The sequence below is a fragment of the Sebastes umbrosus genome, chromosome 6 (assembly GCF_015220745.1).
Source record: "Sebastes umbrosus isolate fSebUmb1 chromosome 6, fSebUmb1.pri, whole genome shotgun sequence".
Classification (NCBI taxonomy): Eukaryota; Metazoa; Chordata; class Actinopteri; order Perciformes; family Sebastidae; genus Sebastes; species Sebastes umbrosus.
The window spans coordinates 3,415,185-3,703,542 of NC_051274.1; the positions used below are offsets into that span (position 1 = coordinate 3,415,185).

A 288,358-nucleotide genomic window follows, 5' to 3' on the forward strand; every position below is an offset into this window, starting at 1 on the left:
AGTAATAAAACAGCTTCATCCAATCCCTTCGCAAAAAAAGGTTTATTCAAGCGTGCAATTAGTATACTTCTTTAAACTTAAAATAAGAGAGTATGCTTTCAGTTTACTTTTTATGTACTTATCAGAGATATACCCAACAAAATTATACTTAAGTATACTTGGCTTATACTGACAAGTATATAGAAAAGTGTAAATATACTTGGCTTATACTGACAAGTATACAGAAAAGTGTAAGTATACTTAGCTTATACTGACAAGTTTACAGAAAAGTCTAAGTATACTTGGCTTATATTGACAAGTATACAGAAAAGTCTAAGTATACTTGGCTTATACTGACAAGTATACAGAAAAGTCTAAGTATACTTGACTTATTGACAAGTATACAGAAAAGTCTAAGTATACTTGACTTATTGACAAGTATACAGAAAAGTCTAAGTATACTTGGCTTATACTGACAAGTATGTAGAAAAGTCTATGTATGCTTGGCTTATACTGACAAGTATAAAGAAAAGTCTAAGTATATTTGGCTTATTGACAAGTATACAGAAAAGTCTAAATATACTTGGCTTATACTGTTAAGTATGCATAAAAAGTCTAAGTATTCTTGGCTTATACTGACGAGAATACAGAAAAGTCTAAGTATACTTGGCTTATACTGACAAGTATACAGAAAAGTCTAAGTATACTTGGTTTATTGACAAATATACAGAAAAGTCTAAATATACTTGGCTTATACTGACAAGTATACATAAAAGTCTAAGTATACTAGGCTTATACTGACAAGTATACAGCAAAGTGTATGTATACTTGGCTTATACTGACAACAAGTATACAGAAAAGTCTAAGTATACTTGGCTTATACTGACAACAAGTATACAGAAAAGTCTAAGGATACTTGGCTCATACTGACAAGTATACAGAAAAATATAAGTATAAGTATACTTGGCTTATAGTGACAAGTATACAGAAAAGTCTAAGTATATTTAGCTTATGCTTACTTTTTTATAGAGTAGCCTAGAGTGTGTGAGAGTTTGTAAACGTATGTTTTGATATGAATTTACTTCAGGCATGCGAGAAAAACACATTTTCATCACAAAACATCAAGTCAAATAGCAAAAGGAGCAAGTCTCTTTATGTAATACATAAATCATTGGCTAAGTATCTTAAGTTGGAGAAAACTTACAAGTAGACCTGCAGTAAAAACTATTAAACTAGTAGTTTACTGAGAGTATACTTTAAAGTGTAATTTCATAAACTAAAACGTGGGCTACACGTATATAACTAGTAAACTTAGATGTAAACTAGTTGAGCACTCAAAGATTACTATTCTTACACTTAAAGTACACTGATCTAAAAGATAGAAACAGTGGACCAATTTAGTCCCAAGAAGTATTGAAGTAGTACACTTGCAAGTATGAAACTAGTACATCAATATTAGTAAACTTGGAAAATATATTTTACTTAAGTTTACTTCATATTAATAACTTGTAATGTACTACTTTATCGTAAGGGATATACAAGACTGCACAAAATAGTTATTTATTTAACTGATGCTTTTATCCACTTACAATAAGTGCAGATACAACCCCAAAAAGTGCATCAACTTCAAGTATACTGCCCCAAGTGCTACATTTAATTAATTCATACTTTTTATTCAAAAGCAAAAGAAGACCCATTAATCTGAAATCCTAGCTGCAAGATTTTTATTATAAGGTCATAAAAGTCTATGAATATGTTATTTTTACTAGAATAAAAGGATGGCATCAGTATAAAAACTTAAGAGTTTTATCATTTAATAAACACATTCGTTGTCAGTTTTACTGTGTATGTGTCAAGGTGATCCATTCACTAGGAACAGCAACTGCTTCTAACACTCTTACACTAAATTAAATAGAGTTCAAAGGCAGGTTATTTCAAGACTACTTCAAACCAGATGCTCATGCATGGTATTATCCATCACATTAAGTGTTGGTCTATGGAAGCTTGTAAAGAGCAAGTTTAGCTCAGCTGCAGTTTTTGTGCTCATCAGACTTCAATGCGGCTGCTGCTCTGGTTATTAACCGTGAGTAAATCAGAGTTTAATTCAGCATTTAACCCACTGAGAACAGCGATCCCGACAAATTTTACTGTCTTTCAGAGTAATTTTAATGTCTTTAACTGCTACAGCAGGTTCAGTTTTAGAGCCAGAGCTGGTGAAGCTACAGATATCATATGAAACTAGAAAACCTAAGGAATCCATCGGTACTAACCATGCCATACTAGCTTGTTGGGAAGGAGACTAAATAGCAGTCCAAATTTAGGCTACATTTTGGAGAGGAAAAAGTGGCATGGCCATTTTCAAAGGGGTCCCTTGACCTCTGACCTCAAGATATGTGAATGAAAATGGGTTTCTATGGGTACCCACGAGTCTCCCCTTTACAGACATGCCCACTTTATGATAATCACATGCAGTTTGGGGAAAAAACCATGCCATTTTTTTAATGTAGTATAAATGTGTTATTTTCTGTTTACAGAACAGAAGTGCTCGCCATCCAATTGCAAAATGTCAAAATCACAGCATGGCTTTTTCTATTGTGTTCCTCAAGGTCTCTGTGACTTAATGTGGTGTTTTGGAGGGAATATTGATCATTTTTATCAATTGTCAAGTGAAATTTAAAGTTAAATTTAGCCCCAAATCTGTGTGACAAATGGTATCAACTCAAAAATTGTTCAGTGATACTTTCATGATGCAGTGCAAAACTGACTAAAGAAAGTATTTTTCTTTTTATGTGATGTTCTATGTTTGTTTGTTTTTTTTGCCTGAAAGTAACCTAAGGAAAGGAATAAAAAAAGGACCCACTCGCAGAGAGTCCGGTGTAACCCAGGTCACAAAGAGTTAACACACAGAGGTGCCTTAGCCAATCAGAGCGCAGGTTTACCGCACCCCAGGCAGGCTAGACAGTATATGCTACTCAAACGCTAGAGGACACTGTGAGGAGAGGAGCTACTGCTGAACGCTCATAGATGTGTGTGTGAGAGAGGCCCTGCTCACTGAAAGCTGCTGAGCGACACAGAGAAACTCCCGAATTGGTCAGGTTTTTTGGAGAGATTCAAAGTTGATGGCGAGCTAACCCAGACGAGACCTCTAGATCCTGGATTGAAGATCCCAGAGCCAAGAATTGTCAACCTTGCCCCTCTTCTGCCACGGCGGTAGGGTAAACATCACAACCTTTACACTCAACTCCCAGCATCCCGTGCACAACCTCAAACCCCAGACTCTGACTTAACCCCTTTTTTGACTTGACTTGGAAAACATTTACCCTCTTCGTGCTCCCTGAAACACATTCCCTGTGCCGGTGAAAGGACTGAGAGTTAACCATCACACTGGTTAAAGTGAATGGACTGAATATTCATATTATTGATATGGTGTATTGTGATGCCTTGGTAACAATGTCTATTACTGGAATAGTTAATATTGAATAATTGTAAGGTTGAAACGAGTTGAGAAGTGATAATATTGAACCGGGTTATTGTTTTAATGTTGTTACTCATTGAATGTTGGATCCAAATATTGAGAATTGAGATTTTGAGTTATTGATATTAGGGTGCACCCAGTTCGAAAAAATAGTTGGTAACAACTCAGTGGTTGAAACCCTGAGTGTGACAAAAGAAATATTTCATTGCTGAGTTGAAACTGAAGCATCTTTGTGCAATTCATCTGTATACTGAACTCATGGGTATTCATTTTATTTTGTTTGTTATTTTCTAAAATACAAGGTACCAGTTATTAGCTTTTTGTCTACTGTGGTCATTTGATATTGCAAATAACTTTTCTGCCTCCTGTTCGAGTTTGGTATCTTCTGATTCTAGTCCAGTATAATTATAGTGATAGGAGCTGTGTGCTACAGTAAAAATGGCGAGCTAGCCAGGAGGCAGGTGATTAATTTGCAATATTAAAGGAACACTGTGGAAATAAAAATTAAATTAAAGAAAAAAAAAATGGATTAAATTAAAGAAAAAAAAAATGGATATAGTTCGGAAACACAATGTCAAAATTCCAAATGCTGTAATGGTCAGTGGAGGAACTGGAGATAGAAGAGATGAGGAAATTGTGGATTTCCTACAACGATATGGTTCCATTAATAGAATCGTAACAGTAGATGACCGTTCCTCAGAGTTTTACAAAAACGTAATCGTAGAGTTCAACTTAGGAACTGCAGTGGAGTCATTAGCACCACTACTGCCTTACACTCATGCAGCTGAAGATGGTGAGATTACCTACCATGTACAGTCTCTTGCTAGTGTGTACACCCAGGAAATTGGGAATACCACCACTAAGTCATATCTTGCTGAACTTGAAGGGCTTGCGAAGTTAAGTGGGATAGATTATGCTGAGGTCCTTAAAGGCATGATGTCCCATATAAGTGAGTCCATCGCCGGTCTTGCATCACCTACACAGGAGGAAAGCGAGTCAGCGGTTGGAATGCCTAAGCTAGGTGATTTAGAAACCTCAGTACAGTCTCCCACTGTTAACCGTCCTGTTAGAGCTGCTCTATCAGATGTTGACAAATCGCCACTTGTGACTCAAAGCAGTGGAATCCAAAACATTCCTGCAATTAGTCCACATAATCTTAGCCCACCAGAAGTTCAGAGAGTTGTGGTGGAGCATATTGTGAAAAGGGAAGACAGTGCACTACAGATGCAGTCCCTACCAAGACTCCGTGCATTCTCGGGAAAAGTCCCCAGACCTACCCATGAAGCGGACTATGATTCCTGGCGGTCTAATGTCGAACTTGTCATGACTGATCCTGGCATATCAGATCTTCATCGGTGTAGAAGAATACTGGAAAGCCTCTTACCTCCAGCTGCTGATGTGGTCAAACACTTGAGCTCTAGTAGCTTGCCTGCTGCTTATCTCCAGTTGCTAGATTCTGCTTATGGAACAGTTCAAGATGGCGATGAGCTGTATGCCAAATTCCTGGATACGTTTCAAGACGCTGGTGAGAAACCATCTGCATACCTGCAGCGCCTTCAAGTAGCATTAAACCTAGCTGTGAAAAGAGGCGGTGTTTCAAGTGAAGAAGTCGACAAACATCTTCTCACACAGTTTTGCAGGGGATGCTGGGATAATTCTCTTCTGACTGAACTCCAGTTGAAGCAAAAGAGAACAAACCCACCATCATTTGCCGAGCTACTATTACTGTTGCGCACAGAGGAAGATCGTCATGCAGCCAAAGCCATGCGCATGAGACAGTATCTAGGAGCTACAAAGCAGAAAGCAACATCTTATGTACAAACTGCATACGGTTGTGAGGAAGAAAAAGGCACATGTGCTGCACTAACTACACTTACCAAAGAGCTTAGTAGACAAGTGGCAGAGATCCAAAATCAGTTAGCAACATTGACAACAAAGCAACAGAAGAAGAGAGCCTCCAATTTCAATGGAGCTCATAACCACAACCCAAGTGAGAAACAGAAATCTGAAAAACTGTTGAAAGAACCTGTGCGGGAAATAATCAGAAATCAGAGCTCTAAGCCAAAACCATGGTACTGCTTCCTATGTGGCGAAGATGGGCACATCAAACCCAATTGCGACAGCGACCCGAACCCAGTTTTGGTTGCAGAGAAAAGAAAGCTGTTGAAAGAACGGCAAAGGAAATGGGAACTGGAAAACCCTACAGCAGCAACTCAACAGTTAAACTAGACACAGTCTCTGTTACGGGACAAACAGGGACTGTAGCTGGTCAATCTTGTCCCGCTAAAAATAAGCGTAAACAATGTGCTAAAGTTAAACAGTCCTACACGAAGAAACCAGTCTACAAACTGCCCAAAGGGTTGGTAGGATCTAAATGCACAGCTCTTGTCAAAATAGCTGGTGTAGACTGTAGTTGCCTTCTGGATACAGGGTCTCAAGTGACTACCGTTCCAGAATCATTCTACAAACAGAACTTTTCCGATCAAGACATCAAACCACTCAATGATCTTTTGGAGGTTGAAGGTGCAGCTGGTCAATCTGTCCCTTATCTAGGGTACATAGAGATGGCTGTCACATTCCCCAAAGACTTTCTTGAAGTTGACATCGAAATACCCACCCTTGCTCTTGTTGTTCCTGATGTACACCCTGATAGCCAGTCACCAGTGTTGATAGGAACAAACACACTTGATGTCCTGTACGAGAGGTACTCAGACATTAAGACCCCGAACCATCAACTGGGTCCTTACGGTTACAGGGCAGTACTGAACACACTTGAGCTAAGACAAAAACAGACCAGAGATGGCAATGTCGGTTTAGTCAAACTGGTAGGGAAGACCAGTGCTGTCATTCCCGCAGGCCACACTGTTGTTCTTGAGGGATCAGCCAACGTTCATAACCTCTCTGCAGACAAAGTGGTTATTTTGGAACATCCCACACAGTCATCATTGCCTGGTGGCCTTTGTGTAAAAAGTTGCCTGATCACACTTCCTGCTAAAGCACCGCATAAAGTGCCTGTTGTGATAAAAAATGAATCAGAACAGGATGTCACAATCCCACCCACCTGTGTCATCGCTGAACTAGGAGCTTTTCACAGCATCCTATCACAACACAGTGTGATCAATGCCGCTGATCCAGAGAAACCCTCAAAGTCAGACTTGAGCTTTAACTTTGGAAATTCTCCAATACCACCAGAGTGGAAAGAGCGTGTAACCAAAACACTGAATGAAATGCCTGAAGTTTTCGCTCACCATGATTTAGATTTTGGATGCACTGACAAGGTGAGCCATCATATCAAACTACATGATGAGACTCCCTTTAAACATCGGGCTAGGCCCATACATCCTCAAGACATCGAGGCCGTGCGAAAACATCTAAAGAATTTGCTGGATGCAGGCATGATAAGAGAGTCTGAATCGCCGTATTCATCCCCCATTGTGGTTGTAAGGAAACGCAACAATGATGTACGCCTGTGCATCGACTACCGGAAGCTCAATCTGCAAACAGTAAAAGATGCCTATGCTCTACCTAACCTGGAAGAGACTTTTTCGGCACTAACAGGGTCCAAGTGGTTCACTGTGCTCGACCTTAAGTCTGGTTATTATCAGATTGAGGTTGGCGAAGCTGACAAAGCCAAGACAGCATTTGTCACTCCATTAGGATTCTGGGAGTTCAACCGCATGCCGCAGGGCATAACGAATGCGCCTAGTACCTTCCAGAGACTCATGGAAAAATGTGTAGGAGATATGAACTTAAAGGAAGTTCTGGTCTTCTTGGATGACCTCATCATTTTTTCCAAGACTCTGGAAGAGCATGAGAGTAGGTTAATGCGAGTACTCACCCGTCTCAAGGAGTATGGACTTAAGTTGTCCCCTGAGAAGTGCAAGTTTTTTCAGACAAGTGTACGATATCTTGGACACGTAGTGTCAGAGAATGGCGTTGAGACAGATTCAGAAAAGGTCCAAGCATTGAAAACCTGGCCAATTCCCAAAAACTTGAAAGAGTTGCGATCATTTCTCGGCTTCTCAGGCTATTACCGCCGATTTATCAAAGACTATGCAGCCATAGTCAGGCCACTTAATGATCTGACCCGTGGATATCCACCACTCCACAAAAGTTCAAAGGTCAAGTTGAAATCAGATCAATATCATGACCCCAGACAACCCTTTGAGAGTCAATGGGCATGTGACTGCCAGAGAGCATTTGAAACAATCATAGAGAAACTTACCACCGCTCCTGTTCTCGGCTTTGCAGATCCCAAGCAGCCTTATATCCTGCACACGGACGCCAGTACTACTGGCCTCGGGGCTGCATTATACCAAGAACAGGAGGGCAAGCTTAGGGCCATAGCTTTTGCCAGCCGAGGGCTGTCAAGAAGCGAGTCTCGCTATCCAGCCCATAAGCTGGAGTTTCTTGCCCTCAAATGGTCTGTGACGGAGAAGTTTCACGACTATCTATATGGAAATCACTTTACTGTTGTCACAGACAGTAACCCTTTGACATATATACTCACCTCTGCGAAGCTAGATGCCACCGGTTATAGATGGCTTGCAGCGCTGTCTAACCACTCTTTTAAACTCCAGTATCGGGCAGGCAAGCAAAACCAGGATGCTGATGGCCTCTCCAGACGGCCACATGGAGAACTTCTTGACGATGCCCAGTCTAAGAAAGAGCAAGAGCGCATAGCTCGCTTCACTCAATGTCATTTATCTGATGCAGAGACTCAAGAAGTGGTGAACCAGGATGTAGTCAAAGCAATCTGTGAAAGTCATCTTGTTGGAGTTGCAGATAACCACTGTTCCAGCAACTTTGGTATCCCTCTAGTTGAGTCTCTAACGGTCTCTGCAGATGCCATTCCAGCAAGCTATGTTACAGAGGACCAGCATGGCTTACCAGTCATTCCCTCCCTGTCTCACTCTGAGCTTAAAGAGAAACAGAGAGCTGATTCGACTATCAGAGAGGTGATCGCACAGATGGAACTTGGGGAAAAAATACCTCCAACTGTGCGTAGAGAACTTCCCGAGCTCCCTCTCCTGCTAAGGGAATGGAATCGATTGGAGCTACATGATGAGGTGTTATACCGAAAGAGACAGGATGGAGACCAGGTTACATATCAACTAGTTCTACCTGAAGAACTCAGAGCATCACTGTTGCAAAGTTTGCACAATGATATGGGCCATATGGGCATTGACAGGACTCTAGATCTTGTCAGAACTAGATTTTACTGGCCACGACTGTCTGTAGATGTGGAGCACAAAGTAAAGACATGTGACCGCTGTATACGCAGAAAAAGTCTTCCTGAAAAAGCAGCGCCCCTGGTAACCATAAAGACTACAAGACCACTACAGTTAGTATGTATGGATTTCCTGTCGCTCGAGCCTGATAGTAGCAACACTAAGGATATCCTTGTACTGACTGACCATTTCACGAAGTTTGCAATTGCTGTTCCCACATCTAATCAGAAAGCAAGGACAGTTGCCAAGTGTTTGTGGGATAACTTTATTGTCTGTTATGGTATACCTGAACGGTTGCACAGCGACCAAGGGCCTGATTTTGAATCTAAACTGATCAAGGAGCTATGTGAAGTCGCAGGTATTCAGAAGATCAGAACTACCCCATACCACCCACGTGGTAACCCTGTTGAAAGATTCAACAGAACATTGTTAGGCATGTTAGGAACATTGGAGAACAAACAAAAGTCACATTGGAAGGAGTTTGTAAAACCCTTAGTGCATGCCTACAATTGTACACGTAATGACGTAACAGGGTTCACTCCGTATGAGTTAATGTTCGGGCGTAAACCCCGACTGCCGGTCGACCTAGCTTATGGGTTGCCCTTGAAAGAAGATCAGCAGAAATCTCATTCCCAGTATGTACTGAACCTCAGATCTCGCTTAGAAGAGAGCTACCAATTGGCTTCTCGAAATGCCCAGAAAGTAGCAGAGAGAAACAAGACTAGATTTGATGGAAAAGTGACTGCATCAGGCCTTGAAATAGGAGACAGGGTCTTAGTAAGAAACGTACGCTTACGTGGCAAGCACAAACTTGCCGATAAGTGGGAAGCAAATGTCCACATTGTAGTCAAACGTGCTGGAGACCTCCCAGTCTACACTGTAAGGCCAGAAAACAGAGAGGGTCCCACACGGACATTACATCGGGATCTCCTGCTTCAATGTAGTTTTCTCCCTGCGACAGCAGAGGAAGAGCCTCCTCAGCCCAAACCTGTCCGTAGGCCAAAAACACGTCAGACAGCACGTGTTAGTGAAACCGACGCTGATGATTCAAGTGATCCGGAGGATGAACTTTTAGTCCACTGGTCCCGTGAACCTCCTTGTCAGAGCACCACTATATTACCTGCTGTCCACGACCACCCAAACAGGAGGAGAGAGGGGACTACTAAGACAAATCCTGATCTCAACTCTGACTCCCTGCTGGAATCCACTTCCGTCCATCAGTCAGTTGAAGAACCTCATTCCCCTGAAATCCCAGATACTAAGGAACAGGACGTGATGGATCCTGCTGATGCGGAGGGCCCAGCTCAGATAATCTCAATTGAAGGCGAGACTCTGCCTGATCACTTACCTCAGGAAAATCCAAGTCTATCTAAACCACCTAGTGAGTCTGTTGATGTCCTAAACACGTCTTCTGATGAGCCATGTCACACATCTGACGTATCTGGAGGTGAGGAGAGCTATCAATGACAAAACATTGTTTCTGAAGAGATGGAAATCAGAGAACACCAAAATGTTAATGTAGACACAACCAATGAACTACGAGACAGTCAACATGATACTGCTGAAATGCAGGAAGCTGAAAGCTTGCTCAGACGATCACAAAGACACAGAGAGAGACCTAAGAGATTTCATTATCCTCAGATAGGGAACCCTTTAATCTCTTTTGTACAAGCTCTTTTCCAAGGTCTAATTGATAGTGATGTTTTGGACGAGATTAATGGTCCTGATTCAGTTCCTGGTCAAACACCCCCTGTAGTGACTACACAGCCTACATGCAACGGGACGTGCATGGGTTCAAGAGGGGAGGGTGTAACCCAGGTCACAAAGAGTTAACACACAGAGGTGCCTTAGCCAATCAGAGCGCAGGTTTACCGCACCCCAGGCAGGCTAGACAGTATACGCTACTCAAACGCTAGAGGACACTGTGAGGAGAGGAGCTACTGCTGAACGCTCATAGATGTGTGTGTGAGAGAGGCCCTGCTCACTGAAAGCTGCTGAGCGACACAGAGAAACTCCCGAATTGGTCAGGTTTTTTGGAGAGATTCAAAGTTGATGGCGAGCTAACCCAGACGAGACCTCTAGATCCTGGATTGAAGATCCCAGAGCCAAGAATTGTCAACCTTGCCCCTCTTCTGCCACGGCGGTAGGGTAAACATCACAACCTTTACACTCAACTCCCAGCATCCCGTGCACAACCTCAAACCCCAGACTCTGACTTAACCCCTTTTTTGACTTGACTTGGAAAACATTTACCCTCTTCGTGCTCCCTGAAACACATTCCCTGTGCCGGTGAAAGGACTGAGTGTTAACCATCACACTGGTTAAAGTGAATGGACTGAATATTCATATTATTGATATGGTGTATTGTGATGCCTTGGTAACAATGTCTATTACTGGAATAGTTAATATTGAATAATTGTAAGGTTGAAACGAGTTGAGAAGTGATAATATTGAACCGGGTTATTGTTTTAATATTGTTACTCATTGAATGTTGGATCCAAATATTGAGAATTGAGATTTTGAGTTATTGATATTAGGGTGCACCCAGTTCGAAAAAATAGTTGGTAACAACTCAGTGGTTGAAACCCTGAGTGTGACAAAAGAAATATTTCATTGCTGAGTTGAAACTGAAGCATCTTTGTGCAATTCATCTGTATACTGAACTCATGGGTATTCATTTTATTTTGTTTGTTATTTTCTAAAATACAAGGTACCAGTTATTAGCTTTTTGTCTACTGTGGTCATTTGATATTGCAAATAACTTTTCTGCCTCCTGTTCGAGTTTGGTATCTTCTGATTCTAGTCCAGTATAATTATAGTGATAGGAGCTGTGTGCTACACCTGCTTGTCAGTCTGCTGGGAGTGCGGTAGATGCAGATGAGTCCATTTAAACATCCATTAAAAACTCTAGTGTCAGTTCTTTACATTGTCCGTAGATGGACAGGTAGACTGAAAGATGGCTGAGACCCAGCTGTTACAAACAGAAAAACATACTCTTATAACTGGCACAACAACTGAGCAAATCAGTGATGTCAATAAAACCTTTTTGTCAAACGACTCTTCATTATAGGTTACATTTTTCTATCCTGAAATTAAATTACTCACCCTTTTGCATGGAGCTTCCAGTATATACTTCAGCTATACTTCCAGACTGGGAACACTGGTATACCTGGGTCATTAAATGAGTGGAATGTTTGCTTACCAGAGGAAACATCTGTCATACCATTATCTCGACCTAATGATGACAAGAATGTAAAAGAAGATGGTAATTATGGTTCAATCTGATGATGATAATGCATTTGACATTTAGGGTACAATTTCCTGCAAGTGAAAAACAACAGGGTGTGTTGCACTGTGTTAAATGTCACCGTTCAGACATGGAGCTACATGCAATCAGATACATTCATCTCAGTAATAAAAGCTGGTTGTTTACTTGGACAATGTCTCCCCCCTGAGGCTAAATATTATTTACTGTGAAGAGAAAGAAAACACCAACACGTGTACATTCTTATACATTCATGGCCCGCTGAGTGAGTGCAGATAGTTTATCTGTAAGGAATTAAATATGGAAAAACAGTAGCCTAGTTATTAATCACATACAGTGTGAAATCATGTGAGGGTGGCCTGAATATAGTTGAATTAAGAAGGAAAGAGTCTTGAAGGAGGAGCAAATAGTGTATTGATTCTCAGTGTTCAAAAAAGCTTTTGACATTTGAATAAAATTGTTAACAATGCCTGTTTTCTTAAGTAGTTAACAAGCCATCTTTCAATTAGACAAAGAAGCACGTAAAAATTAAGAAATAAGCCTACAACGTCCCAACCAAATTTATGAAACTTTAAGCTACTGTATATTTAAGGTATTTAGTTGAGGTATTAAGTTGATATCTCATCGATATCAGCAGATATTTTGACATATCATAGCTTGGAAGGTATATAACAACACATAACATAATGTCTCTTTAGCATTGAAGTGTCTCAGAAAGCCACATCATTGTCTTTGTGGAACACCCGAATGGAGTCAATAGTATCCATCTGCGGCTTGCAAGATGCACCTTGAGAGCAGCTATCTTTGATGTTATTTTTGCATTAATAATATGGAGGGCGGAACCTGCCAAAATCTAAAATAAATGAATAAATAAATAAATGACAAAATGCAAAAATAATATCACAAATAAATGCAGCCATTAATTAAATTGATAAAATGTGACAAAAATTTATATTTATATTTTAATTTTCTCCTTTATTTATTTATTTATCTATCTTTATATGAATTCTCTTATTTATTCACTCTTCTGTTCAATTTCCCCTTTTAATTATTTATGTACATATTTGTATTATTATTATTTTTTTTTAGATTTATTTTTATTTATGTTTGCACTTCTTTTTTATTTATTTTATATTTATTTTTAAATGCATGTATTTATTTATTTCTGCATTGCATTTCAGCCCTTATTAATTTTCCCAAACTTATTTATTTCTCTATTCTTTTCTTTATACATTTCTTTTTTAATTTCTTTATGCATTCTGCCTCATTATGCAAGTGAGGGGTCTGTCTTTCAGTGGTATTATTATCGTATTATTCATAATGTAAAACGTACAATATTTCTCTTTTGAAGTTTGTCCGTCTCTGGAATGCAGAGGAATAAAGTATAAAGTATTACAAACACAACTGTTCAGGTAAAGAGTCATCTGTACTACTGTAGCGGCAGAGTACAGAGTAAAGTACAGAGTAAAGTACAGAGTAAAGGCAGACTACTGTACTCAAGGACATCTGAGCTACTGTATGCGCTGAGAGCTCTGCGCAGGCTCCTCAACGCAACACGACTCTCGTGAAGCGTGCTGACCGTACCCTACAGGAGACGGTCACAATCAACTCAACTCAACCGACTCAACACACCGAAACCACCGCTGGCTAACGTTTCCCGGTGCTAGCCAGATAGACGTGCAATGAGAGATATTCTGCAAGAGCCGAATAACAACTAAGTGGCCGTCATAATAGCAGAAACACGTAAGTGAGCGACTTCACTGTCGTGCTAACGCGCTGCTACAGTAGATAGCATAACGTTAGCACTAGCCAACATTAGCTAAACACAACCAGCATGATCCACTCATCTGGCTATCTGGATCAACCTGGACCTCACCTGCATCACTGGGACGTGTCAGTTTTACACTAGTGGTGTATAGGATATCATTTTGTTTAGTTTAATGTAATATCTCTTTTTAGTGTATTTAAAAAGGTTGAAAATTAGTTTCAAAAGCTAAGCACGTTAGCTAGCTGTGACGTCAGCTAACAACAACATTGATCTGTGTAAACAACCCAGGACAAATCTACTCTCTTTCCATGATTGGTCTTTCTGATTGTTATTCTTTTTCTTTGTTTGCATTTCTTTTGATCACCCCAAACTTTCAAGTGAAGGCATGTGTCCATGTTATTGGTCTTTTATTGCAGATTAGGCCATCCAAATGGTGATCATGTCAGGCACAGCCACTGTGCTGCAACAGTTTGTCAGCGGGCTGAAGAGTCGAAATGAAGACACCAGAGCGAAATCTGCCAAAGATCTGCAGCACTATGTGACAACAGAGCTCAGAGAGGTAACAGCCATGAGGATATCATTACAATCAACTGTATACTGAATGAGTGTTGTTGCCCACAAGAGCTTCCCAGAGTCATCAGCTGTTCACAGCTAGATTTGCTTCACTCACCAGCCCAACAAAAATCTATTGAGTGGCTGATATATATTTTGGAATCCACAGGTCACAAGTGGAGAAAAAAGTTCATTTCAAACCCTGAGTAGAAGTTTCTGTGACACACTTGGACTCTGGCCATGTTTATCTTATCCTCTGATACAACGATGGGGATGCTGAAATAGAAACACTGATCAAATCACATTCAGAGTGTTTTTTTGTGATGGATTTTCTAGCTTGGACAATTTTAAAATACGTGGATTAGTTTACAGATGATATAAGAATGAGTGTCAGCTGTTTACACTGTTTCAGGAGTGGATATGAAGACTTTTTAGACACTTTTTTTTACTTTGTCTTACAAGTTGCAGTCGCCAATCTTGCTTTTTCTATTTACATTGTTTGTGATGCTGGTTTTGTACCGTCCACAGTTAAGCCAAGATGAAGCCACTACATTCTACGATGAGTTAAACCACCACATATTTGAGCTGGTATCCAGCTCTGATGTGAATGAGAAGAAAGGAGGGATTCTCGCCATTGGTAAGCCGTAAACATTGACATGCCAAATTTACTTTCAACCTTTCATTTATCTAAGGTCTGGTGGAATTTGCTTGAGATAAGTTACTGCCCTGCATGTATGTCACATGAAAATATGTATAATAGTATACACAGTAGGGATGCTCCGATCCGACATTTTCAGTACCGATAGCGATACCTGGGCTTTGGATATCAGCCGGTACCGAGTACCGATCCAATACTAGTGTTTAATTAATAAGCTGTATGCCTCACTGTGAGGAAGTGACTGGGATCATTAATTTATGTGTAAGGAAACATCAGGCTTGACTTAAACATTGCTTTATTCCTAACTTTGTAAAACAAAATGTAACAAATAAATACATAGATACATTTAGTGAATTGTTATTTATTATTAAAATAATCGTATACCAGCGACATTCTTCGTAAAACAAGAATTACAATTCAAGTGTAACCTTTTTAATGCAGCAACAAATTGGTCAAAACTTAAACGGGAATTAAAATTGCAGTATACAATGTATATAGTATATAAAGATAGAATTGAATTTAATAGATCAGCCCCATTGTCACTGATACCCGATCCAGCTATTTGAGTCAGTATCGGCCCGATATCCGATCCAGTATTGGTATCAGTGCATCCCTAATACACAGTATATATGTGAAATGTAAATATATTACCGTGGCTCAATCATTTGTTCCAGTGAGTCTGATTGGAGTCGAGGGAGGCAATGCCACCAGGATCAGCCGCTTTGCCAATTACCTGCGCAACCTGCTCCCCTCCAGCGACCCTGTGGTGATGGAGATGGCCTCCAAAGCCATGGGCCACCTGTCTATGGCAGGGGACACCTTTACTGCAGAGTATGTGGAGTTTGAGGTGAAGAGGGCCCTGGAGTGGCTGGGAGCAGACAGAAACGAAGGCAGACGCCATGCTGCAGTAAGTGACTAGCGGACGGCAGGGACTGTATTGTTTGTTGTTGAAATACCACCACTTCTTGGTGGTGTTTATGTGTGGTGGAGATGAGGGCGTAGGACAGTTTGATTCGAGATTGTCACATTGCACATTTTCATTTTTTCTTTGTAAAGCAGCATTAGGCACATTCACGGCTGGTCTTACTTTCCCTGGATGTAGAACTCACTCGTTGCATTTCAGGAGACAGTGTTGAATTTTGCTAGTAAAGGAGAAAATGACCTCCTTATTTTATCTTCCAAAAATATTTTTTAAGTACATGATTTTTTATATGTGTATATATATGCTTTTTGTCTACATCAAAACACAGACTAACAGTTTCAAACTTAGCCTAAAATGAACTGCTGTCTCAGCTAACAAACTCACTGAATAAGAAGATGTGGATGTGCTTGAGCTTGTCCGTTGTTGAACAGTAGATGTGAGTGATTAGTAAAAGCAGGGTTGGAAATTAGCACCAGCCACCAGCCAAATGATGGTAAATTAAGCAAGTGGCTGCTAGATTTGCTTCACTCACCAACCCAACAAAAATCTATTGAGTGGCTGATATATTTTGGAATCCACCGGTCACAGGTGGACAAAAAAAAGTTAATTTCAAACCCTGAGTAAAAGTTTCTGTGACACACTTGGACTCTGGCCTTGTTTATCTTATCTGCAATTATTCTCTGATGCAACGATGGGGATGCTGAAATAGAAACACTGATCAAATCACATTTAGAGTTCTTCTTTGTGATGGATTTTCTAGCTTAGACAATTGTCAAATATGTGGATTAGTTTTCAGATGATGTAAGAATGAGTGTCAGGCTCTGACCCCCTCTAAAGGAAATTGATTGCTGATGTATTTTGTGGACAGCTATTCATGCTGACTCTGTGCAGACATCAATAGGAAGGATGGAAACGTTTGAGGCATGAATGCTGCTGTTAACCTTTTATTAAGCTTTCAAGTTTTGATTTGTCTGTTCGTGTTTGATTGTTCAATTTCTTGCCAGAAAACAGACCAAACTGATGGTTTCTCTGTTAGTTGAGTTTAGATGCTGTACTGTTTTGCAGTGAGATTGTGTGGTTTAGGTTGATAAAAGTTACCAGTGCAGCTCTAATTAGAAGACACTCTTGCTACGTCATGTATACCAACAACTCAGTGTGATTGTTTAAAACATAAATGTGATAAAGGTGGAGCCCATGTAAAAAGCATACATACATGATATGTTAATATATGTTATGTTGTGCATTCATGCTTATAAATTTGTAGTTGTAAGCACAGAAAGATGTCTGGAGTAATTTTATTTAAAGGACCAGTGTGTAACAATTAAGGGGATCTATTGGCAGAAATGGAATACAATATTAATAAGTATGTTTTCTTTAGTGTATAATCGCCTGATGATAAGAATCGCGTTTTCGTTACCTTAGAATGAGCCGTTTATATCTACATAGGGAGCGGGTCGTCTTCACGGAGTCCGTCACTTTGCACTGCCATGTTTCAACAGTAGCCCAGTACAGACAAACCAAACTCTGTTAACTTTTCCTGCTTGGGCCAGAGTCGATAAAGGTTACTTACTTCCTTTGCCGCCGCTCTCTCTCTTGTTTCAGCACTCACTTTCCACGTACACACACACTCAACGCGCTTTACTCTTACAACAGCTGGCTCTAGAGAGGGCCATTTGCGTTTTCGTGTCCACCACCGTAGCAATCCTACACGCTTGGCACATGAGAGAAGTTGTCATCTGCAACCTTGCCGCTACATACTGCCAGATCCTACACACTGTTCCTTTAAGTGGCACAATTGTATCCAAACACATTGATCTCTCACAGTCTTTTCACTGCATTTTCTTTGACTTGATTGTTTGATAGTGAATAGAAACAGAATTTTAGCAACTTATATAACATTATTTTGGTTAACAAATTGAAGATGATGTTTGATTTGAACGGAGAGAAGGGATAATGGTTGCCAGGCTTGCTTTGAAGAAGTTGGTAGTTGTTGAAGTTGACGGTCACACAAAAGACAATTACTTGAGAAGTGCAACAGTGCACACAATTTATTTCCAGTTGCACATTTTTTAAATTCTAAGGGTTGAACAGTAGAGCGTTGGAATCATATACTAACTGCTGTGTGATGTCTCAAAAGCACGATATTGACATGGAAAGAAATAAACCCAAGAAAGGCAATTAACGACCAGCCATAAAATGGTTTTCTGTCTTTTCCAGGTGTTGGTACTGAGGGAGCTGGCTGTGAGCGCGCCCACCTTCTTCTTTCAGCAAGTGCAGCCTTTCTTCGACAACGTCTTTTACGCAGTATGGGACCCCAAGCAGGCCATCCGAGAAGGGGCTGTATCTGCACTGCGAGCCTGTCTCATCCTGACCACACAGAGGGAGACCAAGGAAATGCAGAAACCACAGTGGTACAAAGTAAGACATTCCACTGTATCGTGGCAAATCACATTTTTTGTTCGTTTTTGTTTTGTGTACATGTACTTGCCAGGATAAAAGTTATGTTCTTGTAAAAGGCAACACAAGTGTTTGTCTTTTCTGTAACAGCAAACCTTCGAGGAGGCAGAGAAAGGCTTCGATGAGACTCTGGCCAAAGAGAAAGGGATGAATCGTGACGACAGAGTCCACGGCGCTCTTCTGATCCTGAATGAGCTGGTTCGCATCAGCAGCATGGAGGGAGAGGTGAGGGCTAAGTTCACCGCGGAAACATTCTCGCATCCACAAGCAAAGCATTCCTCTCACGGTCTTGTCTTCTATGACAGCGCATGCGTGAGGAGATGGAGGAGATCACCCAGCAGCAGCTGGTCCATGATAAGTACTGCAAGGAGATGATGGGATTTGGAGCCAAGCCCCGACACATCACCCCCTTCACCAGCTTCCAGTCGGTGCAGCCGCAGCAGTCAAACGCCCTCCTGGGTCTGCTGGGCTACAGCACGCCGCAGGGCTTCCTCAGCTTCGGAGCCACGCCGGCACCCGCCAAGAGCTCGCTGGTCGAGAGTCGATACTGCCGTGAGCTGATGGAGGAGCGATTCGACCAGGTAGATTTTACAGCACAGGTCTGGCTTTTCCCAGAATGCAAGTTATTTTGGTAATTGCTTGATCTGACAGTTGTTTTGTTCGTAATTTTTTTTTTTTGGGAGCTCTGGGGAGCTCTGGGAGAGAAGTATACCATGCTATTGCATTTTTTTAATTTCACCAAATGATAGAAGTAGGTGATCTTTTGTGTCTTTATTAGGGATGTCGTCATAAATGTGCCAAAAGGAGGCCCATTATACTTTTACTAACCTCCAACACAAAATGAGAAGATTATTAAACGGTTATTGGCTCTGATGGCACAATGTTTAAGTATGTGTTCACTTTTATATTATTTATCAAAAGCATAATTGTGACGCTTTTTTAATGCACATCAAACCTTGCAGCTCTAAACTTTTCCCTGCATCTTGGCTTAGTGTTTCACGGCTTGCACATCGATTGTATGTATGTGCCATCTCACTGAAAACAAAAATGCTTAAAGCGTACCCCAGGGTTGGTGAAATCTGTTTCCCATTCTGCACAAGCCTTTCTCCACCTTGTGTTATTAGCTTGTATTTTACCAAGTTGCAGTCAAAATTGAGTTTCAAATTATGCTAGCTTTCCAACATCGTCGACCCTATCTTTAAGTTTCCTGTTATTTTGTCCACTCCTAATATCAGTTTGGGGATGATGTGATTGTTTATCGATGTTATCTTACTGACTGTTAGAGTGATTGTTCCGACAGTGGCTGAGCTGGCTGTAAAAACTTCCCTTTAGTCTTGGAACCAGCACTCTGTTTTTGTGCTATAAATACTATTTAATTGTACAATGAAATTAGTTTTTTCAGCTCTATATTTGTCTAGGAGTTTCATCTCCCCAGTAAGTTCATGTAGATAAACAAGTACAAACTAGTTCATAGGACTAGTAAGCTGTAAGTTATGTTACAATCAAAAGTCACATTTTGAATAGAAATATCATTTTTGACAGTCAAGAAGTTGAAACTTAAGATTTCATGTTAGAAATAATGCTACTTAGCTCCCACAACATTGCAGCAGGCTCATGAAGAGATTTAACAAGTATGTGTATGAGGTCAACAACACAGTGCTGCTTTGAGCTCCAGATAAATCCTAGTTGACACAACTCGCGTTTACCATGTGCTTTGTTCAGGTGTGTCGGTGGGTGCTGAAATACAGGACCAGTAAAAACCCTCTAATCCAGATGACCATCCTTAACCTGCTTCCACGCCTGGCTGCCTTCCAGCCACATACCTTCACAGGTGGGTCAAGTTAATGTTTGATCCAGTTGAATCCATCTTTAATACAGTAACATGCAGCCATGCATTCTTTCCACTGGGCTTTTTGATGTTTATGGACATAAAAATTACCAATACCTTTTTGTCTTCCCTGTCCTGATATCAACGGGCTTGGCTATAATAAATGGCTTGTATTTTCTCACAGTCACAGTTGTTCTGCAGCCTATACAAAGCCCTACATCTGTGTTAAACCCTTTTTTCACTGTGGTTGTTCCATCCACTGTGCAGACCAGTACCTGTCAGACACTATGGGCTACCTGCTGGCCTGTCTGAAGAAGGAGAAGGAGAGGACGGCAGCTTTCCAGGCTCTAGGGCTGCTGGTAGTGGCCGTCAGAGCAGAAATCCAACCGTACCTCACGAAGGTCCTTGAGATCATCAAGGCTGCCCTGCCACCCAAGGACTTTGCACACAAGTCAGTGATTAAATACATGCTGTTGCCTTTATAGTCTCTGTCTTCCGCAAATTATATTTCTTCATATTCAGATATCAATATGTTTGATTTGTCTTTTTTATTTTGTGCATTTTAATTGTCTTTCTACACATTTTTAATCACTTTTGTTTCTCACTATGCTCTAACATCATTTTTGCTTCACATGTTTTAAAGGGATAGTTTGAGTATTTTGAAGTGGGGTTGTATGAGGTGCTTATCCATAGTCAGTGTATTACCTACAGTAGATGGCGGTCGACATGCCCCCAGCTTGGAGAAGCAGACAGGAGTTACCGCACGGAACCAAAGCAATGTACTGCCTAGACGGGGCCGGCAGCAAAACGTACTTCATCCACCGAAAAGAAAGGCCCATCTAAAAAAAATCAATATCAGTTTAAGCGTACACTATATTTAGAATATTTTCACCGCTTTACCTTGCCGTGAGACAGCCTTTTCCGACATGGAACTGAAGCCGTTGTATCCATCTATGCTCTCGCCAAAGCCACCAGACTCCATTAAAAAATACCAGCAATTTTACCTCGCAGAACACGGGAGTTGCTGGTCTACTGCTGCCTCGGTTGTTAGTTTGTTTGTGCTATTGTGTTACTTTAGTTAATCCGTTTTTCTGCCGGCCCCGTCAACAGCAGTACATTGCTTTGCTCCCTTGCCGGTAACTCCTGTCTGTTTCTCCAAACTGGGGACGTGCCGACCGTCATCCTCTGTAGATAATACTCTGACTATTGATAAGTACCTCATACAACCACACTTCAAAACACTCAAACTATTCCTTTAAGAATCATTCTAGTGTTGCAGTTTTTGGTTGTACTATATTGGACGAGACTTTCCTCAATCTCCCAAATACTAGTTTAATTTCCTCTGTGGTAAACCTGTTTAATAATAATTTTGGGATACTTTCTATGAAAGGAAAGGAGACTTCCCATTAATGCATGTTTTCTCACTTTGTTCCATGTGTGCAGGAGGCAGAAGACCATGCAGGTGGACGCCACAGTGTTCACCTGTATCAGCATGCTGTCCAGAGCCATGGGTCCCAGCATCCAGCCAGACATCAAGGAGCTGCTGGAGCCTATGCTGGCTGTGGGTCTCAGGTAGGACAGAACGGTTTCACCACTGTGCTTAATAATTAAACCAACAAGGTCTGATAGGATTTTTATGCTGGTTTTATACAAGTAGCAGGCTTTAAATCCAGAGTTTTGACTTGTATGGCTTGTTCTGTTATGTTCAAAGTTTGATGTGTCGATAAACACACCACAACACACTTCTTTGTCCTCATCTAAAGTTGACAGCGATGATGATATTGGGTTGTTTGTCCATTTTGTCCTGTTCATCCAGTCCTGCGCTGACAGCAGTGCTGTACGACCTGAGCCGTCAGATCCCCCAGTTGAAGAAGGACATCCAGGACGGCCTGCTGAAGATGCTTTCCCTGGTGTTGATGCACAAGCCCCTGCGTCACCCCGGCATGCCCAAAGGCCTGGCTCATCAGCTGGCCTCACCGAGCCTCACAAACATCCCCGAGGCCAGTGACGTAGGCAGCATCACACTGGCCCTTCGCACACTGGGAAGCTTTGAGTTTGAAGGCAAGAACCTTGCAAAAGACACAGCTTTAAAACCGGACCATCAAATAGGATCTTTGTGTTTATTTTAAGGCTGTCAATCAGTTATTGTCCTTTGGTAATCGTGATTAATTGCAAGTTAATCACACCTTTTTTTATCTGTTCAGAATGTACCTTAAAGGGAGATTTGTCAATTATTTAATACTCTTATCAACATGGGAGTGGGCAAATATGCTGCTTTATACAAATATATGGAAAATATTTATTATTGGAAATCAATTAATAACACAAAACAATGACAAATACTGTCCAGAAACCCTCACAGGTACTGCATTTAACATAAAAGATATGCTCAGATCATAACATGGCAAACTGCAGCCCAACAGGCAACAACAGCTGTCAGTGTGTCAGTGTTCTTACTTGACTATAAGTTGCCCCCAAACTGCATGTGATTATCATAAAGTGGGCATGTCTGTAAAGGGGAGACTCGTGGGTACCCATAGAACCCATTTACATTCACATATCTTGAGGTCAGAGGTCAAGGGACCCCTTTCAAAATGGCCATGCCAGTTTTTCCTCGCCAAAATTTAAAGTAAGTGTGGAGCGTTATTTAATCTCCTTCGCGACAAGCTAGTATGACATGGTTGGTACCGATGGATTCCTTAGATTTTCTAGTTTCATTCGATGCCAGTATCCTCACTAGCTTTAAAACTAAGCCAGCTACGACCTAAAAATTGCAAGTCGCATTTACGCATTAAGGAAATTAGTGTCATTAAAACAAATTTGTTATTATCATGTTAACTTTGACAGCTCTAGTTTATTTCTTAAGCAACACCGGAAGGGAAAATCCACAGATTGAAAAACATGTGCAGACCTTCAGTTCTGTTCTAATGCACCAAAACCCCATTGATCATAAATTTGTTTCTGTCAGCAGAGAAAAAATATGATTTTAAATGTGGACATTATAACCGCTCAAAAAATCATCATAAAGCTTAAAAAGAAATAAGTGATGGAGTTGATTCCTAGGCTCCTATGCACTGCACATTCAGTGAATTTGGAAAAAATGTTGTGATTTAAAATTGCAGGCATAAACCATCAGGTATAAGATTGTAGCCACAAGGAGGTGGGGAGGGTGGGGGGGGGGGGGGCATTGAGTCTGTAAGAAATGATTAACTGAACTGCAGGAAAGAACTGCAGTGGTTGTGTTGATGGGTATTACTATCTGTTTTCTGGACTGGACCCATGGAGCTTGAGTCACTGAATCATCCAGCAGCCCGGGGTGAAACAATCACTTCTTAAAGTCTTATGTTGTCCTCCTGTAGTGGACGGTGGGGTGGGTTTGTCTTTTACTGCAACAACAAGATGTGGTCACACTGCTGAGTTTAGTTTTGAAATCCCAAACCAATTGAAATTGAAACTTTATACTTACATTAAACAGTGCAAAAAATACATGCTTTATGATGATCTGTATTACTGCCCTAACTTGTCCTAAACTACAGCTATCCAAAACGTAGTTCTAACGCCAAATCTCCCAGTTCATGGGTTATTCTAACTCTTCTTTCTGTTCTTTCACCAGGACACTCCCTCACCCAGTTTGTGCGCCACTGTGCTGATCACTTCCTGAACAGTGAACACAAGGAAATCCGGATGGAGGCAGCTCGGACCTGCTCGCGCCTCCTTACCCCCTCCATTCACCTGATCAGCGGCCACGTTGTTAGCCAGACGGCTGTACAGGTTGTTGCAGATGTGCTCAGCAAGCTGTTAGTTGTTGGCATCACCGACCCAGGTAACACATGAAAGAATAACACAAGGGGAGGAAAGGGGTGGTAGATTTAGAAATGGGTGAGAGTGATGAGAACTTGAATTTGTAAAAATCAGCATTGATTATAAGAAATGTTGCTTTTGTGGCACCTGTTAACAGCTGTAATGAGCCATGACAATAAAGGTAATAGGAGTGATAAGAGAGCCAAAATGTCTGACTTTTTCTTGTCCCTGTTCTTCTGCAGATCCAGACATTCGGTACTGTGTGCTGGCATCTCTAGATGAGCGTTTCGACGCTCACCTCGCCCAGGCTGAGAACTTGCAGGCGCTGTTTGTTGCACTGAACGACGAGGTGTTTGAGATCAGAGAGCTGGCCATCTGCACAATCGGACGCCTCAGCAGCATGAACCCGGCCTTCGTCATGCCCTTCCTACGCAAGATGCTCATCCAGGTAGGAGAGGCACAACAGATGGCACACTATGACTAGTTTAATGGTTTATTATATTGAACGTTTAATATTCATTTATTTTTGCCCCTTAAGCTGAGTTCACACTGTGCGACTTTCAAAGTCGTCAGATCGCTGTGCTGTTTGCACTACACAACTTGCTGTCTTGTAATCGGGAAGTTGTCATGGTTTTCACACTACATGACTGATCGGCGACAGGGGGTCACACACTACAAGATCTTTCACCGGGAGGAACCCCAATGATGTCACCAAACTGCGTTTTGTCACGAAAACACATGCGAAAAGTGACGGGCGTAGTCATGCTTATTGATGTTGTTGTTGGCACACATGTTCACATAATGGCCTGTTTCCACATATCTTTACTATTTCCCCTATGTAGATCAGTCACTGTGCTATCTGTTATGTTTATTCTTGCAACAACAACTTTGGCCCGTGTTGCAAATGCAACACATACAGTAAGTTCCTATTGTTACAGGTGACGCCTCCACCAGGTTTCGGTTTCCCTTCAACCCGTGTCTCGCGCTCTCATTGGCTGTACCTCTCCGAAAGGTCCAGATATTTAGCATGCTAGATATCTGGTATGTGTCTGCAAGGCACTGACAAGCCTCTCACGCTCGAGTCTTTGAGCAGTTCACAAATGGCGCTCGAGCACCGACGTGCGAACGCCGAGCCAACACGGATTTGCTCCTGATCTGGGGCTTTTGTCTGGGATCTCCAAAAAACTGTCTGCGAGTGGAAAATTACGGCTTAAGTTGTGTAGTGGGAACCAGGCATTCACTAGGCTGGAGTTTGTTGTGATTTGTGATTTGTCAGTGGACAAGATCAACACCAGATGTTTAACAGCTGTAATACAAGTGACACATTTTCATTATTAAAGTTCAGGTCGGGGTTACAGTCCGTCCAGTCAGGTTTTATCCGGCCATGGCAATGTACCAACATGGGCATGGAGGAAAAAGCCTTCTTTCCTAAAAACGTATACCATTTGAATAATTTGAAATATGCTATACTCACTTAAGAAATCTCCACAGGCTTTTAATCACATTTAAAATAGAGCATGAAAACATTCTGTCCAAGACATTCATGAAATTCAGTTTTTTTTATTTTTATTCATAAATCAACATGGTTACCAGTGTGGTTATTCCTGTTAATGAACAGGGTGTTAAATACAAGAAAAGGGTGTTGAATAAAAATACAATATTTAGATTTTTATCATCATGCACATCTACAGTATACAGTATGTACATAAATGCATGTTTGTTCTGCTTTAAAAGATCACTTGTTGTTTCAATTGGACACCTTTAGGTGGCAGCAAAGGCCTTGGTATTATGCACAGCTTAAACATCCAAAGTATTCCTCTATAAGACCTAGAGAAGGTTTCTTTTTTAAGACCCCCACTCCCATAACACCATTATGAACATTATGCATCAACCTTTTAGATTTATTCCAGATAGAGAAGAGTTCGGTGCGTTATACTTACCCGTCTTTTAACTTTTTGTTTCAGATCTTAACAGAGTTGGAGCACAGTGGTGTCGGCAGGAACAAAGAGCAGAGCGCCCGTATGCTTGGTCATCTAGTCTCCAACGCCCCCCGCCTCATACGGCCGTATATGGAGCCCATCCTCAAGGTACAGGTCTGCTAGTCCTCCACTGTGAAGGTGTATGAGTGTATGAATGTACACCGGGCTGTTACCTGAGTGGAGCATGTGTACTCAGTAGACTTTCTCTGTATAAGTAAAAAGACATCTCACACACATGTCTGTTTACAGGTCTTGGGGAGTTCTACTACATATATGTAACAAAAAAAAAAAAAGTTGGATAAAACTTTTGTTCATTCAGAGTGAGCTGTGTGAAGTCTGATAAATTGCCTAAAGTGATGTCACCTTGTGTGTGGAGTTATAAAGAAGTCATCTTACCAGATCTCTGTAGTCTGCACCTCACGTCTGCTTGAGGCTACATTAGCCGCTGCTAGCATAATACACCCAAAATCTCCAACCAAACTGTCGGTGGCTGAGTTGCATTGTTCAATGGGTTAAGTGACCCATTTATCTTTTACTTTTGCAGGCTCTCATCCTCAAGCTGAAAGACCCAGACCCTAACCCTGGAGTGGTCATTAGTGTGCTTGCGACCATCGGCGAGTTGGCCCAGGTAAGGCTGAGGGTTTCAACTCAACATCAACATTTGAGCAGAATTTGTTGTTCGCATTATTGCATTTGTTGAGTCTCTGACTTAAAACAGTTTTAATACAAGCAATCTGAGCTCGTCCTTCTCTGAGGTGTTAAGTCAAGGTAGAGCCCCACCAATGGATCTGCACATTGCTCCACCCCGTCCAGGTGGTTCGATGGCCCCCACAGAGGAGTCAGGAAAGCACAGTTAAAGGCAGGCAGACTCGGCAGTTCAGACAGAGTGAAGGAGAGGCTCAGGTAGACCAAGTGTTTACGGTTGACTCAGTGCAGGAAGAGGCAGCAGCCCAGCTGCTCAGGAACCAGCGCAGGAAGATGCAAGAAAATGTAGGGAATACAGACGAGAGCCATTAAATGTCATGTCAACTTGCATGCTTTGTAAAAGCTTAAAGCCTACTATGTGTAGAATTCGAAAAATTTCAGATTTTGGTAACTAGTAGTCAATGGTAGTATAAAAAAAAAGACCAATCAGACCCAAATTAGTGCTGTCTATGTGAAAGCAACACATAGACAAAAAACCCTGAAAACTTTCCATCAGAATAATTCAACAAATGCTTTTTATAATATCATCGTTCTACACATAAGGACTATTTTTGACCAAATACCTCGATATCAATATTGGGACAATATTGTAGGGTTGACCATTGGTGCTTTTACAGAATATTTAGACAATGAGATTTTGAAAGTGACATCATTGTACTGTGATGCAGCCTTTAAAACCAGGAAAAGACAACACTTATGCCATATTACGATATTACGATATCCAAAATCTAAGATGACATCTAGTCTCTTATCATGATAACAAAATAATATTGATATTTTGCCCAGCCCTAGGTCAGATTGAAAAACACCTCTATCACTAGTCATTTTAATGTATAAAGTAATTATTCAATCCCGTTTAGATTTTAGAAGATCTTAGTGACAGAAAATTGGATAGTGTGTGAGATATCCTTGGTTTTGATTGGTTCTCCTGTGCCTGCCCTGCCAGGTGAGTGGCCTGGAGATGAGGAAGTGGATGGACGAGCTTTTTCCAATCATCATGGACATGCTGCAGGACTCCTCCTCGCTGGCCAAACGACAGGTACGCCAAGAATATTAGTGTCTGCTTCATCTGGTTCTAATCTTCTTTTTTTTCCTCAATTCTCCTTTTCCAAGTTCTGAAAAATATTTATTTCTTGGGTACAGTAAATACACGTCTACATACTTCAGTAAACAGAACTGGATGTCATTTAAAGTCACCCAGAAAGCATTTTGAGAGCATTTGGGATCATTCAAAAGTGTTAACCAATGTCTTATCAATCGGGGACTGAAATGTTTGAATTGATGACCGGAGCAGGCAAACAGGATTAATGGATGTCATTTTTATTTACACTTTTTTAATACAGAATAAGACAATAAGAAACCAAAATAAAGTAACTGCTGCATTGTTTGCTAAATAGGTAAATTTTTATTACAACGATGGTTAAGTAACAATGCAAGAAAAGTGCATCCCAAACAGTGGCGTTGTTCAAAGAGAATCTGCCTCTGACTTTCCACCAGGTGGCGCTGTGGACTCTGGGCCAGCAGGTGGCTAGTACAGGTTATGTGGTGGAGCCCTACCGCAAGTACCCCTCCCTCCTGGAGGTGCTGCTCAACTTCCTCAAGACGGAGCAAAACCAGGGCATCAGGAGAGAGGTATGCACCCTTCTTCCCCCCCACGGTTTTCTTAGTAGCAACCCAACTCCGTCGTTCAGTGACTCAATATGAGGCCCTACCTGTCAGCATACACTAAACAAATGAAGGTCTGTTTAATTGTATTGACTTTGACTGGTGGATTATAATCACAGGAATACATACTGTATGAGGCTATGCACATTTTCCATAGTTGTATGGAACTTTTTCCTAAGTCTTGAGCTGTGATGTAAGTGATAATTGTCAAAGTTTCTTCCCTCGCCTATTACATTACGTGCGTCTCGGGGTGCATTGTCACTGTGTACGGTGTGTGGCACGTGGACATTGACTCTGGCAACTCTTTCCCTTGGATCCACCAATAAATCTGAAAAACTGTTGGGCTAATTATCCAATGGTTGTTGCTAGTCTAGGTTGTGCTCAGTGCCATAGCCTCTGCACTTCTTGAAGGAACAAACTACAAACCTTTAACAGCACGCATTTATGTAATGTTGTCATTTTTTATTGAAGGAAAACTCCACCGAAAAATCTGTCATTTGAGTATCAAATACTCCCAGCCTGTAGGCCTAAATAGATGGCTCTGCGTACTGCTTTACAGAGGATTCACAGCACTAACTAGAGATTCCAGTGGGGACTCAGAGTCACTGAAAGAATCACAACATCCACAGAAGCTTCTCAAACCACTCATGCAATACTCCACATCTCAAAATGAAACTAAGAGTGTCTGTCTCCACAGTAAATCATCTGTTTTTATTTTCTTGCATGTCTATTCATTCTGTTTAAATCCAGTATTTCTGCACAGTTGCAGATACAGATCAGGCTACACTCATATTATTAGTGTTATACTATTTGGAGAATTAGATTCCTGCGTAGGACTGTTTCAGACTTGTGTGATCCGAACATTTCCAAAAACTCCACAGAGTCTGGTAAAGTCCAAAAATCAACATTTTTTGAAAAAAGATAGATGTAATAATTTACAAAATTCACAACATGTTCTTATGACTCCACGCCGGCGACAGCCGTGGCCGTAGGCATTATGTTTTCGAGTTGTTCGTCCGTCCGTGCCATTCTCGTGAACGCCATATCTCCGGAACGCCTGGAGTGGATTTGTTTAAATTTGGCACAAACATCCACTTGGACTCGAGGATGAACTGATTAGATTTTTGTGGTCAAAAAGGTCAAAGGTGATGGTCACTGTCACCTCACGTCCGTCCCATTCTCATGAACGAACGTGATATCTCAGGAATGCCTGCAGGGAATTTCTCCAAATTTTTCATAAAACATTCACTTGAACTCAAGGATGAAATGATTAGAATTTGGAGTTCAAAGGTCACTGTGACCTCACAAAACACGTACTCAAGAATAACTCAATAACTCGAGAATTCTCATGCTAATTATGACAATTTTCACACAAAGTCTAATAGTATAAAATTATGACAAACTGCAACTTGACTGGAGGCATACAACCGCGAGGCGGTAATTCTAGTTATCTAATGAAATATTGTGCTTCATTCCATATTTGTTGGCATTAAGCCTTTCAAAAACATTTTCACTGAGGTAAAAAAAACAGTTTTACTCTCCCTTTGTGTGCTTGCTGCTTGCTCCCTATGTGTGCGGCAAGCACACAAAGGGAGGCACCCACCCGTATTAACGTGGCGGTCTGACAGCATCATAAATTACATTCACTGTATATAACCACAATAACAAAAAATCAACTTTTTTTTTTCTAATTTCTTTGATGATGTGATGATGTGCTGAAAATATGACGACAGACATTCAAAGCTTCATTCTCAATAGAATCTTTAAATGTAAAAAAATGACATTGGTACAGCCCTAAAATACGCTACTTCAACAGAGCTGCAGATCTATAAGGAGGCAATAGCACTTTTTATTTTCTTTGTATGCTTAGACCATGATCTTGGATATATTTCTAAACATCGGAAGTCAAATCAAAGTCATGTCTGAAAGTCTTGATGAGGACATGTGTTCCAGTGGAAGGAAAACATCATTCAGTGGAAGATTGCTAATTGTGTGCTGTGTGTCCAACAGGCTATCCGTGTACTGGGTCTCCTCGGAGCTCTGGACCCCTACAAGCACAAGGTGAACATTGGCATGATTGACCAATCGCGAGACGCCTCCGCCGTCAGTCTCTCCGAGTCCAAGTCCAGTCAGGACTCAGGTAAGGTCCACTATTACTAATCACAGTTTTGGGAACAACTTTGGTTGGAGTCAGAATACAGATTAGTTTAACTTTTTATTTGTGTTTCTCAAAGTTACAGCAGTATTAAATTCTCAACTCTTGCAATTCTGCAACAGCTGGGAAATCTCTAAATCAACACAAACCTTTTTATAATCGGACTGTGTGGGTCTATGTATTGGGGACCTTGGGGTTGTTGCTGTGATTACAGTGTGTCTGTGTGAGCCTGATGGATGGTATTGTAAAGAGTCTGTATATAGAGTACTTGGTATCATTGTGACCTTGGACTTCTTACATTCATCATAACGGAATTTGTGATGATTGATTCTTCCGTCGGCCAGATTGTAAAGGGCAAGTAAACCACAAGGCGGAGGTCATTATACTGTAGTGCTTGTGTTTAGTAATTTTTAAAAGGAAACATGTTTCCACTAAGGCGTGAAGGATATACTGCACTAGTCCTTCTGACACTCTTTCAACTCTAAACCTCTCCCAAACCACCCGTTGAGGTGGTCAGATGTGTTTGGACACATCAAGAACATAATAGTTATATATATATATATATATATATATATATATATATATATATATATAAGTTGTATATATATATTTATATATATATATATATATATATATATATATATATTTATATATATATATATATATATATATATATATATATATATATATATATATATATATATATATATATATATATATATATATATATTTATATATATTTAACTAAACCTAATGTGCACTTTATAAATGATTATTTTCTCACACACTATGAACATCTTTTAATGTTGATATGATCATTCGTATAGCTGGATGTATGTTTGACTCTGAAAGCATTATTTCCTGTCTATGGGCAGAAGTTCTTGTGATATTCTTCTGGCAGCTTGGATGACATCTTCAGTGTTGACTTTATCTCCAAATTCTATATTATATATATATATATATATATATATATATATAGGGGCGTCTCTACATAAACAATCAGATCTAACCATGAAGTTCACAAATCTGGCAGCAGGCAGCCAAGACAGTAACACACTTCTTAAAGATGGGCTGTGAGGCGACTTATTGGAACAAACTACTCCAGTTTTAAAGGTCAGGTCGTTAGCATTGTAGAAGATGCACGCAAATGACATTTTAGAAAAGGCGTCTGAGATGTAAAACAAGGCATTTGCAGTTGTCATAATTTGATTCGTCACATGCAGCGTTTGGATTTCTAAAATACCAGCCAAGATTGAATTGCCTCCTTTTTTTTTTTGCCATTCCCATGAATCATTTAGTGATGCAAAACAGCTGATGTGAAAAGGAAAGAGGGTCACAGACTATACATTTGATAAAGCGGCTGTTTATAATGATATGAGATGTTTTATGCTTCACAGAATTGAACAATATTCAATAATGAATCAGAATCAGAATCAGAATGGTATTTATTGCCAGGTGTAAGAGGTATACACTAGGAATTTTCTTTGGCTTTGTGGGAAATCTAATTGAGATATTAAACCATTTGTGCAGGTGTAATCTTTGCACACATTTGCTTGTTTAAACTTGAATGCACACACAGATTCTCCTCCGCTATAGTTACAAGTCAGTGCTGGCAGAAAGAGCTGTGAGCAAAACATCCCTTTGCAATATTGCAGCACAGTTTTTTTGTGGTCAGAATATGATCTCTCTGGTTACTTGAATTGCTGAATCCCAAAACCAATGTCACACTTATGATTATCTACAGCTCATTAGAAGTAGAGCACAGTGAAGTGATATGTCTACCCACTCAAGACAAAACACAATTTTCAGAGGTCTTGCCCCCCCCCCTTTCAGGATCTAATTTCTGGCTTCTGTCTGATCTACACCCAACTAAACCTCCTCTAAAATCTGGGTCTGCCAGTTCAGAGGGAAATGTAACCACGACAACTGGAGTGGGATTTTTTAGAGTGGAGATATTATTTAAAGTGACCCACTTTAGACGGACATCTCTCCAAGTGTCTGTTGAATAGACTAATAATTGTAAAGGATTTATGTCACTTTTGTGTGAGAATTGATACGGATGCAGTGCATACATACTAAAATCATTCATCTTCGTCATCACTCATCAATGGAGAATTTGTTGCTGTCTAATTCTATTATGTCAATATGTTGGTTGTCATAAACCATGAGAACAAAGCATGAGCTATGTGTGACAGAAGGGAACACCATTTTATTACCTTATCAGTATCTCTATGGAAAGATAAATTTGTGTCAAAATACTGCAATTACTTCTGGTATACCAGGTTACACATCTGGATCATATTCTCTCCCAACCCCAGGTTGTTTTAGCTCTTAAGCCAAAGTTGTACTTTTCGCGAGGGTCTGCTAGGGTCCACATGACGTCAACAGTGGGTGTGTACGTAGGCTCTGTGTCGATGTCCTCATACCGCCAATTTGTTGTGACCAGTCAGACAAGTGCGTACAAATCCGCTACAAGTGGTTGCGTAGCGGTCTGCTGCACGTGTGGAACGCCTCCACCAAGCGGACAGTATAAACAGAACTACTACGCGTCCATGGTGTCCACAGCTGTCCGTGTACTTGTCCATTTGGAAGTGTAACCGAGGCTTTAGGGTAAGCAAGGGTATCCATAAGAAGTGGTAACAGTCTTAAGCCAGGATAGCCCAATAGGCCGCATTGTTCTTAACTTTACACAATATGAAAGAAATAACATACGGATGATTTTAGCCTTTTTAGAGCCCTACCAGCAGAGGGGTAAAACCTGTGGAGTTTATCCTGAGAATGGCACTTATGCAAAGATTATGTTGTCACCAAAAACATTACGATTCATCCACTCTTGACTGCGATTAACCACAGAAACTCTCGTTGGTAATTCAGGAGGTTTTGACTTCCCTACTTATAGATGGAAAATTTGACCTGATGATTGTGCAAAATGAAAGGTCTCGCTGTCACTAAAAGACCGTCATCCTCTGGAGATCTTGAAAAATTCAGAACAATGACAATACAAAACGGTCAATTCAGGTCTCCACTCGTCTGATCCAGTCATGTGTCTCACAATGTGATCTTGGACAATATGGTAATAGTTTTACCAGTTTGTTCTCCGACGAAATGGACTGTGACCAGAATTGGAGGCTGTATATCTGCTGGCAGATTTGTCAGGGTCAGTGTCTAGAGCACCAGCAAGATTTGACAGCATGTATTTTGTTACGTGGGAGGCCCATTGCCTCACCTGACTTCAAACCAGACCCATCACGTCACTGCTGAAAGTCAGGGCCATAAAAGTGAATGAAATGGTGCGTATAGTAAGTTGCTGTATTTACATCTGTTATTATGGCTAAGAAACAGTTCAGTTTTTATATCTACACAGCTGAAGCCTGAATTACTACAGTACTGTTGCCTCACTTAGCTGCCCTGATGCCTGTTTGTGGGCTGTAAAGATACAGATGTGTTGCCATCTATCGCTGTCATTAATCTAGACTCGGTGAAGGCCAGAATAATAAAAGATCTAAAGTTACCCTCTTTAGCCTGCACGCTCTGTGCCAATGTGTTTTGTCTACAGTCCAGAGCCTTCAGGGAGACAACTGGAGCAGCTGAAACTGTACTCCTGCAGAAGGCCAGTGAAACGCTAAATACCAGACGTCTGTATTCTCAGATGCCTTGTAAAACTTAATAGCTTTGCAAAGATAAATGCTCAGACTGACCCCATTTGCATTGCCTGTAACAAAACACATTAATAAAACCACTTATTTAAAAAAAAATAAATATGCATTCTAAATGTTAAAAAGACCACCACTGTTGCTCGGTTTCTTTTAAGAAATACATCAAATTGTGCTCTCTAATTCTGGGCACGACCGCCGAAGCCCTCTCATGTGGCTCTTTAGATTCTACTGTACTTAAAGGTGATTCTGAAGTGGCTCATTACAGATGGCAGCAATCGCATGAATGCTAAATGTTAGGGTGAGAATTACTGGGTGTTCAGACCAAAAGCGGTACCGTTTGAAAGCAAAGCAAGTGGCAGCCCAAGCAAATTGGTCCAGGAAGGCTGGTTTGAGTTGTATATAATATCGAGTAGGGTTTGAAGTTTTATCAACATCAAAATGCTCCACAGCTGTTTAAAATGCTACGGGACAGGATTTTGACATCTGTCATCTTATCTTCTGTTTTTGATGATTGCTAGGCGAACAGATGTATGTTCCCACAATCAGAGATGTGAGCTTGCAGTAACGTTGCATTGTGTTGTTGTGCCAAAAGTTGATACGGCTTTGACGTTTTGGCTGGATTACCTGCGTTTTTTTAATGGAACCCTCTTGCATCACATTTCCCACTGTGCATATGCAAAGTTATCATTTAAACCTGCAGTAGCCAGTTTGTGGCATCATAGGGCAAAAAATCCATAATAACCTTTCCACATATTGTAATTCAAGTGTTCTGAGAGAAAACTAGACTTCTGCAACTCCTCATGGCTCTGTTTTCAGGCTTTTAAAAATCTAGCTTGTAACAGGACACTTTGTCAAATCACAGGTCATTTCAGAGAGAGAGAGCGTTCCTATTGGCTGTTTATTCAGCGGTGGCAGCTGTCAATCACTCGCAAACTCCGATCAAACGGTCAAACTAGGCAGCGCTGATCAAATATGAATCAATATTCTGTTACTCTAATGCCTATTCCCACATAAAATGTTTTCAGAAAGATCTTGTAGTGTACTGTTTAACTGTAAAATGAGAAAGTTTGCGCGGGCTGGTGGGCGGTGCTTGGTATTTCCTCAGCTGATCTCAACATGGACGGCTGGGTCACAAACGTCGTCATTTTACAGCCAAACAGTACACTACAAGATGTTTCTGAAAACATTTTGTGCAAGAAATAGGCATTACAGTAACAGAACATTGATTCATATTTGATCAGCGCTGCCTAGTTTGACCGTTTGATCGGAGTTTGCGAGTGATTGACAGCTGCTCAGAGACGGCAAGGCTCCAGCTCGGCTCTGATTACCTGTCTCATGCTACTCTCAGGATATAGTGACCGTTTTATAAAAATAACTTTTTTAAATGATATTTGCTCCAATCTGCCTACTGCTGCTTTAATGTAAATGTTATGTGGCATAGAGGGAACATGTTTGATCATGTAGTTGTCTTTACCTTATGTGTCATGTTCATGCATATCCTGTGCTTAGTGTAATTCAGTTTGTGCTCAGGCATGTATCTGACTGAAACTTACTGTATATCACCGTGAGAACTTATATCATTTTGCATTACCTCATAACGCCAAAACCAGAATGAAAATAGCCCAAAAAGAAACAGTACTATGTATATGTTGGCAAACAGAGTACTCTTGTGGTTTAGACAAGACTAAACACACACACACGGCATAATCATCAACTCCTGCAATCTAGCTTCGTCGTATCAAAAAAGAAATAGAATTTGATTTAGAGAATAAAAATCCTTATTTGATTTGTTGTCCACTGCTATAATACAGGTCGGTGCCAGAACTGACAAGCGGCCAGCAGCAACAAGCCAACAATATCAGCTCTCTTCTCCCATCAGCCTATTATTGTTGTCAAACTTAACAGCCAGCACCAGAAGCACTTTCAGCTGTATTTAGTGTGGAGAAGGAGGTGTTGATGTGGATGGTAAGGGGGGGGGTGTATTGGATGCCATAAATCACCGTTGATATACTCAGACTTGCACACTGGAGAATTATTGCCTAACTAATAGTCTCTGAGTGTCATGACGACATAGCCTTCTGTCCTACTTAGTCACAAGGACTGGGCGCATGAAGTTATAGTTGGAATTGGATTTATAGCTGTAAACTAAGCTCCAATACTCGTGACGGTATGATCACATTTGGAAAAGCCAGAAGTAGTTTATAGGGACAGTTTTTATTCTTAAGAATCAAGCTTGAAGTATTATTTTACTGTCTGACTAAAGAAGAATTGCAATGCTTCTGACTGACACCAGTTTTGGCTTCACGTTAAAGACAAAATCTGTAATCCAAAATAAGAGTTTTTCCCCACCACCAAAAATCAAACCACTAGTTATTATTAATATAGGGCTGCATTAAAGTTCAAAGTTTGTTTAAGGATGGTTTACATCTGTAATATTTGTAAAAAAACAGTGGGCAACTCCAGGGTCTGAAAACGTGAAGGCAATTCTGAAGTGTCTTAAACTTGCATTTTCTCTAATAGCCAGCAGGGGGCGACTCCTCTGGTTGCAAAAAGAAGTCTGATTGTATAGAAGTCTATGAGAAAACGAGCCTACTTCTCACTTGATTTATTACCTCAGTAAACATTGTAAACATGAGTTTATGATCTCAATCACTAGTTTCAAGTCTTCTGCAAGATTTCACAGACCAGAGGAAAACAAGCAGTCAGAGCTGACCTGAGATCTGCTGTCCATCTGCTGTCTATGAGAGCCGGCTGTCAATCACTTGCGAACTCCGACCAAACGGTCAAACTAGGCAGCGCTGATCAAATATGAATAAATATTCTGTTACGTTAATGCCTATTTCTCTCCTCAGATGTTTTCAGATATATCTTGTAGTGCACGGTTTAGCTGTAAAATGAGAAAGTTTGTGACCCAACAGCCATGTTGAGATTTCCTGAAGGAACACCAAGCACTGGTCACATGACTGAAGCACAGCCAATAGGAACGCTCTCTCTCTGAAATGACCTGTGATTGGTCAAAGTCTACCATCACAGGCTAGATTTTCTAAAGCCTGAAAACAGAGCCATGAGGAGGAGCAGAAGTCTAGTTATCTCTCAGAACACTTGAATTACAATATGCTGAAAGGTTATTATGGAATTTTTGCCCAATGATGCCAAAAATATACTGACTACTGACACTTTAACGATGATTTTCTCAGGGTAAAGTGATTCCAGAAAACATATAGCCACGGCTTGTGGTTCATTGCGCAACATACAACCATTTCTTCTTCAGGAGTGTAAGATGTTAAATCCCTTTAAGTCCAAAGTTATGTTTAATGGGGGACCGGTCCCAAACAACAAACTTACCCAAGTGTGCATTTTCTGTTATTATTGCTGGTATAGTAACTGTTGAGTTATTTTAAGACACTGGAAGGAAACAAAGGACCCAGAAATTATCATTAATATTTTATATTATTACTGGATTTCTGTCCTGGAGTCTGCCTCCATATTATAAAAAAGTGCCATGTGATCCGGCACCTTGGAAACAATAATATATGTATGCCATGTACCAAAACCAATTAAAACTAAGAGGTTGCAAAAATGAGTGTATCCCTTTTATTTTCTCTTCCTTCCAGCCGATTACAGCACCAGTGAGATGCTAGTGAACATGGGCAACCTGCCCTTGGATGAGTTTTACCCCGCCGTGGCAATCGTCACGCTGATGCGCATCCTGAGAGACCCTTCGCTCTCCAACCACCACACTATGGTGGTCCAAGCAGTCACCTTCATCTTCAAGTCTCTGGGCCTCAAGTGCGTCCAGTTCCTGCCGCAGGTCATGCCCACTTTCCTCAACGTCATCCGGGTCTGTGATGCCAGTATCCGAGAGGTAGGGAGCGCTACAGAATAAGAGGAAAAGATGCTGATTTGTTATCTGTTTACCTCTGGTTAATAATATCAGTTATTCTCATCATCACTGTTTCTCCTTTCTGTGCTCTTTTTGTTCTCCAGTTCCTCTTCCAGCAGATGGGAATGGTGGTGTGCTTTGTGAAGATCCACATCCGCCCTTACATGGACGACATCTTCACCCTCATCAGAGTGAGTAACCGTGTCAACACCCCCACACCCCCTCTAATCCCTAACACTGATCATTCAGCCGCCCTTTATTTTCCTGTGAGTCAGGCAAACAGCTGCAAACTCTTAATTGCACTCAGTTGTGCTCTCCACTTCCCTCATTAGGAGCAATGTGCTCAGGGCCCCTGGATGAAGTCTGGCCCCATGTCCCACTGCAGTACACATCATGGGCGGTGTGGTACTTACTAACAAGATAAAAGAGGCTGCGGGACTGGAAGAGTAGAAAACTATTATTTTTATTTGGCTAATATTCTTATTACTCTCTACATTATTTACACTTTCTAAGAGCAGATCAATTCACATTATCCAATTCTGAGAAAACATGATGTGGAACAACTGCTAAAGCCATAGCCCTTGCACTTGCACAAACACACTTGTCTACCACATAATCATACAGCAAGGCACAAAATATCATATGACACCCCTTAGTGTCGGAATCTTGGTAACACTGTTACCGGCACTTTTGCGACTCCTTCTGAAGAAAAGTAATTGAGAGAGAGCTGGACCACTGCGCCTCAAGTCCCTCTGAGTTAATAAATGGTGGAGTGAAACAAAGAATCTATTCATTTATGCTCCAGCTCAGCTCCCGCATCCAGATGAGGGGGCTGGAATAGCCATTCAGGATGTACACTCACTCGCTCTCTAGTCAGCTGCCACAGGCAGGGAGAGCAGGAAGTCGGGGGCTGCCCGAGACCTCAGGCCACTGACAAAACACCTCCGCCAGATCTCACAGCTGAAGCCCATTGACTGATTGACGTATTGCGTGACTTCAAGTCTTCCACCTCAACTCCAATCGCTATTATCTCTAATGTACACAGTGGCCGTGCCTGGATTTTCCAAAACGGTGTCATGAGCCACACAGACGTGATGTCAGTCCCGGTTGACAGGAAATTGTCTCCCTTCCTCGCCATCTAGTATCGCGACACAAGCTTTGTCCGTCCAGAGTGAAATCAGTCCAAGCGTCTCAGCTCGTTGATGGAAACACATTTTGACCCAATTCTTCAGACCCACACAAACACTAAATGAGAGCAAGGTGGATGAGGTAGTGCTTCGTACTAAGTACTTTGGATGTACCTTCTGAATATTAAAAATTTATATTCAGACATTGGACTTGCATGAATTGAGGTCACTCTTATTTAGGACAAACGTCTAACTTACTACAACAGTCACATCTGTCTGTTAGCTTGGGTATTATTAGTTTAGACCACATTTGAGGAAAGTCTGACCTCCTAATATTATTTCATTGTTGTTCAGTAAGGTGATAACCTAATTAGAGTTGTTCCGATACCAATACCAGCGTCGGAAATGCGTCCGATCCGGCCCAAAATTCAGACAGGCTGAGCACCGATCCGATTCCATAATTTATTAACCCAGAAAAAAATCGAATTGTTTAACCAGATTCTTCTTTGCCCCTCCAAAACATTAGCCGTCACTGTGCTGTCGCCCTGGATGTATCATGGCTGCCAATGGCAACTACTGTTTTAGAGCAGAGAAGAAGAACTGATCGCAGGTAGTTTGTCACGTGACGATAGCAAATAACAACAGTGCAGTGCTAATGGAGAGTGTAACGGTAGTCAGAGGGAGGAAAATGTTAGTCAGTATGTAAGGCTTCCGTTTCAAAGGCGGGCACTAGTGTTGCCAATTTCAACACCAGCAATCTTATAAAACATTTGAAGATGCATCACGCGAAAGATCACTACAACTTCGCCAAGGCAAAGGGGGAACAAAGTACAAACTGCAGCAACCAAACATTGGAAACCGAATTACAACAACGAGATAAACTCTGCAAAGATAGCCTAAAACGATGAAGATATTATATTTATCACGCGGGTATCGGATCGGTACTCGGTATCGGCCGATACCACAAGTAAATTAATCGGAATCGGGAAGGAAAAAATGGTATCAGAACATCTCTGAAAGTAATCAGGTAAGTGGGAGAGTGAATGTAGTGGACATTTACGTGGTAATATTGCCATCCCCTTTTAGAGCTACATAGCAGCAAAATGGGTTTTGCTTGTGTGCTAAACAAAGCAAGCACAGTATTCCTTAGTTTATCGTTTTTTGAAGAAATACTCCATATGATGGTATTCCAATTCATGCCAACATCTTCCGTTCTGTCTCGTAGGAGTACTGGACGCCAAACAACCCCATGCAGAACACCATCATCCTTCTGATCGAGCAGATCGTGGTGGCGCTGGGCGGAGAGTTCAAGCTCTACCTGCCTCAGCTTATCCCACACATGCTGCGTGTCTTCATGCATGACAACAGCACCGGACGCAGCGTCACCATCAAGGTCAGTGCAATGTGGTGCAGTTCAGTTGGCAAAAATCACCAATCCTGCTGTGCGATTATAGGCCTGCACTTGGTTAAAGTAGTGGTATCTCATTATTTTCCATGAATTTAAATGTGTTAATTTGTGATGGAAGCGTACACCGAAGGGCTTCCCAACCACCAGCATTCAAAGAAAAGCTGCTGTCTGCACAAAATAATACCAGATAACTACGAGTTCTAAGCTATTATTATTTCCAAGGTTTTTATTTTTTATTTTACCATCATAAAAATAAATTACAGGTTGAGATCAGATTCAAGGAGTTGTGTTGAAATTCAGCTATTGCAGCAGGAAAAACTTCCAGAATTAATCAGGGAAGAAGAAACATAAACATAAATATTGAATTGAAAAATAAAAACAGTATAGATTTAACAAATAGAGAGGTAACCGAAATGAATCCAATAAGACTAGAATTGAAATTGTGGTCACAGAGCTGGAACAGCTTTAAATAAGGTGCTTTCAGAGCCCGTCAGCAGAGGCTTAACAAATAAAGAATATTGCTTGGAAACAGGTTAATGCTACCACGGATGCTTACGCTGCAGAGTGCAGAGCAATAACTGAAGAATAAAAAAGAAAATTGAGTCATTTGAAAATACTTGCAATAAAAGCTGAGCAAACTGCCTTCTGTGGCCCGATTCATAGGCAGTATCATCATTGCAACATTTTACAATTTGTACAGTCACTGTTAATTTCTTAGTGTACATACATAATTTAACTGGTGGCCTTAGTTCAAACCTTATTTCTAAGTTTCCAGTTGACATGGATGGCAATTATTCAGTCCTGCCAAGATGCATTTGATAATAATGCTCTGACAAAACCTGCCGTAGCCTAAGCGTCTGTATTGCAAATAATCCCCGAGACTGGCAGCATATTTTCATGCTTACTTCTCTACTGTTAGCAAATCTGATGGATTGTATCAGTTCTTCTTCTAATTATTTTAATATGCAGAATTGAGTACAGAATTGATGAAATTCAACACTGTTGAGAGTGTTTCACCAAAATGTTCCACGTGTACATCAGTACATCAGATGACTGCTGACTTTTGAGTCCTGGGGACGAAGTTTGAGAAGTATTGATGTTAGGGCTGTCAAAGTTGACGCAAATTAGTTTTCACGCCACTAATTTCTTTAATGCATTAACTTAGCTTACTTTTTAGGTTGTAGCGGGCTCAGTTTTAAAGCTAGAAGAGAAGATACTGACATCATATGAAACTACGAAACCCAAGGATTCCATTGGTAACCATGTCCATGTCAACCAACCATGTCATACGAGCATGTCGCAAAGGAGGCTAAATAACGCTCCAAACTTATGCTAAATTTTGGTGAGGAATAACTGGCATTGCCATTTTCAGAGGGGTCCCTTGACCTCCTGACCTCAAGATATGTGAATGAAAATGGGTTCTATGGGTACCCACGAGTCCCACGATGCCCACTTTATGATAATCACATGCAGCTTGGGGCAAGTCATAGTCAAGTCAGCACACTGACACACTGACAGCTGTTGTTGCCTGCTGGGCTGCAGTTTGCCATGTTATGATCTGAGCATATTGTTTTATGCTAAATGCAGTACCTGTGAGGGTTTCTGGACAATATCTGTCATTGTTTTGTGCTGTTAATTGATTTACAATAATTAATATATACATACATTTGCGTAAAAAAAGGTTGATGGAATATGATCTGAATCCTTTGTAGCAAGTAGCTTAATTGCATTTAATAATCTAAATAATCAATCATCCTGTCATTCTATCGGTTCGATTAGTGACTAGAGATTAGAAGGTACCCAGTGGAGTGTTTTTGAACCGCCAGCAGCAATGTTTTTATGAGTGGGACCCCATACGAGCACAAGCAGGCAAGTTACATGACACACATTCCTGATGACGGTGCACCAGTAAAGGAAAGGAAGAAGAAGAATGCTAGCTAACAAACATGGCTGTAAACAACACAGGGTCTCAAATATTTAGAAAATATTCATTTTAATTGTTTTGTGAAGAAGGAAAATGAATGCAGCATGTTAGGCCTCAAAGATACACACAATGTGTTTTGGTGAGTAACACTAAATTTAAACAATCTTTTTTGGTTGTATACAAGAAAAACTCCACAGGGCACCTTTAAATACCAATGTAACAAACAAATATTCAAACATTTCAAGCCAGCCCAATGGCGCAGGCAGACAGAAATTTGCTTCCCATTAATTCTCTGTGGGACGGGGGCGCTTTGTACACAGTAGAATATAATTGAACGGAGTCGTGTGAGGCTCAAGTGAAACAGCACGGTGAAATAATACAAGCAGCGAAGAAGGAGTGCTGTTTTGCAGCATTGAGTGCAAGACAGCGACAGAGTTTCATGACAGTCTGTAAGAATCTGGCTTAGGAACTGTAGGGTGACTGGTTCGAGTCCAGCAGGGACCAGTGGGTTCGGAGTGTGGACTGGTGGCTGGAGAGGTGCCAGTTCACCTCCTGGGCGCTGTTGAGCTCCAGCAGTTTATCTTTACAATCCAACCCACACTTCTTCTTGGCCCCCCCCCTTGCTTTTGGCCACACCATGTGAATAAATTTCACCAGGCGTACTTCGGTCTGACTGTGTCGTAACAATTCTCCGAGCAGGACGAACCCTGTGCGAGAGAAAGATGTATAGGACAGGTTACTGACACGTTTAGATGTGCTTGTAATTCACTTCACACAAAATATAAGGTAGCTGTAAACAGAGAGTTCAAGTTTAATTCCCATAATTGATAATGTCAGTGAAACAATAATATGCACGTCTAAGTATAGCATGACCTCAGATGATGTGTTATGTTACGCTAGACATTTGACAGCTGATTAATGGAGAAAAAGTGACATGTTGTGTGTCATAAATCTGGTGGAGAAAAACGCACTAACTAGATTGAAAAGATCATATGTCAGATTTGAGTTGTTATTTGAGTAGATGGCTTAATTTTGCTAGTACTGCCAAGAGGAGTGTGTGTTTTAAAAGTACTCCCATCACTCCACACTCTCTCAGAAGACACAGGAGCTCAGCCCACAGTTGACTTATCGGGGTGCTGTTTTCTGTTCGCGGTTTCCGTCGATATCCATCAAGACCATTCCGGTCACTTGTAATACAGCAAGTTCAAAAGACGGCATAGACCTGTAGCTGACACACTCTCCCGTTTCAGCAGCTGCTGCCAGAGGTTGTGTGGGTTTTCCCTCAAACCCTAAATCATGGTTTTTGGGCACAGACCACAAAGACAGAATCATAAGAAGCACGGTCATCTAGTGTTCTCTGCTCTGGTGCTGTTTTGTCTCAGAGTGTGCAGTATTAGATAACCCAGCAGGCCACAGTCTGGATAGTCTATAACTCAGGCCCTGGGTCTGGAGCTTAATCTGTAGCACAGGATGGGGATCACGAAATGGGGGTGCTGGGAATCGGGTTACGCTCTAGTCCAAAGGAAAAGAAAAGAAAAACATACTTCCATCATTTCTAGGAGCTGTTCTGTCCAGCCCCCCCACCCCCCCAGCCCCCAAACCCCCAGCACACACACGCATACATGTACACCTCCACCTCGGCTTCCTGCTGTCTCGCCGTGCGCAATTTAAACGCGGGGGCGGAGGTGCGGGGAAAGAGCGGAAGTGGTCATGGTGCGTGTTGGGGGGGCTGGGGTTGGGTTTGTTTGCTGCAACATACGTCATCCTTTAGGACCACCATCTATCACTGCATGCTTCTCACACATGCTCCACACAGCATGATGTCACCATTAGATGAAACTGCAGGAGCCTTTTTTTTTAAAAAAACAACCACACAGCTGATGTTAAATTTTGTTTTTTATGATGTGTTGTTGACAGCTAGCTGGCTGGACGGAGGCGGCACTCATAACCCCCCCAGTGAGGCCTGAGACCTTAGCGGTCCCAGACATGAGTTCTTACTGTTCATTACACGCCACACTGAGCAAGTCGGGTCTAATAAATTCTTGGTTGTATCAGACTGTGCGGTATCAATACATGTTGGATTCTGTGATGAATACCTGGTGAATCATAAAGGGGCCAATGTGTAGCATTTCGAGGGATCTATTAGCAGACATGGAATGTAATAATCATAACTAATGTTTTCGTTAATGAAATTTTCGTTATCTTAGAATGAGCCCTTCATATCTACATACAGTAGGGAGCGGGTCCTCTTCACGGAGTCTGCCGTGTTTCTACAGTAGCCCAGAACGGACAAACCAAACACTGACTCCAGAAAAAGCCTTTCACGTTTTTTATGTCACCTGAAGGCCACCGTAGTCGTCCAACGCGCTTGTGAAACTGCGGTAACGCGAGCCTCAGAGTGCAAAACCGTGGTACCGCCAGCCACGGTCTGACTGCTGCGGCTCATAAAGTGGTGTTATTATGGTAAGAATGGCCTCTGAGTGAAGCGAACGTCCTACCCACGGTTTTGCACTTGGCGGCTCATATTACCACAGTCTTGGAAAGGGAGGTATGAGCGGAGGCGTAGTCAGCTGCTAGATGCAGCCAAATCCTACACACAGTCCCTTCATTGCTATTTTGTAAGTACATAAATAAAAGAATGTGAGGAGAGGTTCGTCATCAGTTCGCATTATCAGTCTCTGCTGATATCAAGTTTTAAAAGTGAACCGCAACAAATCGCAAGCTTTGGGCATAGTGCGTATAATGTCAGTCTTGGCCAGTGTATTATTACTCTATTGCACTGTGTTAAACATTATGGTCTGTGTTCTGTGAAGTGGCACACAAATAAGATATGCGATCATTCATTCTGCACTCATAGCAATGCAGCATTTCCCTGGAATCCTAGCATGTGTGCCAGCGCCTTCCATCTAGCTTTTCTTTAGGGATTCCTGAAAAAGGCCATTTAGCAATAACAAGCTCATTAAAATGAACTGCTCATGTTAAGTGTTGTGGACTGAGCACTGTATTAGAAATGTATTATATCAGGATAAATCCCTTGAGATGTGTCATCTCTTTTACAAGGTAGTTCCAAACAAACAACTCATAAAACAAATGGAAAGCAGAACAAGAGACCCCGTTATATAACACAATAATGACAAAACAAACAAACAAATAAACTACATAACTAAGGGAGGAGAAAAAAAAGGAAAGGAAGGAGTACATCCTTAGACTAGACACAATCAACCGGACCATGGCCAGACTCTTAACAGAGAGAGGAACAGTGATGGCATTACTGAAAACATTGGCATCTGTTTTAAGATGAGAAACATTTTTAAATAAACGAAATTCTGACAGAGAACGGATATTTCCAATCAGAAGTAGCCCGAAACATAAAAGCTGCTTTTTTTTACCATCTTCTTTAGATACAAAGGGGGACTATAAAGAGGATCTGATCAGAGCATCTTGGTGAATAATTTAATGTATAAGGAAAAAAAATAGTTTTAGACAATAAGGATAGTTAAAGTTAATGCGTTTAAAAGTAAATTGGTACCAGAGAAATTGATGCTAGGGATCTACCTGATTGTGTCTAACATCAATGCAATGGTATGTGTAAAAAAAGAGCACCCTAGTATAATTCTGCAGTCTGTTCTTTATAACATTGAGGGGGCCGAGATCAGTTTCAGTTTTAGTGTGTGCTCTCTTTTGCAGATGCTCAACGCCATCCAGCTGTTCGGTGCCAACCTAGACGACTACCTGCACTTGCTGCTGCCTCCCATTGTCAAGCTGTTTGATGCCAATGATGTACCGCTGCAGGCCCGCAAGTCAGTACTCCACACAGCTGTCCCTGTGCTCATGTAGTCGTGGTTTTGAATTTAGTGAGAGGTTAAAATTCATTCTCACTGGATTTCACACAACGGTGGATTTTATTGATGTGATATTTTTGTATCATCTCCTAAATCTGATTTTGATTGTGTATAAACACTTGCGCCACAGAAATAGGAAAAAGAGTATCGATACTAGTGCTATGATACCAGAAGGAACAGGGTTTCACTGGTAGTATTCTTTAACCCTCTGATTATGATATAGGTGTATATTATAGCCATTGCCATGCTCACTTATGTCTCAAAAGTTGTTGTAACAGTTTTTGGGTTGATACCATTTGTTACATTGATTTGGTGCTAAATTTTACTATTTTTTACCACTCGAGAATTGATAAAAAATGATCAATAGTCCCTCCAAAATACCACATTAAGACACCAAGATGTTGAGGAACACCATAGAAAAAGCCATGCTGTGATTTGGTATCAAAAACTTTTGACATTTGGAGATGATTGGAAGATTTGGAGAAGAACTGCATTTTTCGGCAATTACATGGCGAGCACTTCTGTTCTGGAAACTACTCAGAAACCCCCTTATTGTCAGTCTACCTAGAAAAGCCATCCATCCTCTGAATGCCCTAGGTCTGTAGTTTGTGGTTGTAAAGTTTCATGAGGCTGTGATTATCATTATCATAATTGTCATTTTATACAGTGAGGTCAAGTTTTAAAAAGTCTCAGCTTTATGGTGATACACACTTTATGCAATTCCTAGACTGTTTAGTGACCCCAGTATGCAGAAATATTCAAATACACCATTTTAGAATAGGTGAAAATAACACATTTATACTGCATTAAAAAAAACAGCATGGTTTGTGCCCCAAACTGCATGTGATTATCATAAAGTGGGCATGTAAAGGGGAGACTCGTGGGTACCCATAGAACCCATTTACATTCACATATTTTGAGGTCAGAGGTCAAGAAACCCCTTTGAAAATGGCCCTGCTAGTTTTTCCTCGCCAAAATTTAGCCTAAATTTGGAGCGGTATTTAGCCTCCTTGCCAACAAGCAGTTGAAATAGAGTAAAGTCAGTCTCAAGGGTTAAAGCATAACATTTTTAGGTGCACTTTTAAGTCCTTTGGAGCAGGTTCTGTCTCTCTGTCCTACTCTGTTCTTGTGTTGATCTGTTTTTCCTCCGTGTGGCTCAGGGTTGCCTTGGAGACACTGGACCGGCTGACAGAGTCCCTGGACTTCACCGACTACGCTTCACGCATTATCCACCCGATTGTTCGGACACTTGACAGCACGCCTGAGCTGCGCCCCACCTCTATGGACACCCTGTCCTCGCTGGTGTTCCAGTTGGGGAAAAAGGTAGCTATAGTTGTCCCCGGGGCTCACTTTAGATGTAGCTATTATTCAAAACAGTGCTTTCAGCCTCCCTACTGCTGGCTTCACATGAACAGCATTTCGGTAACCCTTAACCCCCTCCCCCCCTAGTCTTTATTACCGGTGCTTCCTGCCAGACTGCTGATGTCATTGACCGTTTGGCGGCGGGGGGTGGTGTTTATGAGAGTGGATGAGGTCAAAGTCACCCCTCCCTCTCCCCCCTAAGCACATCCCCTCCCTTTTCCCTAAACCCTCCTATCATTTTCAGGCCTAACCTCAGAAGCACCAGCCCACGTGCAGCCTCGTCTGGCAGCAAACGTGCAGGGGAAGCTTTTGATCTGAGACTCATGGTGGTTAGAGACAAGTGCAGGATACTCACTTATTTGGCTCCTGGCGCGGTTAGCCAGAGGTAGCCAGACTAAACCACATCAAGCACTCATGCACCCTTTTATCTACCCTCCTTCCCTTTCCTCTTAATTTCAGTACCAGATCTTCATCCCCATGGTGAATAAAGTGATGCTGAAGCACAGGATCAACCACCAGCGCTATGACATACTCATATGTCGCATCGTTAAGGTGAGTCCCCCCAATATATATATCCAGGTTTTCTCAAAAACATACTCAAGCAATTGATACTGCGCACATTTCCAACATGTCTCCTGAATTCATTGTTGTTTGCCTCCTGCCCAGTCAGGCCCAAACATTATAACCCTTCATGACACATGGTCAAGCAATACATTACATAATCACAAATAAACAAAGTTATTTTTTTTAGGTACAGTGCATCATAAGCAAGTCATTTTCATGCTGTGTTTATCAACAGTTGTCCCCCAGGAAGGAAATGCCCTTCTACATTCATAAAACATGTTTTGAGGCCGGACTCAACAGTCTGTGGGTGGGCTGTGTGTTTGTGTTTGTGTGTGGCCATTATAGGGCTACACTCTGGCTGAGGAGGAAGAGGACCCTCTAATCTTCCAACATCGCCAGCATCGTGGTAACCAAGGCGACACTCTGGTCAGTGGGCCGGTGGAGGCGGGGCCTATGAAGAAGCTTCACGTCAGCACGACCGCACTTCAGAAGGTCAGAAGGGATCATTGACATTTTTACTTTCTGATTTATACTTCCATAGTGGAAGGAAACACAGTGTTGGTTTCACTGGCATAGTTGTTGACTGCGTTGTGGTTGTGTACAGTAAACAGCCCTGTGTACAAGCCCTTGGTTTATTTGTAGCGATGACATACGGACCAACAGACCGCTGATGAATTAAAGAGGAACACAATGAATGCAGATGCTTCCATTCAGGGCACAAGGGGGTCACTGAATGGTTCAATGAATATGAAGATGAAGTGAATCATATGCTATGGCCTTCACAGTCACCAGATCTCTACCCAGTTGAATCAGGTTTTACGCTAGATATTTTTTTTTGACGGCCAATAGAGTGCTACAGTAATGAGTCGTGAAACCCGAAAATGAGTTAGCATTTTAGCACTTCCGGTTCCCTCGTCTGGAAGTCACTGTTTTTTTTAATGAGTTTTTTTAGTTAGATGCCTGAAATAAAGTCTGTGGTTAACACAAGCTGAAGAGATTTTAAAGTTTTGTTCTACGACATAAAATACATCAATAAATACCACACTTGTGAATTTTGAAGCCTGTATTTGTCTTAAAAGAGTGGCTAAATGAAACTACTAAACGTCATCACGTCGTCCTCCTTTACAGCATCGTTGTGTATACTCGCTCTCATGCGACCGCGGTGTAGTTCGTTTATAGCCTAACGTTAGCTTTTTACTTCTGGCGATTGCATTCACATTTCATAATTCATAAAAGTGGTGTTCAGTTATGAAGATTATCTTGCTGAACAAAACGTGTAAATATCATAAACGTATTTGCCACGGAGCTTATTTTCTGCAATAATCCAAAAGCCAAGGGAAAAATCACATCGTCTTTTTGTCGAGGGAACCCAGGGCGATGCTAACTTCCTGGTTGGCCTTCAAAATGACGTCATCCCTGGAGCACTCTATGTAAGTGATAATGTACAGCAAGCCGGTCATTGAAAAGAAAAAGAAACCCTGACATGGGTCTCTCAACTGAAGGGGTTTCTTTCACAACAATGTCCTGCTAGCTGTACATTATCCCTTATTACACGGCTACTTAAGAAATCAATAATCCGACAGAGTCCGACATCAGAACTGCGCCCATAGCAACGGTCGGCTATACATAGCAACGGTCTGCTATACATAGCAACGGTCGGCTAAACATAGCAACGGTCTGCTATAAAATAATTACAGACAGCAGAACGTCATGATTGACCAATCAGAATCGAGTATTCAACACAGCCGTGTAATAAATGGCCATTAATATTCCAGAATTCCGGCCATATAGAACAACTACTGGGCATATGTTTCAAATTGCCATTTAATAACCTACATTTGACACAACTTGAAAAGAAGTTAAATGAAATAGAGTTGTGTGGCTTGTAGGGCTGTAGCCTACTGATAGATTAAGCTTCATTCATAACGTTGACATTTAAATTATTATTAATACCTTACCGAAAGATTTCGTCCAGTCCACCTTCTCTCCCCCTCTCTGTGTCTCTCTCAAGCACGCTCACACTCACACGTTCGCTGTGAGTGTTTGTCTCAAATCCAAGAGCGAATATTTATTGCAGAAACATAGATGTAGTCATTATTTATATCATCATTATAGTGGCTTGGTCTGGGCCACTTTGTTTGTTTCGCATTTACACAGTCAGCTGGCTGTGTAAGAAGATCAGCTTTACTCACACACAGAACAAACAGCCAGCGGACCGTGAAGAGAAATTCAATGAATTTGAAAAAAAGTTTATTGGATTAGAAGCACAGCCGAGTGGAGGCATTTCAACTTTTGTACAATATAAGTTTATATTTAAGGCTATTTTAGGCTATTTAATATGCTATTAATTTATTTATTTGGCATATTTCCCAACGGACATTTTGATCATTAAATCTGCCAGACAACGACGCGTGATACTGGAAAAAAGACGCTTAACATAAACCCTGAGTTGAATACCTATGAGGGATTGACGTTAAGACTGACGCGTTACACAGCGCTCTCCACCACCGTCATCAAAACACCAAATGAGGCAATCTTTTGGAAGAACGCTGAAAAACAACAAGAGAAAGTGTCCTCATTTGCCCTCATATTTTGTGGAGACACCAATGCAACAATTCAGTGCAGTCAGGATACCTGTGTCACGCTGTGTCAACTGTGGTGTGGTTGGTTTTCAGTGCAATGGAAACAGCAGAGTAAAAGGTGTTGTTTAAATGGATTTTGTGTTGTAGGTTTGAAGTTTTCCCAAACTGCAGTAAATTATATGCAATAGGAGAGACGGTTGGAAAACATTCTGGCTGCTATCATTCAGGGTGTAGGCTAGACTTCTTATTGACGGCCAATATGGTCGTTAATATTCCAGAATTCCAGCCAAATAGGACAACTACCGGACATATCTTTTAAATAGCCATAAAAAAGCCCACATTTGACATAACTTGAAAATAAGTTCAATGAAGAAGCGCTCTAAAAAATATAATAATAGGCTGGTCGGTCCGATTTCAGCGTTTGTCAAATTCTAAATAGAGTTGTGTGGCTCGTAGGGCTGTAGCCTACCGAATAGATTGAAGCTTCATTTATAACGTTGACATTCAAATTATTATTAATACCTTACTGAAACATTCTGTCCAGTCTACCGTCTCTCCCCCTCTCTGTCTCTCTCTCTCAAGCATGCACACACTCACACGGTCGCTGTGAGTGTTTGTCATAATAGTGGTGGACCGTGACGAGATATTTGCTGAATTTGACAAAATGTGTGTTGGATTAGAAGCACAGTGGATGTTTTGAATTTTAATCCTATTTGCACCAATTTGCCTACTTTAGCTTAAAACTTTTGTACAATATAAGTTTATTTTTAAGTCGAATACCCATGGGGGATTGACGTGCAGACTGACGCGTTACACGTCGCCCTCCACCGCTCTCCACCGCCGACATCAAAACACCAAATGAGGCAATCTTTTGGAAGAATGCTGTTCCATTTGATGACTAGTAGCAACCAGATTTATGTGTGCATCTCAGCCAGATCGTCCCACACACATCAGCTGTGACACTCAAGTCTGGAGAAACTGTGTTGCTCCCACGTAGTTCCCAGTGACATCTGAGATGACGGATTTCTGTCTCTTCGCAGGCTTGGGGTGCTGCCAGGAAGGTGTCCAAAGACGACTGGCTGGAATGGCTGAGGCGCTTGAGCGTCGTCCTGCTCAAGGAGTCGTCCTCTCCAGCGCTGCGGTCATGCTGGTCACTGGCCCAAACCTACATCCCTCTCGCCAGGTCGGCTTTACCTCTCTAGCTCACTTCCTCCCCCCTCTATCCCTTTTTTTCCATTGGTAGCAACCATATCATACTAGCTTGTCACAAAGGAGGCTAAATAATGCTTCAAACTGACCTCAAGATATGTGAATGTAAATGGGTTCTATGGGTACCCACGAGTCTCCCCTTTACAGACATGCCAACTTTATGATAATCACAAGCAGTTTGAGGCAAGTCATAGTCAAGTCAGCACACTGACACACTGACTGTTGTTGTTGCCTGTTGGGCTGCAGTTTAACCATGTTATGATTTGAGCACATTTTTTATGCTAAATGCAGTAAATGTTGTTAACTGATTTCCAGTAATAAATATATACATATATTTGCATAAAGCAGCATATTTGCCCACTCCCATGTTGATAAGAGTATTAGATACTTGACAAATCTCCCGTTAAGGTACATTTTGAACAGATAAAAACTGTGCAATAAATTTGCGATTAATCGCGATTCAATATTTGAATCGATTGACAGCCCTAATAAAACATTCACATAATTGACATGTTATCGCGGAGACTTAGAAGAATTTGAAGCTCTGCCTTTGTGCTTCACATCTCTATTGTTAGTGTTAGCGGACAGCCACCATTGAGCAAAGCAGTGAAACATCAGCTGTTGTTGAGGATCTGCTCAATGCACAGCTGCTCAGTTACCAGCAGCACAAGACTGGCTGCATTAGCTACCAGTTTTCAGATATGACTGCATGCAACTGTAAATGTGAAGCAGACTGTTATTGACAGATACTATAAATACTCTGTGATCAAAGCTATAAAACAACATGGCACCTGGTTTACAGTGATCCATTTTACAAGCTATAGAATAATCTTGCTACTTATTGATGTGCTGGTCTCCCAAAGCCTGCTTCTACTAAATAGCAACATTTTAATCTTGTGTCACACACTGTATATCTTTGTTTTTATCTTTTTTTTTGTTTTTATCTTTGTCTTTTGTAAATGCTGTTTCTGTGGTGCACAGGGACCTGTTCAATGCCGCCTTCCTGTCTTGTTGGTCTGAGCTGAGTGAGGACCAGCAGGATGAGCTCATCCGCAGCATCGAGCTAGCTCTCACCTCCCAGGACATCGCAGAGGTCACACAGACTCTGCTCAACCTGGCAGAATTCATGGAGCACAGTGACAAGGTTAGCGTTGCACCTCAGCGGCTACATTAAACCACAGAATCACGGCGATACAATTTAGACTGAAGCACATGTCAATTTTGTCGAATTTTGTCGAATTTTCCAAATTCAAGTTTTGATATTTTTAACATTTTAACCCTCTGAGATCCACAATAGACCCGTTTTTGTCTTTTTTAGGGGGGTGCAGGGGGTGTTTAGGGGCAGATAGCAGGTCAGCAGTAGATGTCACATAGAAGTGGTGTACATCATCTGAAAGCTGAGGACCTGGAGATTAATTTGAGATGCAGCTCAACACTGTCAATTTCTTCTAGTCATTAATCAGAAATAAACATGAATTAAGTAATTAATTGATTAATTAAAATAAATTGTGAGCATGTAAAAGGGCTTAGAACATTATGATGGTCATTCCCATGCTCACTTATGTCTCATAAGTTGTTGTAGCAGTTTATATGTTGATTTATTTGTCACACAGATTTAGTGCTAAATCTAACCATTGTTTACCACTCAAGAATTGATGAAAATGATCAATAATCCCTCCAAAATGCCACATTAAGACACCCAGACCTTGAGGAACATCATAGAAAAAGCCATGCTGTGACTTGGTAACCAAATCTTTTGACATTTGGAGATTTCTGTAAGAATTGTATTTTTCGGCGATTGGATGGTGAGCACTTCTGTTTTGGAAACTGCTCAGAAACCCCCTTATTATCAATCTACCCTATCCTCTGAATGCTCTAAGTCTCTAGTTTGTGGCTGTAAAGTTTCATGAGGCTATGATTATCCTAGAGGTCACCACAGGTCATTTCATACTGTGAGGTCAACTTTCAAATATTGTTTTTTATTTAGTTTTTTTTTTAGCCTCCTTCCCAATAAGCTAGCATGACATGGGCATTAACGTTTCATATGATATCTGTATCTTCACTCTGACTCTAAAAGTGAACCTTGCTACAGCCTCTGAAAGACAGTAAAGTCGGTAAGGATCGCCCGCAATCCCTCGGGTCTCGGGGGGTTAAAGGGATGATACATAAAGCTTTTCCTGCATCATAGAATTTAATATCCAACCGCCCATCATAAATCTACAGGGGTTAGATGTTATTCATTACTACCAATGACTCAGCTATAACTTGTCCATTTTTGAGCTTTTTATATACACTGTCCAGCCCCTTTATGGAACAAAAAGTGCATGCCAAGTGGCTGTGCCATGACATTACATGCACTACATGATGCTGAAATACCATTTGAAAATAGGCTGTACTTACATTAGCCTCCAGCTGGCAATGCAGCAGCTTAACCTTGATCTGTTTTGATGTCGTCTTTGTGGAAACAACGATGATGGTTCACTTGGCTCTGTTCATTTTAAGGTTTTTCTTTGTCATCAACGTAACTTCACACAAAGTTTGTTGCGTGAAAGCATCCAGTGTTTTCAATGAACGCATCTGCCGGAAAATTCAAACGGTGAACCAGATGCAGAACAGAGTGTATGACCGCAAATAACATAGGCGCTCAGTAAATGTGTCAATGCAAAAAAAACAAGAGAAACCAGCCAGGTGTCCTTATTTGCCCTTGTATTTTGTGGAGAAACAAATACTACAATTCGCATACCTGCGTCATGCTGTGTCTGTGGTGTGGGTACGGCCCAAGTGGTTTTGAGTGCAATGGAAACAGCAGAGTAAAAGGTGTTGTTTAGATGGATGTTTGGAAGTTTGCCTGCAAACTGCAGTAGCTTGTACTTCTCAATGGTTAAAGCGGCAGTAGGCAGAATGTTTTTCAGCATAATGTAATTCAAGTGTTCTGAGAGAAAACGACTTCTGCTCCTCCTCATTGCTCTGTTTTCAGGCTTTAAAAAGCTCCCATGATGGGAGACTTTGGCCAATCACAGGTCATTTCAGAGAGAGAGCGTTCCTATTGGCTGTTCATTCAACGGAGGCAGCTGTCAATCACTCGTGAACTCCGATCAAACGGTCAAACTAGTAATAATGAATCAATATTATGTTACTGTAATGCCTATTTCTGACATAAAATGTCTTCAGAAACATCTTGTAGTGTACTGTTTAGCTGTAAAGTGAGAGAGTTTGCTCCGGCAGGTGGGCGGTGCTTCGTATTTCCTCAACTGATCTCAACATGGCTGCCGAAACACAAACTTTCTCATTTTACAGCTAAACCGTGCACTACAAGATGTTTCTGAAAACATTTTGTGCGAGAAATAGGCATTACAGTAACAGAACATTGATTCATATTTGATCAGAGTTTGTGAGTGATTGACAGCTGCTCAGAGATGGCAAGGCTCCAGCTCGGCTCTGATTGGTTGTTTCCCTCTGGTCTACGAAATCTTGCAGATGCCGTTAGGAGAACCGGAGGACACAGAGGAATATCATTTATTTTCAGATTACCTGTCTCATGCACTACTGTCAGGATATAATAACCATTAAAAATAACTTTTTTTAAATCAGATTTGCTCCAATCTGCCTACTGCTGCTTTAAGATTAAAAAATTAGAAAACATTCTGGCTGCTATCATTGAGATAAAAATAAGAACAGGAACGTAGAAGGTAATACTTAAAACCACAGCAGTGGTTGGAGAAAGCCTTTCAAGATGGCACTTTCTCTCTAGTCCACTGTTTGACCGCACATCTTGAGCTAATTAGTGATGATACTGTTACTATGAGGGCAGAGAGCGTCATGGCTGGGTCATAATATAGGGTTTCAGCAGGGTGACCCCCTGCTGTGAGGCTGCAGTAGAAACACATATAAAGTGTCCTATTCCAACCATTGGAAAGTAGGGCACAAGATGTTTTCTCGGGGCTACCAGACACCCTTCTGCACGTTAACTCAATTGCTACATAAAACTACCTTATTCCAGTCATTCACAGTAATTGCATTATAGTGTGTACGTTAAATAGTGTGACTTTAGCAGAATAATACGATCTATTGATCGTGCAGATAGAGGGCCGTAGAGGTCACAGACAACTCTTCATTCAAGTTTCATTTTATTTAAGGTAATTTTTATACAATGTGTTTCCTTTCCCAGGGCCCTCTGCCCCTCAGAGATGATAACGGCATCGTGCTGCTTGGTGAGAGAGCTGCAAAGTGTCGTGCCTACGCCAAGGCTCTGCACTACAAAGAGCTGGAGTTTCAGAAAGGGCCTTCTCCTCTCATCCTGGAGGCTCTTATCAGGTAGGTGCTCTGAAAAGCTCAGAAACAAATCTTTTTTTTTAAATGAGAAAAAAAAACACGGCCTTTATAAACTGTGAGAAGTTGAACTTTCTTCATCACAGGATTCAACTAAAAAAAACAAGCACACCTTTTTTCTTTACATGAACAGGTCAAATTAAAAATGACATTAACGGTCCGCCTAACTTATTGTTTGGTTGCGTCATTTCTAGGGCTGTCGATCGATTCAAATATTTAATCATGATTAATCATATGATTGTCCATAGTTAATCGTGATCAATCGCAAATTAGTCTCACTTTTTTATCTGTTCAAAATGTACCTTAAAGGGAGATTTGTCAAGTATTTAATACTCTTATCAACATGGGAGTGGGCAAATATGCTGCTTTATGCAGATGTATGTGTATATTTATTATTAGAAATATCAATTAACAACACAAAACAATGACAAATATTGTGCAGAAACCCTCACAGGTACTGCATTTAGCATAAACAAATATGCTCAAATCATAACATGGCAAACTGCAGCCCAACAGACAACAACAGCTGTCAGTGTGTCAGTGTGCTGACTTGACTATGACTTGCCCCAAACTGCGTATGATTATCATAAAGTGGGCATGTCTGTAAAGAGGAGACGTGTGGGTACCCATGATGCCAGTATCTTCACTCTAGCTTTAAAACTGAGCTCGCTACAACCTAAAAATCGCAAGTTGCATTAATGCGTTGAAGAAATTAGTTGCATTAAAATGAATTTGGGTTATTATCGTGTTAAATTCGACAACCCTAGTAGTTTCTCCTTTGGTCTAAGTAACAGTTTAACAGTTTTTTTAATTATATATATATATATAATTATATTTATAGTAAAGTCAAAATCTTGGTAACTTTGAGATCCTAACATAATTCAGTGTCAGTGGAAGGTCTCTTCCTGTTGGTGAAGATTCATCCTCGTCACAAAGATTAGACTCGACAGGTTCCTCTGTGATAAACGGTTATCGCATTAGAAGTTATTGTTTGAAGACAAACATTAAACCGTTCTCTCAAGGTCAATTTTCATTCTAATAAATACACACACACAAAAACTGATATTACACATATCCTCCCATAAGCCTTTGATACCATCTGTCATCTTTTCCATCCCCTATTCTCATCCTTCTTTATTTCTATGCCTTTGGCATGGCGTGGCGAAATCTGTTTTCCAGGCATCTAATTGGACGCTTGCCTCCTTTTCATCTACGAGTGTCTGGACTCGTGTTTCTCAGGAGCCTGTTTTCAATTTCTCAGGAGCCTTGATGATGATGAATGATGGGAGCCGGCACTCTGGTGTTTTCAATATCCCCATCTGGTTCTCACCTCTCCAGGATTTCCCATAAAAGATCTAGAGAGGCTAGTGTGCAAAAAGCACTATGTAAACCCGGCTCTTCTGAGTCGCCGCTGTATTTAAAAAAATTCATATCTGATGCACACTTTTTGATGACGAGGAGGCTTCGTCACCGCTATTTCAGTCCCTGATGAGTCACGGTGTTTGTAGATGAGTGTTCTGTTATTTTCAGGGATTGTTTTTGTTCTCTCATATGGAATCCCAGTTAAAATTCAGGGAATTCAATCTGAATAGGTGACATAACTCACACACATTTTATGAGCCGTAACTGTTATAAATAACGTGTGAGGGGTTTTAAGAAAAATCAAAATAATTAGTTTGTGGTTTGAATGTATTCGCAGGCCACATAGCTTTGGATCGAGCCAGGAAAGTGGTCACATTTTCCCCATTTATCTCAACAACAGAGGGACATTGTTAATTGAGCATTTGGCCTACGGTGTTATTGGTACATTATGCAGTGTCTTTAAATTGACCTGGATAAGTCAATTGTTGCATTTTTATTAAATTTTTGTTGAATTTGACAAGCTGTGGTAGAATGTGATGATGGGACGAAAGCTATCGCGCGATAGATATTCTAAATATCTACGTCTGTAAAAGTAAAATGCTCCTTTTAATTACAGAGTAATGAATTTGGTGGTTCCATCACCACGGTAGCGACTGGGGCCGGGCATTGTTGCATCTGGACCATGTGCTTATGATAAACGTGTAGCCATAACGTTACCGGGCACTATGGAAATGCTTGGAAATGGAATTTTAAATAAAGTTTAGTACGTTCAGATGTATAGAGGGCTGCAAACTGTTAAGCAAAAGCTCATCTTATGTTAGCCATCCAGAGTGGCTTTTGGGCATTATTTTATTTTACTTCTCAACTGCTCGAATGGACTCAATGTACGAGTAGAAGGAGGGTGTGGAGGACACAATAGCAGGAACACTTGTACAATGTAATGCAACCCAGTAGCCTTACAATGTACTACCTTTGTTAACCTTAGCATGTGATTATCATAAAGTGGGCATGTCTGTAAAGGGGAGACTCGTGGGTACCCATAGAACACATTTTCATTCACATATCTTGAGGTCAGAGGTCAAGGGACCCCTTTGAAAATGGCCTTGCCAGTTTTTCCTTGCCAACATGTAGCGTAAGTTTGGAACGTCCATCCTGACAAGCTAGTATGACATGGTTGGTCTCAATGTAGTCTTCCTTAGGTCTTCTAGTTTCTTATGGTACCAATATCTTCACTCTAGTTTTAACGCTGAGCCCGCTACAACCTAAAAATCGCAAGTTGCATTAATGCGTTAAAGAAATTAGTGGCTTTAAAAATGAATTTGTGTTAACCCGTTATTGCGTTGACTTTAACAGTCCTAGTTTATATACATTTTAACAGCAGGAAAACAATATAATGCAATTAAGTTCAACAACATCACAAAATGTAGCCTCCAGGATGACGCTTAAAGGCAGGGTTGGTAAAGATTTTAGAAACATTTTTTTTGTTATATTATTTGAAATTCTCGTTACACCCCGACGGCAATCATTAAATCACATGCTGTGACAAAGAAAGAAAGAAAAAAACACAATATCTGTGGCTGTCACTGGGCTGTAATAATCCGTCCAATCATTTCATCAGGCCCGAATATAACGAGTGGACGGGCTACCGGCCTGTCTGTCTGCGCGCACTCTGCCCGTGCACTCATTACGTCGCCGGAGTCTTCCACAAGCTGCTAGCTTGACAGCTGTGAGTGCTAACATGTTAGTCGATCACGTTCATTATGATATGTTTATGTTCATAATGCTGATAGTGGCTTTGACGGGAGGCCTGAAGCGACGGACTGTCAGTGTTGCACACTTGGTGACTTTCTCTCTAGATTTAGGGACTTATCGAGCTAGTACTGCCGGAGCTACTTTCATTTGAAAAGAGTTGGCAACACTGGGCTCGTTTTTTCCTTTTTAAAAATCCAGTGTACTCTTGCTAGTTTCTCAAGATCGCCCACCCTGCCTTTAAGTTGAATCGACAACTCTGACACTGTCGTCCCCCCCCCCCAGACAATTTAAAGCATATTAACTTCCTAAAGGTTGTATTTGTTGCAGAGCTGTTGCAGTGGATAGCGTTACAATTGACTAAACACAGAGTCAGGATGCTTAAGAGTCTCGTTTTATATCAAATCTGCATTCCAGGTGAAAATTAGGTGAATGTAAGATACTGTAATCACAAGGACCGATTTATAAATACATAATAAATACATTGTGTACACAAATGTGTTTGCTCAGGCTCAACTAAGCCCTTTCAAATATTATAATAACCTTAATACAGTATAATCCATTTCCACACCATAGTTTCTATGATTGTTTGGGTTTAATTCCTGCTGAAAGGACCTCAGAGGTCACATTCACCTTTACACAATATCTTCCTCAAAAAATAACTGCAGCCCTATTCACTAAAGTTGAACTCCCCAGAAAAGTAACTATAAATTCCAATTGCATTAGTTGGGCTTCCTAAGTGGAGCACTCTAGTCATTGGCATCGTGTTGTACCGTCAATAGTAACTGACCTCTTATAGTTGCACTTGCACCATCCACCAGTGTTCAAGGTCTGCTTTTGTTGTTGGGGTCACAAGTTTGAATACTTTTAAACCTCGGAATAGAAAGACCGGGTCATTTGTCACCATCCAGACGTCCCCTTTGGGTGTCCTTCATTCCACTGTGGTCATTTCTTGTAAAGGGTAGGGATACATGTCCAGCTTTAATTAGATGTTTACCCTGACTGAATGTGTGTCACCTTGTAAAAGGAAGAGGTTTTCACTGAGCCAGTTTATAGGCAGTGCTCCCTGTCTGCAGGTATTTGAATGCTCTAAGGAATTCTTAGCAAAATGGTGTTATTGTTTTCAAGGTAGTAAACCCAGAACGGCAGAATAGAGTGTGTGTGGTCCTCATTCCTGCGTTTGGCGTACGTGCCTTGGGACCTTTGGTCAGGAGGTCAGTAGATGACCCACGAGGCAGAGGTCGGTGGCTCAAGGCAAATACATTGCTATTATTGGACACGAACAGACACAATACCCTCCTTTGTGCTTGTCACATTTCAACTGTGAGAGAATAGTGTTGAATTACCCGTTAGAGATGGTTACGCACCTTGTTTCTTTTAAAAAATATGTTTATTTTCTATCACATAAAACAACATAATTACAGAGCTGTACACATTTTACAAATGACACATTTCCATCATTGATGGTTTTAGGGTTTTACAATAAAATGCAGCGTAATTCATAGGAAATACCTTTGGTGGTTGATCCCATTCCAGCAACTCACAAAGATCCTTTTTTGTAATCAGTTCCTACCAGTCCTTAATGGTTTCTACCTGAACCAGACCACACTGTCTGGACTGATTCGTGCTACTACCCATAAATGGCTTGTGTTAACTAAAAAATACATCCTAGTGCTTTCAAGACAAATGAGAGAAGGAATCAAAATCCAGTCACCCAACACGGGCCAGTGGTAAAAGAGCATCTATCGAAGCTTTTTGAAAAATAGAATATTTTACTGATAAATACACAAAATGAACTACAATTTACAATCAAACACGGCAAAAGACACATTACACATTCATGTGACTGAAACTTAACCAGACCATCTCAAACTACATTTACATTCCTTTCGCAGTCGAAGGAAAGCCACAAAACGGTAGAACAGGTATTAGTGAGATCTCTCAGTATTCATGCGTATGATGTTGGTCCAGGACACACAGCTGAAGCACTTATGGTTGAAAATCCACCGGCCGGACCTTCATCTCCACTTTCTTGAGGGAGTAGTTGGACCCGTGCCAGCCGTACCAATTGATCCCATCTGGGTTCTTTGTTATGTGCTGACCGTAGCGGTAAAAAACGCCATTCAAGTTTGAGTCAGTGCAGCAGTTGTACCAGTAGCCACCTGGAAGGAGATGAAGGAACATAATTAGACTTAATTGGAGGGAAACGTTTACCTGTGACTACTGTAAATGACTACACGGGTTGTTTTCTGCTCCCATAATTTACCTTTGCGCAGGGAGGCACAGTGATCCACACATTTGTCATTGTCCTTGTTCATGGTGCTGAAGTTGGTGTTGTTGTGGTAGCGCAGGGAGTCTCCAGCGTTCCCACTGTAGTTGGCGAGGAAGAGCTTGTAGCTGTTGAGCTCATTAGCCACGGTGAAAAAGCCGTATTCAGCGTAGCGCTTCTCTCCTTCCCAGTCCTGCATCGGAAAACACATATAACGTGATTTAGAGAGGGACATTTATAGAACCTGGTAATACTGGGCCTCATGGTCTCTAATAGTTAGTTTGATTTATTACTAATTTTCTTACGCTCAGTACCCGTAGGAACAAGTTGGTTTTGTGTTCATGCCCGCTTACTTTTAGCTATGAAAGGCTTTGTGCGGTTAAACGTATTCTTGCCCTTTAGTGCCTCAGCCCAAGCTTTTCACAAGTGCCATGCTTTCCAACACGTACCTCCATCTCAATCCTGAGCACACTGGGCTGCCTTGTTAGACGGAAGATGTGGTCATTGCCCAGCCAGAAGTCTCCGCGGATGGATCCAAATCCACTTTTGTACTGCTTCCAGTCACGGTTGAATGATGTCAGGCCGACTTTGCGCCTTTGGATCAGAGTCCAACCACCTCCATTTGTCTCCATATCGCAGAAGACCTGAGAGTATTTACCAAAAGTTAATAGACTGCAGATGCCTCACTGAGCTCCACCAAACAAAGAAAGTACACGCTACACACAACACTGAAGTATAACTCACACTCAGCTCAGGTGTTCCCAGAAACTCATCTTTAGGCAGTTTGTACTCGCCAGAGATCTTGTAGTTCTTGCCATACAGGGATGCGCAGTCATATGTGGCATCTGGAAAAAAAAAAAAAGTATCTCTTCAGTTATGATAAAACCATATGCAGTCTCTAAAAATGTGAATGTCATAAATCATAACAGCTTTATGGATATCTGAGTGATTGGGCAGATGAAAAAGTGACCTTTTTACCCCCACCAAAAGCGAAATAGATCAAAATAGAGGGGAATGTGCACAGCATGGCTCCGCTTTTTCACATAGTTGTCCTCTTTTACTCCTGTCGCAGTATGGTGATGCCATTAATAGGGCTATGAGATCACTACGGAGCAGTGAACCCAAAACTTTAAAAAGTCTGTGTGAAAGAAAAAGAGATGGAAACCTTCCACTTCTTCTAATCTTTGCATCCCTTCCTGTTCTGCCCTCCTGTCTCTAATTTACTCCAGTTTTTAAAAAAGGCCTCTCTGTGTTCCCTTTGCCAGTGACATGAATGTGGCCCCGCTAGACCACGCAGTTAAGGTATTGAAATAATAAACTACGTCATGCCTGGTTAACCTCTCCGCAGCAGCCAGTGCTGATTAGTGGCGTGTTAAAGTGGAGTTGAATGTCGGAGATGATTTGGCTTTGATGGAGCTCTTTATTGACAGCCCCGCAGATGGGACTCTAGCTCCAAATGAATGCTTTTGACTGCCGTTGGGAGGCTCAGATAAGTGTGTGCACTGTAATCTAGCTCCCAACCAATTCACAGAAGTTTCCTGAGACCCGCCACGAAGCAATGGACAAGGCTGATTATAGTTTTTCACAGCTAAAATAAATATATAGTGGCTTGTATGCGAAAGAGTTGGCCTATTTGAGGACTGTTTTGAAAAATTCCAGTGAAATGGTGGCTTATGAGCTTTACTCATAAGTTATTTACTCAAGTTTCAGTCATATCTGGAATCTTTGCCACTGATGGGTTAGTTTTACCACGTGTGAACAATTTACAAACTCTCTCCAGGACTATCTTGTTTATGTAAATTGCTTTCATGTGATTAAAATTTAGCAAAAAATAATTGTAAAGCTAAAACTTATTCCTGCAATTTTTTGCGATGTTATGACACCAACCAGCAGCACACAAAACTCTGGTTAGTGTGTCGTTTAATTTCCACTCTACGCTACAAAGTGTTGATGCTCACCTGATGAGGTCTGAGTAGCAGACTGCAGGGTTTGCAGCTGCATGATCTCCACGCGGTTGTTGATCTCCGAGTACTTGCTCTCCGCCTCCGTGACCCTGGATTCCTGCTGCCGGTTCTGCTTGTCCAGCTCCATTATTTGCCTCACGACGCTCATCAAGTCCGTCTCCTGCTTGCGACTCATCTCCTCGAGGATACTCGTCAGGTTGGCCACCTGGACCTTGAGAGAGCGCACGTCGTCGCAGCACTGAGCCTTGGGCGGCTTCGGAGGTGCCAGTCTCTTCCTGGGATTCTGGGCCCACGTCTCCGCCAGCAGGAGCAGCGTGACCCCCAAAGCCACTACGCTCCAATTCACTTTTGCCATTTTCTATGAAAAAAAAAGTTCAAGATTTTCACAAAGTCTTTTTCAAAAAGTAGACGCTCCCTGTTGAAGGTCTTTGCTGCAAACGAACAAAAAGCTTTGGCTGACCAGTTGAGTTGGAGCTCCTCTTTGACCAGCTGCTCACCCAGGCTCTGTCTTATTTCCTCAGTGAAGCCCTCCTCTGCCTGAACATCTTAAATATTTTGCGTGTGGGTCCTCCCCCTCTCTCTCCTCCCGGTGTGCACCAGTCACCGTGCTGACCCTCTCCAACCTTCAGGGTGGAGGACCTTTCCCATCCCTCCTCCCCCTGCTCCCCCTCTACCTCTCCCCCCTCTTCTTACTTTCACTCATTCCACAGAGGTTTTGCCCACGTTTCTCCTCTCTTTGTCAGGTGTTTCTGGGCAGTCATGTGTTCTCGCCTCTGCCTGGAAGGGCAACATATGGAGTTGAGGAAACATAACAGAGGCTACTGTCTGAAGTCACGGCACTTCCAGTTACAAGCCACTTTGCACAGTGTGGAAATGCACACTCTTCAAACTGTATTTCTTTTAAAGTTATTTAGCTTCACAGAACATCGTTAGTTGCGACATTTGTTTTAGGCTTTAGAGCCGAGAGTGTAATTTCCTTCTCTGTCTTCACACTTAAATTACCCCTTTAATGACGGATTTTACGATAGCCTCGAGGTTAACCATTTCTTCAGTTAATTCGGTCTTCACATGCCAAGAGTCACTAAGTACTCTTAATTGTAGGTTAAGTGTTCTATTGATGCTACCCTTTTTGGCAGATGTTGAAACAGGCATGTTTTCCACAGAGCCTTTCAGCATCAGATTTCAAAAAGGGTGTTGATACAAGCAAGAAAGGCTCAGTGAAACTGTCAGGATAAAATTAGGCCAAAACACAGTTTCCATTAGGCGGAAAGAATTTGTTCAAGAGAGGACAGGCAAAGTCTGAATATGTGTCTACATGTGTAAAGGCTTAACATTTTGCCATCACACATGAACTGCATTTTTTCTAAAATGGTATACTGTTTCCCAGTGGAGAACCACAGAACAACAGAATGAAGTGATATTCACGTTGCTTTGATGCAGAACAGAAGGCTGCTTGTATTTTCTCCTCTATATTTGAATAATCGACCGTTTGAAAATGATTTAATAGGAAATACAGTAAGTATTGGAAAAGCACAGGAAACACTATATTGGACAAACATCTGAAGCTGAAAAGATTAACAGAAAATTAATCTTTTTTTAAATTTTTTTTTTAACCTTTAGTTTATTCAGGGAAGTTTGACTGAGAAATTGTCCGTACACTGACAAAAAAAAAAGAGGCAAAATGACTCATTGTGTTCCATCTAGTGATTACTGCTGCTCTTAGTTTTTTGATGTGTATATATACATGAGTGCATATAGAGTTCAAGACTTGCAGTGCATATTGGGAGTCTTTGTTAGTTTATTTAAGTCTGTAGAATTACAACGGTCTTGAAGTTGCGCTGACGAGTGTCCTTTAACCGTAACATTCACTTTTTGTCACATTTTTTTCTAGGGTTGTTAATAGATTAACATATTTAATCGCGATTAATCACATGATTGTCCATCGTTAATCGTCATTAATTGCAATTTTTATCCGTTCAAAATGTACCTTTAAGGGAGATTTGTCAAGTATTTAATACTCTTATCAACATGGGAGTGGGTAAATATGCTGCTTTATGCAAATGTATGTATATATTTATTACTGGAAATCAATTAACAACACAAAACAATGACAAATATTGTCCAGAAACCCTCACAGGTACTGCATTTAGCATTACAAATATGCTCAAATCATAACATGGCAAACTGCAGCCCAACAGACAACAACAGCTGTCAGTGTGTCAGTGTGCTGACTTGACTATGACTTGCCCCCAAACTGCATGTGATTATCATAAAGTGGGCATGTCTGTAAAGGGGAGACTCGTGGGTACCCATAGAACCCATTTACATTCACATATCTGGAGGTCAGAGGTCAAGGGACCCCTTTGAAAATGGCTATGACAATTTTTCCTCACCAAAGTTTGGCCTAAGTTTGGAGCGTTATTTAACCTCCTTCGCAACAAGCTAGTATGACATGGTTGATACCAATGGATTCTTTAGGTTGTCTAGTTTCATATGATACCAATACCTTCCCTCTGAGCCCGCTACAACCTCCGAAAGATCGACTGCGTTAACGCATTAAAGAAAGCGTTGAAATTAATTTGCGTTAACGCGTCATTATCATAATAACTTTGACAGCCCTAATTTTTTTATATTGTTATTGTTCATCTTTTTGCACATTGAATAAATTGATTCCTTTTCAGCTGACCCGCGCTGACCCACTGAAATTGAATGCAGGTTTGACCTGGGTCACTGTGCCTGTCTGAATTGGGTATAAAGGAGCTCTGTACAGCGGTTAGTAGAAGGTTAAATGGACCAATTCACTTAGTGTTTTAGAAGGAAACACTCATAGGCAAATAAAATGGTCATTGCGGTTGGAGCCAAATTTTAACACCTATAATTATGGAAGATACGAAGTAGCCTTGGTTTGAACCACCATTTCAAATCTCCTGCTGAATGTGGTGCGTTTGTGTGGCTTAATGACAAAATTCCTGCTTTTGGGTCATCTACTCCTGTTAAAATTTTGAACATACCAATCACTGGCTGGGGCATGAATATAATACCTTTGCAATGTCAGACATCAGAGAGGCCTTTTTTGAATCTCCGGTCTGTGGAATTTCTATCTCATCCCAGCTTCCCTGAGGAGCTGCCAACCACTGCCAGCTTAGAGGAGACGTCTTTGGAGATTCGGCCAAAGCGGTGGTTGGGGGCTATTGGGGGGGCGTATGCCTAAGGCATAGAGACAACAGATCATGCATGACTTTTATGATACTAAGCTATGTGTGATCATTTGCCGCGCAAAATAGATGAACTGCCATGATGAAGTGCCAGAGTATGCTGTAAATACAGGGAGTTGTGCGTAAGACTAACTGAGACATGGCTGAACCAGGACATTCCTGTCAGTTTTTACTTGAACTTTATGGCTTTTCCCTTCTTCACATGGACACGAACGGAGTGCCTGGAAAAGGCAGCGATTGAGGTGTTTGCACATTTATAGGTGTGAAAAAATGTTGAAGAAATATGTGTGAAACCACAACATTGAACTACTCTGTTCAAGCTTTTAAAGACCAATTTATTTGCCTCAAATCATCTACCCCTCAGGGTTTTTGACCACTTCTAGCGCTATGGAGCAATGTTTTTATCAGTATGTCTGTATCTTGTGTGTGAGCACATGGATGATGCGATACATATTCCTGCAACTAAACATCTATAAGTGAGAATATTTCAGGTTCAGCTGCACACATTTTGGCCATTTCTCTTTAACTTTTTTTGTGTGTGAAATTCCCATAACTTTACGGAAGTGCAGTACTAAATCACTAACCTATCCCGCCAGATGGTTGGTTACACAGAACCATCTGAGAAGCCGTCATTGGAAACTATTTGGAAAAGGGCGGACACCTTTTAAAAAAAAAAAAAATACTTGGCTGCTGATTGGACGAACCATCTGTCAATCAAACTCTTGCAGAAGGCAGTCGGGAGAAGAGCGAAAACATAGGCTTCAGTTTTTTGCTCTTCTTTTAATGAAGAAATACTCTCCAGTTCTGATATAACTGGTGCTATTGCAGCGTCTACGCTAACCTCTTCAGGAGCCGTAATTGTTGTTTAGAATGAACAGTTGCCTCTCTCTGTGTTGTCTCATATACCTAAGCCTCGCCCATAGCTGCCAGCTGCTCCTAACAGGACGCTGATTGGTTCGTGTTTGGCTTGCCGGACACAAACACATTACTTGAAGCCTGCCAAGATGGATTTTCGTGTGATGCAGTTTGCGATCCCATAAATTCCCGCGTGATCTCGTGACATCGTGAGAATCCATCTGCTGTGCAAGGTAACTAAATCACTGGAGTACCCCTTTAAACACTATAAGCAATTCGAGACGCATGATAACTCCTACACATTTGTCCATATTTATGCCTTGGCTTGCATTTTAATTTCTTGTCTATGGATTAGGGCTGTCAATCTATTAGAATATTTCATTGTGATAATCGCATGATTTTTTATCTGATCAAAATGTACCTTAAAGGGAGATTTGTCAAGTATTTAATACTCTGTATATCAATTAACAACACAAAACAATGACAAATATTGTCCAGAAACCCTCACAGGTACTGCATTTAGCATAAAACAATATGCTGCAATCATAACATGGTAAGCCCAAGTTAACGTGTTATTATCGCGCTACTATAAATACACACTACCATGTACTGTACAGGACAGCGTGGGTGTATTGACTAACTAATCCTTAGTCATCTTATTCAGTTATATGAATTTATGTAACCCTTGGCAGCACAAAGCTTGGAGCTGAGAGGCAGATAGTGTTGATGGAATATCACAACTGTGGAGCAAAAATAAAACTTGACACTTAAATCTCCCATCTCACTACGTAATATCACATCACCAGCAGATGCCTTTTTTTTTTTTTTTTTTTTTTAAACCTCAGGCTTTTTGTGTCCCTCCTGCCAAATGTTTGGCAGGCGTCCCTCACTTTTCTTCACTTGGTCAGGCAAACAAATAAGGAAATAGTTTTGTTCGCTCTGCTCAGCATCATCTTTAAGTCATGGAAACTGCGGTTCGGAGCACAAATTCCAAATTATTACATACTTATGAGATGGTCTGTTGTTGCTTTGATGTTTCACAGTGTTGAAACTAAACATTTGGATGTGTACAGCTCTTTTTTTCCCAGGTTTTTTTGCTCCTTGAATGTTGCTGGCTACTTTTTACAACCGGTCACCGCTTTGCAATTTCCCCATTTACTCTTTTTTTTTAATGTTGACATGTGCTTTTAGTTTCCTGGATTTGTTTGATTTGTTAGAGGCATATGGGACTAATAAGTCGTCTTTCTACTAACATAATAGCCTTCATGTTCAGTCTGCGGCAATGTTTTTAATTGTCAAACAAATTCTGAACTCTGGTGAGATCATAAACATGATGCTCCTCTCCATGTCCCCCGTTTGTCAAAAACTACCGACGACAACTCTCCATAATGTTATGGTCAGCCCCAATATTTATGATTGCAGCAAGTTCAGTCACCACATAATGTTCTCCTGCTTTCCATTGTATTTTAACTAGGGCTGTCAGTCGATTCAAATTTAATCGCGATGAAGCACACATTTTTAATCAGTTCAAAATGTACCTTAAAGGGAGATTTGTCAAGTATTTAATACTCTTATCAACATGGGAGTGGACAAATATGCTGTTTTATGAAAATATATGTATTATTGTAAATCAATTATCAACAGAAAACAATGTCAAATATTGTCCAGAAACCCTCACAGGTACTGCATTTAGCATAAAACATATGCTCAAATCATAACATGGCAAACTGCAGCCCAACAGGCAACAACAGCTGTCAGTGTGTCAGTGTGCTGACTTGACTATGACTTGCCCCAAACTGCATGTGATTATCATAAAGTGGGCATGTCTGTAAAGGGGAGACTCGTGGGTACCCATAGAACCCATTTTCATTCACATATCTGGAGGTCAGAGGTCAAGCGACCCCTTTGAAAATGGCCATGCCAGTTTTTCCTCGCAAAAAATTTAGCGCAAGTTTGGAGCATTATCTAGGTTACCCTCGCTACAACCTAAAAATCACCAGTTGCGTTAATGTGTTAAAGAAATTAGTGGCGTTAAAACGAATTTGCGTTAACGCGCTATTACCACGTTAACTTTGACAGCCCTAATTTTAAAATCTTCCGATGATATGTACCGGAGAGAAACTATTTAAAAGTAATTCAGTTATAAGTATCTTTTTCTCTATGATGTGTTAAATATGATTGATTTACATTAGAAACTAGTTCAAACTAGTTTCTTACATTTACAACAATCTGAATGTTTGCTCTATTTTTCATCATCATTTCATCACCTTATCTCCTGTCTAAATAATATTTCTTCAGTTGGCATATGTTTCTAACTAATATTGTTACATTAATAATGTAATTTTTGATGGGTAGTGCCTGTTGACCTTCACTTATTGATGTGCGTCAGTCTCTTTGGGAAAAAGGTGGATAATTAGCCTTCCTGGATTTTCTCATTGCTTTAACTGCTCTGTGAGTCACATCTCACTCTCCAGCAATGCATCCCAGTGGCATCGCTTTCCTCTGCTCCTGGACTCTGTCAGTCAGACGCTGTTTTATATGTTTAGCATCACGCTGTTTTTTTTCCCTTCAAAACAGTTTCTTTAAACAGCGCTCACCCTCTAACTATGTCTCACCAGACTCAGTGTGAAGAATGCACGGCTCCTCTTAACATTAGAGGTATTCACTGAACATTAACCAAAGCCCCCTCTTTATACGACTTCCTCGGGAAGCCCACACGTTTCATTGAACAGATTCTTTCCTTTGCCCTATAAGACAAGTCGGACACCCCGCTGTGCTAATTACAGCAGTCATCTATCTTTGATAAGTGCGAGCTGACAAAACAAAGTGTTTTTCATCAGAATGTTCCCACAGACGGCTTTTGTGTCCCCAAACACACTGGAAAAACGTTTTGTAATCAAACGGTGACCACCGGGGCAGAGCTGTCAGCGGAGCACTCATGGGTTCAATTACAGGAAAGGCAGGAGGTGAAGGCAGGAGCCAGTAGATTCCAGGGCTTCTATCTCAAAACTTTGAATTACATAATCTTTATTAACCATAACCTTTTCCACCTGTCAGCTCTGTCCACGCACAAGATCCTCACAATTGTACAAATTGTATCGCTTTGCTTTATTGGAGGTATTATATTTTGTGGTGGTTACACTCAGTATTTTGTGAATCATTAATGTATCCTGTGTTTAGATGAACAAATCATATCAAAGGATGGAAATGGATTCACTAAAGCTGGGCAATATGACGATATATATCGTTAAAACGATATAAAAATGTCCATCATATACTGTATAGTTAGGGCTGTCAATCAATTAACATATTTAATCACTATTAATCCCATGATTGTCAATGATTAATTGCGATTAAGCGCAAATCATTCGCACATTGTAATCTTACTAATTTGGGCTGTCAGTCGGTTAAAATGTTTAATCGCGATTAATCGCATGATCAACCATAGTTAATCGCGAATAATCACATTTTTTATCTGTTCAAAATGTACCTTAAAAGGAGATTTGTCAAGTGTTTAATACTCTTATCAACATGGGAGTGGGCAAATATGCTTGCTTTATGCAAATGTATGTATATATTTATGATTAGAAATCAATTAACAACACAAAACAATGACAGATATTGTCCAAAACCCCTCACAGGTACTGCATTTAGCATACAAAATATGATCAAATCATAACATGGTAAACAGCTGTCAGTGTGTCAGTGTGCTGACTTGACTATGACTTTCCCCCAAACTGCATGTGATTATCATAAAGTGGGCATGTCTGTAAAGGGGACACTCGTGGGTACCCATAGAACCTATTTTCATTCACATACCTTGAGGTCAGAGGTCAAGGGACCCCTTTGGAAATGGCCATGCCAGTTTTTCCTCACCAAAATTTTAGCGTGAGTTTGGAACATTATTTAGCCTCTTTCACAACAAGCTATTATGACATGTTGGTACCAATGGATTCCCTTAGGTATTATAGTTTCATGTGATACCAGTATCTTCACTCTGGCTTTAAAACTGAACCCGCTACAACCTAAAAATCACTAGTTGCGTTAATGTGTTAAAGAAATTAGTGCCGTTAAAATGAATTTGCGTTAACGTGTTATTATCGCGTTAACTTTGACAGCCCTAGTTTTTCTTAATACCAACCAGTCTGACATGAATTGTCAAACACTGGCTGAACACATGTTCACTGTCAGGCATCATACAGAGTTTGTGTGTGAAAGTTGTACACAAAGAGGAGCAGGGAGGTCTATGCATGTCAAGGAAAACGTAAACATACAGGACATGTTTGAAGCCTTCCTCCGTTTTATGAAACAGAGCAGCGAGAGTACAATCTGAACAGCTATAGACTCTTTATGGGTTGGTTATTATACTAATCATCTCGCGGCAAGAGACCATTGTAAGATGTTCTAACTTCTGTCTTTATTATTCTTGCCATAAGGGCATGCCAGTTTTTCCTTGCCAAATTTGTATGTAAGTTTGGAGCGTTATTTATCCTCCTTCACGACAAGCTGGTATGACATGGTTGGTACCAATGGATTCCTTATTTCTAGTTTCATATAATACCGGTATCTTCACTCTAGCTAGTTAAAAAACTGAGCCCACTACAACCTAAAAATTGCCACTTAAATTAATGCGTTAAAGAAATTAGTGACGTTGAATCAAATGTGCGTTATTGCGTTAACTTTGACAGCCCTAATTTAATTTTTCTGTATTGTTTCTATCAAGATAGAGCCTAGGCCTATATTTCTTTTTCTCTATAATTTCACTTAAAACGTTCATGTTGATTTTGCACTCAGGTTCTTAAAATGAGAAAATACTCCGTACTTCTTCATTTGTTAGGTATTTAATTCACACAAGAGTCTACAAAATAGGCCTTACCATGTAGTCATTTATTTATTTATTTAATTTCCAGAAAACGAGCTATATCGTGATATATATCGTTATCGAGATATGGAATGACCTATATTGAGATTGAAGATTTTGGCCATATCGCCCAGCCCCACTGTGATTCATTTTCTGATTATTTCATTTGAAGTACCATATTGTTTTTTAATATGAGAAAGCAACCAGGTTTGCTGGTTTTATTTTACATTATAGAACAGATACTTTTGGTATAGGTAATTATTTACTCTAGCTTAATTCTTAGCATTGTTTTAACTGAAATAGAAATGACATGCCTGACATCTCCTAAAGCTGTACCAAGGGATGGATATTACCTTCATTTTTGACAACTAAGGCAAGTAGCTGAGTTACCATGGATTTGAATCTCAGAATAATACAATGGATAATGATCTGCACTCGGTTAAACCTGGTCACGTATAGGGCTGAAATAAATGGTTCCATATTTTCCATAATGAAGGAGACTGTATGCACCGGCGTTTCCAGCTCTTAGGCAGACTTCATGCCCTGGCAGACAACCGAGAGGTCTGGTGGCTTAAGCTGGTGATGGCTACCAGGTGGCGTCTGTTGTGGCACAACGTATGCAGGTCAGGCAGTGGCCATCTGCTCGCCACCGTTACAAACCAGTACAGCGGGGACAAACAGTACTGGAGGGGATGGATTAGCCACTATTCCTTTAGAACAGCTTTGTGTAAGCACAGTTGGCCACGTGGCACTTCTTCAGAGAGATGTTTCGTGACACTGGGATGTACAAATTGTTATGTCACGGGACAGAAAACAAAAACCACTTGTGCCATCATAAGGGATTCCCTTGGTTTTTTTTTGCTAAAGATTAAAGGAGAACTCAACCTGGACCCCATTTCCCCATGTTTTTGTGTCTAAGTGACTAATGGGGACAACAATTGATGAAATTGGTCCAGTATTTAGGGAGAACGCTGTAACCGGCAGTTGCGAAAATGAGCTGTGAGATCAATGAGCAGCGTCAATGTAACGTTACGTTCACTAAAACTGCATCTTTTTGCCACTGACAGGCTCAGATTGTTATACGTGTTTAACAGCATTATGGAAAGGACTCTACAGAGAAAATAAAATGTTTTCTTTACTTTTTGCTTGATCTGGTCTGTTTGTATTGTGTCCAAGTCCCGCTCAAGGAGAAGTCTCGTTGTGAAATCTGAATATCTGAATGGACCTTTTTCAAACTTGACAACATAAACATTCTAAATGGGCCCCTTTGTATTTTCTGTTGCAATGTTTGTTACATTTTGTTACGTTTCCAACGTGGATGTATTCCACTATTCCACCACTGTCTTCTGACAACACGTCGGCAAAATCGCGATTTCAGAACAAGACTTCTCCTTGAGCAGGACTCTTTGCATAATGTCAGGCACTTATAATGATAATCAGAGCCTGTCATGACAAAAAAAAGCTCTTTTAGTGGACATAAATGACAGTGCCAGCTTGCCCCAATAGCACCATATAGAGTGGTGCAGAGACATATTTTTATAGGCCAAACAAGAAGTTAGAATCACAGTGGTTCCCTCGACAAAAGCCATGGGGATTTTTTCCATTGGATTTTGGATTATTGAAGGAAATAAGCTCTGTGGCAAACAAAAGTTTATGATACTTACACATTTTGTTCACGTTAAACACGTTAAAATCTATTTAGCTGTTGTTAACCACAGACCTTATTTCAGGCATCTAACTAAAAATCCATTAAAAAAAACCCATTGACTTCCAGACGAGGGAACCGGAAGTGCTAAAAGGCTAACTCATTTCACGGTTTTAGGACTCATTCCTGAAGCACCGTATTGCAGTCCATGAGCAGTTGATTTCTACAGTGCTCTCCTTCAATACAGGACCAATTTCAGAAATTGTTGTCGCTATTAGTCAGTTTGCCACAAAAACATGGGAAAAAGAGGCCCAGGTTTAAAAATACTGAAGTTAACCGTTAAGTGTTTTAGCTTTGTGGGTATGAGACTGATCTCAGGCATTTAATGAGGTCTAATTAAAGTAAGCGAATATGCAAAAACTGTGACTTTTAATAAATTTGAACACAGTGGAACTAGTATAAGTATAAATATTAAATATAAATGCCATCTGATATTTTGCTGTTTTATGACTCTGATGTAATCCATTTGTTTAAATGAGACATCTGCACCTGCTGCATGTTTCCATTGTTTAGGAGAAAAATCTAATTATAGGATGAGTCAATGACAACAGTACAAAGCAAAATAAATATATCAAAGAACTGGCATCTTTCATTGGAAATTTTTAATGGAAAATTTCATTGAAAACATAGTCAATACGTCGCACGCGGAAACTCAAGTCTTTCCAAAACACATAGCATACGGATCTCTTTGTCCACATAGCAACGGCAGCATTCCAATGAGGTAGTTGTCGGGATATTTTTTTTTGGGGGGGGGGCCACTGGAGACGCTTTGTTGTGATGGTCTTTTGACCTGAAGGTGAGGAGCCCAGGAGACACATTCTGCAGTGGTGTCCCAGTGTGGTGATAGTGTGGTGTAAACATGGGTGGAATGGTTTCTCCAGCTAATGTCTCAATGGCCCCCTAACACGCTTAGCTTCCTTGAGGAAAAACACAAAACAGAAAAATGTTGGGAAATCATGCAATACATGGTCGACCTGTTTTCTCTATGTAAACCATTTCAACAGGGACATTTCTTTAATTTTCCATTATTTGCAATACCCTTGTTAAAAATCTGTTCATAACGTGTTATTTGCCCTTTTGCTCTGTACATTGCCACGTTCCAAAGATCTAAGCTTTATGATGAGCTTCACTGAGAGCTGATTTTGGTCATTTCGAAGAAATTGTTTCAAGTCAAGGGATACTAAGTGTTTCCCCATGCTGCGGCATCTGCTCGGTGATGAAACAACCACCTTTTTGTCTTGACGTTCTTTGGAGAAATGAGAGACAAAGGGCTAGTCAGTGTCAGAGATGAGTTCAACCCCTCCTTTAGCCACACATCCCAGGGCAATCTGGAAGGAAGCGGGTGAGGTAACCACTTCCTATCCTAACTCATGCAGTGATGCACTGCTCTTTCTTAGAACACACAGAGGCCAATCTGTGTTCAATAATGACAACATGTCGCTCATTATTTCCATAGAAGCTATGCACATGCCAGATCTTGGAAGATTCATGTTGTGTTCATGTATTACAAGTTTAAGATTTAGGTTTTCATTTTAGATGGTGTTGAATGACACAGTTCAGATATGATGTTGTCTGTTGGAGCGTTGGTTATGTCACAACACTTCTGAAAGCACCGTATCTTTGGTCTTCAAACAGTTTAAGATAATTCTGTTGTTTGGCTTTTAAAGTTTTAGACTCTCAGAAGCAAAAGGTAAGATGTAGGATGTCAGTATCAAGCAGCAGTATTGTTTAGATAACTAGTTTGTTCATATTTGGTAGGGTTGTGCAATTAATCGAAAATAAATTAAATTTACGATTTTGGCTTCCAACGATTATGAAAACAAGATAATCAACATAAAGATTATTGTGCCGCATTCCGTTTCGCAATGGCGCTCTCGTTTTGTCGTGTGTTATAAATCTAGCGCACCCCTTTCCTTTACGGCGCTGTGCATTCGCCCCGTTCGGCGGTTCAGGGATGGCCACTCGGTGTGGGAGGATCCCCTTATGGGAACTCTCCCCGGCGCTGGCTGGCCCCCGTCGGGCGTATTTCCTCCGTGGTGGTGCGCCGCGACTGGCTCTATGTCGGCTTGGAAAGGCCCGTGGTGAAGGTGTCGCTTTACAGCACCCCTCACCCGGACCTCGCTGCTTAGTGCTCGCTGCGCCATCACTACCTGCGGGGAGGAATGGAGCTCCCTGCTCCCGGCGCAACTGTCAATGGGGATGTCTGCTATGCTTTTGTTTGCCGTAATCATCACCATTTATATTTATACAACCAATGTGTTCATGATTAAATTGTAGGGCTGGGCAATATATAGATATTATATCGATATTGTGAAATGACACTAGATATCGTCTTAGATTTTGGATATTGTAATATGGCATAATATGGTTGTCTTTTCCTAGTTTCAAAGGCTGCATTACAGTAAAGTGATTTGATTTTCGGAACTTACCAGACTGTTCTAGCTGTTCTATTTACAAATTTAGTCGTTATATCCACATTACTGATGATTATTTATCAAAATATCATTGTGTAAATACTTTGGAAAAGCACCAATGGTCAACCCTACAATATCTTTGCAATATTGATATGTTTGGTCAAAAATATTGTGATATTTGATTTCCTCCATATCGCCCAGCCCTATTAAATTGTTTGGTAGGGCACAAAGTTCTTCATGAATCTAGCTTCTTAATTTTGCTCTCAAAGATTTTTGTAGTAATTGAGCAGCTTTAACATTTGGATACTTCAACATGTGTTACTTTGTCTATTATTATTTTCTCTCTTTCTACTTTATTTTCATTGCCTTCACTGTCTTTTCAAATATTTAAATTCATTGCCGTTGGTAAAAACTGTTGATTTATCTCTGGGTTATAGAAATAAATCTGCCTGGCCGTGGCCTGCCGTCATTCATCATCTGGTTCACGGGTCAACAGTCAGTAGTACGGTATCATTTTCTTTCAAAGCTCCGTCATGCTGCTAAAAAAATATCCAGCTGAAAAAATAGGAATCTTTTGGGCCCATTAATGTCAATCATTTTCTAATTGCCCATGACTGATGTCTGAGTGGGATTGTCGGTGCAACTTGTTCTAGACAGAGAAGGAAAACAAAGCTAGTTCATGCTACATTGGTCACTGTGATACAATGAACAAAGGAGAAGAGTTTTAGAAAAAAAGGCCATCTTAATATTATTTTATTTTTGGGAAGTCCTTCAATCTAGCAAAAATGCAATAGTTGCAACACTTAATTAAGCGGTGTTCAAGGTATGTTTTTGTAGAGGTTTGCATTCTTGAACGGCAGGAGGGAGAACAGGCCGTGAGAAGGGTGGTGAGGGTCCTTAATGATGGAGGAAGCCCTGCGAATGCAGCGCTGCTGGTAGATCTCCATCAGGAAAGGGAGAGAGGGGCACCAATGATTCTGCTGGCTTGTCTTCACAATCCCGTTTAGCTGCCGTTGTTCGTATGCCCTGCAGCTCCCAAACCAGGAAGTGAAGCTGTATGTCAGGATGCTTTCAATGGTGCCCCTGTAGAAGGTGGTGAGGTGAGGAGTGGGGAGACCAGTTGGGACTTGACTTGGGACTTGAGTCACAGACTTGAGACTTACTTGTGACTTGCAAAACAATGATTTGGTCCCACCTCTGGTAGCCTATACCCAGTGAAATGTCACCATGTCAGGGAATTTAAACTACTGCTTGCATTCTGAGGATATATATAGACACATGTACATATTACATGGGATTTATTGTTTCTTTTAGCGTGGTATCGAATTTGGTATCGAGAATTGTGGAAATTCACTGGTATTGGTATGGACTCCTAGATTTCTGGTACTGTGACATCCCTACGAGGCCGCAAAGGCGGACGAGTGGGCTTGAACATGTTTAGTAGTCTCATTTAGCTACTTGTTAGCAACCGCCATTTTTAGACACATAAAGGCTTCATAATTCACGAGTGGGATATTTATTGATGTATTTTATGTCGTGGAACAAAACGTTAAAATCTCTTCAGCTTGTGTTAACCACAGACCTTTTTTCAGGCATCTAACTAAAAACTAATCTTAAAAACCCATTGACTTCCTGACGAGTGAACCGGAAGTGCTAAAACTCATTTCCAGGTTTTGGGACTCATTCCTGTAGCACTCTATTGTTTTGTAAAACAGGTTCTCCATCTAGGTCCTCCATAGCGACTCCCACTGCTTGACATGTGTTCCCGTAAACATGAGGTCATCTCGGATGGGGTGTTTATTTCCTTTTAATTTCTCAAAATGGCCTTCTCATGCACTTGGGGCCTTGGGGTGTTTTGTTAAGCAGCATAGTGAGTGTTGTCAGCAAAGTTGTAGCGTCACGCGTTTCTCATCTGTAGTCTGCTCGGACAAGGCCTGTGCAATGGAAAGAACTCCCCCCAAGGTGCTAGACAGTTGGGTTCATTCTGCCTGGGAATATTGCTGATTGCATTTTGGCTGCCCCACCAATGAACGGTTCTTTAGGCACAAAGGCCAAAGAAGTGTCAGACAGCTAGTGTCACTTTTCCATTTCTGCTGCAGTGGAGCAAGCGTACGGCTCAGCGGTGTGAAAGATCTGCCACTTGGACCGGCCAATCAGTTGCTGTTTGTCACACATCAGTTGTCACATGTAAGGACTCGGCCTACTAGACGTCGTCTAAATTTACGCCTCCAGCAACTTTCAACCAAATCAAACCATGAACCAAAGATTTTATAATGTATACTGGCAGCTGTTTCTCTCTTGTAAATGATTAAACTAACTTCTTGCTCAACTCCACTAGTGGATCAGCTCCAGCTCCAAGCTTCCTTCATGGCCATTTCAACAACAGTGTCCTTACATACATTTCTTCCTAAGTCACATGTTGTCTATGTTTGGGATTTCACATTGTGATTTTTTTTCATATTTAAAGGGATATTTTGGGTGTTTTGAAGTGGGGTTGTATGAGGTACTTATCCATAGTCCGTGTGTTACCTACAGTAGATAGCAGTCGGCGCGGCCCCAGCTTGAAGAAGCAGACAGGAGTACCGACAGGGGAGCAAAGCAATGTACTTTTGTGGACGTTTGTGTCTGTTTCTCTAAACTGGGGGCGTGCCAACTGCCATCTACTGTAGGTAATACACTGAATATAGATAAGTAGCTCATACTACCCCACTTCAAAACACCCGGACTATCCCTAAAACCTTTACATATGGTTACATTTTTGTATGTATTTGAATTGAACGTTTTTTATAAAAAAAAAATTCCATGCTTGAACAATCACTAAGTTTGGTAATTTGCAGCTTCCACCTCATGAGAGTCCTGCGGGACAGGTGTCTGTATACAGTACACCTGTCTTCAGTGGTGAATCGGTGTACTTACATTGTATGCCTGTTGATAACCTTTGCCAATATTATACAATATAAGACGTTTTTAAGAAACATCTGAACTTAAACATTTGTTTACAGCATTAAAAGTAAAAAAAAAAAGCCCAAAGTGAATCAATTCAATAGACCTTGATTCAGCTTTTCCTTGAACAGTGTTTAGATAGCCATTCCCAAGTTATTATGTTGAACATTAAGGAATGGAGTCAGCACTTGGCAAGCACAGGGCCCAACAATCAGTAAGGATCAAGTGGATATCTTCCTAATTAGATTAGATTAGGTCCAGTAGTGAGGCCCGGTTTTTCCTCTCTGTGATATTCATGTACATCTTACCCTCTCGGGAGGGAAATATCTGCAATTTCCTCAGGGATCATGCTCTCTCTCCTCTCTATGCAAAAGCCAAGCAACTTTAGAATAGTTCAGATGGGGATCCCAGATTACTTTATTGGAGTGGAGGGGATTTTCTTTCTAGAGTTTAACATTTGAAAAGAAAATAATATAAATGTTCTACTCCCTCTCGGTGCTTTCTGACCCAAGGCAATCATGGCTAAATGTATTATATGAATCAGAATCTAATGTACACGTGCTGGTTTAGAGTTTGCATATGTGATAAATCATTTGTGTTACACTCTTGAGACACATTAGTAGAATGTAAGTGATTCGTTTCTCTCTGTGTTCGACATTTAACACCGTGCCTCTACCTCCACGTAGGTCCCACCTGAAAGATTCGGTCAACATTTCTGATTAAAATATGCCAAAAAACATATGCCATCGCTGTACATGTTTTATAGTTAACAGCCAAATACAAGGTATGAGTCTGTTTAAGGTGATTGTTTTTCTTTCTCCTCTGGTCAGATGTTTGAATAGCAATGCTTTAGTGCTCTGTTTTTCTAATAGAAGGGGCAATAAAAATGTGCTGAAAGACAAACTGTTCTTTCTGTATTCGGCCAAATGTGGGTATAGGGTCGGCATTTGTCCGGTATATATGCTATTTAATTCAGCCTATTTAGTTTTGTTTACATTATAAAGTCTGACCTTTCTTGTGCATTTAAAAAGTGGTATCAAGTAGGGCTGTGTATTGGCAAGAATCTGGCCATACGATACGTATCGTGATAAAGGGGATACCATTCAATATATTGCAGTTATATTGTGATACTGTAAGTAAGGCGATGTATTGCTTTTTTTTTTATATCTAATTTTAGGAAAACTGTCATAGTATAAAGAACACACCACCACATGCATAAAATCTGAGTAAAAAAAGTAGACTTTTGTTCTGCAATCAGAACAGTGGGATCTGTATTTGCATTTATCATAGTCCCTGTAACATCCAACATCATAGCACTACCTTGAGAGGGCTCATACACTGAGGTGGCACATATCTTTGCAAATTAAATAAAGTATTGACTGAGTTCATCTTTGCATGTAAACTATTAATTAAAAAATGTATAGTCTTTTTGAGAATCGATACAGAATCACAAAAAATAATAACGCGATATTTCATATTTTCGATATTTTCTTACATCTTCTCTCCTGAACTTTTGTGGAAAAGAGCCGTATGCTAACCTCACTCAGGGTTTAAGAGTTAAACCTCAAAGAAATCTGATTCAGGATGCACAGCACGTTGTCTAAATTTCATGGCCTGATCTAATAAACCATGACGGTTTTACAGTTGAGAGAACTCAAGCTCGAGCTGTTTTCAGTGACTTGTCCATGTGTCCCACGAGCAAATCTGAGAAAAAGTTCCAGTTAGGAAGTGAGACTTGTGGCCCTGCACGAGAGAGAGGCTCGACGGGGGTTTCAAGAAGTTTTCTGCTTGCTAATAGTTTGACTTTTTTTAACTTGAGGAGAGCGTTACGTGAGCCTCGTCATCTGGATGCGTTTAAACTGTGTGTGCTCGGAGCTGGCAGCCAGATGGCTTCAGCTGAGGGACAATGAAATCTCCAGGGTCCGCAGGAGAGAAAGCCCTTATTCTGATTCGTCTCCTCAGATGAAATCACATCTGGGCAGCTTTAGCATACCTCAGCAGCTTGTGCGCGCTGGGACATGGAGGCCTCGCAGCTCTTTGTCCATTTGGTGCTGAGTTGATTATTTGACAACAGGTACTAATTTGTTGGTCCAATTTAAATTTCAAAGTATACACAACATACCGGCGTGATATCGTCAGAATACTGGATGGTAGTCGTGTTTATTGAAGACTGTTGGATAGTTATTTAATTGGTTGCTGAAAGAGTGCATGGCCCTCCATCAACCCCCTCGAGAGTCAAAGACAAACGCTTATTTACTAAAATGAGCTCACTTTGTTATGCAATCACATTCTGTCTAGTTTGATTTCCATCAGGTCCTTAAGTCCTGAACCCTCCGTCATCTGTTTACACCGGCGTCTTTTGAAAAATTACTTGAAATACTACAGTGTGTAAAAAGACATTATTGATTGTCACGCAAGACCAAAAGATATGAGGGATATTTTGCGTCACTGTTTGGTTTAGTTTGTCATCAGTTCTGAAGATCTTGTTGTAACTGTAAAACAGTTTACTTTTAAGAGCACTTTAGCAGAGCTTTTTTTTGGGGAGGGAGGCCAATAACTTTAAATTAATAACATAATATTTCATGTCAGGCTGCTCTGTGGTGCCGTGATTAGCACTTATAGCTAAAGGATAAGCGCTTATAGTTAGTGGATGGATGCATATCCCATGCGGTATGCTCATAAAATAATGTCTCATTGTTTCTAACAAAATGCTTACAAGACATCAGGCTAACTGAAACATGATACAGGGTGCGAATGCCATTGCGTTATTGTGCATGCATAACTGTCGGAAAGCATCAATAAGAGGAATCGACACGGAGGCATACCATGCCAAAGAATCGGATAAGTAGGAATCAGTTCTCTATTCCCATCAGTAGCGTTTTCCCTGCCTGCCAATGTGGCGGATGGCCTGACGATTTTATCCGCCACTGCCAACAATTTACCCGCATTTGGCGGGTGGGGCGTGCTAATTTCAGACTCTGCATATAACGTTTGTTGTGCTTAAATGCAATGTGCAAATTCTTAGTGCTAGATACAATAGATTATTTACCTTGAAAATTGATTTTAGATCAATATATGTCCCTCCGTGAAGGACAACTCACCAAGTACCTATCCATGTAGTTAGATCGTAGGAATATAAATCCATGTAGTAGATGAATCGTTACACCCCTAATCTTATCGCAATACTCAGCATATTGCAAAATGTTTCAAATCACAAAAGGTTGTGATTTAAAGGCAGAGTTGATGATGTTCTCCAGTCTCCACTATCTGTTATATTGGTTGAAATGGTCTTTACACCCCGACAGCGATCCATTACTGATGAGCTCTGAAAAAGGAGCGGAAAAGAGCCGTCATCTGTAGCTGCTGTAATCCTGTAAAAAGGTCTACCAGTCACTGCCTCGCGGTCCGCTTGGAAAGAACCAATCAGATGCCTCCCTGCCTCCCTGCCTCCCTGCCTCCCTGCCTCCCTGCCTCCCTGCTCGTACTCTACCCTTGGCGTGCAACAGCCTGAACTCAAAGCGCGACGTCGCCGCCGCACGTTTACTTGAGAATGGAAGAGAGAACTCAGCCCTGCAGTAGCACTGCCGCGGTTACTTGTCATGAGGTTGAGTTGAGGTCCTCTCTCCGCTCTGTGTCTGTGTAGTAGTTACGATGCGGCGGTGCTCGTGCATGTGTGTGGGGGGATGCGTTTCCTTGGAAGGAGCCCCGAGGAGAAGGGGTGGGTTTAGACGGAGCTCCTGAGGCGATGTTACTTTCAAATTATGCTAGCTTTCCAACATCGTCGACCCTATCTTTAAGTATCATGATAATATTGTATCGTGGGGCCTCTGGTGATTCCCACCCCTACTTTTAGTATTAAAAAGTGATTTGTTCATGAAATATTGTTGTTTGAACACTTCCACAGTTCCACACAGATTTTAAATTGTAAATGTTAAAACAGCACCGGTACTGCATTGGTATCATCACTGGTATCAGCACTCTGTTAGTACTCAGTATCAGGAAAGAATCAGTTGGATTGATGCATTCTTAGTTGCATGAAGTCTTTCTATATGGGTCACATATTGGCACATGAATAGCAACTCAGAGCACTGAGTCCCTGAAGTCAGCAAGTGCTTTTTGAAAGTTGTTTCCAGCAGTCACATTGTCTTCTGTTTCCAACTATGTACAAGATAGCTCCCGTTGTGATTTTTTGTTATTTTACCTGTCATCACGCAGGCCTGCACCAGCAGCTCCCCAAGCTTTGGCATGACCCCTCGCTGTGCCATTTCATCACATTTTCTGGCCTTTACCCTATGTCAAAGCAACTCTCTGACATATATGCTCAAGTATCCTTCATTAACTTTCGCCTGCTGTCCTCAGGAACTCCATTGCATACCAGCCCTCTTCAAACGCTACATTTTACAGATGTATTGGCTGCACACGGGTTTCGCAGTTGAGGAAATATAGACTTGCGGTTCGTGTGAGTGTTTCCAGATGTGGTAGTGGCGGTGCGGGTGAATGGATGGTGTACAAACGGGAATTGTGGTGTCTTGACAGATAACGCATCATTTGTCAAACAAGCGTGACAAATGTCAATAGGTGAATTTACCTTTCACAATAAAGACCTTGCTGAAAGAGGAAACATTTATTTTACATTGCTAGAATGCATTGAAGCCGGTTTCCGAGTTGACTTAGTTGACAATGGTGAGACTGCGTCATTGTTGGGTAAATGACTTTTCTTGAAGACAGATGGTTCAGGGACATAATTCTCACTCACCCCCGGAGAAACCTGGGGTTAAATGTTAGGTAGTGTTTCCACTGGGCTTTGTTCTGCTTTCTAGTATTCTCAGTTAGGGGTGTTTGTGGGTGGGAAGCCGGTGAAGGATCACAACCTTGTCTCTGCACTCTCACTCTTACTTTTTGGTTTGCGCCTTCAAGGTAGGATATGACAAGAAAAGCCTGAACCTCCTGGTGGTGCAGGGCTCAACATTAACCACGGCCCGATGACCCAGAGCCACAAAAAGTTACTCTGTGGCCACCAAATATCTGCTGTAGATGGCTCCCTGTGGCCACCAAGTTTTATCAGGTCTCTCTTTATAATGAGGCTGCGTGTCTCAATGAGATTACAGTGTCTGTGTACTAAGTGAATGCGATGCGAGCATGTGTCATCGACAAAGTTTGATTGCATTGTTTTCTATGGGAGTATCCTAACTGGCTGTGAGCGACTCAGCACTGCACAGCACAACTGAACTTTTGACAGACGCTTTGAAAGCGGCGCAATGAATGAGGAAAGGCTGATTTTTTTTAAGTTGAAGTGAAGATATTAACGCTATCTAGTCCCTATAGTTGTTAGCTGTTAGCAGCCAGTGGGCAGCGCAAATCAGCTTGGCTAAATAATGGAGCTAACAGCTAACGTTAATGGAGGTTCCAATGAGTTACATTACGATGCGTTTAAGCTCTGTTCTGTAAAAATCAGTATTGGGCGAAGGTAAATTATAACGTTATCATGATGTGTTTAACTGTAATCTTGTAAAATGTAGTTTTTGGTGAGAAACTTGGAATAAATCCAGTTGTTTGAAGTAGATGATTTCACAGCAATATCAAATAGATAATAGAGAGTGAATTATGACCTGTTTAACTTCCTAACACTAACTCTAAGCAGCTCATAATACAGAATTAAAACTACTACAGATTTTTTTTTTTAAATCAAAGCAAATAATGTATCAATCATTTATCTTTTGTAGTGTGTGCAGTTAGAGACTGTCAGAGAACAAACTTGAGTTTTCAATTTAAATAATTACATATTTTCATTCTGTTAATGACACAATTAAGGAAGGCTGTGTTAAATTGCCTTTTCTGTATTTTTCTTACAATATAAACATACGTTTACATTCGGGCCACCAAAAATGTACTTTGGCCACCAAATTTAGGGGCTTGGTGACCCGTGCTTAAAAATCTTAGCGTTTATCCGCTAATATGTGCTGGCTGGTGTCTACTCCCTCCTCAGGTTAACTGTGGATTTAGCAGCAACACACTTCAGTGCAAGCCAATTACATTACAAATTGCGGAGGAAAGGGGGATTTCTTGGAATCAATGTTAGCTTTAGCTATGTCAACACATGTCAAAAGTTTCTACCAGAAAAGGTCAGTTAGACATTTGACATACTTTCAACATGTACTTGATTACCCACCTGTGTAATCACTCACGACAATGTGCAAATCTACCATTTCTAACTACTTCATTTGAGAACTATACATGGATTTTCAGCTTGTACAGTAAGTTGGCTACTGTAGTATGGTGAGACAGCTGTACCTAGACAAATGGCTTTTTTTGTAATAACAATAGCACCTGCATCTATACATTGTCCACATATTGAACCAGAGATTTCCCCAGGTGTTGTATTCCTAGTTTTGTGTTAGAATTGATCTTAAAGCTCGTCTTTGCTTGTGTCATTTCTTGCAGCATCAACAATAAACTGCAGCAGCCAGAAGCCGCATCTGGGGTGCTGGAGTACGCCATGAAGCATTTTGGTGAACTGGTGAGTGCTTTTTTTTCCCTTGGATAATTTTTTTGGCTCCAACCAAAAAATAAAACCTTATCTTGCATTCAGACTGACACCGGGACAAAAAACTTTGCCCTTCCTTTCGTACCACTACATCGGCACAGCGGCTGCAAAGGGCACCTGCAAAAAAAAACATTTTGTCACTCGTGCCTGTAACAACCTTCACATTTCTTGATGCATTTTCAGATTGAATACCTTCTCAGCGGGCTGTATTATATGAGGTATCTTGTCCACATCCACGTCTTCCTGGGATATCCTTTCCCCAATACACACATGGGGATCAGGGCCATTTGAGACACATGCCCCCAGAACACCCTGTTCTTAATGTGCAGCACGTGGAAAAACCATCTGCTATGTTGATCAGTAGTCAAGGAGCAAAATTATGGACTTTTTCATCCAATGGACAGGATGTTTGGATCTTCTTGCATATTTGCACACCTTTTATGTGTCTGTGCTGTGTATTTTTTTAAAAACTACTTGGGACGACTTTGTGCATTTGTCCAGCGGCAAAAGGATGTTATGTTTCAAACCGTAATTAGGGGCCGAGCAGCTAGGCTGCTAAACTTCCTCAACCGGCTTTGTGGGCCAATAGTCCTGATAGTGACGCTACTTCAAAACACATCAGCCGTACATGCTACAACTTTGCAACTTCCACCAAATGCAGGTCCTAAGTGTGCAGAAATTATGAAGTCTATCTCTCTGTTTTTCTCAAAAGCTTTAAAACTAATTAAACCTATCCTCTCCTGCATTTAATTGACACAAAATCTGCTCCACTGCTTCTTCAGACTGTCCTCCACCAATGATCCAGCCAGATTTTTTAATTATTCAAAATTAAGCCCACAGTGGATCAAAATGTTATAGTGTAAACAGTACTGTACACAGCTAATGCAAATTCTCGCTAAGTAAAACTCCAATGTTCATAAAAATAAATGAAAAAAGATTGAGGTCACTGTAGGTGTAGGGTTATAACATTTCAGAATTGTATCTCAAAGACTGCATTTTTGACAACATTTTGAATTTTATCCTCATGTGAACTATTGCAGTCAATAAAAATCAAGCATTTTTAAACATTAATTTGTCACTTATGGAGCAATTGATATTTATAAAAATAAATTATAGACAGCTCTGTGTTGTCGAGACAAAGTACGCTAATTCTCATAATTTTGTCTCGGAAAATTTTTGACACTAGTTTGAAATCTGCCTTTACATGCAACCCTGGCGATTGCCTCAGTCATAGTGTGAAGTGGTAGTTTCCCCCGGGCACTATGCTCAATAGTGACTTGCCCTTGGTGTCTGAGGTTGTGAGTTCAAGACTCGATCGAGGCAGAATGAACATGCTAATGCCTTTAAGGATTAATGGTGATGGACTGGCCAGTTCTTCTTCTTCCTCAAAATGCCCGGTTGCGACCCACAGCTGGACAGAAGCTATAATTACTAGTAGGTTTACTCCCTATGTGACTTCATATGTCACTCTTTTTCTTTTTAATCTTTTTTTTCCCCTGTTCATGTACAGGAATCCTCCTCCCTACTATTACTGAAAACACAGTGTTTCATGTTTGTTTAGATGGACCTGGTCCAGACATGGAATTACTGTCAAACAGCATTGGACATCATCACACAGATTTTCCACATGAATTACATAAATTGTTGTTCTGATCCTTCTCCCTCCCTGTTACAAAAATTGCATCATTTAGTAGCTGTTTTTTGTTTGCTTGTTGTTTGGATGTAACCGACAGTCTAGGGTCAGTACGATCATGAATATAATGATAACAGAACAGACTAAAGCAGTACATGTTGTAAAATAGAGATGCATTTACAATATGGTATTTTGTGTTACCAGTGTAATTTATTCTTTTTTAACATGAAAAAATACAAAACGTTTTTTTTTTAACAGTAAATTAATAAACACATACAGGTACAGTATTGACATCAAACTCTTACACAGGAAAAGTAAATATAAAAGCACAACACAAAAAAAAACTGTAGACAATACAAATTAATTTAACTGAGTGATACACTTAAAAAACATTAAACAGCCATGACGTTCATCTTATGGGCTGCTACGGACTGAAATTATAACTTTGTTGTGTAAACTCTAGTTTAAATAAAATATTATAACCTATTTTTATTATAACAGTTAAAAACAAATCAACAATCCATTAGCGAGCAGAGTTACTAATACACAATGTTTTACTAGAATCCACGGATGCCACAAATTCAAATTCAAAGCTTAGCTGGTGTTGATGACAAACTGACTGTATGCGGTCAGCGGTGGGAAGATGCTGTGTTCTCTAATAGAATGCATTCACTTGATTTTATGAAGTGGCTATTTTTAGTATAAAGTCAAGTCATATGTTTTTTTCCCCCAATCATTAGGATGCCTATGGAAAAGGTCTTTCCTTCTGCCTTTGTTAACTGCATTTATGTTCCTCTGTAAAAGCATGGTATAAGTGAAAAGACTCAGTAAAAACAGTTAGACTGTGCACTTCCAGGAACCTTGTTTATGAGTGATCTTTTGGAAAGCTTTACTGTTGGAGGATGCAAGCTTTCCCTCTTTAGTATACCAGTTAGGAATCATCAGTAAAGCAAAGGTTTGAAGAGGTCTATGTACGTAATCTCCCAAAAGAAGTCAATACCTAGAAGTCACTTTCACAGGAGGTCAGTGTTTACATATAACAGGTCCAGGATTGATTGATGAAGTTGGGACTCTCCAATCAGCCATGCAATATTATAGTGAAAGTTGTGGAAGCCCGACTGTGAATGAACAAGGAGTGTCGTTCCTTTGTCAGATGGTCTAGATCAGTCGTTCCCACACTCTTTCACGTCAAAGACCCCTAACCTGACGGACTGACAGACCCCCATTTGATAGGATTTTGTCCCAGGGTCCCCCATCTGATAGGATTTTTGCTTTTAGATATTTTATTACAGGAGCTCTGACCGAGATAGTCATACACTCTGTCATTGTGTTACTTACGCATGGATTTATATTGAGAATAAATGGTTCCCCTTTGTGCTGGGGTCCCCCTGGAACCTCCTCAAAGAACCCTGACTTTGAAAACCACTGCTCTGGATGATAAAAATGTTTTGGCAACATGATGAAACACAGAGACGTAGTTCAGGTTCATTGTGTGGTTTCTTATAGTTACATGGTTCCAATTTCATGTAACTCGTTTCTGGTTTTTTTCTACCAGGAAATCCAAGCCACTTGGTATGAGAAGCTCCATGAGTGGGAGGACGCCCTGGTAGCGTACGACAAGAAGATCGACATGAACAAAGAGGATCCAGAGCTCATCCTGGGCAGAATGCGCTGCTTAGAGGCCCTGGGAGAATGGTATGTCAGTCGTCATATCTGTTGGGCTGCCACAATTTGTTCAAATCAGTGTTCCAGCCTTCAGGTCTCAAATTTAGCGTAAGGTTGGAGCGTTATTTAGCCTCCTTCGAAATAAGCTGGCATGACATGGTACCAATTGATTCTTCTGGTTTTCTAGTTTCATATGATGCTAGTATCTCCACTCTAGCTTTAAAACTGAGCCTGCTACGTCCTCCGAAAGAGAAATTGCGTTCATGTATTAAAGAAATTAGTGGCGTTAAAGTGAATTTGCGTTAAACCGTTTGTTTGTTTGTTACATCGTATTGCGTTCACTTTGACAGCCCTAGTATAAACACAAAGAGAGTCTGTATTAATGTATTCAATTTACCATAAGTTAGTTCTCTAAAGCATACTGCAGTGGGCTTATTAGTATAAATGTGTTGTGTGATTCACCAAAGCGCTAAAATGGAGAAGAAATGTGTTTCTTCAGTTTTTAGCCTTGGCTCTAATGGGCCAAAGACAGTCTGAGGTAGTATACTTGCTGTGAGCCCATTTTTTTATTTGCGTTGGCGGCCTATTCCTAATGAGTCCTGACATTAGGCCTTTGATGACTGGACGAAAAGAGAGAGAGAAGTTCCTAATTTTGCCGGGAAATGCATGAACAGGCATCCAACGGCAGCAAGAGGCGCCGCCGCTCCAATGAGACATCACCACAGCTGAGGCTCAACTCCACAACGGCCGCCCACCTTCAGAGAGCAATTTGTTTTAGGGAAAAAGAAAGTCACAAGATGTCCGAGGGATCCAAATATGTGGACCGTCACACAGAGCTCATGACGCTGAGCAGATGTCGATTTTTTCTTATGTAACCTGCCTCCTTGTGCCACTGTTGTGTACACCTATGAGTCATTTCACAAGAAAATGATTCAGTAATTTACAAGAAAGTGATTCAGCTGTAGAGAAGAGGCTTTGTGTTTATGTTTGTGTGTGTGGATGGGTTAGGCTGGCAGATGACCGGGTCATTAGTCAGAGGAGATCAGACTTAAGAGATCACATTGCTCCCTGTTAAGATAAGCTAAGATATCGTTCCAGGGTTCTCTGTGATAATCCAAAACTGATGAGAGAGATTTTTTAAAAGTGCTGTTCAGGTTTTTGACAGTTGAACTCAAACATTAGTTGAGTATTGGACAGCTTTGAACTACTGAACTTTCAGTCTAGAATGTCCATCTTAAGTTTTGAAGTTATTTAATCACGGGGATTGCCAAAGATGTGAGAGGACTTGGAATTAGCTAAATCATCACTGCTACAGTGGCGAGTCATATTAAGGTCAATGCCAATCCGAGGTATTAATCCACCCTTTATATTCTTTATCTGTCAAGCATACTGTATACGATACAGTACATGTTGGGTAGTTTCAAATTGAAAACCACTAATCATCTTTTATCATCTCTTTCATCAGTGGAGTTTGTCAGTGTTTGGGAAAGGTTGTCATTCAATTGTGACAACTGCCTCGACACAATCAATAAATCATTGATGTCAAAGTTAACGCGGTAACGTGTAATGCCACTAATTTCTTTAACGCAGCTTGCGATTTTTAGGCTGTAGCAGGCTGAGTTTTAAAGCTATAGTGAAGATACTGGCATCATATGAAACTAGACCTAAGGAACCCATCGGTACCAACCATGTCATACTAGTTTGTCACAAAGGAGGTTAAATAACGCTCCAAACTTATGCTAAATTTTGGCGAGGAAAAACGGCCATGGCCATTTTTAAAGCGGTCCCTTGACCTCAGACCTCCAGATATGTGAAGGTAAATGGGTTCTATGGGTACCCACAAGTCTCCCCTTTACAGACATGCCCACTTTTTGATAATCACATGCAGTTTTGGGGCAAGTCATAGTCAAGTCAGCACACTGACACACTGACAGCTGTTGTTGCCTGTTGGGTTGCAGTTTGCCATGTTATGATTGGAGCATATTATTTTATGCTAAATGCAGCACCTGTGAGGGTTTCTGGACAATATCTGTCATTGTTTTAGTTACATTGCCCTTTTACTCTCAGTGCATGGCTACATCCCCAATGTGTTGTAAAAGAGCACTGTACAAGAGCTCAGGGAATACGTTTTGTTTTATGAATAAGATTAATCAAAGTAATAATCGACAGATTAATCATATATCAAAATATTTGTTAGTTGCAGCCAAATGCTGGTAAAATATGCAAGTGGCTGCTAGATTTGCTTCACTCACCATTAAAAAAAACCAATGGTAATCTATTGAGTGGCTGGTAAAATTTGGAATCCACTAGCCAAAGTGGCAGGTAGACAAAAAAGTTAATTTCCAACCCTAGTTGCAGCCGTACTTTTTTGTTTCAGTACATATAATATTCTTTTCTTTGCAAAAGATAGTAGACTTTGGCTAGAATTTACTGCAAAATACCAGGATGTCAATTCCCTATATTCAACACTAGTTGTGTTCTGTTATTCTGGCTGATTAGGTTCTGTTCAGGGTGAAGTTGGGCGGAGATATGCTGGAAATGACGTAACATTGATATGCTAATAAAAACAGTAAAGGTTTAATAGAACCTTTTCACGTCAGACATTTTGGCATATCATAGCAGGAAAGTACAGGTGTAATTGATAACGTTAAAAAAACGACTGCATTCCATCTAGGTGAGTTAGTGTCCTGCTCCAGGTACTGTGCATGCTGGCTCACTGTCATGGCTTACTGGAACACTTAAAGGAACTGAGTCATCGTGGATATGTGCCGTGAAGACGGTCCATTTGTCCCGTACAAACAGGTACAAGGAAACTAACAAGAAAGTGAGGGAGATCACAGAGACCTGAGAAGAGCTCTTATTAGTCACAAAAAAAAACAACCCTGTGTGGGTGGACCAGTGATTTGTACTGTTTGCCTTTAAATTACTCTTTACATTGCTAAAATAATTTTAAGATTCATTTGAATAACTTGTCAATTGAAATTCCAAAGCAGTGAATAATGGTCTGTTGAGTCAAATCATAACTGGAGCTCTTCTCCCGCTGGACTCTCCTTGTTTGTCCGCAGTAGACACACACACACGCCCAGTGTACCAGAGCTTTTTGTACTTGTTGCTTTCATGTTATACGATAGCCAGGCAGCTGGAGAACGGCTTCACTTCACTGACCCCCATCCAAACCTGCCTCCCTCTTTCTCTCCCCTCATCGAAGCTCGCTCCAGCATCCTGCCTGTAAAACACATGCGGCGGGTTTGATCTCGTCCTGGACAATGCCGCACTGATTGTTGTCGATGAGGAATTAGTCTTGGTTAGGTGCACCTGACCCCTACGGGAACATCCATCTGTGTGCTGCGATACTTGGTTTTATCAGACTGTTGTGGGACGGTACACTGATTTTTAGATGTTCATCTTAAAAGAACAAATGTAGAAATAAATAATAGCAGATGGAAAAGAATCCAAATCTTATCTCCTTCTCATCTTTGGCTGGAAGTGCTCCGCTGTGCCGGTGAAGGATTTCTTCAATTGTTGTTTGGCGCAGAAAAATTACATTAATGTCTTGACATGTCTTGACGTATCATTAAGACTTTAGAATAGCCTTTTTATCTGTTGAGAATAAGGCTGTCAATCGATTCAAATATTTAATCACAATGATTGTCACATGATTGTCCATAGTTAATCGCGATTAATCGCAAATGAATCACATTTTTTATCAGTTCAAAATGTACCTCAGAGGGAGATTAGTCAAGTTTTCAATACTCATATCAACATGGGAGTGGGCAGATATGCTTGCTTTATGTATGTATGTATATATTTATTATTGGAAATCAATTAACAACACAACAATGACAGATATTGTCCAGAAACCCTCACAGGTACTGCATTTGGCATAAACGATATACTCAAATCATAACATGAAAAAACTGCAGCCCAACAGACAACAACAGCTGTCAGTGTGTCAGTGTGCTGACTTGACTATGACTTGCCCCAAAACTGCATGTGATTATCATAAAGTGGGCATGTCTGTAAAGGGGAGACTCGTGGGTACCCATAGAACCCATTTACATTCACATATCTGGAGGTCAGAGGTCAAGGGACCCCTTTAAAAATGGCCATGCCAGTTTTTCCTTGCCAAAATTTAGCGAAAGTTTGGAGCGTTACTTAACCACCTTTGCGACAAGCTAGTATGACATGGTTGGTACCGATGGATTCCTTAGGTTTTTCTAGTTTCATATGATGCCAGTATTTTGTAAAACTGAGTCTGTTACAAAATAAAAATTGCAAGTTGCGTTAATGCGTTAAAGAAATGAGTGGCATTAAAACAAATTTGCGTTAATGTGTTATTATCGCGTTAACTTTGACAGCCCTAGTTGAGAATAAAGACTAGACCAGCACAGTATAGCATTGCTTTAGACAAGCTTTAAAAGCTACAGTTTTTTGCAATTCACTACGGTTATCAATTTTTTTCCCACAGCTCTCAGACACCATGACAATGACGGAGCATAACTCTAGGTTGTTTAGAATCCTTTTTTGCACTGCTTGATTGAGTGTCTTGTTAGCGGTCCATGTAGCCATGCCATGCTGCAGTGCATACAATAATAGTCTGCACCTGATTACTTGATCAATTAGGGCACCGGGTGATATCTGAGACCAGTTTATGATGAACTATGTCATCACTGTGAACATGGGACTGAATAAATCTGGATCTGCTTTTTCTACCATCTGAAGCCTGTGGTTCATGTTTTCCAGGGGCCAGTTGCATCAGCAGTGCTGTGAGGAGTGGACGTTGGTGAGTGAGGAAACCCAGGCCAAGATGGCTCGTATGGCAGCTGCCGCCGCCTGGGGTCTAGGTGAGTGGTTCCCAACTTATTTTCCTTGAAGCCTCACCTACTTATATGTAAGAAAAGCTGACACCCCCCCTGACGTCATCACCCTAAAAAATGACAAATCCTCAAACAAAATCCTCACTTTGAATAACGTGATTCAGTGCATTAAAGGAGTCGACTTTCTTTAACGAATATAACTCGTCAGTATCGTCAACATAAATATCGCCAAGCAAATGCAGATACATAATATGATCTTTTTGTAACGACTTGATTAATTTACTATAATTATTATTATTTACTATTAAATTACTATAGTATAGACGAAATTGATTTGTTTTTTTATTGTGGTTAACTATATGTAATTTATGGTATTATATTGTTGCTAGACTGCCCTGTTAATACAGCTGTGGGCCTCCCTTTGTGCGCCGCAAAGCGGGAGAGTAAATAGGTTTTTGACCGCAGTGAAAATGACGCTTTTGAAAGGCTAAACGCCAACAAATATGGACTAAAGCAGAATATTTTGTTAGATTTTGCTACGAAGTTGCAAAAATATGTATATTTTTAAATAGTTTCATATACAGACTTTTGTGTAAATTATCCAGTCAGTTTGTTTTTATGATTTTAGTCAGAGCAGATAAATCCTGGCACATCCCCTGAGATCTTTGGTGACCCCAGGTTGGGAACCACCGGTCTAGGTAACCACTTCATGTTAGATATTAACGTACAATTGAAAGTATTTGAAAGAAAAGGTTAACAATGAAATATGTAGTAGCAGTTTAAGAGAAGACTTGTGCATGGAGCATTTAGGCCATCCTCTGCCTGACTCGGTACAACAATGCAATCAGTCCGAGCAGCAGTGAAAAAGCTCTTGCCAAGTCCCTCCTCACAGAACCAGATGGGAATGGTATCCAGTCATAACATTGACATATCATAACGTGCAATGGTGGAGAAAAGCAGGGACCACACTGCAGAAGCATCCTCTGAGGTCTGTGGCTTTGACTTTCTCAAGTCAATCGTGAACTCTGAGACGAAACCCAACCAGCGGGCTTGTCCATCTGAAGACTCAGACCATCTTTTATTGTTGACATTGGGTAGCAAAATGTTGAGGTTGCAATCATTTATATTATGGTAAGCTGAGGTGGACTGTAGTTCAAAACAGTAACGACGACTCCCAGACTTCAATCTGCCCCAGACCAGCTAAGTTAGGTCTCAAGACATCCAATAAATCAGTCATGTTTCATTCCGTTTCTGTGCTGTTTTTCTTATTGTGATTGTTGTTTCTGCAGGGCACTGGGACAGCATGGAGGAGTACACGTGTATGATCCCAAGAGACACACATGATGGCGCTTTTTATAGAGCCGTGCTAGCCTTGCATCAGGACCTCTTCTCATTGGCCCAGCAGGTGGGTTACATCACCACTCACAAATACACCCAATGGAGGAGATTTCCCGCCATTCAATGTACATTAAAAGTCTATATTCTTAGAAAACATCTCATAAAGACATGCCACATGGGAATTCGCCTAGTCTCGTGGTGTCTGCAATTCTCATTAGTCTTTAAAGCAAGGTACGAGAAGTTAAAATCACTGGAAACCGACACTGTAAAGACACATAAAAATGGCTTTTACTGCTATTCCAGACAGGATCAAATTCCCCCGTCAGCTCAGGCTTTTCATTAAAAGGAATAAAGCGTACAAGGTTTGTTTTGTTTTTGCCTTTTACAATGTTGGTGTGGAAATGTTACGCAACTCTTGGAATTGTAAATCATCACAGCATTCGAGCCTCAAACAAATACAGAGCCCATTCCCCCTCCTGTCTGCCTGTCATCGAGGTCTGGTGGAGGTCAGGGGGGTGTTTTCCTCATTTGACGAAGGTCGGGGATGTTGGATGAGCTCATGGTCCCCGGAGATGGATTTGTTCGAGCTGGATGCCAGCATGTCTAACGAACACAAGCTCCAGTACTGACACCAGTAAACACCTGCTCCTCCAATTTCCCTGGACTCATCCTCCGAGTCCCCTTTTCACCACAAAGCCCGGGAGACCCGCTCTCTGTGCCCCCTCATCCCTCCACAGCCGCCCTCCCTTCTCTAATTTGGAGATTAGATCCAGGTGTGGTCTATGAGATTCTATATCAGCTGAATAGGGAATGCAGACTTTTGACTCTTGGCGACAATGAAGGCCGCTCACAATGAATGAAAAGCAGATGGAGCGAGGGTGAAAGCTTAAATGTCAACATGAGCTCAGTCTAGTCTTCCGGATGTGGTTGGTAATCCTCGCACTTAAGTCCTTTTGATTCAACAGGGCTGTTCCTTTCCTCCCTCTGTACCCCCCAACAACCAGACATGTGCTCTTGGAGTGTTTGGTCTGTTCCAGCGATGATGTCATGCAAGCACTGTGTGGTTCTGGCAAGATTCATGATATATCCAGTAGGGGCGGGAAAAAAATCGATTCACCTATGTATCGCGATTGTTTTATGTTAAATGCATTCAAACGGCCCCGATGGAGCTAACCATGGATATATAAAGAGAACGAAGCTGACCGGAGAGCTAGCGACGGACTTGACGAAGTTTGCGGAAGTATGCAAGTGTGACTACATCCGGTTTTCAAAATAAGGTGTTAACAAAGGAAACTTCAAACAAAATACATATTTGGAAATAAGAATTAGAAGCAAAGAGACAAAACTCTGGTGCTTTTTTGACAACAGCCACTAGATGGAGCGGCGGTAGCGCTGCCGCCATTTTGGACTGAAAACGCCAATGGGTCCATAGCCATAGATTTAGAAAGAGCCGTCTGTAACTCAGAGGGTCATATTTTTTTAAGGTAAATCAACTTACCAGTACGAACACTTTAATAGCCCTCATCTTAATCATTTTTTCCAAAAGGTTGTAAAATTCAGTTATTTTCCTCACCATAATGAACGTGCATCAGACCCACGAGACTGCACCGTCCTGCACGCTCATATGACATATCTGGTTCTGCCAGCTTCCTGCTAGCTGTATGCGGCTGTAATAATGGATATATTGGCAGTAATTCATCACTTTTATTATCTTATAATACACCCATGGGCTGTATGCTGTAAACCTGTACCGTGGTGGATGTATTAACGTCTCTGTTCCCAAACAACCGGCTATCGGCCAGTAGCTAGTAGTGCTAGTAGCATGACATAAACAGAGTTTAATGTAGTTGTAGGTTATTTACTAACACGCAGGACAAAAGCACAGGATACGACCTCTTCTACATCCATGGTCGGTTTGAGATTGCTCTCAAAATCTGTATGCTGGATTGTTCTAACTTCCATTTATGTCCATCGCTCATTTAATGCTCCTCTGGGAAGCAGCCGGGCAAAAAAGTTGAATAAATAAATAAGTAAATAGCTATAATAGCATGCATATTTTTATTGTTAAACACAGGCCATTTTGGTAGAGACATTAAATTTGAAAATAAAATAGAAATAATTTAGTTTTACTTTTGTATGGCACTTTGTAGGCGTATGTTTTATTGGCGGCATTATGGTAGTCGACTCGATTACAGTCCAAAATGGCGGAGGCGTAGGTCTGCTGCTGGGCGCTGGCGTTGGAATGGAAGGTATAATTGACTTTCACTTCTTAGCAATAACTGGATTATATTCACCAGAAGTATAAAACATTACATGTCCCTTATAATTAAAAAAAAAAAATACCACTAATTTGTGAGGGAAATGGTTTATTCTTTGATTTTTGGGTTGCTGGAAATATTTTTTTTTAAATAATTCCTGACAATGACTGATATATTTGACTTCAGGACATCTCTGACTGCATACATGCTGAAAATCATTTTAACTGTATTAATTTAGATATTTTCCAAATTAAAGGTCCCTAGAAGTGTATGATTCCACTTGTTCCCATGGTCTAGTGTTAAAAAAGTTAACAAAAAATGGCAATAAATCGTAATATTGAATCGCAATACTTGTAGAATCGCAATACTTAAAAATCGCATTACATATATATTGTGACCAAGTATCGAGATAGTATCGAATCAGGAGTTAGGTGTATCGTCCCAGCCCTAATATATCTTATCAACCTATAATATGGGTTTTACAATCTTTGAGTTGATTTGGCCCGAACATCCACATAGAGGCCTTAATATCACACCGTACTGATAAAGTAATCTCATTGGATCTAAACCTTGAAACTGGGTCACGGTTTGTTTGTGCTGCCAGAAGCCAGACACTGCATTTATCAGGAGTCGTCTGGACTGCACATTTCCAATGAGGCCCCCGCGCAGTAATTCAGGAGTAAACAGGACCATAACTGAGGGGAGGCCGTAAAGAAGCAGCCTCATTGTCACCTCGTCCCAGCCACCCAGCCATAAGCCCTCCTCTTGTTGTGCATGCCTGAAGAGGTGTTTCGGCACGCCATTCCTCCTTTCCCTCCCCGCAGAAAAAATAATAATTGGTGTGAGTCGGTCTGAAACAGCTGTGCATCCTGGCCTCAGAGAACTTCCTCAGTCCCCCTCCCTCATTTTACCTTCCCACTAATAACAGTTCCCAAAATCATTGGCTGTAGAAGCCCGAGAAATCAGCACGCTTTCAACCTCAGTTCTTGTGTCCTTGTTTGTCCCCTTTACTGCTCTGGATCAGGTCTTTCTCTCAGTTACGTTTTTTCCACCCCTCAGGGTTCTCACTGGTGATGGAATGTCTGCAGTATCCTTGATTCTGGAGAAGTGTAGTACAGTTACAAAGAACCAGGGAAGTGGAAGTTCAGTACAAATGAGTCAGTAATATACAGTAATGCACCCTAAAAAACAGGAAGGTAGGAAAAACATTTTTAGAGCATGAATGTACTCTGACAATTGGTTAAACATCATGAAACCATTTTGGGAATCAGCATCACAGTCATGGCAGAAACCATGACTAACAGCCCCTATTTTGAATTCTTCTCTCCAATTCCTCTCCCTTTCTCTGACTGTTCATGCAAAATTTGGCTGTTTTTACCAACCATGACAGTGACACTGGTATTGTTTTCACCTTGTGAGTCATCATGGCAAAACGTGGTCCTGGAGACACACAGTGTTGAGGGAACTCCCACAGAAGCAGTTTTGAGTACTATTCCAGGTGTTTATATTTCTGTCTGTCTGTGGACAGATTTTGTCATCACGATAGCGTCACGACCGTACAAGAAACGTTTAGGGCTGGACCCGAATATTCAACTATTATTCAGTTATTCGTTCGTTGGGTAGGTAATCGTATTTTTTATTTTTTTTTCTAAATGCCTCTTATTCACTAACAATTGATAATACAAACGACGATACTGTAGAATAACAGAATCCTTAAAAGTGAATGTCTTTTATTAAACCGAAAGACACGCGTTGCAGCGCTCTGCCGTCCATCTCAGCCGAGAACAGAGAAATGTCTGGCTGAGTCCTTCCCGAGTCATGTCATGGAGATGAGCCACGAGCCCACCGTCGCTGTTGCTTATGTCGGAGTGAATCACATGCGAGGCTCGGGCCTATAGGGCCGAGAATATGCCTTGCTTACAGCTGGGCACTGCTGGGATCGCAGTTTAAAGCTGTTTTAAAGTGGCAGTATGCAGAATATTTTTGGCATCATTGGGCAAAAATCCCATAATAACGATTCAGCATATTGTTATTCAAGTGTTCTGAGAGAAAACTACACTTCTGCTCCTCCTCATGGCTCTGTTTTCAGGCTTTAGAAAATCTAGCCCGTGATGAGAGACTTTGGCCAATCACAGGTCATTTCAGAGAGAGAGAGAGAGCGTTCCTATTTGCTCTTCATTCATCGGAGGCAGCTGTCAATCACTCGTGAACTCCGACCAAACGGTCAAACTAGGCAGCGCTGATCAAATATGAATTAATATTATGTTACTGTAATGCCTATTTCTTGGGTAAAATGGTTTCAGAAACATCTTGTAGTGTACTGTTTAGCTGTAAAATGAGAAAGTTTGCTCCGGCTGGTGGGCGGTGCTTGGTATTTCCTCAACTGATCTCAACATGGCTGCCAGGTCACAAACTTTTTCATTTTACAGTTAAACAGTACACTACATGATGTTTGAGGCAAGAATTAGGCATTACAGTAACAGAATCTTGGATCATACTTGATCAGCGCTGTCTAGTTTGACCGTTTGATCGGAGTTTGTGAGTGATTGACAGCTGCTCAGAGACGGCAAGGCTCCAGCTCGGTTCTGATTGGTTGTTTTTCCTCCAGTCTATAAAATCTTGCAGATGTCATTAGGAGCACCGGAGGACACAGAGGAACATGATTTTCTTTTCAGATTACCTGTCTCATGCACTACTGTCAGAATGCAGTGACCGTTTTATAAAAATAACTTTTTTAATCATATTTGCTCCAATTCTACCTACTGCTGCTTTAACCATTCCACGCTGCTTACTAACCAAGAGGTTAAAACACTCCTCCGGTCACAGCGGAAAGACGGTGTCTATTTTTAAAGATGCATTTGACATCCACAACCATGGTAACATAACTTTAACACTGTTGCTCTCAACAGTCCATTTCCCTCTCCTCATAAAACACTTGGCACTCAGCAGTGCATCAAACCGTTTTGCTATACAAGCAGACGTTCTAGTCGTAGTTGCACTGATGTGTCACCGTTGGCTGCACTTAAGTTAAAAGGGTGTGAGAAGCAAGCAATAACATGCCTTTGTTCATTTCTACAAGGTGATTTTATTTGCATTGGGTTTAGTCCAATCCCGGCTGGTCCTGATGCAGGAAGTGTTTAGGACGGTGTGACATTGTGTCACGGTACATTCTGGCAATAAATGCATTTGGAAATGCATTTATTGCTATTTGTTAGCTATACTGAAGAGTTTGATTATCTTGGGGAGGGAACTAAGTTAAGTCATGGATTAAACCTTTGTTTGTCCTGTTAAGGATTTACTGCGTCTTCAGAAGCTAACTGACATTCATTTAAAGGTCATATTGGATCATTTAAAGGTCATATTGGATCATTTAAAGGTCATATTGTTAACATTTTTATGTAGACGAATATTAAAACAAATAATTATACATCCACAGAGCTTTAAGATGTATTAATTAGGGCTGTCAATTGATTAAAGTATTTAATTGTGATTAATCACATAGTCAATCGCAAATTAATTGCATATTTTCTATCTGTTCAAAATGTACCTTAAAGGGAGATTTCTCAAGTATTTAATAATCTTATCAACATGAGAGTGGACAAATATATTTACTTTAAATGGACTTGCATTTATATAGCGCTTTTCTAGTCTTCCGACCACTAAAAGCTCTTTACACTACATGTCAGTATTCACCCATTCACACACTGATGGCAGAGGCTACTAAGGTGCCAACTTTTTAAATTATTCTCCCTCCTGCTGAGGTGGGCAATTTTCAGGAGCAATTTGGGGTTAAGTGTCTTGCTCAAGGACACATCGACATGTGACCCGGAGCAGCCGGGGATCGGACCACCGACCTTCCGATTGGTGGACAACCTGCTCTACCCTCTGAGCCACAGCCGCCCACTTACTTATGCCATATACTTTATGCAAATGTATATATATATATTTATTACTGAAAGTCAATTAACAACACAAAACAATGACAAATATTGTCCAGAAACCCGGAGACTCGTGGGTACCCATAGAACTAATTTTCATTCACATATGTATGTTGGCGTCAGAGGTCAAGGGACCCCTTTGAAAAGCAACCACAACCACTTGTTGTGAAGTGAATGCAATGGAACGGAGGAGGGCTGAATGCAACATCTATTGGCTGAATGTTATCAATGTTATCAGTAGCACCTTTAAAATTCAAGATCACACTGTAAATGTTGTTTTTATCTTTTTATGTAGTGTATTGACAAAGCGAGAGACCTCCTGGATGCTGAGCTGACGGCCATGGCTGGAGAGAGCTACAGTCGAGCCTACGGGGTAAGTGTTCCACTGAGTCAGCCAAAATATTCAACACTTGGCTCCAGCTGACCATCTCATTTTTTGCATTCATGTGCAGAAGGATTATGCCACGGCAACACTATTTTTCTAATGTGATAATAGTCTCTGATCTAGCTTCTTTAGACGTCAAAAGCGTAAATACTTACAGTTTCTCCACTGCTCCATGCCCCTTTTCTACGTGGAATTATCCAAGTAACATTTCAAATCACAAGTCGAAAACCAAAACAGCAGCACTCCTCTCGTACAAATGTTGTCAGGTAACATTATCATGAAAGCCAGTTGATCCTAGTTGATTTTGATGGACATGTTGTAGTTATTCACCGTGAAGATTGACAGCAGACCCGCTTCAACAGGCTTTCTAGACTCTGGATATTACCTTAAACAAAGCCATCATATGGACATCGCCAACCTTTTCTGACAGATGCCACACGAGAAGGTCCAGTGGGTTGCTGAATGCATTCAATTGTAGATTCTGATCAATTTACAAGCTTTAATAATCCTTTTTTTATTGCATAGAAGGGGGCTCTGCAGCTATAATACTCAATGTGTGTGTTTGTTTGTTTCCCAGGCCATGGTGTCTTGCCAGATGCTGTCGGAGCTAGAGGAGGTGATCCAGTATAAGCTGGTGCCAGAGAGGAGGGACATCATCAGGGAAACATGGTGGGAGAGGCTTCAGGTAACTGCAGCGCATGATATACAGACACTCTCTCTCACACACACACACACACACACGCACACACACACACACACACACACACACACACACACACACACACACACACACACACACACACTCGCACACACACTCACGTGTGCAACTCTAAATGTAAAGCAGCTGTTGGAAAGGCTACTGTTACTAATGGGAAACATTACAAGCCAGACACCATACACACACACACACTCACACTCACACACACACTCACACTCACGCTTACACAGACACTCACACACACACACTCACTCACACACACACTCAGTCACACACACACACACACACACACACACACACACACACACACACTAATACCTCAGTGAGTAAGGATTCACCGTCTTATAGATTTATTTCTACTTTTGAAAGTAAAGTTAAAGTAGATTCATAAAAGTGGAATCATGTTGGGCTCTTGTGTTATTTACGGTGCTTGAACAAACTTCAGATGAAGGTCAGTAGTAACTAGGTCAAAGAAATGTTCCACGTGCAGCCAAAACTACCTAAAATGTGTCCAAATTAGTGTAGTTGTCTGCAGAAAAAATCAGTCACAACCTGCCAGCTACGTCAACCAAGAAAGGAATAAGTCACATGAGCTACAGCAAGGCGGCAACCTCCGGTTCTGAAAAGTGAAGCCAATGCTGAAGTGCCTTAAACCTGCATTCTTTCTAATAGCCAGCAGGGGGCGACTCCTCTGGTTGCAAAAAGAAGTCTGGTTGTATAGAAGTCTATGAGAAAATGAGCCTACTTCTCACTTGACTTATTACCTCAGTAAACATTGTAAACATGAGTTTATGGTCTCAGTCGCTAGTTTCAAGTCTTTTTCAATACAGCATGATGTTCATTTAGTAAATTATGGTCCCATTTAGAGTCAAATAGACCATAAAGCAGAGGATGCTTTAGGGGGTGGCTACCTTGTGATTGACAGGTTGCTACCATGGTGTTGTCCAGTCTGGGAGTTGTCCGTGTTTTTGTCTTATTCAGCGTTTGGTTGACGTTGTGTCACTTCTGGTTCCAAATAACCAAGATGGCGACGGCTAAAAATGACAAACCCGAGGCTTCAAAACTGCAGTCCACAAACCAATGGGTGATGTCACGGTGACTACGTCTACTTCTTATATACAGTCTATGGCTACAGCAGTTTGTCAAAACCGGAAAATCTAGTTCTAAATTCGAATGGTTTTAGCACACTGTCCCCTCTGCAGTGTACAAAGTGTTCAAACATAGTTTTTGTGGTTTGTAATTGTATTTCTCGGTCATCATCTTTCTCATCATAATAGCAACTGAGGTGATCTTATCCTGGAATGAGTCCAATTTTAACATTGCCCGCTGAATTCAGTAGGCAGCACCAAGTCAACCACTCATTCACCTTTGATTCTGGGGGTTCATGTTTAGTCGTATAGCAGGTTGCTTATATTAGAAAACACTGGTGGCAGAGGAGGTTATTGCCGCTATCACCATCTTTTATTTTTTCTGTCATGCAAGGAGAAGAACTTTGAATTTGATCTCAGCGGTAAAACTTAAGTTGCCTGTGTTTGGAAGCGCTGTGTATTGGCAAGAATCTGGCGATACGATACGTATCGTGATACAGGGGTTATGATTTAATATATTGCGATATATTGTGATTTTTTTTTTTTTTTTTTGATCTAATTTTAGGAAAACTGTTGTAGTATAAAGAACACTCCACCATATGCATTAAATCTGAGTAAATCAAGTTTACTTTTGTAATGCAATTAGAACAGTGGGATCTGCATTTATCACAGACCCTGTAACATCCAACATCATAGCACTACTGTGAGAAGGCTCATACACTGAGAGGGCGCATTGCTTTGCAAATGAAATAAAGTAGTGACTGAGTTAATCTTTGCATGAAAACCATTAATTAAAAATGTATGGTGTTTTTGAGAATTGATAACAGTAACACAAAACATAATATCGCAATATTTAATATTTTCTCACACCCCTAGTGTTCGGATCGTTTTGGACATTAACTGAAGGTCATGACCATAGGTTAGAGTTGGAACATACAGTAAATGGAAATCACGAGCTTAAGTTTATCCTACTCAGTAAATATAAGTGACCTCCCCAAAAACACCTACTAGCAATGAAGATCATATTTGATGAAACGGAGCCCTTGGTTGCCATAGCCAGCATGAAATGACCCTTGTAGGAATATTCAGAAAATCCCATCCAAACTCTTCCTGCTTCCCGGGACTGATTATGATTACTATTATTATCATTATTAATTGTGAATTACAGTGTTTTACATGCTGTTAAATGAGACAGTAGGTCGTGTGGAAGAACCACAAATCCACAAGCGGTCGGGGGAAAATTGTACCGCCCGCCAAGTTATTGCAATTTGAGATAAAATACCATCCAATCTAAGATAATGCTGTCCAAGCTCATCTTTTCCATGTTGGCCTTTTTACAGCTGAATCAAAACACAATTATTTGAAAGGCCTCAGCCATGTATGTGCATGTTGAGGGAAGAATTTAAGTCGGGCAGAAAAACTGATAATCTGCGATGCACCACTCCTGATACCATGGCATCCATGCTGCTCAGTTTAATGCAGCATTTATATTGCTGCTTATTCTCCGTCCCTGCTGGCATTCCCGTCCCTCATTTCCTGCTCAGATGTTACTGACATCTTGGAAAATCCCAAAAACCCTGCGTCATCCTTTACCTCCGCTGCAGCCTAGGAAGATTGTATTTGTCTGAGACTGCATGTGCCTGCCCAGAGGTCAGAGAGTGCAAATACCAGAACACTTACTGCGTCCAGAGGTCTGCCCCCATCAAGAGGTCACAGCGAGGGAGATAATGCTGGAAATGATCCAAAACAAAGACAGCACTAGCTTTGACTGCATGAAAAATGACAACTAATAATACAGGTGAGATAGTGACAAGAAGATTTTTTTTTTTAAATGTCTCTTGCTCATTTTTACAGCATAAAAAAACAGGAATGAAATGTTTTATTCATAAAACCAAACAAGGAGACCAATCAGAGAGATTGCTGTTTTTTTTAGCAACAGATGTGGAGCATGAATGTGGATGTGAATTTATTAGGGCTGTCAATCGATCAAAATATTTAATCGCAATTAATTGCATGATTGTCCATAGTTAATCGTGATTAATCACAATTTAAAGCTGAAGTAGGCGAGATTGGAGCAAATATGATTAAAAAAAGTCATCTTTATAAAACGGTCGCTATATCATGACAGTAGTACATGAAACAGGTAACCTGAAAAAAATCATGTGCCTCCGGTGTCCTCCGGGGCTCCTAACGGCATCTGCAAGATTTCACATACCGGAGGAAAACAAGCAGTCAGAGCTGATCTGAGATCTGCTGTCCAGCTGCCGTCTATGAGAGCCGGCTGTCAATCACTCGCGAACTCTCCAACCAAACGGTCAAACTAGGCAGCGCTGATCAAATATGAATCAATATTATGTTACGTTAATGCCTATTTCTCGCCTCAAATGTTTTTAGATTCATCTTGTAGTGAACTGTTTAGCTGTAAAATGAGAAAGTTTGTGACGCTGACGCCATTGTGAAATCTGGGGAAGGAACGCCAAGTTCCGGTCTCATGACCGGAGCACAGCCAATAGGAACGCCCTCTTAATGAAATGACCTGTGATTGGTCAAAGTCTCCCGTCAAGGGCTAGATTTTTTTAAAGCCTGAAAACAGAGCCATGAGGAGGAGCAGAAGTCTAGTTATCTCTCAGAACACTTGAATTACAATATACTGAAAGGTTATTATGGGATTTTTTCCCCAATGATGCCAAAAATAAACTGCCTACTGCCGCTTTAATCACACATTTTTTATATGTTCAAAATGTACCTTAAAGAGAGGTTTGTCAAGTATTTAAAACTCCTATCAACGTGGGAGGGGACAAATATGCTTGCTTTATGCAAATGTATGTATATATTTATTATTTGAAATCAATTAATAACACAAAAGAATGACAAATATTGTCCAGAAACCCTCACAAGTACTGCATGTAGCATAAAAAAATATGCTCAAATCATAACATGGCAAACTCAAGTCCAACAGTCTGGGTTAGGGTTAGGTGTGTCAGTGTGCTGACTTGACTATGACTTGCCCCAAACTGCATGTGATTATCATAAAGTGGGCATGTCTGTAAAGGGGAGACTCGTGGGTACCCATAGAACCCATTTACATTCACAAATCTTGAGGTCAGAAGTCAAGGGACGCCTTTGAAAATGGCCATGCCAGTTTTAGCGCAAGCTTGGAGCGTAATTTAACCTCCTTCACAACAAGCAACATGCTTGGTACCAATGATTCCATTCTTTAGAATGTTTCTACTATATTTCATAGTTTCACTCTAGCTTTAAAACTGAGCTTGCTACAACCTAAAAATCGCAGGTTGCGTTAATTCGTTAAAGAAATTAGTGGCGTTAAATACAATTTGCGTCAATGCATTATGGCGTTAACTCTGACAGCCCTAGAGTTTATGCCAGCCAAATTGATGATCTTCAAAAATGTGTCCATCATTTGCATTTCATAACTAATGCTTTTGCATTACACTGAAAAAGCATTTGTCACAAAATAATACATTTGGGGACGATGAAAGAGACAATTTGTGCAAAGTGAACTATCATTTGGTACATTATAGTATTTGGAAGTATATTGTTTTGTTTTTGGCTTTGAATAAAGGCTTAACATTCATGAATATCAAGAACTTGTCAAAGACAAAAATGCAAAATGAAATTACTCAGCTGTTAGAAATGCCCCCAACTCTTTCTAATTTACTTGTGACGTTTCAAACGTTTCTATAAAATTAGCTTGACCGGTGAATGGAAACCGTTACACACACACACACTCCAACCCCTGTGCAGTAAAATGAAGATACTCTTGAACATGCTGGCTTTTTCCATTCATAACAGATGGAGGTTGGTTGGAGGGGGTATTTAGGATCAAGAGGGGTCTTCTTGAGCAAACAGACAGGGCCCATAATGGCACCAGAGCTGGGTCTGCGATGCCTGACACGTTTCTTCTCTCTATAGTGATTTATTAGAGGCTGACCTCCCACATCTGTCCGGGAGTCACTGTCCCGCTCCTTTCTTTCTATACCAGTGAATCTCTCTCTCTCATCAAAGGATTAAAGGTACGGCACAGAGCGTATGAAAACACCGCACCCCACCGCTTATGGGTAAATGTGTCAGAGTGAGTTTGTGAACTTCGATCCACTTTAAATTTCCTTTTGTTCCCTGCTCTCTTCCTGGTGTTCAGCTTCCACTAATGCAAATCGTGAGACATTTTTTTAACTTTCCTCTTAGAAAAAGCTGAGTTCACATGGGGTCCGACTTCTACTCTTCCTTCACTAATGTTCCCTGTGCTCCTCTACACACACATTTTTATTGGACCTATTCCATATATTAAAGGTATAATATGTAACTTTTCTGCATTCAAATGTTTCATTTTGTTAAGTTCTGTTCTGACATTATCCCAAATTTCCAACAATTTTTTATACCCAGGGAAAATCTGTTATTTTAATCACGGTCTGTTTCATTTGGTCGCCTGTCAATGGCGTCATATCCCCTTTGATTGCGCATGCATCAGCATTGTGGTTGTCTGCTAGAAGCTGTCATAAATTGACATTTTATCTAGTTTTAAGCCACATTTTTATGATACACTTTTTAGATATTGGTAGTTTTTACCTGTATATTTTAACTAGACGAAGGATTTTAGTAATCAGACGTCTGGATCCTAAGTTATCAGAGAAAACAAGCTGAGCAAATGTTAGAGGCGGCTTGGCTTGTAGTCCCTCCGAGACGTCCTTTGTCCGCCAAACACTGATTTTTAACGTGAAACTGCTTTGCTCAGTGTTTTTACAGGTTTTAATCACAGGATCTGTTTGTTTTGGAGAGGCGGAGACCTCTGCGGATAATTCAGCTCCTGGTAAAAGATTCCTGAACAATGAACACTAAAGGAATCCTAACTGGGAGAATTTAACTGCAATGACGACAACGGTGGTGAAAACGTCCATCATGATCCCGCGCTACTTCATAACTTCACCTAACTCCTTCAATTGTTACTGTTTTGATTGAGCCACACCTTGCAGCAGAAAATGACATATTGTGTGTTCAACCCATCCTCCAGCCTCTTTGACAATATAACAGTCAGTCATTCATGAATGAAGTGTGGCAGAAGATTAACCATAATGTTCTTACTCATAGACTGAGGCCGTGGGTTTGGTATTTGGTATACCAACGATACACACATGTTTTGTTTGTTTGTTAGTCATGTAACAACGATCCACAGCTGGATTCCAACCAGGGACATTGCGGTTACATGGTACCTGTCTTAGACTGCCGGTTCACCATGACGCCCCCAATGATACACAGCTGTTCTTTTCAATCAAGTTCCTTGAACTGGATAATTTGGCACTTTCTTTATAGCTTCTTGGCAGAATGATGTCAGTAATCTCTCGCAGTTAAACCCAGACTAAACTTCTAATCACTGAACGTAGCTTCTGCCAGATTCTACCTGCACTCAGCCCCTTATCCCATCATGTTAAGCCTACTTCAGAAACTGTAGTATTTAACGGCTTACTAAAAGCCTGGTCCCAACATACTTTTGCCATCTAAGGAATACAGCAAAAAGTTTCAGATAAAGTTAACACTTAAAGGGTCTCTCTGTAAGAATCAGAAATTGCTTGTGAACAGTGACACCTGTGGCTGTTTAGTCACCGACAGTCAGCGGCCTGTTGCTTGCGTTTGTGCTCGTACTACATAGACGCGAGTGAGCATTGGTCAAAACAGTGAGGCGACACACACACGAGACTGAACATGATTGACAGGCATCATGTTGATTAACGTTAGCAACATTAGCTAGGTAAAACAACAATATCACTTTATATTTCACATGCATGGCAGTAATGTTAGCTCACCAAACTAAGTGAATTAAAGGCCCAGCCGATGTTGATCCTAGTGTTAACTTGGTCAGAAAGCACGGGGGGAGACACCGTAGTTACACTTCTCAGAGCTAACTCTCTCACGCTCCGCTGCTTGCTCGTTTTCTCACACACTCGCTGCCGCTCTCTCTCTCTCTCTTGCTTCACCACTCACTTCCCACATGCACACACACTCCCACAACACTCGTTCTCGCCCGACGTTGGTAACATTCCTGTTTTACAAGACGGCCTTCACTAGATATAACTTTGTTTTTTTTGTGCTTCCGTGGAGTTTGTGTTGGAGTCTGAGTTGTGGTGGGGGCTGGTCGTTTGTTGGCGTTGGCGGACTCCATTTCTAACAGAACGTTAGCTATTGTTGCACACTGTTAGCCGTGAAGCAGAGCTGAAAAGAGTAAAGGCATTGCAAGCATGCATAACGTCACATCCGTTGGATTTTCCCGGAAAAAAGCAACCCGCGTTCGTCACATTAAAAGCAGTCTACAGTCTGATGGGAGAGGAAACCCAGAAAGTTGCGTAAGGTGTCAGTTTTTAGGTTAGGTTACAACCTGTTCACACATTGGCAATAAAAGTAAAAACTTACATACAGTCCCTTTTAATGAAAAGGACTTCAACTATGAAGTAAGTATATCACCACTTCAGACACAAAGATGGGTTGTATTGGCTTTGAAAATGTCAGTTGTGTTGTTGGTGTACTGATTTGAAGATCTCATTTGTTGCTGCTAGTTGCAATGCAGCTTAATATGAGCCATCCTTGTAGCAGTGTGTATGTAATTATAATCAGGTTACATCAGAGTCCTTTTTCATGAAATGTTTATATTATATTGTCTACCCCCTGTAGATGTGTCATAAATAATCTTGTTGCTGTATTACTCTACTGTTCCTTCCCCTGCAGCACTGAGTTCTATCATAATGATGAATGAGGTTACGGTTGAGAGAATATATAATAGAGAAAGTCAGGTAATGGTACTTACAAATGTATGAATACAGACTTGTGTTTGTGGGGGTTTTCTGGCACGTGAACCTGGGCTCACGTGTGGACATGTTTAAGACAGGGACCGTTGGTAGTAATAGTAGCCCCCCCTGGGTTTCAACTGTGCCCCTCTCTCACGTGTCTTCATTCTCTTTGAGTTTAACGAGTAGGTTCCTCCCTTTGAAGGGAGTAACAAAAGGGTAAAGCGTTTACCCGTCTGTTTCTTATGATTTTTGTGTGTGTTTTTTTCCCTCCAGGGTTGTCAGTGTATCGTAGAGGACTGGCAAAGGATCCTGATGGTCCGATCGCTCGTCATCAGCCCCCACGAGGACATGAGGACCTGGTTGAAGTACGCCAGCCTCTGCGGCAAGAGCGGGCGCCTGGTCAGTACATTGACATACCTGTACAAAGCTCCTCAGTATTCACTGATCGGACCCCCTGATAATTAATTCTAATCCAATAACATTCAGGAGGAATACATCCGAGCTGATTTAAATCAGTCTTGTCAAACGGAAAAGGGAAGTGGAGCTCTGACGAAGTTAAGTGCAGCCATGAACTTCAGCCATGAAATTCATTTCAACCTGTTTTAAGTTGGCGCTGATGAAAGTAACACAGCACCCTCAATCACACTGTTTAGAAACCTGAGACTGCATATCTGCACCATTAAAGTGGTGCAATTTTCCTTCCTTTACCTCACTGTTGTTCCAATTGATTGCACGGAATGGCAGACAATCGGCCAATTTTTCTTTCTACACACTCTTGTTGGATTTAAGCGCACACACACACACACACACACACACACGCACACACACACACACACACACACACAGAATGCCAGAATCCCTAACTGTGATGTCACTTAAAAACAAGATGTGATTAGCCAACGTCAAATATAGCAGGAAATGTGATTATAAGGGGTTGGAAAGAATGACCCCACTAAGACTTTCTGTCTCCGTTTGTCTTTTAATATTTTCTTTATTCACACAATCTTAAGCACTTAGTCATGCACTGACCTTTTCTTTTCAAGCTTGTACTGTCTCGGGGTCCCTTAACTCCTTACCATTCCGCCCTCTTTTTTTAGAGAGGTAGGGGTGGGAGATGGGGTGATGTTCAGGGGTAGATTAATAGTCAACAGTAGATGTCTCATAGATGTGGTGTACATCATCTGAAAGCTAGGAACCTGAAGATTAATGTGAGATGCAGCTCAGCACTGTGTGTCAAGTTGTTCTAGTCATAAATAAGAAATAAAAATGAATTAATAAATTAATTCATCAATTAAAATAAATTGTGAAAGTGTATAAGAGCGTAGAACATGGTAATATGAGTTTGTGATGGTCATCCCCATGCTCTATTATGTCCCATAAATTGTTGCAACAATTTTTGGGTTGATTCCATTTGTTACACAGATTTAGTGCTAAATTTTAAAAAAAAATGTACCACTCGAGAATTAATAAAAATGATTAATAATTCCTCCAAAATACCACATTAAGACACCAAGACCTTGAGGAACACCATAGAAAAAGCCATGCTGTGATTTGGTTTAAAAAACTTTTGACATTTGGAGACTTCTGCAAGAATTGCATTTTTCAGAAATTGGATGCCGAGCGCTTCTGTTGTGTAAACTGGTCAGAAACCCCCTTATTGTCAATCTACCTAGAAAAGCCATCCATCCTCTGAAGGTCTCTAGTTTGTGGCTGTAAAGTTTCACGAGGCTGTGATTATCCGAGAGGTCACCACAGGTCATTTTATACAGTGAGGTCAAATTTTAAAAAAATGGTCTCACTATAAGAAATGGCTACTATGGAGACTAACATCATCACACATGAATACATTTGGGCTCATTAGATCCACAAAAGTCTCAGCTTTACAATTAAGCCCAATTTATGAAATTCCAAGAATGTTTAGGGACCTCAGGGTTATTTAGCGTTCTTCCTGACAAGCTAACATGGTAACAATGCTTAGGCTTTCTAGTTTCATATGATACCTGTATCTTCACTCTAGCTTGAAAACTCTGCCCAAAACAACCTCTGAAAAACAGAATAGCATTGTGTTAAGAGGTTAACACCTTCTGGGTTGTTACTAAACTGCAAACTTTCTGGAGATTAATTTCCTCCCTTTGACTCTGTTGCCCTCTTCATCCCTCCAGGCCCTGGCTCATAAGACCCTGGTGCTCCTTCTGGGGGTGGACCCCTCCAAGCAACTCGATCACCCGCTGCCCACAGCCCACCCGCACGTCACCTACGCCTATATGAAGTACATGTGGAAGAGTGCCCGCAAGGTAGGAGCAAACAAACGCATTGTGTTGAGTTTATTATTTTTGTTTGTTGCTTTTCTATTAGTCATATACTGTATATATATATATGTCATCATGTCATCATGTGACAAAAGTACAGAGACTGCCCTTTCAGGGTAAACAGCAAAAGGCAACATGTCAGCTTTTAAAGAGTCATTTGGAAGTTTTTAGTGCAACATGAGGAAACAATCGGAGTTTCAAATATGCCAGAAAGGGAGGGTTTAAATTACTGGAACACTAATGACATAAACAGCAAATTAATTTACCATTGTGAGGGAAACAGCCTGAGAAACATTAACACCAACTAACTACATCTGTAAAAAGTAAAAATTGAAATTGCCAGCAGTCTAGTCATTGTATAGTTGAGCTTAATTAATCAGTCCCACCAGGATCTCCGAGGGGGTGTTTTGTGATTATTAAAAATGACTGAGCTTGAAAAAAAAAAAAAGACTGTCAAGTTAGCTATTATGTTATTGATGGTTAAGTCAAGAACAAGCACATATACACTTCCCCAGGAACCTACCGCACTCTATATCTCCATGGCTAAATAAATGATACAAACTATATTGATACTAAGCAGCAGTACAGTACACAAAGGTAGTTCATCAGTATATCTTTGAAGAGTGAAATAAATAAATAAACAAAGTTATGTATATATATACAGTATTGACAATGAACTTTATCAGTTGACTTTTCGGAGTATGACTCGTTGGTAACCTGCTGTATTGGACATTAGCTCGATCCAGTGATCGAATTATGAGAATGTGACCGGTTTCCATTGTCTCACAATAATTCTGCATCCTGTTATCACAGCCAGTCGGCACCACAATTTACCGAAACCATGGATCTGCAGTTTTTTGGGGATAATACCCAACATACATACTATACGGCTGGGCTCTAGATTGTAAAAATGTTATATTGGGAAGTGTTGCGATTACGGAGGATTGCAATTGTACTTCTGATTTGACCGACCTGACAGAGTTACAGTATTTCAGGAATTGCAGCCACTCACAAATATTGTTTGTTTGAATTTACATGAATTATTTTGAATCCTGTAGGTTCTTTCAAATGTAGCTCAGTCTTGTGTTACTTCTGCAAGGTTTGAATCTTCCCTTAAAAAAGCCTCAATCGATCGGTAAAACCAACACAACTGTTACATTCAGGCTAATGTTGTTATTGATCTTTTGTATCCATGGCAACAGTGGATGAAGTAAGCATCACTTAATAATAAACGTTAGTGTTTTGTTTGGAACGATTTGTGCTTTCTGTTGCTTAGCATCCAGCACAAGAACATCCGCCAAGCTTCCACCTACCAGCAGTAGTGACCCAACGTTATACTGCAGGTTTCACCAGAGCAGCCTGGGATTGAACTGCTCTGCCTTGTGCCATTCGTCTACCGTGCACTCACATACAGTTTATACACCCCCAAACACACATAAACACACCTACATTTATTGCCAGGTGTTGAATAGTGTTTGTGGTTCCAGAGTGCATGTCTCATGAGGGGACTTAGGTAAGTGTGAGCGAAAGTGTTGCTGTTGCTCGGGCCAGCTGCACTGCTCGGCAGACAAATCAGAATATATGAACACACACACATACACACACGCACACACACACACACACACACACACACAGACAGACAGACAGACAGAGCTGGAAAGGACGCATCCACTATTCCCTCATCACACTTGCCATGAGTGGGGTGCTACTGAGTGAAAACCATGCAAAGTGGGTCATCTACTGTATCAGGAATAATGGATTGGAGGTAAAGGACTTACAAATCGGAGCCAGAACAGTTCTGATACAGACAAATTCTTCAGTCATGTTTCAAATGAATAGAGTGCTACAGGAATGAGTCCCTAAACCCAGAAATGAGTTAGCATTTTAGCACTACCAGTTCCCTCGTCTGGAAGTCAATGGGTTTTTTGAATGGGTCTTTAGTTAGATGCCTGAAATAAGGTCTGTGGTTAACACAAGCTGAAGATATTTTAAAATACGTCAGTAAATATCCCTCTCGTGAATTTGAGACTACTAAACACCTTCACGGCGAAAAACTAGTCCGCCTTTAGCTTAGTGGTGGTGACGTGAAGTCATGCAGCCTTGGTGCAGTTTGTTCATAGCCTAACTTTAGCTTTTTACTTCTAGCAATTCCATTTACGCTTCAAAAAATCATAAAAGTTTATTCATGGGGGACAGCTATCTCACCCGGTAGAGCGTGCGCCCCGTGTAGGCTGAGTCCTTTGGCAGTGGCCAGGGTTAATAAAGGCAATAAAAGCCCTACAAAATAATCTCAAAGAAAAAGAGATGTTCATTTGTGGAGATTATCTTGCTGAACAAAACGTGTAAGTATCACAAAAACGTTTGTTTGCCACCGAGCTTATTTTCTGTAATAATACAAAACCCGATGGAAAAATCCTATTGGACTTTTAGTTGAGGGAACCAGTGTGATTCTAACTTCCTGATTGGCCTACAAAAGTACGTCATCCCTGCAGCACTCTGTTTACTGATATATCTTTTTAAAGTTAATCATACGTGTGAACTTTTCTAGAACTTCATGTGAAAAAGATATAAAAATGCTGGCCATGGCAAATATGCCATCTGGATCTCGTCTCGCAGTATATCCGTCCCTCATTTTCTCCACTGTGGACGACATCCCAGATCTGTGCAAGCTGCATGGCATGTAGTACAGGCTGCCTCTACTTTGTTCCGATCAGACACCTTGTCACAGTCGTCCTAACTGTGATGTAAGTTCGAGTAATAAAAACAGTGTAACCATGACAGCAGAGGATTTTTCCCTGGTGAGTCCAGCAAAATACTGATATGAACAGAAAAGAATGTCTATTGTTGTTGGGCAGATAAATATTGAGTGTGACAAGTGTGCTAGTCAACGTAGCACCGTCTGTTCACTGTTCGTCACCAATCACATGCTTGTATTTAATTCAAAGTGATTTCAGAAAGCACCAAAACACCACAGAGAAGCATATTTCTCTCACTGACACACAGAGTCTTTACCTGCTGTTGGTATTTGTTTTCTATCTCTCCAGATTGATGCCTTCCAGCACATGCAGCACTTTGTGCAAGGGATGCAGCAGCAAGCTCAGCACGCCATTGCAGCCGAGGACCAACAGCATAAGCAGGAGCTCCACAAACTCATGGCCAGGTCTGCCTTTTTCTGGAAGCACAGTAGCAACAGCGACTCACAACCTAATGAACCCTTTTTCAAATATCACAGTAGGAAAAGCACAGGTGTTAATAATAAAACGAATGATGGCGGAATAGCGTTTAGCTGCTTCAGTTTCAGGGTCCTGGTTTTGTTCATGCTGTCACACTGGCATGGCTTCCTGGGACACTTGAAGAGAACAGAGTCATGGTTAATGTTATTAGTAACACCTGTGCTTTTCTTATTATGACAAGTCAAACTGTCTGCTGTTAAAAAAGCCTATGGTGGATATCAAGTGTCTCCATACCCGTCCAGTCATTTTCAGTTTTAATGAGAGATCTACAGAAACCCTTAGAGGCAATTGAGGAAAAAAAAGTTCTGGTGATCCACTAAATTGTTTTCTCTCCTGTCTTTGTGACTGAAGAACAGGTGGAAAAGGTTTGCCAATATAATTTTTCCAAGGAAAAAAGTTTTGGCAGGTGATTTTTTTTATGTGTTTGTTGTTGTAATACTCATTTTGGCCACAAGAGGCTGAAGTGCACCACTACCCCCACGTTCTAAATAGGACTAAAAGCATTCATGTTTTTTTTTTCCAGATTTCTTTTTATATTTCTCCATGCACAGAGGACATATATTGTGTGTTAGCAAGTTATGTAAATGTAAATGTTATGTAAAACTCACCTGGAAGAAAACTTGAATGCTTTTAGTTAATTTAGTACATGAAGTAGTATTGCACTTCAGCCTCCTGTGGCTGGAGAAGAAAACGATGTCACGTGGCAAAACTTTTTTTTTTCATAGATGGAAAAAAATAACTTATAAAGATGATGCCGGTCAAGCTTTTTTTTCACCTGTTTTCATTGATGGAAATAAAAAAACAACAACTGAGAACGATTAAACAAACCATTTTTTTTTCACCTATTCTTAAGTGATGAACACGGGAGGGAAACCAATTTAGATCAGCCTTATGGATGGAAATGGATGACCAGATTTTTTTTTTCTCACTTGCCTCCCAGGGCTTCCGTAGAGATGGCCCGGAATACAGATATAATTCCAGACATTTTTCATGTAAACATTAAAGTGCAAAACAATTGACAGTCTGGTGTAATTAGCCGTGATCTCATGCCTCTATAGATTTCTGATATCCACCGAAGAATCACTCCAAAACTGATTCAAGTACTGTATTCAGTAGACTGGAGAGAGATAATTGACTCAATCTGAAATCTTTAAGGGTGCACATCCTTGTGGTCAAATACATTTTAACATCATCTATAAACTATGTTGCTATAAAGTAAAATGAATTGGAGATCAATGTAAGTTCAGAGGCAGCATGTATGACTGGAGTAAGTGAATGTACACAAATGATGGAGAACTCCTCTTTGGACTGTTGCTTTGTGAGAGAACCTGCTGCTTTCAACTGCTAACCTCAAACGGAAATGTCACCAGTGAAAAGAAGGTGATAATAGTTATATTACAATACAGCAAGCAGTTTGAGTTCCCATTACAGAAAGACAGGAGGAGGGGAGCAAACCAAAAATGAAAGCTAGGGTCGGTAATGCTGAGAAACTAGTGAGAGTACGCTAGATTTAAAAAAATTAACCAACCGAAAAACCCAGCTCAGTGTTGCCAACTCTTTTCCAATGAAAGTAGCTAGCAGCACTAGCTCCAAAAGTCAGTCCGTCCCTTCAGGCCTCCCTCCAAAGCCACTCCCCCGAAATTATCATTATGAACGTCAACAATGAACATGGCTATTGTTAGCACTCACAGCTGTCAAGCTAGCAGCTTGTGGGAGACTCTGGTGACGCACAATGAGTGCACGGGCAGAGTGCATGCAGGCAGGTAGCCCGTCCAGTTCATCGTCCCGAATGAAATGATTGAACGGGCTTATTACAGTCCTGCGACAGCCACAGATACCACATCGATTTTATTTTCGTTTTTGTTTTAATTTGATTAATTGTTTACTATCGGGATATAATCAGAATTTCAAAAAAATGTATTTGAAGAACACTACCAACCCTAGCTTTAAACATTGAAACTTAAATATTGTAGCTTAGCTTTACATGTAAAGTCTTCAAATTTCGTTACATGTAGCCATCAATCAAGCTAAGAATGAATTAGCTTTTACAAGTACTAAGATAGATTGAAAACACTGAGTGCTCTGAAGAAGCTCTCTTCAGAGAGATGAACATATCAGACTGACTCCATGGCTTTTGTTTCTGGGTACATATCAATAGTGAAGCTCCTGAGGGGAAGTCAAATTCACCCAAAGTCATGCCAATGTGTCATTATGCAGTTAGATGTGGTTCATCATTAGTATTAAATGTCAGGAGTTCCTCCGTGCCAGCCTCCGTACGCCCGCTCCAGCACAATGGAGAAAACACAAGTGAGGAAAAAGTTCAGCCGTTTGTGCCGTCGTGTTGTAAACACACCGGGTCGCGTACAGTGCGTTCTGTTTCTTTTCCATGAGCGTAACCCAATCTGGCGTCGCACTTTTTTTTACTAGTCCATTGGCTCCCAGTGGTCTTTGTCAAAGCTGGCCAGATTCTCTGAATGTCTCACCTCAAACTTCCCAATAAAATGCCCCCTTCTGGTAGTTTGTCTCACACAGCTACTTATCGCAAACCAAACATGGCAACGGTGCCTACAGGTATCACAGACCAGGTGTGTCTCCGCCACAGTGTTGCTAGTTTGCATGTACTGGGTGTTGTGCTCTTTAGCTAACAGACCTGGCACACCCTTGGAACCTTTCCACTATCATCATTACCTCACCTCACCATGGGAGAAGATGAGTCTGTTTCAAGCAGTTGTCACAACACCGAATTTTTTGAAAAAACGTTACATTCAAATAATTACCATGTGTCTTCAGACGCTGATCTAGTGGATTAGAGAATGGAAAGTTTCCCTTTCACAAATATTGCTGGGCATGACTTCAAAGTCTTAATTAAAGATGTTGTTTTGCATGCTCTTGTGGGCTCATGAAAATATTTGAGGCGGATATCTAAAACTGGCTCATTTAGTTTCTAATGTTAGCTGCTTCCCAGTGCAGGAGAGAGAATGATTTTCAGTTTGACCGCACCGCAACATGTGTACCTTGTCGGTCAAACGACTCAAAACAAGCAAGCAGACAGGTATAATCGTATGTACAGTAAATCATACAGTAGTCTCATCTGGCCTTGTGCACAAACACACACCAGTCATGTGCACCCTCCCCTCTCATAAATCCTACATGACAACACACAAGCGTGACAACAGGCAGAAAGGGGCTTTTTTTTTTCTCCACTTTTGCATCTTCCAGACAGTAACTCTGTCTGCCTGAGGAATGCATGCTGGGGAAAACACCTGTATAATGTCAGTCAGGACTGGTCCCTCCTCTCCAGACGTGCTGACACACTTTCATGAAGCCAGGTCGGCTGTGTCGTATGGAGCACACCTGGACCGCTCAATCAGACACTCGCATCCCACACAATCACACAGATGCCTCCACTCTCTCCCCAAAGAATCCAGTGTAGTAATTTCACTGCTATTTTACGGCAGATCAGTAACCGTGGCGTCAGCCTTTCTAAATAAACATGTTGTTCCGACGTCCCAGAACACCCAATCCTCCTCCTGCTTCTTCCCCCCAAAGTTCAACCTGTTAACAGTTTACGGAAACAGTTTGGCTTCGAGACGCTGAACCCGAACTGTACGCTCGCATGGAAAAGCACTCAGAAGAAATGACGTAATCCCGAAAGACAATTTATTGGAGGTGCTCTGTTAACAGCATTCACACTGCTGGTGCATAGGGTTTAGTGTAGTTGTATATGAATTATATGTCTTGGCCTCGCCAAACACAACTAGTTTAAGCATCTGCGTTTGTGAGGGTGATGGATAGAGCTAAGTCCTCCTCAGGGATGCCACAGAGCTCACTGTCAGGTTAAATTAAAGGAAAAGTGCTTTGGATAATTGAAAATATCCAGATGTGATCCCAGAACCTTTCAGCAGATAAATGCACCGCTGCTTTCAGTAGTGATACTTTTTATAAACGCCTGCATGATATGCAAAGATTGTATCTCACTCCTTTTTAATGGACTGCCCTTGGGATGAACGGAATTTCACTGCCGACTCTCTATAAGCAATGACAACATACGTAAGCATGGGGTATAAACCATGGATGTATGAAGAGAACTGGATACAGTGTTGGAGGGGGGCTCCCGTTCATTCCTATGAGAGTTGTTCAGTGGCGCATGATGCCTAAATGGCTAGACTGCCTAGTGATAAAGTACCTGCATCCATTAGGCCCGTAGAGCAGGCGCAGTAGCGTTTTCCTTTAACTCCGCCTCCCAGCCCTCAGTCCAGTCTCCAACCGGATCTCATTCACATGAACGGAGGAAGGGAAATAACTCTGGATTTGGCTATTAGTGCATTTACAACTTTTTAGGCGACCAAAAAGGTTCTAATTAACTTTCATAAACTGAAAACACACTGTGAACGTTCTACAACGAAAGCACAGAAAACTCCCAGAGCGGACAACGCCGTGGTAGCGACCTGTCAATCATAAGGTAGCCACGCCCTAAAGCATCCCCTGCTTTATGGTCTATTTGACTCTAAATGGTACCATAATTTCCTAAATGAACATCATGCTGTATTGAAGAAGACTTGAAACTAGTGGAGACTAGTCATATAAGTCTATGTTACAGCAGGTTGGAGGCGTGTTTTCCTTAAACAAAGTAGAAATGTAAAATAATATTCTGATGGGAAGAAAAGCAAGTATTTAAATGATGTTAGCTGAAATGTCCCCCTCTTATCTTTCTATTTCTCCCTTTTCCTTTACGTAGATGTTTCTTGAAGCTGGGGGAGTGGCAGCTCAGTCTACAGGGCATCAACGAGAGCACCATCCCCAAGGTTCTGCAGTATTACAGCCATTCCACTGAGCATGACCGCAACTGGTACAAGGTCAGTGTCTCCCTCTTTTAACTCTAACCTTTCACTTTTGACTCTGCGGCCGCAGTAAAATCCCAGCTGTATCGGCAGGAGGTCGCCCTGACACTGATGTGTCACCAGGAAAACCTTAGAACCCATTTTATTGCCTTTGAACCAAACATGTCATGTTTAGTTTTTTAGGTTCTGTCTGTGCACGACTCATTTAGTTTGATGGTCAGATTGTTGTGCTTCTTCTGATGCGTCAAAGACTTGAGGTGTTGGAAGAGCTGAGAGCAAAGATGTCACTATACCCACATATCCTTCTCCTAATCCATCCTCACCAACTCCAACTCCAACATGTTTGGATGGGAATAATTACAGCCCCCCCCGGGAGATATCTGTCCCTCAGTTAACTGGAACATGACATCATGAACAAACGTGCAAGTCATTTCTAGTTACCACTTCTTAGTGTTTATACCATCTCTCTGCAGGCCTGGCATGCCTGGGCGGTAATGAACTTTGAGGCGGTGCTGCACTACAAACACCAGAACCAAGGACGGGACGAGAAGAAGAAGCTGCGACACGCCAGTGGTGCCAGCGCTAATAGTGAAGCCAGCAACAGTGACAGCGAGGTTGACAGCACCGACCACAGTCCTGTACCTTCACCGGGCCAGAAAAAGGCCAGTGAGGTGAGAGTCACAAAGAATTATGCCCTCTTTACACCCATCCACATGGCTCATTCAGTGCTCTTCTCCCAGCACTCCCAGTCCAACCACGGTAGAAATGAAGGTTGTCAATCGATTAAAATATTGAATCGCGATTAATCAGGTGATTGTCCATAGTTGATTGTGATTAATCACAAATTAAACGCACATTTTTTATCTGTTCAAAATGAACCTTAAAGGGAGATTTGTAGAGTATTTAATACTCTTATGAACATGGAGTGGGCCAATATGCAGGCTTTTATGCAAATGTATGTATATATTTATTATTGGAAATCAATTAACAACACAAAACAATGACAGATATTGTCCAGAAACCCTCACAGGTACTGCATTCAGCATTAAAGATATGCTCAAATCATAACATGGCAAACTGCAGCCCAACAGGCAACAACAGCTGTCAGTGTGTCAGTGTGCTGACTTGACTATGACTTGCCCCAAACTGCATGTGATTATCATAAAGTGGGCATGTCTGTAAAGAGGAGACTTGTGGGTACCCATAGAACCCATTTTCATTCACATATCTGGAGGTCAGAGGTCAAGGGACCCCTTTGCAAAAGGCTATGCCAGTTTTTCCTCGCCAAAATGTAGCCTAGGTTTCAGAGCATTGTTTAGCCTCCTTCTCGACAAGCTACAGTAGTGTGACACGATTGTTATCAATGGATTCCTTTAGGTTTTTCTAGTTTCATATGATGTCATCCTAAGTCTAGCTTTAAATCCCTCTTTGAACCCGCTACAACCTTAAATATCGCAAGTTGCATTAATGTGTTATAGAAATTAGTGCCGTTAAAATGAATTTGCGTTAACGTGTTATTATCGCGTTAACTTTGACAGCCTTAATAGAAATAATTACTCGGAAAATCCCTGCAAAATTCATTTCAGTATTGCTTAATCTTTGCTGTCCACAGTACTGATAAAATTATGAATTTTAAATTAGAGTGACTGTCCAGAGCTTTCCATCCCCACATACATTCAACACCAACAGTACAATATGTTCTCCATCATAGTGTTTTTTTTCTTGCTTGAAAAAGCCTCCGTTGTTTGCTGGCCCTCCACAGGACCTCTCGAAGACGTTGCTCATGTACACAGTTCCTGCTGTTCAAGGTTTCTTCCGCTCCATCTCCCTGTCCAGAGGCAATAACCTGCAGGACACACTCAGGTGAGTTACATGACCGTAGCACACGCTGGGCAAATAGACCAAGCAGACAAACAGCATCCATATTCATGGACACCCAGGATATGTGGTGTGTGGGGATAGGAGGACCTCTAGTGGTTGATTGTGATTGTTATTATCATTAATAATAAGGCAAGAAAAGATTCAGATTTAATGTTTTTGTCTTTTATTTTTTTGTGCTTTTCAGGGTTCTGACTTTATGGTTTGACTACGGTCACTGGCCTGAAGTGAACGAAGCCCTGGTGGAGGGTATCAAGACCATTCAAATAGACACCTGGCTACAGGTAAAACATGCACACTAACACAAGGAGTTAGCCCAGAGATAAAGAAGTGCGTTAAATGAATCCCCATGAAAGTGAAAGAGTTTGGGCAGGGGAAATGGTAATGCTGGCATCTCCTTAACCTTTTCCACTCCACCCTTCTTTACCATAGACCCATTTTTGTCTTTTTTAGGAGGGTACAGGGGGTCTTTAGAGGGAGATAGCAGGTCAGCAGTAGATGTCACATAGAGGTGGTGTACATCATCTGAAAGCTGGGAACCTGAAGATTAATTTGAGATGCAGCTCAGCACTGTGTGTCAAATTGTTCCGTCATGAATCCAACTAAATAAACATGAATGAATTAATGAATTATTGAATTAATTAATTAATTAATTAATAAAGTAGTTGCAGTGATTTTTGGGTGGATACCATTTGTTACACAGATTTGGTGTTAAATTGAATTATGTTTTACCACTCAAGAATTTATCGAATTGATCAATAATCAATAATCCAGAATACCACATTAAGAGACCAAGTTCTCTAGGAACACCATAGAAAAAGCCATGCTGTGATTTTGTATCAAAAACTTTAGACAGATGTAGATTTATGCAAGAATTGTATTTTTCGGCGCTTGAATGGCGAGCGCTTCTGTTCTAGAAACTGCTGAGATATACCTACCTACAATTCTACAATTTAATTTAGCAGACGCTTTAGTCCGAAGCGACGTACATCTGAGAATTCGTACAACACAAGCAATGATCTAGATAGGAGGGAACAACGTGAGTAAGAGCCAACAACAGCTCTAAGTCCGATCAGGCACAGGTGCCAACAGGCAGTGCATAGAGGCAATGCACAGGGTGGATAGAAGCAGATTTATTTATTTATTTTTATTTTTTGTCATCGTCATCATCATCATGAATATCCTAATCAACATCAACAACATCCTCAATATCTTCATCATCAATATCATTGTCATCAACATCATCAATAGCATCAACGTGATTAGGTCCGGAGGTGTTCATGAAAGAGCAGGGTACCTTTACTCTAGCTCTAAAACTGAGCCTGCTACAGCCACTGAAAGACAGTAAAGGCAGCCAAGGGCGCCCTCAAGGAGTGGAAGAGGTTAATGTTAAATTGAACTTGAATTTAAAAAAAAAAATCGTTATATTGTCAGTTCTTTCTGATTAGAGCACTTACTGTGTCAATGCTATATTTTATTCTTAGTTTTTATTCCATTATCTCTGTGCCTGTCCAGGTGATCCCTCAGCTCATAGCTCGGATCGACACCCCTCGAGCCCTGGTGGGTCGCCTCATTCACCAGCTGCTAACAGACATTGGACGGTATCATCCCCAAGTAAGTCTGCTCACACTACTGCTCATGTTGTTTCACAACTGAACCAAGAGTATAGTTCCCATGGTAACTTAAAGCAGCACTGATTGTCGTCTTGTTCATTGTTCACCTCCAGGCTTTGATCTACCCGCTGACTGTGGCCTCCAAGTCCACCACCACAGCCCGCCACAATGCTGCTAACAAGATCCTGAAGAACATGTGTGAGCACTGCAACGCTCTGGTTCAGCAGGCCATCATGGTACGCACACTTAATCATTTCTATTTATAAAATCCTCTTCATCCTTTACTTAGAAAGGGTTTGTTCTTGAGGGTAAAATGGGAGCTTCTGTCTGTTTTGTCCCTGCAAGAATGTCAGTTGCTTCTTCTCCATATAACTGTAGATCAATTAACCCAGAATGATTTTTTTTACCTATCCTTATATTAACTATCAATTTTGTCTCCTTATGTTTCTCTCATTCAATTTTAGTCTTTGGTACCATAAAAAAAAGAGTTGCAAAAGTTGAAATGTGCATCAATGTGAACTTCTTCCTCTGCCACTACTGTATACTGTACTGTAAAAATCTCTATGATATAGGGCTGTGTAGGTGAGCTAAATTTAGGCAAGGAAAGACTGGTATGGCCATTTTCCAAAGGAGTCCCTTGACCTCTGACCTCAAAATATGTGAATACAGACATGCCCACTTTATGATAATCACATGCAGTTTGGGGCAAGTCATAGTCAAGTCAGCACACTGACACACTGACAGCTGTTGTTGCCTGTTGGGCTGCAGCTTGCCATGTTATGATTTGAGCATATTTTTTCTGCTAGATGCAGTACCTGTGAGGGTTTCTGGACAATATTTGACATTGTTTTGCATTGTCAGTTAATTTCCAATAATAAATATATACATATATTTGCATAAAGCAAGCATACTTGTCCACTCCCACATAGATAAGAGTATTAAATACTGGACAAATCTCCCTTTAAGGTACATTTTGAACAGATAAAAAAAGTGCGATTAACTATGGACAATCATGTGATTAATCACAATTAGATATTTGAATCGATTGACAGCCTTAGTATGAAAAGAATTAATGAAGTTCTGCTGCTGTTGCAAAGCAGGTATTTGTGCTCTCTGGATTGCACTGATATGTTGTCTGCTGTAGAGGGATCCGGCTGGTCTTGAGAGGCTTAAACCTTTTTTTCCCCTTTTCTTTACAAATTTTGTATTTCTCATCTAGAAAACTTAAAGTAATCTAAAATGTAAATATTATCCACGAAGACCAGATGCCTGATAACTTACCAGAGGACAGTCTGACCTTTTCATCTTTGTTTTTTTTTTTCCATCCAGGTGAGTGAAGAACTTATCCGAGTGGCCATCTTGTGGCACGAGATGTGGCACGAGGGCCTCGAAGAGGCTTCCCGTCTTTACTTCGGCGAGCGCAACGTCAAGGGCATGTTTGCTGTGCTGGAGCCTCTTCATGCCATGATGGAGAGGGGACCACAGACCCTCAAAGAGACATCCTTTAACCAGGTGCGTGCCATCTCAGGTTGTGCTTGAATTTTGAGTTTAGTCTTGTTTAGTGCAACACAAACAAACTAAAGCCTCTGCGTGTCTCCTGCCCAACATAGATTAACAGTTGCACGACAGTCTTGTGTGCAAAAATTACGCCAAGGTGTTTCTTTAATCTGTTGTCATAGAAACTCAAATACAAATGCGCTAAAGGAACATTTAGTTTCTAATTCAGTTCCTAAATTTAGTTCCCGAGAGGTGAAAAAAGCACTTAATGTGCTTTATATAGTGTATGTACTTGAATGAGATCAGTCTGTAGAGATTTATTTTCACTCTCACATTAGTCTTTCTGTTGATTAGTGTAAAAACAAAAAAAGCTTCATTAACACACTGTAAATCAAAACTGAAACAATGACTGAATGTTTTTATAGGCACTGTAAAATGAACAATATATATGTAATCACCACAAATGACTGTAAGTGTGAGTTTGTACACAGCACTATTACCTTCACAGCCATAAGTCATAGCAGCGACCCTAGCTCCCTGCGCAAGCACTATCAGATGTTTCCATTCAGGCTGCCTTTGCAGATGTGCGCTATTAAAAAACAAAATACTTACTGAAATCCTGGATTAATCAAGTTGGAACAGTGAGGTTTAATGCCTTGACATTCAGTTTTATAGTCGTGCTTTGGCAAAGCATTTTCATTTAATTGAGTGAGTCATCGTACTGAGGACAGAGTGTGTTTGTCTCATTTCGTGCTATAGGCTTACGGCAGGGACTTGATGGAGGCTCAGGACTGGTGCAGGAAGTACATGCGCTCTGGAAACGTTAAAGACCTGACCCAGGCCTGGGACCTCTACTACCATGTGTTCAGACGCATCTCCAAACAGCTGCCACAGGTAAGTGAAACTATGGAGTCACTGCACTGAATGTGTTCTACTCTTATGAGCCTCATTCCAGGATTACGGTGTGTACATTTTCTAAAGGGAAAATTAGAGCCGACATCCCATTAGTTCTGCATTCCTACACCCTACAGGAATGAGTCCTAAAACACAGAAATGAGAGCATTTTAGCACACTCCTCACTTCCATTTCTCTTCTCGTGCACTGATTAGTTTAAATTGAACATACACTCAGAATGATTTCTCCCACCGACGGTCTCCGCCGATGATTCACCATGCTGAATCGGCCAAAAAAACTCAGACACAGGCAGACTAGAGCCGACGATGCGGGACACACTGCAAATACGCTCACCGACGTCCCCAAACTGGCCAACGGACGACCGTCAGCTTGGTGTGTCAGGGCGCCTAAAAAGCACTCACAGCCGGCCAAGATTTGTAAACAAAGCAAGGAGAAGCTCTGAGTACAACACACACAGAGGGAGAGCGACTTCATTCTCTACTCAGGTAGACACTACTTCACTATCTCTTTAGATAGCAAATAGTTGTTTGCTGCTATATTAATGCTCCGGATATTGTATAGAGAACCTTTAAACAAGATGCCCGTTGAAAGATGGCAAAATGAGATGAGACAGAGGGATAATGGAAGTCAAGGAGGAATGGCAGAACCTGATGAGATAGCATCGCTCCTTTTAAAATATTCCACAATCAGTAGCAGACAGCTGCTTTCTTGATAATTAAATTACTTTTTCCTGCCAGCAAATATTCCAATATACTTAGTAGCTCTTACAAACACCCTCATATATATACCAGACATATGGATATAATAATATGCACATTCATTTTCCCATAATGTTCTGTATACACAAGTGGTGTCTTTATGAGCGGAAACGCTGTATCCATATCCAGATACACACAGGCTGTTTGGGAAGTCACGAGTAGACGGCTTAAGCTTTATTTACACCAGGTCTTGTCAGTCTTGTTGCTTCCGGAGTGAAGATGAAATTGAAGTAATAGATGTCGCTCCTCGCAGCGATCATTGCCTTGTTGAAGAATGACATTTCACAAGCTCTCACTTCACACAGCAAATGGAGACGGCAACACTATTTGACATTGTGGTATCACGGTCCTGCTGTTAGGGATGCTCCCCGCTGGGACATTACAGTAAGCAGCATGAAATACACGGTGACATAATAACATGCTGGGAGCATTTCATTCCCCCCTCTGGGCATTAACATAGAAATAAACCCTCTCCAGGAGGCATCCAGACAGCACACCCAGAGCAGGTTCAGGCTGTGATGAAGTAACCATACGTTTCACTGCAAAAGCATTTAAATGGATTTAAAACGGCAATGATAACACTTTATAATGACATAATTTAGAAATGGTACATTTATAGTTAATTCAAATTTAGTTCATAGTTATTAATGTTAACAAACCAGGAAATAATAATTAATAATGTTTACTAATTAATAGTAATGCTATAATTTATATTATTTTAACAGATTATTGTTGCACAAATTATAACATTTTAGATATTTATATATGACAAGGGTAATATAATCCCCCCCCCCTTTTTTTATTTTTATTTAATATTTTTTAAATGATAATTTATTTTATTTAATTATTAAAAATGTTTCTGTTGTTAAGACAGTTGGTAAGGCAATGGACTCTATTATGAACTGTACATTTGTATTATATGACAGATTGTTTATTACAAATGTATAATTATAATTCTTATACAATTTATAATAATAATTTGTATGACCTCTCATGTGGAGAGTTGTGTTTTGCAAGTTTCAATTGTTAAAAGCACAATAAAAACAGTGTTAAAACAAAAGAGATTGTTTGTAAAACATCTATAAACATTACATAAATAGATGGATGGACCAGGTAGAAGTAACACTTGTTAATGGTTAATAATTGGTTTGTAAACCATCAATAAACATTATTTGGATGGCTAAGTTGCAACTGATGATTATAATACCTTGTTAACCTTGTATAATATATATAATATATAATATAATATATATATATATAATAAACATTATGTAGATGGATAGTTAACACTTTGTCAATGGTTATGAATTGCTTTCTGGTCTATCTCTCTATGTAATGTATAACGATTTCTTAAAGGTTTACAAATCATTTGGTAATTCAATTCTATTTTTATAAAGCGTCAAATCATAACAGAAGTTATCTCGAGACACTTTTCATATAGAGCAGGTCTAGAACGTACTCTATAATTTAGAGACCCAACAAGAGATCCCCCATGAGCATGCACTTAGTGTGACAGTGGCAAGAAAAAAACTCCCCTTTAACGGATAGGAACCTCGGGCAGAACCAGGCTCTGGGTGGGCGGCCATCTGCCTCAACTGGGTAATTATTCACAAATACTTAATATAGTATATAAAATGTTATAATATATAACACTAACCTGTTAATAATTACTTTACTAATGTAATCAGAATGTAATTGTTATCGTCTCTTATCAGCTATGATACAATATCCATCCATCCATTATCTGTAACCGCTTTTACAGGTCTGACACATAGAGACAGACAACCATTCACGCTCACATTCACACCTACGGGACATTTAGAGTCAACAATGAACCTGCATGTCTTTGGACTGGGGGAGGAAGTCAGTGAACCCGGAGAAAACCCACGCTAACACAGGGAGAACATGCAGACTTATGATACAATAAATAATTTAGAAATTAATTATTTCATATTACACAAACTAACAATAAAATAACAGAAATTATAGCATTACTAATAATCGGTAAACATTATTAATTATCATTTCATTGTTTGTTAGGAGTAAAATAACTATTAACTAAGTTTAATTAACTATCAATTTAGCATTTATAAATGATGGTTATTATAAAGTGTTATTGATGCAGTTTAAATCACTGATGGTTGAATACAGACAAGCAGAGAATGCATTTATTAATGGACACATAGAAAGTGATTTATTAAAGGTTGTGTATAAACAGTCATGACCGAAAGAACGAGATCACGGGTACAAGCGGCCGAAATGGGTTTCCTCAGGAGGGTGGCTGGCGTCTCCCTTAGAGATAGGGTGAGAAGCTCAGTCATCCGTGAGGGACTCCGAGTAGAGACGCTGCTCCTTTGCGTCGAAACGAGCCAGCTGAGGTGGTTCGGGCATCTAGTACGGATGCCCCCTGGGCGCCTCCCTTTGGAGGTGTTCCAGGCACGACCAGCTGGGAGGAGACCACGGGGAAGACCCAGGACTAGGTGGAGAGATTATATCTCCACACTGGCCTGGGAACGCCTCGGGATCCCCCAGTCAGAGCTGGTTAATGTGGCCCAGGAAAGGGAAGTTTGGGGTCCCCTGCTGGAGCTGTTGCCCCCGCGACCCGACCCCGGATAAGCAGTTGAAGATGAATGGATGGATGGATGTGTATAAACAACTTTTTTGCACATAAGACCTTAACTTGGATATGGGCCAACGTCCGTAACACTCATATTGGTTGAGGCACTGTTGGCAAGGGCTGTTTTTTTTTTTTTTTTTACTAATTGTGTCTTCCTGTTCTACATCCTCACCTCATCAACCTTTCACGCAGCTGACATCCCTGGAGCTACAATACGTGTCTCCGAAGCTGCTGATGTGCCGCGACCTGGAGCTGGCTGTACCAGGCACCTACGACCCCAACCAGCCTATCATCCGCATCCAGTCCATCGCCGCTTCCCTGCAGGTCATCACCTCCAAACAGCGCCCACGAAAGCTCACCATCATGGGTAAGATTAGGAGGAAATTGCACAGGCCTCGTGGCTCTGAACCCATTATATCAGGAAGTAGATAAAAGAATATCTGTAGTCAGAGACGTATGCTTTCAGCAGGCGTGGGCCATTGCATTAGAGGAAATTCAATATTAATAGAATCTTTACCCAAAGAACAAACAGCTCCGAGGCCACTATTTATTTTGAATTCATCAGTCATGGCGAAGCTCTGTGTGCGGGTAATACACCAGAATAAAAATGGTCTTTAGAAACAGAAGCAAGATTAAACTGAATACAAAAATGGATCTAAATCACCTCCAAAAAAACGACTTTTTTTAAACTGAATTGACAGGGAGCTCACGTCATGAGTCTTGGGGAATTTTCATTTTCCATCCGGAGAGGAATGTTGCACGCAGGGTCAGATCGATTTGTCAGGAATCCTCCCAACACCGTCCAGTGGCATTAATTTGAATACAGAAATAAATAATTCTGACATTTCATCCCCCCGCTCTGCTTTGTGATATGAAATACGACACTGAAGTGCTTCTAAAATGGCACGGCGCTATAAAGTCACCTTGTCTCGGAGCCAAATCCTCAGATTATCAATCACAAATGTTTCGCTCTACTTCACTTTTTTTCTGCTCTCTACATTGTACCTTGTTCTGGTGTATCCCATCAGTGTTACACAACATACTCTGTAAAAGATGATAGCCAATAAATCAACTGACCTCTGGAGCAAGACTTCAGATTAAGACCCGTCACCCACTACAGGCTGCTTAGATTTACTGTCAGCGCTCTGTCCCCCCAGTGACACACAATACATTGCTTACTGGGATTGTCATTAGGAGCAGGCTGAGGATAAACTCTGTCTAACTCCTTCTTCTGGAAGAATCGTTTAACTCCAATCGAATGTAGTAGAATCATTTCAATGCTGGTGAAATCATTGTAATGTGGTCTGTTGAGAATACGGAGGACAGTATAAGATCGTGGAACAATCAGATAACTGACATCATCTGTACTTCAGATCCATTTTCCTCACTGTCATGCTGAAAACTTCATTCAGCTTAAGAGGATTGAGTTGACGTCACAGTTCATCCAGTGCATACATATTTTCCACTCCACGTGAGCTGATGAAGAAAAACGCCTTGGCCACAGTCAACAGAACTTCACGTGAACTCCACACTTTCAGTATGTACTTGTAAAGCCATGTGTTTGCGGGGTTCTTTTCCATGGCAGAATTACTTTACCGCAACCACCCCTCGTATCTGTCGTTTTCGGAGTGCCATTCCAAACCGAGGGTGACCATTAAGCGAGAGATTATTGGGACCGAGCTCACTCCGGGAGTGACGGGGTTCATATGAAATCATTTATTGCCGCCTGCTCAGACTCACTAGACATTGCTTCAGGCGAAGGTAATGGAGATGGAGATGCAGCTGCAGAGCAGCAGGGGAGCACCCTGGAGAGGGCAGCTAGTACTGCCAAATCCAACCATATAACGCTTCTTATATAATGCCTTTTATGAGCAGTGCATCAGTGTTGTGTTTTGTGGCGCCCTCTGCAGGCAGCAACGGCCATGAGTTCATGTTCCTGTTGAAGGGCCACGAGGACCTGAGGCAGGACGAGAGAGTCATGCAGCTGTTCGGTCTGGTCAACACACTGCTGGCCAACGACCCCGCGTCCTTGCGCAAGAACCTCAGGTAGACACACACAGTCCTGTTCGCCCACACAAGAGCATCACACACACACAAACTGACACACACACACACACACACACACACACACACACACACACACACACGCACACACACACGCACACAGTACATTACACACACACTTTCATACTCTCACAGTTGGGGAACAAAAGTATTGAAACCTTGACAATGAATTATTGGTCGTGTGTTGTCAGCATTCAGCGCTACGCAGTGATCCCCCTGTCCACCAACTCAGGCCTGATTGGATGGGTGCCCCACTGTGACACCCTGCACGCCCTCATCAGAGACTACAGAGAGAAGAAAAAGATTCTGCTCAACATCGAACATCGCATCATGCTCAGGGTGAGGAACCACTAACATCTATTAAAGTTCTACTTTTCCTGCATTTCAATAACTGAAAACAGACTGAATATGCATTACCTGTTTACATATGTGTTTAATATTAAGGCTGTCAATCGATTAAAATATTTAATCGGGAATAATCTCATGATTGTCCATGATTAATCGCACCTTTTTCATCTGTTCAAAATGTACCTTAAAGGGAGATTTGTCAAGTATTTAATACTCTTGTCAACATGGGAGTGGACAAAAATGCTGCTTTCTGCAACTGTATGTATATATTCATTATTGGAAATCAATTAACAACACAAAACAATGACAAATATTGTCCAGAAACCCTCACAGGTACTGCATTTAACATAAAAAAAATGCTGAAATCAGAACATGGCAAACTGCAGCCCAACAGGCAACAACAGCTGTCAGTGTGTCAGTGTGCTGACTTGACTATGACTTGCCCCAAACTGCATGTGATTATCATAAAGTGGGCATGTCTGTAAAGGGGAGACTCGTGGGTACCCAGAGAACCCATTTACATTCACATATCTTGAGGTCAGAGGTCAAGAGACCCCTTTAAAAAGGGGCCAAGACCGTTTTTCCTCGCCAAACTTTTGCACAAGTTTGCAGCGTTATTTAATCTCCTTCGCTAGTATGAGCTAGTATGACATGGTTGGTACCAATGGATTCCCTTAGGTTTTGTAGTTTCATATGATGTCATTATCTTCACTCTAGCTTTAAAACTTTTTTTGCATTAACGCGTTATTATCTCGTTAACTTTGACAGCCCTAGTTTGTTTACACTATTAGTTTTCTCTGTTTCAGTTTCAGTTAACCCGCCTAGCAACATTAAGATGTTAGAAACCATTGCAGTAAAATCCCAGGACCAATTAGAATTATGCTGTTATTAAACACACATTTATGTGTAAATGACCTTATGTCCTTGCATGTTATTCACTATTTTGCACCAGCAGTTGTCTCATTCATGAAATGTTTTGTAAATGAGTTAATTTCATACAAAGCATCCACACTAGATACTAAATTGATTCATCAAAGTTGAGGAAGCGTCTGTTTTCAGTGATTATATTGATGAATACCAATTACTCTTTAACGACAACTCATTCGCAGGTCTTTAATTGTCATGAATTAAGTAGATATCTCCGCCTCAGAAATGCCCAATTAGGCATAGAGAGCACACACTTACATAATCTGCCCTCACTTAAATGTCACCTCAGGAAGTGAAAGTGCCTCGGACGACACGTGTGAGCAGAGACAGAGCAGGTTAAGACCCTTACATCCGCTGTGCAAAAAGCTTACAGAGAGTGGTTTAATTAAAAACTGTCCACTGAAGAAGAGACATCAAGGCTACGGAAGAAAGGCAGGACTGAAGTCTAAAATAGGATGGTGACATATCCAATTGTGAGAAATGATTTACTGATCAACAGGATGAAAAACAATAGACCTTGTCTGACTGCGAGTAGACAAGCAGGAAGTGTCACTCTCAGCCGCTCTGTCAGTAGTCCTCTAATCATAGAGTAAGATAACAGGGAGAATTAACTGAAAATGAAAAACAATCTCTTTATCTGGGCATATTTTCAAAGAGTCTGCTAGAACAGATAGTGTCATCAATAATAGTGAAAACTGAACCAAATCATGCCATGTGGAGTTTGCACATACAGGGTCGAAATTAGCGCCGTACCCAATAGTTCAAAGCTTCATTCATAATGTTGACATTCAAATTATAAATCAACATTTGTTATTTTTTTTGCATGTCTATTCATTCTGTTTCAGTTTTGAAACATGGTATTTCTGCACAGTTGGAGATACAGATTAGGCAACACTAATAGTATTATACTATTTGTAGAATTAGATTCCAGCGGTGGCTGCGTATGATTGTTTTCAACTTTTTGTGATCCAAACATTTCCAGTAACTCCAGAGCGTTGTAAAGTCCAAAAAGTCCAATTTTATTGACAAAAGATAGATGTAATCTTTCCAAAATTCACGACATGTTTTTATTTCATGGAATATTCTTCTTCAATCCATATTTGTTGGCGTTTAGCCTTTCAAAAACAATATTTTCACTGCAGTCACAAAAACAGTTTTCTTTCCCGCTTGTCGCATACAAAGGGAGCAGTAGCAATCTAACAGCACCATAAATTACATTTTTATAACCAAAATAACAGAAAATTTCCATATGACAGACATTCAAAGCTTCATTTGAAAACCTCAATAGAAGCTTTGAATCTATAAAAATGACATTTGGTACAGCCCCAGTCTAAATTCACTCAGACGTGAGAGCAAATTTAGTCCGTGCACATGGTTTCTTCTGCTGGCCTGTTTTTGAATACGACTCTAATTTTATATTCAATTCACTAATGGTGTTATTAATGATGTGTTGCATCCAGTTTAAGCCTTCTAAATGGCAAGATATTAAGTTGACCAGTCAATCAGCCAGGCCATTAATCAGTTTTAGATAAAACATGAAGAAGATGGGGGAGTGAGACAGTGATAGATTGTAGTCTTTTGGAATGCCACCATGTTTCTTTCTAAACCTGAAAAGTTAAATCGTTAAATGCAAAGCATTATTCTGCTTGTTTTCAGTTCTATCTCAAGTTTGCAGGGAACTCTGCTCTCCTACACACACCTTCAGGGCAAACGTATGAAAAATTATTTAAGCATTTTCTTTCAAAACAATTAACACCCTCACCTCAAATAGGACCTGCTTACACCCAGTTTGTAACCCCCCATGACCTGAAACAGGCTTATAGTTCAGTATTAACACAACCTTCTGGTTGTAATTACATGTTGAGTTGAACATGTTGAATGTTTTTGGGCCAATATATCCATCACTTATAATTTCATTTCACTCTAGCAGGTGTCAACGCAGACAGTAAACATCAGTATAAAATAATCAAAATAATGAATTAAATAATCATTATCCTTTTAATACATTCCTTGAGCTCTTCCATTCACTTTTAGGAGTCTTTAAAGGACCAGTGTGTAACAATTTGGGGGGATCTATTGGCAGAAATGGAATATAATATTAACAAGTATATTTTCTTTTTTATATATAATCACCTGATAATTAGGATCGTTGTGTTTTCATTACCTTAGAATGAGCCGTTTATAACTACATACGGAGCGGGTCCTCTTCACGGAGTCCGCCATGTTGCACCGCCATGTTTCTATGATAGCCAAGAACTGACAATACAAACACGGTTAACTTTTTCTGCTTGGGCCGGTAATAACGTTACTGGCTCCCGATGCTGCCGCTCTCTCTCTCTCTTGCTTCACCACTCACTTCCCACGTACACACACACACACACTCTACTCACTGACTCTGCTCCCACTGGTTCTAGACAGGACCATTTGCGTTTTCGCGTCGGCCATCGTAGCTCTCCAACACGCTTGGCACACGGGAGAGGCTTCAGTTGGTTGCAATCTCCTCACCTCACCGCTAGATACTGCCAGATGCTACACACTGGACCTTTAAATGTTGCTGTTTTTCACTGCTGCCTGGTGGCTTCACATTTATGCACCATAAAGTTGATGTTGAATTTATTTGAAATGCAAAATCCAGCATCGTTCACTTGTAACTGGCATTGAAAAAGTTCTGAAGTCCTGAATTGAACTCGTTGCGTAATGATGTTTTTGTTCACATTTAAAGAGTGCTTTAGTAACGGGCTTTGTGTATTTCAGATGGCCCCAGACTACGACCACCTGACGCTGATGGAGAAGGTGGAGGTGTTCGAGCATGCCGTCAACAACACGGCCGGAGACGACCTGGCCAAGCTCTTGTGGCTGAAGAGCCCCAGCTCTGAGGTGAGGTGCTTCTTCAAGCAGAGCGGAGGAAGATTGAGTGTGCTCGAACTTTTCAGCATCCGTCCTCACATTTCAGTGGCTCTGGGGTAAAATGTCAACAGTGTTCACTAAAGGAGAGATACCATACAGAGCTGTACATTAATGTTTTTCTAAGAGGCTGGACTGGATTGGCTTTTTGGAAAGGTTTTCATTCGATGCAGAGGCAACATAATGAGGAGAGGAAAGCTTTTTTTAAAATATATCCAGTCTCTCATTTTTCTAATTATTGAGAGAAATACTGTAATATTTAAATAAAACTGTTGTTTTCCCTGAAGAATCAGTTTTCTGGGTTGTGTGTCCTACTTTCAAACCACTGACTTAGCAGGACTTAACAAACCATTTTTAGGAACATTAGTACCTTGTGTTCCTGACGCACTGCATGTTCAAGTGTCTGGAAAGATGCATCAGGCAGCCTGCCAGAGCTTTCTGTGCCATTTCCCACACTGTTCTGCTCTAATGTTGTGAACTAGAAGAGCTCTTATGATCCAGATGTTGTCTCTTGTCCAGGTGTGGTTCGATAGGAGGACCAATTACACCCGCTCCCTAGCTGTGATGTCCATGGTGGGCTACATCCTCGGACTGGGTGACAGGTGAGTTTCTCAGTTAACGGGATAATAACCCGTTAATGCAAATTCCAACGCCACTAATTTCTTTAACACAACTTGCGATTTTTGGTGTTTTAGCGGCTTTTGAAGTTAGAGCGAAGATATTGGTATCATATGAACACGTTAACGCGATAATAACGCGTTAACGCGATAATAACGCGTTAACGCAAATTCATTTTAACGGCACTAATTTCTATAACACATTAATGCAACTTGAGATTTTTAGGTTGTAGCGGGCTCAAAACTGGTTTTAAAGCTAAACTTAGAATGACATCATAGGAAACTAGAAAAACCTAGGGAATCCATTGGTACCTACCATGTCATACTAACCTGTTGGTAAGGAGGTTAAATAATGCTCCAAACTTACACTAAATTTTGACGTGGAAAAACTGTCATGGACATTTTCAAAGGGGTCCCCTGACCTCTGACCTCAAGAAAAATGAATGTAAATGGGTTCTATGGGTACCCACAAGTCTCCCCTTTACAGACATGCCCACTTTATGATGATCACATGCAGTTTGGGGCAAGTCATAGTCAAGTCAGCACACTGACACACTGACAGCTGTTGTTGCCTTGAGTTTTCCATGTTTTGATTTGAGCTTATTTTATATGCTAAATGCAGTACCTGTGAGGGTTTCTGGACAATATTTGTCAATGTTTTGTGTTGTTAATTGATTTCTAATAATAAATATAAACATACATTTGCATAAAGCAGCATATTTGCCCACTCCCATGTTGATAAGAGTATTAAATACTGGACAAATTTCCCTTTAAGGTTAATTTTGGACAGATAAAAAATCTGTGATTAATTAAAAATCACTTGGCAGCCCTATTTTGAACACACTACACTGTTATAATATTAATAATGACAGTTATCATAAGACATTAATAAATAGATGACGTTTCTATTCTCCAGGCATCCATCCAACCTGATGTTAGACCGGTTAAGCGGCAAGATCCTCCACATTGACTTTGGAGACTGTTTTGAGGTGAGAGGAGATTTTCTGTCAATATTTATTATTTAACACATATTATTTTTTTTTCATTTATCCGAGACTTAACCGTCATTACAACCTTCAACAGGTCGCCATGACCAGAGAGAAGTTCCCTGAGAAGATCCCGTTCAGACTGACGAGGATGCTGACCAACGCCATGGAGGTATGCAACTCTTCAGCTGTGATAAACACTTAGAAAAGTGTGAGCATTGCTGCGTGTAGGCTAACTTAAAGGCCTTGAAAAGGAAATTAAGAGATTTGTTTCGAAACACATTATAAACGTTGGAAAATAATGACTGAAAACGTGAAAAGACTGTGAACATTGTAGTACTGGATTGTGGAGTTAGATAGTTAAACTGCTTTTCGCCAGTTTTGTGTTCAGGATTTTTTGGCCGACGCGTAAACACAAATGTCCCTCTCTAGAGCCATTAAGAGCTGAACCAGTGTGTAGAGTGTTTGTGTATGTGGGGAGTGAGTGGTGAAGCGAGAGAGAGAGAGCGCGGCAGCGACGAAGGCAGTGAGTAACGTTATCGACTCCGGCCAAAGCAGGAGGAACAGTGTTTGGTTTGTCCGTTCTGGGCTACTGTAGAAACAAGGCGGACTCTGTAGACAGGGGGCCCGCTACCTATGTAGAAATGAACAGCTCATTTCAAAGTAACGGAAACACAACAATTCTTATTATCAGGTGATTACATACTAAAGAAAACATACTTATTATTATTATATTCCATTTCTGCCAATAGATCCCCCTAAATGTTACACACTGGTCCTTGAAACGGAATCCTGTCGCCGGATTCTTCTCCTGTGTCTTCTGTATTTTACTCAGAATAATAATTCATCTTTTCCACTTGTGTAGCATTTTATCAGAAGTCATGACTCACTCTGCCTTGTATTGAATGAGCAAGGAAGGAAGGGAATTACAAATGAAAAGGTTTAACTTGTATCATCTCTCAAAGTTAGACTTGTGTTTAAAAAGCTTTTTAAAGCACAATTCAAGGGGTTGCACCTCCACCAAACCTCAAAACACAAGATTGGTTCTGTTCTTGACCTCTCTTTAATGTACAAACACAAAGACAGAGTTAACCTTCTGATGTTGTGAAAGGTCTTGTCTCCATCAGTAACATTTCCGTCTGTTTGCGCGGCAGGTGACAGGCCTGGACGGTAACTACCGGATCACCTGCCACACTGTGATGGAGGTGCTGAGGGAGCACCGGGACAGTGTCATGGCCGTGCTGGAGGCCTTCGTCTACGACCCGCTGCTCAACTGGAGGCTCATGGACAGTAAGAGATCCTCAGCCGGTCACTTTCAGTATATTCAGCACGGACGACAGACTAATTACATGTGGCATTGCTGAAATGACCGCGACAGCATCACATGACAATAACAGTAAACTGGATGTTAACGAGTTCAGCCCAGACGAATAAATGTGCGAGGGTCAGCGCAAACGACTCCACTTACAGTACGCTAGAAACTCTTTTTTTGAGCTGGTTGAGAGGTTGGAGCATTAAATTTAATCAGATGAGGCTAAAAAGCTAAAGTGCTGACCAAAGTAGTAAAATGGAAATCTATTTGGCTCGTATTTGTAGAGAGAAATTGACCAAACGCTTAAAGAAGTGGTGTAGACATCTAAAGGTCGTTGGTTAAATCCAAGTGAACAAAGGGAATGAATATCTTTGGCACTCTCTCAGCTAACGCTGTCAGGGTTGCTTTAAGCAAGACATTATCTCAGCAACAGTACAATTCATCTGTTTTATTGTAAATGAGGGTCAGTATTTTCAAGAAGAAGAACTAATAATAATAATCCAGGAATTTGTAGGTGTTTATTTTGATCATTAAAAAGCGGTTATGAAATTGGTTTGAAAAATTATACAAAACAGCATTTACAGCACTTTTGCTTTAAACTATTTCTGGTTTCTGACTCAGGGACTGCAGGGTGCTTTAGTTAGAAGCCCATTAGTGATTTTGCTCAATTTCTTTCTGCACTTGACATTACTGTAACCGTTTTCTGAATATTACCACCACAGTAGGACCATATTTAAAGAGGACCTATTATGCTTTTGTGCTTTTTTCCCCTTTCCTTTAGTGTGTTATATCATATTTTTGTGCATGTAAAAGGTCTGCAAAGTTACAATGCCAAAGTCCACGCCACAGAAACACTGCTCCTGGACTTCCTGAAACGCCTTGATGGAAGTCCCACCTTTTCTCCCGTAACGTGGTGATATCACCAAGTAACATATTTGCATAATAACTGCCTAGCAGCTAGTTTAGCATGCCCCTAAGTTAGTGTTTTTAGAGCGAAGCTGGAGCAGAGTCCAAAGAGTTTGGTTCGGTTGACCAATCACAACAGTGGGCCAGCTGACCAATCAGAGCAGACTGGGTTTTTTTTGGGGGGGGGGGGCTCAAACAGACCATTTCAGACAGAGGGTGAAAAGAGGTGCTGCAGCACAGCTGATATGAGAAAAAATAAAGCGTTTTTTGAACATTAAAGCATGTAAACATGTTCTTATAGAAACTCAAAATACAAGTATGCACCTGAAAATAAGCATAATAGATCCTCTTTAATGTAAATTGTGGTTAACATTTTCTTCTTGCAGCAGGAAACATAACTTATGGAAGCATATACTGTATATATATATATATATATATATATATATATATATATATATACATATATATATATATATGTATATATATATACATATATATATATATAATACAATCTCGGAGACAATTTACACAATTCTATTCAGCCTATGCCAAATCAAATATGCGGATCATAAAAATCATATTTCCATACCGGAAAAAAGAACAAGTGTTTTTCAGTGAGTACCAGAGCCGTAACTACTTGTAAAGGTTAGAAAAGAGCTTCCTTCTTCTACATTTAAAAAGGTCATAACAATGCTGCTGCTGCTGCTTCCTGTGTGATGAATAATAGAATCTAGTAACTGTCACATAAAGGAAAAAAAAAAGACTCAGCCCATACCTGTGTCACCCACAGCAAACACCAAAGGCAACAAGCGTTCCCGCACCAGGACCGACTCGTACACCGCTGGCCAGTCAGTGGGTGAGTCCAGAGTACAAACTGTATGCCATGTTTTTCTAGCTGTAAGAACAACGTCTAAACCTGCTGTGACCGTGTGGTGTCCCTCCACAGAGGCTCTCGAGGGAATAGACCTTGGAGAGACCACGACGCACAAGAAGCCTGGGACCACAGTGCCTGAATCCATCCACTCCTTCAGTGAGTAGCCAGCTCATTCTGTCATCCACAAGGTTATTTGTTGAACTGCTTTTTCTTCAACAATTCTGCACTCTCTCTTGCTGTCATAAATGATCGGTCTAACTGCTGTGCTATTGTAAGGCAGAGCACTTAAGTCCACTGTGTGTTGAGCCGTAGAGAGAGCACTCTCATTTTTCTCTTGAATTGTTAGGAGTTGTTGCCAGTGTGTTTGTGTTTTTGATTAGTTGGAGACGGCTTGGTACAACCTGAGGCACTCAACAAGAAAGCCATTCAGATCATCAACAGAGTGAGGGACAAACTCACAGGTGAGTCCTGCAACAAGTCAATAAACACTACCACTAGAGTTTTGACCTCCACAACGAAGAAGTACAAAACAGTGGAGGGTCCGTGTAGATACGACCTGCACCCTCACATTTTAAATCCAGCGTGGTAAATACTACACATCCAGTAAAGGATGGAAACACTTTTGGTTTCACACATTGCAGGAAAAGTAGAGCTAGACATCATGGCTAAAGCTGCATGCTAACTCTGACAGCTAACCTTATCCTATTGTCGTAACGTGCGGTCAAGCCGGCCGTCATTCGAATCAACATTCCAATACAACTGTAGAGCACCCATATACGGACTTTTATATTAAATGCATTCAAACGGCTCCGATGGAGCTGACCATGGATGTATAAAGAGAACGGAGCTGACGGGAGAGCTAGAGACGGACTTTGCGAAGTTAGCGGAAGTATACACGTGAGACGACATCCGTTTTTCAAAATAAGGTGTTAATAAAGGAAACTGTATATACGAAATACATGACGTAAATAAGATTGATTGGATTTATATTCACCAGAAGTATAAATCATTTCATGTCCCTTATAAATTAAAAAGTAAACCCCACTAATTTGTGAGGGAAATGTCTTTAATCTTTGATTTTTGAATTGCTGGAAAAATGTAATAAACAATGACAATGACATCTCTGACTACGTACATGCTGAAAAAGAAACATTCTTAGTTTTTCATTTAGATATTTTCCAAAGTCCCTAGAAGTGTATGATTCAATTTTTTTTCCCATGGTATAGTTTTAAAAAAGTTAACAAAAATAAATCGTAATATGGAATCACAATACTTAAAAATCGCAATATGTATCGAATCACCACCCAAATATCGGGAGATAGGCGTATTGTTCCAGCCCTATTAATTACCATGTAAGCTTCTAAAATAAAATGATGAATACATTCTTTATTGTGAAATAAGTACATGGTAAAATATTTATTGTGTTGTTTTTTCAGTTGCTCTAAAAAGTGCAGGGCTTTAATACAGAAATGCTGTGCAGAAAAATGTCCAGTGGTCAGATGTTTGACTCATATTTGACCTTCTTCAGTCACATTATTATTATTAATATACCGTAGGCTAACCCACCATCTTTTTCTGTAGAGGAAAGGTCTTGAACAATCTTAAAAATACTTTAGTGTCACTGATGAAAGTCTTTGAAACAGAAGGGATCCGAGGTCTAGTGTTGTGATGAGAGTTTTGTTCTCTGCAGGTCGAGACTTTTCTCACGACGAGACACTGGACGTGCCAACACAAGTGGAGCTCCTCATCAAGCAAGCCACATCACATGAGAACCTGTGCCAGTGCTACATCGGATGGTCAGTAGTCACCTGTTGTTTTTACCAGACAGTTGTTTGGTATTTTCTGCCTCTGAATTTAATTAGACCAGTGATGTAGGGTAGCAGACATTCACCCAAAAAACTTCTGATGACCTCATTTATGGTGATGTAAGATGATTGCATACATCACAAGACATCTCAGCTATTTATATGATGCTTGTTTATGATAACCCCCCCCCGTCCAGATCATTCAGTAGTTTTCCCACATTTCTGAATTTAATACCACTAGGGCTGTCAAAGTAAATGCGATAATAACGCGTCAACACAAATTGGTTTTAACACCACTAATTTCTTTAACAAATTAATGCAAATTGCGATTTTTAGGTTGTCGCGGGCTCAGTTTTAAAGCTAAAGTGAAGATACTGGCATCATATGAAACTGAAAAAACCTAAGGATGGTACCAACCATGTCACACGAGCATACTAAATAACACTCCAAACTTACCATACATTTTGGCGAGGTAAATCATGGCCATTTTCAAAGGGGTTTCTTGACCTCTGACCTCCAGATATGTTAATGAAAATGGGTTCTATGGGTACCCACGAGTCTCCCCTTTACAGACATGCTCACTTTATGATAATCACATGCAGTTTGGGGCAAGTCATAGTCAGGTCAGCACACTGACACACTGACAGCTGTTGTTGCCTGTTGGGCTGCAGTTTGCCATGTTATGATTTGAGTATATTGTTTTATGCTAAATGCAGTACCTGTGAGGGTTTCTGGACAATATCTGTCATTGTTTTGTGTTGTTAATTGAGTTCCAATAATAAATATATACATACATTTGCATAAAGCAGCATATTTTCCCACTCCCATGTTGATAAGAGTATTAAATACTTGACAAATCTCCCTTTAAGGTACATTTTGAACAGATAACAAATTTGTGATTATTTTGCGATTAACTATTTGAATCGATTGTTTATATGATGCTTGTTTATGATAACCCCACCCGTTGATCATGCTGTGGTTTTACCAAATTTTGTATTTATTACTACATCACTGGCATACAGTAGTTGAAGCAGAATGAGACAGATGTTTTGGCTTTCCTTGACCGAAGTGATTCATTACTCTTTCTGTCTCCAGGTGTCCATTTTGGTGAAGAACCGTCTCCGGCAGACAAAGTTACACTTGACATTTTTTCTCACCGGTAAAACCAAGAAGAAGCACTCGACTCAAAGAGGTATCCACTGAAAAAAAAGTACTTCAGCCACAGTGCAGAGCCTTCGAGAAAGATATGTTTGTTTTGTTATTGTCGTAGAATTATCTTATTTTCCAGTGGTATATTTTAAGGTTACGAGAAGTAGCTCAGTTTTTACCTAATTACATAATACATAATTTATCAAACTGTCGTCATTGCTTCAAAATGACTCTCCTCGCTTTGAATCACTCGCTAAAAGCTTTCTACGGTGGCCATATTGTAATAAGTTATGACATTTTCTTACTTCACACACTGTATTAAAACCCCACCACCAGTCTGTTGTGTCATTGTGTATTAATGTGACAGATATAAATAACATGGTATGCCTTTAAACTAAGTTCTTTTAAAGTTTACTCATGACAAGATATAAGTAATATTTGATTTGAGATGATCATAATGTACTGTATGGGCATTTTGTGTGCCATTAAACCCTGTACAGATACCACTGTGACCGCACTGTGTTCATTTGACCTGAGATATTCATTCGGCTGAGCTTGTCACACCTACTGTAGTTAAAAATAGAAAGAAATGTAAAAATCTTTTCTATTAAAAGTCAAGGGGTGTACCTCTCCCCTTGTTTTTCTTCTAGTGCCCACAGAGGGCACTCTGACTCCGAATAACATCCCTCTCCTTCTCCATCTCCATCTTTTCAGGAAATATTTTGAGAGGATGCACTCATCAGGCCAGAGATGATGAGATCAGACTAGACTCTCATCTACAAACCAGAACAGAAAACAGAAGCACTCTGGATTTTGAACTCCCAATGTGAGATAAGATGGCTCGCTCTAACAGCAGCTGCTCTATATTTATCCTCATCTTTAAGACCACAGGGAGATGCAGTCGTTCACAGCGAGTGCAGTCCCTGACAGAAATAAAACTGGCAGAGGCAGCAGTGGAGACAACTATTAATTTGGTTTCCTGTGCCGTTATCTGAAGGTAGCTTCTGTTTTACTAGTGCTCATTGCTATTCCCCCCTCTCATTTCTCCATTTATTTCTCCCCCTGCATTCTCATCTGAAGGTTAATTACTTATAGATAGTTAAGGATTACGGATCAACAAAAAGCAGCCCATTGATCTCTTCCCTGCCGTGCCCACCTCTGCAATGTCACACTCTTTACACATTGGGACAGAGGCCTGGTGATTATCTGTTCATATCGATCCATTCCTCCTCTGTTTTCCCTCGCTTTCCCGCTCCTCCCTCCCTTGCTTCCTTCACCTCCACTCTTGTCACCTTTTTTTCCCTCCTGCCGCCAAAAGCTCATTATTGAAAATGTGACTTTTCATAGTCTGTGCCACCGTTTCTGTTGTTCTTTCTCGCTCGTCTAATTTGTTTGTATTTTTTCAGCCTCGCGAGTCTGTTGAGAGGCAGGCGAGTCAATAGCTCAAGTTAAATAGGCTGCATTGATTGGGAGAGGGATTTAGCTGTTTACCAACTGTGGAAATGGGCTCGGGCTGCGTAAAAAAAAAATGACACGGGTGCCTGCGCGGAGCAAGTCAATGGTGACAAATGATACTCATTGGGAGACAATGCCCCTAAATGAGGGGAGGTGAAGGGCTTTGGCGGCGGAGGCTGGGGATACAGCTGGCCGTGCTTCATCAGCCTTTAACGTTGTCACACGAGGCCGTCCGGGCCCGGCACCTTGAGCCAAGACATGAGGAATGATGGGATACGGCAACGCATTCGCGAGTGTGCGCTCGCCAACTGGGAACCAAAGCCTGTTTCTCTTTCCTGTCAGTGTTTCCTTCATCCTTGAGCTCGTATTCCTCCACAAGAGCTCCCCTCGTCGTGTCTGGAGTGTAGTCACACAAACCAAAGCACACTCAGGATAGAGACGTTTTTTTCAGGTAAAAGCATCTAATTACCATTCATTTCTCATTAGTAGAGGGACTCTCGACAAGAATCAGAAACTGCTTGTTAACAGTGACACGTGGCCATTGAGTCAACAACAGTCAGCGTCCTGTTGCTCGTGCTTGTGCTCGTGCTTGTGCTCGCACTACGTAGACGCGAGGGAATATCGGTCAAAACATCAGGGCGACACACACGACACTGAACGTGATTGACAGCTAAAACCACAATATCACTATATATTTCACATGCTTGGAAGTAATGTTAGCTGACCAGACGAAGGTCCCTCCATGATTGTTGATCCTAGTGTTTACTTCTCCTGCTTCAGCCTCCCAACCGTGGTCAGAAGGCGCAGGGGAGACATCGTAGTTTTGGTCTCCTGGGCCCGACTCGATAACACTACTCGCTCCAGAGTTAACCCCCATCACTCCACTCAGCAGCAGGGAAACTGGACACAGGAAACCTCGGTTGGTCTGGAGGAGCTGCAGCGTTTATTTCTGCACAAACTGCAACTTCCACTGAACATTCACTAGATATTCTCAGAGCTAAACTTAATCTCTTCTGCTCTGCTGCTCGCTCGTTTTCTCACACTCTCGCCGCCGCTTTCTCTCTCTTGCTTCACCACTCTCTTGCAACGTACACATACACTCCTACAACACTAGTTTTCCCCCGAAGTTGGTCACATTCATGCAATACAGGCTTCACTATATATAACTTTGTTTTTCCTGTGCTTCCGTGGCGTTAGTGTTGGAGTTGTGGTGAGGTATGGTCATTTTTTGGCATTAGCGGACTTCTAACCGAACGTTAGCTATCGTTGCACACTGTAGCTGAAAATAAAGGGACTTCACGAGCGCGCATGACGTCACATCCGTTGGATTTTCCCAGAAAAACAGGCCCGGGTTCGTCACATTAAAAGCAGTCTACAGGCTGATAGAGGAAAACCCAGAAAGTTGCGGAAGGTCTAATTTTTTAGGTTAGGTTACAACTTGTTCACACATTGCCAATAAAAAATGATTAAAACACATTTATACAGTATGTGTACAAAGTTACATACAGTCCCTTTAATAGTCAAACATTATTCACAAATAAAGAATATTATGAGTCCATCAGTTTGCTTTACGTACAACAAGAGAAAGGTAACCTACACCGGTGTTTCTCAACCACCGAGGTCTGAAAGGAGGTCTTGCATCCTTATCTTGATTTGTAAAATCACTAGCGTTAACAGAAGGTTTGAGGAAATTCAAAGTAACAGATTAAAGTGTGAACAGCGAAGGCGACCGCTGAGCGAGGGGACACGAATAATTTTTTCATTAGGGATCACAAGGGATATGGGACGGAGCACAGGTCTTTGTGTCAGCCTGACAGCTGCACAGTGGATCTAATTAAGGTGTCAGGAAAATGTATAGCTCTGGTAAGTGTGTAGATCAGGTGTGAGCAAGTAGAGCTGGAGGAGAAACTTGGGGCTTGTTATTGTGTGACTTTGGTTAGTTAATAAAAGCACAAACTAGCAAACGGATTGATGCAGCGGTAGACCAGCAAACCGTGATCTGCAAGGTAAAATTACAGCTTTTTTCAATGGAGTCTGGTGGCTTTTTTGCGAGAATATAGATGGATACGGCTTCAGTTTATCGTTGGAAAGGGCTGTCTGACTGTAAGGTAAACCAGCACAAATATTCTAAATATAGCATACACTTAAACTCATTTTGATTTTTTTAGGTGGGCCTTTCTTTTAGGTGTCTAAAATACGTTTTGCTGCCGGCCCCATTCACAGCAGTACATTGCTTTGTTTCCGTGCGGTAACTCCTGTCTGTTTCTCCAAACTGGGGGCGTGCCGACCGTCATCTACTTTAGGTAATACACTGACTATGGATAAGTACCTCATACAACCCCGCTTCAAAACACCCAAACTATCCCTTTAAGTTGAGTTAGAAAGAGTCGAGCACAAGTGAAGAGCGTGCAGAGTGCTAGCAGGATACTGTCTCCTTCCTGACTTATCCGCCAAGAAATTCTCCGCCTCCCTATGGTTATGAGAACACTTTGTCTTTCAAACCACATGACCCCCCCTCCAGCACTTTCTCTCTGGCATGGCTAACAGCTGTGAAGAGAAATGCCGAGACAGAGGCGATATTGACGGCCAACCGGGGGAGTTCGTCGATAGCAGGCTCTGGAGTTGTTTAAAGCAGGAGCCTGCAGCCAGGACTCGGGCTGCCATTGTGCACTGTGGTGTAAAGTCCGTATCGATGAACTTGACAGCAGTTTAGCCCGCCTGAGATCTGCTGCTCTCTAAGGACGCTTCAAACACGTTCTCCCGCCAGCTTTAGCCTTGTTTACCCTGCCTGTTTGTGTTCCCCGGAGCTGGGACGTCAGAAATGTACTTGGAAAGATTTTCTCTTTATGTCATCATCTGTTTGTCAAGAACCAGCAGCAAGTAGAGGGACAATTTAAGTAGCATGGTGACTTAAAACTTCAGCACAAAATACAGAATCAGGAGCTTATTGGGATGAAAAAAAACATGTGTTGACTGTAACCGTGCTGTAAACACAAATAGAAGCAGGCCAAGGAGGGACAAGATGAAAAAGTGGGCCAGTTTGAACTTCACGCTGCACTCGGCTTCTGAATGTTGGTGACAACAAATGGCGCCATGGAGTAGTGTTTGAAAAATTACAACTTTAATACCCAGTGACATCAGCAAATGGCGCACAGTATGTTCGTGTTTGTGTTGACCAACTCTGCCGGTCTGTGAAATGTTCTACCTTCTACCAAAAGACAGGGACGATTCTAGAAGCAGATGGAAGTGGTGAGTACAGTTTCCTGTTTTAGTTCTCCAACTGAACACACCTGACAACATGATTTAAATTGACTAAATAGTATGCTGAATCTCTGACATGTTTAGTAGAGGGGACACTCTTCTCTACTGCCGTAATTTGTGTATTTATGCATAGATACTTTTACACAAAACATATAGTTCAGCTTTAAATCCTATTAATTTGTAATTTTCCTTGCTATGATATACATGTGTTTTTTGTAACTACAAAGTAAACTGTTATTATGATGTAATGTAGACACCAGAAAAAAGGTTAATCGTATTTTGACATTTACTTCTATCTAGTATCTAAGCATGCAGATAGTTTTCTTTTATTAGAGATTTTGAGATATCACGAAATTCCCCAATAAAATGTTAATAATACAATTTTTAAAAATTTAACAAGAGCATCTCTTTCCAGGAACGATGTCCAGGTTAGTTTTTATAATCCACAAACCGCACTATAGTGAGGTGGACGTAGTCACCATGAGGTTACCCATTCGTTTGTGGACTATAATTTTCGATTTAGGCATTTTGGCCGTCGCCATCTTAGTATTTTGCAACCAGAAGTGACATGAGAGGGTGGAGCTAAGTGCAACCGAACACTGCATAAGACATTTTTAGGCAACCAACCTGTTACAATTAACTTTCATGAACTGAAAACACAGTGAAAGGGTTAAAGTTCTAAGACGAAAGCATGGACAACTCCCAGACCGGACAACGCTGCGGTAGCGACCCGTCAATCACAAGGTAGCCACGCCCTAAAGCATCCCCTGCTTTATGGTCTATTTGACTCTAAATGGGACCATCATTTACTAAATGAACATCATGCTGTATTGAAGAAGACTTGAAACTAGCGACTAGCTTCCTTTTTGCAACCAGAGGCGTCGCCCCCTGCTGGCTGTTAGATAGAATGCAAGTTTAAGGCACTTCTGCATTGGCTTCACTTCTCAGAATTGGAGGTTTGCTGCCATGTGTAGAATTTGAAAATTGATTTTGGCGACTCCTAGTGGTAGTATACAAAATACACTGTGGGCAGACAGCAATGCACACCACTACGGAGAAAAATAATGCCGCCCACACATGATCAGCGATAAAATCGCTCTTCGCTGGCTGTGCCATTGTCTTCCTACGGGGAGAGCGCCGCTGCAGCCCGACTAGGAGGAGCACCACCCTCGGCACGGTGCACCGCTCGAAATTGCCACCGAGCAATGTGCTCAGAGTTCAAATTATTTCAACTTTGATCTTGATTGCCACTGACCTTTCAAAGCGCAAACCAATGAGATAAAAGCTGCAACTGTTCTTGTTGCCTAGAAACAGTGAAAGGCGTATTTTTTGCTGATATTTTACATACACTGCGCTTTGCCTCTGCAAGGCTCTGCTGCGCCCTATCTCACAGTGAGTGAAGGGCGAATTTCTTATCACGTGACGGCATCTTAAACTATAATCATGGTAATGAAGATATATATATATATAAATATATATATATATATATATATTTTCTCTTCTTTCCCCCTTTCCTTCACTTATTCATCCACCTTCCCCTTTCCCTATTTCCTGGCTGGGGCGGCCTGACGTCCGGTTTAAAATACATTTTTAAAAAAATTAAAGAAATGAATTGGAAAGGAGGAAGGGAAAGATAAGGGGGGGGAAAAAACCTTTCCCAACAGGGAACAGGCTCTCTCCTGACGGGTCTGGGGGCTGTACAGAATGGGCAAAAGGGCGACAGTAGACACCTCAGAAATACAAATAAAGACCAATATATAAAGACAAAATATGATAACATAACATTGTGGAACCATGAGATATTATAAGCCACCCCTGCCATGAAAAATACTCATCCCTCCCACCCCCTCTCTCTCTTTCCCGCCCTTTTCTTTCTCCTCTTTAAATACAAACAAAACAAACACCCTACACCCCCCCGCACTGCATACATACAAACACACACAACTGTACACACACACTAGAACCTTACACAACAGACAGCCCTGCACTGTCAATAACACCCCCCTCCCTCCACCAACGTCCGTTATCTATTTGTCTCATTTTGTTCGTTTTGTTAGAGTTGCCCTGTCCCGTTAATTCTGTCATCTCACCCGATGTATGTTATTTATTTACTTTTTCTTTTTCTTTTATTTCTGTTTGTCTTGTCAAATTTCACCTGTTTTGTCTTGCTTCACTAAATAAAATATAAAAAAAATAAAATAAAAAAAAGATATATTTTGAGTACAAGTATTTCTAATAGTTTGTGAATGACCGTACAAGCTATTGTATTTAAGGATGTGGCAGCAGGTGTGTGAATCTTGTTGCCCGCATGCTTGTGTGCATGCATGTGTGTCCTCATGAGCAAGCACCTGCTTAAAAAGAAATATAACGGGTACTACTTTTGAATGGGTTTCATGGACCCAGAGATATTTTTGTATCCAGCAGCAATTAGTGGAAATGCATCTTAAAGTAAAATTGTAGTAATTGTAGTTTGGGCTATTTTATTTATGACATTTTACTCACCTGAGTCCAGCAGCACACACACACACCAATGCAAAGCAGTCACAAACAATAAAATAGTTTTCCCTGAAGGTACTTCTGCATTGGTTCTATTGTTTGTCGGCACCTCGGTGACGACCGACATTTCCTCCCACCAGCGTGTTTTACCGCTGTCTGTACCCCCAGTGATGCGAGGTAGGTCACGGGGAGGTAAAGGTCTCCGATAGCCGTGAGCCTGGACAGTTGAGTCATCCGTGTATTCAACAGCGTAGTAACACAGTGTTGCTGGCTAGTCAAAGGACAGCGCTGTGGGCTGATAATATTATTCCAAACTTGATGCAGTTATTGGACTGTCTGACCAAAAGTGACCTCAACATTGTATTTGCTTCAGCCGAGCTGCTCGGCGGGTCGCGGCACAGTGTGAGCGTCTGTCTGCCGTTGTGTGTGTGACAGCTCCCAGGTGTGAGTGTGTGTGAGTGTGTGCGACTGTGTGAGTGTGCTCAGAGAGAGGCTGCACACTCAGCAGAATCCTTCCCTGGATAAATAAAGATTGTTAAATCGTTGTTTGTCTCAGTACTTACTGTAGATGCAGTGGCGGCGCCGCTCTGACGCTATTCAATTTGACATTTCTATTGCATTTGGGCTTTATTGGATTGCGGAGGGAGATAGGAGAAAGATGCCTCAGCTGACACTTTTCGAACACATTTTCACACTCGGTCTAAAAAGTAAACATCAGCAGCTGAGACTCCGATTAGATCAGAAAGCTCAACCACATACTGCACATTCACTGCTTAACTGATTATTGACTTTAACGATAATCTTCTTAATTATGTGTGTTATTTATTTATTTTATTGTTTATTTATTTTGCACAATTTAAGACTACACAACATAACAAACAAATAAATGAATAATATTCAGTGCAGGAAGAGGTAAAAAAAAACACTGGGCTTATCTGAAGCCTCCACCTAGAGACAAGATTAATATAAAGAAGTAATATGACTACATAATAGTGATAACAAACAATTAGAACAAGATATATATAATAACAATAACAATAAAGTAAATATATAAAAAAAGACAAGTGTGTGTATGTGTGTTGCGTGGAAGTGTATGGTTAGTGTTTGTGAGGAAATAAATATCTATAAAGATTTCTGGGCAATCGTAACCAAACAACATTGTGAGTGGGAAAAAATAAAAAAAGATAAAAACAGATACATGGACAACATGGGGGGGGAAAAGCAATTACAAAACAGCAATTAAATGAACCTTTAAACGACTTTTGAAACATTTGACAGATGAACAGTTTATTGATAGATGTGAAAAGCTACTCCAAAAAAGCTAATTTGGTTCCCCTAAATCTTATGGAAAATTTACCTCTACTAGTGAGGAATTTAAGACCTCTACTAGTGAGGAATTTAAGACCTCTACTAGTGAGGAATTTAGGAGGATGAGGGGTTGAGTAAGAATGGACCTGAGAATTTGTTTTAAAATAGGTCTTGAACTGCTCAGGAATATTCCCACCAGAAAGTATTTTATAAATAAAGACACATATTTGAGAAATATTGATATCATAAATAGTAAGAATCTGGAGTTTCTGAAATAGAGGAGCAGAGGACATGTGTGACCGATCGAGTTGCAATCATCACAAAACGTTTTTGGAGGACTAAAATTATTTGTGTTGGTGTAAATCTGTGTGCTTTTATGTGTGTGTGTGTGTGTGCGTGTGCGTGTGTGTGTGTGTGTGTGGAAGGTTCAATCTTCTTATTTCTCTTAATTTTCAGGTACAATAAGCAGAATCGTCAAGCAGAGACGGAGCTACTACATTAGCTGTCTCTTGTAAAAAAGATTTTGAAACCATCAGTCGAAGCATAAATACAGTACATCTTAGATTTGGTTAAATCGTTTTTTTTTTAAGTACGACATGACGTCTTAGAGGTCTTAAAATGTCTTATTTACAGGATTCTGCAGGTTGGTTGAGTGGACTGAAGTCCGTGAATGCTTCCTGATTCGCAGGAAATATCTATTTAAGAAAGACAAGACTATTGGACAGAAGCGGTCGCACCCGATGAGCAGCGAGGCTCAGGTACACGGTGGCATTCCAGTGAGGCTGTTAATGGGCTTCATGTGTGCCAAGAAAGCACTGCCCACACCATTACGCTCTGTCTACCAGCCTGAACCTCTGACACTGAGCCACCAGCTTGCTGCAACACAACAAATTGAGATTTGTTGGAGGGGCGATCTCTTGCTCTGTCATTCTCCCCCACCCAGATTTCTCCTGCCGGTTGAGGGGATTAAACCAGCAACACCAGAAAGTGGCACGCTGAAATGAATTAGTGCGTTTGGCAAAATAGGTGGTGTTAAAAGCTGACATAGTGACTAATTGTGGATGTGGCAGTGTCCATTGACTGCGGCTAAATAAGTTTGTGGCAAAATGGCAGGCTGATCTCATACACAGTCTGTAGCTATACCTACGAAATGTAATGCAATTTGTGTAAATCCCATGAAATCAATTCCTGTCATGTAATCAGTATCAGGAAATATAAAGAGCAGCAAATGCCGCGTAGGGAGAAGGTCAGGGTAGTTGGTTGGATCTAAAAATACCGGACTTTTGCCCAGGAGACCGGCATTTGTGTCCCGTGTGAAACCGGAAGTCAACATTGATTTATTTGTCATGTAACTTACGAGGTTACTTTAACCTAAAAAACAATCTTTTCCTTAACCTGACTAAGTAGTTTTGTTGCCTGAACATAATTAAGTCGATCTTTTCCTAAACCTAAGGAAGTTGCTTCCAATGAAGATGGAAGTTTATTTTGAAAAGACTGTATGCATGTAACGAGCGGAAATTGACACGTGTTGCTGGACATTCCTAGGGAAACAAACAAAAAAGGAGGAATAACTTTTTCGTAAGATATCATACGAATATGTTGAAATGGAAATATGAAGAGGAGAAAAACTCTATAGAGAGCCTGAAGTCCTGATGTCACATCCAGACTAGCCTGTGGTTCGTTAGCCTTTGTAACTAAATGAAACCTCTGATTGAACATTTCATTTATCAGTCTTTCTGAAAAGATTCCTGGGGATGACTTTAACAAGCAAATCCACTGATTACAGCATCTCTATGAATTAGTTTGAGGCTGGTGTAACCAAGCACCAACCTTTAGATCAGCACTCTGTTCATCGTGCCCGTCGGCATCAGAAACCGACGCAGTAGGCACCCTTTAGCAACAGCATGTGACAAACGGGGTTTTCAACTAACTCCAATGTAAACCCACCCACTGTGTTATTAGACAGTCGGAACAAGTGATGTAGTATTAATAGCGTGAGAGTCCGCTAAGGGTGGGCAGGCGGGAGGGTTGGATGGATCAAGCAAACACAAGACTTTCAACCAGGAGACCGCTGTTCGTGTCCTGTGTGAAACCAAAAGTAATGTTGACTTATTTTGTCACGTCAGTCGTTAGTCACAAGACTCGTCGGTATCGTCAGTCCTCTGAGTCATTAGTCACGTGAGTCGTCTAGTATCGTCAGCCCCGTGAGTCCCATAAATCACTAGTAAGTGAAGGTAACGTCAACCACGACCATTTCTTAATCCTAACTAAGTGTTTGTGTTGCTTAAACCTAACTTCCTGTGAAAACGGAAGTTTATTTTGAAAGGACACTAAGCATGTAACGAGCATACATTGACACGTCGTCCCTGATTCGTTCAAAAGTAACGCAAGAGGGGTCGGTCTCCAGTGCCGAGGAGCGCTGATCAAGTGGCGGTATGTGACGAATTGGGAGACAGAATGTGTCATTGAGTTACGTTTCACTTTCGAGATGCAATCAGCTGATTGTTTGTGTCCCGTGTTCTCAACGTCAAGTCACATTTTCACTGTACAAATGTAGTACATTTTAAGCCCAACCATGTTGTTTTTTCCTTAACCTAACTAAGTGGTTTTGTTGCCTGAACCTAAGCAAGTGTTTTTGTTTAATTCACAACATTAAGGACGTGTTTACTACGAGAGAAAAGTGACGCCGAGGGATCTGACAGAGTGTCAGTATGTGACGAGTTGGGATGAGAACGTGTTGAACCGCCGTAGCCTCGTCTTCCTGAACTTCTTTTGAGCTGGTTGGTCTTCTCCTGCGTTGCCTCTTCCCTGTAGTAAAGGTGTGACTTTATTAATACAGATTTCCCTCTGCGTAGCAGTATTGCACTGAGCTGTTATTTGAGCAGGTATGGCCGTCCTGTTGGCTTGAACAAGTCTCGGTTCATCCTCTGACGTGTCTCACAGAGCTGCCGGTGCCGGAATGCTTTTTTTGTTCACAGTTTTTCCTTGGATGTGTGAAAATCTCAGGAGGGTGACTGTCTCAACAACACCAGCCCACATGCAACGCACTTTGTTTACGCATCTTGTCCAGGTGCGGTCAAATAGCAACTTGGAAGCATGCTTTACTGTACGAATTAAGTTGCAGTCACATTATTGGCTGTGTGGAGGCAGCTTTGAGTGCTGAGGCGTAGCTGATAAAGTGGCCCCTGAGCGTAGATTAGTAGTTGGCACTCTGCAGTAATAAAGTGGTGGACATTGTTGTCACCTTAAGAACTGAAAAGCTCAGATTGGATGCCAGCGATCTCAGAAACAGCCTTCACGTCTGATTGTTGAATTGCCCCGAGCCCTTCAGCGCCATGTACCCAATCATTCAGCCTAAGTAACTTGTTGACGTCGGACTGTCCTCCAGCTGTCTGTGCGGGCCATCCTCTTGTCTCCCCGCTGAGATTTACTCACCAGGGGAAATAGCTATTACATCTCCTGTTATTATTTGCCATAAAACTGCGCTGAATGGCGACCAACTCAGAGGTGCTATAAAAAGCAGCAGGGTGTGAGATGGCGTCTGCACGTCATCAATCAGACACGCTGGTGAAACATTGGGCCTCTCCACTGGGTAGTGGAAATTGATTTTTCTGTAAGTCTCAACGATTAGGGTGTGAAAGAGGGAATGAGGGGGATGGGGATGGGAGGGGAGGGGAGGAATGGGATGAGATGGGATGGGGTACTCTGAGAAAATGGAGGAGAAAGCTAATGTTTTCAGCTGGTTCATAATTGTTGATCTGCCCTTTGCTTGTTTTTCTGTGATCTTAAATCACGCTGGACTTGCTCCAGGGAGGGTGTGTGCCAATCAGCCTCTCTCTAAAAAGCAGGACTTCAGACTCTCAGCTTGAAATGTGAACTAAAACATTCAATACCCAAGATCGAAGTCAATGACTACACCTTTTTCACAGTAGACATTTTTACGTTCTAGCAGGAAAAGCACAGGTGTAATTAATAACCTTAATAAAGGCTTCTTTCTCGGTGTTGCATTCAAGGTCCTTTTATTGTGCATGCTGGATCACTGGTATGAATTACTGCAACACCTGTGCAATGACAAGTTAGAATGTAACAACTATCGTGGCCTTCAGAGCAGCAACCTACAAGAAATGTTACATTTATTTAGTGCTGGTTGATTTAGAGAAAATGAAGCACTAACCTCGATAAGTGATTTAAAGGATCAGGTTGGTGATATTATATATTTTTCTTAACAAGTCCAATGAAAAGACCAATTTTCCTCCTCAGGTATTCCTCTGTGTCACAGAATGCCAATGTTGTTGTGAACACACACAGACACGCTTTCGTTTATTTTCAGTCAATCCCACATACACCGTCCTGCTGCTGTAAATATTCATTAAAGCATCCAATGTGTATTACTCCGCAGCTGAAAATAGTCCCCAACAAATGCACTGTTTTCTCATTTTTGAGTCATGTTTACTAAGAACCACAGTGCCCAGCTGTTTGAGGAAATAACTTGTATATAAAATTATATATTTGTGACCAAACATTTAAGAGCCACAGGCAGCGTGAAGAAGTCAGAAAGTATTGTCAGATAAACACATTGTTTTTTTGGCTGTGTCCGTAATCATTCACTCGTTCAGTATTCTACACAATATTGTACATTATAAGCAAGTCTATAGTGAGCATTAAATTGAAATTTCTTACACAGACATGGACACTACTTTCTTTGCATTGTCAGAATTTTTATGGCACTGCACTAAATTTGAACACTATTATAGAAAAACGTAAGCCATATCCTTTAAAATGACTTGTGCAGCAAAACTTGCCAAACATTTGCTGGTTCAAGCTTCTAAAATGGAAATGATTGGCTGTTTTTTCTCAGTTTAATATCATTATAAATCGAATATCTTTGGGTTTTGGACTCTTATTGGGTATAAGCAATTTTAACGATGTCACATTGGGCTCTGGAAACTAATTGGCCTTTTTCACTATTGACTAAACAGTGCTAATGGCTGTAGCATTAGCATCTTGGTGCCTCTGTCAGCCCTATGCTTGGACATTTTACCAGAGAGCTTTGGTAAAAAAAAATTTACTGGCCACTATTTTCCTCCAGAAGTCTCGAGAAAGAGAAATGAGGAGAGGAAGCAAATAAAGGAAACTTAAGCCACGCTTAAATGTAACTCAGCCCAGGATTCTTGAGCCTTGAAAATTGTGATCCACAAGCCAAATGGGCTACACACACACACACACACGCACACGCACACACACACACACACACACACACACACAGACACATCGTTGTACTTCTATCTTTGTGAGGACACTCGTTGACATAATGCATTCCCTAGCCCTGTACCCTAACCTAAACCCAATTCTAACCTGAACTTTAAAATAGGGCTGTCAATCACTTAAAATATTTAATCGCGATTGATCTCATGATTGTCCATATTATTGTCCCCAAATTAATCACACATTTTTTATCTGTTCAAAATGTACCCTAAAGGGAGATTTGCCAAGTTAATACTCTCATTAACATGGTAGTGGAAAAATGTGGTTCCTTTATGCAAATTTTGTATATATTCATTATTGGATTTCAATTAACAACACAAAACAATGACAGATATTGTCCAGAAACCCTCACAGGTACTGCATTTAGCATAAAAAATATGCTCAAATCATAACATGGCAAACTGCAGCCCAACAGGCAACAACAGCTGTCAGTGTGTCAGTGTGCTGACTTGACTATGACTTGCTCCAAACTGCATGTGATTATCATAAAGTGGGCATGTCTGTAAAGGGGAGACTCGTGGGTACCCATAGAACCCATTTTCATTAACATATCTTGAGGTCAGAGGTCAAGGGACCCCTTTGAAAATGGCCAAGCCATTTTTTTCCTCTCCAAAATGTAGTGAAAGTTTGGAGCATTATTTAGCCTCCTTCATGACAAGCTAGTATGACATAAACTGGAAAAACAAAGTTCAGAAACTTGTGTTTGATGGATTATTTCTTTGTTGTTACAATGCTAATTGTCATTGTATTTTACATCGTTGGAAAGCCTGTTTATTTACCTTCGCAATGATGTCCAACTTGTAAGGATCATGCATTTGTGGGATGAGCAGCACAGCTGATTATGTGGGTAGCGCCCAAGAAAAATTTGCCAAAATGCTCTGCCAATGGTAAACAGTGTATTCTCCTGTTGGTGTTGACTCTTGTTTTGAGTTGTTTGGTGGATTGGATGATTGAACTGTCTATCAGTAACAAGGAACAAACAAGACATATTGGCTATTTTACACTTTATTCATTTAATACAATATGTCAGGAGCCTCAGTAGCGGTGGAAGATCCATACGCAGCCACAACAGCCTGGCACCTCCTCCTCATGCTGGTCACCAACCTGGTCACACGTTGCTGTGGGATGGCGTTCCATTCCTCAACCAGGATTCACTGCAGGTCAGCCTTCGTGGTTGTGTTGGTCACTCTAACAAGCTGATCCCACAAGTGTTGAATTGGGTTGAGGTGTGGGCTCTTGGCAGGCCGGTCCATTCTCTCTACTCCCACATTGTGGAGGTAGTCTGTGATAACCCTGGCTCTGTGGGGGCGAGCGGTCCCAGATTGTGGAGATATGGGATCGCCACTGGCTGCAAAATCTCATCCCGATATCTCGCTGCTTTGAGATGGCCTTCAATGATGACAAGCCTTGTTTTGCCAGTGAGGGAGATGCTGCCCCACACCATGACACAGCCCCCACCAAAAGCTGTTACTCCATCGGTGCAACAATCAGCATAGCGTTCTCCACGTCGTCTCCATATTTTGACCATGCCATCCAACTTTCGCAGACAGAACCTGAACTCATCACTGAACATGACATTCCCCCACATGTTCAGGTTCCATTGTCTGTGTTGTCGACACCAGTGCAAACGGGCCTGACGGTGAAGGGCAGTCATTGCAGGCTTCCTGGTAGTCTTATGAGAATACACTGTTTACCATTGGCACAGCATTTTAGCAAATTTTTCTTGGGCTCTACCCACATAATCAGCTGTGCTGCTCATCCCACAAATGCATGATCCTTACAAGTTGGACATCATTGCGAAGGTAAATAAACAGGCTTTCCAACCATGTAAAATACAATGCCAATTAGCATTGTAACAACAGAGAAATAATCCACCAAACACAAGTTTCCGAACTTTGTTTTTCCAGTATAGTTGGTACCAATGGATTCCTTAGGTTGTTTAGTTTTATATGATGCCATTATCTTCCCTTGTAGCTTTAAAACTGAGCCCAATACAACCTAAAAATCGCAATTTGCATTAAAGAAATTAGTAGCGTTAAAACAAATTTGCGTTAATATTGCGTTAACTTTGACAGCCCTAGTTTAAAATATGAACCCTCAAACAAGCCTTTGAAGAAGTGATGAATGGCAAAAACGTCCTCACTCTGAAGGTCTAAAGCTGAAGATGGTCCTCACAAAGATAGATGTACAAGTACACACACACACACACCCACACACACACACACCCTTCGTTGTGGAGAAGTGTGGCTGCGTCCAGCCCATCCAGCTTCCTGGCCTTATCTTCAATTCATTCACCATGCATCATCCATACACATAACTGCACTGTAAGCTATGATTCACTGCACTATTCTTATCATAGCCCAGGCGCGATGATGTTCCGAGGCATGCTGGTGCAGTGACCCCCCTCGCCTGTGTCTCCAGTAAGCATAACCATATCTGACAAGGCCAGAGCTATTGAAGAAGGGGGGATTCTTGCCTCCTTTAGCTGGCTTTCCACCCTTCTGTTCTCTTGGCTTATTTCCACCGGCGCTCCATGGCCTGGACCTCCTCCTCCTCCTCCTCCTCCTCCTCCTCTTCCTCTTCCTCCTTCAAACGTAGCTGATTTATTTTTCCATATTGTTTGCTCAACCGTTTTCGTTTTACCCCTCTCATTTGCTTCCTGGGGCATTTAGCATCAACAGGCAGATGAGTAAACAATATGGAAAAATAAATCAGCTCCAGACTCCTCCAGCAGATTCAGACAAGAAAGGAGCTCCATCCAGCAGAGAAGAGTCGAGATACGGAGTAGCAGCGTGAAGCAATTGGATGCATGTTACAGGATATAAGCCCACCAATCATTTCTCTATATTCCTGTGAGAATACTTAGGAATGCTCAGAGGGTTGGATACAGGAGCCCCACACACACACACACACACACACACACACACACACACACACACACACATACACACACTTGAATGAATTTCACTTACTACCCACACACTGCTGTTTTTTTTGAGTCGATCTTGTGTCTACAGAAATAATGTGCATGCGCCCATTATCTCAAGAAGGGGCCGCCAGAGCGTGAGGGGCATCTTTCGCCTGACTGACTTTCATTTACAAAGTGGCGATGTTACTTTTGTGTGGGGAAATGAGATAGCACTGCAGCAGACAGTGGGCTACATTATCCCGAACCGGGCGCACATCCTGCTCTCTCTTTTTTTCCCTTTATCAGCTGCTTTTTCTCACATTGTTCATCAGCCCCCGGGACACAGAAAAAGCCCGTCTCCCAGGATCAATTAGTCACTTCTAGGGAGTCGTGGAGCGGAGAGGGAGCTGAGGAGACAAAAGCCACGGCCATGTTGGCGTCGCGGCGAGGTGATAAAGTGACATGGTCTTCCTTCCAGGCCATTAACGTGACAAGCAGTCCTTGTCCGGGGAAGGTGGACCTGACAGCAGAGTGGTGCCCCGCCAGGACTTCAAGGGAGCTCTCAAAAGAGCAGTCGCTTGCTTTGACACACTTTTTTTCCCCCCCTCTGCGTCTTTACTCCTCTCTCTCTCCAGCTGTTTTCATTCAGTCGGCCTGCTCTCTCTCTTTCTGTGTTTTTTTAAAACTCAATCTCTGTCCTCTCCCCGGAGCTTTTTCCCCTCTCAATCTCTCCCTCCATCCCCCTCACTTTCTTAAAAGCTGTCTCTTTCTAAAGCTCCAAAGTCCTCCCCTCACCCCTCCAAAATGTTTCTTCTTTCATCTTTGACTCTGCTGCAGCCTCCTCTACCTCCCTCTGGTCTTCCCTTCTTTTTTCCATCTTTCCATCTTTGAATATCACCCATCTCTATTCGTGTCCACCTTTGCCTCTCCAGCAGCAACTCATCTGCTGTCTCTCTTCTTAAGGCGATCGAAGGTGACACTGGCAATGCAAAGGCAGTGAGCTGGCACAGAGAGTCACAGCAGGACATAGGCCCAACAAAACACAGGAGGGTAAACAAGGACTATTTTTAGGATGCTGTCGCCCGTCCTTAAGAAGCCAAAAGCAATGTGGTCTCTGTGTGCGACTGTAAAATCAAGATATCCCAGGACCAGATTCGTTATGCTGGGGTTGTTAATGAGACATGAGATGGATGGGAGTGTGTGCTGCTGGGAGCCAGTTTTCAGCGTGTATGGTGTTACGATCGGCAATGTAACTCCACGTAAGAAAGCGGGTAAAGTGTGGCGTCCAGTCACCGACTGAATTAGTTTGCAGTACTATAACAGAAGTGTTTGCGTGTTCTTATTTACTAAAAATCACTTATACTTAAACAAAAACAATGCAGACTCATTCAATGGCTGCCTGGAACTTTAGGAAAAGTACAACATGAATTTAAAAGTGAATAGCATTACATCATATGCCATTCATTTGGGATTTTCTTCAAAGTGACTTATAATAGGTGCATTCAACCTCTATAGGAGCCAGAATGTGTCATCAAAATGAGCATGCATTTGAAAAAGCAATATTATTAAAACTTGTAAACACACTGGCATCGTTCTTTAAAGGTACAATGAGTACGATTGAAAAAAAATGCACCCGATTCAACTGTTATCAGGTCATTAAATAGGCATTATCAGTCACTAGAAACATAGATGTGGGTCATTAGGGGCCTATACGTTGTAAAGGTGAAAGTGAAACTTAAAGGTCCCATATCGTGCTCATTTTCAGGATCATACTTGTATTTTGTGTTTCTACTAGAACATGTTTACATGCTATAATGTTAAAAAAACACTTTATTTTCTTCAAACTGTCTGCATTTCAACAGAATTGCAACGGAATTGCGTTGCTAGACAACAGTTTGGGTCCATGTTTACTTCCTGTCAGCTGATGTTATTTACATACACTGCAACAGGAAATAAACTGGGACACATTTAAAATGTTTATGTTTAAAACCGTGTAATGGTCTAAATATTGTATATTTGTGACATCACAAATGGACATCCTAACGGCTTGTTTCAAACGCACAATTTCTGAATACGGGCTGTGTGTATTTCTCCGTATATTGAGTGTTTTGATAGTTTAACAGTACTTATATAGCACTTAAACCTGCTTTATAATATAAAAGACATGGAAATCTCACTTTTTACAATATGGGACCTTTAAAAGCAACACGTTCTAACATGTTGTAAAAGTGAATGAAACGTCACGTTTTGAACACAAACAAAAAGGCTTCTTTAGGTTTAGGCAACAAAACTACAACTTCTTTAATTTTTTATACCTTCTTTTGGTGATCTACCATGTGAATAGATGATAAGACCTACTAGTGGCTGTAGTAGGCCCCTATTGACCCACATCTATGGGGCTTATAGCGACTGATAACGCCTATTTAATCGCCTTATAGCAGTCTAATTGGCTGAAAAATGAACTAATATTATCAAGAGAATGTGAAGAGGTAACAGCGTTGACGTTATGTCAAAGACGTCTATGTGCATGCTATCCAGCTAGCTCCGGCCCGTCCTGTCTTGTTATACCACTTGTATCTCGAGAGGCGATAGTGAGTCACTGTAGCTTCCAGTCTGCCCTCATGGTCACAAAGAAGTGGAGCTGCCCTTAGGGCTTGCCAATCACGTTGAAGGTACGGGGTCCGTGTACGTTTTGGTTGTGGCTACGCAAATTGCAAAACTCTTGCGAGATGGTCAAGGTTAGACACTGACCTTGAATGGTGAAGAGAAGGATAGGTTGTCGGGCAGTGAGTCTCGCAAGTTTTTGCAAGTTTACGTAATTTGCGGGTTACCTTCTAGACACGACTGTACATTTTGATAGTTTGTTTATTGTATTAAATCCCATAAATTCAATCCCAGCGGGCTGGTGGAGTGCTGGGTCTAACCTGTGTAATGGTAGCAACAGAAAGTTCCTGATCCGGCGGGGTAGGGGCAGTCCCCTGGGATCAGACCCCCGGTACCGGGGTTAGCGCTGGCTGAATGCAAGTTGCCACGGCTATCCGCTTACTGAAGGCCCATATCCTGGCCCTCCTGCTGGCGAAGTAGTCTTCTGGTGGCGGGGAGGACGAAACGAAAATACGAGTCGTTTTTCTAGTTTTTGCCATATTGGATTTAATCCGATAAGCAAACTATCAAAATGTACACGGACCGTACAGCCCCAATTAGTGGCACAGTAAACACACATTAACTTTAGGCTGACACCTAATCGTCAGTGGGGTGTCAGCCTATATTTAGATTATAAAAGTAGCAGTTACGTTTTGACCGTCTCTCGGAGTTTCAGCAGTTTGGTCAAATTGTATGTATTCTTACCCTGCTGTTAGTTAGCAGTTTGCTTCTTTTTTTTTTTTATAACTGATGACAGTTAATTTGTAGAGGTGAAATGCTGAGCTCTATGTGGTTGGAGCATGTGACCAGATCTTACACATTGCACCTTTAAGCATTCCCCCCCTTTTTTCAGTGACCTTTTATTTCACGTAATTACATGTATTCTACCCTATAAATAAGGTCATAAGGCCAAACAACAACAACAACAACAACAACAACAACAACAACAACAACAACAAATGACTCGGTGTAAGTGCTTTTATAGCCTTGTTATAGCCTACTGAATGTATTCAGATCAAACCCACAATAGCATACCAGGAACACCATTCAAACATTGTTTTTTTGTACCCACAATTATTAGTTTTTCCCACTGAACTGTGCTGAATTTGAGCTGCTAAAACAGTCTGGATACAAGGCTGTTTATCAGTTTCTCACTGTGAGTTTGGCCAGTGACTCATTTTTTTAATCTTTTCTGCTTGGCTGTCATTTGCTCCCCAAAGTAAAAAAAAAAAAAAGGGTTACCCGCCCTTTTAGATGTGCTTTATGTGTGTTGCATCAATCAGTGTGAAACATCTACGGATGTGAAGTATGCATGGACAGGCTTTATTTGTGATGGCACATCACACACTTATTCCCAATTGGGGAAATTGGTTGAACAGAGAACGAATCTTGCAACTTGTTAATTCTGCTTGGCGTGTTTGCCTCGGTGATAAAACTCAGTTATTTCTGCTTTTATGGGATTTATTTGGCGCATAACTATTCCACGCCCGCAGCGTTGGTCTTCACAACGTGTGAAGTGAAGGGAAGGAAGAAGAAGGAGTGACACACAAACGCCGCCCCCACCCTCTCTGTCTCCTCCTATCAGCCTCACTTCCTGGAGTCCTTGGCTGAGTTTGACCCTGCCGACTTCCTTCACCAAAGAAGCCCGTGGCATGACCTGCTAAAAGGTATACGGTACATCACTTATACAGTGACCTCTGTGAGATTATGGAGGTTTGCTTTGGTTTATTTTGACATCACATGGGTGCTGTGATTGAGAGATAGCCTTAGGTGGGAAAACTTGGTGAGATTAGTGAGCAAATTACTGTCAATAGTTTTCTGTGGAACTCACAAAATGCTGAAAATAGTAAACACCCAAAAACTACTGGATGGACTCCAATGAAATTTGGCGCTAACATTTTTCTTCCCCAAAAGATGAATTTGTAATAACAATCTCCTGACTTCTCAGTAGCACCATCATAAAGTCCAATTTGCCAAATACTTTGCTTTTTGACCAAATTCCTGCCCAACTAATTAGATTCTACAGCTGTATTTTTTTGTGTGGCATAGTAACGCTAAACTGAGGTCACCATGGTAAACGTGTTCAGCTGCTAAACATCCCCATGTTAACATTGCCATCATGAACATGCATTCTGACAGCTGTGCCTCAGCAGGCTGCAGGAGTCTAAGTCTGAGAAGACCTGCGCCTTTCAGACCCGACCAGACTGAACCCGCCTGGTGCTGCACACCTTGTTCCTTTTCAAAGACAAATGATATGCTTGCTTTGGAAAGGCTTTCTCATGAATAAAAAACTAGTCTGACAATGACAATAGACCAACACAGAACACGGCTCAGGGACCCATCAGAACAAAGCACCGGACCGTTGTCGGGACACGTTGTGTTCACACCAAGATGCTGAAATCTAGTATGTTTTTTTTTCCAGTAGTGCTAACTCCGGGTCAGAAAAGTGAAGCCAATGCTGAAGTGCCTTAAACTTGCATTGTTTCTAATAGCCAGCAAGGGGTGACTCCTCTGGTTGCAGAAAGAAGTCTGATTGTATAGAAGTCTATGAGAAAATGAGCCTACTTCTCTCTTGATTTATTACCTCAGTAAACATTGTAAACATGAGTTTATGGTCTCAATTGCTATTTTCAAGTCTTCTTCAATACAGCATGATGTTGTTTTAGTAGATTATGGTCCCATTTAGAGTCAGATGGACCATAAAGCAACCTTGTGACAGGTCGCCACCACGGCGTTATCCGGTCTGGGAGTTATCCGTGTTTTCATCTTACAACTACCCTTACCCTTTCACAGTGTGTTTTCAGTTGATGAAAATTAATTTCGGTTGCCTAAAAATGTGTTATTGTATTGTTCTGTTGTACTTAGCTCCACCCTCTCATATCACTTCTGGTTGCAAAAAAAACAAGATGGCCACGGCCAAAATGCTGAACTCAAGGCTTCAATACCGTAGTCCACAAACCAATGGGTGATGTCATGATGACTACGTCTACTTCTTATATCTATGTTTCGGTCTGAACGTGGCCTTAGTCTTATTTATATGTAATATTTCAGCACTGTGAGCGCCACAAACAAATTTCCTTTCACCTGAAATGTATTAGGACGAAGGCAGATATTTTGTAGGCAGCTGACTCAAAACATGGGTGAATAAACTATGTGTATAGCTAGATAAGAAGGGGTAAGTGAAATTTTTTATTTTTTTTTGCCATTGCCAGAATGAACTGATCCTTTAATGAGCGATTCAGCTCAGCCACATTAAGCTTAGGGTCTTGAGGCACTGATGTCAAGCTGTTCAGCTGCAGCAGGAATGAACACGTACTGTAGACGCCGACACTTTCCGACTCCTTTCCTCCAAACTGCTCCACAGGGCGACCCAAGCCTGTGTAAGCTGCTTACATTTGTAGTTGTTCATTGGCTGCTGTTAAAAAACCTTTATTGTTGGTATTATGAAACTCCAGAGAACTTCATGCTTTTTACTGACAGCAAATTCACAGCTAAAGGTGGTCGCCACTCCGGCACAATGCTGCATACAACAGCACCGGCGGCAAATTCCTCTGCTAACTTCTTTTCACCAATACCCAACGCAGTGCACACACACACACACACGCACACACATATATATATACACTCTGTCTCCTCCGCCCCCTTTACGCTGCTGTGACAGCTTTGTCACAAAGATGAATTCATCGTCAGCACTGCAGCCAAAACAAGTAATTTGATTGCCCTGACCACAAATTAAGTTAGTGTGATTCAATTTTCGATTTGGGCTTCTCTTGCAGCCATACATCAAGGGAGACATATTTCATTACGCAGCGAAACCACAGGCGAGCAGGCAGCGGTGGCCCACTCTCTCCATAGGAAGACATCATGGGAGCATTATGGCATTTACTCGATACGGCCGCTGGTCCAGTAAGGCCGGTGGTAGCATTGGTGCCACCGGTGGGGCTTGTTATCCACAGGGCAACACACAGCTGCGTACAGTGCAGCCAACATATTTAGCTTGTTTGGATAGCTGCAAGCCAAGTTGTGACAATGTGCTGGCAGGCCTAGAATGGTGCAGAGTTCTAGGTTTTCTTTCCACCTGAAGATGCCAACTCATGTCACTGGCCCTGTTCAGAGCTGGTATTAACATCCGTCCTGACTGATCGGATCCCAAGTGGACAGCTCTAAGTACATCTGGTCACACCTGGCATTAGAATGTGTCTCCACATGCGTCTCGAGTGGCCACTTGTGATCCAATCTCACTTCTCCGCTCTATATGCAAATAAACACGCAGTAAACACACGGCTAATACAGCAGACGTTGTGACGTAATATTACTTGAATGTCAGTAGTAATATCCTACATATTCGTGAATTCGGGTACATGTTATTAACATCAATATAAAAGGTTATTATACCGGTGGTCGGCAGGCACCGCCGCCTTTGCCAGGCAACAGTGGCGTACAGAGCTTCAGAGAGCCGGGGAGGAGAGCAAGCGAGCGTCGTGTATCAGCACCGTGCAAAGCACCTGACCAAAAACACAGTCACATCTCTAACAGAGTGATAATAATGCACTATGCGTGCCTGTGTATGTCGCTTTTTGTCGTTCGTCTCCTGTCTGTCTGTCTCACACCGTTTTCCCCCCCGACTATGTTAAAGCGTCTTTGAGAATACTATAAAGCGCTTTATAAATCCAATATATTATTATTATTATTATTATTAGTCTGATAGTCTGTAGATTATGTAGCCTATAGATGAGATATATTTTAATAAAATACAGTTGTACCGCCGTTTCCAGGCTGCGAGGAAGACAAGAGCTCGTCTCTGCCTGTTTATTCACATGAGGAGCGCAGAGACTCTCGGATCCCAGCAGGACGTCAGTTGAGTAGGCGGTCCTTAATGTGGCCCAGGACACATTCACGTACACACAGCTCAAAGAATGTGGCCATATGTGGCCCAGACCACCTCTGAATGTGGTCTGAGCGATCAGATCTCAATGCTTCCTCAATGCGTCTTGAGTGCGTTCACAGCTGTACTTAGAGCTGTCCACTTGTGATCTGATCACTGAGAACGCATGTTAATGCCAGGTCTAAACAGGGCCTTAGAGGTGGTCTGGGCCACATATGGCCACATTCTTTTAGCAGTGTGTACGTGAATGTATCCTGTGCCACAATCGAAGGGCCGCCTACTCAATTGACGTCCCGCTGGGATCCGCGGGGTTCCTGCCCTCCTCAGGTGAATATAGACAGGCAGACGCGAGCACTTGTCTGCCTCGCAGCCTGGAAACGGCTTCTGTGCTATACTGTATCCTGTCGTTAGCACTATAGGCGACTATCACACTAGGCACACCAAGTGCATTATTACATAATGTACTTGAATTCACAAATATGTAGGATATTACTTCTGACATTCATGTAATATTACATCCCAAGGTCTGCTGTATTAGCCATGTGTTTACTAGGTGTTTATTTGCATATAGAGGGTTAGGTTTAGGATCACAAATCGTCACTCAAGACGCATGTGAAGACGCATTCTAATGCCAGGTGTGAACAGACGTACTTAAAGGATCACTTTAGGATCACTCATGTTAATGCAAGGTCTGAAAAGGGCCACTGACAAGCTCCTCCCTCACCTTTAGCAGGTATGCTAATAAGTGGAATCAACTGGTTGAAGAAGACCTGCAAGTGTTCTCATCTTCTCTGTTGTTAGGATTCCGATAAAATCACACCATCTCCTACTTCCTCACCCTCCTCTTCCTTTCCTCCTCCTCCTCCTCCTTAAGGTTTCTTCCTGTGTTCTTGTCTACTAAATGGGTTTGAAGACAGAGTGCTCAATCAGTGACTGCTATCACCTCCTCTTCCTCCTCCTCCTCCTTCCTTCTCCAGCCCTGCCTCACAATGCAGCCGAGAGCTTTCTAATTAAACTGCAGGCTGTTCTTCTGGGTAACCAGAATTTGAAAGCTGTGAAGTGAATATGCACCACTTGGCCATTAATTCAAATGAATATCACCGAGTGGTGGTGAAAACGTGCTTCTTGTTTAGTTTTTTTTTAAAAACGTTATCGACAGCAGACTTTGTACCGGTGCAGGTTATTGTTGTACTTTACAAATTACCTTGCTGTTATATTCATGGAGTACAAGAGAAAAATGTCATTGGAGTAATGGGCCGTGATCAGACGCTCAGCCAGATTGGATGATTGTGGTATTGTCCAATACAAAAGTTTGCTCAGTGAAAAATGGCGTTGTTGTAGGGTGCAGAGAAACCTTCTTGGCAAATAACTCTGCCTTGTGAAGCTCAGCCCTTTTTAATTTCAGTGACTGATTCTTGTTTTTCTGTTCTGTTGCAGCAACGTGACTCACAAGTCATCTGAAACGAAACGGTGTTTTGCATTTCAAATGCAAAGGATTGACAATGACAGACACGTTTTGTGGTGTATTTCAGCTGCAGCTGTCTGCAGATACAGTAAGGTAAGGCCATGTTTACATGTGCATTTTTTTTTAATAAATATAGAAACTTAATTGTGCTGTATTTTAGACCTACACATCTGTATGTGAATATTGTGCATCCAAATCTGTCACAGTCTGGCTCTGTTTCCAGAGGTCTTTGGACTTTTTTGTTAAGACTTTAAGACTATCTTGTGTTCATCTTTTTAGTGGCTTCTGATTTTGTCTAGAGAGTTTTGGTTTCTAGGTTTTTCGGGTTTCTGTTATAATCCTTGTTTCATTCATTCAGTGTTTCCTGTTTCATTTTGATATACTCACTACCAAGGAGGGTCCGCCGTATTAAGTGCTATCCCAATCCAATTCACGAGGAGTGGAAGTGGGTTATAAAACCCTCCAACAGCGAACAGTCTAAATCGATGCCGACTCAACCAGCTGCCTTTACTGTTAGTCGTGGAACATGCTCCAATGTAAGTTCCGTGCGACTACCGGTACAAACATTTACTCGTAAACTGCTCAAACAAAGATCGACATTTAATTTATTCTACTTTATCGTCATACAGACGTTATCAACTTAAAGTAAATAGATTGTATTTGGGATCAAATATACCCTTGTCTAGTCTAGAAACCGGTAGACATGTTCATTTGATTGTAAAGTGTTTTATATTTATACATACTGTATATACAACATATATTTATTATTTTTTACTACTATCAGCAGCTATAACCCCATAATTTGTTGTATCTTCAACTGTGCAATACTGACTTCACAGTACAATAACATTACAAAAACATTTGCAATAATTCAGCTGTGCTATAATTTCAATAAGTCTACTCTGGCATTAACACTGTTCTGTACTTTTATTTGTACAGAACATTTAAACTAATATTCTTATTTATTTATACTATTCTTGCATTTTTACACACTTTATGATCAATCCTATTTTTCAGTATTATTATTTGCACTGTTATACATATTTCTTATTTATATTTTCTTATGATTTCTCTGTGTTTATACTATACTGTATATATATGTATATATGTGCATATATATATAATATTATATACTAATTTATATATTGGGCCACTGTGTGTGTCATGTCTAGTATTACTTCTTGCCTTTGTGATTGTCTACCCCTATTGGTTTCCCCTGCACCTTATTAGCCTCACCTCCCCAGTGTATTTAGTCTGTGTGTTTTATACGGTTTTTTTTGTTACCAAATCATTGCTGCCTCCTCATTCTTACCTGCGTTTTGGTCCAAGCCTGTTATTCTGAAAAACCATGAGAAAATCCACCAAAATAGTTTAACCTTTAGACAGAATTTGATTGCTTTTTGCTGATGATGGAGTTCTGCTGGCCTCTTCAACTTGTGACATTGTCAGTGACGCATTCTTGCCTCAGATAAAGGTTGTTAAGTAACTCAAGGTCTTGCTTGCAGGGGAAGCTACAGGACACCGTGACAGTGGAGTAACAACTGCAGTTAGAGGTATTTTTCTGGCGATTTTCAGGTTGTAGCGGGCTCAGTTATACTGGCAACTATAAAACCCAAGGAATCCACTGGTACCAACCATGTCATACTAGCTATGTCATACTGGATCATATGAAACTAGAAAACCTAAGGAATTTGTTGGTACCAGCCAACACAGGTACAGGTTAAATAACGCTACAAACTTGCGCGAGATTTTGGCTAGGAAAAACTGGCATGACCATTTTCAAGGGGTTCCTTGATCTCTGACCTCAAGATATGTGAACGTAAATGGGTTCTATGGGTGCCCACGAGTCTCCCCTTTACAGACATGCCCACTTTATGATAATCACATGCAGTTTGGGGCAAGTCATAGTCAAGTCAGCACACTGACACACTGACAGCTGTTGGGCTGCAGTTTGCCATGTTATGATTTGAGCATATTTTTTATGCTAAATGCAGTAACTGAGGGTTTCTGGAAAAATGTGTCATAGTTTTGTGTAGTTAATTGATTTCCAATAATAAATATATACATGCATTTGCAGAAAGTAGCATATTTACCCACTCCCATGTTGATAAGAGTATTAAATACTTGACAAACCTCCCTGTAAGGTACATTTTGAACAGATAAAAATGTGTGATTAATCATGATTAAATATTTTAATTGATTGACAGCCCTAGTTTCTTGTATAGACACCTACGGAGGAGGTGTTCAGGTGTGCCAGGAAGTTCAGTTTGAAAAACAGATCCACAAGTTTGAAGGCTTATAAAACACCAAAACACACTGCACAGTGGTTTATAATACTCTAACACAGGATTGTGCTGCAACCAACTACGCAGCAACTCTTCGGCATAGCGTTATTGCTACTACGGGTTTGTTTAAAGTACAAGTTTGTTTCAACTTCTTCTGTTTACGCTGACGTCTACATGGGATTGTTTTCCCCCAAAAGGGGGCGTGGTCATGCGAGCCTACTCTGGATGACGTATTGCCGGTCTGATGTATAGGACGCCTCCCTTTGTGAGTATTCTGGGAATGTCCACCTGTGAGGAGAGTCCAGGTGCAAGCAGAACTCACCAGAGGAATCCATTCGTCCCATCTGACCTGGAAACACCTTTAGGATGTCTCGGGAGGACCTACTTAGACCCCTTGCAAGCGGCTGCAAATATATGAATGGATAATTTTGATGGAGTACAGGCAAATGTCATCTGCTAAGAGAGTTCATTAGCCAATTAAATTTGTAAATACATGTAGAGTAGATGGACTTTATCTCTTTTAGTTTCTGCAGTGCCCTTCTGGGAAATTAAATAGGAGAATAAATTACCACCGTGGTCTCTGCCTTGTGGTCTCTCCCTACAGGGATGCTGCTAGTAAGTCTGGGCCAAATGGAAACTGCTCTCTTGGGGCCGCGAAATAGTGCATATCTATAATCCCTGGCAACCCCATCCACACGTAGGGTCGCTTGAAATGGGTAAAAAATATCCCCTGGAGAACATTTGCATTTTAGGTGGATATAAAGATGTCAGAAATTGTAACTTTAAAGAAAATCCGAAATGGCAGAGCAGTTTGGAAGGAGCTTAACATTGCCCTAAAAGAAAAGCGTCCTTCTCTTTGTCTGCTGAGTCTATCAATTCACATTTTCCCTTTTTGCCCTCCACAATTGGAATGATCCCTCACGGCGTTGTGTCTTCAAGGCTGGCTGCTCAGGTATAGTGGAGATATGCTGCCTGTCTTGTGACGCAGGTTTCATTTGTGCTCCGTGCAGGATGGATAAGCACTCCAGAGAGAGAGAGGAGGAGGAGGAGGAGGAGGAGGAAGGAGAGGGAAGCAGTGACAGAAACGCCCACCAAGCATGGACTGTTTCTGGCAAATGAGAATCTGTTGTGCCTCGCTCTTCATCCAGATGCCAGGGCTGTGGGATTCCAAATTACTGCTGTAAATTTTGCACAACTGCATGCTTGATTATCCCTGATCTGAGTTTTCGCTCTCCCTTTTTCATTGCTGCTCTTTGTGCATCTTCCCATTTTGTCTGTTTCAATTTCTTCCTCTCTTTCTCTTCTGGCTGCCCTTGCTCATTCTTTCTCTCTGCATTTGTGTCCTTGTTTTCAGCCTTCCTCATTTTCTATCTACTTTTATTTGTGTGGTCTTTAGGATTTTCTCTTAAATAAATGTAATTATTCAAATGGGACTGTCAAAGGAATTGCACAAATCACTCTTACTGAGGATTAATTCTTTAAATGCACAGCCACCCTCAATTTTTTAAATAACAGAGTATACTATGTATTTTTTATTCTTCTCCTGCCTACATTTCTGCTGTGTGTATAGCCAGCTCAGTTGTGCAGCCGTTCGTGAAATAGTTACAAAATGTAATGTACTGATTCGTGTACATAGACACAAATTTCACATTTTTTTCGTGATGGTCAGCACAAAATCAATTCATATTTAATCTACGTAATTGTGAACCGGGAAATATAGAGAGCGGTGAACGCTGCGTAGGGAGGAGGTCGGGGTGATTGGTGGGTCAAAAAACACTGGACTTTACCGCTGTTTGTGTCCCATGTGAAACCAGAAGTCATCGCTGATTTGCCACATAACTTCCGTACTTATGTAATGACACTTCCGTACATATTTTAAGCCAAACGTTGACTGAATTGTTACGTAACTTCTATGCTTAAGTAGCGCCACCTCCATAGTTATTTTAACCCAAACCACGATCTTTTCCTAAACCTAACTAAGTAGTTTTGTTGCCTAAACTTAACAAAGACTTGTTTCCCGTGAAGGCGGATGTTTATTTTGAAAAAACTGTACACATGTAACGAGCGGAAATTGACACGTGTTGCTGGACATTCATAGAACGCACAAAAAATGAGGAATAACTTTTCGTTGATGAGGATATGTTGCAATATTTATTGTTGTATAGCTTTGATCAATTGGCATCTATTTCATGAATTTAACACAGCCCTGAACTGTTATTTCTGAAAATTATACATGCTTTGATTCATACAATTCCCAATCTTAAACAGTTTTCTTATAGAGGTTTTTTTTGTTGTTGTCATTTTAACTGAAGGTGATTTGATTTCAACCCTGGTGCAAATCTCAAATTGTATTTTTTTAAAACAAAACTCCACAAAAAACACACAAAAACACCTGAAAACATTGCATTCTCTCTCCATGGCAGCACACAAAACTAAATCCTGATTCAAATATTCATCAATAATTAAGATTTTACCTCAACATCTGCATTAGTCCCGCAGAGAACCAAAACAAGACAAGTTGACAACATGAACTGCTGACATTCGACATCGACCAGCTGGTGATGGAAGTTAAACGCAGAGAGACAAAAAATATGATAGTCACCACAAGTCAAAGTTGATTTATTGCCACGTAACTTCCATACTTAAGTTACAGCACTTCCAGTGTTATTTTAACCCGAACCACAATCTTTTCCTAAACCTAAGTAGTTTTGTTGCCTAAACCTAACCAAATCAATCTATTCCTAAACCTAACTAAGTAGCTTTATTTTGAAAAAAACTGGAGCGGAAATTGACAAGTGTGTCACGTGTTGCTGGACATTCGTAGGAAAACGAGCAACAAATATATTGTTGAAAGTCGTGCTGAGTGTCATGAAAAAAAAGGGAAATTTGTGTCTATGTACACAAATCAAATAGATTAAATTTCAGACTATTTCACAAACTGCCGTGAGACTGTGTTGCAGCATCTTTCTTCCATCATTCTCCCAAACACTTAATGGATCCTCCACTTGCTGGACTTCATTCATTGCCTCTGATGGGGGGGATGAAGGCCAGACATTTCTCGCTTTGTCACCAACTCAAAATCCTCCTCCTCTCATCTGTGTCTAGACAGCGGTGAGATCTTGCGGATTGCTTCCTCATCTGGTCTTAATGCTTTAATATTTCATGCAGTTCGAGGCCTTTCTTTGTAATATGCAGGCACTGCACTTTTCTGGACAGTATTTGAATTATGTGCCTGCTGGCCATTCTCTGATTCAAGCGGGAAGCAGTCGTTCCCATGAAAAGAAATAGGGGTCAGTTGTCATAATGGTGGAACACTTCTTTGCTAAATGGATGCTAAGATTAGCTCTTCTGTAAGAGGATGAGTCATTATAATCACTATGCAAAGCAAAGGAAGCAGCCGTTCGACATTTAAGTGGGCAGCGCTGTGATTCCAGCTACAATAGAGCAGGGGCTCCTGAGGGAGGTGAAATGAACATGAATGGCAAATGTCAGGATGGCGAAATTTTCCACAGTAAATTCCAATTAATTTTTTTTTTGGTAGGGGCATTGCATGCTCCTCCATAAAATGTTAATGTGCGCTGCTGAGAGCGAGACAACATGAGGGGAAGCTGCAGAGACAAGACTGCTGTTCCAGGTCCGTGGAGTTACTTTGCCTCCAACTGCTTGACAAGCAAACACAAAGTTCCTCCTGTGGCTGTGTGCCTGGCTGGCTGCCACACTACAGTTTAACTCCACGGCTGAAAAAAACAACATAATTACAGTAGGCTAGACTTGCATTTTTGGAGAAAGATGCTTGTTTTAGTATCATAACCTTCACATATCTATCTATCTATATATCTATCTATCCATCTATCTATCCAAGCTGCTAGTGTGGCTAAATATTCAACAGCAATATGTCCTAAGGAGCCTGGCACGTGTCAGGAGTCTTTTTTTAAATTAATATTATTTGTGAAAACAAATTAGTTATTTGTGCTTTTGAATTACTGTCAATATTCAATTACCAGCGGTCACTACACTGTATTTTTGGCATCAAATCCACCCTTGGCGTCACTTTAGGTTTAGACAGCAAAACCCCTTAGTTAGGTTTAGGAAATAACTACATGGTTAGGCTTAAAACACCTATGGAGGACAGAACCTGCCAAAATCCAAAATAGATGAATAAATAAATAAATGACTCGATAAATAAATAAATATCTCATTAAATGTAACAAAAACAATATTGAAAATGTAGTTATGTTGTAAATGTAATTAATTGATAAAATGTGACCTAAATTTCTATTTCTGTTTTAATTTGCTTCTTTATTTATTTATCTTTGAATTAATTCCCTTATTTATTTACTCTTCTCTTATTTGTTTATTTATGTATTAATTTTATTAATTTTTAAATTTTTTTTTTTTTTTTTTTTTTTAAGATTATTTTTTATTTATTGTTTTTGCCTTTATTTGATAAGGACAGTAATAAATATGAAAGTGGGGAGAGAGAGGGGACGACATGCAGCAAAGGGCCACAGGTCAGATTCAAACCCTGGGCGGCTGCAGCAAGGACTCAGCCTTGGTACATTGGGCGCCCGCTCTACCAGGTGAGCTACCGGGGCAACCCTTGCATTCGTTTTTTATTTATTTATTATTTATTTTTAAATGTATGTATTTGTTTATGTACGATTTGCCCTTTGTATTTCACCCCTTAGTTATTTCCCATGTCTTTACACAATTCTTTTTAAAAAATGTTATGCATTTCTGCCTCATTGTGCAAATGAGGGGACTGTCCCTCGTGTGCAACGTGTGTTATAAATGCATGAAGCAAAAATAAATAGATAAATTAAAAAATTAATAAAAATAAATACATGAATAAATAAAAGGGAAAATTATACAAAAGAGTAAATAGATAAGGGAATCAATACAAAGATAAATAAATAAAGAAGCAAATAAAAACAGAAATCAATTTGTGTCACATTTTATCAATTAATTAATGGCTATATCTATTTTTAATATTTTTGTTACATTTTATGACATATGAATTTATTTATCGAGTGATTCATTTATTTTCTATATTGTCAGGTTCCGTCCTCCATATAAGAAATACTATGTTCTATGATCTAGGGTATAAAGTTGTATGAATCTGAAACACTGTTAAATTTTCTCTAACATTTATATGTTGTTAAACAACTGAGGAAATTTACATTTTTTATTACAAATTTAAATTTTGCAGTTACATATAAACAGGAATATTGTCAGACTTTTTTAATAAAAGCAAGAATAATATAAACAATTCAAGTTAATACCGTTGTGTTACTTTTGACCCACCAGTGTGTTACTTTCATCCCAACTGGCCGGGTTGAAAGTAACAATGCTTAACGTACGTCAAAGCCAAGTCAAATTATAGCAAAATCGCTCCATTGTACAAAATAACACCTGGTACTGATATAACACATTGATGACAACAAAAAATAGTTTCTGTCTGTGTCGTTATCTTTTAAAATGACATTTATCTAAAAAGTGTTACTTTCAGCTCTCCCTTACTCATATTCAAGGTTTCAAAAACTAATAAACTAGACTAGTTTTCATGAATATTCATGAAGGTTATAGGCTGATGTCCTATTTCGAGGGAAGGTTGGCTTTACAAATTGTTCGTTTTTTTCTCTTCTTCTTAACAGTTTTCATCTGAACTACTTGAACTACTTCTAGTTATGTAAACTGCTCACAGCAAGGTTTGTGGATTATCCACAGTAACCAGAACATTGCGTCTGGAGAGGCATGCTGCTGTTTAAGTTTTTAAAATGTAATTGATTTCAGTTTTCAATGCTGTGAGCAACATTAATACAATTCCATTCACTTCTTTTGTATTGGGGTGGTCGAAGAAATCTCAGAGAGAATTGCATGATTAGATATCACTGTAGATTAGGGAGAAAATCAGATTGTTAGAATCTGGGTGAAACCAATTTTTAAGGTTACAATAACATGTTCAACTGCAAGTGTACTTTTTTCTCTCTGCACTGTTTTGAGCACAACGTTTAGCTTTGCAGATCAGAGGTACAGAGTGCAGCGCTGCAGGGTGCTGAACAGCACAGTGCAGATTCCATCCTTCCTTATTTTATGATATTAATATTTGACTACAACAAACTGGAGTTGTGGGTTTGGGAGCTTTGATTCAACTCATGTCGACCCAAAAAAAATGACGCATGGCATCTCTGGCTCTATACTCCCTCTCTCCCCCTTTGTCTCTCTCAAAGAGCAGTCTCAGGAGCTCGGATTAAAATACTGCCCATCATTTCAGCAGCTCTTACATAGACAGATAGCTTTTAAATTGCTGTAGAAAATCAGAAAGATCATCAAAAGTGTTCCCTGTAATTCACACTTTTACTGGAGAAATGATTCAGTGTAGCCAATAAATTTAGCTTGTTAAAAGAAATCTGAAGGAGTGAGTGAGTTTACCTGCTGGCTACTCCCGCTGTGGAGGAAATATGGTCTTGCCTTCGGCTGAAGGATATTAAAATGGAATTTCTGTGCGACAGAGGCGACTTTAGCATACTGAGTGACTTGTGGAACAGCGGTGACACAAAGTTTGAGATTTTTGCTCAATACAGCCAAATTAAAGGATAATTCTGATTAATTACATGTTAATCCCAACCCGAACCCCAACCCATTGTCTATCGGTCTGACGACGATTTAGCCGCTGGGGGCAACGGACAATACTTTGGGGGGTTGCGGTGCATCCAGCGGATATCAGGGCCAAGACTTCCTCTTCCATACCTCGGTCAGCCGCGAGACTGGGGTTGGAGTTGAGAGACAACGGATTGTTTCACAGGAAGCCAGTTTACACCGTTTATTTTTTAGCTTATGAAAAGCAAAATTGTCATCAGACGATCGCCGTTGGTTTCCGAGATGTTGTACTGTATTGTATTTCGGCCAATGTGTTCTGCCTCTTTTGCCTTCTACACGGACTGTTTACCTGCATTCAACCAAAGCTTGCTCGAACGTGATTGATCAATACTACTTAGACTATAAACGGGAAACCAGAACGTTTCTGACACTAAAATCCTGTTACCTATGCAGACACAGTTGAAACTGCTTATAGTGATCACTTCTGTCCGGGTCAAATTGATCACTATAAGCAGATGATTATTATAACCAAATGTTTTGTTGTTGTGCATAATTCCTTATGCAGATTACCATCTCATTGACATTTGTATTTTTATTACATGAATACAAAGTAATGATACGGGCCGCTTCACTATTTATTGGCTCGCTGACAATTCTTCTGCCTTTTTCCTCACCGAGGGTGAGGCATTACCGTTTTTGGCCGGCTCTGCAGCGCAAGCAGAACGGCGCCCTGTTGCCGGGGCTCCTTGTTCTCTCACCTGGTAGTAGCGTGGAGGGAGATGGGCGCTGTTCTGCATGTGTGCTGCAGAGTCGGTTGAGGATTGGTAAAGTTTCACTTTGGGGGCATTACCTGACCAGGCATTAGCAATTCACTTGATGAGGGCAGCTTCAGCTTCCCTGTGTGCATTTGTTTTTTATTCAGAGAAAATGACTTTCTTTTTCCCGTTATGATATCAATGTGCACACAGCACCAGCCTCAGGAAAGCAGATGGTCCACGAGGCAAAGTATCACAGGAGTAAAGTAAAAAAACAAAAACAGAAAATGAAATTAATGTTCGTCTAACATAGTTTTAAAATGTTTTTCCATATGTTGTCATGTATGAAAAGACCAAAAAAATTAACATTTATTATTATAAGCAGCATTTGTAGAGGAGTGATCCTGTCCTAAGCTTTTTGATCCATATAAACAGTTGACCACTGTAACCATGATCACTATAAGCGGTTTAAACTGTATCTGTTTATAGACATTCATTACACTTTGGCTCTTGAGAGTGAAAGTTCATTTTTGACCTTGGAAATAGTAAACAAAAAGATGACAAAATAATCTTAACTTGAGGCCTTTTTCTGAGCTTCAGACAACAAACTCCATCTGCTGATGAAGTACATGAGAAATGTGTGAAAGCTCAATTATTACCCGTTATAGCTGTCCGTTGTGAACATCCATCACAGTTTACAGACTGAGTTTGTTTTTACCGTACGAATCCTTCGTTTCATAGTTTTCCGGGTGCATAATGTGATTTACATAATCTGCTTGTTAACAACGTGTCTGATAGTCCCACTGCTGGTGTTTCTTGCCCCATTGAACTCGTAGCAATGACACCATGTTCCCAGATTTCAGCAATTACTCTGGTGAGTACAATGTATGTACACTAACTGATGATGGCCAAAGCTAAAAAAAAAAATAAGACCCAAGCAGTCATTACCAGATTTATCCTTTAACATTCTGACAATAAGTTCAGTCGTGCAAATACCATTCATTTAAAGACGTCACAACTTCTAAATCCTTTACAGAGAAAGTTCGTTGATAGCTTTCGCAGCCGCAACTTAACCATGCAAGCCTCTTTTCTCGCCTGCCCTACATTCTGCAGCCATATTGTTTGCATTCAAAGGCAGTGCCCACACAGCTGGAGGATAAGCCAAGTCTCTCGGCAGATAAAGTACGGCGCCTTTGGCTGCTGCACCCTCTTTTCATTTCCCTCTGTCTGCTGGGGTGTCAGAGGCTCCTGGCCACAGCTGGAAGATGAATAGCGCTGCACCACTCCACTTTGTCATGGTGTCCAAGAAGGCTCTAAATGGCATTGAGAGACTCTCAGGCTCTCACAAATGGGATCTCTGCAGCTCTGTGTAACCTTGTACGTTCGGAGCCTGAATCTTTAAAGTTGTCTGATACAAACATTCCCCGAGAGATTTCAAATCTCTTGTGGGTACTGTTGCTTGCTTAGTGCACAGGCATTTTCAAGCCACGTTGGTATAACATACCAGGCTCAATTCACTCTCGTTTGACTTTTAAAATCATTTAGTGAAGGAAATAATAATTGAGGTCAAAAAAAAAAAATCCTCATCAGTATGTGGAACCCAGCCTGGTCAGGTTTTGTGTATGGGGGACATTCCTGTTATGCAGCAATATTTCTGTCCCCATGAATTACTTCCTCATATTTTCTTTAGAATGTGTCAAATATTTATAACAAATGTCTTAAATTATAGATTAAGATCTTCTTCATAACATAAACAAAGAATAATGCACATTGACATGCAGCCCAACAGGCAACAACAACAGTCAGTGTGCTGACTTGACTATGACTTGCCCCCAAACTGGATGTGATTACCATAAAGTGGGCATGTCTGTAGAGGGGAGACTCGTGGGTACCCATAGAACCCATTTTCAACCACATATCTTAAGGTCAGAGGTCAAGGGACCCCTTTGCAAATTGCATTAATTCGTTAAAGAAGTTAGTGACGTTAAAACTAAATTTGTTATTATCGCGTTAACTTTGACAGCCCTAATATATACTGTATATATATACTTTTTTACCCTGAAGTTGAAGTCATTTTGCACCCTGTCAGTTAGTAGTTTTTCGCCCCCTCCCAAAAATAAAGACTGCAGTTCCATTTAGGCCATTTTCAGGAAGTGACTTTTTTTTTGGAGAGAACTCAAAGGAGTAAAGTCGGGTGAGCATAAACTTTCACTCATGTCTTTTTTTCCATGTTTCATGATGTTAATCTGTTTGTCACACTCTAAAAGTTCCACCCTGTTCCGCTAAATTATGAAGAAAGTTGGTCCGCTCAAAATATTTTGAAAACATATTTGATATAGTTCTAAAAGTTTTTTTTATGTGTAGAAGGTTAACTAGCTAAATCTGGATCTCTCACAGAGCTACGGCTAACTTAGTTCCAAATTTTCCACCCTGTTAGGTTTATAGACCAATATAAACCAGTCTACCCATAAGAAATATTATTTGAGTGCCTGACATTGGCCAAAATGTTTTCCTCACAGTTAAACATGTCACTATTCTTATACAACGAAAAAAGATGAAAAAAAAACAAATATATATTTGTTTTTCCAAAAATCATAAGGCTGAAATGTTGCTGCATAACAGGAATGACCCGTGTGTGTGATGATATAGGTGCGTACTGTATTGATCTGTTTGTTCATGTGCAAGGCCACAAAGCCTTGCCTTGAATTGCCTTGCACTGGCTGGAAAGACACATAACAGGAATCTTCCAGCACTGCTTCCTCTCTGTTCAGTTTGGTTGTTCTTACACCAGGGGCAACACCACCTACCTGTTCTGTCTCACTGTTCTCATGGAAACGCATCAAAGGAGCTGAAAGATAGACAGAAACCGAGAGAGAGAGAGAGAGAGTGTGGGTGGGGGTGGGGGGCACAAGGCTGAGATACTTTGTTACTGTACTGTTGCTTTCTTTAGCGGTGACAGTGAGCCCTGTCACACATCTCTTTCCCCCTTCCTGTTGGAGGTGAAGACCAAAGTGGAACACAGAGTGCAGGTGCTGCTGCGCTGTTGAAATTCAAGGCACCCAAGTTGCCCATTCAACCGGCACAAACTGCACACTTTGGTCGGTTTCAGGGTACACCTATACATATTTCAGTGGTTTGAAGGTATTCCTCCATGTTGACTTTTCCTCATGTGATGAAAGCAGGGCTGACACATAAGAGAGCCCAGGGCCCGGCGGAGTTCGGAACCAAGATTAAACCAGAGACGCCTGTAGGCCTACAGGCGGTGATTACAACAGCTCCCATTAAAAGCAGCCTTGATGGAAATCCAAAGCGGCGTGTCTCTATGGGGAAGAGACGGGCGGAGGATGCGTTCACGGCCGCCTCCTAGACACGAGGCGGTAAATGTGCTAGCGTTGAGCGTCAGTGATAGCGGGGCGTCTACAGTAGCAGCTACTGCTAACTGTCACAACAGCTCCTCCACACCAAACAGCATACCACAACAAGGCTGTAGTTGGTAGAATGAAGCGTTTAAAGTATAATGTCACTTCTCTTGATTGAGGTTATTCGGTTCGTGGAAATTCCAGAGCTCACAGGAAACCTGCAGTTTCCAACATATGCAAGAGTAATGTTGATGTCTGAATACTTTGCCTACAGGGATATGATGCCAAACCAAGGGTCCTCTAGTATTGTTAGCAGCTATAGTGGTATATGGGTTAATAGTACCCAAATATAATATTTAAAGTGAGGCTGTGTAACTTTTGAAAGATTAAATAACACAATCTTCCTGTTACAGATAAAAAGTTGAACTCGTAAGTAATAAAAAACAACCTTGTTAAATTCAAAACATGCTTATGGCAAATGTACAATATCGGCCATAAATTCCAAACTCGCACGTGTCAAGTTATACGAGTGTCAATTCTCAATTTTTTTCTGAACGGTTCTTTACTGTATTGACATTAGCAATTCCTGCAAGATAAGTTCAGGGTAAAACTTTCCCTGCACATGACCATAACTCTGCAAATATCAATATATATTCAATTTTGGAGAATGTATATTCTACTGTTTTTCTAAATTGGATAAAAAAACAACCAATGGCTTTCTTCTTTCTTTATTTTACTGTCACATCTTTATTGCTATGATCTGAGTGAAATGTCATAGTGGCCCAATCCCAATGTCCACATTCACGGACTTTGAAGCGATTTCCCTACTAAGTCTGCGAGTGCTCAGGGCCGTCCCACTGTCAAATTTCCAGGTGCTCAAAGGCGCAAAAGGGACATTTTGAGCCCTTTATACACACTTTCCTTAAGTCTGCATTCCTGAGGCATTTACCCACAATTAACAGTGTTGAGACGTTAAACACGGCGTTTCCAGGGGAAGTGCGGAAGCGTAAAAAAAACCCTACATTAACATTAAGGATCTAAGATGGTACATTAAAACCATTAATACAGAGCAATGAAAACATAGGCTATATCACACACCTAGTTTATTCATCAACCATTTCTTAAAATGTTTCTTTAAAAGGTACAGTGTGTAGGATTTGGCGGCATCTAGTGGTGCATCTAGGTGCGATTGCAAACAACTGCTTCCGCTCACTCCTCCCTTTCCAAGACTGTGGTACCGTGAGCCGCCGTGTGCAAAACCGTGGTAACGCCGTTGGCCTCGCTCAGAGGCCATCATTACCACAATAACACTACTTTAGGAGCAACGGAAGTCAGACGGCGGCTGGCAGCATCACGGTTTTGCACTCTGTGGCTCACGTTACCGCAGTTTCACAAGCGTGTCGGAGAACTATGAAAATGAAGCGTAAAAATGTGAAAGGCTCTCGCTAGAGTTAGCGTTTGGTTAGTCCATTCTGGGTTACTGTTGCAGACTGCAACATGGAGCACTCCGTGAAGAGGACCCGCTCCCTATGTAGATGTGAAGGCTCCTTCTGAGCGAACAAAAACACAACCATTCTTATTTTCAGGTGATTATACACTAATGAAAATGTCTATTTCTGCTAATAGATCCCCCCAAATCCTACACACTGTTCCTTTAATGATGCTGTTTTGACAAAAACGAGTAAATTGATTATTTGACAATTACCTCTCATCCACTCTGTAGGCTAAAGCAAGAGCCTGGAACACATTCAAATCAGGGACCGACCCCTTAATTGCTTTGGCCATGAAGAAAGTAAAAAGAAAAAGTAAAATAAAAGTCCAAAATCCAAGTGCTGTCCCATTCCTATTTATACCATTTTGAGCCCTTGCAGCCTCTCACACTCAAGCACTATAGGCTACCAGGTGACGTCAATAAAACCCCTGATGGTTCAGGGTTTAGGGTTTAGGGGAGACAGGGGGATTGGGACACATATAAATGTTACCTATTGCTCTAATTATTTTCCATTTTTACCTCATGTGAAACTCTTTGTTTTTGAAGCATGTTCTACAAATAGATTATAACTATCGTGAATATTTAGAAAAGAGTGTAAAAACAGATTATGGACATATAAAGAATACTTGTTACTTACTTCATGTCAAATGAATCCAACAAAACTTGTGAAACATTCAGCATCCTTTAGATGCCATAACTCTCCACATCAATAGACGGCGGAGCTTGGACCTTGAGAAATGAATGAGACAAAGTGAACGAGCACAGAAGAGTGAGGAAGCGAGGAAGGGAAGCGGGGAAGGAAAATGACCCAGGAAAAAATCCTTTTATTGTTTGCCTAAGTTGGTGTATCATAACAGCAAAGCAAACTGAGGTTGGAAGTCATGGGTGGAAAAGTAAAATCCCTGTTCATTGCTGACATTTCCGGTAGAATTAATTCTGACACAAAAAGTTTTCATACCCGTGTGAATCGTCGCCTCCCAGTGCTGGTGGGAGAGCTTAAACCAGAAGAGGCCCAGTACAGGAACAATGGATCTTTGGCAGCGCGCCTAGTTCAGCCTTTGAAAGTCTTTAACAGAACGGTTCCTCTCAGCACAGACGATATGCAGTACAGTGTGTATGAGGATGTGTAGGCTATCATTTGATCCAGACTATAGAGGAAAGTGTTCCATCAAGAGGAGTTCCTTCACTTTGTTTGGCAGCAAGTTCATTAATTCCACTTACTATGAAGAGACAGAGGAAGGAGCTGCACACCCATGACTGCAAAAGAAGAGAGAAAATATTTTCTGGTATTTATTACACCATGTTCAACAAAAAAAGAAACACTACTAGAAAAAGGTTTTGACATGACATCGATATCTATCAGAGACGGTTTTGCTTCACAAGGCTACAACTTGAGCCACATTCCTTCATTGAGAGTTTTGGCGGCAGCGAGAATATAAATACATCTGAGGTAGTTTACGTGTGTACGCCTGAATGATATACAAAAAACCAAGACCATAATATGACTTTTCAGCTCAATCAGCGGCAGCAACACAAAGAACTATTTAGGCCACATCCACACTAATACGTTTTTGTTTTAAAACGCATAACTTTTGCTACATTTATGCTGGTGTTACAACTCAGTGGTGGTGTAGGGGTAAAGGAAGTAACATACAGCCGGTGTTATCAGGCAATCACTTGTTTTTATTGCCGTGACCGAAATTAAAGCAAAATAAAGGCTACAATGGTTTGGATTATAACAACCAAAAACCAGGGTTTCGGGTGGGCGACAACGAGGAAACAAAAGCACACACCCTAGCCCTGAATAATCCCTAACAAACAGACAACTAACAATTGCTCTACTTAAAAGGAAAAATAAACACAAACGAGGACCTCAGACTAGTTGACTTCCGATAATCTACAGTCCACTGACTCCAGTTGGACCTGTACACAATATACTGGTTAACAATTCACAATACACTCGAGAGGCACGGGGGGACATATCAATGGTAATCACTGCCCGCCATGGCCTAGTCACAGCTGGCTTTTAAATCTTGACATGCGGCACAGCAGGCTGGTGATTGGATAAGCAGCAGTGACGTAACGGAGGCAGGACCACAAATGGCAGGAAACTGAGGGCATCCACCTGAGGTCCTACCTGCTTTAAATTCTGCATTTTATAATGCTACTACTGCCTACACGCAGAGGAGGCAAGCTATTATTGGAGCACTTTGCATCAATTCCCGTGTCCAGCGCTACTTCCTGTTACACCAGCACATGGTACACACCAGTGTAAGTGAATGGTCATGTGATATGCGTTTTCAGGCTTGGTAGTATAAACTGTGATAAATTCTTAAACGGACCTAAAACGCTGGTCTGCACAGAGATCGATTTCGTGTTAAAACATAGATGTAGCCTTAGATGGCGAGGCTACGGAGGAATCCAGAGGCATGTTTTTTTCCCCATCAGTTATTTTTAGGCATACTATCACTATAAGTGGTACTTAGTAAAATGCTGGCAAAGTTTCTAGTGGGATTGAAAGTCCCACCTAGGAGGATTTAATTAGCGCTTTGAATGAATAACATTTCAGCCATCTCTCTCTCTGTCCTTGGTAATCAGTTCTGGGCCATTAATGAGAGGATGACTATCGACTGGCGGAGCAGGCTGCTGATAATTGAATGTGTAGAGGCCATTAAACATTCCTAATCAAAAACAAACACTCCAAAGCCACAGTTCCTGCAGAGCATTATGATGCAACAACAATGGAAGCATGTTTGTTGGAAACAAAAAAAATAAAGGGCTCTGTATCTATCCTCGTCTACAGGGTCAGTCTTTGTTTTGTTTGTTGCGCCAACAGTTCAGAATTTGACAGGCCAGAAAATAGGCTGGATTTCTCGGGGCATGGCACCATATTGAATTTCCCAAGTTAGTGTTTAAATCCAAACAGCTGAGAGGGGACAGACAAGAAAAACACTTTGTAATTGAAACGTTCTCAGAGGCTCCATTCCACATGCAAACAGTTCAGTAAATCACTAATCGTGGCTATAGTGTGGTGTTGGAAATCACTGTCCTGCTATTGACTTGGCCCCATTGATCTGACTTCAGCATCACCACAACTCATATGAAGTTGGTAGGTCAATAGTACTAGTTCACAAAACCAACCCCGTATGGCCTCTGCTTGAGCCTTGTAGACTGATGTGTGTGATAACTAGGGCTGTCAAAGTTAATGCGATAATAACGCGTTAACGCAAATTAGTTTTAACGCCACTAATTTCTTTAATTAATAACGCAACTTGCGATTTTTAACGATGTAGCAGACTCAGTTTTAATGCTAGAGTGAACATATTGGATCATATGAAACTAGAAAACCTAAGGAATTCATTGGTACCAACCATGTCAGAATAGCTTGTCGACAAACAGGATAAATAACGCTTCAAACTTGCGCAAAGTTTTGGCGATGAAAAACTGGCATGGCCATTTTCAAAGGGATCCCTTGACCTCAGACTTCAAGAAATGTGGATGAAAATTGGTTCTCTGGGTACCCACGAGTCTCCCCTTTACAGACATGCCCACTTTATGATAATCACATGCAGTTTGGAGCAAATCATAGTCAAGACAGCACACTGACACACTGACAGCTGTTGTTGCCTGTTGGGCTGCAGTTTGCCATGTTATGATTTAAGCATATTTTTTATGCTAAATGCAGTACCTGTGAGGGTTTCTGGACAATATCTGTCATTGGTTTGTATTGTTAATTGATTTTCTAATAATAATAATAGTATATATATACGTATTATATGCATAAACAGTATATATATATATATATATATATATATATATGTGTACACAACCACTCCTATGTTGATAATTGTTGATCTCCCTTTAAGGTTCATTTTAAATTGAAAAAAAACTGAGATTAATTTGCGATTAATCACGATTAGCTATGGACAATCATGCGTTTAATTGCGATTAAATATTTTTTTTATCTATTGACAGCCCTAGTAATAACATAGTTATTGGAAATGGAACCTGTGAAATTAATTGTGTATGTTCAAGCCCTATGTCCTGTGTTTTAATATATTAAGTGCTTTTTTACTGTCATGTTTATGTTACTCCCAGAGGTCGCCTGTTAGTGTAGGCTATGAGTATATCATTCAAAGACTTGTCTAGAAGGTAACCTGCAAATGCAAAATCTGATCTGATCTGAAATCTGCCAAAACTTGGAAAAATTCTTGCAAGACTCGCTGCCCGACAACCTATCCTAACCTTAAAGGGACTGTTTGTAACTTCATGCACGTATAAATCAATTCGGGCCCGTGTCCCATGCACGCTCGTGTGTGGCTACGCTGTTTAGACAAGACTCCAACACAAACTACACGGAAGCACCAAAACCACAAAGTTGTATCTAGTGAAGCCCGTCTGTTAAACAGTGTTGGCCGCGGTCGGAGGACGCGGGGGAGACCGTAGCTTTGGTCTCCAGGGCCGGAGTCTCTGCTCTCTGCTCCTCTGCCTGCTTGCCCTTCACTCACACACAGCGCTCGTTCTCGGTCAGCTCGCTCCACTCTCACGTGCATGTGCGCACACTACACACTGCAGAAGAGTTAGTTTAGCTCTGAGAATATCTAGTGAATGAACAGTGGACGTTTGTGCAGAAATAACTGCTGCAGCTCCTCCAGACCAACAGAGGTTTCCCGTGTCTTGTGAAGTGACGGGGCTCCGCAGAGAGAAACGTTATCGTCTCCGACCAAAACTCCGGTGTCTCCCCTGTTCCCTCCGACAGCGGTCGGGAGGCTGAGGCAGGAAAAGCCAACACTAGGATCAGCATTGATTCATGGAGAGACCTTCGTCTGGTCAGCTAACATTACTGCCAAGCAGCTGAAATATAGAGTGATATTGTGCTTTTAGCTGACATGTGTCGCCTCACTGTTTTGAGCGATGCCCGTTCATGTCTATTATATTTAGAGGGAGCACAAGCGCGAGCAACAGGACGCTGACTTTCGTTGACTTAACGGCCACAGGTGTCGCTGTTAACAAGCAATTTGTGATTCTTACAAACAGTCCCTTTAACTAACCTTAACCATCTCGTGAGAGTTTCCCAACTCACCTTACCTTCTAGGCACGACCCACATAGTTCTTTTGATGAGCCGAGAGTTTCTGCAGCTGTTTCATAACTTTATGTGACTTTAACCAGATATGTTGTTAACAATCAAATCTGATTGATTCATCACCTGGACATGTATAATTGATGAGCCAGTATTCATTATTCTTATTCCCACATTACTCATGCTACAATAAATATTTTAGTACAAGCAAATGTTATTATATGCAAATCTATGGAGACCTATTAGGTTTTTTATGGTGTGCTGAGAAGATTATAGGCCTTGGGTGTTTGGAACAGGAAATGTAAACGCCCTCACAAACGCTACGCCAAATCACTGACATTTATTTATGCGAGAACGCCATTGTTAATTTAACCTTGTGATTGTCTCATTAGGTATACAGACATGTGGATGCTGCAGCAGATTGGTGTTTTTCTTGAAGTCAACCAGTGATGATTCATGGGAAGGAGTTATAAAGCGGGAAAACTCTTCCGTCTGAATCATTATGAGGGGCACGTTGCATCTTCTGTAATTGCGTGAGGGACCTTGCTGTTGCACTCGAATTTGTTTGTGTTGTTCTTTCAAGGTTCGCTGCTCCACAAAAGGACAGACGCTCCTTTGCCTTTCTGCAGCAGCTTGTCAACATGACTCTCTGTCCAGCAGAGCAGAAAAAAGGGGTCCAGTCCATGTCCCGTCTGACTGGCATGTCGCTCAGATTCTCTGGATGGAAGGAGCGGGAAGGGAGTTATGCTTGTAAAAACCAGGCAGACACCCGTGTGGAACATGGAGAGTTATTTCAGAAGCTGACGGCTGCTGCGACCATCCGCAGGTCAAGCCTGGAAAATACTGCTAGGGCTCACCAGCTTTGGAAATTTTGATCATTTTGAGATATGGAAACGCAGCTGGAAGCTCTTTATCTGTATGCAGGTGCTACACCATGAGCACTGCACAAGAAGACAGCCATGACACTGATTTTAGTCAGTATCCTGATTTTTTTTTATTATCATATTCATGCTTAGGTTTATAAATCTAAATAGAAAATACTGTCTATTCCACAATTTAGCATGCTTTGCTGAGTTTCAGGTAGAAGTTTTGTTCACAAACACGCTGTTGCTGAATCTTACTGTGTGTTCAGATAGGACACCGGGTGGATTTTAGAGGCAGCGTGATTGCATAGAAAGTCAATAGAGAGATGCAACAATTAGACATGAAATGTTTCAACGTGAATGAAAAAAACTGTGCTTATCCGTTGGCTTCATGATCTGCAACGTAAACTTACAGAGACGAGAGGGAAAAGGTTGGAGACCGGAGAGAAAGAACCAGTTTCAGTTGAGTTCAGTCGGAGGATGAGCTAACCACAAACACGCAGTCACACACCCATAAACACGGCCAGTGCGTCAGTTGCAGCTTAAACATAATGTCTTGTACAATCGGTACATTGGCCCTTTGGAGTGAATCAACACAAACTGCACAAATGGTCCAGTGGTCAAACTTGTGCAAATGCATGAGGTGAAAATTTGCTTTGCTTTCTGCTGAACGCAACTTCCGATATTCTTTAAATTAAATTAAAAATACTTTTGTAGAAAGTTTGTAGCTTAAAGTTACTTCTTTGCGGTGGATGACAACAGTTAAACTGGATTCCAACAGCAGAATGGACAGACGTGCAATAGATATTGTATGTACAGAGTAACAACATAATGAAAATACAACATAGACAATCTATATGACAAAAATTAATACATATAATGTGAACATATGTGAGAAGGTGGATCCAGGAAAATGTCAAGCAGCTTCCTGGCGTCGCCAAATAGATAGAGCCAGAGCAACACAACCTCCTCTCCACGCCAAACAGGTAGAGACAGAGCAACACGCCCTCCTCTCCACGCCAAACAGATAGAGCCAGATCAACACAACCTCCTCTCCACGCCAAACGCGTAGAGCCAGAGCAACACGACCTTCTCTCCACGCAAACCAATAGAGCCAGAGCAACACGAACTCCTCTCCACGCCATAGAGCCAGAGCAACACGACCTCCTCTCCACGCCAAACAGATAGAGCCAGAGCAACATGACCTCCTCTCCACGCCATAGAGCCAGAGCAACACAACCTCCTCTCCACGCCAGATAGATAGAGCCAGAGCAACACGACCACCTCTCCACCATGGAACAACATGGCAACGGCCGTTATACAGTCAATGGGTTTGTTGCACGCACCCACCTTTGCTTACAGTACATTGGTTGAGAATGACCATGCTAGCAACAAATGGAAGCTGTATATTTAGTCAACTTTGGCAAAAACATCTTTGTTTAAATACCAGTATTGAGCATGCAGAAGCACAATGGAGAAGTAGATAATGCTGCAGGAGTGGGTTGATATGTTTCTTTGACATCGTGATCATTTTTCCAACTATAAAGCTGGGTCAACAATGAAAATGAAACAGCAGTAAATCTAAGCCGAAAACAGCTGTAGTCCTCCGCAAATGAGTGCTACAAACTGTTCAGAGCCACCTTCTAAGCCTACTGGTGGTGAGTGCTTGTTACTCAAAGTAATACTCCACAGAAAATCTGTCTTTTAAGTTCCTAAAAACAAACTTTAAAGTGATGACTACACAGTAGGTAGGTACAGTAGTAGCAACGTGTATCCGCCCACTGTTTCAATTTTTGCAGAAGATCCATTTGAACAGATGCTTTGAGGCGTCATATGCTCCTCTACGGCATGTAAGCAAAGCCTGTGAACAGCCGGTGGCTGGAAAATGAGGATTGGAGCTGTGGGTCCACATAGCTGTGGCCTGTCTTGGTTTGATATAAGGTAACAAATCACATTGCTGAAATGCCTGTGCATCCTAATGCTCATGCTCATACATTTGGGGTGTAATTTGCTTTTCTTTCCCCCCAATGATTTGACAAATGTTGCAAATTAACTGTAACAAATTCTCCACCTGTTCCAGTAAAACCATGTCCATGCGAAAACTTGTGAATGGGAAACAATCAGATCCCAATTCTTTCTGTGGTTCGTATCCTTCTTATCTGTAATCTACAGGCTTGGCCCTTGTGAGCTGAATCTGAAAGCAGTGATGAGCTCAGAGAACAAAGTGACACGAGACGGCAGAGTTCAGTCAAAATGCTCTAAAGTTTAGCAAATATACACTATGATATATTACAATCTAGATATATAAAGCTTGAGCGGGTATATGACGCCGGCATAGATAAGAAAGAGGCACTGGATGGTTCACAGCCTTCTCACACAGATAAGATGAGCCAGGGACCGGTGCTACAAATCTTGAGCACAAGGTCAGAGTTTTCTCAGCAAGGAAGGTCACAAATTATTCACAACACAGGCATAATTAATAGGGCTGGGTATTATTTTAAAAATTACGATGCCAGTACCAATACCAGTACCCTTAAAATAAAAATGTCCTTATATATTTTTGAAATTCTCATTAGGCTACATCCAGATGATTGAACAGACTACCTGCCTGCCTTATAGCTATGTTCGTTGTTTATGTTCATAATAATAATTTTGGGGGAGTGGCTTTGGAGGGAGGCCTGAACGTACAGACTGTTAGTGTTGCCGACTTGGCAACTTTCTCACTTTATTTAGCAACTTTTGAAGGTAGTGCTGCTAGCTACTTTCATTGGAAAAGAGTTGGCAACACTGGGCTGGGCTTTTCGGTTGAATCATTTTAAAATCGAGTGTACTCTTGCTAGTTTCTCTTTCTTATCCAACCCTAAACCTTTAAAGTGATACCGATACCAATAGCGTACTGCATTCTATACCCATCACGTGAATGGAAGCTGTGTGTGTGTGTGTGTCCTACTGGCTAGCTAATCTCCGCCACACTGCAGAGCTCTCATACAGCTGTTACCACTGATAACTCCGTCCCCTGAATCACGGTGGTGGGGCTTCATTGTCGTGGAAGTGTAACACCCACCCACAAGTTCCCCCAGAGTAAAACTGTTAGCTCTGTCAGCAGTGTTGCCCTTGTGAGTGCTGTTTGCACTGTTAGCACCTTTAGCTGCTAGCTGCCGGCTCAGACACGTCCGTATTCAGCGCCGTGTCAGTAAATAGAGAGTATAGAAGCAAAGAGATGAAACTCCAGTGTTTTTTTGACAACAGCGGCTGCCGCCATTTTGGACTGAAAAGGATTATAATATTTTATTGTTCAACACAGTCCATTTCGTTAGAATATCACAATAGAATAGAAATACGTTTGTTTTACTTTTGTACGGCACTTTTTAGGCGGAAGTTTTAGTCGCTTTCAGTCCCAAAATGGCAGAAGCGTAGCTTTGCTGCTGGGTGCGGACGTTGCAATGGAACGAGCAATTGACTTGAATTTTTTGGCAATATAAGTTCTTTGGCTGTGTGCATGCAGGCAATCCCGCCTGGGATTGTATGGGTGCTAGCTGTTGCAAAAATGGGCCAATCACATGTCGCATTAAATCGAAAAACGCTTGTGGTGATTGGCTGCGAGCAAAACCATGCAAATAGTATTTTTTTCCTAAATCTGGATCGATTGCAGGCATCGTTTTTTCTGGAGACGTTTTGATACTTGGTACTGTAATTTCAGTCGATAGTTTATCTTAAAAGTATTGAGTATTGATACTCTGCCCTAATAATTAACAAAACATCAAATTAGCTGCAATATGCAAAGGTAACTTGTGGACAGTGAAAATATGAACAAGATTTGTGCTTTGAGTTTGATTTGTACGTTCTCAGTCTTGGGTTCAAACCCCTGCGTCCCCGTTGAAATACCCATGAGCAAGACACCGAATCCCACCAGATCTATGGCTGATGTTTTGTAGTTGACCCGGACCTCTGGTGTCCCTCTAGAGTCCACATATCACTATCAACTCTGCCTATAACAGCAAATGTTTCTGCCTACCTGTCAAATGTGGAAGCACTATAGGCATTTCATGTTCTGTTCTGTAATATCCTATACAGCAGCTGTGGTAGTGTGTGGTGGAGAAGTGTCACGTGAAACAATGAAACGGTGAATGATATCATTTTACTGTAGCTCTGCTAACATCTGTCTGCACAGATGTTTACATTCCAGCTGCACCTTAGTTTATCCCTTTGTACATATTTATTCCCGTATTAATTTATTACTCGTACACTGAGCCAACACAACTCAGCAAACATGCAATATCCAGAAGTGCAATATATTACTGTTTTTATAGGATACAGCAAATATATATTTTCTATTTATAATGTGTTTTTACACTTTCTTTTTATTACTGTTTGATATATGTGTATGTATTATATATTATTTTATTCATGCACAATTTTCCCTTTGCATTTCACCCTTTTATTTATTTCGCCAAACTTATTTATTTCTGTATTGTTTTTCATTATACCTTTCTTTATGCATTTATCGAGTCATTTTTTTTTTTATTCATTTATTTTTTATTTTGGTTCTTGCCTCCATAAACATGTAGCATCAGATTTTCAAATATAATACTCTCCTTTTCTCTCTCTAAACAGAAGAATTTGCACTTACAGGGTTGCAGACATGTCATATACCTGAAACCAGAGAGACCCAGTCCAGACCAGGATTCAAACCAAGGACCATCTAGCTACGAGTTGACCCATCCCACCTTGTGAGTTCTATTGAATTCTATTTTAGGAATGATTTGTAAAACACACTATCACATGGAATAAAGTACCATGTCCTAGCACATGTAGGATTTGAAACTATAACCCCCCCACTTAGAAAAGCATGCAGGCTTATAGACATCCACTACACTAATAACCCACCCCAACAGATTGGTCATCACACGTCCTCCTCTGCAAAACAGGTGTGGTATATCAATAGTTATTACCTGTTGTCTCTACAATTCAATTTCCTACTTTTGATTACGAGTTTGTTCACACCCCTTCACTTTGTTCACACCTTGGGTGATCACCTGTGTATCTGTGTATGAATTGATACTAGAAGCTGGACTGAGGTGACAGAAGATCAGAAACGTCAGAGAATAAAGGTAAACTAAATCTAATATCTTAAGTCTGTTTTTCCATGGCTATGTTTTGCTGCTCTTGACTGATTCAAGCAGTACTGTGTTCTTTTGCACAGCCAGAGACAAGTCCTTACATGACACAATGTAGATCTTTAAAACAGTTTTTACAATAACACTCAATATTGACTGACAGCTGGTCGCAGGCGTGCTTGCAGGTGTTAACTTGGGAAATTAGCTTTCAGAATGTGATTTCTGGTACTGCTCAATGACTGGTAAACAGAGTGGTGATTTCCAAGATTGACATTGGCATTAACTGCTGCATATGCTGTGATGTGTCTAATATCCAATACCCTTGTTTGAGGCATCGGTGGTAACTGAGAAATACTCAGGCTCATCTGATCATCCAAAATATCCTGCACAGTCTTTGGTCCTAAATCATTCATTGTATTCCTGCCTTCGTTCTTCCCATGTGCATCGTGATGAAACAAAGCACCGTTGAGCTTAACAAGACAGTCGGTGCTGTTGTAGCTGAATCCATGTTTAACCGTATGCTACACGTACGAGGCTTCACTTGCCGCGATTTTGTCATTTTTTCGAAGTAAATGTCACGAAAAATTCACCGATTATGCTTGCACCTTTACCTCGTGTGGCCTTTTTGTGCATTTCGGTAGAAGCATGCTGATTTAAGTCAATGCATTGAGAATTCCAGACGACGGCTTAAAGTAAGCTTTTATCGAGTCACCGCTGATGGGCTTAACCAACGTCTTATTTGCTTCCCATTCTTTGTTATACCTGCACGTTTTTTTCTTTTTTGCAGGTTTATCAATATTTGCATGTTAATCCATATTTGCGCATGCCAAACCGACCGAACAACACCAGTTATTACCAAAACTTTATTTTTTGTCAGGAACTGGCACATTTACACTATACACAACTGCCATGCCTGTAATTGGATGACAGTTGATCTCACCCGTGACGTGATCTGCTACTGCTGTTGTATCAGATCTAGGATCTGTAAGTGATCTGAATGCCATCTTCTCATCAGAGTAGAGTAGCGGTCAATATGCGAAAAGGGGGGTCCCGTATCAGACAAACCAATTTTGTCCAATATAGGGGACGTCCCGGCTAATATGGGGCGCCAATCAGAGGCAGAGTAGGGCGGGTCACGCCCTTGCCAAGAATAACAAATTTGCATACAGAACAGTTGGCAACTCTACTCATTACACATCCAATAGTTCCGGAGCAACATGAGTATTCATTTGGAGTTATGTTTCTACCAATTCCTGAGAAGAATATATATTTTTTTCCTGCTAATTGATTTAATACATTTGCCAGCTAGTTGCTAAATTTGTTTGTCTGCTTTTTGATGCTGGACAGTTAGTTCAAGTAGGAAATATTCTAAGAAGCTCTGTCCTGCGATAATTTTCTGTGGGTTCATCATGTGATCCGATGTTAATATGAAAATATTTGGGCTGTCAAAGTTAACGCATTAATACAAATTTGTTTTAACGCCGCTAATTTCTTTCATGCATTAATGCAACTTGCGATTTTTAGGTTGTAGCGGGCTCAGTTTTTCAAAGCTAGTGAAAATACTGACATCATATAAAACTAGAAAAACCTATGGAATCTCATTGGTTCAAACTATGTCTGGTTTCTGGACAATATTTGTCATTGTTTTGTGCTTTTAATTGATTTCCAATAATTAATATATACATACATTTGCATAAAGCAAGCATATTTGCCCACTCCCATGTTGATAAGAGTATTAAATACTTCAAGGTACATTTAGAAGAGATACAAATGTGTGATTAATTTGCAATTAATCATGATTAAATATTTTATTAGATTGACAGCCCTAAAATATTGATTATAGCCACTTTAGAAGTATTAGAAGTGGAGGTACAGAAGTATATGCAGCAAAAAGTACCAAAGTGTCAAAACTAAAAGCACTCATTATGCATCAGAATGAGCCTGTTTAAGTCATTTGTTATATTGTTGGATTTCTCAGAATAGAAAAGTTTTAACTGCTGTTACATAATTTAATCAATAGCCATGCTATTTTTCAAGCTCCTCATGTTTTTATATGTAAAACCTTGATATTCTATTAACTAAAACTGTCAGACACGTGTAGTAGAGTAGAAGTATAAAGCAGCATAATGAAAATACTCAAGTTAAGTACGTCAAAAATTGTAATTTCTTGAGCAAACCATACTATTACTTATTTACTAGTACTTATTTACTTTCCACCACTGACACAAACATATACACAAACAGTGATCAAAGATGGCAGCCAAATAAGCATCAATGACCATCTTTAGTAAAACATAATAATTAACATGTCAACAGCTATAAAGCACAAGCATCCAGCATGAATGGATCACTATTTTTAATCTTTTCAATTTTTTGTTGAGCACAGCCCTTTTAGAGTGCACACACTGGTCCTACTAATATTGCAATCCGCACATGCCCAAATGCAATTAAAAATAAGGCTGTATATTCTTGGTAAACATGAGAATAAATATGATGGGTAAAAAAATAAACTGGCAGAAGTTTCACAACCCTGTCAGTCACGGTGATGGATTATGATTAATTACACTGCAACCCCTGCTGGGACGTCACCCTGACAGACTGAAACGTGGTTCTGGAATCCGATAGCTGGCTGAGCCGAGCTGTAAGAAGAGGGGAGAAAACAAATCTTGTCTCAGCAGCCGAACCCTGCCTGTAGTTCTTCCACCATCGCTCGAGTATGGTAAGCTGCTGCAGCTGGTTACAGTAATGCAGAAAACATCAGCAGGTTTTAAGACATAAGGTGGAAAATCGGCAAAGTATCCCTTTAATACTCACCAAATGCATGTTGTGTGTGCAGTGTGAGGCCCAGTCATTTTTCATGTATTACAGTGATGATGTGACAGGCCAATACGTCATCATAAAAGCCATTGAGTGGAAGGCTGATGGCACAGCAGTGCACAGGGGGGACTTCTCCATCTGCTAATGAAGTGCACATTCACTGGTCATGGAATTTAGTGTAGGCGTTGTGTGTGTGTGTGTGTGTGTGCGCGCGTGTGTGTGTGTGCGTGTTGTAGGGACATAAATCAGTTTACACAGTCACATTGTGGGGACTCGCCATCCTTTTGGGGACAAAATGCATGTCCTCATGACATAAATCATTACATTTTAGGGTGAAGACTCGGTTTAAAGTGGCAGTTGGCAGAATGTTTTCGGCATCATTTGACAAAAATTCCATAATAACGTTGCAGCATATTGTAATTCAAATGCTCTGAGAGAAAACTACACTTCTGCACCTCCTCTTGGCTCTGTTTTCAGGCTTTAGAACATCTAGCCGGTGACGGTAGATTTTTGCCAATCACAGGTCATTTCAGAGAGAGAGAGCGTTCCTATTGGCTAATCATTCAACGGAGGCAGCTGTCAATCACTCACGATCTCCGATCGAACGGTCAAACTAGGCTGCGCTGATTAAATATCAATCATTATTCTGCTACTGTAATGCCTATTTATCGTGTAAAATGTATTCAAAATCATCTTGTAGTGTACTGTTTAGCTGTAAAATGAGAAAGTTTACTCTGGCTGGTGGGCGGTGCTTGGTATTTCCTCAACTGATCTCAACATGGCTGCCGGGTCGCAAACTTTCTAATTTTACAGCCAAACAGTACGCTAAAATATGTTTCTGAAAACATTTTATGCGAGAAATAGGCATTACAGTAACAGAATATTGATTCATATTTGATCAGCGCTGCCTAGTTTGACCGTTTTATTGGAGTTTGCGAGTGATTGACAGCTGCTCAGAGACGGCAAGGCTCCAGCTCGGCTCTGATTGGTTGTTTTTTCCTCCGGTCTGTGAAATATTGCAGATGCCATTAGGAGCACCGGAGGACACCGGCGGACACCGGAGGACACAGAGGCACATGATTATTTTAGATTATCTGTCTCATGCACTACTGTCAGGATATAGTGACCGTTTTATAAAAATTACTTTTTTAATCATACAGTATTTGCTCCAATTCTACCTAATGTAGCTTTAAAACATGAGGTGGAAAATCAGCAAAGTATCCCTTTAATAAAACTCACCAAATGCATATAGTCTACGCAGTGTGAGGCCCAGTCATTTTCCATGTATAACAGTGATGATGTGACAGGCTGCCAATAAGTCATCATAAAAGCCATTCACACAGGGGGAACTTCTCCATCTGCTAATAAAGTGCACATTCCCTGGTCCTGGTCATGGGATTTGGTGTAAGGGGGGAGGAGGGAGGAGGAGGGGGTGGGGGGTGGTTATAGTAATAGTCCTCTAGTGGCAAGGGAGTCTTAAATGGTGCTCTTTCAGAAGATAGACTAGATAGATTAATGCACCGGCTGGCCTATAGGCTGCAGCCTAGGGGCCCATGTTTGTAAAGGCCCCGGGTTAGCCAGATTATTGTTAATTATTTAAATGTACTTCAGAGAAAAAAAGAACAACCTTGACCCCTATTGGCACATGAGAAACATTTAAAAAAATAATTAAGCAGCTGATTTGTCACTGCTACTGGACAGAATAGCGGCAATGTGTCAGAAAGAAAATATGATCGCGGAGCACACAAAATGAAAAGCACAATAGCTGGAAGAACACTGTGACCAAGATCTACTAAAGAAAATCCCTAAATTGATGGATATTTCAAGGCTTAGATTAACGGCTGTCTCAATGTGTGTGTGTGTGTGTGTGTGTGTGTGTGTGTGTGTGCGTGCGTGCGTGCGTGCGTGCGTGCGTGTGTGTGTGTGTGTGTATGCTCTCTGAGTGTGTACCTGTGGGCCTTGTAATATTCCTAGCACACTTTTACACATGGCATAATGAGAAGGGGGCCCCACACAAAGAGTAGCCTAGGGGCCCCTGACCACCTTAATCTGCCACTGTCTGTAGGCCACACACACACACACACACGCACACACACACACACACACACACACACACACACACACACGCACACACACACACACACACACACACACTTGGGGAAGCATGTGCCCCCATGTGAAGTATGCCAGACATTATGTGATATAAAAATGGAACTTCTTCTTTAAAGCCACTGCACCTTCCCAGCGCCAGTCATCCGAAGGAGGAACACACCACTCACATTTTTTCCCAGAATGCCAGTGTGTGTGTGCTAAATGTTAACTGGGGTCCTCAGACCATGCAGCAAACCCCCCCTCCGCCCCCCCCTCAAGGACGTGTGTCTCTGAAAGAGGGCATGCAAACAAGGAGAAAAGTAACATGTGAGAATGTGGGCGAGGCTGGTGCTGCTCTGTGTCTCCCTGTGGGCTGAGACGGGACATCTTACTGTGTATAAATAAGCATCATCATCTACAGTTTGGGATTTATAGCCTGGGAGCTCAAAGTTTTTTTTTTTGCTCACTTTGTGAAAGGAATTGGGGCACTGTGTGTGTGTGTACGTGTATGTGTGTGTGTGTGTGTGTGTGTGGGAGAGAGAGAGAGAGAGAGGGAGAGAGAGAGCAGATGGAAACATTGCAACTGAAGGCAACTCAGGGTGCAGCAGAAGCAGCGTTTCCTTCCATGGATTGAAGGAAGGAAATCCTCTTCTTCAGCGTCGCCTGCATGCAAATGTCGCCGAGCGGGACAGAATAATCTCTGGCTGAACACACTCTCATCTGGAACCAACACTTCACTTTACAAGGAGGGCAGCTTCTTTTTTTTTTTTTTTACTCGAGGCATCACCACTGACACATTTGTCCCATAGCCTCCACAAAGGCTCATACAGGTGACAAGTGTGTCCAACTTCACTGCGCCGCCCGCATTGACGCGCTCACAGTGTGCTTTCTGCAGCGGCAGCGCAGCAGCGGCAACAGCGCGCAGCGTGAGACCCGTCGCTCGCGTTTTCACTTGACATTTGAGCTCGAGCTGCAGTGCATGTGTGGCCATATACATATGACGCATTTTGCGTCTTCAGCTGTTTTTTTTTTACAACCAAAAGCCTGTTGTTGTTTTTTTGTTGGACGCTTGTGGAGTGTTGCGTTTTGGGGCAAGTTGCTGATTGGTATGTTAGTCATGTCCTCCTGGGTTAACTTGCGCGTTTCTCTGTAGAGTCGCACACGGAGCCGCGCGCTCGGTACGGACAGAGAAGTTGGTTGGGTGTAATCATAATAAGAACACCAGTGAGGAGCGACAAGAAGAGGCGTCCAGGAGGGATGCTGAGCGGCTCAATTTGCTCCCAGCATCATCATCATCTCTCCGTGTGAGGATCCAAACTGCTGCTGCTGCTCTCCATCCTAATACTAACAGTTCTTTTTGCACAAGCCTGCCACTGAATTGCAGCTCCTGAGACCCGCAGCTGCGTAAACTTGGCCAGATCTGGTGACATTGTACCCTCTGTGTTTTTGCGTGTGTGTGTGTTTGTGTGTGTGCGCAGAGCAGCCTGGATGGATATGCGGCTCACCGAGGGAATTTGAAAAAAGCAAAAAGGGGGGATTACTATCAGTCCCTCTCCTATTATAACCTCAAAATGGATGCCGACGACAGGCTGTGGAGACGCCACTGGATTAGCCACTCTGCCGCCGATCTTCTTGACATCTGAGCGGGCGCGAGCGTTCAAAGTTTGGATAATCTGAAAAAAAAAAAAAGCAAAAAAAAAAAAGCTGCAAGGCTCAAGGTGCAGGATGCAGTCTGGAGCGAAGACGCTCTCCGCAGGTGGAGGTGCGTCACTCTGCTGCCTGCTGCTCCTCTGGCTCATCTACTCCCATCTGCTCAGAGAGGGTAAGGGACACTTCGAGCTGGGTTATTACTTTGTTGTCAGCAGCAGAATTGTCTGTGAGGGGCTTCTTATTGGGATGCAGCTGCACATGGTGTGGTCAGATCCTGTGATCCTGAGGAGAAATCCACTATAATGTCCAATAAAACACCCCTGCAGGGACTTGTAATGTGTCTGTGATCATCACCAGTCAATCCGTGGTGACCTTGTTCTACCTTATGATATTTCTGTAATCTGATTTTTATAATAATATTCCTGTAGTGAGTGTGTGATGGGCAAAAGCCAGTGTATAGTGACATTATTGGACCTAACACATTTTATTTTTTATTACTAGGAGCTTGAAATATATTGTAGTGGCCATATTCTCACAATAATATAATATATTACCTTTTTGTTGTTAAACTAACCTTTTCCTTATTCAGGCCCCTTTACCACCTCGTGGAATGATAATTTTCGTTAAGCCATAATTGAGCTCCAGGTGGAAAAAAAAGCACCACAGTTAAAAAGCTTGTTTTACTTCCCCGGTGCAGACAGGAGAAAGGCCTGACTTCTGCCTTCAAAGCTTTTTATAATTTCACTCAGGTTAAGGCTATATCCATCCATGCCGTGCTTTCCTCTTGAATAATACATCCGCTGGTGCAATTACACCTCCACCCTGACACAGAATAGAAAGCAAAAGGATGTTTCCCTGCACTTCATTGGCTGCGGTCCACGACCAAACATTTTGGATTCCGGCGCCGTCAGAGGCACAGAGAACAGGCTTAAAGCACTGGAACTTGTTGGGAGATGTCGAACACTAAGTTTGCAGATTAGATCTTTTAATCAAGCATTGGCCAGCAGCATAATTACCGCTGTGGAGGAGGGATAGTGCCTACATCAATGTCTTTGGCAGCTTGCCGGGAACAAAAGTAGACACTGATGTGAAAAATGAACTGCCTGTGCACTGAAATGTGCTCTCTTTGCCTCTAATTTGCAGTGTTTTCTCCCAAAGTGCTGCTTTCACCAGCCTGTTATTGCCGCCCCTGAACCGTCTCTCAAGCCTCTCTGTGTGTTATCTGAGGAGTTACAGCAGCCCTCCTCCTCCCCACAGCCATTTATTATTGACTCAATTTCATCTGAAAATGATCTCATTAGAGTGTTACTGTACAAAATTGTTCAATCAATCTCTTGTGAACTTCACTAGCCTCGATATTCCTCAAGTAAATAGATTCTGCTGGATTTGGCCTAGTTAAAACCTCTGGATGTGATTTGAGCTTTGACATTCTCTGTATGTCAGTCACTCCTCTTTTCGTCTCTGAGCTGAATTTTAAGAATGAAGCGTGTAGTATTTTTTAATCCGTACTTGTAATCTTCAAATCCTACTAAAATCCTTCTTTGAAACTGGCAGCTGTGGCCAGTCAGTGCTGTTGTACGAGAAGTTCCAACCAACCACTGCTTCTTTATCATATCATCAGCTACTTTGCAGTATATTTTTCAGTGTTTATGACTGCTCACCACCGATGGGAGTCAAAGCACTCATCACTTTCCATGACCAGCTTTCTACCACCTCCACCTCCACCTCCACAGCCCCCGATGGAGCAGCGACGAGTGTGGTTGAACTGTTGGGCCGAGAGGTGAAGCCTTTTGCGGTGGTGAGAGGCTGCATCGCCTCCACCCTCTCCGTAGCTCATCCGTCATGGCGGCCAGGACAGGAAATCAAAGCGCAGCAGCCCTGTCCACGCACGCCATTGGGCCAGCGCCCGCCACGATGAATGGCCTGTCAGCCGCTCTCAACGTTGCCAGTTTATTCAACGATAAATTTTGGAAATGTCTGGATTTCCTCACTGGACCACATTCCGCTTCAGTGGTGCAGTCAGAGAGCGGTGGCAACTCCTCCTTGCTTTGTCAACCACATTGCTTTGGGTTGGTGTGTGTGTGTGTGTGAAGAGGAGGAGGAGGGGATGGAGCATTTTTATCCACATTTGTAAGTTGGAGGTGGACGGACAGTTGGCCTTTGCTCTAACTCAGCTCAAGGAACTGAAATGCCAAGAATACATTTCAACTTCAAGTGGGAACATAAAAATTCTTCCCTCTAAAGTAATGTGATCAAATAAGGTCATTTTGCATCTTAGAAGTGGCAATCCTCTCGCTCTTTGAGCATCTTTGATGCTAAAGTGTTTCTGCACTGCACTTTCCAAAGATCACCTGTCAATCAAACAGTCAGAAGCATAAAATACATCTTTTTTTCCCTGATTTCCTGTTGAAGAAGGTAAAAATCTCCACTAATACATTTTATTTTTATATTAACATTGGATCCCATGACTGTGTGACAGGTTTGTAGTTTTGAACCAACAGAGAATTATCACCCTCTGCGGATCCCCTCAGTTCAACAGAGCTTTTTAGCCTCTTTTGGCTCATTGGTTTGGTTTTCAAGCCCACAAACTGTTCGCTCACCAATCTCATTTCAAGTAGCAACTGTGCAATATGTAATCGCGATTAATTGCATATTAATCGCACATTTTTATCTGTTCAAAATGTCCCTAAAAGGGAGATTTGTCAAGTATTTAATACTCTTATCAACATGGGAGTGGGCAAATATATGCTGATTTATTCAAATGTATGCATATATTTATTATTGGAAATACAACAAAAAACATTGAAAAATATTGTCCAGAAACCCTCACAGGTACTGCATTTAGCATAAGAAATATGCTCAAATCATAACATGGCAAACTGCAGCCCAACAGACAACAACCGCTGTCAGTGTGTCAGTGTGCTGACTTGACTATGACTTGCCCCAAACTGCATGTGATTATCATAAAGTGGGCATGTCTGTAAAGGGGAGACTCGTGGGTACCCATAGGACACATTTACATTCACATATCTTCAGGTCAGAAGTCAAGGGACCTGTTTGAAAATGCTTTTGAAAGCACGTTACAACCTAAAATCGCAAGTTGCGTTAATTTGGTAAAGAAATTAGTGGCGTTAAAATGAATTAGCGTAAACGCGTTATTATTCTGTTTACTTTGACAGCCGTAGTTTCTAGAGATTACTCCGCTACCTACCTAACACCAAATGGCAGACAAACAAAATTAGCAATTAGCTGGTGAAGAAAGTTGAACAGAGGATATATTATATCTATATATATTATCAGATATTTTCCTCGGGAGTTGGTGGAGACCAAAAAAAAGCTTAAAGGAGAGTGAATATAGGACTTGCATTCATCAAGTAGCCAGAAAAACAAATGCTAATGTTGTTCTATGTCTGCTGAATGTGTAAATAGGCAATTGTTTGGTAACACATGCTTTACAACAACTTTTTAAATGGAAATGTCAGTTGTTGTGTTTTCAGCGTGTTCTACTGCCCCCCAAAGTGGCCAAAAAATTACTGCAGGTTTAAGTTTCTGGTGGTTGGCGCTCTTTTGCTTATCTGCTCATTTATCACTTCTAATGCTACCTAGCCCTTTCTCTGCTTTTTCCCAATAATCTAGAAATGTTGAACATCACTTCCTGTTCAGCAAAACTTTTATTTACAATGTGGGGGATGGTAGATGTCATTAGTGTAACAAGATATGTTGGATGAACCAAATGATTTGAGTTAATCCACAGAGCTAGCTCCTAAACTTGGTGTCATATCAGTGCAACCGACGGCAGTGCTGCTTTTTAACGGCACATGTCACATGTCATGATTAACGTGTCACTTTGATTTGTTTTAACAATTAAATCAGTGCTTCTGAACACAAAGAACAGTGTCCTGAAGCTGAGAAGCAGCAATCAATCCGGTGTTCCTGCTCTGCAGCGTGAACTGTCGATGGGGATGACAGCACACATTGGATGAGATACGTCTTCAGGCTGTATCACTAAATTTTAAAGTGAGTCACTGTGGCTTTACAATCAGTACAGAGCTCCATTGATGACGGACTCACACAGTGAGCCCACTCTTTGCGTTGTGGACTCTGCCATGTGTCTCTGATGTCTCCTGTCCAAATGTCATTCACAAAGCAGGACTGATTTTATCCTGGTAAATTATTGCGGATGCTATCACGGGTACTTTTTTTCCCCATTTTTAACAAATCAGCCCTTGTGTGGGAGACAGCATTTTCTGGGGCACCAGAATGATGAATTTAAATTTTTTTTTTTGGGTGGCATTCTCTTTTAACTCAGGGAGCAGGGCCTATCCATCCAAGCATTAAACTAATCAGAGTTGCACAGAATTGCCGACTTTTTGAAGTGAAAAGGATGATTTCCATTCCGGTCTTCTCCGAGGCGGCATTAAGCATGCAAAAGGAGACCCGCTTTGATTATGACCTTGGCTGTAAATTCTAAGCAAATCATCGAGGCCTGCTTCCATAGGCGGCGGAGCTGTAAAAATATGAGCATCTTTATGGAACAAAATGAAAAGAATTTTTACAGCTAAATCAATTCGGCGGCACACAAAGCTCATATTTCACAGCTCCCCTGATTATGAATTCTTTCGAGCCTTCAGCTTTGACCTCCCTTGTGGTTAAGTGTAGCACACCGCTCCGTTGTGTTTTCTGCATTGTTATTTTCTCTGCGGAAAGCTCTGGACTTGAAACTGCTCCATCATTGGCAGAGTGGTGTAAATGATTTGAGTTATGTTCCTTCAATCCTGTGCCCTGTTCTATTTTCTGATGCCATGAACGTATCGCTTGAATATTAAAGCCGCAGTTCACGCAATCACACTTTGCTGTACAGTACTTACGAGGGCCGTAATAGTCTTCTGATTCTCACAGTTTTCTCTGGTTTGCATTAGAGAAGGAGGGCATCCTAGAGGGCTGTGAAATGTGAAGTGAGTCACCGTGGCTTCAGCGTCCTCTCTGCATTACATTCAGCAGAGCTACTGTTTGCTTTTGTAAGGCATATTGTACAGTACATTCACTCTTTATGCCTCAAGCCTTGTATTCATCCACAACCAATTGTCTGAGTGCATGTACTCTTCATTGTAATATCTCTGCAGCCCAGACTGTGCTGCATCGCTGCAACAGAAATCTATCAGAAGCCACCTCCATCATGTGTGCTGTCCAAGACGTGTCGCAGACCAGACCTAAATTACAGTGTCAGTCCCAGCGCTGGGCGTATAGTAAGGGGAATATTTTTCTATTTTAAAGCAGCCCATGGCAATGTCACACAATGGCAGCGCTGAATGCTAGAGAGTGGCAACTGTTTTAAAAACAGCAAAGACCTGCAAGTCCAGTAAAGTGACGTTAGCAAACTAAACAGCTTCCGCTTTCCAGTGAGAATCTAACACCGCCGAGTCTAGTTTTCCCCCCCGAGGGAGCGCCATCCTACTGCTGCCATGAGAAGTTTCAATTTGTCATTCCCCCTGGGTGGAGTAGTGTACACACCTGACACAAGAATTACATTTGGCCAACAAATAGAGCACATCTCCGGTGCCTCAGTTGGTGGGGGGTGCGTTGCTTTTCCCTTTTTTTTTCTGCAGCCCCACCGTGTGCTCGTGACTGCATAAAAATCATGCTCGGTGCTGCTTTAGGAAATCCAACATTTTCATACGAATCAGGTGCACATTTGTGAATATGTAGAGCTTATTAGAACTCCAACCTGTATAGAGTGCTCCAGGAATTACTTATTTTTGTAGGCCAACCAGGAAGTTAGCATCGCCCTGGGTTCCCTCGACAAAAAAGCCAATGGGATTTTTCCCTTTGGCTTATGGATTACTGCAGAAAATAAGCTCTGTGGCAAACACACATTTATGATACTTACACGTTCTGTTCAGCAAGATAATCTTCACAAATGAACACCACTTCTATGATTTTTGAAGTGTGAATGCAATCGCCAGAAGTAAAAAGCTAACATTAGGCTACAAACAAACTACACCACAGTCGCACGACCGCGAGTATACACAACGAGGCTGGGAAGGGCAACGAGTCTGCGTGATGACGTTTAGTAGTCTCATTTAGCCACTTGTTAGCAACCGCCTTTTTTAAGACACATAATAGATAGACATATAAAGGCTTCAAAATTCATGAGTGAGGTATTTATTTATATATTTTATATCGTAGAATAAAACATTAAAATCTCTTAAGCTTGTGTTAACCACAGACCTTTTTTTTCAGGCATCTAACTAAAAACCCATTCAAAAAACCCACTGACTTCCAGACGAGGAAACCATCCATCCATCCATCCATTTTCTTCCACTTTTTCGGGGCCGGGTCGCGGGGGCAGCAGGCTTAGTGTGGAATTCCACACATCCCTCTCCCCAGCAATGTTTTCCAGCTCTTCCTGGGGGACCCTGAGGTGTTCCAAGGCCAGACAAGATATATAATCTCTCCATCGTGTTCTGGGTCTACCCTGGGGCCTCTTACCAGTTGGACGTGCCCTGAAAACCTCCAAAGGGAGGCGTCCAAGAGGCATCCTGATCTGATGACCGAACCACCTCAGCTGGCCCGTTTCGACTCGAAGGAGCAGCGGCTCTACTCCGAGCTCCCTCCGGATGTCTGAGCTCCTCACCCTATCTCTAAGGCTGAGCCCAGCCACCCTACGAAGAAAAGGTCATTTCAGCCGCTTCCCACGCGGGAACCGGAAGTGCTAAGATGCTAACTCATCTCCAGGTTTTAGAACTCATTCTTGTAGAACTCTATTGTCATCAGAAATACTCAGCAATAAATGGTGGATTAACGCAGTGCTTCTTTTACTGCTTGCAGCTAAATGAGCTTCATCCTGCAATAGCATAACATGCCCCTCATCTCCAGAAGTCACCCCGGCTGCTCCCACTCTTCCCTTCGCCATCGTTCCTGATACATTTCTGTCAGCTTCAGATTAAATTGCATACTTAGGTACCATTACAGGTCCTCCGACTTCAGCAGAGAGTTGTTCACTTGCATAAATATTGATCGGATTGCTGTAAAGTATTCAAATAGCATGTGAAATCAAGCAGTGGTATTCCCCTTTAAACCAGGCACATTAATATAAAGCGCATGTTTCGCCCCACTGCTCCGCTGCCCTACTTGTTTGGCAGCAGAAGATCACGGCGGCATCAGGGAGCATAGAGCACGGGGTCAGTCAAACATCTGCCTCTCTCACCTGCTGTCCCGTCACATGCTACCTACTGTCCATCTCATTACCAGACGGTGTTAAGGTAATGAGACGCACTTGGCTCTGCCTTGACTAACATATGCTCAGTCGCATAAGATTACCGTTTGATGTCGTCCTGAGTTTGTTAATAACAGACAGAGCTGTGAGATCAGAACGGGCATGAAGGGAAGATTAGGTCTCAGCACTTCAGATGAAATCAAAGCAGCAGTGAGTGGAAGGTAAATCCAGATAAAGTCACTAAGATTACCGTTTTATGTTGATAAGCGTTCTTTTTTAGCTAATTTACCACTGTGAATAACAAGTTAGTGGTGATTAACCTGGGTCAAATAATGTATGTCATAAGTGCGACTGAAGTACGTCTTCAATTAGTCTATGAGTTGATAGCCAGAAAATAGATGGTGTATCATTTTGTTCATTGATTAACTGTTCAAGTCATTAAGCAAATAATCCAAACAATAGGCCTTGTAAGAACTCTTTCATATTCCTATTAGGGCTGACACAATTGATTAGTCAAATAATGGGGAACTATTTTGATAATTAATTATTAAAGTAATTGTATCCCTACTTACAGCTTCTAAATTGTGAGGATTTGCTGCTTTTTTGCCATATGTGCTAGTAAAGTGAATATTTTTGGGGTTTGGAGTGTAATTGATCATAGTTAATTTGATTTTAGGCTTTTGGAAATTGTGATTGTGATATTTTTCACTATTTTTTTACATTTTAAAGCTCAAGCAATTAAGTTAAACCTGCAGTAGCCAGTTTGTGGCATCATTGGGCAAAAATTCCATAATAACCTTTCAGCATATTGTAATTCAAGTTGTCTGAGAGAAACTTCTTTACCTTCTCTTGGCTCTGTTTTCAAGCTTTAAAAAGCCTGTGACGGGAGACTTTGGCCAATCACAGGTCATTTTAGAGAGAGAGAGCGTTCCTATTGGCTGTGCTCCGGCTGGTGGGCAGTGCTTGTTATTTCTTCAACTGTTCTCATCATGGCTGCCGGGTCACAAACGTTCTCATTTTACAGCTTAACAGTACACTACAAGATGATTCTGAAAACATTTGAGTTGAGAAATAAACATTAGAGTAACAGAATATTGATTCATATTTGATCAGCGCTGCCTAGTTTGACCGTTTGGTCGGAGTTCGCGAGTGATTGACAGCCGGCTCTCATAGACGGCAGCTGGGCAGCAGACTCCAGATCAGCTCTGATTGGATGTTGTCCTCCGGTCTGAAATCTTGCAGATGCCGTTAGGAGCACCGGAGGACACAGAGGAACATGATTTTTTTCAGATTACCTGTCTCATTTTACCTGTCTTTTTTTTAAAATCATATTTGCTCCATTTCTACCCACTGCTGCATTAATCGAGAAAATAATCAGCAGATTAATTGATCATAAAAACTAGAGACCATCATGCGATGAGATCACGCTGGGATGCCAAATCGGGCCAGTGGCATTCCCCCCCTACTTCCGGCGCTCCCTTGCTCGGAACACACCCATCTTCAAACTCAAACTTCATTTTGATCTCAACGACACACCTGTAAAGTTCCATGACTGCATCTTGCACGGTTGTGACGCTATTGCTGTGATAAAGTCTGTCCACAGACGTCCACAATATAAACACCTGGCAAAGCACTCGTAACTGCTTCTGTGGTAGTTCCCGCTACAGTAGGCGTCAACAGGACCACATTTTGCCATGATGACACACACACACAGACTCACAAGGTGAAAACAATACGAACCACCACGCGCTGTAGCAGCTGGTAATAACCGTTATTTGCAGCCCTAATTCTCAATTTAAATCTCTCACTTTTTTTCTGTGAGGTTTGCTCATTAGTGTCCCAATCAGATTCAGCAAACTCTTTTACAGTAACTACACAAATCTGTCGTATTGCTCATTTTAAGTTGATGAATGCCACCTGTTCATGAGTAGATGCACATTTGTAAGATTTAACCTACTCAACACCCCCCTTTTGGCAAATTGCATGCACATCACATCACGATGAACACAAAATTAATTTTACATTTAGTACATCTTTTTAGTGTAAGATATTTAAACTCCAAATTAATTTTAGATTAAGGCATTACCATGTTTAAATCATACAAGTGTTATCCCCCCCCTCCCCCCCGCCGCGGAGAAAGAAAGACTATGTCTACGTGACTTGAACAACAGGTCTGAATCACTCGTAAATTTTGTTCGTAGCTAAGAGAAAATTCTAAATAAGAGAATATTGGTGAATGCAACACATTCTCTTAAAACACTCATGCCACTTTTTTCCCATAATAATTCGTTGGAAGTAACATCAGGTGTATAGAAATATATAAAATAAGTACAAATGTAAATGATTGTCCCTCCATATTTTGGTATTTTTCCCCCAAAGCCCCAAAGAAGATTTAAAAAAAAAAAAAATTCAAATAAAATAAATAAAGTACACATTGACAGTAATAATAATTATAGGATAAATCCCAAACTACGGATAAAACAGGCTTATAAACATTACATCAAATACTCAATGCTTCAAACAAGATGTGTTCAGTCGTCTCATAAGTACCAAGCTCAGTGACATCAAGTACAAATGTACAAATGGACTCAAATGGTGCCACTTAAGAGCAAATCTGTGTGTTCCTGCATGAGGCCCATTGTCCGGTTTCAGCTTGTCAAATGTGAGGATTTGCTGCTTTTCTCGCAGCAAATTTGATATTGTTGGGTTTTGGACAGTTGTTCAGACATAAACAATTTTTCACCATTTCATATTTGATGATCTCCCACCTGAGCCGCAGGCAGGTGGAAGATCATCGATTAATTGTGGAGTTTGTGGTCCGATTTCAGCTCCTCCTGTCCACATTTGGAAGTGTCCTTGAGCAAGACGCTGAAGCACAAATTGCGCCTTATATGGCGTCTCCACCACCGCTGTTATGTGAGTGTGTTTGTTTGAATGAGAGGCTTTGTAAAGCGCTTCGCCCTGCTCAGGTTGGAAAGCACTATATAAATGCAGTCCTTTTGAACAGTTCAATGAATCCATATTCGATAATGATAATAATTATTTGCAGCAGTTCAAGAGAAAGGCATAAATCTAAGCAGTATGAGGAGGTAGCTGTTTGGATTAAGGTTTGTGTTGATATGGGGGGTTCAGTCAGTGCTCATTACATTTTAAAATGTGATAACTGCAGCAACCACAAAACCTATTTCTCCTGATTACCTGCACCATTTAATATTTATAACATCTCGCACAATGCTTTAAATCTTCCACAAAAGATCCTTTGAATTCATATCTGATTTGACGCACGTTGATGTGATTGTCATGCTCTCTGAATTGGCAGCCCCATTTTCATCCTTGAGAACGGCACTTCTGTCAAGAAAGGAACATACAATGGAATGAAGATAATCACTCAGACTTATTATGGTATGCCAGTGTGGTGATTAGAGTCTGATTGACTCTCTCAGGGAGAAAACGGTTAGATTCGATGCCAGGACGTTTGAGCCAAGCCAGCATGGAACGGCTCCACCGCGCTATAGCTGTGTCTTTACGGGGAATAACACCGAACACAATGCATATTGTCATGAATAATTAACTTAACCGGCTTTACAAGAAGTGGGATTTTTAATACATATGGTTCCAAACCATAGTTTGCAGAGGGACCCTTCGCAATAAAACAATGTAAAACCTAACTTCCATCCTTTAGCAGCCCGCAAGTAATTACAATCTATAAAGGAAGATTGTTTTAATATGGAAATGGAATCCTTGTCATAGTTCATTCCGTGCAGCCTGTCATATAATTTTATGGCACATTCCCTGAGGAGAAGCAGAGCCTTTGTCACAGCTCCCAATCTGCTTTCAGCTGAATGGGAGCAGTGTGTCTGATGTGTTTGTCTGTTAAATCTGATAAAGGCATTTTTATCGGGTTAGGACTAACTACTGATGTATCTGCACAGTCTTAATTAAAGAGACATACAAGAAAAAAAAGATAACAGAGTGAACGTTTAAGTACATCTGTCTAAATAAGGAACAGATTGCGATGTTAACAGGAAAGATCCAGGGCCGGTGTAATGTATCTAGTTTAATAACCTCATCATGCCCACCAGTTCTCAGTCCTACAATGACGCACATTGAATCAGGGGAACATTGTGAAAGCGAGCGTGGACTCCTGGCAGCCTATTTCAGGCAGAGATACTGAGATATTTGTGCTCCGGGTTGGTGTGTTTGATCAAAGCGCTGATATGTAGAGCACAGACTCACGTCTTTGCTCCGAGCTCTGTGTGTTTGAACCCCCCGTGCGTCTGCGCTGCCACTTTGCACTAGCGTAGTATTGTGATTCAGCGATAAGGTCATCAGGCTGCCAGTCAGTGCTGAGAGCCAGTCTCTCTGTGCTCTGTATCGGCTTCCTGTTGCCCTCTAGATGCCTGACGGGATCCAGAGCCAGGACAAGCAACGTGGCGCCATCCCTCACTCGGCGAGCTCCTTCGCCGCTGCGGCCGTATGCGCATTTCATCATGTGAAATAGAGACGAGGCTGAGTGTCTCCACGCTGCTGAGTGACAGAAACCCCCTGTCACATGAATTAACTCCCGTATGTATGATGGAGCGCTGGCCGTGGCTGAGGGCACTTTACAAAGCCCTCCCCTCCTCCACCCCCTCTCCGCCTTGCTATTCTCCTCCTTCAGGCTTATTGCATGAGGCCCATTCATCTGTTCAGTGTTGAAACATGGCAGGGAGCACTGATATCTGATGGCACCTCGATCCTCCAAGCATCCACCAAGCATACAGGGAGTGGAGGGTGGGCTGAGTGGTGGGTAGTGGGTAGGCAGCATGGCTGATACTATGAAATGAAATGAAATGAAATGTACATAGTAGGTCTTCGTAGAGGCGATTGTGTTTTATGACTCCCCCAAGACTGGTCTATGTAATAGTTTCATGTGGAAATACAGCAATCTTATCAGCCTAAATCACAATAGACCAACAATCCATCCACCAAATCCATTAATTGAGATGCACATTTGTCCTGTTAGCCTGCTACGGTTAATGACAGGGCAAAATACTCAGACAAAAATCTTAAGGAAATTAATCGCACATTTTTTTTATCCTTTCAAAATGTTCCTTAAAGGGAGATTTGTCAAGTATTTTAATACTATACCAATACTATTGGAAATCAATTAACAACACAAAATAATGACAAACCTTCACAGGTACTGCATTTAGAATAGAAAATATAACTACTATATCAGCCCAACAGGCAACAACAGCTGTCAGTGTGTCAGTGTGCTGACTTGACTATGACTTGCCCCAAACTGCATGTGATTATCATAAAGTGGGCATGTCTGTAAAGGGGAGACTCGTGGGTACCCATAGAACCCATTTTCATTCACATATCTTGAGGTCAGAGGTCAAGGGAACCCTTTGAAAATGCATTTTTTTTCCGCAATTTAACACAAGTTTTGACCATTATTTAGCCTCTTTCGTGACAAGCTAGTATGACATGGTTGGTACCGATGGATTCCTTAGGTTTTTGTAGTTTCATATGATACTAGGCTCTGCAGAAGCTTTAGCTTTAAAGCTCTATAGCTTTAAACTGAGCCTGCTACAACCTCAAAAATTGCGAGTAGCGTTAATGCGTTAAAGAAATTAGTGGCGTTGAAATGAATTTGACTATCTCGAGAGAGCTCAACAGGCTGCACTTACAGTGGTCGCAGTGAATTCATTAATAATCTGCGGATGGGAAGCTTTGGCGGGCATCATCAAGATCCAGATCATGAAGGTGTCATTTCAAGTCAATCTGATCTTTTGATTTTATTGAGTTCTTGAGTGCAAATAGAACATTTCACCTGATTATGGTGCTTGAAGGTCAAGGATTTGCATTAGGATCCGTCCTCTGGGGACCACGAAGTTCAGGCTAACTCAGCCTTGTAAAGGGCCAAAGGGGAAATTGACCTAAAGGTGACGCAAAAGGAAAAGGTCACTGGATTACAAAACTGATCCATTCTCTCCATTCTCCGGCCATGGCCAGGAGACATTTTGACCTTATGATGTTGCCAAAAGAAAGGTCAGATGGTCACCATAATCCAACAAAACCACAATCATCTGGAATTTTTCTTGCTTCGAAATTTAGTAGTTTCTGAAACCTCTCAGCGCCTGCTGAGGCAATTTTATGAGCCATTTGTGTTGATCAACAACCCTTTCAACCTTTGCCATTGTTACAGTCATTTCATGCTATAGAGCAGTTAGCATCACTTAATGAACCTTTGGGGGTGTTGGGACGCGACTAGAGACGGCAGTGTAAAGGAGCGATGGTTGCTGAATGCCAGAGATTGACCTTACAAGAACTGCAGCACAGACTCTTCTGTAATCTACCTCCGCTGAGCTGATTTTATTTGTCAGCCTGAATGGCTTTCACTGGCAGCTGTCTATTCAATAAAGAAAAGAAGGAAGAAACTAGGTTCCAGATCATTACAAAGGTGAAATACGTGCTCCCCAACTTTTTCTGAGCTTCAGTGTTCAACCTAGAGCAGATAAGTTGATGTAGTTCTTTAGCTTCACATTAAGAAATGTGCTGAGTTCAAGCAAGGTTCCGATTTGATGAAGTCACAAATTAATATTGTTCAGAAAGTTATTGATTTGTTTTGTAATTCTCATTTGAGGCTGCAACAAACCTCCATTTGACTTTAAATCACAAAGGCGCTACGGAAAATGTGTCGTACTGAATTTGTTCTTCCAAATGTGTTGAAAGCAAGCAGATGCTCTCAAGCAATTTATTGTGATTAAAGCTTGTTTACCTATAAAACACAAGACTATTAACAGTTAATAATTCCCTCAAACGCACCAGGAAGGCCTCAATAAGAGACAATTAAATATGTTCCCTCAGGTTTCCAAATAATTTACTGCCTGAACATTAAGTGTTCAAAGAGACTACAAAAGGCCACGCAGAGGGTTCATTTAATAAATCTCAACACTGAAAACATCATTGTTATAGCTCTTCTTTTGTTTGCCCATGGCTGTTGGAAAGTTTTCAGAGTGACTCATCAGAAACAGCTGCAAAGCTAATCTCTTCCCCTTGACAACAATTTGACACACAGGTGTACTATGTTGAAATGCCGAGTGCCTCTTGCAGCTAGAAGTTCATCTGTTGGCGTTACGGAACCTTAAATTCATCCAAACTCATTCAATATTTGAAATGAACATTACTGAAATTGGAATCATGTTCATTTCATCACGCTCATTTCATGCCAAGTAAAAAGTTGAGTGAAAAGTTTAAAATGTGTTTCATCAACTCTTTTAAAGCTGCAATAGGTAGAATTGGAGCAAATCTAATAAAAAAAATTGTTATTTTTATAAAACGGTCACTATATCCTGACAGTAGTGCATAAGACAGGTAATCTGAAAAAAAAATCATCTGTGTCCTCCGGTGCTCCTAATGGCATCTGCAAGATTTCACAGACCGGAGGAAAACAACCAATCAGAGCCAAGCTAGAGCCTTGCCGTCTCTGAGCAGCTGTCAATCACTCGCAAACTCCAATCAAACGGTCAAACTAGGCAGCGGAGATCAAATATGAATCAATATTCTGTTACTGTAATGCCTTTTTCTCGCATAAAATGTTTCAGAAACATATTTCAGTGAACTGTTTAGCTGTAAAATGAGAAAGTTTATGACCCGGCAGCCATGTTGAGATCAGCTGAGGAAATACCAAGCATCGCCCACCAGCCGGAGCAAAATTTCTCATTTTACAGCTAAACAGTACACTACAAGATGTTTCTGAAGACATTTTATGTAAGAAATAGGCATTACAGTAACAGAATATTAATTCAGAATTGATCAGCACTGCCTTGTTTGACTGTTTGATTGGAGTTTACGAGTGATTGACAGCTGCCTCCGTTGAATGAACAGCCAATAGGAACGCTCTCTCTCTGAAATGACATGTGATTGGCCAAAATCTCCCGTCACAGGCTAGATTTTCTAAAGCCTGAAAACAGAGCCATGAGGAGGTGCAGAAGTCTAGTTTTCTCTCTGAACACTTGAATTACAATATGCTGAAAGGTTATCATGGAATTTTTGCCCAATGATGCCGAAAATATTCTGCCTACTACCACTTTAACTGCACAACAGCTGTTAGCATAAACAACAAGGTCAGCAACGCTTGTAACTCGTTATCCATGTTGAAATTAACCACCGATGGTCAAGGCTGATGTTGTTTTGTTTTCTTCCGGAAAATGGTCACGTGATGTGGCGTAATGATTCAGGGAAGGACATGTCATGACTGATAGACCCAATCGAGAAGCAAGTGTTGGTGTCAGTGTCATCGTTTTCAAAAGGTCTCCGTTTCTGTCCGTCCAGACTAAAATGCAACCCGGAGTTTTAAAACTAAAATGGGGTCAGCAGCGTTTTCTCAGTTTTTGGGGCACTTGAATTACAATATGCTGAAAGGTTATTATGGAATGTTTGCCCAGTAATGCCAAAAATATTCTGCCTACTGCAGGTTTAACTCCCCTGACATGAACAAGTCAAGATGACGAAGAACTTTTGTTTATTAATGATTTTTTTCCACTCCCAAGTAGTCCATTTGCAGCTAAAACGTCCTTGTGAATTGTACGTTTTTTCCACTTTGTATAATTAATTTAGAGATCACATTCTGACAAACTTAAAACTAAAAAACCTGCTTAGCCACAGGTCCCTGGCCAGGGAGTCATCCATCAATTTGTAATGCCTGGAGAACTCTGAAGTAATTTTCTGTGCTTGGATAGAAGTGTAAGAATAGCTCACACACACAAGCCACGGAGGTTTCTGAGCAAGGTAATCATCACTTCTGCCTACTGAAAAGGCAAAGTGTTTCTTTTACTCCAAATTTTAGGAACATCTGTAACTGTCACTGTGCGTTACCGTAACTCTTGTAACAGTTAAGTTTCCTAACTTACTCAAAAAAATGTGTACAAAAACCAAGGACTTTTAACCATACCATATTTACAAGTGCAGCCTTTATCTTAAAATATATATTATTTAAATAATACATGTGGTCAGCTGGCCTAGGATCAGTTCACCTTTCTACGGACACCAGTCAACAGATCATAGACCTGCATTAAGCTGCAAATTTCATCTATACTATATACTATACTATAGACATCATGTCCATTTGCTGTTTCAGTGGAGCTTAACTTGGCTCAAAGATTGGTCTGTTGTAGGTGCCCAGAAGCCACTGCCATGTCAACCGAGTCACTCATTATTTCAGCAAAGTGGTCCATGTTTCATTAACTAGGTCAATAGTCAAATAAAAAAATCCAAATATTTAACTTTCAGTATTTTAAAATTTGATTTTGTGGCCCTTGGGACAAATGTGAAATTGAGATTCTGAGTACATACTGATCTCAAACACTACAGTATGTTTGAGGTATTGGCTTTGACAAAAAAATAAAAAAAATGCGATTTTTAGGTTATAGCGGGCTCAGTTTTAAAGCTAAAGTGAAGATACTGACATCATATAAAACTATAAAATAAGGACTCCATTGGTACCAACCATGTCATACTAGCTTGTCGCCAAGGAGTCTAAATAACGCTCCAAACTTGCGCTAAATTTTGGCGAGGAAAAACTGGCATGGCCATTTTCAAAGGGGTCCCTTGACCTCTGACCTCCAGATATGTGAATGAAAATGGGTTCTATTGGTACCCACGAGTCTCCCCTTTACAGACATGCCCACTTTATGATAATCACATGCAGTTTGGGGAAAGTCATAGTCAAGTCAGCACACTGACACACTGACAGCTGTTGTTGCCTGTTGGGCTGCAGTTTGCAATGTTATGATTTGAGCATATTTTTTTATGCTAAATGTAGTACCTGTGAGGGTTTCTGGACAATATCTGTCATTGTTTTGTGTTGTTAATTGATTTCCAATAATTAATATATACATACATTTGCATAAAGCAAGCACATTTGCCCACTCCCATGTTTATAAGAGTAAAAATTACTTTGACACAACAAATCTGAAAATCTATAGAACAGCTTGGCATGAAATTGTCCGTGCACATTGATGCCTTTGAACACCAATGAGCTTTCCATACATGCCAAAGTATGCCTTTCTACCCATATTACCGTCTGATATTGTGCCCCTATCAGTAGGACATGTTTTGTCAGTGCCTTCTAAAATGTGTATGACATTAGAAAAAATAAACTGTTTTTGTAATCTGCCGCCATTCACATCGCAACATAGGTTGTTTTAGACATTTGAATAAATGCCCAATACTGTTGTTTTTCTATCGAGGACAGTCACGACATCACATAATGTAATGGTCTGATTACTTGCTGAGTACATTCATGCCCCCAGTTAGAAAAAAAAACCCTTGTTTTTATTCCTAGCACAGTCAGTGTGTTCTCCTTTTAGCACTTTCATATCTTGGAGCTTTACACTTGTTAACTTGCAGTTATGGCTTACAAAATAAAAAATGCCCTGTTCAAGGATCTTTGTTTTCCACACTATCACTTTAAGACACTTTTATCAACAGAGCAGCCAGCCATACTGTATTAAAACTGAAAAAGCACTCTGCTGCTTTTAAAAGCTTTGAAATCAGTTCCTCATTTTTCTATTTGAGACTTTAAATGAGAGTATCAAACTGCTCAGTGTTGCACAGATTAAAAAAAAGCCCCCTGCGTCTGGGCTGCCTGTTGTTTGTACCTTTCAGAGCCCAGTTGTTCCTCTATAATATGTTCATTACAGTCTCATTATGCTAATGTGATGTACTTTGTTCCTCGCTGCTGTGTTCGGCAGGCCAGTTGGCGGTGGGAACCTGCGAGATAGTGATGCTCAACAGAGACAGCAGCGTGCCCAGGCGGACCATCGCTAGGCAGACGGCCCGCTGCGCCTGCCGGAGAGGCCAGATCGCCGGGACCACCAGGGCGAGGCCGGCATGTGTAGAAGGTGAGTTGAATGACCTCTCTATAGCCTCTATTGTCCCATAGAGGGCAGATTTTTACTGATTTTAGATGGATTGAGTTAAAACAAGAGGACAACTTTATTACTTACACAGCAGAGTTGTGTTTGAACTAGAATTACTCTCTGAGCATTTATTTTGTTTGAAGTAAGATTTGACTTAAATGTGCACCAAGTGAACACCGGATGAATGCTTGACTCATGGCTTTACTTGGATGCAGTGGGGAATATAAAGTTGATGATGTACTGTGAAGTTAGGACTATATTATAAATATTTTAGGGCTGTCAATCAATTAAAATATTTAATCGTGATTAATTGCATGGTTGTCTATAGTTAATCGCGATTGAACGCAAATTAATTGTACATTTTTTGATCTGTTCAAAATGTACCTCAAAAAGAGATTTGTGTATGTATATATGTATGTACATACTTCTTATTGTAAATCAATTAACAACACAAAACAATGAGAAATATTGTCCAGAAACCCTCACAGGTACTGCATTTAGCATAAAAAATATGCTCAAATCATAACAAGCCCAACAGGTAACAACAGCTGTCAGTGTGTCAAAACTGTGTGTAAAACTGCATGTGATTATCATAAAGTGTCTGTAAAAGTGAGACTCGGTGGTACCCATAGAACTCATTTTCATTCACATATCTCGAGGTCAGAGGTCAAGAGACCCTTTTGAATATAGCCATGACAGATATTCCTCGCCAATGGATTCCTTAGGTTTTCTAGTTTCATAAGATGCCAATCATATCCTGCACAGACACTATTATTGGTGAACTGAACACAGAGGTCCCTTGATTTATGTGCACTGTAAAAAAAAAAAAGCTAGCAGAACTCAAAATTGTAAGGTAACAAACTTCAGCAGAATTTTAAGTTGGGCAATTAAACATAACATTTTAAGTTTTGCTTTTGAGTTTGCTCAACTTTCAATTTTCATTTCTGTTAACTCAACTCAAGTTGCAGTAACTTATAATTTCATATTGTAACAACTTTGAATCCTTATTTCCGTCAACTCAACTCAAGTTGCAGTAACTTATAATTTCATATTGTAACAACTTTGAATCCTTATTTCCGTCAACTCAACTCAAGTTGCAGTAACTTATAATTTCATATTGTAACAACTTTGAATCCTTATTTCCGTCAACTCAACTCAAGTTGCAGTAACTTATAATTTCATATTGTAACAACTTTGAATCCTTACTTCTGTTAACTCAACTCAAGTTGCAGTAACTTAAACCTGTAAATAGTACCCACTTAATTTCAGTTGAGTTAATTTAGTGGAATAGGTTAGAGTAACTTCAAATTGTGCACTGCAACAGTTAAGGTAAGTCAAATATATAAATTAGGACCAATAACTACCCATCAAATGTATAAATAATTACAGATGCAACATCTACCTTCAAAACTTCTTTTTTTAATCATTAAAACACAGCCTATCCAATCCTTTAGAACAAGGCCAAGTAACTGCTGAGACCCACAACTGTCCCAGTCTTAGCACTTAAATAACATGAAGCACTTAAGTTGTGTTTTAACATGATATACTAGTATGAATCACATATTGAACACCATAATACAATGAGGTAGCAGTTGTGAGCTTAGCAAGATAAAGTTAAAAGGGAAAAGTCAGCACTTCGACAGTGAGACTACTAAAAACAGTACACTCGACTACGTAAGGGATAATGTACAGCGAGCCGGTCATTGTTGTGAAAGGAACGTTGAGCGGCATCGCACTGAAGGGGATTCTTTCACAACAATGACCCACTAGCTGTACATTATCCCGCTTATTACACAGTTACTTACTGAAGAAATCAATAATTTGACACAAAACGGACTGTCAGAGTCTGACATCAGAGCTGCGCCCATAGCAATGGTCTGCTATAAAGAAATAACAGACCGCAGAACGCCGTGATTGACCAATCAGAATCGAGTATTCAACAACGCCGTGTAATAAACCATGATAAAATACAAAACATAAGAGGATTCAGAGTTACCACAAGAAGTAGCTCATGAGTTGAAATGGAACTCCAAACAGAACAATTGTGATCCAGAACTGTCAATCTAATAAAACTGATTAACAATAAAATACCAAGGTAGCCCAATTGTGTGTGTCATCAATTTACACACTATTCAATCTTAACATAAGTAACGTGGTTAACAATATCCAGTAAGGTGCAGGATAAATGTATAGGATAAAAGCATTCAGGCACGTCGGAGCGCAAGAGATGGCCAGGTAGGGAGACAGAGAAGAGGAGTTAGAGGTAGATAAGAGTTTGTGAGTTGCAGAGAGACAGTTATCGTGTTGGCTGGACAGAAGGGGAGAGTTTTAGAGGTCAGAATTTGAGTGAGAACGGGAGAATATGCAAATTAAGTAAGAAAGTTAGACAAGTTAAGGTGACCGATTGAGAGAGGAAAGAAGATGGCGAGAGAAATGGAGAAACGGGAAAAGGGAGAGGAGAGGTGGAGAGAGTGAACTTAAAAGCAGAAGAGGTAGAGGGGGATCCATCTCAGGCAACGGAGATTTACATCATTCTACAAGGGGCAACAGGAACCTCTGCAATTCAAAACTGTCCCAGACCCAACATTATCAGCTAACTCGGTGGATTCACTGAAGGAGTTTGTTTTTGAAGGATCGGACCCTTGCAGAGAGATCAGTTCCAAGTTCCATGAAAACTTTCTGAATGGTTTCGAATGTGTACCTCAGTTCTTTTGGGTACTGGAGGTTTAAAGCGTAGATCAGCCCAAAGAGGTAAGCAAAAGCCGTTGGCAGGTCAGGGAGATCCTGGAGGACGATGTCTTCTTCTACAACAACAGCAACATTAATGACTGTTGCAGGAGCTGAACTGTCATCATCCTCCAACACAGTGAGGATACCCACGATGAGGCCCTTCGTCTGCTCCTCTTCTGGGTCAGTGGCCTTGTGATGACAGACAGAAAATGAGTGAAGATACTGTCTCATATAAAACTAGACAACCTAAGGAATCCTCTTAGGGTTAAATATTTCCATCTCATACCCCGCAACCAAAGATTTAACCCCCATATACATGAAAGAAATTACATCAAGTAATAGCCAGCAAAGTACAACTCTTGAAGACGCTGTGGGCATTGGGACAGATAAAGAAAACAAGGAGGACACTGGGATGGATAGACTAGAATGGGACAAAATGGCAGAGAGGCAAAGGTTGAAGTCAAAGAGAGTCTATTTTTAATAACAGAATAATAATAAATATTTACTTTTTCTACTAATAACCACTCACCAGACAGTTCCTGAACAGCTTCTCATGACTGTCACGGAGATACAAGGGGAGGCCCTTCAAGGCTGCAGTGTGTCGATGTGCTGTGATGTCAGATGTCTGAAACATAAAGGGTTGGAAGAAAAATTACACCAAGATGTAACTAACATGAAGAAAGCTAAGAACAAACATGGAAACATGCTTCCCAGTTTGTGTTAAAGCTGCATTTATTTTTTTATTTATTTTGCCCACTTAGGTGCAGGACTCAACAGACTGAAACAATCACACACTTGATATATTATGGCCTTATAAGGTTGATTATGTGGCAAACAGCTGTCCTCTTCCACATCCAGCAAATACCTGTTGAATGAAAGTCTAAGATTTACTCCTTTTAACTCCTGATATAAATAGCTGGCTTTTTAGCTGTTAGGTGTTCCACTTTCTTCACCACCTTGTCGCTATCTTTGTCTGTCCCTTAGGTAGTGTACAGTGGGGTTATTCTGATGGTTTGTCACTATGAGCAACACCTTAAATTTGACCCATTGTTTATTTAAAAATATTGATTAGTGCAGCTTTATAAAAAATAAAAAAAAATCCTTTTTATACATTTATTTCCATAATGTCAAGAATAATGAGATTATTAAGTCTAAAAATTCACCTCTTCATCCAGTCTGCTAAGGAGTTGATCCATCTCAGGCGGGAAAGCTGTCCGCCTAGCCCGATAGAGTTTAAGGAGCCTAGGAGTGTGCTGATTAATGGCTGCTCCGAAGTTGTCTATTAGGTCCTAGTTGGTGATCCGAAGAAACTCTTCCCTGATCTGTTGAAGAACAGAACAGCAAACGTAAATGTCAAATACAAAGTCAATACAATTTCAACATCATCTTCACCGCTTCTTCTCCGGTTAATGCTGACCTCAATGCAGCCTGCGTTACGTAGCTTGGACCTGTAATTACCAAGTTTGTATTTTATGCTCATTTTCCATCCATCATACCCCGTGCCACTGCCCGGTTCTTGAAGACAGGGGTGCCTACTGACGAGAGCAGAAGCAACAGACTCAATCTGGTCTTGATCAGGATAGGCTTTCACTTCAAAAACTGCCTGAGCAATCTTATCCAAAATGTCCATCTTCATGTCTTTGGTTACGCTGATACCTTTCTTGGTCTTTTCATATGCCTCATTGCCTTTGCGTAACTTCAATTCCACATCATAGGAAAAGGCTGGAATGGGAAAAGGTGAAGGCCACTCTGATATGCTTCGCAGATAGTTCTTGATAAAAGCGGAGGGACTCTGGGGTGACTCTATGGTGGATAAACTGGCTGTGTCCAAGGAAGACCCTGAATCAACACAGTCCGAGTCTTGCAGAGCAAGTGCAGGTGGCTTATCCCAAAGAATATGTAAGATAACACGTTCAGGTGGCAACTCATGAATATCCATCAAATTACAGAGAGCGTTATTAAAATCTGGGTCCTCAAACTGTAATGTGAAGCTGCCTTGAAGGTGCAGATTTTCCCGAAGAATGTTTTGCAAATTTTCAACTGATTCAGGTATTTGAGGAAGCACCACTTTACGAGACATTGTTGGGGAGATTTTCACCAGCAGTAATAAACCCTGTGTTATATGAGAAAAGAATAAAAGACAGAAGGTTCAGATTGATAAGGCAGAAAAACAAGACAATTTCCCACAAATTAAATTAATAAACAATGCAGTTATAGTTATATTGTGTCAGTACTACCTACTAGAGATGCACCGATTGCAATTCTTGGCTGATTACGATTTTTTAAGAGTCTGACCTGTCGATTACGATTTTTGCCGATTCCAATTTTCTTTCTAAGAACTATAATTGACAGCAAGGCTCCAGGCTAATTTTTTTTACCAATGTCCCAAAACTTTATTTCAACCGTCCCAAAAGTCAGTGTAAACTGTAAACAATTCTAAATGTTATCCTTTTACTTGGTTATTGTAATCTATCGTGGTTATTTGAATAAAAAAACACAATTTGAAATTTAAATTTTATATTTAATAATTTTTTTAAATATTTGCTTTGATTTTAAAAAATGGTGGCGTTAGTAGTTTTAATTATCTATTACGTAATAACTGTCTAATTAAGTTAGTTGTTCCAAATGTTTTAAGGTTTTTCCTCTAGGGGTTATTTTGCAGTTGTGACAGTTGAGCTTTATGTTCTTCACTCACGCTGAGGAAATTCAACAATGACGACGATGTGTGTGTTGCTGTGACATTACGGTCTGTGCCGCTGTGTGCAGATGTAAAACTATCATGGGACGACGTCACGTGTGTAAATGTGACTGTTTTTTTGGGGTGACGACACAAGAGCTCATGTCCCATCTCATCACCCCAAAAACAAATGAGCTTTCTAGTAAACTTGCTCTTCCCTGTGATGGGAGGGTCATCACATTATGTAAAAATTATAAAATGTAAAGGCTAGTAGTGAGACATCACATCAAAACTCAGATCATGGTTGGACAACTTTGGAAGAGCATTAAATGTTATGATCTTGTCTGAATGGAAGAGAGAGTGAAAATGAGTGAGAGCGAGTTTTTTCTATGAAGAGTAATCAGTATACTCGCCATTCTGCGTCCCTTCAATGCAGCAGGCACACTTTTGGGGTCACCAGTATCTTCCCTCCCACTGTGTATGCAGTCAATGGATGATGGTTGTTGAGAGCCTCAGGATCGAAAATCTCAGTGTCTGCATAGATGTTCTCCACAAGCTTGAAAGACCTAAAATGCAAAAGGACATCATCCAAAGAAGGTGTTTTGATGTCAGTTACTTTCTCCACATGTAACACTGCCTTGAAAAGACTTTGGTTATCAAATTGGCATGCCATCATCTGCTGGTGTTTTGTGGACAGCATGAGAAGCACATTTTTTGCTCAGTCTTATTGAAAAAAGTGTGTTTTCACTCAAACCTCATTGTCCATAATTCCACCAATGGACCAAAGCGGCAAAATCCGGAAAAGTTTCTGTGACTGCATTCATTTCAATCTGAAAGACAAAGGTGACAATTTGCTGGAAATTAGCAAAGCAGGCAGTGGAAGAGTAATTAATGATGTGGTTAATTTCGCTCAAACAGGTTCTTAATAAGTTTTAAACATATCAATTTAATGTAATTGTAAACAGTAGACTGCTCTCTGGAATTGACAGTATTTTGACAAATTGAATACAATATTCTGTCCCATTCATTTGGAGTTATGAAGTTATAATTTTTAGAATAGCTTATGCAAAGAGTCTGCACATGGCTCTCCACTCCTCCACTGCTCCACTCAGACCTCACAAGCAAACATGGAGGTGCAGAGCCGGAATGGCGGTGGCTATCCGGGCTAACGGTGCTAACAGAGCTAATATAGCTAATATAGCTAATAGAGCTAATTGTGGGGCACACCGTAAAAACAAGGCCGACGGACGCTCACCGACGGCCCCAAACTGTCCGTCGGTCGACCATCGTTGTGTCAGTGCATCTGAGGCAATAGTGCTGAGAGAGCTAACGGTGTTAACCGGAGGGGGGCGGAAGACGGACGGACGGACTTGACTGTGGCCGCTACGGGCGACGGGCATTTGTCCTTGAGGAGGTCTAAAGTCTCCTAGTGGCTTTCTAGTTAAGACACGAAGCCTTCAGCTAACTAACGTATACTTTAGTTGAAACAGCAACACTACCGTTACAACCAGTTACTCACCTACACTACCGTTACTCACCAACACCGTCTAGAGTCACCACAATGTCCCGTTAGCATTAACAGCTTAACGGTTAGTGCAGTTTAGCCGTTGACATGTGGACGCAGCTAACTACCCCTCTAACTGTAATACTGTACCGACACGTTACCGTGACGTTACATCACATTAATACCATTCAGACTAACCAGTCAGAAACAACGTCCTCCCTGTTTGAAAGCTTCTTGTCCATACAAGCCTCGCTAGCATCAGATAGTTGCTAGCTGTCCATAACTAAGCTAACGTTACTAGTGTTTACGTTAACTGTTGTCATGGTAATGTCTACCGTATCTGTTAATGTATCACACCATATAACTCTGAATACAAATATGACACAATTTCAACTATATCAAACGAAAAATAAGTTAATCTTACCTGTGTGGAGTCAGCCTGGAGCTCCGGTGCAGACAGACAGACTGGGGGGCGGAGTACTTCAAACTTCAACTCTGAAAGTTGTCTTTCCCTCCATTCACAACAAAGACACGAGAGTTATCTGAACTTTCGCCCCTTGTGTTGACTTGCAACCGACAGTTTGTGTTCACAACTGAAAGATAGAAGTATTATGAACTCATTTAATGGTTTTCACGCCAACTTAATGTCTGATTTGCTGGACTGACTTATATGTTTGACTCAAATGTTAATAACGTTTATTTCAAAGTCTTAACAACTTGAAACGCTTTTCTATGCCAACAAATACGAGTTAGAGTTTTTACAGTGTGTCTGTTAAACTCTGCGATACTCACTCTTGCTTTAAAACTGAGTCCGGAACAACCTCTGGAAGATTGATTGTGTTAATGCGTTAAAGAAGTTAGTTGCATAAAAAAGAATTTGCGTCACCGTATTATTATCGAGTTATCTTGGACAGCCCCAAAATATTTACGTTGTTTAAATTAATAGTTTGACATTTTGGGAAATTCACTTCATTTTCATTCATTTTCTTACCATGTGTAGCACAGACGGCGCTCATGCTACACACCCAGTCCTAATGGGAAAAAACTATAATACATTGTAAACAAGATTAACAAAAATAGAATAGTAAACAACATTAGAATAAAATACAGCAGTGACTAAAAATACATGAAATAAATGGTGATAATGACAAGTAATGGCATGTGGAATCAGTAACTCGGCTACAACAGAATCCATAGACCTTTTTCACGGCAGACACTTTGACATAACAAGAACATCATGAAAAATCATAAGAGGAAAAGCACAGGTGTAACTATTAACATTATTGATGGACCCTTTCCATGATGTGTCCCATTCCATCATGCACAATACCAGGGTCCTACATCTGGCACACCTGAACGCAATGCAGATGTTATTAATGTTGTATCAGGCACACTTGCAGGACTTGACCATTTATAGTCTGCTAATCCCCTTTAATTAACACATACATGAACATTAAATCTTTTGACAACATGAAATACCACATAAGGTGGAGGTTGGGGTGGTGGACGGAGGTGCTGCAGCAGCAGCAGCAGCAAACGTCGTTGGCATGATCGTCAGAGTAACAGTAATAAGACTCACGCTATAGACCTTTGCAAACTTGACAACAAACATTCTAAATGGGCCCTTTGTATTTCCTGTTCCAATGCTTGCTAATGCAGTAGCCGACAGGAAGTAAACTTGGAGCAAAGCTGTTGCCCTAGCAACAGAGTGGCAATGAAAAGGTCTATAATGTCCACACTGTACACCTACATGAATATGGTTGGATGTTACTAGCTACACAGCTGTGAGTGAGCCAATCATTGCAAAGTATACTGCATAGCTATCTGGTGCCAGTCAGCCAACACAAGCACAACTTCACGCTGTACTAACGCTATGCTTCATTAATTCAATGATTCATTAATGATATGCTTCATTAATGCTTTTCCTGCTGTGACATATTCAAATGTCACATGTTACAATATCATTAAACAATATCTATTGTAACACGATCTATTTTCAATTTTTTCTCACTGGTGTTACAGTGGGGTTGGGAGGTTAAAAATGTGTCACATCATGAGATTAATGATATTGTGTCATATGATTATGCACAGTGGCAACAAGCATGCATGGCTGAAAGTGAAAGTAGCAGTAGCTAAAGGCTCCACTATGGTGGACTTAGTTCCAAAGAAGGGAGCAACTTCGGTAGTGTGGAGGTGGTTTGGTTATAAAAGGTTAGATCTACAACCAACTAATACGTGATATGTACAGTAAGCGGTGTGAGAAGATGGGAACAACAAAAGGGGGCAACACAGACTTATTTCACCATCTCACACAGAAGCATCAGGTGGAATATAACAAGAGCCCGAAATCATGTGAACGTAACCCTACAACCAAACACTGGCACAGCCAAGCACTGGCAAGTTGCTTTAAAGGTTCTAAATTTGATATCCAGAGCATTAATATAGCAGCAAACAACTATTTGCTATGTAAAGATATAGAGGAGTAATGGCTACCTGAGCAGAGAGTGAAGTCGCTCTTAATCTGTGTGTGTTGTAATCCAAGCTTCTCTGTGCTCGGTTGACATAGCCAGGCTGGCCGCGTGTGTTTTTAGTGCATTTTCGTGCATGTATGTACCAAAATTGTCTAGCTCAGAGCTGCCGCTCTGAACAGCTCTCAGATGGTGGTTACGGCTGATAACGCCGTCCTGAACGATAACGTTGTTTTGGAAGTGTAGCCCCCACCCTCTGGTTCTCCTTCAGATAGCTCTGTCAGCATTTTCACCATTGTTTGCACTATTGCGCTGTTAGCATCATTAGTTGCGAGCCACTGGCTCACTGTCTGCCAGGTTGAGAGCCGTTGAAGTATTTGTCAGACTTTATCATGGAAGAAATACCCTTACTTAAAGGGACAGTGTGTAGGTGTAGGAGTGGCGTGGTTAAAGATTACAACCAAGTGAATACCCCTCCATTCACTCATCATATCCTTACCATAATAACACTACTTTAGGAGCAACGGAAGTCAGACGGCGGCTGGCAGTACCACGGTTTTGAACTCTGCGGCTCATGTCACCGCATTTCCACAAGCGTGTTGGAGAACTACGGTGGCCTTCTGGTAACGTAAAAACACAAAAGGCCCTCTCTAGAGCCAGTGTTTGGTTTCTGTTCTGTATACACTAATGAAACATAGTTATAAATATTATATTCCATGTCTGCTAATAGATCCTCTAAAATGCTACACACTGGCCCTTTAAACACGTCACCCATCCTTATCCTAGACATCGATAAAAGTCAGCAACCAAAAAAAAGGTCCAATAGTAACAAAATGTATGGGCTTCCTTCTTTCTCCATTAAAAGCAACTGCCGATGTCATTTAGTTGTTTAACCAGCCAATCGATAATCACTTTGCTTGTCTCCCTTTTTGATACCCTTTAGACTGTTTGACTCCCGACTATGTGATTGGCTGTCTGCATTAGACATCAGCAGATTAGCAATCGCTTTGTGCCTCTTTTTCTTCATGTTGAATTTTCCTCTTCCTCTACTATTTCTAATATACCTCAGCTGAATAAAGATAACTTGTAATGGAGAATGTGTGCTGTTCATCCACTTTCTAAGATAAGATTTTATACTTCAGAGCCCCCACTGTGTTATTGGACAGTATCATGAGGAGGGCGATAAGACGGATGAGACACAGTCCATCTGCGATGCCGATTTCATCTCGCAATATCACAATCACATGCATCAGATGCACCATTAGTTCCATCACGCCATGACTCATGTTAGCCTTAATCTAATAGCCCTTACATGAGGCTGCAGTCCCACAGCCTGTGTCACGCTCTCCACACCGCTTTTAACCAACACTTCCTCTCTCTGCAGACGCCTCTCCCTAACACTCAACAGATGCTAATTAACTTGCAGAGAGCTATGATTACAGCAGCAGGAAATTGATTATTACTGGCCTCCCGCCGCACCACACCCATACACTCCATTAATAGCCAGTGCATTAAAGATGCAACCTGTTGCTCGCAGGCTCGTTTAAATGCTTTCTGCTGACAACTGAAAATGGTGTCCGTCATCACGAGGCTTTAAAGTGGAATTTCTGCATACGAATGCAATGAGCCTAATGCTACCACCGTTCAGATATCCTCTCTGACCTTTAACTCAGGGTGTATTCAGTTACACTTGCTTTTGATGTGAATTCCCATAAATGCCCCTTTGTTCTTCTAAGCAAATAAACCACATTTACTGACTTATAGACATGTTTATTCATTTGTGTCTTTCACTGAGGCTTTGGCATACTCAAGTTTCTTCACTGAGCTGTTATTAACACGGCAAGGGCTCACTGTCCTCTGGGTCAATTTAATAGAACTCATTCACAGCAGCAGCTGGACTGGATCACTGCCTTTTAGAGATGAGTGGTGATAGAAAAGTGACCTTTAATGAAAGTTGAACCATTGCTGACTGACTGTAGTGAGTAAGCAAAGGCCAGGAACTCTATCCTGAGTAATCTAATTATTCCGCACTTTCAACAGACCCGATTTTTTTAAACATACGTGTAGACGCAAAACCTGGTTTGCTTTTCAGTAAATTGATATTAATTCCTCTTTTTTGAATTTGTGAGTCATATGTCACCCGATTTGACTGTTATCAGGTCATTAAATAAGCATCATCAGTCGCTATAAGTACCATAAATGTGGATCTTTAGGGGCCTACTACGCCTACTTGTTGTGAAAGTGAAACTTAAAAGTAGCACATTCTAACATGTTGTAAAACTGAATGAAACGTTTTGAACACAAACAAAAAGGCTTCTTTAGGTTTAGGCAACAAAAAAAAGTTAGGTTTAGGTAATAAAACTACAACTTATTTAAATTTAGGCAACAAAGCTACAACTTCTTTAGATTCAGGCAACAAAACTATAACTTCTTCAGGTTTCGGCAAAAAAAACAGTTAGGTTTAGGCAATAAAATTACAACTTCTTTAGGTTTAGGCAAAGAAACAGTTAGGTTTAGGCAATAAAACTACAACTTCTTTAGGTTTAGGCAACAGAACTACAACTTCTTTAGGTCTAGGCAAAATAATCACTTTTTTAAGAAAAAACACTGTGTTTATCCATCGTCCCTGACCTCCACCCCTTATGGAGTTTCACACTGTCTATATCACAGCGCCTGACTTTCCCTTTTGCTCCTGTCATCATTACTACAGTTGCTAGAGGTTGCTGTCGTGTTCCTTTATACCTTCTTTCGTTGATCTACCATTTGAATAGATGATAAAACCTACTAGTGGGTGTAGTAGGTCCCTATTGACCCACATCTATGGGGCTTATAGCGACTGATAACGCCTATTTAATAGCCTGACAACAGTATTATTAACTTATTCTGGTCCAAGTTTATAGCATTCTTTGACATTTCAGTGCTTTTACTTTTCCCAGAGAATATCAAGTATTTCTGTCCTCCAGACCGAGAATAAAAAAAAATCTGTGATGGTGTTGCCTTGCACTCCACAACTCGAAAGTACAAAGTAACGTACATTCACTCTGATGTGGGCAATGCCCCCGTATCAAGACACATAAAAAGAGAAATCCACTGTCAGCAGTGTCTGGCTGCCAGAGACAGAAAATACAGGTGTTATACACCATTTCAGCCAGAATTCATAGAACTATATTTACATATGTCACTCTTGTTTGGAGTGATTTGAATAGTGGTATAGAAAGACTGATGCATATAACTGCAGCATACCCGGTTTAGCTCTAGTGGAAATCTTTTTTTGCATGTTGTGGCCCTCTCTCACTCCCCATGGTTTTATTTACACTGTCAGCATCTAATAAATGCAAGATAATCTAAAAAACAAATAAAAGAAACAGATAAGATAGAGATTCACTTAAGCAACAATCTGTGAGGCAGGTGAGAGTGTCAGTGGTTGTCAGCCTGATTTCTTGGCCCTTCCCGGTATTTCTTAAGGTATCTAGGACTCTGCATTTGCATGGAAACAACCCAGAGACAGCAAGCTAATCTTGGAAAGTGATGTTGTTGGAAGAACACTTGTGTCTTTTCGGCAATAACAATAATAAAGTGTTTTTCTAAAGTTGTGATTCACAGGTGAAACAAAGCCAGAGACAATAAAAACTTCACAATCTGTTCTGCACAGTCCATCTTTGTTTGCAGTCATGCGATAAAGGTTGACGTCAGATCTTATTCGGGATGTGAAATTAGTGAGACATACTGTAACTGTAACATTGCTAAATAGGACCCAAGTGCCGAGAAGTAGAACACAAACAAGGTTTTTTTTCTGTAGGAGTGGGCATGAATAAATAACTAAACTTGCCGCAGATATTAAGCAAGCAAACTTATACTGACTCAAACACTTTCTTAAACACGACAGGAGTGACCGGAACAAAGGCCGCTTGGCGTGGCGTCTCGGAGTCTCAGCAAACAGGATCTGGATCAATAAGATATACAGTATACTGTATATAGTGAGCATAAAATGTGAGGCAATATGCTGATCAGATAAGAGAACCCATTGGCCATCACTCCCCACTAGTGGGATTACAGCCTGCCAGACAGCTCCAGGATCAGCACCATGGACAGCGGTCAAGACAGATTTATTTAAAGGAGAACTACGCCCATTTTCAAAATTCATACAAGTTATTCCTATGGTCAAAGACAGTCCATAAATATTAGTAAACATGAACAGCTCTCTCCCAGAGTGCTAAAACTCAAATTTGTGATGTCATAGGGTATAAAGCCTGGAACTGCTCTATAGACAATGAATTTGGAGAGATGTTGTCAATGACAAGGAGAGCACCCAGGGGAATGTTCTGAGTATATGGGAACATTTTCTGTTTCCCAACGGAGAATACGACAATAGAATAAAGCTCATTTGGCTATAAAGAAAAGAAAACAAACATTCTGTGGGTCCACAAAATCAGTCAACCATTCATTGTCTGTGGAGCAGCTCCAGACTTTATATGACATCACAAGTTTGAGACTTACTTCTCTGGTTTCTGGCTTTGAGAGAGAGAGAGTAGCTCATGTTCACAAATAATGATTGAACTTTACCAGACCATGGAAATAACATATTGGAATTCTTAATTTGGGTGGTGTTCCCCTTTAAAGTTGTTTTCTTGGAGACTTTAGATGTGTCCCAGGTCCATACTACTGTAGTACTCTAACTGGGCTTAAGTATGTAGTGTGTGTTCACACTGGAAAAATGACGCAATTAAGTATACTAATATGCATACTAAGATGTCCTTGATTTTTGAGTGTAGAGTTGATGGACACCCTTGTCCCCACAATATGTGTACAAAGGAAAAAATTCCAACAAATTGTGGATGGTGGCCAGACGCCTCCAGGAACATCTCGAAAATCGTAAAACGTTCTTTCAAAAGTTACGTTGGAAAATGGGTGCACATTTTACTTTGTCTTTGTTAGGTTTCCAAATTTTACATTGGCAATAATGTGCCAAAGTCACAGTTTGATTGACATCATTCAGGACACACTTTTTTATTATTATTATTATTTAACCTTTATTTAACCAGGTAAGTCCCATCGAGATTAAAACATCTTATTTCTAAGGGAGCCCTAGCTGAGGAAGCAATTACAAACTGAATTAGCCTCCAAACCCTTCATTAAATTCTAAATTCTCTAATTGGGATCAGCCTATCTAGCTGCAAATCTGTCTGCAAGCGGTTCCAGGCTGCAGGGGCATGTCTATGATTTCCTGTTAGTACACAACAGTAAAGTACATTGATGTCTTGTATACTAACTGCAAACTACTATGAAGGTTAGTATGTAGTCTATACTTTATAGTATTACTAATGTGATTTGGGACATAGCGTTTATTTTTTCCTCAGCTGCTGCCCCTAGTTGACCTGCTTGTGCCTCTGTTTTTAGACCTTTTCATTGCCATTCTGTTGCTAGGGCAACAGCTTTGGTTTAAGTTAACTTCCTGTCAGCCACTGCATTAACAACCATTATAACACAGCTTTGTTGAATACTCGATTCTAATTGGTCAATCACGGTGTTCTACGGTCTGTTATTTCTATATAGTAGACCGTTGCTATGTATAACAGACCGTTGCTATGGGTGCAGTTGTGATGTTGGACACTGGCAGACCATTTTTGTGTCAAATTATTGATTTCTTAAAGGTCCCATATCGGGCTCATTTTCAGGTTCACACTTGTATTTTATGTTTCTATTAGAACATGTTTACATGCTGTAATGTTAAAAAAAAAACTTTATTTTCCTCATACTGTCTGTCTGAATATATCTGTTTTAACCCTCTGTCTGAAACGCTCCGTTTTAGTGCATTTCAGGGGAATTGTAACGGAATTGCGTTGCTAGGCAACAGTTTGGGTCCATGTTTACTTCCTGTCAGCTGATGTTATTTACATACACTGCAACAGGAAATAAACTGGGACACATTTAGAATGTTTACGTTTAAAACCGTGTAATGGTCTAAATATTGTATATTTGTGACATCACAAATGGACAGAAATCCTAACGGCTTGTTTCACACGCACAATTTCTGAATACGGGCTGTGTGTTTCTCCGTATATGGAGCGTTTTGATAGTTTAACAGTATTTATATGGCACTTAAGACATGAAAATCTCACTTTTCACAATATGGGACCTTTAAGCAAGTAGCTGTGTAATAAGCAGGATAATGTACAGCTGGTGGGTAATTTTTGCGAAATAAACCGAAATAATCTGCTTTGCATCGGGATGCGGTATCGCCCTGTCGGGGTTTAGTTCACAACAATGACCGGCTCGCTGTACATTATGCCTTACTTGGAACAGGAAAATACAAAGGGGCCCATTTAGAATGTTGATGTTGTTGTCAAGTTTGAAAAGGTCTGTTCATCACAGCAATATCTCAGGTTCCACAGCCTGGATTTTTAATGAAATTCACAGAGGTTACACATCTTAACACGGTTTCCAAGCTTTTCCACTGCCAGTAATTGTGATTGGCATGTTGGTGGTGGTGGGGTGGGGGGTGGTGGATTACGAGTCAGAACTGAAACTTTAATAAACATCCTCTCCTACCCTGCAGGTTTGACTGATGTGGAATTTAGTGCACAGCGATTCTTGCATTAAAAACTTTCAGTTTTCTAAATGTCATATTGGGTTTTGCTCCATTTTGAATCCTCCCTCAGTAACGAGGAACAGAGGCTAGCGTACGTGATCATGAGCTTGGTTTTCTGTAAACAGAATGGCACTACTTTTCACACCGCTCCGCTGATGTTCCACTATGTTTGCAGTCGACCTTTAAGAGTGTATCCAGCCAACTTTATGCAGCGAGTTGAGATTGGAGAAACTCATCTGCGCAATTATAATCACCAGTAAAAGCTCATGGATTTGAATCTCTTTGCTGTTTCCTGTAATGAATGGAAAACTAGAATCCGAGGCTTTCGTATAATGTAGTCTTTGGGACAACAGTCTGCAGCTGGTGGCTTAAAGGAGACAATTGGACAAATATTTTTCATCTCCCTTGTCATCCTGCTAGTATTCACACTTCCATAATGACACACCAACAAGCTTACCTAAGCCCCGCAGCGAATAAATTTTGTTATATGTGACTTAAGAATTGATTGTCTGATTGGCCCAGATGGCAGCTGCATCGTTCTTGCAGTATGACATCTGTTATTCCGTATCTGTTTTTAATTCACTGAACAGTTTCTCACTCTGCGACAACTGCGGCGTCTTTTTCCTACGAACTACCTTCTTTTGTTAGTCTTTTTCAGGACGTATTTCATGCCCTCTTTTTGTGCTGCTCTGTGTCACCGTTGTGCAGGTTTAGTCTGCAGACTGTACACAGGAGGATTATGTGCTTCCCCTTGCTCGTCACCCCGCTCTCCCTCTAATCTGCTCCCCGACTCTCTCCCCGGCCCGTTGTTGCCATGCCACCACATCGCACTGTAATCGCATGAAGCTTGATGGCCACCGTGATAAGAGTCTGCAGGCTGCAGGGAGACTGTTTATGTGCTGGCTGCAAGCTTCTGCTTTCACACTTTCACACAATGATTATTGACACCAAATGAGCCAAAAAGTGATGCTGAGAGGAGATTAAGCAAAAGGAAAAGCTTTCTTCAGATTTATTATGCAGACACACAATTGAGAAGATTCGTTGTACACTTTATTTACCTCAGCTGCAGAGAGAATTTGAAAGAAGCTTAGATTAGAGACCATTTTATAAGTGTATTTGATTATATTTCCTCTTTTTCCGGAGCTGCTCTCAATTTAATTTGTTACCAGCTGTTTGCTGGTAATATAAACTCAACACTCCTTCCATGTTCACCTGTTGTCTTGATACATTCAGTATAATATATACTATATCACAGCACTAATTCTGTACAACACCTCCATATCATTCTCACTAATTTGTTGCTCTGAGTTTCTCTTCTCAAACAGAAACTCTGTTTTCGTTCACTAATTATCTGCAAGGCTTTTTTCCGATCGCAGTGACAACACTTCTTTCCCAGATGTATATACAGAGTTTAGTTTCATAGCTTAACGGCAATTACAGAAAGTATTTAAACATTGTGTTTTCAAGCCCCAAAACAGAGAAATTAATTTGAAATATCCATGGACCGTGACCTCACCCATTGGTTTGGCATTTTGGCAGTCACCATCTTGTATTTTTTGGAACCAGCAGTACAACCGAATGCTGAATAAGACATTTTTTAGGCAACCAAAATCTTACAATTAACTTTCATGAACTGAAAACACACCGTGAAAGGGGTTAAAGTTGTAAGAGGAAAACACAGAAAACTCCCAGACCGGACAATGGCGCCGAATGATCCGGGTACTTTATCACTCGGCAGTCGAGCCATTTTGGCTTCATGCACCACTGAACAACTCTCATAGGAATTAATGGGAGCCAGCCTACAACACTGTATCCAGTTCTCTTTATATCATCCATGCATGCTTTATGGTCTATTTGACTCTAAATGGGACCATAATTTACTAAATGAACATCACGCTGTATTGAGGAAGACTTGAAACTAGCGATTGAGACCATAAACTCACGTTTACAATGTTTACTGAGGTAATAAATCAAGTGAGAAGTAGGCTCATTTTCTCATAGTCTTCTATACAATCAGACTTCTTTTTTGAAACCAGAGGAGTCGCCCCCTGCTGGCTATTAGAAAGAATGCAAGTTTAAGGCACTTCCACATTGGCTTCACTTTTCAGACTCACATGTTTCCGCCTGGAAATATCAGAAAAATCGATATCTCTAGCAGTAAATGTGTTTGTGGCGTTTTCCACAGAGCAACATTTGTAAATTAGCAAGAAAATGAAATATCTTGTTAGAATTTCATCCTTACTCGCAAACCTTACCACTGTATGACTGACTCTAATGTTAGACAATCAGTTCTAACTTCCTGGTTTGATGACATCCAGATGAACCAGCTAGAAATACAAAAAGCAAAGCCATTTTGAAAAGAAATGCAACAGAAAACATCTCAGTAATGCAACAGCTTGCTCAACAAAACACGCAGTTTGTCATGAAGCATGGAGTCATTTGTAGCTTGGCTGCTGGCTGGCTGTAAATGTGTTTAATGTTGGATTTTTCTGTTGTCATAATTAGAACTGAAAGACCATCAGGCCTCTGGTAGCAGGTTGCGCTGCGTAGAGGACAGAGGGCTGAAAATCTGGCCGCTACAAATGGATCCATTATTGAAGCTTAATTAACATCAGCCAGAAAGCCTGTAAATACTGTTCCAGTGTTTCTGAGGCCCAGCCAAGCTAGTTAGCTAATCTGGTTAGCAGAAGAAGGATCAGTATTAGTAGGATTATTAAATCACCAGAAGCGACACGCAATTTGTTGTTTTGGTGTCTTTTCAATGCATACTCTTGATGTCTTTCCTGTGTCTGTTTTTTGTTTGTTGTACCTCATCTAAATACATTTTACATGAGCTGCCTGTGGCTTTAGTAAAAATTTGATGTTATTTTTTACTTGTGCAGAGGCAGAGTTACATCAGACCAACAGTGTGTCTGCATTAGGACTCACAGTTGTGCCTCCTGCCCCGCTCTGAGTCCCGTCTGGCAGTGCTGTGTTGTGCTGGGCAGGGCAGGGCTTGGCACTGGGCACGGGGGTACAGATGGTGTTACGTGTGATCTAGTTGGAGGTCCAGAACCGTAGCCCAGCGGGGACCCTGGCAGCTGACGAGCCTGGCCCGACGTCCACGGCCCCTGGGTGGCACTCCGACAGTGCGGGCCACCCAGGTGTCAAACCAGAGAGACTGACTCTCTCTCTCTCTTCCAACCACCACGGCCAGCTGTTACACCTCTGCTGCTGCACAAAGCCACCATCACAAACGGGAAAACATTACGTAACAGGCCCAAAAACACAAAACAAATACCTATCATAATAGAAGCAGAATAATTCTCATTCATTTGCATAATAGCAGCGTGTAATAGATACTGTAAGATGAACAGTAGCAGCAGACAGGCTCAGCTCAGAGGCTTAAAGTCTGCTCAGGATACCGTCGACGTGTGCGTGGGCGGTTGTACCATATAAGCTTTTTAAAGCGTCCACAATTGCGCGTGCCAGCATGTTGGACAGATAGGTTTGATGGAAAGAGACAGGCTGAAGCTAAACTGCAGCGATGCCGTTTTGTTGCTGCTTGTGTTATTCATGATGTTGATGAAGTTATCACGGTGACGCTGTAATCCCGACCAACTCCGCGCGCGGGCCGCTCCACGGCTTACGGCACCAGGAAATTCATCAAGTCATCATAGATCAAGTCACACTGCCATGGATGGCATTGAAAAAGCAACAAGGGCAAGCTATCGAGTGCCCGGATACTGTGGCAGCAGCTGAAAAATGCATTTATTTCAGCCAACCTCCGCGACTCCGGGCTGGCTCGGCTGATGCACTCCACGGTTAGTCAGCACTCCCGCCGCTTTGCCAGCTCAGCTTTTTATGCCGTGCCCTGGAAATTGAGTTTTGCTGGCCCTGTAATGTACTCAAAACTACATCTGCAACTGACTGATAAATCTACGCTTTGTTGCGCCTGACGGATGGCTATGAAAATGGAAATTCGCCACGGCATGTTGCTGTGTCAAGAGGAAGGTCACTTTAGATTTTCCCCCGCTCGCCGAGGAACACCTCTGCTCGGGGTGAAGCCGAACTGACCATTTTGTCTCAGTTTTAATATTTTCTTAAGCTTGTTTCGGTTCAATGAGATGACAGGTTTCTGGATTGTTTTGTTCCACTGCTGCGTCTCCCAGCTGCTCAGGGCAGACTGGAAAAACACAATGTGTCAACTATATCTGTTATTTGCTGAGAGAATGGCTTTACATCTACAGAGCGGTAATTGTGTATGTGTGTGTGTGGTTACATATATGAGTGGGGCTTGATAAATACTACAAGATGACGGATCTTTATTGCAGAGCAGCAGTCGAGGTATGACACTCCGAAGACCAATTTCAGACTGTTAACAAGGCCTGGACCAGGAATACCTCACAGCAAAATGTCACAAGGCCTCCCTTCCCCACACCTCCTCGCTCTCCCGCTCCCACAGCTCTCCAGTGGACATTCAAGAAATTGTAGTTCCTCTCTTTCAATTTGCAGACCATGTTACCTCGTTCCACAATGTGCTGCCCCGGGGGATCGTGGGTAGGCAGGAGCAGCGGCCTCGGCCAGGTCCGCAGAGAGCCGATAACCTTTCGGTGTTGCTTTAGCACGCTGTGTAAAGAACAATCAGAGCTTATCAGCATCGACTACAGGCGAATGCTAATTCAGTGTCACGCAGACGGACTGCAGAGGGAGAATGTTCTCACTCCGACAGCCAGCAGATGAATAACTTTAAGAAGACTGAAGCTTTTTATTGCCTTTTCTAATATGTGATGCACCTCTCTGATCGTATTGAAATATTACTGGATCCTGCTATTGCATTAATAATTTGTTGACTTATGAATTAACGGAACATAAGATTAAACAATATTGATCAAATGTTTAAGGGATATCATATATATATACCTCCATCCAAAAACAACTTATCTCACAATATTGATATACCTTATAGCTTATAGACACAGTGACTTGACATTATTTTGAGTGCAAAAATTGAGCAAGAATATGTATCAAATAACTATTCCTACTATGGCTGTCAATCCAATACAAATATTTAATTGAGATTAATCACATGATTGTCCGTAGTTAATCACGATTACTCGCAAATTAATCACACTTTTTTTTTCCCTGTTCAAAATGTACCTTAAAGGGAGATTTGTCAAGTATTTAATACTCTTATCAACATGGGAGTGGGCAAATATGCTTGCTTTATGCAAACATATGTATATATATGTATATATCAAGTGTGCATGTCTGTAAAGGGGAGACTCGTGGGTACCCATAGAACCCATTTTCATTCACATATCTGGAGGTCAGAGGTCAAGGGACCCCTTTGAAAATGGCCATGCCAGTTTTTCATATGATGTCAGTATCTTAACCAGCTTCCAGCTTCAAAACTGAGCCCGCAACAACCTAAAAATTGCAAGTTGTGTTAAGTGTTAAAGAAATTAGTGGCGTTATAACAAATTAGTGTTATTGTCGCGTTAACTTTGACAGCCTTAATTTGTACTCATTTGTGCAGAGAGGGCTCTGTACAGGTTCATGTCTAAACCTGAAATAGAATTATTTTTTTTAAAAAGAGCGTGAACTGCAACGTCCCCATTTTGCATCCGATTAGGGACCTTTGTTGCATATTGTTCCCTCATTTCCCGTCCCATCTTTCCACTGACTATTTAATTTAAAAAATATACAAAAATATGTAAATGTCTCCCTGCAGATTTTCTCCTTAAAATGTACAACACCTTATACACATTTTATTTAAGTATTTCCAAAGGCATCCTCTAATTTATCACATTCTTAATAACTTGGTGGGTGAGGTGGCTAACCAACAATGAACCTATGGTCATAATAATGATAATAATAATAAACTGTATTCATACAGCAACTTCCTAATCTAAAATGCAGCTAAAGAAGATAAAGAAATAATAGCACTGCTGTGTAGCTCTATTCACTTCTGGTGCTTCAAGAGAAGAGACGCTCAAGGTTCTTTTGAAATACGTTTGGTGAATGGTGAAAAGACAGACACTTGATGGTCTCACAGGAAAACTATGTAGTGCATCATCCATTGAGTGCATATTTGAGGACAAATTGTAGTGTCGCACTTCAGGAGAAGAAATCTTATGTTATGCTGTATAATGGCACACGGTACTTTCAATACTAGAAGTCTTTACCTAGAATTACAAAAGGAGGAACAATAAGTGTAACACAATGTCCAAAGGAATAAAACAATCTTTCTGTGCAGCTGCAGTGAAAGCTAGCATTAGCAGGAGAGTAATTTATGGACCGCCAGCTGGTCTGTAAAGGTTACTACCACAGGCAATTCAGACACGGTGGTTCAACAAGAACCTCATTAAAATACAGGGTGGTAGACTCCTCAACATATGAAGATGCTTTCCTGTCTGGTGAGCATAAAATAAAACCGTTTTGTTAGTTGTTCCAGGAAAATGTTGACATTGTGAAGTCTCTCTCTGGGTCTGTGAATCTGTCCATCAAATTTGCCTTCTTGTCTTTCGCCCTCTCAGCGCGAATCGTGCGGAGTCGTCAATGGTGTGAGATGGCTCCGTGCCTGGAGGGGGAGGTCTGCAGCCTCCTGTTCAACCGATCCGGCTGGACCTGCACCAGAGGCAGTGGTCGCATCAAGACCGTCACGGTAATTCACAAGACACCACATTAATACACGCCATATGCACTTAACAGCATCACGCCGACATTTCCAGCATGGGTAACCCCCCTCGCCCCCCCGTCAGCTGATAGTGATATGTGAGGCCAGAGCCCCAGGGCTAGAGGCAGCACACAGGTTACAAAGACTGCATCAATACTGAATCTCAAAGTGTAGAAAACGAATGCTGACCTACTCCCTGTGGGTGGAAATTACAAATTACTAGGGCTGTCAATTGATTAAAATATTGAATCGTGATTAATCGCATGATTGTCCATAGTTCATCACGATTAATTAAATTAATCACACACTCTCAAGGGAGATTTGTCAGGTGTTACTACTCTTATCAACATGGGAGTGGGCAAATATGCAGGCTTTATGCAAATGTATGTGTATATTTATTATTGGAAAGGAAACCCTCAAAGGTACTGCATTTCGCATAAAAATATACTCAAATCATAACATGGCAAACTGCAGCCCAACAGGCAACAACAGCTGTCAGTGTGTCAGTGTGCTGACTTGACTATGACTTGCCTCAAACTGCATGTGATTATCATAAAGTGAGCATATCTGTAAAGGGGAGGCTCGTGGGTACCCATAGAATCCATTTTCATTCACATATCTGGAGGTCAGAGGTCAAAGGACCCCTTTAAAAAACGGCCATGCCAGTTTTTCCTCGCCAAAATTTAGCGTAAGTTTGAGCGTTATTTAGCCTTCTTCACGACCAACTAGTATGACATGGTTGGTAACGCGTTATGACCGCGTTAACTTTGACAGCCCTACTAATTACAATCCACAGTTTATTGTGGGGACGTCCTATTGGAACAAATCAAAGAAACCAAACTTGTGGGTACCACCCGCTCATTTTACTTCTTCTCTCTTGGATTCCGCACATTGATATTATTGTAAAGAAAATCAGCGGAGGCGTAAATAGCACATAACAGTAGAAAGATGTTATGAACAAGGTTGTATCATCATTGGTTCTAACCCACCTGTAATATTGCTCTGCAGCCAATAAAAAGGATATAAAAAAGATACTAGATCAGCTCTGCACTACCAATATCTCATTAGCATTGACCAAACTATTCTAGCTACCAGTCAAAACCAAACTTCATCGTAGTATTCTGCTTCTTATCAGGGAAAATATTTTACCAGGTAAACCTGAATTCTTCTCAGACAAACTTAAACGGGCCAATATGTCATATATATTTGCTGTAATAAATCGTAAAATGGCTTTGATATGTCATCAGAGATTAAAAAAACATGTTAAGTTGAAATACTGGCTTCTCCGACAACAATGCTACAGCCAGTATGTTTGTGCCTGTTACCAACTCACATCAAATATATTGCTAATACAGTTTACAAAAAGCTTGAAATTGTATGTGAAATATATTGTATTATATGATGAGGTGTAATATAACTTTGTAATTATCTGGGTTATGAACCAATTTTTGCTGCATTTTATATTCCACGTGGCTATTTATGGGAACCGAAAAGACTAGCGACCGTGTCTAATGCTAATGGGGATCATTTAAACAATGACAACAGTAAACGGTTGAAAGAAAACCTCTGCTGTGATACCTTTTATTGGGGTGAGGCCACAAGTGCGACATACTTGAATTTTTTAACCAATACTGAGCAGTTCAGCATCGGTTTTCTGTTCCTTTTGATTCATTGTTGAACAATCAAACCAAAACCTGTGTCGGCAATTATACGAGGTTTTACCTTGAACACATTCTGTAAAACTAATACTGACAAAATGTGGATTCAAATATGAACTTGAGCAGTTGATTCAATCGTTTGCTCAAACAAGAGATCAGACGTTTTAGGTTTCAGTGTCGTGCTGAGAAAAAATAATATTAGCTGACAACGGTCTATGACCTCTCCCTGACTTTGTGAGAGATTTAAATGAATACAAAGCATGTTAAATTTTTAAAGCCTTCAATATGGTGTCATCTGGTCCTCTGTAGGCTCCTCTCACAGTGGAACATGTATCCAATGCCTCAGAGCTGCCAATGCTGCAGTGCTGCCGACTGAGGCTTTGCTCTGTGATTAACTCTCATTTGATTCAGGGAGAACAAAGCCAGCATAGTTTTTTGCCATTATAAAGGAAGTATCATTATGAATGTTTGAAAAAAAAAAAAAAAAAAAACTGTAAAGGCGCCTACAGACCGGCCAACAATAGTCACCCAATGACTGAGTCGCCATGGATACAGGTCTCAATTTCACACCATGCATCTTTATGCTTTATGGAAATGGAGGCGTTCTCTGTTCTCTCTATACCATGCACGCTAGTTTTCTCACCAGGTGACCGTCTTCCACCAATAAGCAAATCTGTGTTCGGAAAAATGTCCATTAAACGCAATTATAGTCCCTCCACAATTCCACCGCTTAACTCTGGCTCCACTAGTATTTATTAGGTATGTACTGTATATGTTTTTGTTCAGTCAACACATTCTCAATCACAACTCGACAGTTACCACCGCTTGGTCAGTGCCCCTCGGCATAGAAAGCCGATGCCCGGGTACCCCTCTTGCGTTACTTTTCGACGGACCAGGGACGACGTGTCAATATACCCTTGTTACATGCATAGTGTCCTTTCAAAATAAACTTCCGTTTTCACAGGAAGTTAGGTTTAGGCAACACAACCACTTAGTTAGTGTTAGGAAACGGTCGTGGTTGATGTTAACTTCACTGACGAACGAGGACTCACAGGACTGGTGACTCACAGGACTGGTGACTCACAGGACTGATGATAGTAACGAGTCCCGTGACTAACAACTGACATGACAAAATAAGTCAGCGTTACTTTTAGTTTCACATGGGCCACGAACAGCGGTCTCCTGGTTGAAAGTCTTGTGTTTGTTTGATCCATCCGCCAACCCTCCTGCCCGCCCTTCGTCCGGTTCGTCACATACTGTTGCTAAAGGGTGCCTCCACGTGTCGGTTTTCGATCCCGAGGGGCACTGCCCAATCGACGGTATTTGACGAGTTGGGAGTGAATCCGGATTGGTTCAGTAGTTTGCACTGCAAGTTCAGCTTCTTTGACTGGACAGCAGAGGGCCAGCTCTACAAACGCAAAAGTGTGTCACCGATGTCACGATTAGTTGGCCGAGTGTTGGAGTTTCCTCGTTGGCCGTTGTTCTTTCAAAATGAAAAAGCGGGGAACAGCCCTTTATGCAAATGAGCCTGTCCATTGCGACACGTCCGGCTCACGAAACTTGGATACTTTAAAGCTCTAAAACTAGGCGATGTAGTTCTAAAATGAAACGAGATTCAGTAGTGGCACAGCCTATTTCCCACTTGAAATGTTTTCAGAAGTAGATTTTGGTGGATTGGTTAGACGGAATAACCGAGTGGGTATGTCACCGCTCGAACGGCAAGTTAAGTGGTGCAGCGCGTTCCCTATAGTGTCCTCAATGGACCTGGTGGACATGTACCGCTGGATTTAACATTATAGACATGACCACTGACTGTCTGTTTAATAATTTAGCCACAAATTCACAGACCATACACGGTCCAGCCATATACTTGTTTTTTTATCGACGTAGACTCGAATTTTCTCCGTTGAGGGATGTAACTTACAGAGACAGAGCAAGTGAAGTGAAACAGCACAACACAGCATGTTGATGTCAGCAAGAGATGACAGGACGGAGAGAGCAGGAGAGACTGCTGCCCTCATCGTCAGGTACACAAGGCCAAAGGTCAACCTATGACTGGATGTCTCGGTTTTCCCTCACTATTTCTTACATCTCCCTCTTGCTGCATGTTTATCTCTCTCGCTTCCTTCGCCTCCTCCGTCCAACAGCCCTGGGCAGCTGCGTCAGATTTCATGCACGCATTCCCATCGTGCCGTAATCTACCCTGACAGCACACTTATGTTTGTTTTGTTTTTGTACGTACATTTACAAAAAATAAAAAAAATATGCAGATTTTCTTGTTCCACTGCATATTCTCAATTAGCTAGAGTTTTATTGCAGAAGTTAATCACAAGTGATGCTGGTGTTTTCTTTGAGGGGGGGCAGGGATAGGGAGGATTTGGCAGCAGAAGAGAGGAGGTATCCAGAGGTATTTGTTGTGAGACCTGAAATGGGAGGAAAGCACATTCTGGAAGATGAATGAAAATGAGAAATCTATAAAGAGGATTGATCAGGCTGGAGCGTGGAGAGAAGAGAGGGAACGGGGATAGAGGGCCAGGCTGCCGCTTGGCCTCTGGCCAAGCTCCGTCTGTCCACATCTGTGTGCAAGTATCTGAGTGTACAGTTTTAATTGTGAGGGAATCTGTCTTCACATGTTCATAATCACATTACACAGGGACACTCAGTGTGACAATGTGGGTTTGTGAAGGCTGATAATGGCTGCACTCATTATTCATGCTGTGGTGCGTAGGCTTGACGGAGGTGGAGTTAGCCACAGAAATAAAGTGACAATGTACCTGATGGTGGCAAATTAGGCATCTAATAAAACTAATATATTACACTGCTAATATCACCTAAACATAGGGTTGGGGTTCGATAGAATTTTATCAAATCTAAATCCAGTATCGAACTCTCTTATCAAATCTAATGAAGTTGCGCTTTCAAGGTAACTAAAGTTAATAATGTCAAGATTCCATTAAGATCTGTACCGTGTGGGCTGAGACACACTTCGGTTTTGAGTGGCAGCCTAATTAATGCTCACCACCTGTAGCTTCAACCTGACAATGAGATAAGCAGCAGAGGATATGAAATGTTGATTAAATGAATCTGACACACAACAATGTATGTTACCCACAGATGTTATTTTTCACGAGCTAATTCTGATCTATGACGTTCCATCATGTCCTCACTCCCAACTCGTCAGACACTTTAATTTAATTTAATCTTATTTGAAAAGGGACAGGGTACATTAATCAACATTCAAACAAATGTAAATGTACCCGAGTTAGCTGAGAGGCGAGTTTTCATCGGCATTCCTTTGCCTTATGTTAATAGGCATCCTAGAATAAAAATAATACAACATGTACAATAGTTAAAGGGACTGTTTGTAACTTCTTACACGTATAAATCATTGCAGGTAGGTGTCCCATGCGTGCTCGCGTGTTGCTACGCTATTCAGACTCAGACTCCAACACAAACTACATGGAAGCACCAACACCTCTTGGTTGTATCTAGTGAAGCCTGTCTGTTAAACAGTGTTGGCCGCGGTCGGAGGACGCGGGGGAGACTGTAGCTTTGGTCTCCAGGGCCGGAGTCTCTGCTGTACTCTGCTCCTCTGCTCCTCTGCTCCGCCTGCCTTCACTCACACACCGCGCTCTTTCTCGCTCTTTCGCTCCACTCTCACGTGCATGCGCGCACACTACACACTGCAGAAGAGTTAGTTTAGCTCTGAGAATATCTAGTGAATGTACAGTGAACGTTTGTGCAGAAATAACTGCTGCAGCTCCTCCAGACCAACAGAGGTTTCCCGTGTCTTGTGAAGTGACGGGGCTCCGCAGAGAGAAACGTTATCGTCTCCGACCAAAGCTCCGGTGTCTCCCCTGTTCCCTCCGGCCGCGGTCGGGAGGCTGAGGCAGGAAAAGCCAACTCTAGGATCAGCATTGATTCATGGAGAGACCTTCGTCTGGTCAGCTAACATTACTGCCAAGCAGCTGAAATATAGAGTGATATTGTGCTTTTAGCTGACGTGTGTCGCCTCACTGTGTTGAGCGATGCTCGTTCATGTCTACGTAGAGCGAGCACAAACGCGAGCGTGAGCAACAGGACGCTGACTTTCATTGACTTAAAGGCCTGAGGTGTCGCTGTTAACAAGCAATTTCTGCTTTTTACAAACAGTCCCTTTAAGAACATACTACATTGGTAAAAAGCATTTCCAATACAGTTACACAACGTCAGCGGACAAAATACGAGTACAGTATGAGTAGACTACAGTCATGTTAAAGGTGGACAAAAATAGCACCGGTGCCGACTTTGTTGGTTCTCAACACGCCATTTCACTTAAATTAATAATAGGATGAGGACTCTGAAGGAAAAGACAGCCTGGCTATAATTATGCAGTTTTCCTGAGTGGGATTGTGCAGTCCCCCTATAGCTGCACCTCTAGTAGCTCGGTTCGCGGTCGATTTGCAGTTGATGAAACCAGAGAGAGGAGGAGGAGCTAAACCATGCGTAATCTTATAAACTAGACAGATGTTTTTGTATTTGATGAGGTTTTCACAGCTAAAGCGTTATAGTTTTGCATGTCAATTTCCACTTGTTACATGTATACACTGTTTTTTCAAAAATAAACTTCTGTGTTCACAGGATATAACTTGGTTAGGTATAGGCAACAAAACTACTTGGTTAGGTTTAGGGAAATATTGTGGTTTGGGTTAAAATAAGTAAATTTGTATTACATGGTTAAGTAGGCTACATTACATATGCGATGAAACTCAAGTGAATTACGTTACATGACTTAACTTACGTACGTAACTTAAAATAAGTAAACGTTGACTTTTTCTACCCCAACTTTCTCCCTATGCGACTGTATTGCTCTTCGACTACGCCACCTGACCTCCTCCTTTACTCCCGCCATAACTACAGCCATGACGAGCGTCATAGCTTCTCATGTAGGGCCACCGACCAAGCTGCCGTATTTGAAGACTGGGAGTGAGAACAGGCTGGAAGTTGATAAGTTTCACATATCACTAAAATGATGTATGTGAAAGATTACCTGGGAGAATGACGGAGTAGACGGCTAGCCGACAGCAATGAAAAATTGGATAAAATCTGAAAACAATTATTCAATATTAACTTTGTTTAACCGGTTCTTTAAGATGGAAAAAGAGATGAAAATGTTTGCTTGTACATTTTACAACAGCATTCCTTAATTGAGCAGCCATAACAAAAAAAACATACATATGTATCTTCCTTTAGGGAACCATCTGTGTTGTCATCTGGTATTTTCCAGATGCTTTTGTTTTCGTTCAAGTCTTTGCATCAGTTCTTACTCTATCTTGACTGCTACTGTATGTTGAAGTTGGTCAACCAGCGTACGCAGTTTCTATATTGAGTGCTTCTGGAATGAATTATCATTTTGCCCTGATAGTGGTGGAGCCCTGGGAATCGGTTAGATGATTATCTATTTTCCCATCAATTTGGTCCAGAGAAAGATATCTCAACAATTATTGGACAGATTAGCCTGTAACTTGGTTTGTGTCACTGATGGTCCCCCAGAGGATGACTCCTAATTTCAGTGACCCACTAATCTTTCCTCTATCACCACTGTGAGGCCAAACATATCTCTTTGACTTTAACACAGGCCCATACATCTTGAAACTAATGGCTGAGTTTCCATGAAATTTGTGTGAAATTTTTATGGTCCTTGTTGACAACCTGACCTTTCCTCTAGTGCCACCATCAGTCCGAAATGTAGACGAGAAATATTCAAATCTAAAAGGCAGGCTGCCATGAGATTTACTGAGCGCATTAACTTTCCTCAGTGGAGGAACTCTTTGCATTTCGAACACTATGAGCCACCCTCAGGCCCCAAAACACAAACTTTGCACATCAGGAATCTTGCAATCACATAGGCAGATTTCCATGATTTTGATAAAGCACAGTCATGCTCCCAATGGGATAGAAAACCTTCTGATTCAAACAACCCCATGGCCTTTTCTTGAGTGCCCATTCATGACAAACTTTACATTTTTAGGCCAACTTGCTGTAAAAAGAATGAAGTTCTTTCAGGTTACACTTTTTTATCTCGATTAATATAGCTGCTAATTGCAGATACCAACAGTTATGAGTTTTAACCTTTACCCACCCACAGCTCTACCTGCTGGACATTAGCACTATGTATAACTCCCATGGGCTGCTAGTACAAGGAAAAAACTCATGCATGGCTCATTGTGGTCAAGACGGTCCTGTCGTAAAAAATAATCCAAATACAATGTATGGCTGAGTGTACGACTGAAACCTTTACAAAAAGGGTGTCTCGCTTCCTTCATAGCACTCTGGCTGTGAAACTATTTATTAAATCCTTGAAAACTTCAAAACCATGAAAGGTTCTAATAATAATAATAATACTAAAGTCCACTGTTTAATTAAGGTGGATTGTGTTAATTGGTTTATTAGATCATTTTAATGTGAATAATAATTACCTCTAAAACAGCATGAAACAAAATATCCAATTCACATATTCGTGTGGAAGAATGATATCAATCCAACCAATTTTACAATAAATATGAACACAGCTGCAGAATCACGGCTGTCAATCGATTAAAATAGTTAATCCCGATTAATCACACATTTTGTATCTGTTCAAAATGTACCTTGAACGGAGATTTTTCAAGTATTTAATACTCTTATCAACATGGGAGTGGACAAATATGCTTGCTTTATGCAAATGTATGTATATATTTATTATTGGAAATCAATGAACAACACAAAACAATGACAAATATTGTCCAGAAACCCTCACAGGTTCTGCATTTAGCATTAAAATATACTCAAATCATAACATGTTAAACTGCAGCCCAACAGGCAACAACAGCTGTCAGTGTGTCAGTGTGCTGACTTGACTATGACTTGCCCCAAACTGCATGTGATGATCATAAAGTGGGCATGTCTGTAAAGGGGAGACTCGTGGGTACCCATAGAACCCATTTACATTCACATATCTGGAGGTCAGAGGTCAAGGAACCCCTTCGAAAATGGCCATGCCAGTTTTTCCTCGCCGGAATTTGGAGTAAGTAGCCTCCTTTGTGACATGGAATGTCGACAACGGATTCCTTAGATTTTTTAGTGTAATATGATGTCAGTATCTTCAGTGTAGCTTTAAAACTGAGCCCGCTACAACCTAAATATCGCAAGTTGCATTAATGTGTTAAAGAAATTAGTGGCGTTAAACAAATTTACGTTAACGCCAAGTTGATATATTGATGAAGTGATATACCAGTCTAACTGCACGACACACATACACACGCACACACGCACACACACACACACACACACACACACGCACACACACACACACACACACACACACACACACACACACACAAACTGTAGACACATTCCCTTGCACCTGCAACTTCTTTCTAAACACAGCCTCCTCTCCGCAGCCCGCCCTCCTGTGTGTGTGCAGCTCACGGTGGCACTGCCAGGTCACACTCTCCAGCCTAACCTGCTAATGGAGTTTGCATATGCAGCCCGCTCTCCACTGCCAGCTAGCCATTAATATGAATCACTCTCAGGAGGCCCCTCCAAACAAGTTGGCAATTTGTCTTCACTAGTGAGCCGCTGAAAGGTCTACATATGATATTCTCCGAGGTGGAAAGCGCAATTCGGCAGGGGTGGGGCGGGGTGTTATGAGGCTGGTTTCATACTCTTGACAGGGGGGGGTGAGGGTGGATGTGAATTGTTAGGTTATACAAGAGCACAGTTGGGTGTGTCTGTGTGAATGCGCGGAGGGTGGAAATGGCCGTCAGGTGGAAAATTGACAAGACAGACGGACTGAATCCAGGACAGTGAAATGGGTTTTTCTTCTTTCAAGCAAGCAAAGCAAGAGGGTTGTGAGATTGCATCACTTGCTCCCTGCTTGGTGAGAGCTCTGTCGAGAGCACTACTGAGCTCTATTATCAGCCTTTGCTAATCAAGTGATGGGGCTCAAATTGAAACTATGCATAGAAATACTTCTTCTGTGCAGGGACTATTCTCCCAAAATATTATGTTCTGGGCTTCGAATGTTGCGTCACAGGCTTGAGGGAGCTTAAATTATGAAATGGTAGCACACGAAACCCTGATTTGATCATATTCAGACTGCGGTTTCATATGTACTCCGTCCCTCAGACAATACTCGACAGTAGCTGGGATAAAGAAATCTTCCTCCACCCACACAACAAATGCCACTGCTCAGCTAGTGTGTGGCCCGGAGAGAAACAGAACAGTTGCAGTCGGGGCGTTTTTCCCAAAAGAAGGAGGGTTGCAAAATGAACAGCACACACACACACACACACACACACACACAGACGTACACACACACATAGCGCGACCCCGTAGGTCAGAGACGCTTGCATCATGTTTTTTAGCATTTTCTTTTTTTTTCTGCTCTGGTGGCCCTCCTCCAGCTATGTGCTCTTTGTTCCAGCGTCAGCCAGGGCGAAAAGCTAGTAGAGTGTGTGTAGTCCTGCCAGTGCTGCTGTAAACATGAAGACATCACAACCAGTTAGTGCTGCAGGACTTTTGAAAAGATGCCATATGACATGAAATCTTGATTTGTACAGGAAAAAAAGAAGTCAAAGGTGAAGCTTTATGAGAGATGGAGAAAAAGGGAAACAGGTGTTTGAATAGAAAATGTTCCAAATGAGATGCAGACGGGCAAAACGAACTGAATTCATGACGCCACATCAACGCAAACGTTCCTGTCCGGTAATGAAGGAGCGATGAAATCATCACCTCTTATGAAAGAGGTGAGAAAGTCCCACAGTGTCGTTACGTAACACTTCGCTAGCACCTCAATTATAAAGGCTTCAATGTCTACGACAAAACAGCCAGGCAGCCAAGTCATGTGTCACCATGGTCACTGCTGTGCTGGCAACCCATCTGACCAGAGACAGACTTCTAATGAGCTCGCCTCTCAAAGGCAACGCGACACACTCGCAGGCTCTGTCAGCAGCACGACTGTTTGTGTGCGGCTCCTTGAAATGAATTGTTGATTAGTCTGTGAGGTTGGAGAAGTGGAGATGACAGATTTCTGCTTGGCTTGGTATCATTAGTGTAAAGGATGGGAAAGGAGAATTTTCTTTGTACGAGTGAGTTATTACAAACTATACAAGACGCATATAGAATTATCCCAACTCTATTGACTAAATCCTCCACGACTAATCCCATGAAAAGAATTGAAAAGACAATGAATTAATCTTACTAATAAGTATTGCCGATAGAGTGGCACAGGGATGACGTATTTTGTAGGCCAACCAGGAAGTTAGCATCGCCCTGGTTCCCTCAACAAAAAGCCAATGGGATTTTTCCATGTGGTTTTGGATTATTACAGAAAATAAGCTCTGTGGCAAACACACGTTTATGATACTTACACTTTTTGTTCCGTAAAATGATCTCCACCACTTTTATAATTTTTGAAGGGTAAATTCAATAGCCAGAAGTAAAAAGCTAATGTTAGGCTATAAACAAATTACACCACGGTCACATGAGCCGACCCTTTCTCACTCCCAACTCGTCAAATACCGCCATTTAGTAAGTGCCCTTCGGGCATCGGAAACCAAAGCAAGGAGGCACCCTTGAGCAACAGGATGTGACAAACCGGGCTTTCAGCTAACTTCAATATAAACCGACCCGTGGCGTTATTCGACGGTCTGAGCGAGTGACGTAGTATTAATAGCGTGAGAGTTCAGTCAGGGCAGACGAGGGAGGGGTGGTGGATGGGTCAACAAACACAAGACTTTCAACCAGGAGGCCCGGTGTTCGTGTCCCGTGTGAAACTAAAAGTAATGTTGACTTATTTTATCACATCAATCTTTAGTCACGTAACTCGTCGGTATCGTCAGTCCCGTGAGTCGCTAGTCAGTGAAGTTAACGTAAACCTAAACCTAAACCTAAACCAAAACCTAACAGTGGTTGTGTTGCCTAAACCTAACTTCCTGTGAACACTGAAGTTTATATTGAAAGGACACTATGTATGTAATGAGCGTATATTGACACGTCGTCCCTGGTCCATCCAAAAGTAACGCAAGAGAGGTATCCCGTGCGTCGGTCTCCGATGCCGAGGCGCATTGACCAAGCGGCGGTATTTAGATAAGTTGGGAGTGAGAATTTGTTGCATAAACGCGAGTATACACAACGAGGCTGTAAAGGCAGACGTGTCGGCATGATGGTGTTAGCTACAAAATTCAAGAGTGGGATATTTAATGACGTATTATATACCGTAGAACAAAACTTTAAGCTTGTGTTAACCACACACCTTATTTCAGGCATCTAACCAAAAACCCATTCAAAAAACCCATTGACTTCCAGACGAGGGAACAGAAAGTGCTAAAATGCTAACTCATTTCCGGGTTTTAGGACTCATTCCAGCACCCTGACTTGACTTCCATTGTTGTCCAAAAACTATTAAAAAAACAACTACACTGATCCACACACTGTAATTTATGTTGAGGCAATCCCACATACACCATCCTGCAGCCGTAAATGCTCACTAGAGCTGCTGAAAATAGTTCCCAACATATACACTATTTACTCCTGTTAAGGAGATTACTGAGCCTTTTTTCTTAAAAAATGACTTTAAAAAACTTTATATTTGTGGGCTGTTTTTAAAGATTTACATCTTCAGAATGGCCTTAGGCCTGAGAGCCACAGACAGGAAGTCAGGAAGTATTGAGAATCGGACTATACTATTGATGGTTTTTGTCCTACTGTATATAATATATATACAGTTAAGCCTATTTCAGAAAAATACCACATCTGTCACATAGAGTAAACAATAGGAAAACACACAAAACAAATATATAAAAATATATTTTTTGGGACTTTTTACTGAGGCTACATGCTTGAATTATTGCTTATTCAATATGCTACTAAAATGAAACCGATACGGATACTCACACAGTTTTTTATACATATTGCTTACTTGGCTGCTGATGCAACACAAGCAGTTTAGACCAAATACAACATTAGTCAACCAGAAAAACAGAGGTGCCTTTACTCTACTGATTTATTACCTTAAGAGCTGCTCTCTCTCTGAAAAAAATGTTGTCGTATGTTATATTTAAACCAATAACCTGCATATGGTGATTCATATATGCTTCATGTGTGTGCCACAAAATAGTATTTTGCGTAGGCTGATGTATAACAACACCAGAAAACAACCTGCGATATAACAGGATTAGGGCTGTCATAGTTAACGCGATAATAACGTGTTAATTTGTTTTAACGCCACTAATTTCTTTACCGCATCAACGCAACTTGCCAGTTTTAGGTTGTAGCGGGCTCAGTTTTAAAGCTAGAGTGAAGTTACTGGCATCATATGAAACTAAAAAAACCTAAGGAATCCATTGATACCAAGGTTACCATACCATGTCATACTAGCTTGTCACAAAGGAGGCTAAATAACGCTCCAAACATACGCAAAATATTGGCGAGGAAAAACTGTCATGGCCGCTTCAAACGGGTCCCTTGACCTCTGACCTCAAGATATGTGAATGTAAATGGGTTCTATGGGTACCCACGAGTCTCCCCTTTACAGACATGCCCACTTTATGATAATCACATGCAGTTTGGGGCAAGTCATAGTCAAGTCAGCACACTGACACACTGACAGCTGTTGTTGCCTGTTGGGCTGCAGTTTGCTATATTATGATTTTAAGCATATTTGTTATGCTAAATGCAGTACCTGAGAGGGTTTCTGTCATTGTTTTGTGTTGTTAATTGATTTCCAATAATAAATATATACACACATTTGCATAAAGCAAGCACATTTGCCCACTCCCATGTTGATGAAAGCATTAACTACTTGACGAATCTCCTTTTAAGGTACATTTTGAACAGATCAAATAATTAATTTGTGATTAAATATTTGAATCGATTGCCAGTTTAAATAGGATACAGACTTTATTGTCAGTTTGCACTGAATTTCATTTTGCATTTTGAGGCAGTTCCGTTCGAGAAAACCTGGTACCACTGTTGGCTCTGCGCTAATGAAAAATGATAATCCTGCAGACGGAACTGAAGAAAATGTTTTCAAAAGACAAGCAAGAAAAAGCCTGAATACTGCTGCTGGTGACAAGTCACATCAACATCCAATCTTTTATCTGTGAATGTGATTTTATTCTTACAGACTTTTGATTCTACCAGATCTACCTTCATCTAAACGCCTCATCCCACTGACGATATATAATGACACTGTCTTTCAAGAGGTCCTCCAGTGCTCTTCTGGCTCTCAGCCTAATTTGCAGCTGCATTAGCCCGACTTTGCTCTATATGATTTGAGTGCGTTTTGTTAGGTTACATAAATTGTTGCCTCTTGTTCTTATACAACTCTTGTATTTGTCACAGAGCTGCCTTCTGAACCTCAAACAGATTTGTATTCCAAGTGGGATGCCATCTTTATATAAAGGTGGTCTATGATCATGAAATCCCTTTCATTGGGTGCTGTAGCGCTGTGACCAGCGGTATTCATTAAGACTAAATAAAATGCATAATGAGAGAAGTAAACTAGGTTGTTCCTTGAATAGTAAGTCCTTGTACTCTGAAGGCTCTGAAGGGTACATACAGTAATAAAAATGAGGCCCTGAGTAAAAGGATATGTTATCAATGGTCTTGTTTCTAACACAGCAGGGAAATATTAGCGAGGAAATCAGAAGTGGAAATTAGAGAAACGTTTGCATCTTCAAATTGCCTCGGAAAAACCAGGCCGGAGCATTTTCAAATATTAGATATGCATGTTGTGCACCGTGTCCTTCAATGCTCTGCTGGCTTTCAGTCTCATTTGTAGTTGAAATTATTGAATCCTGTGCGCACCAGCAAGTAAATTCTAACAATCGTGCACAACTAATAGAATCTTTTTCAGCAGGGTTGAAAGAAGCAGAGTTTTACTTTTATTGGAGCGGGTTTTTTTGCTGCCAAGAGAGATGTGAATCTGCAATTAAAGCAGCAGTAGGATTGGAGCAAATATGATTAAAGAAAGGTTATTTTTATAAAACGATTGCTATATCCTGACAGTAGTGCATGAGACAGGTAATCTGAAAAAAATCATGTGCCTCTGTGTCCTCCGGTGCTCCTAATGGCATCTGCAAGATTTCACAGACCGGAGGAAAACAACCAATCAGAGCCGAGCTGGAGCCTTGCCGTCTCTGAGCGGCTGTCAATCACTGGTGAACTCCGATCAAACGGTCAAACTAGGCAGCGCTGATCAAATATGAATTAATATTCTGTTACTGTAATGACTATTTCTCACCTCAAATGTTTTCAGAAACATCTTGTAGTGTACTGTTTAGCTTTAAAATGAGAAAGTTTGTGACCCGGCCGCCATGTTGAGATCAGTTGAGGAAATACAAAGCACCGCCCACCAGCACGAGCAAACTTTCTCATTTTACAGCTAAACAGTTCACTACAAGATGTTTCTGAATACATTTTATGCGAGAAATACGCATTACAATAACAGAGTATTGATTCGTATTTGATCAATCCTTCATAGTTTGACTGTTTGATCGGAGTTTGCGAGTGATTGACAGCTGCCTTCGTTAAATGAACAGCCAATAAGAGCGCTCTCTCTCTCTGAAATTACCTGTGATTGGCCAAAGTCTTGAGTCTTAAATCCTGAAAACAGAGCTAAGAGGAGGTGCAGAAGTCTCTCAGAACATTTGAATTACAATGACAATTTTTAAGGGGTTTCTCAAACCGCAGTGAACAAAGGATTGTTCCATAATGGACATGATGGTAAAGACAGCCCACTATAAAAGCCAGACGTTTCTGTAGCATTTTTTACTATTTCACATGATAATTGTAGAAGTGGATTCTCCATTCTGGGAGGGATTTTTGGGTTGAAAGAGATACATCTTTGTTGTGTTAATTCATCCTTAATCTTGAATGCACCGCCGTTTCTGTCTTTGATACATCAGACAAAAGAGCACAAGTCCAGCTTTTATGTTTCATGTTTTACTGGCTCACCCCCAGGCTTTCACTCACAATCCTGTTTGTGAACTGACGCTACTCCTGTCATATTGCATCTGACAGCCTCTCTCTGGATGGGGGGGGATAACATATTGTAGCCCGGCCGCTTCGCCTTCGGATGCACATTTATAAAATGACTGACGTTTCAAACAACACACGTGCACCGGAGTACACAGAGGTTACGCACGATAAGCAAATATATACTCTTTATTTCAGTTTCATTTACAGGTCTTCTATTTATCAAGCAGGAAAAGAAAAATGCACTCCTTTGGTCGCAGCTCATCTGTTTGTCGGATGCTGTGGCATGCTCATCAGTCTTGAGGAGATAGCTTGTGGACTGATGCAGAAAATATATTGAAATAGGTTGGATTGATAGAGATGTACAGAAAAGAGAGAAAAAAAAACATTCCCATTTCCCATTTTCATTTGTGTTATCATAGGTGTTGTGTTATGGAACATACATACTGCAGGAAGCTTCATGATTCCATTTACAGTATCTAATGTTTCCTCTGGTGTTCGTTCACAGGGCATAAAAAAAGCATTGTTTTTTTGTTTTTGTTTCCTCTCGTACTGTCATCATCTATCAAAAGAGTTCTTTTTTTTTTCAGCTTGCCTTCGCCGGGCGCATGTTCCCCCCCACCCACCACCCCCTCTCCTCTCTGTCAGAGACCCAGTGAACGTGGTCCCCTCTGCTGTCACTTTCAGCACACTTTACCCCGCTCCCCTATTTGAAGTTCTGTCATCAGCAGGCTTTGAACTGCCATGTGAGTTTTACCCCGCACAATGTTCGTCTCCAGGGCTTCGTCTGGTGTGAAATTGTCAGAGCCATAGGCCACATTTCAACATGGGGGTATTTGCACCCTGTGTAATGCAGAAAGCCTGTCAGCGGTTTCTCGTAATGAACTATTCTTACGTTATTATATTTCTACTTTTACTTCAGAAAAGAATCTGAATTTTGGACAATAGACGTTGGCTTTTTCTGTAGCTGCCTCCCCCAGAAATAAAGCAGTAAATACAACCCAGTGCTTTGTAGCTAATGTTGGTTTTGTTCCTCTGAGATAGCTCTAGGTCTGATGCACTGATGCTTTTGTACATCAGTCTCATACTCTGGGGTTCTTCAGTAGCTGTGCTTGTTAGCCTAATAACACCAGTGGCTGGTAATGACTGGGACCTCTGAGTCGGAGTCTCCAGTTGATGAAACCAACAAAAGTGGTGTGTGAGAGTCCACTTGTTAGGAGAGACCCCGGGGGAAAGATTTTAGTTACTGCAGTGATGGCATGTGTCCATAATAGCTGGGTGGGCTGCTGGCGAGAATTTCGCGACTTGAAGTGCCACCAAATATGGCGTCTCTGCTTTGTTTTCCCCCCCTGAGCACTGAGCCAACCTGCTGTCTGCTGTACCTGCAGTGGCTTCCCCTCCCGGACTGCAAAGATTTCTGGGAGTTGTAATGCTATACCTTGGCTGAGGATTTTATTTGTGTAATGCGAGGGCATACTGTATCTTAAAAAATACTTTGATCCTAAAATATGCTGCGTTGATGATAAGGAGGGAAGTTAATTGAATCCTTTAATATTTTTTGCCAATCTCCGCTGGCACCCTCTCAGAGATCCAGGCTGCGCACCTCATTTGAACTGTGAAATTTTATCATTCACGCGCAGCGCTCAATGTTTACAAGTGGCGATGAAACGAGGGCACCCCGAGCTCAGAGACGAGGTCCAAATGTTTTAATTTCACCGCAACATAAGCAATTAGCGATTAGCTTATTAGTGTGCTCCCCTCTCTCTTTCTTCTTATCTGCGAATCTCCCTCATCCCTCGTGCCAGCGGGAGATGAATATGTCTTCGATGTCCTTGGTTTTCCTGTCTTGTAAACACCATAGGCGGTGAGCACTGTTTACCGCTGTGCATGGCAGGCAAACAGCCGGCTCCGGCTCCTGCACAGTCGGTCCCGTGGGGCCAAACTCACCTTGTTACCCTTTTAATTAGTAGGAGCAGTTAATAGTGCCGGCCGCTTCTGCCGCCTCAGCACTCTGCTCCGACTTCAAGAATCCCTCCAATCGATTGCAAAGAGTCCGGCTGAGACGGGGAGGCGAGGGAGAGGAGGGGGGGTCCTATTGTGGCAGCAGCTCAGGTACATTCACGGTGGGTTTTGGAGAGAAATCAAACAACATACTACCTATTTTCTTTGAAGGAACCTTTGGGGCGGGTGTATCAATATCTAATCTTTCTCTTTTTTCCTTGTACGTTTGAAGGGATAACAAGGTCTCTGGGTTCCACATTCCTTCTCGCCCGGTTTCTCCTCTCCCACATTTCCTCTCCCTCGAAAATGAATGTAATCAAAAAACTAAGGGTTTGCTCGGCAGATTCTATTGTGCCCTTATAAGCTCTTATCCCCTTCCAAGCGCCCGCCCCCCCCGTGCTCATTTCTTTTCTTGTTTTGATTTAAAGATGCAGTGGAGGTACTTAGCATTTAGATGACATGCTGCTGGAGAGGTGTGATGGATCAGCGCCTCTTCAGAGCACTGAATTTCTTTGACAGTGCCGGGGCCGGTCGGGCGGGCAGCAGAATACCAAGTCTACCTCGCCTGCTGCAGATAGCCTGGCACAGCCGAGAGGAGAGCGGCGGCTGTCTGGGAATGCCAATGCCCTGCCCAGACAGCCGTTTCGCCTTGGCTCCTCTGATTGGCTAAACAGACCATTAGCTTCCTGATTATGATTAGCCGAGTCATTATCTACACAAAAGTGGCTCATTCACCAATATTAAGAAGGCGAGGGAGCTGTTTTCTTCCTCCGGTCAAGGGGAAAAACTGCATGTTTTCATGTGTTCTCCTAAAGATAGGAGTGAATGTATAGGAGGCGAGAAGTTGTTGTTCACAGAGAGACAAAGTGGAGCACTGTTTATCACCCTGCCCTACAGCTAATGTGATAAAAAAAAATTCTATCTGTGTGATGCCATTGATGGAAGAAAGGAAAGGTCTCTCAGTCGTTAACGCTGATGATGAGGTGGCCATTACTCGCTCGTATTTTCTGGTCGAGAAGAGAAGCGGCGTCCTCAGAGGTCATAAAAACGGGGAGAGAACAAAATAACCTTCAGCTTCCATCGTCTCATTTTAGATATAATTGGAAGACATGCCATCTGTGCTTTTAGATGGACATATGCTGCTCTGCGTCGAAGGCCAATATGCTGAGGGAAAGTTGAATAAAACGTGGAACTCGGTTCCTGCGATGCTGACCTTCTACTTTTCTTTTCCAGCCTTTGCCTAAGGAGCCGTCGTAGGATGCAGAGAAAACAGCAAGTATGTGAGTTTTTTTTTATGCATTTTATTCTAATTTGCCAAAACCAAAGACGTTTTGAGTGCCGCATCTTGTAGAAAGCAGAACTCTTAAAGGAAACAGCAGAAGGCATGCCTTAAAGAAGCAGTGGGTAGAATGGAGCAAATATGATTTAAAAAAGTTATTTTTATAAAATTATCATTATATCCTGATAGTAGTGCATGAGACCGGTAATCTGAAAAAAAAAATCATGTGCCTCGGTGTCCTCCTGTGTCCTCCGGTGTCCTCTGGTGCTCCTAATGGTATCTGCAAGATTTCACAGACCAGAGGAAAACAACCAGTCAGAGCTGATCTGGAGCCTTGCCGTCTCTGAGCAGCTGTCAATCACTCACGAACTCCGATCAAATGGTCAAACTAGGCAGCGCTGATCAAATATGAATCAATATTCTGTTACTATAATGCCTATTTCTCATATAAAATGTTTTCAGAAATATTATTTAGTGTACTGTTCAGCTGTAAAATGAGGAAGTTTGTGACCCGACCGCCATGTTGAGATCAGTTGAGGAAATACCAAGCACCGCCCACCAGACGGAGCTCACCTAGTTTGACTGCTTGATCAGAGTTTGAAAGTGATTGACAGCTGCCTCCGTTGAATGAACAACCAATAGGAACGCTCTCTCTCTCTGAAATTACCTGTGATTGGTCAAAGTCTCCCGACACAGGCTAGATTTTTTAAAGCCTGAAAACAGAGCCATGAGGAGGAGCAGAAGTCTAGTTTTCTTTCAGAACACTTGAATTACAATATGCTGAAAGGTTATTGTGGATTTTTTTGCCCAATGATGCCAAAAACATTCTGCCTACTGCCACTTTAATTCCAAGACCTGGAATGAATCTGCCATTAGTGTGTGTTCGTCATGTATTTTTCAGTACTGCTCTCAGCAGTAGCTTGGAGAGACACAATGGAATCCTCCATTTTCTCAGGATGCATTCACTTTGATGATGCAATGGAAAAAAATGGAAATCAAAGGGGCTTTTGGAAGTTTTGAAATGCATAAGGATGGAAACTGAAAAGCCCCACTATGGTTACATCAAAGGAAGAGGCTACTTCAAGTGTCCAGGCTTTCTTTTAGGACAAAGGCAGAAAACTGATAGGAATGGGAGGATATTCTTGACAAAAGCAATAACCGAGAGAAAAAGCTACATTTTCAAAAATCCCTTTCTAAATGCCATGGTAACAGATTCCCTAAGATTTAGCTGCCAGCCGAATTCAATATTAAAAGTCGGCAGGTGAGTCGGAAGCAGGCTAGCCCGAGTTAACTTTACTTCCACAAACAGATTTATTTCCTCTAAAAAACAAGGAAATCTAAAGATTAAACTAAGTTCCCCTCCCAAGAACACTGCCTGAGTATCTGTGAAGCTTTTATATTCCGCAAAACCAAAGGCATTTGGAATCTGCATGCTTTACGTCTCCTAGCCAATATTCTAAGATTGATTTTCCCTCTTGCACCGAGAAAACAAAATGAATCACGCACAATTACCAAGGACAGGGAGAAAAGGGGAATTGGGGGCGTCATAAATATTTATTTGCCAGCCCTGGGAATTTGTGCAATTCTGTGTGGATTTGCCAACTCATATTTAAGTGTCTGAATGATTTATATGGGCAGTCCTGGGTGTCACATTTGTCCACTGTCACCGTGAATCATTTATGTATTAACATTTATGGATTTATCCATATAACATATTCATGGCAGAGTTCTATTATCATTCAGATGGATTTCTTGATCAAATGATTGGCTAAATTAAGTCATTAGCTATAGAATTTGTTTGGAGGTGAAATGTATTTCATGTGGAAAGGAATATATTAGTACATATAGCCTATACGTATTTACCAGTCCCTTAATAGAATCATTCATAAAGCCCTTTTCAGACATGGAATTGCTGGTTTTATATACCTGTTTAAGTAATGGCTTTTTGTCCATTATGGAAATATTCTGCATTATTCAGACCATTATGGAAAGAGCCACAATGCTTGCTCCATATTTGGCCCCTCAGCAGTAACTGGCGCTCCAATAAACAGCGGTGAGTTCAAAAGTAATATCAAGTAAGAAAAGTGTTTTTTGGTCTCATCAGCGGTGGATTTTAAAACCTGTTTTGTGGTTGAAGCTTTAATAAATGACCATCATGAGTGTTAAGGACACTCATCATCGCCTCACAGGGAAGCCCCCTGAGATTATTTGTCATCAACTCCTTCTTTTATTAGATAAAGTTCAAACTACAAGTGGTGAGTGGACCTGCTTGTTTTATAATATCCAACCACAAGCAGAGAATGGCAAAACATTCATTTGGGGCTCTTGTTTAATTCTTAATTAGCTCACATGCTGTATGTAAAGAGTTTCGTTGGAGCCGGCTCAGATGAAAATTGAAAATACAGGGAGTGGGGGGGCTGGTTATTACTGTGTTTTTTTTTTTTCTTGTCCTGCACCGTGAGGGTAAAAAATAGAATAATATCCTCAACGGCTTAAAATTGGCTCATTCAGTGTTTTGTGGTTTTATTAAACTGAAATTATTTTTGATTAAAAAACAAATGAGGAAGGGCTTCTTGGATCTGAAACGGGTGCTCCTGTTAAGTAGGAAGTAAATAGCTGTGTTTCCATTCACATATTTCTATGCACAATTTGAAATATCACAATGGAAACGACAAAATTGGATAAAACTTGTAGCGAACATTTAACTCACGTGACTGATCAGCTGTTCCTGCCGTTGGTGTCTTCCTGGATATTTCCCTAACGCGCGAATGCTTGCCTTTTCTCCAGACAGCTTGACACATGGTCAATACTAGCTGACATGAAAGAACAATTAAAACTTGCCCGATTGAAACAAATTCCTGAAGACCTCTCTCCATCTTTGTCTCATAGATGGTTAGATGGCCACTTGTTTGCAACTTGTTTTGTTTCTGGTTCGCAACCTCTACTTCTTTTACTGGCAGATTACAGCAATGCATATAGCCAATAGCACCAACTTCTGACCAAACTACGCTGTAGCAGATTTTATTCGCTCCAAACCAGTTATTGGAAATGCGCCTACTTCGCATTTCTTTTTTGCAACATTTCAAAAGTTCGCTTCAAATTTTGTTTGACAATTAAATGGAAACACTAAAACTACTGTCTTCCAAAAAGGGGAATGAAATTCCCCAAAAAGTCAAGGCACTCTGCTTCTCTGAGGTACAACAAAAAAAGCTTTTATTATAGTGAATTTTATATCCTTTATGTATAAGAAATGATAATTAAGTGATTTAGTAAATGTATTAGCCCATTGGTTTTTGGATTACCGTTTTGAAGCCTCAAGTTCGTTTTTTTGGCCATCGTCATCTGGTGTTTTTTTGCACCCAGAAGTGACATGAGAGGGTGGAGCTAAGTACAGCCGAACGCCCAATAAGACATTTTTAGTCAACCAAAATGTTACAATTAACTTTCATGAACTGAAAACTTACTGTGAAAGGGTTAAAGTTGTAAGACGAAAATACGGACAACTCCCAGACTGGACAACACCGTGGTAGCAACCTGTCAATCACAAGGTAGCCACGTCCTAAAGCATCCCCTGCTTTATGGTCTATCTGACTATAAATGGGACCATAATTTACTAAATAAACATCATGCTGTATTGAAGAAGACTTGAAACTAGCGATTGAGACCATAAACTCATGTTTACAATGTTTACTGAGGTAATAAGTCAAGTGAGAAGTAAGCTTGTTTTCTCATAGACTTCTATACAACCAGACTTCTTTTTGCAACCAGAGGAGTCGCCCCCTGCTGGCTATTAGAAAGAATGCAAGTTGAAGGCACTTCAGTGTTGGCTTCACTGTTCAGACCTCGGAGTTGCCCACTGCTATGCGAGACTAATGTAAAAGTGACTTTAGCCCTTATTCAGACATTAGACATGTAAAATTGTCAGCACTATTACATAACAATGTGCATATCTTGTGATTTTAAACTTATCCTTGTCTTTTTTTTCTCCATTCCTCCACAGGATCATTGACATCCATGCTACAAAAAGAACTGAGACTTATCACTACACCAGAATATTGTGTCCATTCACCCACGAGACTCCCAAACTTTACACCAGGTTTGACCTTCAGTAAAAAAAAAAATAATAATCCAGAGGTTATCCAATCCCCACAGTGGCAGACTCTCAGCAGACACTTCTGAGAACTCGGAGAAGTCTCCAGTGAGCAGCATAGTACACCATCGGCATTGAATCTTCACCGTGGACACATCATAGAGCAAAATCCCTGCGAGGAACATTTATCAACAGGGCAGTGGAATATTCATTGAAGTACATTACCTTTTTTTTTGTCCTTGTTATCCAACATCAAGTCTGCAGGGGACGTTTCCTTGAAGATTTTTCGTACCTTTGTGGCTTGATTTAGACTCGTCAGAAGGTCTTTCAGAAGTCGGCCCGTTCATCTTCTTTACTATCCCCGCTATGAAACCGTCCAGGGTTATATTCCAGCCAAGTTTCTTTAATGACAGCTCACGGCTGAAGAGTAATGACTTTGCAGAGGTTGAGCCAGGCCGTATTGTCCATTGGAGTCTTTCTTTCATTTGGCTGGGCGAAACTTTACACCTCCTAAAAATCTCTGCATACACACCCCACAGGACGGGACGTTGTGAAAAAGCATGAAAGTCTATTGGAATGTCACAGAAGAGACAACAGAGATGAGTTGACAGTCTTTACTTAATGGCTGAAGGTCATGATGGCGAAACATGGACATTTTGGACGACTTAGCTTATAACTTATGTTTTTTTATGTGGTGCCAACATAGACTAGAAGAGTAGTTTTTGTCAATGAACCTCACACATCTTGTTCACACCACGGGAGCACCTAGCAGATGTGGACCCCCTGGCTCATTTTAATGGTCTATATGTCGTGCGTGTGCGCATGTTTGCATCTCTCCACGTGTGAATATGTGTGTGTATGCTTGTGTGTGAGTGACATCCAGAGATACACTGTGAAATAAGTCATATCCAATGCATTATTCATACTCTTGTATATTTTTTTGGGACACGCCCCGACCAGAGCTCACCATCTGGCAAAAGAGAGCATTTGTGATTTTACAGATGTTGGATCTCATTTGAATCTTCACGGATGAATCCTTGGTTAGCCTTTTTTTTTTTTTGTCTTTTATTTAGTACATAGAGATATTTATATTGAGGGGGGGAATATTATTGAAAATGGGAACAGATCTGCAGTATGTCACATAAGTTAAATTCTGTAATTAAAATCGATTCATGCATTAAATGTATTCAGAATCCTTGTCTAAATTGACTATATTTTGATATGAAATGTTTTGGCCAACTGGACGTGCTTTTTGCTGATTTCAGATGCTTGATATATTTGAAATTATGTATATAGATATATATTCAATTAATGTATTTTATGTTCTGTGGGTCTCATTCCAAGAGGAGGTCAAGAAAAGGAGAAGCACAAGAGGCATTCTTCTGAGATGGACACAATAACACGAACACCGTTTCAAAAACACAGAATCAAATAAAACACAATCCAAATATCACAACGTAATAAGCTATGGTCTGCAGGACTGAATGAACATCCCAAAGTCTCCCAAGTCTGAAAAAAATAACCTTCACAGAGGTTGTGTTTGTTGCAGGTTGATTACAATAGATTGCATAATATAGTACAGGTGTTCCTGTTAGTGTGTCTACACCCTGTTTTTTTTCATTTCTTTGTACTAAAGAATCCTGTACATCTCCATCTTAATGTATGCATTTGAGGATATAAAGAGAGCGTCCGCTCCCGGGAGCTGCGGAGTGTGTATCTGGCGTGTGTGTGTGAGTGTTTTCCAGGTCAACAGTGGTCTGTGTAGTGAGAAAATACCAATTTCCACCTGATCCCATACCTTTGATTTCATGCTGCCTTTATTTACCGCTTCTTTGGTTTGTACTCACCGTGAATAAATTATCCCTTTGATTTGAGTGACTGTCAATGCAGGAGCTGCTGCTGCAGTCCCACTGAACGGGGCAGTGGCAGAGTAGATGTGATTTTAGCAAAATCTAAACAAGAACAGAGACAACAAATATCTGGACTTGTAAAATGGTCTAAAAATGTCAACAGTTGCACTGAGCCGCTGCCTCTCGAGCTCTGGTGCGCGGTGGCGGAGGGACGATCTAGGGCCCCAACCTTAAATTGTCAGGACTATAAATGCTTTTTTCTGATCTATATATAAATATTTGATACTTTTATTTCACACTGTCCTTGTTTTGAAAGAGGCTTTGCTTGAAAACTACAAAACTACAGGCCAATTATTTCCCAAACAGGGACACAGCAACAGTATCCGAGACAAACTGGAACAATAAAAAAAAAGAACAAGGTTTTCTTGTGAAGACTAAAATGAAACTTGGTAACACTTTCTATGAAGCCCATGAGTATGATGTATTATAATGTAGACTACTGCATAATGTATTATAACAGCAGCATCTTACATTGCAAAAGTTGCCACATGTCTTCATGTGAGGGTTAATCAACAATGTGGTGTGCAGTTATTGAAGAATAACAAGCAAAGTGCGGGTATCGAAATATAACACATAGTGTGGAGTGCGTTATTTTTCATACCTGCACGATTCAACATGAATTTTCCCACTTATAAATATACAGTAAATATTTTAGTATTTATTCTGGAGGACAATATGCTCTTTTAGTTGAAAATTAATCTGGGTCAACCTTGGAATAACCTCGGTTTTAAACGTTATTTTACGACTCCAACAAGAAGAAGAAGCCAGCATGTAGTAACCACTGAAATCAACATCCCTCCATCTATTAGTAATTATTTAGAAAAAGTGATGATGTTGCTACAGTATGTTAGACCTGTGCAGTTATATAAAAATATTGCACACCCTCAAGCCTATTAGACCTAAATGTTGTATATTGCCATTTAATAAAATGTGTTATAAGTAGAGTTGTTCCGATACCGATACCAGGTCGGAAAATGCGTCCGATGCTGCCCAAAATTCGGGATTGGGTATCGGCGAGTACACCGGTCTATGCACCGATCCGATATCATAATTTATTAACTAGAGAGACAAACTAGAAAAAATCAAATTGTTTAACCGGAAATTAAATCTTTTTCGCCGCTCCAAAAACAGTAGCCTTCACTGTGCTGGATGTATCATGGCTGCCACTGGCAACTACTGTCTTAGAGCAGCGAAGAAGAACTGATTGCAGGTAGTTTGTCACAGCTGTTTAATAATAGGTCAGGAAAGGAAAAAATGGTATTGGAACATCTCTAGTTATAATGATATATCATTTTAATATTGGACTTATTCACAGTTGCTTCTAATTGCTCAACCGAATTTGGATGAAAAGGTTTTTTTTGTTGTTTTTTTATGAACATGATGATATGACATTATTTAACAGGTGTGGAATTTCCTGGGACGTTTTTTTTTTTAGAAAAAAATCACTGGTAAAATAGAGACAGTATTCAATTGGAAAACTTTTAATTCATTAATCCTAATTAATTGCTAAAATAGCATAACCTTGAATGTTTTACTTAGAACACAGCAGGTCAGGTGACCATGCAAAGAAAATTGGTTTAATTAGTCTACATGGAAGCATACAAATCAGTATATATGGAGAGTAAAGTTTCCAATAATAAAAGAATGATGAATTAATTTCTATGTTGGTTTAAATTAATCAGCTTTCAAATAAATCCCTCCCTGCATTTAGTGCCAAGTTACAGAGTTCTTTCCAGGAAACAATTAGAAAACATCGGACCAGTAAAATAAAGTGCAACCATGCCTTCTATAACCATTATTGATGGAGTGTGTTCTTCAGCTTGCCACAATGTCAGTACGACATAATAGAAACAGGTAATATTTGCTGTAAGAAAGGTGATAATGTAACACCCCGACATGCAGCATCATCGAGAATATTATGTGCTCCAGTTGGCTGTAGAAACTCTGAGACGTGTGGCTTCTGCGGTTGCTGCCGAGCCAGTATTCCCACTCAACACCCACTCAATTAGAGATGTTCTTTCAACGAGGCCCTGCTGCTGCTGCTCCCTTCCATTTTCAATGTCTGTCTTGCTGTCTCAGGGTTCTGAATGTCGGCTGCTGTCAGGATCAACAAATGGTAGGAAGGTGGTATGAGCTGAAAAAGCTGAGCTGTCATGAAGCTGTTATGACCACGCGCTGTGTAATCTGACTACAGGAAGAACCATAATGTTCATCTGACCCTAATCTCTAATGCAAATACAGTGATTTAGCATGAGCAGTTGTGATACTTGGCCTAATTATTAGATAGATAGTAATTATGATTATGATCATTCTTATGTTATAAAGGCTTATAGAAAGTCTCATGATGCATTTTACATGTCATAATGTGTTAGTGTATATGGGTATCAGATATTTTAGATATGCTGCCCAGTCGCACAGCAGTTTGTGCAATAGTCATGAAATGTATGTATTGATAGACACAAATTTCACATTTGTTTTGTGATGGTGAGCACAAAATCAAAACATATGTAATCCACGTAATTGGGAAGTATTGGGAAGTATGAAGAGCGGCAAATGTCACGTAGGCAGGAGGTAAGGGTTGGTCAAAAAACATAGGACTTTCGCCCAGGAGGCTGGTGTTCGTGTCCCGTGTGAAACGTCAAAAGTTGAAATTAGTTGATTTCTTTGTCACGTAACTTCTGTAATTAATTTACAGCACTTCCGGAGTTATTTCAACACAAACAGTGATCTTTTCCTAAAGCTAACTAAGTAGCTTTTTTTACACGCAACTTCCGTACTTAAGGCAGCAGTGGGTAGAAATGGAGCAAATATGGTGTTAAAAAAGTATTTTTTATAAAACGGTCACTATATCCTGACAGTAGAGCATGAAACAGGTAATCTGAAAAAAAATCATGTTCCTCTTTGTTCTCCGGTGCTCCTTATGGCATTTGCAGGATTTCACAGACCGGAAAACAACCAGTCAAAGCTGATCTGGAATCTGCCGTCCAGCTGCCGTCTATGAGAGCCGGCTGTCAATCACTCGCGAACTCCGACCAAACGGTCAAACTAGGCAGAACTGATCAAATATTAATTAATATTCTCGTACTGTAAAGCTTATTTCTCTCCTCAAATGTTTTCAGAATCATCTTGTATAGTGCACAGTTGTAAAATGAGAAAGTTTGTGACCCTGCCGCCATGTTGAGATCCGTTGAGGAAATACCAAGCACCGCCCACCAGCCGGAGCACAGCCAATAGGAACGCTCTCTCTCTCTGAAATGACCTGTGATTGGCCAAAGTCTACCGTCACGGGCTAGATGTTCTTAAGCCTGAAAACAGAGCCATGAGGAGGAGCAGAAGTCTAGTTTTCTCTCAGAACTCTGGAATTACAATATGCTGAAAGGTTGTTATGGAATTTTTGCCCAATGATGCCAAAAACATACTGCCTACTGCCACGTTAAGTTATGCCAATTCCAGTGGTATCTTAACCCAAACCATGATCTTTTCCTAAACATAATTACGTAGTTTTGTTGCCTAAGCCTTACCAAGTCTATCTTTTCCTCAGCTCTAACTAAGTAGTTTGTTGCCCTTGCCTAACCAAGTCGATCTATTCTAAACTTAACTAAGTAGTTTATAGATAACTCTTTTATTAGATAAATAAAAGAGTGTGTGGATATTAAGTATTTGAGTTGTGGATGGATAGACATACATTAGGGGCTAAAAGTCACCACTTGTAGCCTATATGGGACCTTTATTTCTGAGCTACACACCTTCTCAAGTGTTATCAAGTAGCTTCAGTCTGTGTCAGTGTCAATCCCAGATAGCAACAACCATCATGCAACATAATAACACCTGACACTCAGTGTCTTACAGGCTGTCTTTTCTGTTTTCAAAAAAAGTAATTGTGTCGGCACTTGTGGGATATCTTCCCCCTCTTCAATAAAACCTTCAGGTGCAGGATGGACAAGTGTTTCAGCACTGTAGGCCATCGTCATTGTATTGCTGTTTTGCCACTGAGTCCTCCGCATCCACAATAGATCCCTGGCCGAGCCTAATGAGACACAAACAGACCCCCGAGGCTCCCACTGGCTTGCTAAACACAGCGTTGTCGAACAGCGCCTCAGTGTAGCGAATTAGCATTTATGTCCACATAAAAATCCATTTACTGATCCATTAGCTTAGCATAGTGCTAATGAGTTGCCAGTGATGACTCGCAAGGGACTTTGGTTAGCAAGCGGATCGTCATTAAAGGTAGACATCACTTCATACGTATATGTAAAGAGTGCATGGCCTTGGCTGTAAAATACTAGTACTTAGTTAAACCTGCAGTAGGCAGAATATTTTTGGCATTATTGTGCAAAAAATTCCATAATAAACTTTCTGCATATTGTAATTCAAGTGTTCATTCAAGAGATAACTAGACTTCTGCTCCTCCTCTTGGCTCTGTTTTCTGGCTTTAAAAAATCAAGCCCGTGACGAGAGACTTTGGCCAATCACAGGTCATTTCAGAGAGAGAGAGTTCCTATTGGCTGTTCATTCAACGGAGGCAGCTGTCAATCACTTGCAAACTCTGATCAAATGGTCAAACTAGGCAGGACTGATCAAATATGATTCAATAATCTGTTACTGTAATAAGTATTTCTCGCCTCAAATGTTTTCAGAATCATCTTGTAGTGTACTGTTTAGCTGTAAAATGAAAGAGTTTGCTCCGGCTGGTGGGCGATGCTTGGTATTTCCTCAACTGATCTCAACATGGCTGCTAGGTCACACATTTTCTAATTTTACAGCTCAACAGTACGCTACATGATGTTTCTAAAAACATTTTATGTGAGAAATAGGCATTACAGTAACAGAATATTGATTCATATTTAGTTTTTACCATTTGATCAGAGTTTGTGAGTGATTGACAGCTGCTCAGAGACGGCAAGGCTCCAGCTCGGCTCTGATTGGTTGTTTTCCTCCGGTCTGTGAAATATTGCAGATGCTATTAGGAGCACCGAAGGACACAGAGGCTCATGATTACCTGTCTCACGCACTACTCTCAGGATATAGTGACCGTTTTATAAAAATAACTTTTTTATTCATATTTGCTCCAATCCTACCTACTGCTGCTTTAACCCCTTTTTGTTCAACGAGTGTCATTGATAAGTTTGAAGTTTTCTTTCATCTCTTCTCAAATGCTACCCAGACACCTGCATGTTCGCCTTGGGGGAAATGGGAGTGCCGCTGTCACATGAAATCTGTTGCACCATCCCTCAAACTAACAATGAGGAGGTGGCTGCACTCAACAATTACAACCCGTCCCAGATAAGCAGAGCAGCACGGGCTCCAGAAAGCACTTCATCCACGGTAAGTGAAACATAGAACAGAATCAAAGGTATCAATGGACTGAGCCCTAAGCAGCAGCTCGTATCGACCGAAAGATTTCTGGAGAGATTTTCTGACTTTTTATTTTCTTGGCCCTGTGCTCTCCATTATTACAACAGACACTTCAATGTCAAAGTCAGACCTGCTTAGGTGAAGGTAGGTGCAGCGCGGCAACACGCCGTACCCACTTGACACCGATGATTGTGAAGAGCATGACATGCAGCTGAATTAAATGTCATTCACACCGCTGAGTGATTTCCTATGAGGAGGGAAGCAGGCAGAATGATATCAGCGTCATCTGAGAATGTTTCCTCGCTGCCAAAGCCTTTCAGTCCGGGGCCCTTTGCGATCCTTCCATACTGGAGGGGAGGTGGGGGTGGAGGAGTGGGGGGGTGAAGGTAGTGTAGGCTTATAAAATGGTCGTTTTGCTAGAGCAACACAAGCTAATTTATCATTCTCCAGGGGTCAAGTGACGCTCCCCTGGTTGTGAATTTTAATGTTGTTTTTTATGGGTCTTACAGTAATAAACTCTATTTTGCTGCGAGCGTTTATGCAGAAGAGCACAACATCCTTCACTCGGCTCATTTAGTGAGTCAAGGAGAGAGGGGCCGGAGCCAAATTTAACCAATGGAGTCATCATTTTCTAACACTAATAGGACACAGTGAGGTGAAATATTGAAGGTATTGGAAAAGTTACGGGAGTCATTCACACGTTTTCTGAAGGTCCATGCTGCGCTGTCAGATTGTGCATGCTAGATACTCAGAAGAAGTAATATTTCATGATGTCATGCTAGCATTTAATCAGAATTAGGCTCCAATGTTCTCATTGTTTTCAGCCATGCTAGCGACATGGCTCTATGGATGGCAATATCAGTCAGTCGGTCTAGATCTGAAACTACTGGATGGATGGCCAGAACATTTTGTATAAACCTTCCCAGAGGTCAATCCTCATGACTTTGGTGATCTCCTGACCTTTTCTCTAGTGCCATGTGGTTGACATTTTTGGTTTTAGTGAAATGTCTCGACCATGGATGTATAATGGATACAGCGTTGGAAGCGGGCTCCCTTTCATTTCAAGTTCAAGACCTTTATTTGTCCCCGAGGGGCAATTGGTTTTGCATATAATGCAACCATGGCCTTAACAAAGACAGCTTCAGTGTACTTCAGTGGTATATATGTTTTTGTGAAGGAAGCGCCATCTCATGGTGACACCCTGCAACTGAGTAAATGGGCGTGTTTACAGTGTAACCTAGACACACCCTGTCAGGCTGGGATCCACCTGTCATTTGGCTGGAACAAAGCTGGGATGGGAAATTCTAGGTGGCTGCATCTGTAAGAAAGTTGCTCAGTGGCACATGAAGCCCAAAATGGCTCAACTGCCATGTGATAAAGTACCCAGATCTGCCGGCGATCTTCCGTATCCATTGGGCCTATAGTACTGGGAAGTGGATTTACCTAAAAATAAAAATGATGCGCCGATTTACAAATGTCTCTTTCCCAATGTAAGTATATGAGAAAAAGTATTTTTAGGTCCAATGGCCACTACGAAAATGTGCTTCGAAGCCTTCAAAGGTGCACTACCTGGGGGCGTGGTCTTGACAATGGATTGGCATGAAATTTGGTTCAGACATTAATGTCCCCCCCAGGATGAATTGCAATAACTTCCTTTGACTTTTCATCTAGCGCCACCATCAGGTCATATTTTATAATGTATCCAATACTTTGATTGATAACCAAATACCTTCACAACATTAATGACATTTATATTTAGTGCTAATTAGCAAATGGTAGCATGTTAACACACTAAACATTATACCTGCTTAACATCAGCATGTTAACATTGCCATTGTGAGCATGCTGACGTTAGCATTAAGGTCAAAGCACAGCTGTGTCTAAGTAGGCTACACAGTCAACTTTTCTGCAATGTTTCATCTTAGATAGATGTATCTTTAAGAATAATGACTTACATAACATCAATATAAGATTAGGATTTAGTTTTTAAATACTTTGCATTGCTTATTTAGCAATTTCTCACTGTAGAAATAATTAGTGTTAGTGGAGCTGCCCAAAGCTAAGTCTGAATAGTCTTTAAGTGCCAGGCCGCCTCTTGGACCATCCTGAAAAAGCAAAGCCAGGGATGACATTTTGCCATTGACCCATTTATGCAGCAGGAAATTCACTGTGATGAGGGTATGGATCTCCATGCAGGCCTACTGGCTTGTTTATCGAATTTTAAAAGGTTGAGTGGCACCGTTTAACACCGGGGTCAATTCATCACATGATTGCTTCCCGCCACATCTGTCTCACTGATCCCCAGCTTTGCACGCAGACAATTAACAGGCCTACTGCTGAGGACTCTGTGGTTTCTTTGAACGCTTATTGCCTTTGGACTTAACAGCGGCTACTCGTCTCTGGTACCCACACGAAGAGAACACCCAGATGTCACAGAGGACACTGAGTACTTGCGTGATGAAAAGGTTGAATGTTCATTTTATGAGGGCAACAACAGAGAGACGTAACAGACTCAAAGTCAAGTGCAAAGCCTCATTAGATGTCAGCAGAAACACAGAATACTCTATTGAAGGGCATCATTCAATCAAATGTATTTGATTTGATTATGCAATTGTGCTACTCATTGAAGAAGTGGGAGAGTAAAACAACCTTAGAGCAGTGGTTCTCAACCTTTTTCCTTATGAGACCCCTTCTCTATCACTGAGTAATCTCCTGACTTCTGACTAAGTGACATATTTTATAGATATTTCATATTATATTAAATGCATAATAATAACAGTACAGAGCAACTGATAAACTGCACAATAAACCCAAATAGTGGACGCAATAACTGCAGGAAGTTTGTGTAAAACGAGCAATTTGGATGAATTTTGAGTAGATCAGAGATGAGTTTTCCTGTTATTTTTAGAATCTTTTAATGCAATTCTTTGTCTGTTTTATGTGCTTTTTTATTTTTAACAATGATACATGTTTAATAGGCTTCTTTTTTGACAAGTTCAGTGTTTTCTTCTCCCTGACACTTGGCCATTGTAGTATTAGCTCTTTGGTTGTTTTAACTGCGTTCTTTTCTAATGCAGGACGAGGCTGTTTAACAGAGAGGGAAGGTTCTGTGAATATAGCTCGTGTTCAGGTCTTCACCGTGCCCTTATCCTGTATCTTAAATAATAATTATTATCTAGATATTTGTATCTTTGTATCTTCGCTGGTGCTTCTTAAACTCTCTGCTGCTGAATGGTACATTAATATCAAAACTAAATTTAGTTGATAGACAAATGTCAAATCCAATCAGAGAGATATTAGTCACTGAATTGACCTGGTCACATTTAATTTGTTTCTATACTTGAATGTTCATCATTGTATTCCTTCTTATATCCTTTATTAATTTTATTTATTTTTCCTTTTGTTTTATCATTTATTTGCTTATATTCTGTTAGTAGTTTAGTAATGTCGTTAGTCATATAAACTTGGTTACTTGATTTTGTGTGTGTATATAAACAATTCAAATCCCTGTTCACCATGCCCAAGAACTCCGTAGCAACCCTGAGATTATGAGACTCAATTGATTAAAATCAAATGGTGAATTGTTCCCTGTTGTTATAAAACTGGGTGGTGCCTGGGTAAAGTCTAATATTAAAAGTAATTGTGTGTGATATTTGAAGCTGAGTGTCATCACTGTCCTTCACATTTTATGACAATTCATGGGTTTATGATTAATAATGTTGGTTATTAATTATTGATACACATTTTGATATTAATTAATGATTGATTATTAATCTGCTATATGCAATAACGCTACACAAGGTAGAATGTAAATAGTTGAATAAAATAAATAAACCGTTCTAAATATTGAAGGCAAACACTGGGCAAAATAATAAAAAAAACACAGATGTTGCCTTAAGTTTCAGTTGTTTTGTTTGATTGGTTACTGTAGGTGTCAGTCAGTGTCACCTGTGGTAATTGGTCATAGGTCAGGAAGAGGGCGGGAGAAAGAAAAAAACACGTAAGAGACGAGAGGTCACACAGAGTGGAGACACAAAAGAGAGCTAGGTCAAGTAAATTAAGGAAAAATAATAGCAGTAAATTGAGACCATATATGGTTGAGACTCCAACATGCACTTTTGTCTATTTAATCTCGCTGGATTAGCATGAAAGTTAGTGTTTTTTGTGTGTGTTTGCGCAAACCTGAATTCTGTATCTGAAATCGCGTAGCAGTTAGCCGCTAACCTCGCGAGAGTAAAGATGCTGCTCAGCTAGTAGGCTGCTATTTGAGTGTATTGCATCGGCTAGCAGCGGTTTCTTTAAATTAGCTTGTGTGACTAGTGGATAAATGAACAAATCCAGTGTGAGCTTGGACCCGGCGCTGGATTAAAGATCAGTCAGACCCTACAGTGACTGGGAGAGCTGTGTGGGTCCTCTGATGAAGACACCTGTTGTGCCGTCGGAATACGCCATTGCTGACCGGAAAGGACTGTTGGTGTGCGCTCTGGTTCTGACAAGGATTTCACCCTCTGGGTTCATTCTTCGGACCACGAACTGTTTCTCCAGGACTGACGCCGAACTGTGAGTTGGACTTTCTGTGTTATTGCTCTGGTGTGATGAGGATAAAGATAAGTAAACCACCAGGCCGGCAACTTTTCTTCATTTTGTGTGTGTATGCGTGTGTGGTCCCGCTAAGTCAAGTTAAAGGGACTATTTGTAACTTTCAGAAATGCTTCTTAACAGCGACACCTGTGGCCGTGAAATCAACGAAAGTCAGCGTCGGGCTCGCGCTTGCTCGCTCTAAATATACCTGAACGAGCATCGCTCAAAACAGTGAGGCGTCCCCTGTGCATTCACTAGATATTCTCAGAGCTAAACTCTTCTGCAGTGTGTAGTGAGCGCGCGTTCACGTCTAGAGGTGGAGCGAGACAGCGAGGACGCGCGCGCATTCTGAGTGAAGGAGAGCATGCAGCGGAGACGAGGCTCCAGCCACACGCGAGCGCGCATATGCGAACGCGCATGTGTGACGACCCGCTACATTTATGCGCGTACAAAGTTACAAATAGTCCCTTTAAGTAGCTAGTTGAGCTGAGATTGTTGTAGGGAAATACAGGAAAGGGGGGTGAGAAATAGACATCTTGCCTGATACCTGAGAGGACTAAGGTTGTGTGTGGTAATAATTTGGTATAAGCCAATTCAGTTTTGCATAAGCAATTCATTAATTTGAAGATGGGTTATTTTATTTAATATTATTTCAAAGATTACTATTTGTTATTTAACATGAGTCTAATTTGTGTTATTTGTGATTTTGTTAACTTTCAACTGAAAGGGTAAATATTATGTAAATATTATGTATGTATGTAAATATTATGCCAGTAAACTGTTACTCCCTTTCATTCCAAATACTTGTCTGGGGTCAGTTATCTACAGTGTTTCTCAAACAATCACTCCATTTTTTTTTTTTTAAAGTCTTAACTTTCTCTAATCTGTAAATGCAATTGTCACAACTGTTTCATGGGACATCACAACTCTATTGCATGTCTGCAAAAGACAGTAAGTCAACCACAACATTTCATACATGCTTCTAAACCTAGTTATTGTTTCAGTAAATTGGCCAATGACATCAAAATGAAAAGTTGTTTTGTCATCGTGTGAGCCGTACTGGTCAAAATGTTTACATGTGTTTTCGTCACGTTACTGTACTAACGGATGTCAACTTTGTCTAGCTGAATGCTGCTGTGTCTCACACTGACCTGTTTAGATTCCCATTTCAATAGTAAAACAGTACAAAATACAGTCAACGTTTACTGAAGTCAATACTGTACAATACTGTTGTAGATCTTTCACGTAAAGTCATACACAAAAAAAAATGCTTTAGTTCAGTAAATACAACTAATTGTACCTCCTCACAGTACGTAACACCATGTCATTGATATTTATGGAATTTACGTGTATGTCTGACAGATTTTGATGATTAAATGTATTGAATCAATTAAATGCTCTATTACTATTTACGTGACTCTTGTGGTCCTCCATACAAGACATGTGCAAGTGGTTATTGTGCAAATTTTGGACAGTTGTACACATGTGCTGAAACACGTGCAATTTGCTTGTATAAATGACAAATTCTAATCTGTTGTGAACAACAAACTAATTGTTCATAGATTTGAACTTATTGTTTTGAAAAAAAAAAGTATTCACATTCAAGAATTGAGCCAAAGTGAATGAGAAAAACTGAAAAAAATGGAGCGTAATCGACTAACTTCAATAGATCTACTGCTAAGTTTGAATGTTTCTTTGTTTAGTCGTACAGTATTATAAGTGAAAACCTTCATGGTGGCTACCTTAGGAAATGAAACCCAAATACCCCAGTCTAAAGTTAATTATAGCAACGCAGGCATAATATAGAGCGGTGGAGTGCTACATTTGTATTTATAATGGAAATTAATCATACATACTCCTATAATTCTCATTTTGGTAATATATATTGAAACATGTCTCTCGAGGCTTTTTTCAACACAGACATCATGCTTTTCTGGATATACTATGATTGGCCTCCATTCTGCTGTGATTAAAGCCCATATTTTACCTTTTTTTGTCTACCATTAAGTAACTACTTATAGCTCACAGCATTAACCTGCTGTGATGATAAAATATTTCCTTGCATTTTCAGCGAACCAGATAGAATGCAATTAATAATACAAATCTTTACTGTTTGTGTAATTATTGTCAGTAAATATGGCTGAATAACCCAAAGCTGTCTATCCATTCAGACTTGCGCCTCAGTCCCATGACGGGTGATTAAGCACGATCCATATTTGCCCACCAGGACAAACTCCCTTTTCCATGCCTCCAACCAAAGAAATGAGATATCCTCAACTGTGAAATATGTAAAAGTGAAAAAAGAAAATGTCTGTCATTGCAGGCAGTCTGTCATTGCCAGTCTTGATTAGCTCAAACTCTGCTGAGCTCAGTGTACTGTCCCGGCCCTCCTGACTCCAAGACGAGGTCCTCTGGGTTTTAGCTGTGACAGATTGAGGGTGTCAGGAGGGACTCCCAAGGGTGTGTGTTTGTGGGGGAGTGTGCACGCTTGTGCACGTGTGTGGTACCCATTTAAGTGTGTGTACATGCATTTGCTTTTGTGCATCAGTGCGTGATCTAATGTGTGTTCATTTGTGTGTATATGCTTGCTGCCCACACACTGTAAGTGTGTGCACATGCTCTTGCTGTCTTCTATGCATGTGAGTGGGTGTGTGTGTGTGGTTGGAGGCTGAGTGTACCCGGGCCAAGTTCTCGTCTGTGAATCACATGTCTCCCATCAGTCTGACAGCATTAAGCCGAGCCCAATCAATACCCCGAGGGGCCTCCAATCCCTGCTACAGAACGACACGGGGAGAGACAGACACACCAAAGGGTGACTGAGAAAGGGTGAGAGGGGGAGACAAAGAGAGCGTGATGGAGAAATAACTTGTAAAGTGATGGATAAGAGCTCTGAGTCCAAGGCTGCTGAAAGTGTCCCTTGTCTCATCCATGTCCTCACATTTGACTTGCACAATCTGATGTTTTCTGAATGGCAAAAACTCCAATGTCACCATATTGTTCATTTCCAGCCTGACTAGGCTACATGAATGTGTTTTGCATTATAATGAGATCCTGAAGAATGCAACCATGGTCTGAAATTAGCACCCGCCGACCGCCAAATGCGAATAAATTGTTGGCAGTGGCGGTTAAAATCATCAGGCCACTTTTGCAGACAGGGAAAACTCTACTGATTTAAATAGAGAATCGGTTCCCGTTGAGAACCGGTTCCCTTGTTGTCCGATTCCTTGTCATCTCATGCCTCTGTGACTATCGATTTCTTTTATTGACGCTTTCCGACAGCTACGCACGCTGTGTCATGTTTCAGTTTGTTTGGGACCGGAGCCATGGCCGAGAGAGAAAAAAAAAGCGCTCAAAAGCATGGCGCTACTCCTTCTAAACATGAGGGGGCGCGCCTTATTTTTTCCCTGATAATGCTTCACTGTGAACAACAAATCTGTGTTGAAATCAACAGGAGGAGAGATAGTAATGTTAGCTGTTAGCAGCCGGTGAACAGCACAGTCCTGCTTGGCTAAATAACAGAGCTACTAATGTTGACGGAGGTGCCATTGTGTTATTATTATTAGATTAATAAATTATTTTGTAAACACATTTGTTTTGTCCTTCCGTCTGTCCGTTCGCGTGTCACACTTTCGTTTCCGGAGCAGAACTCAGAAACTATTTAACTTATGAACTTCACATTTGGTTTGATGGTTGCCAGTGTGGTCTAGTTGCACCTTTTGGGGGTTAGAAGTCCAGAGTGCCCAATATTTTTTAAATTTTGTCCAAACCCTGGGATTTTTTTTCGACTTCAATTTTGTTTCCGGAGTAGAACCCGGAAACTATTTCACTTAGGAACTTCAAATTTGGTATGATGGTTGTCAGTGTGGTCTAGGGGTGAAGCAGTGAGCGGGGGTATGTGAGCCATGCTCACTTTTGCCTTGTTTTTGAAGCATGAATGAAATGTTTTGGATGTTACTACTTTTTCAGACATGCAATAGAGTTGTGATGTTCCATGAAACAGTTGTGACAATTGCACCTACAGTTTAGAAAATGGTAAGACTGTTTCAAAAAATGAGCCAAAGCGATTGAGAAAAACTGTAATGAGATCATGAAGAGTGCAACCCGTGTACAACTTGTATTACAGTAAAATGTTCATTGGCCATTTTATTTGAACACAACACTGAGATCGTAGACGGCACCAAAGATTAAAAAACAAACAAAAATGGAAATAATGATATTTAGCACTCTGATAGGACGGGTGGATAGAGCCCTGGTGCAGACAAAAGGAAGATGGATGCAGAAATACATTGATAGTCTATTGTCTATTTGCTCAGTTCCAGCAGACAGACACACTTAGTGATTAGTTGGTGAAGCTTGGCAAAGCCAATGACTGCACAAAAAAAGAGAAAAACAAAAATCCGGTTTGAATGGTATTTAGGAAAATAATTAGACAGTGTGTGCTAAAATAACAATGTTAAATGTAAACTTGAGTTCTTCACATGCTACAGATACTAAAGATAAAAAAGTAAATATAAAAAGATACGGTGACTAGGGCTGCAACTATTTTCTCGATTAATCGATAAGTTGTCTGGTCTAAAAATGTCAGAAAATGGTGACAAATGTTGATCAGTGTTTCCCAAAACCCAAGATGGCATCCACAAATGTCTTGTTTTGTCCACAACTCAGAGATATTCACATTTACAGTAAGAAACTGGAATCAGAGAATTCTGACATTGTCTTAAAAATTACTCAAACCGATTAATCAATTATCAAAATAATTGGCGATTAATTTAATTGTTGACAACTATTGATTATATATATTTATACATATACTGTATATATGATCAGTTATAATATTGGTTAAATTGGATAAAAGTAACAATTTTTAAGATAGATGGATAGTAGGGCTGTCAAAGTTAACGTGATAATAATGCGTTAATGCAAATCCGTTTTAACCATGGATTTATTAAGAGAACTGGATACAGCGTTGGAGGCGGGGCCCCGGTCATTCCTATAAGAGTTGCTCACTGGCGCATGAAGCTTAAATGGCTCGACTTCCGTCTGGAAAAGCACCTGGATCTTGGCGGAGTAGCGTCTGAGATGATTGGCGGAGTAGCGTCCGCTCGGTCACATGACTTGGTCACGGGGTCTTAACGTCGTCACGGCTTGCGCTCCAGCCTCAGTCTGGGTCTCACTCAAATGAACGGAGGAAGGGAAATAACTCTGGATTCGGCTATTAGTGCGTTTTACAACTTTAAAAACAATTTTTTTAAATAAGGGCTATCAGAGTGTTCATACTGGGGAGTTGATTCACCTAAAAAAAAATTATCCGCTGAGTTACAGACGTCTCTTTCCCATTGGAAGTCTATGGGAAAAAGTATTGTTGGGCCCAATGCATCATGTGACGGACATGGAAGTTGCAGTACCGCCGCTTGGCAACTACGAAAGTCGGGATCGACGACCGGCGCACTTTCTGGGGGCTTGGTTTTAACGCCACTAATTTCTTTAACACAACTTGCGATTTTTAGGTTGGTTCAGTTTTAAACTAGTTTTAAGTTGGTACCAACTAACTAAATTACTCTATTATTTTGGCAAGGAAAAGCTGGCATGGCATCCCTTGACCTGAAAAGGGGTTCTATGGGTACCCAAGAGTCTCCCCTTTACAGACATGCCCACTTTATGATAATCACATGCAGTTTGGGGCAAGTCATAGTCAAGTCAGCACACTGACACACTGACAGCTGTTGTTGCCTGTTGGGCTGCAGTTTGCCATGTTATGATTTGAGCATATTTTTTTTTTATGCTAAATGCAGTACCTGTGAGGGTTTCTGGACAATATTTGCCATTGTTTTGTGTTAATAGATTTCCAATAATAAATATATACATATATTTGCATACACCAAGCATATTTGCCCACTCCCATGTTGATAAGAGTATTTGTATTATTTATAGTACTTGACAAATCTCCCTTAAAGGTACATTTTTAACCATGGACAATTATGCAATTAATTGCGATCAAATATTTGAATCGATTGACAGCTCTGATGGATAGATATATAGATAGGAGAGGGAGAAAAGCAGACATACAGATCAAGCATGTTTTGCTCTTTGTCCCCTGGGGGCCCATGTCCAGATGGCTCATGGAAAATATCCTCCCCCCTCATCCACAAGAGTCCTGTCTCTCATGCCACACAGAGGGCTTGTTATTCCTCACTGTTCCTCCATGCGATGGTCTGTGTTCTAATCTACAGGACCTGTCATGTATTTGACGCACTGTGCTCTGAACTTGTGCCAGTTGCTGTGTTTCTTGTTAAATTCCAACCAGAATAGCAACTAAGGAACTTTGGTGTGGTGATAAGTGAAATTTTATGTTTGAGCACAAATGTCAGTCCTAATAAAAACTTAATGAAACATATTACTCTCTGCAAGTGTTTGCAAGTCTCTGCAAATGATAAGGGGGAATATTCATCGTTTGGTTCACAAATGGCTGAATCATTTTTTCATATCAGGAGGTGCACGCTCGGGATGAAAATTTAAATAGTCTCCCTTCTTCGATTTGGGAAAAAAAAAGTCACAGTCAGCAGTGGTGCTTTTCATTGGGGTTTCTAATGTGTACCTCTTTGGCATGCAAATCAATGAGTTAGCAAAGCGGTGATTGGAATTCCACACATGTAGGCATTTGATCGGAATTTGCACCGAGATCCATGGCGCAAGTCGATCAAGGGTAATTCACTATGAAATATCCAGAGTTCCGCTTGGGTGGGCGCATCTGGCCCCCGCCATTCATTTTGTTTAGCCATTCCAATGTGGCAATCAAAATGAATTAGCATGACAATTTTATTTCTGAAAAGGCTAGGGCCCATTTTTATTGATGAATTTCAATAAGGACTTGACAAAAGGTCCTTTTGAAATTGACTGCCCCCCCCCCCTCCCCTCCTCTTCCACTTGACCTTCAGGTATCTGTGTCTCTTCTGTGTATGAACGTGGGCACCGTAAGTGTCCGTATCAGCCGTAATCATTCTATATCACCGTCCACAGCTGTATTAGTGAGGACTTCAGCACCAGGTAAGCACCCGAGATGATGAAAAAGTCTGAATGGATGGTGATAATAGTCATAAATCTCCCAATGTGTTGTGTTAGAAAGCTGCACTGCTCATTCTAATCTTTTCCTCAATTTGTCCGTGGCTTTAATATATCGTAATTTGGATGATTAATGGTTCGTTTTCAACAGTATTACAGGTGATAGAGGAATATAAAATATCCCCTCTATTATACCATAAAACGTAATATTGTTTGGATATGGATAAGGTACAATGTGGGACAAGATTTAAGCAAAAGGAGATTATACATCCTGCTAAGATTCTCATAGTCCAGAGTAGTTTCAAAAATGTGTTATATACTGGATCCACAAATAGACCTTTTTACAAACAATAACCTATAAACTTCCTGTTCTAAATGTCAGTTATTTTTTTTGTCAGGGAATTGTGGCTGTGTAAGGCCCATTGAGACAACGTAATTGGCAATATAAATGAATGTGATTTGACTTGACACCTATTACAATTTGATGGGGGTCCCAAAGAACCAATGAAATGAGATTGTTGTTTATACTAATTTCATTTTCAATTGCACAACTTTCTGTGCTTTTTTTTTTGTGGGAGAACAAAGGAGGAAGTGAAACCAACCAAACTAAACTGTCTTTGTCTTGGATATTTTTAAATGGATTTCCATGCTGTAGCCTCCCATACGAACTAGTCCTGAAATGATTATTATTGTTATGTTCATTAATTTATTACAATTCGTTGTGTTGAGGACATTAATGTGTGTACCAAATTTCATGGCAATCCATCCAATAACTGTTGAGACATTTCACTCAAGACCTCCTACTGTATCTCAATCTGCTGGTGGTGTGAGGGAAAAGTCAAGGGATCACTGAAGTCATCAGGAAATAGCATCTGGGACCCATCAATGTCTAGCATTTAGTAGATGTTGAGATATTTCACTGGATAAGTGAAAATTTTGACCTTCTGTTGACACTAGATGAAACATTAGAGGATCACCAAAGTCATACGGGTTCATCCCCTGGTATCCATGATTGTTGTACCAAATTTCATGTCAATCCATTCAATAGAGTGCTCCAGGGATGACATATTTTTGTAGGCCAACCAGGTCGTTAGTATCGCCCTGGTTCCCTCGACAAAAAGCCAATGGGATTTTTCCATTGGGTTTTGAATTATTTCAGAAAATAAATTCTGTGACAAACCCATGTTTATGTTACTTACTAGGGGTGTGACGAAATATCGTGCCACGAAATATCGCGATATAAAAACGTGACGATATGCATCGTCGAGACAAAAAACTGAATCGCGATATCGGAGCATAATAGGTACTACGTACATGCGGGCTCCGGGGCTAAAGCAAAGCTGCAGCCTCTTCCTGCTGCTGTTCAAACCCTAGGAAAAGGAGGCTGGGTCACGTGTCATCAATGGGTCATATCTTTTGGGGATATAACAAAAGTGTTTTTGAGTATCGATACAGTATCACAAAACATAATATTGCGATACTTGATGTTTTCTTACAACCCTACTAGAGCCATACCGCTAGTCTGGCTAGAAAGAAAACCAATGCATAAATCTACACTGAAAATTGTTAGTTGCAGCTCTACTCTACTCTACTCTCCCTTTTCACCATTCAGCTCCATTAGACCAAAACACAACTCGCTATATCAACTCATTGTTTTCCAGAATTGCAGACAGGACTTTTCACAAGTGCTGCATTAGCCTCATCTTCACTGTGAGAGCTTCCTGTAGGTTGGCCCAAACCTCCGTCACTTATCATGACTCATAAACTGCTTGACTCCACCACCTCCATCCCAGTGTTACCCAGCAGAGCAACTCCTCAAACACCCCTGGAAGCGCAACAGCCAGCGAAATGTACACCCACGTCTTGCAGCACCACAGCCAGACGGCCATTATTTATGTTGCCTCCCGCTAGGAGCTGTCGGCAGCATAACTGCAGGCCTGCTGCTACAGGTTGTTACGGTTTTTCCAGAGATAAACCAGAGGGGATCTGTTGCCCTGGGATCCTTAGCACCACCACCATCTCCGCTATCATCAAAGAGCAGCTGGTGTTTGATCTGGCCTGGATCAAAAGGTGAAGGACAGAACTGTCCTGGGGTGTTACAACAGCGCTATAGGGAAGTCATGCAGAGAGGGACTGTCGAGAGGGAACGCTGTAGTGCCAAGCAGAGGCTGGTATAATTGAGACCAAGGGGAGTCCATCTTGGGTCCTGGGTGGATTTCCCAAAAGGCGTCATCAGTGTTCAAAGGCGAGAGCTACATGTCACTCTACTCGCAGATCTTTATCCTCCTCAACCCTTGAATCCAATAGAGATACAAGTAGGATCACATCATTATCATAGGGAAGGAAAGAAGACTTGAGGGTTGGAAGCGCTAACAAGTTGACGACGGCCCCTCATTGGTTTTCCACAAGAGGGTTCTTAACCAACTTCTGAGTGGAACGTTTTTTTACTCTTTTTTTTTTTCAATGTCAACCCTGTTTGCGTCCAACTTGGCTTTGTTCTATTGATGTTCGATGGCCGAGGAAGTAGCTTTTGGCCCTAATCATTTGAAAGCACATCATCTCTCTCCCGAAGGCGCATTCTCATTATCTTCAAAATGCATCAAAGAAAACAAAGTCAAGAGCATGTGAAAGAAAGGAAGGAAGAAAGAGAGAGAAAGACAGAGAGGGAGAGAGATCTGGTTTGCCTCACCATTCATCATCATCCATCTGTCTTAAAGGCTTGGCTCAGATCCCTCGTAGTGGAATATGTTGATGAGGAAGAAAAGAGAAGAACGGCAGCGAGGGAGATGGAGGGAAGGAGTGATTAGCAGAGTGAAAGGAGGAAAGGAGGAGGGGCACTGGATGAAAGAGAGAGAGAGAAAGGAAATGAAGCAAGAGGGATAGAGGACAGATAGATGAAGAAAGAGGGCAAGCAAGAGACAGACAGTGTTCTCCATCAGATCAATGCTTGCGCGTTGGAGGCCGCAGCGGCAGCCCTGAATGCAGAGACGCTGTCTACAGTCAATTAGACGAGCTGCTTCACCTCCTCCTGTCAGACGCTGGTTAAAGCCCCCAGCAGTCGTGGCAGGTCTTCCTCTTCCTCCAGACTCAGACAAGCCTCCTATTGCTCTATGTTTGTGACTACACGAGGTTATGTGATGTGTGTGTGTGTATGTGTGATTCAAGATGTTCAGCTGTGAGCACAAAAGTTAGTCTATTCAAGTCTGTGTGTACTGTTTGTCTGTCAGTGTTGGGAAAGTTACTTGAAAAAAATAATAATAGAGCAGTGCACTGCCACTTCCCTGAGCTTTTCTACTTTACTCAGTAATGTGTTGTAATGTCTTTGCATTTTTCAGCGAATGCTGAAAAATTACATTATTTTGTATGCAATTGAGTCAAAGTCTACCCTGTGATCAGATCATTTCATGCACATCCACCTATTCAGAAATGTCCTTGAATGTCTCATTTTGTCACCGGTATATTCTACTACAGCATCATAC

General features: G+C 41.0%; 3 protein-coding genes and 4 long non-coding RNA genes across 14 annotated transcripts; 5 read left to right on the forward strand and 2 right to left on the reverse strand.

Moving 5' to 3' along the window:
- The first annotated feature begins 13,507 nt into the window (after positions 1 to 13,507).
- On the forward strand, positions 13,508 to 144,909 carry mtor (mechanistic target of rapamycin kinase). Of its 7 annotated transcripts, none has more exons than XM_037771753.1 (60): positions 13,508 to 13,693; positions 14,135 to 14,277; positions 14,799 to 14,907; positions 15,603 to 15,835; positions 18,068 to 18,268; positions 18,398 to 18,532; positions 18,613 to 18,888; positions 20,030 to 20,138; positions 20,403 to 20,586; positions 21,579 to 21,707; positions 21,952 to 22,196; positions 23,749 to 23,958; positions 24,179 to 24,384; positions 25,901 to 26,023; positions 26,460 to 26,543; positions 26,729 to 26,905; positions 27,567 to 27,659; positions 28,118 to 28,252; positions 30,296 to 30,425; positions 37,711 to 37,961; positions 38,084 to 38,170; positions 40,332 to 40,499; positions 46,126 to 46,238; positions 47,441 to 47,603; positions 48,102 to 48,194; positions 48,552 to 48,698; positions 51,829 to 51,971; positions 52,979 to 53,141; positions 56,166 to 56,311; positions 86,105 to 86,180; positions 89,396 to 89,535; positions 94,249 to 94,349; positions 95,612 to 95,727; positions 102,152 to 102,229; positions 102,819 to 102,926; positions 111,118 to 111,243; positions 111,331 to 111,399; positions 113,007 to 113,138; positions 116,198 to 116,313; positions 121,125 to 121,242; positions 121,701 to 121,898; positions 122,963 to 123,090; positions 123,293 to 123,389; positions 124,621 to 124,719; positions 124,832 to 124,954; positions 126,048 to 126,230; positions 126,975 to 127,109; positions 130,698 to 130,872; positions 132,416 to 132,551; positions 132,761 to 132,908; positions 136,599 to 136,721; positions 137,268 to 137,350; positions 138,282 to 138,354; positions 138,449 to 138,523; positions 139,506 to 139,641; positions 141,360 to 141,425; positions 141,516 to 141,599; positions 141,824 to 141,904; positions 143,134 to 143,239; positions 144,344 to 144,909. In XM_037771753.1, exons 2-60 carry the CDS (start codon positions 14,149 to 14,151, stop codon positions 144,357 to 144,359), a joined length of 7,827 nt encoding a protein of 2,608 aa, XP_037627681.1. In that variant the 5' UTR covers positions 13,508 to 13,693; positions 14,135 to 14,148; the 3' UTR covers positions 144,360 to 144,909. The 7 variants fall into 7 exon arrangements, with proteins under 7 accessions (XP_037627681.1, XP_037627682.1, XP_037627683.1 ...); XM_037771754.1 differs by having other exon boundaries at positions 122,990 to 123,090; XM_037771755.1 differs by lacking the exon at positions 111,331 to 111,399 and having other exon boundaries at positions 13,509 to 13,693.
- angptl7 (angiopoietin-like 7) lies at positions 60,790 to 64,206 on the reverse strand. Its single transcript, XM_037771761.1, has 5 exons — positions 63,665 to 64,206; positions 62,451 to 62,551; positions 62,156 to 62,350; positions 61,704 to 61,899; positions 60,790 to 61,599 (listed from the first exon to the last, which is right to left on the reverse strand). The coding sequence occupies exons 1-5, from the start codon at positions 64,023 to 64,025 to the stop codon at positions 61,427 to 61,429; spliced, it is 1,026 nt and encodes a 341-aa protein (XP_037627689.1). The 5' UTR covers positions 64,026 to 64,206; the 3' UTR covers positions 60,790 to 61,426.
- Positions 115,295 to 115,656, forward strand: LOC119489411. Its single transcript, XR_005207171.1, has 2 exons — positions 115,295 to 115,330; positions 115,450 to 115,656. It is a non-coding gene; the product is annotated as an uncharacterized LOC119489411 (long non-coding RNA).
- A 50,115-nt stretch (positions 144,910 to 195,024) lies between the features above and the next one.
- Positions 195,025 to 198,579, forward strand: LOC119489195. The gene is made up of 3 exons (XR_005207124.1): positions 195,025 to 195,446; positions 195,584 to 195,629; positions 198,233 to 198,579. It is a non-coding gene; the product is annotated as an uncharacterized LOC119489195 (long non-coding RNA).
- A 2,493-nt stretch (positions 198,580 to 201,072) lies between these two features.
- tafa5l (TAFA chemokine like family member 5, like) lies at positions 201,073 to 267,690 on the forward strand. Of its 2 annotated transcripts, none has more exons than XM_037772969.1 (5): positions 201,073 to 202,365; positions 220,152 to 220,301; positions 242,806 to 242,933; positions 261,839 to 261,885; positions 265,885 to 267,690. In XM_037772969.1, exons 1-4 carry the CDS (start codon positions 202,269 to 202,271, stop codon positions 261,860 to 261,862), a joined length of 399 nt encoding a protein of 132 aa, XP_037628897.1. In that variant the 5' UTR covers positions 201,073 to 202,268; the 3' UTR covers positions 261,863 to 261,885; positions 265,885 to 267,690. The 2 variants fall into 2 exon arrangements, with proteins under 2 accessions (XP_037628897.1, XP_037628896.1); XM_037772968.1 differs by having other exon boundaries at positions 201,074 to 202,365; positions 261,839 to 261,881.
- LOC119489923 lies at positions 226,144 to 227,814 on the reverse strand. The gene is made up of 3 exons (XR_005207282.1): positions 227,655 to 227,814; positions 226,481 to 226,556; positions 226,144 to 226,292 (listed from the first exon to the last, which is right to left on the reverse strand). It is a non-coding gene; the product is annotated as an uncharacterized LOC119489923 (long non-coding RNA).
- LOC119489924 lies at positions 227,856 to 239,648 on the forward strand. The gene is made up of 3 exons (XR_005207283.1): positions 227,856 to 227,997; positions 233,866 to 233,868; positions 239,636 to 239,648. It is a non-coding gene; the product is annotated as an uncharacterized LOC119489924 (long non-coding RNA).
- Positions 267,691 to 288,358: the final 20,668 nt, after the last annotated feature.

Coding starts and splice junctions, on each gene's coding strand:
- angptl7 (XM_037771761.1), bottom strand. CDS start 64,025: ATGGCAAAAGTGAATTGGAGCGTAGTGGCTTTGGGGGTCACGCTGCTC. Junction 62,552..63,664: donor TGCTACTCAGACCTCATCAG/GTGAGCATCAAC, acceptor TTTTTTTTCCAG/ATGCCACATATGACTGCGCA. Junction 61,600..61,703: donor CTGTGCCTCCCTGCGCAAAG/GTAAATTATGGG, acceptor ATCTCCTTCCAG/GTGGCTACTGGTACAACTGC.
- tafa5l (XM_037772969.1), top strand. CDS start 202,269: ATGCAGTCTGGAGCGAAGACGCTCTCCGCAGGTGGAGGTGCGTCACTC. Junction 202,366..220,151: donor CTCCCATCTGCTCAGAGAGG/GTAAGGGACACT, acceptor TGTGTTCGGCAG/GCCAGTTGGCGGTGGGAACC. Junction 242,934..261,838: donor GTCGCATCAAGACCGTCACG/GTAATTCACAAG, acceptor TTTCTTTTCCAG/CCTTTGCCTAAGGAGCCGTC.
- mtor (XM_037771753.1), top strand. CDS start 14,149: ATGGTGATCATGTCAGGCACAGCCACTGTGCTGCAACAGTTTGTCAGC. Junction 18,533..18,612: donor TCAGCAGCATGGAGGGAGAG/GTGAGGGCTAAG, acceptor CTTCTATGACAG/CGCATGCGTGAGGAGATGGA. Junction 123,390..124,620: donor AAATAGACACCTGGCTACAG/GTAAAACATGCA, acceptor GTGCCTGTCCAG/GTGATCCCTCAGCTCATAGC.